Raw genomic sequence first — 268,464 nt, 5'->3', positions numbered from 1 at the left:
CAGCTGCCCCTGCAACATAGCGGAAACACCCAGGCAATGCACGGGCAACTGAATCGAGAACAGCTGAAAAATATGCACAAGGATGCTGCTTGTCGCCGTGTGTCTGTACTAACTCTGAAAGTGCGCAACCATCTCTCTAGTGTACATAGAGTATAAAAGCCTTAGTGTAGTCTGGAGTGCCTAATACTGGTGCAGAACAAAGAGCTTGCTGCAATTGTTGGAAAGCATTCTGGCATTCATACGTCCATGGAAGGGGCATTGGAGTGTCTTCAGAAAAGCCAACAATGGTTTAACAATGTGAGAGAAGCTTGGAATCCATTGCCTACAGAAAGAAGTAAGACCAATGAATGCACCGACTTCTTTCTGAGTATGAGGCACTGCTGTGTCTAAAATAGCTTGAATGCGGTCTGGTGTAAGTGCACGTCCCTCCTTAGACAGGAGGTGACCTAAATAGGTAACCTGTCTACAATACTGCAATTTCTTCCGAGAAACTTTGTGATGGTGTGATGCAAGAAATGAAAGCAAGAACAGTGTGCCTTCTTCACACTGTTCAGGCATGTCAGCTGCCAACAAGATGTCATCAACATATTGTATGAGAGCCACCCTTGTGGGCACAGGAAAAGAATCAAGCTGTCTTTTCAATGCTTGGCTGTAAATACTATGACTCTCTGTATACCCCTGAGGAACTCTACTGAATCTAAAGGATCGATTATTCAAAGTGAAACCGAACAAATAGCGGCTATCAGGATGAATAGGGATTGAGAAGAAGGCATTCTTCAAATTATTGACAGTGAAGATAGTCGCAGTCGGAGGGACCATAGTAAGGAGTGTTGTGATGTCAGAGACTACCGGGTATTGAGGTACTACGATCTTATTAACTTCTTGCAAATCAATGATAATCCTGTAGATTTTAGTGTCTGTGTCTTTCTTCAGAAAGGGAAGGATAGGGCTATTGCAAATATTGTAAGGGACTTCTTCCACAACCCCCACTTCAATCAGATCATGAACAATACGTATACGTACAAGTACCTCTTCACCCACTCGAGAAATGTTATATTGAGGCAAACGAGGCATTGAAGCACCCTCCTTCACCTGAATATGTACTGGTGGAATAACCATTTGTCCCACATCGGTATCTTATGAAGCCCACAAAGTACTAGAGAGTGAAGCCAAAGCAATTTCCTCTCTAATTAGACAGGACTTCTCAACCCTGGGATAGTCATCATTCAAAATTACATGCCACACTCTGGGGAACAACGTATCGTAGCCCTAAAATACTTGAGCATATCAAGATCCACAATATTGTCTGGCGTGTTAGCGGAAAGCAAAAATGGACATGGAGCAGTGAATTTATCAACATGGAATCCAAGTGGTTGTGACAGGTTTCGATGGGAAACCTTCCCTTAGCCCACTATCGATTTGAAGGTTAAGCCAGACAGGGGAGCCCTTGGAACCAATTGTTTAGACAGTGAACTACGAGTAGCTCCTGTGTCAAACCGAAACCGATCAGTAGAGCCCAAAACATGCGCATGAACATAGGGACCCTTCTGATCTACTGGGACTTCAACTGATTCCTTACCCCACCCCAGGCATTCCTATGCGTAAGCAGAATCTTTCAAATCAGCAAATAAATAATCAGACATTTGATATTGGTTCCGTCTATCAAAAGTATTAAGAGAATTCTGAGTACGCTCAATAGTTTCAAACCTGGTGCGATCGTTCATGCCTCCCCTATATCCTGAATTCCCTTTGGCGGCTTCTCATTTGCCCCTGACCACGCTGATACTGCTGAGCATGTAATTACCGACAGTCAACAGCCCAATGTCCAATCTTTTTACAATACACACATTGATCAGGGGACAGATTTGGTCGAGCATAAGAGGGCGTACGCGGGCCATATGACACACGTCCGGCGCGGTCACCACCTTTATAGGATAGACCACAAGCCTGAGCTAACATAACCTTCATTTTTAAATCCTTAGTCTTTTTATCCTCATTGCCCTTAGCTTCCAATTCCTGACGTTCAGAATACTGAGCCATAGTCAAAAGAGAGACTGGGGAAGACGTGGTCCATGAACTTTCGCTGGCCTTTAGGCGACTAGCTATTCCTGGCAGCATGTTCGTGACAAATTTGTCGACAAACAGATGCCTGCCCGTGTCATCTGTCAATGACTGGCCACTAAAGTCGTGGAATGTCTCCTCAAAATGAGTAAAGAAGTCAGAGACCGATTCATCTGCCTTTTGCTTACAAGATGCTAACACAGTCCAATCTATCTTTTTGGGAGCAATAAGAGTTTTCAATTTAACTAGTATAGCCTTTGAGAGATTTAAAATTTCTTGTCGTGGTGTCTGAGCGCTTTCCCTTTCTGCATCGATCTTCTCTAATTCCTTCCAAACATCCCCAAAAGTTGCGTGATCATCGACTTTACAAATAGACCGCCACATATCAGGGGGTAGAATAAGCCCAAAAAACATATCAATATTGGATAAAGTAATTGTACAAGAATTAAAAGCTCCCTCAACTTCTTCCTAAAAGGCGGCCGGATTTTTCCATGGGTCAGGCAAAGCAGCTGTAAGTGCCATAACATCTGCTCTACTCCATGGAGTATAAACCCAATTGTAAATGAAATAACCCTTCGCATCAGTGGAATCCATATCATCTGTTCCCGCACCCTTAGGAGGAACATACAAAGGCGCTGCTTTCCGCATAGGTTTCACATGAACCACAATATTCTTTTTTTTTTTTTAACTCTTTTTATTGTATATAAAGAAAACGAACAAACAAGGCAAAAAAGAGCAATACAATGCCGGTGCGTTCCTGAGCAGGAGGGAAAAAGCAATAAAATCATAATGCAAGTCAATTAATGAGAATCAGAGGGGGGGAGCAGAGACCGGGGAAAAGACTCAAGATTTTAAAACAAGAAAATTAAAACAAATCATGGAATGTCTGATCAGGGAGAGTGTGGAACGTCCGGAACATCAGGAAGGGGTGGTGTGCATATATCTCCTCTGTAGGAGTTCCATTGGCTCCAAATGTTACCCCATTTTTTGGGCATACCTCGCGCCACATACACCGTCTTCTCTCTAAACATACACCAATCCATGTTCTCCTTCCACACCGAGACCGTAGGCGGGCGATGAGCGCCCCACAACTGTGCTATGTCTCTTTTGGCAATCATGTTGCCCAGGGTCGCCCATCGCGTCTGAGCCACGTCATAATCGTTCGGTTCCCATACATTCAACAAACACCGCCTAGCTTCAGGTTGCAGCGCGACTCCCGTAACCTCTTTCATAACCGCATGCACTCTATTCCAAAATGCAGCAACGTCTGGACACTCCCAAATTATGTGAAGGAAAGTGGCAAGTTGACCACAACCACGGTTACATAACCCATCTACAGAATAACCCTTTCGAATCAGCCGCAGGCCAGTCACATAAACACAGAGCAAAATCTTGAGCTGGACCAGTCGAAGACGGGCTGGTATCGCGACCTCCTTGGGTGAGGATATCGCGAATTGCCAGTCCTCTTTGTCTAATATTAAGCCGTCTTTGGTCCAGATCTCCCTTAGATGCGTTAACAGGTCCGACCGATCATTAATTAATTTCTTATAGATCAAAGAAATCGTGCTGTCGGGCACATATCCGTCAAGTATTCGATCCTCCAACGGGGAGGATTCCGGAATATCAGCCCCAATGGGAAAGACAGAACTCAACGCATGACGAATCTGTAAATAGCGAAAAAAATCCCGATCACTCAACTCATATTCCGCCTTTAAGGCCTCGAAAGTCTTGATCCTATCCTTAACCCAAAGATCGCCCACTCTACTGATACCAATCATATCCCGTTTCTCAAAGCCTTTCGTCCTCCACAAACTTCCCAATCTGCAAGAATCATACAACGGGGTCACTCGGGTTAGTCTATCGCTCCACCCCATTGCCGCAGTTGCACAATGCCACACCTGCACCGCTATCTTGGTAGGGCCAGTAAGCTTCCGAACCGTCGATCTAGAATAGAGCGCCCTGCTATAATTCCCACCAGGTAACAGCCACCTATCCAACTCAAATGCGGGATTTAAACCCAGGACCATACATACCGTGATTGATCGCATTCAGGTGAGAGGCCCAGTAATAGCGCCTGATATCTGGAAGAGCAACACCGCCGTCATACCAGGGAAGCGTAAGTTTAGGGAGGGCGATACGGGAACGCCCATCCCATATCAACTGTCATTGTAGGCTCTCCGTGTAGGACTTGGCCCTTTCCCCAGAATTTTTCGTTTTTTATTCCTTTAATTTAGGGTGCCCCCTATTGTAAAAAAAAGGGTATAGGCCTTGTGTAGTGAAGAAAGCCCTGTGTATGTCAAACTAATATTAAGGTGCAGGTGCTTATTTCCCCTAACATGGCCGCCACTGACCCCTGCTACTGCAGCGTGGTCTTTGTGGGCGCATTCTAGTGGCCAGGAGCTGGCTAGAACCCTCCAAACAATGTATCAGTACTAGCCTGCCAGCCTGCCCATAGCCAGAATGGTGGAACCTACTAGAACCTCCTGGAACCTTCTGGAAGAGGTGAGGTGGCACCAACTGCCACTGCCAACTGTCAACTGGCACTATAAAAGGAAAGGGAGGGAAACTTTCCTGTCAGACTGAGGGAGCACAGACCTGGGGGAGAACCTACGCAGGAGCTTTAGGCAGTGGGGCCTAGACGGGGACCTATGACACTGGTAGAGACAGGGCCTAGGTGCTGCTTATCAAGTGTTGAGGGATCCGGAATTTGCCCCCCTGACCTGGCCTGGCGGAGGAGACTTGATATCAACCATCAACTTCAACATCCCCCCCCCTTCAAGGAACCCAGAGACTGCAATTTACAAGGGCGCAAGAAATATAAAGCGCCAAGAAGAAACCAAATCACCACAGGACTTTTGAGAAATCAACCAGGTATTGGCGCTGTAACACTCCCTGCGCTCCCTGACGCCACCTGGGATCCCTTTTTCTGGATTGCCACTGTTGTGTGAACTGTCCCGTGGAACCTGCTGATCTGACTCCAACTAATATAAACTGTCTGCTGGCTAAGCGCTCTTATTCCCTGGCGCTAGCACCCTGCACTACCTGTCCTGAGGAAAGTGCTCCACTGAAGTGAATGCTAAGCGATATCTCTGCGTAGCGCTAGCCTTCTGAACTGCTAGCCTAACTGAATTGCCTGAGGCTTAAGCACTGTAACTGCCTGCAGAAGCGCTATATCTGTCTGAATTGCTAACCTGCATAATCGGAACTGACTAATTTACTTCAGCGTGCTAAACTGGACAGAGCGCTGTGTGCCAGGCGCTATCCCTCCGATCACCTGCTGAAGAGCTGTGCCTCCTTGAGAAGCGCTTATGCCCTGAAGCGCTATACTCTTAAAGCGCCACAAAGCTCCTGGGCGCTATTCCTGCCTAAATGCGCTTTTGCCCTGATGAGCGCTGACTCTGCCTGAGACGGCTGTTGTGCCTTCAAGTGCTGTCGCCCCCAGAGAAGCACTGCCATTCGTGACCTGCTGACTGAGCCCAGCGCCGTGAAACCCCTGGCGCTAGGCCCCTTTGAAGAGCGCTGTGATGCCCCTTCAACCGCTCACCTGCCACGTCCTGTGAAGCGCTGTGGTGTTGTGGGCTGCGACCGCCCCGCCAGCGTGAAGCATTTGCGGCGGCCCCCGGAGCCTTGAGAGGCTGTCGCGATCACCTGGGAAGCTTCGCGGCCGCTGCGTGTCCCGTTGTGGCGGCCCTCGGTGTCAGGAGAGGGCCGCCGGAATTCTAGTCAGGCCGCACTAGGCCTCGTTAGGCCTGAAGTCGGCCTCTGCCTCACGTGACGGGGGCGCGTTCTCTGCCCCGCCCCCGTTGAGCGCCACGCAGCCATTGGTCCTGGCTGACATGCCCGCAGTAGTTGCACCGTCATTGGCCGCTGTGGCCGTGCCCCTCAGAAGCCGCCTTTTGATTGGTTCCCGGGCCGTGGGAGCGAAGGAAGGCCCGGGAACAGCTTGCTGTCGCCGGAGGGCTCAGGAGAAGTGCGAGAGCCCCCACCAGCCTGCGCAAGCCCCGAAGGGGCCGAGTGAGAATCCCCAGGCCGCATGAGGCCTACCAGAGGGCCAGAGCCCTCTACACCGGCTGCACACCGCCGCAAGAGGCCCAAAGAGAGGTAAACCCCCGGGGAGGAGGGCGGGAGGCCGCAGAAGGCTCCAAGTTCGCCCCTCCCCCAGGGAAAGTTGAAGTTGGGCCCGTTGGCCCCCCATTGGCCTATGTAAGTGCTGGAACTGGGCCAAGGCCCCAAAAGACACGCTTGGGGGTCTGGATGGCCTTACCTGCCCTTAGGCAGGTCCTAAAAGAGTACTGTTGCGGGGCCAAAGGGTTTTATGCCTAGGGAAAGGTGGTTATTTTATCCCAGGTTATTGTTCACTAATGCTTGAAGCCTGACTTATTTTGGGATTATTGAAATGTTGGGCACGGAATAAGGAATTGTTACCCTTACCTGCTGAAATGTCATTCCTGGTTAAGGAAGTGGTTGCTTCTGCCAATTGAATGGTTTACCCTCATTCGAGGCACTGTTTATTCCTGCGTTTTTGGAAATGTTATTGCTGAGAAATGCAGTGTTTGTGCTCCTAATGAAATGCATAAGGAGTTAAGGCTGTAGTAACTTTGGAATTGCCTTAAGGAAATGCACATATTACAATAGCCCTATTTATTACTGCCTTATTTATGGGAATGCTCTGCATAGGCCCAATTAAATGTGCAGGTCTGAGTCATGAAATGGTTGATCTATTATTAAATGTTTACTTCTGCTCAGAGAAAGGCTACCCTGATTGAAGGAAATGTTTGTTCTTACTTGATGAGATAGGTAATTCTGGCCTAATGAAATGTTTTACACTGGCTTCATAGGAAGTTCTACATCTGCTCAATGAGAATGTTCTTTCTGGCCTACAGAAATGTATTGTAGCTTATGAAATGTGTAGCCCTAATCTAGGAAACGCTTATTCATACTAGGAGTGATTCCTAAAATGGTTATTCCTGATTAAGGAGTGGGTTATACCTGCACAAGGGGATGTTTATTCTTAATGAAATGTTTTCTCCCACTTAGTGCTGCATTTACTGAAAGCCTACAGTTACCTATTCACATGTTTACTGCTGTATAGCGGAACGTTATTTCTTTCCTGATTGGAACACTGAAATGTTGGTTCTTGTCAAATGAGCCGCTTACTCTTGGCTAAGTGCCTGGTTATTTTTCCTGAAATGGTTTAAGGAAATATTCACCCTTGCTTGGTGAGAAGTGGGTAATATTCCTACAGATCTAACATGATGTAATGTCATTTAGTTGCCTTTTGTGATGTATTCCTTACAGGTGCTGACAAGAAGCAAGGACGGTCAGGCCTGTGGTTATCTACACTTGATATTATCTAATATTCAGTATTTATCTTATATTTAATATTTATTCACCTAGTATTTATTGCCAAGTGTTGAAATACATGTATTTGAAAGGAAAGCTAATAAGGTAATAATACTGTGAATTCTTGATTACCCTGACTCTGCTCAATTTATAAAAGATATTTAATTTTTATACATACTCACTGGAGTGGCGTCACTCATTGCGTGCCCAGTTTTCTGTCTCAGTGGTTGCGTGTGCTGTATGGTCGCTTTACACATAAGCTTTCGGATGCCTACCCGCTCGTGCCATGCTACCCTCGGGGAACTGGTGACCCCAGTTCCAACACTCCACCTCCCGGAAGTATTTTGCCAGAATTGCGTCAAACGTATTCTGGAGCGCGTATAAAAAACGCGGTAAAGACATCATTTTGAAAAGGGCCGCTCGCCCGAGGGGGGACAAAGGAAGGCCGCACCAGCCCACCACGTCAGATCGCAATCGTTGAGGCGGAGGGAGTAAATTACGGTCATATCTGACCAGGGGGTCCAAAGTGATAAAAACTCCCAAATATTTGAAACCAGCATGTGTAACCTGAATTGGACAACCACGCGGCAATACAGGGGCGCCACCCGTGAGTACGTATATACAGGACTTAGACCAGTTGATCACGAGGCCAGAATTTTGTCCGAATGAAGTCAGCTCATCAAACAGTACGTTCAGTGACTTTTGGGGCGAAGTGAGGTACAACAAAATATCATCCGCATAAAGCGATATGCGATCCTCAAATTCCGGGGTCCATTGTATACCTCTCATTGATGGTTCCCACCGGAAACCATGCAGCCAGAGGCTCCAAGGCAAGAGCAAAGAGCAGTGGAGACAACGGACATCCCTGTTGAGTACCCCTTCCCAGAACGAAGGGGCTGGACACCCGACCATTGACCACCACCTGCGCCAACGGTTCCTCATATAGAAGTTTCACCCAGCCAATAAAGCCTGGACTAAAGCCGAATTTCGCAAGAGAGGCCCACAAATACACCATTCCACAGTGTCAAAAGTCATTGTGGCGTCAAGGGAGACCAAGATGGCCAATTCCCGAAGATACGGGGCTCTCGCGAGAGCGCCATGCAAGCGTCTCAAATTCAGTGCAGTATTGCGGCATGGGATGAACCCGGACTGATCCGGATGAATCAAGTCACTAATCACATTTATCAGACGGTTTGCTAATACCTTAGCGAGGATCTTCGGCTCCGCATTATGAAGCGATATGGGTCTGTAGGAAGCACAACAAGCCCGTGGCTTTGCCTCTTTGTGAATCACTACTATCGATGCAAGACATTGATCGCAAGGAAGGGAGCCATTATCTCTCGATTCCAAGAACATATCGCGAAGATATTGGGCGATTCTATCCGGAAGCAGCTTGTAGAGCTCAATAGGAAGACCATTGGGGCCCGTAGCTTTCCCCGATCGAAGAGAGCTTATGGCAAGCTATCTCATCCACGGAAAGTGGCGCATCTATCAGCTCCCTATCTGAGTCCGATAGGCACGGCAGCGAAATATCCTTTAACAACTGATGAGAGTCTTTCTCGTGCCTATCAGACACTGGAGAATAAACCTCCCGAAAATGATCAGCGAAGCACTCAACTATCTCAACCGGGTCAGTCACACGCATTCCATCAGGCCTCTCAATCAACGGAACCACACGACTCGCTCTTTACTTTCTATCCAACCATGCAATCAATTTGCCAGCCTTATTTCCCACATCATACAGCCGCCCCTGTCGCTCCCTACTCATGAGTGTAGCGGCATCGGTCACCAAGGCCCTGTAATCAAACTGTTTGAGATCGAGGACATGAAGTCTGTCACGGGTAACCCCCAACTCCAACTCTCCTTCCAACTCCGTAATATCAGCCTCAAGTCGGACCACTGCCTCATTTCTGCTTTTCTTGGCACCAGCAATCAAGGATAAGGCATGTCCACGAAGGACCGTCTTAAACGCCTCACACAATGAAACAGAAGAAGACACCGATCCCTCATTCTCAAGAAAGTAGTGATCTAGAGATTTGACAAGTTCAGCACGGGTCTTAGGGTTGTGGAGATACCAGGGGTTAATCGGAGCCACTCGACCCCCAGTGCCCGAATTAGCGTCCATATGAAGCCATACGGGAGAGTGGTCCGAAATTCCCCGAGCCAAGTGTCTGATCTCCTTAATCAATGAGGCCTGTGCTGCCGGCATCAAGACATAGTCCAACCTGGAAAGGCTACCCTGGGCACCCGAATGGAAGGTAAACTGTGCCCGACCCGGATGCATCACCCTCCAACAGTCAATCAATCCCAGTATTTCCAGAAAGCCACTCAACCATGACTGGGATCTCGCGAGATCCCGGGGGGGATGGCGAATCTCTACACCAGAAACAACAGAATTAAAATCTCCACCCACCACCAACATACAGTCAGGAAGTCCCAAAACCACCCTTCCCAAATCAGCAAAGGTCGAGGACTGCAAACCGGGGGAGGGGGGACGTACACAGAAAGCAACGTGATGTTCTTCCCCTCCCACCTACCAGTGAGAGCAGCGTAGCGCCCTCTGTCGTCACATATTACATTGTCAACCTCAAGGGGAAGAGAGTTCCGAACAAGAATACCCACCACCCTGGAACCGGAGGTGAAACCAGCGTGGACAGCAAGGTGGTACCCCCGCCTATTCATAGCATGACAAGTATTCCCAATCAGACGTGTTTCCTGCAATAACACTACATCAGGGGAGAGGTGTTTCAAGTATTGCAACACCACACCCCGTTTTATCCTATCCCCCAATCCGTTAACATTCCAACATAGAAGTCTCAACCCCCTACCCCCCCCCACTCAAAACGATAGCAGAACCCTCCCCACCCACAGCACCCGGATCAAATAGTAAATCAATACGTTGCCTTGAGAAAGAACTAAACACACCCCAAACACTCCCCACCCTCCCCCAAATCTCCCAAAACGAACTCCCCCCACCCTGCACCCCTGCGTTAGACTCAGAAGCCACCCCAACTTGCAGTGTGCCTGTCGCCCTAACATAGAACTAGTCTACAAAAAGAAACCCAGAGGAAAGAGTCCCATCCCTCCGCCACCTCCAGATACACACATAAATCTTGCAAACACAGAAGACGTCAAACCACAGTAACATATCGTAAACAGTGTCCGAGATCCGGGAGCCTCCGCTCATTCTTGCTCAGGTTGGCCGCCCTCAGCTGCACCGGAGTGTTCTGTGCAATCTCGTCGCTCAGGCAAGGCATTTTTCTATCAAAGCTTGCTCCCTTCTCACTCGTTCACGTGCTTCTTTCTCCTACACAAACATATCTGGTCTACTTTTACGTTTAAACGGACATTGTTCCACATACTGAATCTTTTTAAGATCAAATGACACATTTATAGGCCAACACAACTCCGGATCCTTACTAGTATATTTATTCCATAACGTGCTGTACATTATAGAAGAAATAATATTTTTAATATACATGTCCCTATTTGGTGTCCCCTCTGGGGGAGCCGGCTGTTTCCGCTCAAGTTCTGTATGGTACCTCCAAGAAAGCAACACATTCTACGAAGTGTGCTAAGAACAGGCATGCCAAGAATATTGCAGTATATGCAATATTATACGCAAAGTAGCACTTAAAACTTGTGCCGTTCAAGTTTTATAAAAAGTAAAGAAAAATCTCCTCATTACCTGCCTATATAAATAGCAATTTATATAGTTCCAATCAAGTTCCAAGATATTGGCCAATATCCAGACAAGAAGTGTCGTCTTAAACGACCTTACCAAGCAAGAGTCTCCAGATTCCAAGTGCCAAGTACTGAATCGATCAAATGGCCTCTGCATGGCGAACACCAGAAAGGATCTCAGTCGAGGACCGACACCACCTGCAGGGTCAAAGCAGGGGGAGAGGAAAAAACCCTTGGGTGCCAAGACGCGGGTCTCCTCGGGCAGTGAACATCTGTAGCGAGATTCCAATCCTCCGTCAAGACCACTTCTTCGGGCGTCCGAGTCGCTGATGAGCCCCACTGAGTTGGGCTCCAACTTGAAGAAGTAGACCTCAGCAAGGCCTACCAGTGCTAGGGGTTCGCCTTTCTCTTAACACAAGTTCTCGGACCAGCAAATAGAAGTTGGCACGGAAACTGAAATGTCAAAAACAAGTTTTATTAAACCTCATGAGGTGGAACTACATTCACACAACACCCTTCGGCAGCTTCTTAAGTAGCACAAGGAATAGAAGAACCATGGGCCTTTTATACCCACACGGGCTCAAAAGAAGGTGGTACAAGCACACATAGGAAGAGTTACATACATAGATGGTCATACAGAAATACTCAGTCAACAAAGAAGGAGGAGCTAACAGTTGCTGACTTTAGTAGAAACAACCTGACAGTTACAGACTAGAGCAGGTGCATGGGCAGATACAGAGCATGTGCAGAGTAGCAGGGGCTAGGAATAGCTGTTCTTGAACACAGGACAAGGGCAAGCAACAGTGAAGAGGGAAAAAGCACATGGCCAGCAAGATGGCTGCCGGAAACAAGATGACTTCAGCTAAATGCTAACCGCAATCTCTGCCAAATTTCCACAGGAGCGGTCCTGAAAGCTTCTTGGGGCCCGGCAGTCCGCTCCATGCCACTCGAGAGGGAGGTCGCAAAGCCATCACCACCACTCATCATCTACGTGTAAGTCTGAGCACAAAAAGAAGTCGAAGAAGCATCGCCGCTCTTCACATTCTTCCCATCCGTCGGCTGACGTGACACGTGTTGTGGAAGATAGTCGTTCAGCTCTGCCCGTGGAGCCTGTTGAGTCAACTCCAAGCCTCCCTCCCTTCCCAGGAGCCGGGGCGACCCCTGCCAGACTTCATAGTTTTTACAAAGCCCCCATTTGATTTGTGGCCAGCTCAACTCTGCCGGCGTACCTTCGGGCCCCTTGGAATCAACTAGGGGCTCTGGGCCTTCAATGCCAGTGGTTTCGGCTCCAGTCCTGTATGGCCCCCAGGGATCCAGGCCTAGATCCTGATCCAGGCCTAGATCCTGATCGGCGCCGGTCGACCTCGTGACACCTCCTTCCGCGCCAAATCCGCCCCCTCAGACACCAGTTGTGTTCCCAGCCATCTACCCCAGCTTCCCGCTCGATGTGGACATGGTGCCAGACCCGCGCCAACCGTTACTTTTGTACCACTATTCTCCCCTGGTGTTCCCTATCGCCCTGAGTGGCTACCAGAGGAGGACTGGAGGGGTCTGTGGACCCCCTGGCAGACCAGTTAGAAGAACCGGATTGGAGAGAGGAGTTGGATGAGGCCAGTGGTCAGGACACTTCCCCAAACCTGGGCATGCTATCTCCCACTACCGTGGCTATGGAGGAAGGTGCATCATATGCAGTGGTGTTGCGTAGGGCGGCTGAGGCCTTAAACCTTGAGCTTCCTAGGGTGGCGGTCAGGACAAACCTCCTGACCGAGGTGTTTCAGCCGGCAGCGGCTTCTTCGGAGCCCCTGCTGCCGTATAACGAGGCCCTCATGGACGTCCTTTTGGGCATTTGGTCCAAGCCCAACACAGGGGCTCCTGTTGATAGGATGATTGCCAAACGCCACCGCCCGCCTCTAAGCGACCCCATTTTCCTTTCCTAACATCCCACCCCTGAGAGCTTGGTGGTCCAGGTTTCGACTTCCAAGGACACATCCCCTCCCACACCGATAGGAAATCCAAAAAGCTGGTCCACCTTGGGAAGAAAATATTTGCTTCCTTAAGTTTAGGACTGTGGACGGTGAACACCGCATGTCTCTTGGGGCGTCACTCCCATTCTGTGTGGGACACGGTCGCACAGGTGCTGCCTCACTGCCCGGAAGAGTCCCGGGCCGTGTTCTCTCATACAGTTGCCGAAGAGAGCGATGCAGCCAAGTTCGCCGTACGATGTGGGCTGGACACCGCTGACTCGCTGGGCAGGACGATTTCAACGTCAGTAGCCCTACGATGCTACGCCTGGTTAAGGTCCACTGGCTTTTCGGGTGATGTCCAAGCGACACTTTTGGACATGTCCTTCGATGGCCGTTGCTCGTTTGGAGACACAGCAGACAACGCGCTTGAGCGCTTTAACCTCCTTGGGTGCTCATGACGAGCTGAGCTCATCATGGCACATAGTGCTCCTGTGCTCATGACGAGCTCAGCTCGTCATGACACCCAGTCCCTGAAATCCCTCTGGGGCAGGCACCAGAAGGATTCCCTTGTCTTCCCCAAAGACTCAGGGGAGGTAGATGGGGGCAGAAGCCCCCAATCTGCCCCCCTGGGGGGTGGAAAGCCCACTAGACACCAGGGATTTTTATAGGTTATTTATTTGGGGTGGGGGCAGCCCAAAACGGGCATGCCGATACCCCCACCCCCCTGGCCACAATATTAAAGTCTTTCTGCCCCCATTAGGGGGCAGTTGGGACAGGAGCTTCCAATCTGCCCCCCCCCCCCCAGGGTGAGGTACTGGGTTTTTCAGAACCGGTACTTAACCGGTAACCCAGCGGTGTCAGGGAAAACACACCCAAAGACCTCGAGTCCTTTTCCTGATTCAGACCACAGAAACTCAGAGTCTTCTAGGTGAAGTCAAGGATCGATTTTATTGGCTGCAACCAAGGTAACAAGCATCCGAGAAGTACAACACACAGGGAGTATGTTCTCAGGAGACTGCTCAAATTCACAAAGTCAGGCTTCTCTTCTTATACAGAATTTTAAGCTTCAGGCAAACATTCTTGGTTTTATGGTAAATCGTTAACATATTCTTAATACAAAGAAAAGGCAGAGTCATGATGACATGTCCATATTTCACTTCGTCCAACCCACCACTAATCACTCGGCAAGGCCCAACCTTTCATCAGATATCGGTGGACCCCCAATAAAACGGGCACCTCCCCATCATAAAGCAAACGAAGCAAAAAGAGTACAGATAGATGTGAGCAAGATACGGCAGGTGTGTGCGCAATGAGAAGGTTTTATGGCCGGTTGAGCCCTGATGCTATCTTGTTCGGCCACTGGAGAGAAACTGACCTAGCAGGTCCGGCCTGGGACAATGGTTCCAACTTGCATAGGTCATGGAAAAGTCGAGGTGTACGTGTCCTTCTGGGATCGAATTCGGCTGGATTATAAGCCTATGTAAAGGGCAACTCACAAAATGGCTGCCATACATAAAATGGAAGCCGAGGTTCCCGACCGAGACATGACGATTTCGAGGTGAAATCGTCACTCGAATATGCTAAAAATACCTGTGCATGATGTATTCGTCATTCTCGGTCTTTTGATACTAAATTCGTCCATTTACGACAAAGTTTTATTCTCGAGTGCAGACGTATTACACGGGTCCAGAATTCTTCAGTACTACAATCCCTCCTTTTGCCCTTACATAGGCAATTAATCTATCCTCATAAAAATCTGAGTCCAGATCCATATTCCTAAAGTCATTGAGATGTTGCTGTAACATCATTCTAGTGCTGAGCTCATGTCTTGACACAGGTTTCCTTACACATGATGTAACACAGAGGCCACATAATGCAGGAGCGCACTGTACGCATAGACAGAACAGGAAAAGAATGGCTATGACCATCCCAATGACCATCAGAATTTTCCATCCCCAGGCGGATACCAGTTCCCAGAACCATCCCATTAACGACCAATCTCCTTTATCCACATGAATAGATTCGGAAATCCTATGTAGTTTGGAGATGGCCTGGTATACTGTTGGAGCGTTATCTGGGATGAAAATGCAACAACTCGATTGGATCAATCTACATACTCCACCTCGGTCTGCAAGGATGACATCTAATGCGACCCTGTTCTGAAGGGTCATAAGACGATCCGACTGGAGCTCAGCAGTCAGGTTACTAAGGGCACCGGCAGATTCAATCACGGTGGACTCAACTACCCTTGTCAATTGCCTTATGTTCCTACTGTTAGCCATAGATCCCCAGAACGGCAAAAAACCCTTTGCAAAGTCCCCAAATTCTTGACCTGCAGTGTCTTCATTACTCAAGACACCTCTAACTATCCTTGTCCTGTGGTAATCTGCCGCTGCTGTGTAGGTGGGAGGTAACAGGAACGAAACAAAACAGGAGCCCGAAAAGTCAGGGGGCATCCATGTATAGGCTCTATCATGGCAGATGAAATAAGTACCCTTAGCGGCTAAGAACGCAGGGGAGGTCTGAGACCCAAAAACATAGGTTACTGTACAGACACTCTTCCCTAACTGAGCTCTGGGATTCTTGCCAGTGCCTTGCAGACACAGGTGACCCCGGTGGGGTACAATCCAGATCGGGGCGATTCCTTCGCTTGCTGTCTCTCACTAAGAGTGGCTTCATATCCGGTCACGTTCCAATTTACATATGCGAATATCTCGTCACTCGGGGTACTTTCATAAGAGATTTCTCCCTTGATCATGTCGACTATACCCTTAACCAGAGCACTATTCTTGGGGTTATCTTTTAAGGAAAGTAGGGGGTGAACTTCCGGTGCGTATATGAACATTGTTCTGTATGCCCACACAGACCCATTATGACTGAAAGGCAGAACCAGATAAGGGATACCTTTATCTGTTGTGTGAGGCATAAGGCCACATACCCAACAGTTAGTCGTATTCATTACTAGTTGGTGTTGGTGTAACAGTTGAACAAAGGAGTTATTAATGAACTCTGACCTTCTATTGGATTCGTGGTCAGGAAGAGGGTGGAAAGAATGAGAGGAAACAGTAGAAGGAGGTATGGGCGATGCAGTGGGTGTAAATGTTACACGAAAAGAGAATAAAATGTAACTTATTAAAAATATCATCATGCTGAATAACATACATATGCACAATATTATAAAAACGTTCTTCGTCATTAGTTTACATAATCTGTGTTTAAAGTTCGTGGGTTTGGCAGGTCTCTCCACATCGGGAAACTCCATCCTCTCTAAGGTGCTGCCCGCGGTGGAAGGTTGATTCTGCTAAGGGGTGCTTCTGTCAGTCCAGGGCAACTCCCTTGGACCAACCAGAACTACCGACCTAACGTCGTCAGCTGCACTCCGAAGACTTTTTGTCAACCGCGGCCCTAGCAGCGGAACCCGGATGGCGGTTCGAAAAACAAAAATAAGCAAGTTTCCTAGATGGGAGAGCTGCGCTTCTCAAAAATAGTACTTGGGAGGGAAAAAAGATGTTTTTATTTGTCCTTAGTTTTCGTTTCAAATTGCAAAAATAACTTATTTTTATTAGTTCGTATTTCTCGTTCTCAAATTGTATCTTCTTTTTCCCGGTGCTGTTTGATCCATAAACAAGAGTTCAGGGTCTGCAGTGTTCAATCGTTTCGATGGAGGCACAGCCTCTTGTAGAATGTTCTCGCTTTCACATTCAGAGTTAGTTCCTTTCACTCGTGCATCGCTGAAAGGTAGAAAACGAGGCACGGTGTCCGTCTCTGAGTCGCCGACACGTTCCTGGACCCACTGGTCATAGGGCAGAGGTAAGGGTACCCTTTTACAGTGGACCCCGTAGATCCAGGCCTTCTTCCCGTCCACTCGAACTGCCGATCTGGTAGAGAGAAGGACGAGGTATGGTCCCGTCCACCTGGGCTGGTCGTTTTTAGTCCTTTGGAAATTCTTTATCAACACCCAGGATCCAGGGTTTATGGGGTGTCCTGGAGTATCAGAGGCCGGAGGCAGGGAGTCATGTGCCTGTTGATGCAAAACACGCAATTTAGCCGTCAATTCATACAGGTAATCAAGCAAAATAGGGTGTTCTAGCTCGCTGAACTTAGTGGGCCTAGGCACTCCCCATATGTTGGCTGGCCGGCCAAAGACAATCTCATAAGGGCTGAGTTTCAGGAGTGCTAAGGGTAGAGCGTCAGGCCACTTAAGACCTGTGCTCGCTTCGATTTTGGCCAATTTAAGTTTAAGTGTGCCATTGTAACATTCTACTAATCCAGCTGATTGGAGGTGATTTGCAGCGTGGAACTTTTGCCTAATGCCTAGCCCTTCGCATACATTCTTCATCACTCGTCCCACAAATTCACTCCCGTTATCACTCCAGATCATTCTAGGCATTCCAAACCTGGGGAAGAACTCTTTCACAAGGGCTTTCGCTGTGGACAAGGCACTATTGTCTTTCAGGGGATATGCTTCTACCCATCTTGAGAAAGCACAAACAACAACGAGCACGTATTTTAAGTTGTTGCACCTCTCCATGTGTATGAAATCTAGCTGCAAAACCTCAAGCGGATACGTTGGAGGCGCAAAATGACCAGCTGGAGTTGGGGTTCCCCTACCAGGGTTGTGTTGCAGACACACCATGCAATTCTTGACGATATTCTCTGCACACTTGGGAATTCCTGAATTTTGCCATACTGGAGCCAACAACTTGCGAATCCCTTTCACGCTGATGTGAGCCATTCCATGAGCCATCGTGACAACTGCAAGCATGTACGCATCGGGTAACAACCATCTCTGATGCTCTGACAATTCAATCCAACAACCATTCGCATCCATTCTACCCGAACTTTCTCTCCACGTTCTCAACTCTTTCTCTGTAGCTTCAGCTTGAATAGACTTGACACTCTCTATCGTGTCTTCACACATTCCCACATCACCAATCCATCTTGCAGGGCCTGCGACATACATTCGGCTCATCACATTCCTTGCAGTTTCTTTCGCGACCTCGTCAGCAAGGGCATTTCCACGACCAACATCATCAGTCACCTTCTTGTGAGCACTACATTTCACAATCGCCACTTGTAAAGGCAAAGTCAGTGATTCTAGAAGCTCATTCACCAACTGACCATGCTGAATCTTAGCTCCATGCGAAGTCAGGAACCCACGTTCCTTCCACAATCGTCCAAAACTGTGAGCCACACCAAATGCATACTGACTGTCGGTATAGACAGTCACTTTCATTCCTTTCGACAACACACATGCTCGTGTGAGTGCAAACAGTTCTGCTGCTTGAGCTGAATTATGTGGAATACGTGCAGTTTCAATGACTGTGTGCAAAGTCGTGACAGCATATGCTGCAGTCGTGTCACCATTCGGAAGCTTGAAACATGAACCATCCACCCACAATGTATCCTCACATTCAGCAAGGGGAGTGTCGACAAGGTCTATTCTTCCTTTTGTCTCTTCTTCTGTTCTAAAAAGACAATCATGCTGTTCTGAAGCATCTGATTCTTCTACGATTGGCAATAATGTAGCTGGATTAAGGGTATTGCATTTTTGAATGTGCACATGACTTGCTAGCAAAGTCAATTCGTACCCTGACAATCGAGCACTAGTTAAGTGCTGTGTCTTGGTTCTGTTTAACAATGTGTCTACTGCATGCGGAACCCTCACAACCAGTGTATTATTCATGACTAGGCCAGCAGACTGTCGGATAGAAACAGCTGCTGCCGCTGTGGCTCTTAAACAACTTGGCAATGCTCTAGCTACCGGATCCAAAGTCGACGAAAAATACGCGCATGGACGTTGCTTGTCCCCAAATAACTGAGTCAGTACTGATAATGCACAGCCTTCCTTTTCGTGGACATACAATGTAAAAGGCTTTCTGTAGTTGGGGTTACCTAACACAGGAGCCGAACATAATGCTGTGCGCAATTCAGAAAAACTGTTCTGACACTCTTCAGACCAAGGAATGGGATTTGGTGTGTCTTTACACGTTAATGCTACCAAAGGTTTGGCTAGTAATGACAAATTTGGAATCCACTGTCTACAATATGATGTAATACCTAAGAAAGCACGCACTTCTCTCTGTGTTCTTGGTACACTCAATTTCGCTATTGCCTGTATTCTCTCTGGGGTCAGTTTCCTTCCCTCCTTCGATAAGAGGTGACCTATGTAGGTCACTTCTTGTCGGCAGTATTGTAATTTGGAAAGTGACACCTTGTGATGAAAATCACACAAATGTCGCAACAATGACAATGTGGCTTTCTTACATATTTCCTCAGTATCTGCAGCAATGAGCAAATCATCGACGTACTGTACAAGAGTAGCACTTTCAGGTAAAACAATCGTATCAAGCTGCGTTTTGAGAGCTTGACTGTATATTGATGGACTTTCACAGTAGCCCTGAGGAGCGCGTTTAAAGCGGAAGCTTCGTCCTCCTAAACTGAAGGAAAAAATATCCCTGCTCTCCTCGGCAATCGGGATGCTGAAGAAAGCATTCTTCAAGTCAATCACTGAGAACCAAGTGGCAGAAGCTGGAATCATAGTCAATAATGTAGTAATATCGGGGACAACTGGGAATTGTGGCACGACTATTTTATTCACCTCTCTGAGATCAATTACAAATCTGTACACTGGTGGCTGAGAGGGATCAGTTCGTTTTAAAACAGGTAGAACTGGACTATTGCACACGTTGCCTCTTGTCTCTTCATGTAAAAAATGACATCTTTTTCAATTAACTCATAAACGATCGCTAGCAACGCTTTCTCGCCTTCACTAGAAATTCGATATTGGGGAATTCGTGGCATTTGAACATTGGCTTTCAATGTTACAACATATGGTGGAATTTTCAAAAGACCGACATCATTAGGACCAGTAGCCCAAAGAACATCTGGAAGAAACGACAATTCTGCTGGAAGTTTGTCCCTCGACAAATACATTGGAGAAACCACTTTCTTACCTAGAGTAAGTTGTATTCCCGGAGGAGAACAGTACAAAGTCGCATACAATCTTTTTAACAGATCCAATCCCAACAAGTTTTCCCCACAACCTGTTGTCAGAATAAGGGGTGCTTCTAATTCATGAGGACCAATAGAAAGAGTCAAAGGGTCAGAAATCGGGTTTCTAACCGGGGTGCCAGAAAAGCCTACTGATACATTCGTTTCACCAGACAAAGGTGCGCCAGGGAGTTTGGAGTGCATAATAGAACTCTTTGTAGCACCAGTATCCAACAGAAAAGGCTCTGACACACCTAATGTAATCACCTCAACGTATGGTCCACTCTGATCTACTGGAACTGAAACAACTCCCTCTCTTTGTCTATGGCTGTCCTAGCAATCATTACTTTCCCAATTCTCATTTTCTGTATAGTAGTCATTGGTATAGTACTGAGTTGTCCTACCAGATGCGTTATTCTGCTGATCGAACTTATTCATAGACTCTTGAGGTGGAAGGGGACGCGCATTCTGGGGGGCGTTTCCACGTCCTCTTCCTCCAAGCGCTTGCTGAGCACCTCGACCTCTTACACCAGAAGCGCTATTTGCGCGCAGTAGCAAGATAGGGCTACTATATTTAAAATGACCTTCTTCCTTGCAATACGAACACTGGTTGGGACCTACAGAGACACGTGGTCGAGAATACTCGATCCTTTGCGAGTTCCTCTGATACTGTTGAGGCTGCTGAAAATTACTCTGGCAGTTATTCTGACCACCATTATTCTGGCCGCCACCACCACGTGGCGGATATGCTTGCTGTAACAAAACCTTTGTTTTCAACTCTTTCGTTTTCTTTTCTGTCCTATCTTTTTAGTCTTTGTCTCTATTTTCGTAGTACTGAGCTGTAGCTAATATGTGCTGAAAACGAAACTGCCCAAGAACTTTCCGAATCTTTTAACTTTTTACACAATTCGGGAAGCAAATTGTGCACGAATTTATCAACGAACAATCTCTGACCACCTTCTGTGCTCATATCTTGACCACTGTGGTCGACAAAAGTTTCTTCAAACCTGGTGAAGAAATCTGATACCGTTTCATCTTTCTTCTGCTTACACGCAGACAGTTTATCCCAATTTATACGCATTGCAGGCATTATAGTTTTCATGTAATCAAGTATTTTACCAGGTAGTTCTGTTATCAAAGGTTCAGGCTTAGCACCACCTACTTGTAGGGCATCTGCCGCAATAATATTAGCCCATGAGTCACCTAATTCCTGATCATGGTCTGTATGACGAATCTTTCCCCATAAAGGTTGTGGAACAACGTTCCCAAATAACATATCGATATCGGCTAGATTCATTATACATGACCCAGCGGTCTGTGACAATTCTTTGTAATATCCGGCAGGATTTTTACGCGGATCAGGTAATGTCTGTTTTAGTGCTAAAACTTCAGATCGCTTCCATGGGACATGTACCCACACACGCTGAAAGTGTGGCAGAATAGGTGGGTTAACACTTGCGTCACCCTCTCTCCATTGAGGGGGAACCTCTCTCATAGGGTACTGTCGCGCCTTTTTCCTAGGTGTATCGCGCTCAGATTGCGATCCAGAAGTATTCCCTTTACTCCGATACGACAACAATATTTCAATCGCTTGTCTGACATCGGGGCCTACGATCATGCCCTCTCCAAATTTATAAACCGTACCCGACACAACACCTGCGGGTTACATTCAAAATCATTATCTTCCAAATCCTCGCAGAGAAAAACACACATTTGTTCAAAAACATATCTCTGTGTCGGCGCTTCCCACTGAAGGAAGACTTCCATGACAGACTCGACATCATACTTTACAGTATCCATAATCCATTTATGAGCTAAACGATTCAACAAATCTCTCTCCTGATAGTCAGGCAGTTGACTTCGCAACTGTCTTCGTCCTGTGTTAGGGGTCGTAGTTGGCGACCCGAAAAGAGGTGAGAAAATGTTAGTCACAGTGCTGGCCATTCTCTGTCGAACGGAAGGAGAAACTGAAGGGAGAACAGGTGGAAAAACGGGATGAGATAAGGCAGAAGTAGAGGCAATAGCAGAGGGAGCATTAGGAGAAATAGAAAGTGTGCTAGGCAAAGTTGTAGACGGCATAAGTGAAGTCGATGTAGTCGGTGGGCCTTGAGAAGGCTGCACCAGAGTAGCAGGATCCAGCTGAAGAGTAGCTGGTGGGTGCTGTAGAGAAGCAGGCATAACAACCATGGGTGGCGCAACTGAGGGTTGCGGAGGCGCCGTGGCGGTTTGCGCATAGGGGGGTGGCGAACTTAACAAATGGCCCATTAACGGGTCTTTCTCAAGGTCTTTTGCTGCATCTTTCTTGGGACGCGGCAAAACTGGATAGCATTTATCTATCGCCATTTTACGTTGCCTGTGCAACTGCTTACTCATCTGTTCTTCTTCATTGTCTTTAAACTGCATAGCAGCTTGCATTACGGAAATACCCCTTTCTCTCTTATTTTTCTTTTCTAATTTAATTTCCTTCTGTTTGGCCTCTTTACGCCATAGGCGAAAAGAGTCAAACATCGCCGGCCGGGCTTTCTTTTTGAACAGTTTAACTTCGAGGTTATCTAAGATTTCGGTATCAAAGCTACCATGTTGGGGCCATTTTAAAACACCATCTTTCCTGGTGTATTTAATCCACACTTCGTTATATGTGACGGGGCCTACTCCATGCTTCACATATAATTCGTAAGTTGGAGTTCCAACCGGAGGAACCGGACGCGAGTCCTCCAATCGGGAGTCCCTATTATTACAACCAAGACAAAACAAATTTCCAAGTCTAAGACCAGTCATCTTCGCTCTCTAGTCTAGTTCCAAACTTCAAAGGATTTATCGTTTACGATATTTCTCGTGAATACACGAGTCCTTCAGTTTTGGTGCTTGCAAGTACCAACAAAACTTTCCCAAAGGATACCCAAACTAAGACCAACTAAGGACTGGGAGACGCTCCACTTATACTTAACTGAAATATCGATGACGTCACCAGAAGACTCGTCTCAGTGTTTCGCTCTACCAAACTTCAAGGGTCCAAATCAGGGCGATAGCCAGGGCAGCAGTCCTTCGTAGCCGTCGGGAAGCGGGGAACCTCGCAGCAAAGACCTTCGGATCACGTCGACAGGCAGGGGTCGATGAAGTGGCGGCCTTCCTCCGGAATTTTCACACAAAGCTCCTCACGAACCTCTGGCTGGGCTGGTACCGCTGGAATCGCCCTACGTTGGGCGCCAACTGAGGTACTGGGTTTTTCAGAACCGGTTCTTAACCGGTAACCCAGCGGTGTCAGGGAAAACACACCCAAAGACCTCGATCCTTTTCCTGATTCAGACCACAGAAACTCAGAGTCTTCTAGGTGAAGTCAAGGATCGATTTTATTGGCTGCAACCAAGGTAACAAGCATCCGAGAAGTACAACACACAGGGAGTATGTTCTCAGGAGACTGCTCAAATTCACAAAGTCAGGCTTCTCTTCTTATACAGAATTTTAAGCTTCAGGCAAACATTCTTGGTTTTATGGTAAATCGTTAATATATTCCTAATACAAAGAAAAGGCAGAGTCATGATGACATGTCCATATTTCACTTCGTCCAACCCACCACAAATCACTCGGCAAGGCCCAACCTTTCATCAGATATCGGTGGACCCCCAATAAAACGGGCACTTCCCCATCATAAAGCAAACGAAGCAAAAAAGAGTAAAGATAGATGTGAGCAAGATACGGCAGGTGTGTGCGCAATGAGAAGGTTTTATGGCCGGTTGAGCCCTGATGCTATCTTGTTCGGCCACTGGAGAGAAACTGACCTAGCAGGTCCGGCCTGGGGCAATGGTTCCAACTTGCATAGGTCATGGAAAAGTCGATCAAGGTGTACGTGTCCTTCTGGGATCGAATTCGGCTGGATTATAAGCCTATGTAAAGGGCAACTCACAAAATGGCTGCCATACATAAAATGGAAGCCGAGGGTCCCGACCGAGACATGACGATTTTGAGGTGAAATCGTCACTCGAATATGCTAAAAATACCTGTGCATGATGTATTCGTCATTCTCGGTCTTTTGATACTAAATTCGTCCATTTACGACGAAGTTTTATTCTCGAGTGCAGACGTATTACACGGGTCCAGAATTCTTCAGTACTACAAGGGGGCAGAAAGCCCACTAAACGGCAGGGATTTTGTATTTGCACCATTTTTCTTTTAGGGTGGAGGCTGCCCGAAACAGGCATGCCAATGTCTCCAACCCCCCACCACCATTACAGCCTTTCTGTCCCCCTGGGGGGCAGATGGGCGCAGTAGCCCCCAATCTGCCCCCGGGGGGGGGTGTAGAAAGCCCACTAGACACCAGGGATTTTTGATGGGATATTTATTAGGGGTAGGGGCTGCCCGAATCAGGCACGCCAATGCGCCCACCCCCGCCACCATTACAGCCTTTCTATCCCCCTGGGGGGCAGATGGGGCAGTAGCCCCAATCTGGCCCCCCCCCCGGGGGCAGCAAGTCCACTAAACGCCAGGGATTTTGTTTTTGCACCATTTTTGTTTAGGGTGGGGGCTGCCCGAAACGGGCACGCCAATGCCCCCGCCACCATTACAACCTTTCTACCCCCCCTGGGGGCAGATGTGGACAGCAGCCCCCAATCTGCCCCCAGGGGGGGTAGAAAGCCCACTAGACACCAGGGATTTTTTATGGGATATTTATTAGGGGTGGGCACGCCAATGCCCCCACCCCCACCACCATTACAGCCTTTCTGCCCCCCCTGGGGGGAAGATGTTATGTTATGTTACTGTGGATTTATAAAGCGCATTATCACCCAGAGGTCTCTAAGCGCTGTCAGCAGACGTCCAGATTGGTTGAAGTGGAGTGAAATGTTCAAAGTGAACCCCATGCCTCTAAGAACAGTACAGTTTTCAGACTCTTCCTGAAACGAAGGAGATTCGTTTCCTTATGAAGTTCAATGGGGAGACGATTCCATGCCTGAGGAGCAACGGTCGAAAAGGCTCGCCCACCTAAGGACGACCGATTATACCGAGGGCAGGCCAGGTAACAAGCATCGGCCGACCGGAGGACCCTACTCGGGCAGTAATTAGTCAAACGGCCCTTGATGTAACTAGGGGCTGAACCATGAATAGCCTTATGCACAATACAGAGACTTTTGAATTTGGTTCTCTGTAAGATCGGGAGCCAAAGTAGGTTCTGCAATAAGGGCATGACCTGTGTATATATGGTTTTTTTTTAAAATTAGTCTCGCTGCGTCATTCATTACCACCTGAAGCCTGGCCAGAAGATTTTTTGGCAGACCAAGATATAGGGCATTCCCATAATCGAGGCGTGATAGGATCAAAGCAGAGACTGACAATCTAAGGGTGCTAAAAGACAAAAGTGAAGACAGTTTCCGGAGCTGACGCATTAAGCCTACAGTGGTACCAACTACCGCTGATACTTGCATCAGCATCAATCTTAACACCAAGGCTTTTTATAGCCGTGGACGATTGGGGGAAAGGCCCTAGTTCTGCAGGCCAGAACAGGTCATTCCAAGGGTTTGATGTTGCAGTAACCGCTAAAACCTCAGTTTTCTCAGGGTTCATTTTTAGCGAGTTTGTCGACATCCAGTTAATGGTAAACTTGAGAATATCTTGCATTCTGAGGTAAGCCCTAGGTGATTGGTCGACTTGGATAAAGATTTGGGTATCGTCGGCATAATTATAAACCCTGCAATCCAAATGATTCAATGCAGCAATTAAAGGCTGTAGATAAGCATTGAAAAGCCCCCAATCTGCCCCCGGGGGAGGGGGGGGGGGGGTAAAAAGCCAACTAGCCAGGGTTATTTTGGGGCAAATCAGAATTAGGGTGGGGGCTGCCCAAAATGGGCATGCCCCAACCCCTCCCCCACAAAAATTACAGACTTCATGCCCCCCTGGGGGGCAGATGGGGCAGGAGCCCCCAGGGGGAGCAAAAAGCCCACTAGACGCCAGGGATTCTTTTGTGCACATTTTTATTAGGGTGGGGTTTGCCAAAAATTTGCCTCAAAAAATCCCTAGCGTCTAGTAGGCATTTTGCTCCCCCTGGGGGGCAGATGGAGGCATTAGCCCCCAATCTGCACCCCCGGGGAAATTTGTGGATCCACGCAAATTCCAGAACTTTCCACCATAGAAATATGTGCAAAATATGTTTTTTAACAATTGTTTTAGGTTTGCAAGGGATTCTGGGTAACAGAACCCGGTGGGAGGCAGTCAAGTCACCCCATCCTGGATTCCCCTGGGTGTCTAGTTTTCAAAAATGTATAGGTTTGCTAGGTTTCCCTAGGTGCCGGCAGAGCTAGGGTTAAAAAACTACAGGTAGGGGGCGTGGCTTGGCCGGCAACAATGGCGGTTATGCCTTAGGCTTGCTCCGACCTGCCTACATTTATCCTGCTTAATTATCCTGCCCTGGGCGCTTAAAATCACCAACTGGCTATCGAAGGTGCTGCTGTACAGCTAGGCGACCCTCCGATAACGCTGGTGGCCCGCGAAGTGTGGTGGCGCAGCCCGAGGTGGAGGGGCGGCATAGTGGGTGACAGCGAGGATGGCGCTAGGGCCTTGCGTGGAGCGCCTGGCCGGCGGCGTGGTTCCTGAGGCCGGTGCAGAGGAGTTGGTGTGGCCATGGAGCGCAGCGCTTCTTACATTCAAGAGCCAGGGGCAGCCCACTTCGCTGCGGTGAGCTTGGTTGCGGATTGTGCTGCGTGGCGCTGCCGAGGAGTCCTGGGGAAGGCTGGTCCAGAGCTGCCGGCAGGCAGAGACTTTGTCCTGGGCCGTGCGGCCCTGTGGAAGGCGGCGGCCATTTTCTGTATCCCGGGCCGATGGCGGTGAGTCCCGACAACCGCATCTTGAAGGTGGCTTGCTCCTCCCCTACGAGAGTGGCATAGGGGGAGTTGAGCAACGCCACCAGGCGATACTTGGCGGCGGTGGTGGAGGTGGCGGCCATGGAAATATGATGCTGCTGTGTGTGTGACCTGGCCCTGGTGGTGTCCCCTGGATGGTAGTGACTCCACAGCTGCGCTGCGAAGGACAGCAAGTACTAGTCGCTGGTCAGTGCGAGCCACGGAGCAGGAGGGCAGGGTGTTGCCTTCCGGCAGCGAGGTGGAGTTGCCCTTCTAGTGGCCTGAAATCCTAGAGACCGCTACAGCCTGCTTGAGGTCCGTGAGGGGGAACCTGCTGTTCTAGTGGACGTCCTGCTTATTCCTGTGCTGCGGTGTGCGATTGCCCCTGGGGTTGGTAACCCCTGCAATAGTAGGGACACGACTCTCCAAGATGACCCGTGATAAGGGAGGAGGTGGAGTGCTAAGCAGGGCACCCTCGACAAGTATATTGGTGCGGGGCCGCTGCCGGGACTGCGGGCTCGCAGAGTCAGATGCCTGATAATGCGGCGCTCATGTCGGCCATCACCCAATCCCGAGACATGCTGGACGCCAAGATCGGGGCTGTCGGGTCCGATGTTACCCGGCTGCGACAAGACCTGCAGAATGCCGTAGAACGCATCACTGAAATAGAGACTCGCGTCTCGGAGGTGGAGGACAACGTCACGGCTCTGAAGAAGAAAGTCGCGGCTATGGAAAAAGTGCGAAAGGGTCTGGCCCTGCGGGTTGAGGATGCGGAAGGGCACCCCCGGCGGAACAATCTGCGCTTTGTAGGATTTCCGGAGGGATGCGAAGGAGACAGTGTGGAGTGCTTTCTGACCCGGTGGCTGGAGGAATGGTTCCCTTCTGATGTGCCTGTTGCTTTGACATAGAATGGGCCCACCGTGCCCTTATGTAGAAGCCCCCACCCGGGTGCCCGCCCAAGGCCAAAAATCGCTAAATTTCTTAACTATGTGGATCGTACACCATCCTGCGACAGGCCAGAGCTAAGTCCTCCTTCACTTCCGACAATGCCTCTATACTTATCTTTCCGGACTACACTCGCATGGTGCAACAGCAGCGACAATCTTTTCTGGCGGCCAAAGGGCGCCTTCGAGACCTTAAGCTTCAATATGCACTGCTGTACCCTGCCAGGCTGAGGGTCATCTATCGGTCCCGCACAATGTTCTTTGACTCCCCGGAAGAAGTCTTTAAATGGACTGATGAAACTGTGCGGATAAGTCCCCATATGCCACCGGGCATGGACTCTGAATCCTCTTCCAGTGATGCGACCCGTGGGGGGTCCCGGGGCCAGAGGGGTGGCAGTAGGAGGTCCCGCTCCAGGTGTCGATCCAGGTTCAGCTCTGTTCTCCGCCAGAAGGGCGCATCGCCGGAGAAGCAGCAGTTGGAGGAATGACTTTATGACTCTATTGTCTAGGCGTTCAGTTAGGCCTGTTTGACTTCAGGGTGGATCCCGCTCACGTAGTCGTGGACGGGACAGGGTGTGGTCCTTTCCCCCAATAGTTACGGGTGTTTCTTTGGAGGGGGTCGGTGTTTGTCCCCCCGTTGGGGGCTGGACCATGTTCCGACCGCGACAGGTACTTCCATGTTTGGGAGGTATGGGGTGGTGGGGGGGTTCGGGGGGTTGGGAGTTAGGGGGTTTGCTTGATTGCGTTTTCATGCTGTATGTTCGTCAAAATTCAGGTGCGCTGAGCCAGGGAGGCACCGGTGAGAGAAACGGGTACTCTCTATCATGTCTGACACTAGGGGAGGAGGGCGGGTAGCCCCGGGTTCCCTGCGTGTAGTTAGTTGGAGTGTGCGCGGGGCACTGGACAAAGTGAAGAGAGGGGCCATTATGCGATTTGCTAAGAGAGCTGGGGCTGACGTGCTGTTGCTACCGGAAACACACCTAATGGGCACGAAGGCTCTTTGTCTACAGCGGTTTGGATTTAACCAGGTCTATCACTCCGGGTTCACAAGGGGCTCGCAGGGTGTTGCAATTTTGATACATTGTAAGGTTTCTTACACACACCAGAAGACATGGTCTGATACCCACGGTAGATATGTTGTTATTCAGGGCAGGATTGGGGGTGACCTCTTGATGATTTGTAGTGTATATGCTCTGCCACCACTACAGTGGTCTTTGGTGGAACGGCTCCTGACGCTGTGGGGGACCATGCCAGATACCCTGTCCATTGTGGGTGGGGACTGGAATGATGTGTTGGAGCCCGGGCTTGATAGGTGGAGGAGCGGGGGGATTCCCCTGGTGGGAGGTTCCTCAACCAAACTTCATTCCATGGCGATGGGGCTTGACTGGGTGGATGTGTGGCGACATATGCATGGACCTCGTAGGGAGTACACTTATTTTTCCACAGTGCACAAGTCCTTCTCTAGGCTACATATATATTTGTTCCCAGGGGACTTGCCCATAGGGTATTGTCGACTACTCTACTGCCTAGGGCCCTGTCCGATCATTCGCCTGTAGAGCTCAGGCTCCAGTTAGGCCCGGGGCTGCAGCCGCTTCGGTGGCGTATGTCGAGGTGGTGCCTCCAAGGGGAGGAGTACAGGGAACACCTGACTAAGGCCATAGCGGACTATTTTGTAGTTAATGCGGGATCCGTGGACTCTCCCGCGATTCTTTGGGAGGCTTTGAAACCGACGATGCGGGGTGTCGATATCGCTTGGTGCGTGGCGGCAAGGAGGGAGCAGCAGCGAGACTTGGTGCGTCGGAAGGCCGACATTGAGGCGTTAGATCGCAGGGGCCGGGAAGCCGATGGAGGTTTGGCGAGGAGACAGCTAATATTGCCCCAACAGCAATATTTCGCGATTCTAATGGACGAGGCCCGTCAGGCCTAGCTGGCTGCACGCAGTTGAGTATATCAATTTATTTAAATTCTTATACCGCGCAGGAATCAATCCCGTAAGGGTATCTCCGCGCTTAATGGGGGGATAAATCCAGCAAGATGCTCCACCGCTTGTGTCAGGGTTCCTTACATGCCCAGCCGCTGCCTCGGATCCTCGATCTGGAGGGGGCGCCTGTTGTTGAGACCTCGGCAATTGCTGCGACCTTCGAGGGGTCTGTATACAAAAGTTTATAGACGATCTAACCCCCCGGGCGGTATCGGATGAGGTGCGGGAGAGGTTGGATCGACCCCTGTCTGACGACGATTTGAATACGATTTGAATACAGCCTTGGGGGAGCTGCACCCGGGGAAGGCGCCGGGTCCCAGTGGCTTCCCGAGTGAATTTCTTTTACGCTTTTCTGTGCAGTTAAGCCCATACTTTAGACCAGTGATTGAGGAGGCGCAGGAAAGTGGCTCGCTCCCTCTGGACTGGAAGCATGCGGAAGTGGTGGTATTTCTTAAACTGTGGAGGCCTCCGGAGCGGCATAAGTCCTATTGCACTATCTCCCTCCTTAATATTGAGGCCAAGGTGTTGGCTAAGGCTCTGGCCAATAGGCTCCAGCCACACATCAGACTTGGTACATCCGGACCAGGCTGGATTCATGCCTCAGAGGGCTACCCGTCATAATATCAGACGAGCGCATGTTGCAATATCGACCTGGAGGCAGCTCGGAGGGCCAGCGGCTTTACTATTGGCAGATATGGATAGGGCGTTTGATTCCCTGAGTTGGGTGTATTTGTTTGCATTATTGCGCCATCTTAACTTTGGCCCACGTTTCTTGGCTTACCTGCCGTTGCTTTATACAGGTCTTACAGCGTCGGTGCGGGTGGGGGGGGCGATATCTCGCTCTTTTAAGATCCAACGTGGCACACGTCAGGGGTGCCCCCTCTCCCCCTATCTGTTTGCGCTTGCTGTGGAACCGCTGGTGGCGTGGGTATGCATTGATGCTCAGCTCAAAGGCTTCAGATGGGCTCCTGGTGTTGTTGATAAAATAGCGTTGTATGCCGACAATGTCCTATTCTTCCTCACTGATATTGATAGGTCGGGACCGCGCTTACTGCGAATCTTGCAGATCTTCAGCGAGACCTCGGGGCTCTATATGAACCCGGGCAAATCCACACTATCGGTTCTAGACGATCAATACAGGGCAGGGGACTGGGCCTCCGATTTACAGCCCACATCTGGGGTGATGAAATATCTGGGAGTATATCTCTAGGCTTCACCGATTGTCTCTAGGGAGCAGAACTTGGCCTTGGTGTGGGACCGCACGCGAGAGGATCTCAAGGCGTGGTCTCGCATGCCCCTCACAATCTACGGTAGATCGGCTATTTTTTAAAATGGTGGCGCTCCCTCGCCTACTATATCAACTGCAGAATCACCCCTATTTGCTTTCGCCGCGTGGGTTCCAACAGGTAAATTCAGCTTTGGGTGGGTTTCTGTGGAAGGGGGGGGAGCAGTTCGCGTAGCTTTACATACATGTTTCCTTTCTACATACACTGGGGGGCTTGCGACGTCAGATGTCCTTTCCTATTATCAGGCGGCGCACCTGTTGGTGCTTAATGAATGGTGGAACGGGGATAGAGGGGATCCGGCGTATGCGGTGGAGCAACATTTGATGGGCACTAGGTCGCTACACACGCTTTTCTATTTAGCGCCGGTACGACGGGGCCTCCCCTCGGCCACGCAGGTGGTATTCCATGTCTGGCGGCGGACTCTGCACAGGATGGGGTGGTGGAATGTTTTGACCCGGGAGACGCCTTTGTGGAGTAATGGGCGGCTGCCTAAGTTGGGGGCGCTGCGAGGTTTCCAGGGATGGGACTCCATAGGGATCTCGTCCCTAGGCGACGTGATGACTGATCTGACACTTAAATCCTTTCAGGAGCTCCGTAATGAATATGGAATGCTGTGGTCTCAATTCTTTCAGTATTTACAGTTCAGACTCGCACTGCCACCTCATCTAGTGGGGCTGGAGTCCCTTTCTGAATTTAGCCCCTTGGAAGCAAAGGTGTTTATGGGTGAGTTGCCAGACCGTAAGATCTCACGCATATACCAGACATTAGTACATCATTGTTCTACTGATTTACAGCGCCTCCGAACAGCGTGGATGGGGATGTGGGTGACCTTGAAGAAGAAGACTGGGCGGAGACTCTGGCAGGTCCGCGTGGAGCTGCCATATCCAAGCGCCTGCGGTTAGTACAACTTAAATACCTACATTGTGTGTATTTCACCAAAGTGCGATTATGAAGGGCGGGAATGATAGGCTCCCCAGAGTGTCTCCGATATGGGACACAAGAGGGCACGCTTCTACACACAGTCTGGGGTTGTCTTGCGCTGCATACATTTTGGAGGGGGGTGTTCTCCTGTTTGTCGGAGGTGTTGGCTTGGGAGCTTCCGTACACGCCGAGACTGACATTGTTGCATGTGCTGGAGGGTATTGGGGGCAATAGAGCTCCCAATATTTCTTGCTAGGGGATGCCCCCCGTAAGCATTTTAAAATTTGGAAAAGGTGGGTGGACTATAGGGGATTGGAGCTTGACCCGCCGCCAGAAGAGGCATCCATTGTACCTATTTGAATTGGGATGATGATAGGGATTTGTGGGGTGCTGGACGGACTCAGTGTGCAATATTGGGCATGTAATCCTTTAGTTGGGATGGCATATACGCAATCGGGGGGTGGTGGGGTTGAGGGTTGTTTGTTGATATAAAAGTCTACGGCATTATTGTAATTTCATTGATGTGTGCTGCAGTCTCCGGGTTACGGAGTTATGCGATATATGTGACCTGTGACTAATAAAATCTGTTTAAAAAAAAAAAAACTACAGCTAGGCACTTTGCCAAAGAAGGGTCGTTTTTCACTGCGAAATTGAGGTGTGTCCACGTAGCGTTTTGCTGCGTTTCCTGTCGCGGGCACTAGGCCGACCCACACAAGTGAGGTACCATTTTTCTCGGAAGACTTTCGGGAACACTGGGTTGGTGGAAATTTGTGGATCCACGCAGATTCCAGAACTTTCCACCACAGAAATGTGGGGAAAATGTGTTTTTTTAACATTTTTTAGGTTTGCAAGGGATTCTGGGTAACAGAACCTGGTGGGAGGCAGTCAAGTCACCCCATACTGGATTTCCCTGGGTGTCTAGTTTTAAAAAATTTATAAGTTTGCTTGGTTCCGGCAGAGCTAGGGTTCAACAACTACAGCTAGACACTTTGCAAAATAAATTATTATTGTGAAAATGTGCTGTGTTCACGTTGGGTTTTGAGCCATTTCCTGTCGTGGGCAGTATGCCTACCCACACAAGTGAGATACCATTTTTATCAGGAGACTCAGGGTAATTCATAGTTGTAAAGCAACTGTTATTACCTATTAATTTGTGATGCATTTCTGCCTTCCAAATGAAAGGCATTGGGTAAAAAAGAAGTCATTTTGAAAAATGACCGATAATTCTCATGCTAGCATGAGTATGCCCAATTTCGAAAATGTGCAAATATGTACTGTTTCTAAACTCTATAATTTGTTCCCATTTCAGAAACACATAGGTGTCTTTCATACCGATTTTTCCATGCATACATTTTCCCACAATAATTGCTATATACCCGGAACATAATAAAAAGCCATTGCAAATTGCTGCTCAGTTTTTGACTCTGGGTTTGTCTGGTTCATGGTGAACCTACAAGTCCTATATATCCTCACAACCAGGAAGGTCCAGCGGATGTAACGGTATATTGCTTTTAAAGAGCAGTCATAATTACAAGAAGTTACATGTGAAAACATTGACACAAAAGGCTGTTTTTTTCAACTAATTTTAAATTTTTCCAATATTTTACTGTTAGTTTCTATAAGTACACCTTGATGGATCTACACGCATAACCCTTTGCTGAATTCAGAATTGTATCTACTTTTCTAAAATGTATAGCTTTCCAGGATCTATAATTGCTTTCACACTCATTTTTTACCATTAAATGGAAGGAGGTTGAAAGCACAAAAAATAGAAAAAATAGGCTATGTCCCAGAAAAATGCCAAAACTGTAAAAAATGTTGGTTTTCTAACAAAAGTCTGTCATTCCCTAAAAGCTGGGAAAATGGTGACTTCAGCCCCACAAACCCTTTTTTGCTAACATTTGCAAGGTAGTCCTTGGGCCTCACTTCCACCTCTCACCCGGCGCAGTCTGCTTCTTGCCCCTTTTGTGGCTACAGAAGGGGTGTCCCGCCACATTGCATCCAGAGCCACAGGCTTGCACAAGCTGTCCAGCCTCTGCCTGGCCGGGGACCCACCGTCATGTGTCTGGGGCCAGCGGGCAGGCCAGTCCACCAGCGCCCCCTCTGCAGAAGCCTCCAAACTCGCCTAGTCCGACCTTTCAGGGCCACCTTTAGCCAGTGGGCGGCAGGATTCACCATCACCTCCCCCACTGGCTCAACATCATGTCGGACAGGTGGGTTTTGCAGATAGTCCGAAGTGGCTACTCCATGCCGGGACTACCCCTCCATCCATGCCACCTCAATTGCATCGCATGTTGGTGGCTCACCTGGCCTTCTCCAACAGGAAGTTACGGCTCTCTTGGCCAAGGGAGCCATCAAGCGAGTTCCTGCCCCAGAAGTAGGTTGTGGTAGTTATTCCCACTACTTTCTGGTGCTCAAGAAGGACAAGGGCCTGCATCCTATCTTAGATCTCAGGAACGTCTACCGCATCCTCTTGAAGGCGAAGTTGAAGATGTTGACACTAGCTCAGGTCCTGTCTGCCCTTGACCATGGAGACTGGATGGTAGCGTTGGACTTGCACAACGCTTAGTTTCACATCCCCGTCCTGCAGGCCCACCAGTGTTATTTATGGTTCACGGTAGGCCACGAGCACTTTCAGTTTACCGTGATCCCCTTTGGCCTTACCAGCGCCCCTCGGGTGTTCACGAAGGTGATGTCGGTGGTCGTAACTCGTCGGTGGTCGTAACTCATCTGCGCAGATCAGGGGTTCCAGTCTTCCACTATCTCAACGACTGGCTGTTGAAGGCAGGATCACCCCAGGCTGTTGTCTCCCACCTTCAGACTACGGCCTACCTCCTGCATTTGCTGGGGTTCAACATCAACGTGCCCAAGTCACACCTGATTCCCTCAGTAGCTCCTTTTCATCGGAGTGGTTCTGGACACTGCACAGTTTCGGGCTTATCCTCCCTAGCAGCGAGTCCGGGATATTCGGGTTATGATTCTGATCTTTCAGTCTCTATCCCGGGTTTTGGTCAGAATTACCCTGAAGCTACCGGGTCTCATGGCCTCCTGTAGCCTGCTGGTGGACTATGCCAGGTGGCATATGCGGGCTCTGCAGTGAGACCTGAAGTTCCAGTGGGCACAGCATCAGGTGGCATCCAGATCTCGAAGGGCACTGCACACCAATTGCAGTGGTGGCTAACGAACTAGGATTGGGTCAGCGTAGGTCCCTCTCCCTTCCCCAGCCAGAGTTCACAGTGGTGACAGGTGCATCCCTTCTGGGGTGGGGTGGCCACATCGGAGGGATGGAGATCAGAGGCCTCTGGGCTCCACATCAGCCTTCTGGAGCTTCAGGCGATATGTCTTGCACTGAAGGCATTCCTTCCTTCTGTCATAGGGAGAGTAGTGTAGGAGTTTACGGACAAAACCACCGCCATGTGATACTGCAACAAACAGGGCGGGGTGGGGTCGTGGTGGTTCAACACCTGGCAGGTTCTCTGAACGCCAGGGCGGACGAACTCAGACACAGGTGCACGATGGATCATGAATGTCGTCTTCACTCGGAGGTGGTGCAAGGTCTCTTTTAGCAGTGGGGAGAGCCTTGGTTAAATCTATTTGCCACTGAAGAAAATATGCGATGTCAGCAGTTGTGCGTGTTGGAATTTCCAAGGCGGAACTCGCTCAGCAACGCTTTTTGTCACAAGTGGAGTTGCAGTCTTCTATACGCCTTTCCGCCTATACCACTTCTGCCCAGAGTGCTGAAGAAGATCAAGTGCAACCGGGCCCAAATCATTCTTGTGGCTCCAGACTGGGCACAAAGGTACTGGTATCATGAGCTCTTACACATGGCCATTGATCCTCCGATCAAACTGCCCATTAGGGAGGATCTTCTGTCGCTGCAGTAGAGGACGGTCCTCCACCCGAACCTGTCCATCCACCACCTCCTTGTGTGGAGATTGAGTGGTGACAGTTAACCGCTTTTGACCTTCCTCCCGAAGTCTGTAACTTTATCTTGGCAGCCAGCGTCCCTCCACCAAAACGGTATATGCCTGTAGATGGAACAAGTTTGTGGCATGGTAGGAAGCAAAGGCTGTGGATCCCCTTTCTGCCCTTCTTTCAGAGGTTCTTCTCTTCCTCCTCTCTTTGGCCCAGCCGGGCTCTGCTCTTGGCTCTCTAAAAGGCTATCTTTTGGCCTTCCTTCGGCTTCCTGACCAGCCTTCTCTTTTCAAGTCCTTTATTGTAAATCGCTTTCTTAAAGGCATTACTCACTTGTGTCCTCCAATTACTTTTGTAATTCCCCAGTGGGACTTGAACTTAGTTCTTACGTATCTTATGTGCGCTCCTTTCGAGCCGCTACATAACTGTCCTCTCAGACTTCTGACACTTAAAACTACCTTTTTGGTTTCCATCACCCCCGCTCGCAGGGTGAGTGAGCTACAGGCTCGCTCTTCCAAACCTCCTTTTCTGGCTGTTCATCCTCACAAAGGTGTCCTTTGCACTAGGCCTTCTTTCCTTCCTAAAGTGGTTACCTCTTTCCACATAGGACAGACCATCACTTTGCCCACCTTCTTTCCACCTCCACATCCTTCTAAAGAGGAAGAGAGGCTCCACCGCCTGGATCCAAAATGTGCACTTTCATTCTATCTGGATCGCACAAAACAATTCCGGGTGAATGATAAGCTCTTTCGCTATGTGGGCGCCAAGATAGGTCAGGCCGTGCAAAAACAAACCATCTCCTGTGGCCCATTCCACCTATCACCCGTCGCCCATTCCTCCCATCGCCCGTCGCCCATTCCACCTGTGCGACGGCAGCCACTACTGCTTTAGGACGTGGAATCCCCCTTCATGAAATCTGCCAGGCAGCTACGTGGGCTTCTTTGCACATGTTTACTAAACATTACTGCCTGGACAGCCAAGTCCAGAGAGACGGCTGCTTTGGCCGTTCAGTTCTCTACGACTTTCTGGTGTGAACTTAGTTCACAGACCCGCCTCCGGGGTTGGTATTGCTAGGGTATCTATTCCAAGGTGAGGAATCTAAAAGTCTTTCAGATGAACAAGTTACTTACCTGCGGTAACGATATATCTGTAAGAGACATATTAGTTATGGATTCCTCACCGCCACACCCATCCTTCCCGTTCTGCGAACTAACTTCTAGGGTAAGGGACTCCCCTTCAGGGCCTTAGTTTTGTGCACCAGAGGTCAGTGTCTTGCATGACTCAGCGCTTCTGGTGTGGAATGTTGAGTAAAGAACTGATATCAGCGTGGAGGGGCGGCGTCTAAGTAGATACCGCAACATGATTACAGTGACCACGACACCAACAACGAACGTGGAGTCGACCGACGCGCAGGTGTACTGCTGAAGAAAAATCTCTGGATCCAGTCTGACGCCTGGGGGTAATTTTAAGGTGAGGAATCCATAACTAATATATGTCTCTTACAGATATATCGTTCTCGAAGGTAAGTAACTTGTCTGTCAGATCACTATCATTTATTGGGTGGAACTTTTTTGTATAATTTGTAACGGTTACCTATGTGCAGTTCTAGGTCTATATCGCAGGAATCTTCATTTAAGTCTCAAATGCTGGAATACTTTCACGCTGCATGTGCGGACCCCGAAGCATTTTTCCATGGTGTTTTCCATGAATATAGACGTGAGTGCGAATGTCCGCATGATGAGCAGAACCTCTCTATTTACGGCCCATTCAAAGATTTTAAAAAAATCCCCAAACTTAGTTTCTGTGATTGCAGTTAACACATTTCAAGTCTGCATTGCCACATCTTAGCTGCACTAAGGGGCTGATTGGGTATAATGGGAAGGAAAAAATGCAGCCTAGACTGAGAAAAAAAGCATCCTGTCCCTTTAAGATTTGGGGAGATTTCCCTACCCGTGATGCATTGTACCAGTAGTACCTCTCAAAGTCGGTTTGTCTTTTGCTGAAAAAATGTGCTCCAAGTAGTTTCCAATACCCAACGCTGCCCTGCCAGCGAATAATTTACGACTTCAGTGACCCTACAGACTAGGACTACAAGCAACATTTCTTATGGATCGTATGATCCTCATTGATAATTGAATAGCAAGCTACCTGAAAAAATACCCATAGGTGTATTGGTACATATTATTTGATTAGGTTTGGAAGTGTCTCTTGACTCTCTTTAGCATCAGCTTGACTGAGTCTAGGCAGTAATGTCTAATAAATGTATGTATTGATTCCCAACTTGCTGCTTTGCAGATGTACGTGATTGGAATGTTTCTGAATCATTCTGTTTGGTCCAGTAAAGTGTGCTTTGAATATGTCTGTCACGTGATAGGATGTGTTGGTGTAACCCCTATACACTAAGATTTGGCTATGGGAATGTTGAGAGCTCCATTGAAGACAGTGCAGTAGCTCTGGGCTTATGATGGCTGGTATAAGCCTTCTGCTCCAACATTCCAATGTTTGTATTTCTGTTTCTTCCATTTAAAATTTAGGACTCTCTACCCTTAGTGGGTGGAGTGTTCTGATAGCCTTATACCCTTCTGCCACAGGCTAAACCTAACTCAGGATCTGATAGAGACTACTAGCCGCAGATTCCTTAACATAGAATTATCCCCAGGCGTGAGACTGGATCCTGAAAGCTTTTTGCCACAGCATCCCTGCGCGCCGGGGGGATGGCATCACCTGATTCCGCCCAGGCGTTGTCCGCGTACGTTTCATCAGCAAGGTCACATAAGCCCCACCTCAGCGCGACTACGTCAGTTTTTTCCTTTTCCGCGTGCAACACTGATCCGGATCGTGCTCCGGGCCTTTTCAGGCCTTTCCCTTTCGCTATTGCATGTGTGTGGGAACAGTGTGCGAATGCCTTTGGGCTTTAAGAGGTGCTCGTCTTGTGGTCGCCTGATGTCGGCGACGGATCCTCACCCCATCTGCATGTGGTGTTTGGGGGAACACCACGACTCCACTGATTGTGAGGCATGCCAGCAGATGAAACCAAAGTCCCGGAGGGAGCGCCAGATGAAACTTCTCTCAGCTCGCATGTCCAGGTCGGCATCGTCTCCTCGTTCGGCCCCTGCGGAGGGTTTTCGAATCCGCTACCTCCGCTATCGCCATCATCCTTCTCCCAGGTCGCAAAAGCGTCGCTCACCTGTCAGTAAGTGTCACAGTTTGTCCCCGAAGGCCGTTTTCTGGCCTGTTGGGAGGTGCGGGCTCTCCGTGGGTGGTGCAGCCCCACGTGTTGTCCCCCTATCTGCCGCTTCCCAGTGTTGGGGAGACTAGAGCACAGATGGAGAGATATGCGGCGGCTTTGCAGGCCTCGCTGGCTTCTCCTCCTCCTCCTTCCCCCTCCTGGGACGTCAGCGGATCCCTTGCAGTGTGCGGGGCCCTCCGTGGCGTCGCCAGCAGCCCTGGCGCGGACTGGTTCGGATCCAGGCTCGGAGGATGTGGTGCAGTTGGGGTGCGGCCCTTCGGGGGTCCCTCCTTCAGACCACGGCGCCTCTGCTTCGCTGCAAACTACTGCGGGAGACCCTGTGGTGTCGCGGGAGGTCGCCGGGGCTGGGGACGCATCCCCGAGCCCCTCTCGGCCCTCTGGACAGACAGCGATCTTGTCAGAGGCCGAGGTGACGCCGCTAGGGCGCCGGCGGCTGCTGGCCGTGGTGGCACCACAGGGGTCGGCGGTGGACCCCTCTTATCCAGTCACGGGTCGAGGTTGGCAGGGGACTCCTTGTCCCTCCCCGGGTCCCTCTCGTCCCTCCACGCAAGCGGCTGCCTCTTCGGAGTTCGGGTCGACGCCTTTCCGGTGCCGGGCCTTTGCCGTCCCGGCTCCGTCCCAGCCCCGGTCTCCTGCACTGTACGCTGTGGCAGAGGCCACCCAGGCATCTCCCCTGGCGCCGAACAACGATGTCCCGCCTCAGATTGCGGACTCTATGGTGCCAGGCCAGCGTTGAGTCGTGGACTCGTCTTCAGACGCCTCCTCTTCTCCAGAGGTTCCACGATTGCTGGTTTAATCCTCGCCGGAAACGGGCCGCTGCGTCGTGGCCTTTTCCCCGACATCGTCTAAGGATGGCTCCTCAGCGTCTCCGTGGCCGCGGTCTTCGCCGGAAATTTCATCATTTGCGGCATGGGTCTCTTATATGACCGACACGCTACATCTGGAGATCGGCATTGTCACATTATCATCATTCTAATTTTGGGAACTGCAGATTTTGCCTGTGCATAGGACATAAAGGAGAAATTAATTAAAAGTGCATAAACTTATTTTTCAAGCAACGTTTTTCTTTGCTGGCCCCTGTGCAACTTGGAAGAAGCAAACTGATTGAACTATACAGAAGAAAACTAATTCTGGTTGCTGTATAAATTGACATTTTGAAAATTGTAAGACTTCAACCTTGGCTGCCTTGTGATAAACTAGAGTCCAATAGAGCACATTCTTATTTTAGGTCCCCTGAGAAATGAATGTGTTGTATCTGAAGTGGTCCTGAGGAAGGTGCTTCCATCAGCCTTTATTCCACCGAAACGCGTGTCGACCCAGTGCCGCGTCTCATAGAAGTCTGGTTTTAAGACCCGAATTTTGGCAGAAGAGAGTTAATATTTTTTTTCCTCTCTGTCAAACTCTTACCTTACCATTGACAGATATTGGATGTTTTGGTATAAATGTATGAGTATGAATGAGTTAGTATGATTGGAATGGGTATGCGCATGTGGTATTGAATCAGGAGGACTTCTTTTAAATTTTTGTATGTGGTATATTTGTTGGCAATAATCATGGTTATAAAAGAAATATACCAATGATTAGATGCATTAAGATTGATGTCTAATGAAGTCATTTTTTTGATTTTGTACAAAATGATATAATGAAAAATATATTAAAAAAAAGAGGAAATGAAATGTGTTGCTAAAAAATTAGAAAAATGTTGAAGTAATTATTGTTTGTTACTGGTATACTTTCAAAGTAAGATTTGTTGGTCAATGAGGGAAATGTTGATATATATATATATGTGTTGTTTTCCCCTCTTTTCCCTGACCTATCACTAATACAGAGGGGGTCCCTTTATTCCTGCTGGCACAGGCCCCCCACTCCTCGGTTCCTCTTCCTCCTTTCTGGACCTGGCCCTTCCTTCCTCCGGTCGGCTTGGGGGATGGCCGCCTTAGCTTGCAGCCGTTGCCTACCGAGGAGCTGTTGTCCCCTCCGCGGGGCCCTACGGAGGTGGGTGCGGACTTCGCTGGTGCTGTTTCCTCATCTTCTGGAGGTTCTCCATCAGGGCTCTGGTGGTAGGGAGCTGCTGCTTCCCTTCGGGGGTTCGCTCCATTCTTCTCATTTGGGGACTTGGGGACGTCCCACCATGGGGGACCCGGTGCCCCAATACCTTCTGCACTGCCACCATCCGGCGCCACATGATCCAGTGTGTCTTTTCCTCCACCCCTCTATCAGAGGCCCTTTCCCAGAATGCCTTTCCCTCCCTGCTGCCGCTGCTGTCTCCCCCATCACGGGAGGCTGGTTGGATGCCTGGGGGCGAAATATATTTGCCTCAACCAGTGCGGCTCTGCAGGCCCTTAACACTCTGTATGTTTTGGCTATGGACACTTCTTCCTTTTGGGACTCGGAGGAGACCCTTATGTCTGCTGCTTCTCAGGAGGGTGCTTGTGTTGATTTGAGGCACCATGTGTTGGAAGGCCGGGAGCTGACAACATTTATTCTTCGCTCTGCTCTGGACATCTCGGAGGTGCCTGGTCGTGCAATGGCTTCTTCGTTTGCACTTCGTCGTCATGTTTGGCTTCGGGACAGTGTGTTCCCGGAGAACGTTTGGGAACGGCTGGTGGACCTTCCTTTTGATGGCTCTCTTTTGTTCCACGCCCCTGCGGACTCAGCTATTCAGAGGTTCTTGGCGGGGCTTCGGCCTCCTCCTCCTCCTCCTTCTCCCCCTCAGTCACATGTGAGTTGATCTGATTTTTGGAAGGTGTTCTTCCGTTGGGGCGGGTCGCACCAGTTGTGTGATCTGTGTGCTTCATGTGCATTCGAGTCCTCCTTGTTGGGACTGTGATTCTGTTGGCTGCTGGCTGGCCCTTCTTGACTGTCTGTTTTTTTTTGCTATGGGTTTCTACACCATGCTGGCCCTGAGACTGGGTCTTCTGTTTTTTTCTCTGGCTGCTTGACGAGCCTTCTGCGGGTTTTTCCGCAGGTCCTTTCTGTTGTCCTCTGCTGCTGAATTTTTTTCCTAAGAGGGTTCCCATGTCTTGGGATGTAACACGCCCTATGTAGGGTGGTGGTAGCTGTTATATAGCTCTGTCATGTGCTGGGGAGCTATGGTCGCCTTCGGCCCTCTCCTCTCCATGGCGTTACGGTATGTTGCAGGTGCAATCCTCTTGCTAATGGCTTAGATTGGCTTGGGTCGCGCCCAGGGTGTCCTCTGCAGTCCCTGCGCTGTTTGCCTGGTCTGGCCTGCTGTCTGTGGCCTGGCGTCATGGCTCTGTTTGGTTCCACTTCTTTTGGGCCGTGTGTGCAGACTCCTCCCTAGGGCGTGTCCGGGCCCTTATTCGCCTTCCTGCTCTCTATCTTTGCCTGGCGTCTGGCTTGCCCGGAGTGCATCCTTCCGTGGTGTTCTCTGCGTATGGCTGTGCTTGTCGGTGCCGACCTACTATTTTCTGCACCATTGTGCCTTCTTGGAGCTTTAGTGGCCAGCCATTCTTGCCCTGTCAGCTTCTTCCAGTGGGCCCTGCACTCGGTTCTACCTCTCCTCCCTGAGGGATGAGATGGTTCTTGAGTTCCTCCCTCTTTCGGGCGCAGTCTGTCCCTGCGGATCGTTGGACGGTTCTTCCTGGGTGACCTCGGGCTACCCTTGCTGCTTCTGCATGCTTTATTGCTGATGGCGCCGTTCTGTCTGGTCTATTACCTTCTGGCTGTGATAGGCTCGGCTGCCCTCTTCTCTGGGTGCGATCCCAGGGGGGGGGGGGGCTTGCCTTTGCTCTACCTCTTCTCATTGGAGTCTCTAGGTTTCTCTTCTTCCTCTGTGCTCCTCTTCCTTGCCTTGGCCTTGGGTGGAGGTTCTATTGCCTTGTATGGGCGTGGGGTGCTTTGTCCTCCTTTCGCCTTGCCCTTGTTTCCTCTGCTGAGTGTGGACGGGCTACCTCTTCTCGTGGTTTGCCTGCATCCTCTTTGGGGGTCGGTGGTCTTCTGGTTGTAGGGGTTCCCCTTGCCTGAGGGGGACAGGGCTCCTCGCCCTGTCCGTGGGACTCGTCCCCTGTGGGACCCTCCGTTATGTCCAGGCTGGTGGCATCCTCTCGCAGGCCCTCCTTCCCCTTGGGTATGGCTATGGTATCTATTCTACATTAAGGAATCTGCTGCTAGTAGTCTCTATCAGAGACTCCCCTCCCCTCCCTCTACCCATTATTACTAAGGGTTTTGGCTCCTCTGCTATCCTCTAGGTTTGGGTCTTTTGGCTGTGCCTCTGCCCTTTGTTCCTTATGGGGGCTGTCACACTCTGTGATGGGGCTGTCTTGGAGTTTTGTTGTTCCTTGTTTGTCCCGGACTGGTTCCCCTTCATTGTTATTGGTTGGGTTTGTAGTCCTGCTACATGTTATCATGTAATTTTTAGGGCTCGCACCTGCGACGCAGCGCGAAGCGCTGTCGCAATGCGAGACCTATAGTCGTCGAGTCTGCTTTCAAGGGCTTGCTAGGGGGACAGGAGATGGGCACACGCAGCCTGCAGATGGGATCAGTGAACGGATGCGTTCACCACGTACACTCATGCGCTGCGCCCATCTCCTGTCTCCCTTGCAAGCCTCTGTAGCGCCTCCTAAAACCGGCTCCCTGGCACGACCACGACCAAGCCGCCCCCCCCCCGTCCAGAGGAAATGTGCCCCGTCAACGCGCACCATACACGCACCTCCTAAAACCGGCTCCCTGGCACGACCATGACCAAGCCCCCCCACCCCCCCCACTCAGAGGAAACATGACCGTCAACGCGCACTGTACACGAGCCTCCTAAAACCTTGCAGAGAGGAAGCATGCAAACTCACCCGGTGTGGCGCATCTTACACGCGCCTCTAACGCCGTTCACATCTGCCAGCATGCAGCCCCACTCATCGGGCTGCTGTGCAGAGACTGTTCTTGGCGGCCTGGCGGGGTTCCAATGAAACGCTCTGCAGGGCTCCCTCAGCATACGGGAGCCCTGCAGAAACACACCCCGCCTCTCAGACTTCTGAAGACTTTCACCGCTACCGCAGGGCTCTCCCTTCCTCATGGGTGCCCCCGCGTGAACGAGCACGACCAGCCTTTTCCAGCCGCATCACATGTCATGGGCAAGGATACCTGACTTCCTGCTTTTGCACCCGGGCTGCAACGGGGAATTATTGCTTGTTTGTAGTTGCAGCTGCCTTGTTATTATTTGCAATGCTTTGATTTATAAAGGGTCGGCTGGGGCCCGAACACAATATTTTTTTAATTTTATTTTACACCTGAAGTGTGTCTATATTTCACGATATGCGCGCATGTTTGATATATGCACCAGACGCCTGTTGTATCACGTTAATTTCAAGCTGTGTGTACAGGAGGCATCTGCTGCAGTGTAGATCCTGAGCAGCGATGCGAGGCCCAATTGGCAGCAATACAGCGCTATGCAAAGCTCGGCAGCATGTAAAGCTAGCTGGAGAGGAATATATACATATATAGTTTAGTTGGACTACGTAGAATCACATTATCATACTCTATTTTAGAACGGTGTGTCTGTTGTAGAGCATTTGCTGTTCTGTTGTGTAATATACAGCTTGCAGAACGTACACACCTGTTGGTACTCGATATAGAGTCATGTAATACATGCACCATTAGCTGTTGTAATATTGGGGGCGTGTAGAGGCTATGTTGCATAATACAGAACCTGCCAGACACAGAATAACATATTGGGGCCAGCTAGACCCATGTAATGTATGCAGCAGACAGTTGTATAATAAGACACTTTTATTGTATGCATTAGTGACAGGGTATCCCTTCTTTCCTTATAAGGGGTTTTGAGTGTTTTTATGCTACTTTATCATTTAGACATTATTGTAGTGACCGCTTGGTGTGATATATGCAGAGGTTTCATGCCAATGAACAGTCGTATATTTTATGTATTCTTAGCTTTGCAAGGTAATTGTACTTTGTGCGTCTATGTGGCATGCTGATCCTATTGTTTAATATAGATTGGGTGCTCTGAAGCCATCTGTGGAGATCTAATAGCCCATATACATGTTCCGATTTTACAGGGAGATGTGAACCTAATGTGTGTACATCTGTGTTGCGGTTATACATGCTTTGTCGGTGTAATATTGATTCTACAAAACTTGCCAGTGTGCTTTTGAGACCAAATATAGGGAAATATATTATGTGCAATAAAATCACATTTATTTCCCCTTTGGGCATAGTGGTTGGGTAACCTATACGTCTAACGCGGTTGAAGGTTGAGGGTTATTTCCTCCTTAAAAGAAGCCCATCATAAACCTTGGGACCAACAGCACACATTACCAGCACCACAATGAGGTAGGGCCTCTCACAAAGCTGAGCTGCATACCGTAGTCCATGTAGGGGACATGTGTGACAGAAATATTGTGAGGTTTCTCTGGAGTGTAGCCCCTCACAGTCAGACATTCACCAGACCTTTGATTCGCCTTCAGCTCTAACTCTTAAAGAATCTCTCACAAATTTAGAACAAGTATTTTTTTATTTACCTATCCTACTTGGAGCACTAAATAAGACCAAAGGTGCCAGCATAATTTATAGGACCATGCGTGTGTGATGCACATGCCTAAAAAACAACGTTGCAGTTGCATCATAGGCTATTTTGTATTTCTTTTTTTTGCCATGCTGCACAGCATGGCCAAAACCATTCACAATCCAAGAAGACCCAGAGTCAAGATATAGTGGCTTGGCCGCCAATGCTTCTTTCATCTCGTTATAGAGACATAGCCATATCACTAGCGCGGTACACTTTATCTCCATAAACCTGCTTTTGAAGGTCAATTGCCATATTCTTTGTAGTCTAAATTATATACTGTGTATTTTGGAAGGAATGAAAACTGATAAGCACTGTCTAATGCAGATATTTTACTTATAAAGCCACAAAACAATTTAAGAAGACGAAGGAAACAGATTTCAAATAAAAAATATTAAATTATAAATGCTTTCACTTTTTTTTAACCCTGGGCGAAGCACTATGCTACGTTCGCGTAGTTTGCGCAACTTCGCACTACGCCAGCTGCACATAGCACAGTGCGAACACGCGTAGCGTAGTGCAGCGGTCATTTTTTGCTTGTTCGCGGTCCTCAACGTCATGTTCGCGACCGCGAGCAAGCAAAATGACATCCCGGCGAGACTCTGAACGCGGGGAGGTCAGGTTTCTCATTGCGAGTGGTCGAGCATGCTCGCGACCGCTCGTGATGAGAAACTACCAGTTTGCGTTGAGAAAGCTGCCGCTCAAGTAAAAATCTACTCGAGCCGCAGAAAACTACAGCTCGCACTGTGCAAGATGCCGTTTTCAATGATTGCACAGTGCCGGATGCTTGTTCGCACTGTGCAATCATTGAAAATGCATCTTGCACAGTGCGAACATGCTACTACGCAACTCGCGTAGTGCTACGTGAAGTTCGCGTAGTGCGAAGTGCACTTCGCGTAGCTTCGCGTAGGGCTACTTCGCGAACTACGCCCACCCTTAATTTTTTTTCCCTTAGAAGATCAGGCACTTGATTCTGTTTGGGCTTGATATCTTCATGTTATGTATTATGTTTCCATTATGTTTCCATTATTTAGTTAAATATTATTTTCTCCTTTTACATTTCAAACAATGTTCTTAAAATTCAAGGGGATTTGAAGATCAATTGCATTTTAAATCAAGCATTGGCAACGCCAATCGGTCTGGCCCTGGAAGCTGGTGTGATTTTTTAAAAATCTTTTATTTTTATTGCAAGCATACATAACTTAAAAAGAATAACAAACAAGCATTTGCTATGCAATAGGTCTCGCATTTACGCGAATTTAAGCTATTGGCATTGTAAATGACTGCCTTTTATTTATGTTTTCAAAACGAAAACATAAATAAAATGCATTGTTATTTGCAATGTCTCGCATTTTCGAGAGTTTAACCTATTGGCATTGTAATTGACAATGCATTTTATTTACGTTTTAAAAAACAAAACTTAAATAAAAGGCAGTGCTATTTACAATGCCAATGGCTCAAACTCTAACAACTGCGAGACCTATTGCATTGTAAATGCTTGTTATATATATGTTCCTTGTTTCCGGGGGAGGCTATCTCCGTATTGGCAGGGTTGCTGCTCAGGGCTGTGCTCTGTTCTTTATTCTTATTCTTATTCCCTGCCTTTTGGGTTCTACAGTGTCTGGCACTGCTCTTTATGGTGTTCTTCTTCACCATTCCTTTTTTCCAATTTTTATGCTCTTTCGCACACTGTTCCTATACTCTCACAGTTTTGTCTGATGGCTCCGCGTTGTGGCACGGAAAAGTTCTCCAAAGAAAACTCATGTAGGCGCGCCGGGGTGACACTTATGTGACCTCGCTGACGTTGTGTACGCGGACAAGGCCTGGGCGGAGTCGTGTGATGCCGTTCCCTCCGGTGCGCAGGGATGCTGTGGCAAAAAGTTTTCTGGATCCAGTCTCATGCCTAGGGCTAATTCTCTGTTAAGGAATCTGCGGCTAAAATCGTCTCTACCAGATACATCATTAACGAACCGGTATAGCCCTCGGCAGCAGATTATAATAGATTCTTTAGAGGTTGCTAAACCTTTTTCCTAATTCCCTAATTGCCCTAATTCACGAAGGTAGGATTAGATTTTTTCAGAGCTCTGGTCCTGTCGAGGTAGATTTGAAGTACTTGTCTGATGAGTGAAGGGACTGCACTGCAAATGTAAAATGATCAGAAATAAAAGTGGGCATGTTTTGGTGCCTGAATGTGAAGTCTCTTCATGTTTGTGCCCTTATTTATAAAGCTTTGTATAGCACGGACATGACCCTAGTGGGTATCAGAGGGCTTTACATGAAGGGAGGTAGGGTATCAGTTGGACTGGTAAAGTAGTCGCGTGTCTGAATGACAAACACAGCAATGAACACAAATAAAGTAATAAACTTGATCTCAAATAATGGTCAGCGATGAGAAGGTCAAGCACCATAAAGAGTGCCTAGTAGGGTTACGTTCAATAAGCATAAGGATGTTGTCTTAGCGTAAAAACTTGGCCATCAGAAAAGATTTTGCTTCTTTTTTGTGGGAGGCGGTAGATGAGATCAGACGAACATCTGGTGCTCTTGTCACGAGGTCTAAAGAAGTTGTCATCCAGGACCTACTCATGGTAATACCAGCAGAGAACATCCCTGGCATGTGAATTGCTATTTAATGGTTGGTGCCTAGCCGGAGCCCACCGCCCAGTTGACTGAGCCTCTGTGGACACTGGTCTTGACCACGGTGCCTCCTCGTTTGTTGATCCCGCGTGCGTCTGTCTGAATCGTGATAGTAGTCCTTCTTTTGCAGTCATGGAGGGAACGCTTCGAGGGCCGGATGTACTGCTGTCCGCTGGAGGTGGTTTATGGGATATGTTCTCTCTTTTTCCATCCACTGACCAAGACCCAGTAGATGACTGAAGTGGGCTCCTCAGCCTCTCAGAGATTCATCTGTTACGGTTGTTTATAATGGAGCTTCTCTCTGTAAGTGAACTCTTTGCAGAAGATGACGACACTTGCAACGCCCTGGTGTCTGCTTCAGTGCGCTCACTCATTCAGAGCCCGTTGCATGTGGGATAATATAAATACAAGATCCTAGAGAACCTAGGAATGGTGAGATCTGCCTGGCTGTCGGATTTGAGCTTCTAAACAGAAGACAGCACCAGTGGCGGCTGGTGCATAGGGGGCGCTGGAGCGGCGCCCCACTCGCATCAACAGAATAAGAAACTGCTCAGTCTCTGCAGTTCGGGCAACAGAAATTTAAACAGATGAATTGACATCTTTCACAATTCGTCTGTTTAATTTTCCATGCCTGCGTAGTGCGTTTCAAACAGATAAAGGTGCGCATGTCAACGCACGCAAGATAGGAGAGAGCAGGGGCCTCATTTATGAGACCGTGCGTCACTTTTACGCCGCCAGTGCATCACTTTTTGTGACGCACCAGTGGTGTAAAAAATGTGCCTTGTTGCACCATATTTACAAAGTGACGCATCTAGTTAGATGCGTCACTTTGTAAACCCCTGCGCCACATTATACCTGCGCCAGGTATAATGTATGCAAGGGGGGCATATTGACGCAAGTAAGCCTCCTAGAAATGACGCAGTGAAATCTGTGAGATTTCACTGCGCCACTTCTAGGACACAAATGCGTCAATTTCTTATGCCTGCCTCACAGCAGGCGTAAGACTTGACACAGGCACTTTCACATGGGCTTGCCCCATGTGAAAGGACGCATTCCTGGAGTTGCGTCACTTTCACGACACACTCAAGCAAAGCGCCACTTTTGCGCCTACAGATACGTCAGAAATACTGACGTATCTGTAACTCCTTGCGCCATGATGCGTCATACTGTAAATATGACGCATCACTGGTGGTGCAAGGAGGGAGCAGTGAGAAGTGACGCATCGCTGTTTTCACGCAGCCATGCCTCACTTTTCATAAATGAGGCCCCAGGAGTCCTGATGGTCTGCGCATGTGAGGGGCGCTTTTCACTTCAGCTCCCGACTCACATTGACAAACCATGGCAGAAGGTGCGCATGCCCAATGTAGTGCGTCATGTGTAAATATAGCACCCTGCTCGTGCGGTGACGTGTTTTTGACACAGTCGCCCCATGTCTAGTCAAATAGCGGGATACAGCTGTGTAAAGAAGGCTCAGCCCGCAGTCGCATCCAGCCGTTTGATTGGGCGTCTGAAATCAGCTCCTGATCTCCAGGTGCATGGCTTTGGAATTGGAATGTCCGTAGAAGCAGAGCAGAGAATTTGTGACAAATCTTGCCTGCAGAAAATAGACTGGAAAGGTGGAATTCAAGTTCGTTTCATTTCATTAGATTTCATGGGGCAGATTTACAAGGCACTTGTGCCACGTTTACGCCGCCGTTGCGTCAAGCAACGGCGGCGTAAACGTGGTGCATCCCTGCGACCCATTTACAAGGTGACGCATCTAGGCAGATGCGTCACGTTGTAAAGCCCTGTGACACATGTGGGCGTTCCGGCGCAGGGTGGGCGTTCCGGGGCAGGTGCGCCTCGCAAAAGTGCCTGCGTGAAATCTACAAGATTTCACGCAGGCACTTGTGCGACGCTGCTGCGTCAATTCCTTACGCTTGCTTGAAGCAGGCGTAAGGACTGACGCAGCACGTTAAGTATAGGGCACAGCCGAGCTTTGCTGGAGTCGCGTCGCGCTTGCTAAGCGACTCCAGCGATGCGCTGCCCTTACGTCACGAGATGCGCCATGCATCTGCCTACCCTTGCGCCACGGCGCGCCGCATTGTAAATGCGGAGCATCCGCCGTGACGCAAGGGTAGTTTTGCGTGTCGCATTTGTTCTGGCGCATCCCTGCTGATTTGCAGAGATGCGCCAGAACTCTTAAATATGCCCCTAAGAGTTTTCCTTGGTAATGTCAGAGCGCATGCAAAGTGTATGAAGTCATTTTTAAAGTTACTTTTCTTTTCAGTAATGTGTTGAAATGTTAACTTTGAGTGTCTGCTGTGACCCCACTTAACCTCTATAGAAAGCTAATCATATTTAACTTTCTTTCTAAAAAGAGATTGTGTTTGTACTTGTTACTAGAGGTCGGCGAGCCACTGAGAGTCGAGTCCGGCACAAGCCTGGCTCTGTTCGAGGCCCTGTGAGGTTTCACGTGGCCCCTGGTTCCCTCCCTGAACCCGAGCTGTGGTATTATGGGAAGAGCCGCTGACTCTGGAACTCGGAACCAGGTTCTAGTCTCGGCGTCAGCTCGACAAGACACCTCATGTGATTCTGAGGCGATCACTTATTCTTACCATGCCTATAATACCTAATTTACAAACTGCAGAATAATTCACTAAGAGGTCAAAACAAATCTTGACATGATGAATGAGAAATATATGCCCATTTCCTGACTGATGTGTACAGAGTGCAACCAGAAAACCTGGAGAAATCCTGGCTTCCCACCTTAAATTGTGTCTTCTTACGCAAATATTTTATTTCACCCAAACTCTTTTTACCTAATTATGTTGTATGTAAACTTTCGAATATGTGTGTTCATGCTACCAGTTGTACACAATTACCACTTTTAACAGTGCAGTGCTACAATGTGCCCTATTAATATCAAAGCTGTAACAAGTTATAGAGTTACACTTGTTTGAACTTCTAGGATATTTTATTATATTTTACGTCATTTGTTGTGTGATATTTTGACAGCTTGGCTCGTGCAGGGGCTCTGAGATCCAAGCAAACTCTCCCGTTGTCTTGTCTCCCTGTACTATGTACCGATGCAGCTCTGAGAGGGATGTCTTCTGACTCCTGCACAACACCTGTTGTTATGTCCTCAGACAGCTGAAGGGCCGAGTTGGTCCTGCTATAACTGACCTAGTGAAATGAATGATAAAGGGCAAAAGGAATGCATGATGCACGTAGTACAAACAAATGAAGGAGGCTAGTAAAGCCAAGGCATGCTAGCACATCGCGAGAATACTCAAAGGTGTCATCCGTGTCCTTTCAAAAAGTCTAGACTTTATTTTTATTTATTTATTTATTAAAACATTTGTAAAAGCGCGAACGAAGGCCCATGGGCATCTCGGCGCTGAAGAATATCTGCCGTGTTTAACCAACAAAGGGGAGCTAGAATTTACAGATTAAAATTTACAGATTAAAAAGCCAGGTCTTAAGTTGCTTTCGAAAAGACCAGAGTGAGGGGCTTGTTTTAATCGAGTGCGGCAAGGTGTTCCACAGTTTGGGTGCTGCTACAAGAAATCTTCTGTCTCCCCATAAGACAGATTTAGTACGGGGTACCACCAGTTCATGTGAACTGGAGGAGCGTAGTGTTCTAGAGGGACTGTAGGGAATAAGATTTTGAGTAAAAAAGTCTGGTCCTACGTTGCGTAGAGCCTTGTACACTATGCAGAGAGCCTTAAATTTAATTCTATTTCTAACAGGAAGCCAGTGTAACTTCCTGAAAGTTTCTGACGCAGATTGATGTTTGGGGATTCTTCCAAGGAGCCTAGCGGCTGCATTTTGGATGATTTGCATTTTGTATAGCACTCCTTCTTGGGCACTTAGAAACAGTGCCTTACAGTAGTCTAATGTAGACAGTACCAAGGAGCTCACCAAGGTTTTTCCAGCTGACTCAGGAAGAAATGGCAATTTTTTTTTGATCAGCCGTAGTTTGTGAAAGGCCGAAGAGGAGATCTGATTTACGTGGGGAAGGAAAGTAAGACGGTTGTCAAACATGACTCCCAGATTCCTCACCTTACTGACCGGGGCTGGTGGATGACCCAGCAATAACGGCCACCAAAGGGAGGACCATTCCGGGGTCAAATTACCGAAAATTATCACTTCCGACTTGTCGGAATTCAATTTCAGATAATTGGAAGCTGATCTAGCGCTCTCACCAAAATATTGCACAAATGACACTATCTACTACCACACAACTTACACTACAACACTAGGCCCATATCAACAATAGAGCGACTGAATCATGAGGCGATAAGATCTAAATATGTTGTTTTAAACTATCTACAATAATCAAGACCAGCTTGTCATTTTAGAAAGTTTATTTAAACACATCTAGAAAAACTTAGGTTTTGGTATTTTATTAAGCAAGCATTAGAAAATGTCATAAAGAGAGGTTTATTCAGAATTAATAAAAAGAGCATAAATCAAGAATTATTATTCATTAGCAGGAATAAGTAAAATTAAGCATTTCCAAAATCCTAACTATCTCTCTGTCTCTACCCTCATCACCTAGAAATAAAGTAATTAATAAAGATTTCTTTCCTCACGTGTGTAGTCCATCAGCATAACACGTCCTCCAGAATTTCTCGAGCGTAAGCCAACTATCTGTTCTCTGAACCCATTCTTATACCCTAAATTAAGCTGAGCTAACTATTTTTCACATTCCAGCAAACGAATTCTAGTTCTCCATTGGCTGAGCCACCTCGTACCACAGTAAACTGTGACACCTCCTTACATGCCCGGTCAAATTCACTAGTTCATTGTTCATGTAGAAGTCTTGGCAGCTCTTCCTTAGGCTGCTACATTTTGTAGCGAAAGATTGTTCAAGCAATGCAAATCTATCACGATTCTTCCTTTCAACCTTGAGCCTGTCCGCTCTGAACTCCCGTGGCACGTTAGCAAACGTTAGCAAATTTCTCCAAAGAGTCATCTTTTTAGCAGTTCATTCCAAAACCTTTCAAAATAAAAGCTCAGAGGCTTTTTCCATCCTTCTCAGAATTATTTTCTCTTGAGCCATTTTCATCAATAGGCCTCTTTTCAAAGAGCGTCATTTTTCTGCGCCACCTCTCTTGCGCCACTTTTAAAAGGGTACTAATTTTCTGCAGCCATCTCTAAGCTTCACTTGTAAAACTATTATATAAACAAACACAAAGAATAATTAATGAAAGAAATACAGTTTGTTCTGTTATCACCCATCATTGCTAATAATTAACCCATTAGTCTAAATTACCTAGCAGAAGCCAACAAATAAAGCAGCATTTTATATCTACCATTCTTCATTTAATCCAGCAGGGTTCTTTATGCACCTATAGAGAATATAGTGACACCACATAGACAGGGAAAGCAAAATAAGCACATGCCATTATTTTAAAAACAGCTGCTATTAGTTATGACATGACAATAGACAAGATTAATTTATTATTTTCCACATACATGAGAATGCAACATAATGCACATCTATGAGCACACATGTTAGTTTCCCGCGTGTTCTGTGAAAATGCAACTTTAAACTAGATTGAATTAGCACACACAGCACAAATTGTTAGCATTATTAATGTATTTATGGAAGTGTGACTTCACGAGTTGAAATAAAAATTATTTCTGAATCTCGCTCCATCAACTCCCCCATCTGGTGATTTTAAAATCACCAAACCACACCAAAAAATGTTATCAAAAATTTTATCTAAGATGAACATGATTCAATTTCACCTGTGTTAGTAGTTCTAAAGACTTATCTCATCAGTTTATCTACAATTCTCATATTGAGTTTTAAGAAACTCCTCTAGTTCTATTTCTTTCTCTTGTGTAACATACAACTGAGCTTCAATAAAAGTGTTGCAAAAACTATAACTAATAAAAATGTCAGTATTATACTATGTTTGTCTTAACTAGCTGAAGCTCTACTTGTTCTATTGACCTTAAACTTCTCTTTGTTAATTTCTAAAGGAAAAATAACAACCTAAATCAACCAAAACAGAATTATTAGGAGCATATATATCAGAGACATCTTACAACATTTATTTAAAATTAAGCATCTTGAATTGCTTTTACAAAAACATGAAAGTAATCTCAATAAGCTTGCAAGGAAAAATAAAACAAATTTAAAAAATTTGTCTAAATTTTCTAAAAATTTCTAACACAATTTTCTAAAAATTTCTAACACCCCCCTTTTTCAATTTTTTTTTTTTTTTTTTTAATATATACTCTTTAAACCTTCTAACAGTTTTTCTTCGACCTAATGTCACAAATTAATTTTTCAGCTAACAGAATTTCTTCATTGTCACTTTTGTTTTCAATCTCTTTCTGACTGTGACTATTTACCTCCATTACAGGTATCACTTCTATTTTCTTTCCTGCCTCACTTTTCTTTTCAGAATCTTTTTGACTTGATATCTCATCAATCTGTTCCTTTGAATCTGTGTACCAATTTGAATTTCAGGCCTTCATTTTCTCCTGGCCAGTTATCACTCTTTCTTGATAATTTCTTCTTTTGCTTGGTCACATTACATTCTGTTCTCCAAGCTCCTTTTCTGAATTTTCTTATTTGAGAATCTTCATCACTCTCATCAGTTTCAGTGTCAGAAATTTTCATTCTTGACTCAGGTACTTCTTTACTCAGCAGCTTCACTCCATTAGGAACATCATCTTTGTTGCTGGTACTTGGCAATTCATTTTCTTCTTTTTCAATTACCTTCAACTTCCCAGTTTCAGAATTCCTGTTCCTGCTTTCAGAGCTTCTTTTCTGCTTTTCAATACTCTCCTGGTCTTCAATCACAATCTGAATCCAATCAGATTTTTCTTCTGCTCCTTTTTCTGGCAGATCTCCATCATTTTCTGAGTCTTCAATCACAACTTTCAAGTCTTCTTCATTCAAGGCTTGTTTTCTTTTCGTGTTCTCCAGATATCGACCAACTTGTTGATCTTCAAGATCTGGATTCTCTTCAGGCTCTTCTTCAGAATCTGAATCAGCAGTTGTGACACTATTCTCATCAGGATTTTCAGGTGTAGATACACGAAAAGTATGGCCAGTGTCAATCCACCTCTTCAGTCTTTTGCACTTCACTGCATTTGTTGTGACAAGACTGACTGGCCTCCTTTTCTGCCACCTTGGCACTAGAGAATTTCTTTTTAGACGAACCTTTTTCCTGATCCTTTTACCTGGTAACAGATCAAGTGCTTGCTCTTTTTCTCTTGTTTGCACTTCAGTTTCATCTTCATCAAACACAGAGATCATTTCATCAGATAAATTCCTGCAGTTCTCCAAATTGATGCTATCATTGATAGTCATCATTCTTTTCTCTGGTATGAATGTCTGTCTCATGACCTTGTCCATCATAATATCACGTGGACTTAAATCTGTCTTTTTATCAGTAGTGTTTCTCAGAAACATCAAAACAAGTGGAAGGACATCTGTCCACTTTGTACCTGCAGCTAGGTACATTTTTGCATCTCTGTCTTTTATAGTAACATTCTCATGCTCCTCAACATCTGAAATTTCTATTCTATCTGTACAATGGAGCAGTCTGTTTTCAATATGTCTTTTGCCATCTGATAATTTTTCAGCAGTAATTTCATCATTATGTCGCATCTGAAATGTTTCAACCCATTTTGTAATCAAACAGAAAATCACAAAAATGTAGCACAATTTGTCATGCAGTGACATCTCACAGAAATCCATTTGTAATCCAGTGAATAAATCACTCTCCTGTCCTTCTGTTCCCAATCTCACAACTGTTCTCTTAATTGAGTTCACTTGCTGGCAAGCCAGACACCTCTGGTAAAGAAATTCTGCAATTTTATGGTACATTCTGTCCATGTCAGTAATCATGCTATTTAGCAAAACTACTCTGCCATCTTTGTGTATCCAAATCTCATCCTCATCTCGCTGTCTAAAATCTGCACTCAACCATGTGTTTCTCAACCATGTGTTTTTCTCCTCATGAGTTGCATCATCTTGTAAGTCTTTGACTACCTGCCATGTTTCAACTACAGCTGTTAGTATTAGTGAACTCAAAGCATGTTCATCATTCATTTTGTATGCTGTACATATCACGACAGCAAACCTTTCTGCCATTTGAATGTTATCAATCATCCTTTTAATTATATCAGCATTTCTGAAAAGTGAACCTGCAAAAGTCAATGTTTTAATCTGTTGATCAATTGTATCCTTTACTTTGATGTCTTCACACAAAAGACCATCATTTTCATTCCAAAATACTGGAAGTACATTTATTCTTTTTGGACTGTTTTCTTGTTCTTTAATTAATCCTGTATCTGTTTTGTCTGTCTGTTCATTAACAAAAATTTGCAATGGCAATGAAGCCATCTCAATCTGCTGAATCATTACCTGTCGCTGTATTTGTAGCTGTTCATTCAGCTCATTTATTTCAATCTCCTTTTCCTTTGACCATAATTTTGACTCATCAGGCTGTGTCAATTTAATCAGATCAGTATCAGACTTCTCACTTGCTAGAACTGAAGTCATCTCTGTTTCTTGCTGAGTTGCAATCCCTACTAGTTCAATCTCAAGTACAATAGAATAAACTTTTTCACAAAATTTTTGAATTTCAGAATTAAATGGGACCATTAAAGCTGTGGAACTAGTTTCTTCTTTTCCAAGCACAGGGATTGTCACTGCTTCCTTATAATTCATGGACTGTTTTAAATCATTTGATGAATTCACATGATCAGGAATATTAATTCCAGATGTACCAAGCATCTCATCATGTTTTTCTGTTGCATCATTTTTAAAAGAAGTCTGAGCTGTCATTCTATCAATCTGATCTGGGACTTTTGACGTTACATTAACCTGCTCTGGGGGTCTTCTTGAATTTCTGTTCTGATCCATATTTACAACATCATTTTTACACTTATCAATATTTTCTACTCTCACACTTTTATTATTTACATTCGCTAATTTGGGAATCTTTAATTTACTCTCACATTTGGCAACAACCTTTTTCATTTTCTTGTACAAGGAAGACATTTTCTTTAGATAATTTGGTAAATGTACTCTCTAAATTTTCCTTACAGTTTTTGCTTATTAATTAATTAATTAATTTAACTCTATCAGGTGTAGAAAACTTTATAACTCGGTCAATTTAATATATTTCCTAATTTACCTGCATCACTAATTTTTATAAACCTGGAAAGAAAAACATTAATTTGCAAAAACACACTGTAAAATATTTAATTTGCAACAACAAACACCTAAATGTAATTTGGTATGTTTAAAATATTTTTATTTGCACTTACACACCCTTCTGCATCAACACCTGTGGAAAAAGAAAACCTAATCTAATTGCTTTTAATTTAAATAAATGTTTTGCTGCAAAAAAAAAAACCTTTAGACTCCTTCTATTAATTTCTTTAAACCAATAATTTAATTTGACATGGAAATCAAAAATCACCAAATGTGATACAATGTTGCTGTTGAAGACGTTTTAACTGATATTACCGTTATAAATTTTATTTAATTTACAATTCAAATAGTAACTTTTTATTATTTGCCTTTTATTTACTAAGTTCTAATCACCTTTACTGCTATTGTTAATTAATCAGGATAGCTGCTTGCTGTAATATCACTTTTCTTTTTAATATTATGGCTAAAGTTAGAATCAATCAGTTATTAAAATAAGTCTCTGAGCATTACCAGCATAAGAAATTAAACACTCGATAGAAAGTAAACAATGTGCATCAGCACGAGTGTTTTGGCCAATCAGCGTGTGTTTACTACAATGCTCAGCCAACCAGATACTCAGCAGCGAGCCTCTACCAATCCTGTGGCGTTTTTCAGCCAATCAGATCACAGCTCTTCTCGAGCAATAACCAAACTGTTGCTGTGGCCATAAATCGCTGCTGCTTCTGTCCCACTCGCCTCACGCTCAAGCCTCAGCACTTGAAAACATAATTTCACATGGAAAAATCAAATCGGGGACATTTCAAAACTTTTAACATAGAACAGCGCTTCATCCAATCACAGCGCGACTTTGCTGTGACACCTAGAGAGCCACAACAAATCACAGCGCAGCTCTGCTGTGACGCTGCGGCACTCCTAGCCAATCAGGGCACAGCTCCTTGATGACGCGACGGGACTTCCACAAATGGAAGCGCGGCTCCTTCGTGAAGACACGGCTTTGGCTATGACGCGACGGCGCCTTAACGAATGGGAGCGCAGCTTTGGCTATGATGCGACGGCGTCTTAACGAATTGGAGCGCGGCGGCTGACGTAACCAGCCGCTGCAGCTGTCAGCTCTCCTACTCGGCTCCTAGCAGCGCACCCCCCCCTCTGCTCGCCACACGCATTGGCCTTAACACGCTTCTCTCATTTTAAACAACAGCGCGATTAAAGCAAGACCAAAGCGGGGGCCTTAGGTTTATGTTTTAGTATGTTCTTAACAATTAACTTTTGGGACACTTGTTAATTTAATATAAATCTCGGCAACCAATGGTGACACGGACAGCCTATCACAGCACAATTTAGCTGTGATGCCTAGACCAATCAAAGAACGGCCTTGCTGATACAGCCCAGACACTGAACCAATCAGAGCGCGGCAGGCTCTGACGTATGCAGCAGCTGCGGTTGCAGGCTCTCCCCACACGCTCTCACTCCTAAATCAGCCCCTCCCTTACAATTTTTGATCGGGGCACTTTTCAATGGTTAAAAATAGCGCGCAGTGCTTTTAAGTGCATTTAAACACTGCACAACATCTTAAAAAGTCTTAGAATGGTACAGACTTTATCCTGAACTTTCCTAAGTACCTTACTTTTGGTACAATTTAGTAAATACATCAAACGAGTGGAGAAGTGTGGCTCACTGGTTAGAGGAGGCAGACCTGGAAGCAGAGGTCAGCCCAGGACCAGGGTTCAATTCCCGGCTCGGCGGGGTCTTGAGTCCTAAAATGTCCATGGACTCGACAATTCTAGCTCCAGTGCCTATTTGATTCACGGGTTCACACTCTGCGACTCTGGGCAATAGCTTGCTTAATCTCCACAACGGCCCCTCGCGGTGGGATGCCTGGCTTTCACCTTGTGGATACCCTGCCGGGGTTATCTCACAGGGGAATACCAGGACGGGTTCCCTAAGCAAGCGCTTAGAGACCGCTTGGTGATTTGCGCTATATAAATTCCTGTACATTTACATTTACATTTAACGAACTCATCTGTCTGTTTCTCTAAATAGGATAGTTTACATACATTCAAGTATTCTCAGCTTGGAATAGTCGGCCCTATTCTCATAGAATAATTTTCAATTGCCAGTAGAGCAATCCTTTTACTCTACCCTTCAAACAAGTAATTATGAACTCATCTCCCTCAGAATGCACAACCAAGTGACATTTCAAAGTTCAACTTGAACATACCTTACAAAACAATCACGCACTTTCACACGGAAAAATCCCTAAATTCAAACACACATGAAACGCGTACAGGACTCTCACCTGTTTATAGATATCATGCACCGTTAGCAAAATAACGACGTTATCCGTACAGGACTCTCACCTGTTTATAGATATAAAACATGTACCCGTACAGGACTCTCACCTGTTTATAGATAATCATGCACCGACATTACCCTACTCTTCACTCAAGCTCGAATATAACTAATACTCTTATCACAGTGAGTTTTACAACAGGCGCTTTGTCCCTATTCTCATGCTGTTCAAATTTCTTAGATAATCCTCACTATACAAGATTCACACCTAGCCCTAAAACTGTGTTGCACGGCCACAACACTTGTGATACACGACCATATCACTTGTGATACACGGCGATATCACTACTCTGAAACAGATCAAATGCCTTGTGTGACTACCTTCTCATCACACAATCTGTACCGGTACAACTTACATATAGCACAAAACAAAACAAACTTAACATATGTTAAAATTTAATCCTATGAATATACCAACATATATGTGTCAAACATGTAACATGTATGTCAAAAACAACATATAAACCGTCCGATGGCTACCATGAAATTGATCCAGCGCTCTCACCAAAATATTGCACAAATGACACTATCTACTACCACACAACTTACACTACAACACTAGGCCCATATCAACAATAGAGCGACTGAATCATGAGGCGAAAAGATCTAAATATGTTGTTTTAAACTATCTACAATAATCAAGACCAGCTTGTCATTTTAGAAAGTTTATTTAAACACATCTAGAAAAACTTAGGTTTTGGTATTTTATTAAGCAAGCATTAGAAAATGTCATAAAGAGAGGTTTATTCAGAATTAATAAAAAGAGCATAAATCAAGAATTATTATTCATTAGCAGGAATAAGTAAAATTAAGCATTTCCAAAATCCTAACTATCTCTCTGTCTCTACCCTCATCACCTAGAAATAAAGTAATTAATAAAGATTTCTTTCCTCACGTGTGTAGTCCATCAGCATAACACGTCCTCCAGAATTTCTCGAGCGTAAGCCAACTATCTGTTCTCTGAACCCATTCTTATACCCTAAATTAAGCTGAGCTAACTATTTTTCACATTCCAGCAAACGAATTCTAGTTCTCCATTGGCTGAGCCACCTCGTACCACAGTAAACTGTGACACCTCCTTCTTACATGCCCGGGCAAATTCACTAGTTCATTGTTCATGTAGAAGTCTTGGCAGCTCTTCCTTAGGCTGCTACATTTTGTAGCGAAAGATTGTTCAAGCAATGCAAATCTATCACGATTCTTCCTTTCAACCTTGAGCCTGTCCGCTCTGAACTCCCGTGGCACGTTAGCAAACGTTAGCAAATTTCTCCAAAGAGTCATCTTTTTAGCAGTTCATTCCAAAACCTTTCAAAATAAAAGCTCAGAGGCTTTTTCCATCCTTCTCAGAATTATTTTCTCTTGAGCCATTTTCATCAATAGGCCTCTTTTCAAAGAGCGTCATTTTTCTGCGCCACCTCTCTTGCGCCACTTTTAAAAGGGTACTAATTTTCTGCAGCCATCTCTAAGCTTCACTTGTAAAACTATTATATAAACAAACACAAAGAATAATTAATGAAAGAAATACAGTTTGTTCTGTTATCACCCATCATTGCTAATAATTAACCCATTAGTCTAAATTACCTAGCAGAAGCCAACAAATAAAGCAGCATTTTATATCTACCATTCTTCATTTAATCCAGCAGGGTTCTTTATGCACCTATAGAGAATATAGTGACACCACATAGGCAGGGAAAGCAAAATAAGCACATGCCATTATTTTAAAAACAGCTGCTATTAGTTATGACATGACAATAGACAAGATTAATTTATTATTTTCCACATACATGAGAATGCAACATAATGCACATCTATGAGCACACATGTTAGTTTCCCGCGTGTTCTGTGAAAATGCAACTTTAAACTAGATTGAATTAGCACACACAGCACAAATTGTTGGCATTATTAATTTATTTATGGAAGTGTGACTTCACGAGTTGAAATAAAAATTATTTCTGAATCTCGCTCCATCAAAGCCATCCAATTCCCTATTGCCAGCATGCCCAGATTAAAGTTATTAGCTATTTTATGCCCATTATTTTTGACGGCGAGGACCAGCTGGGTGTCATCTGCGTAGGCTGTAAGGCTCATCCCATGTGCCCGAATGACTTTGGCAAGGTCCGACACAAATGTTAAATAGTGTCGGACTAAGGGATGAGCCTTGAGGGACTCCACATGGCAGTGACAAGGAGGGGGACCGAAAAGATCCAATAGTAACCACCTGGGACCTGTCCGTCAGAAAGGATGCAAGAAGTTTCTTGGCATTATGTTAAATACCCATGCTTTCGACACGGTCGACCAAGGTAAAATGGTCGACCGTGTCGAAGGCCGCCGATAGGTCAAGCAGTATCAGGACTGCTGTTCCTCCAACATCACGGATAGATCTTATATCGTCCGCCGCTTTAACCAAGGCCGTCTCCGTTCCGTGGTATTGGCGAAAGCCAAACTGAGATTCATCCAGTAAATTATGTTCCTCGATGAAGGCTGATAGTTGAAAATTCATGGCTTTTTCAACTATTTTCGCCAAGACTGGGAGGCTAGCGATAGGACGATAACTTTTTAGTTCTTCCATGTCGAGGTTTGGTTTTTTGAGCAATGGTTTAATAAGGGTCTTTTTTAGGATGTCTGGATATATGCCTGTACTAAACATAGCATTACAGATTGCAGTCATAGCTGGAAGAATTACTTCAATGACCGGCAGCAAAACTTTCAGGGGACATGGGTCAAGTGCCGAGCCCGATTTGATAGATGATATGATGTTCCGGATCTGGGGGCTGGAGACTTCTGCAAACTGCGAGAAAATGGGACCCGTGTGGGAGGTGGGCGGTTTAGTGGAGGTATTGGTGTTATTCGTGAAGGCCCGATAAATATCATCAACTTTACTAAAAAAGAAATTGGATAGATCGTCACGGAGTGATTGGGAGGGGGGAGGTGTCAGGATGGGGGAATATCCAGCTAGCTGCTTGGTGGTTTCGTATAGTGCTTTATTAGAGTTTTTTACTGATTCAATTCTCTCACAGTAGTACTTTTTCTTCGCCTCACTAATTAAGGTTTTATATTTAGCCACTGATTCTTTGTACTTGATTTTCATTTCTTCTGAATAATCTTTCCGCCAATGCCTCTCTATGTTCCTACACTGTTGTTTGTGGGTACGTAGCAGCTCTGAATACCAAGGGGCCGACGGGACAGCTCTGTTACGAGATCGTTGTTTGACCTGGACCAATTGGGTGGTCGCATAGCCCACCCACTCATTAAATTGGGTAGTAGCGATATTGGGATCAACTGATAGAGAGGGGGTGGATTCTATCAGAAGAGTTTCTAAACTGGAACTGTCAATGTTACCCCACGCCAAATACGGTTGACGAGGATTGGGGCGTGACTTGGAGGCGGCAGAGTTAGGAATAGACAATGATGCCAGGATAACATGATGATCTGACCAGATAAGGGGAAGGATTTGGGTGACTTGTAGGTCCACCAAATTAGTAAATATGCCATCCAATATGTGGCCCCCTTCATGCGTAGGTGACTTCACCAAAAGTTGGAGACCGAATGTAGACATATCCGCTAGGAGAGTAGCGGTGTCTGAGTTTTCGGGTTTATCCAAGTGAAAATTGAAATCGCCTAGTATAGTGAGGGAGCTATCAAGGGCAGACGTTTCAAGAGTGGACCTAAGATCAGAAATAAAATCGGTCCTGGACCCCGGTGGACGATAAAGGAGAATGCCTTTAAAGATATAAGATGGAGTCAGCTGGATAGAAAATTGAAGGGCTTCACAGGAGGATAGTGTAATCGTGTTAGTCCTTACCGAAAATACATTGCGTGCGATGATGGCAATTCCACCACCCTTTTTACGTTGTCTATCCAATCTATGTGTGAAAAATCCATTAGGAACAGCAATCGCTAAATCAGGGTCGGAGGCATTGTCCATCCATGTTTCTGTCATAAAGAGTAGGTCCAAGTTTTTATCTTCTATCAGATCGAAGATGTCCTGTCGGTGTTTGCCGAGCGAGCGCACAGTGGAGAGGGCAAATGTGTATGATTTCAAGGATTTATCCTTGTAACAGAGGGGCAGTTTCGAAACGAGGGGTATGGAAGTATTACAGCCTGGACATCGTGAGACCTGATTACTGGCAAGGAAATGTGGGGCAAGTGTAAGGCAGGCGTGAAAGATAGGGGGGCGCAGCTGAAGGAGCTGGGTTGCTGAGTAGAAGCCTCGTAGGGGCAGAGGGTAACAACCAGGGGAGGTGGCCCTCGGCCCGGGCCAGGCGCGGACGGGCGCAGACGGGCTTGCCTTTGGCGCACCGCCGGGCGCCCGCTGCGCCCGCCCGCTGCGCGGTCGGGCGGGTCTTCAAGCTAATTAATGAGCGATTGGGATCCAAAGTCAACCTTTTGTTCTAATATTTTACAAAATGTTTGCAGCGAAGGATCCTTGAAATAGGTTGTTCTCTCTATGTTATGTGCTTGTTTATTCGAATGTGAAGAAGGTATTTACGCCTCGCCACTTTTAAAGTTCACCAGCCGCCACTGACAGCAGCGTCTAGAGACCCCGAAGGAAACACTTTTCCTTTTATGGGGTCCATACGTTTCCTCTAGATCAGTCGGCATTTCTTCTGGAGAGAGTTGATTTCTGGAGATTATTCCATAGCCGCCGTTTGTACAACAGGTTGGATGTTACAAGGAGGCCTGGTTTCGCTGAATGCTGCATTTCACCCAGGTTATACTTGTAAAAAGATACACAGTAGTGATTTCAGATCAAATGGCAGGACTGTATTTTGGCAGTGATGTTTTCCTGCCACAATGCACTGCCTGTGTCAGGAAGCGACTAGTATATGAAATAGACATCGATGACACATTCCCCATAGTTTTGTCGTAGATTAAAGTGCTTTGATGTAGAGCGAGCATTTGAATATTATCTTTTTTGATGAATTGATTTGTTGATGGTAGGTCTGATATCAGTCTGGACTCTTCCATTGCACGTTTCTTTTGCTCTAGAAAATATCTGGGGGTAGGGGGCGTGGCTAGCAGCCGAGCATGGCGGCGGCTTAACCGAGGAGCTCCGTGAGTAAGGCGATATCCCCCATAGATCCGCTGCATCTATCCGGCCAATTTTACACTCCGGTGGGGCTGACCGGGTCTGGGACCGGGCGGAACCCCGCAGAGGCGTCTGGTGAGCAGGCGAGCACCCGGGACAGACGAAGGTGATTCCGGCGAGGTGCGGCCTGTGTCAAAAGATAAGCAGCGGCCTGCCCTACGACAGTGGCCCGGGCGGAAGTGAGGTGGCGGCGGGACTCAGGCGCAGGAAGTGGTCGGTGGCCGGTAGCCTGGAGCGCCATCGAGGACGGAGGTAGCGGCGGCGCACTAGCTGTCGGCACCGGACCCGGAGGACGAATCGGCGCCCCACCAGGAGCCTAAGGGAGCCCAGGACTGCAGCCGCGACGCCCGTGAGGCCAGGGCACCCGGGGACGGAGGAAAGCGGACCGGGCGCCCGGCTGGCAAAGCGCCGATAAAGTAAGTGGCGGCGCTGGGACCCCCTCCCGCAGCACACCCGGAGGCAGAGAGGCGACGCATCCGGGGGGGCCGCCTGGCAAGAGTCGAGAACCGGGGCCGGCCTGAGGCTGTGATCGCCTGCCCGTGATACACACTGCCAGCCCCAACCACGGGGGTTTGCCCAGTCGGAACACCCGCCGCACCACAAGACCATCGCCGGCGGCTGGGAGTGTGAGGGAGAGCGTGAGAGCTCTCACGAGAGAAGGGGGCAGTGGGGACTGCGCAGCAATAGCCCAAAAAGCACTGGAACAGCACAGGGAATTCCCGAAGTACCACCACACACCTCACAGTCCCGACAGTGCATCGGAACAGCCTAAGGTGGCGGAAGGGGCACAGAGGTATCCAGGAGCGGGAGGGACGCCAGAAACCTGCGGACTCCTCCGTGAAGCGATACTGGACTAAGGTGGCCACGAGACAACAGAGGCCGACTGGACTCCCGGAGGCTGAGGGGGGACAGATCGCCCGCTCCTGGCGGACAGACCCAGAAGGCACGGCGGCCCCACGAACCAGGATTGGGGCGGACGCAAGAAAGATCATGGCAGGTAGGGGCCCCAAACACAACACCGTACAGGCGAGATTAGACAAATTCGCCTACGACAAAAGCACATCACCGCAAGTGGATTCTCGTGCGTCGACGGGCGGCTCCCGGGAGGGGGAGGGCACGAAGAAACCAACGCTGGAGGATGTGATGCGTGCCCTGGCTCAGGTACAAACGACAGTGGGCTCCACTGCAACAGAAGTCACCCTGATCAGGGCCGATCTACACAAGATGACCGAGAGAGTAAAACAAGTGGAGGTGGTAACGAAATCCCTGGTGGAAGACGTCTCAGAACTACAAATAGCAATGGAGAAAATGGCGGCCGAAAACAAATTCCTCAGGGACAAGATGGACGATCAGGAAGGGCGCTCGAGAAGGAACAACGTCCGCATTCTAGGAGTTCCGGAATCTGAAGGGAAAGGGGCAACGGACATTTATGTAGAGGATTTGATCAAGACGCGCTTACAGCCAAAGGGCCTCTCCCACTTCTTTTCGGTGGAGCGGGCCCACAGAGTGCCTGGTGGAACGCCCAAGCCGGGGGCAGCCCCTAGGCCTATCCTGGCGAGACTCTTCAACTTCAGAGACCGGGACGCCATCTTGCAGGCGGCGAGGGTTTCCCCACCCATCCGCATCCAGAACACGACTATCGCCTTCTTCCCAGATTACACTGCTGAGGTGGCACGCAGAAGGAAGACTTTCTTGGAGGTGAAGAAGGCGTTGAGGGCAAGGGAAATGCCCTACTCTATGATTTTCCCGGCACGTCTCCGAGTGGTAGCAGAGGGCAAGGCCTGGTTCTTTGAGACGCCGGAGGCGGCACAAGACTGGTTGGAGGGCTGGAGAACCACGAGCCAGCCCCATCGCCCGAGGAGACAGGACCGGACCCACAGGAACGATCGCCCCCCTGAGTCGCAGACAGTTGGAGGGGACGGAGGACATAGCTCCCCGACGCCGGAAAGTCAGGGCGCTGAAGGAGGGGTGGAATGCTGAATCTACGAAAGACGCTGCTTAAAAGACCGTTAAGACGATATCTGGCGGGAGGGTACGCCTGGGCACTGGAGGACTCACAGGAGGGCAGGGATGTCGCCTGCTCCGGAAGATTCTCCACCCCAGCGCGCAAGTACACTGTTAAAGGGATGGGTCAAGCACTCTGCTAAGTTGGGGAGGCGGGCGGTTGCAAGTCCGTTATGCAGGGAGGCAGGGAGGGGGGTGGAGGGAAGGGGTTGTTTCAATGTTTTAGTAGTTCCACGAGCGAGGTCTAGCGCTACACCTGTGCGAACGCACGACCTGGGTTTGCCGCTCAGCGGACACACCCTGAGACGGGGTCCCGAATACCACTATTTACTTCGCAAATCACATAATGCAGGACACACAAGCACGAGCAGCTGAGGAGGGGGCGCAGCGGTCCCGGGTAACGCCGCTCAAACTCATGTCATGGAATGTGCGAGGGTTGGGGGACAAGATCAAAAGGGGGTTGGTACTGAATGCGATCAAGAGGATGGGGCCAGCCTTGGTGCTCCTCCAGGAGACGCACCTAACAGGGTCAGCAACAAAAGCGCTTGACAGAAAAGGATATAGGATGGCGGTGCATTCAGAGTTCTCCACAGGTTCAAGAGGTACGGGCATTCTAGTGAAGAAGTCAGCACAGTTTATTACACTTGGCACCAGGGTGGATGCGCTGGGGTGTTTCGCAGCACTCCAGGGCCAATGGGAGGGGAGACCCCTGAATGTAGTATCCGTCTATGTCCCTCCTGCACTACACTCGACCATACTTCCGGAGTTGGGCAAATTTCTGTTAGACCTACCTGAGGGAGACACAATAATAGGGGGTGACTTCAACGCAGTACTTGATCCCACTACAGATAGGGTGCCTGCGTTGACACAAGCGGGCGGTCCCTCTCAGTTGCAAAAATTCATGACAGCACTGGGACTGATCGACGTATGGCGCTACACACACCCTGCCGCGAGGCAATACACTTATCACTCCGCGGTGCACAATAGTCTGACACGAATTGACTACTTCATGGCGCTGGGAGGGGGAATACAAAACATCGACACAGCTGAGATACACCCTAGAGGGATATCTGACCACTCACCACTCACTCTCGAGCTATCCACGCAGGAACGGAAACGTAGGAGAATATACCCGATACACGCATCATACCTCAAAATTCCAAAGATTAATAGAACACTTAAAACGACGACATCCCACTACTTTGGGGAGAACACTGGGTCAGTGGGGTCAGCGGCTACCCTCTGGGAAGCATATAAGACGGTGTTGCGCGGCCAGGCCATAGCCACTATAACAGGGCACACCAGGGAGAAATATCACGAACGGTCGGAATTGGAACTGGCATTACATGCAGCGACGGCAGCACACGAAGCAGGTCCCACGCCAGAGGCCGCCCAGACAGTCACCCTACAACAACAAAAGCTTAGGGAACATATCAGGCAACAAACGTTGTCCCAGATAGCGGACACGACCCATAGAATTTACGACATAGGGGACAAGGCGGGGAGAATGTTGGCATGGCTAGACAAGAGGGGAGGTAGTGCCAGAGGTATACAGAGTATTCGTGATAAACAGGGGCGGCTACGCACGTGCCCTGCAGAAATAGTGGAGATATTGGCTGACTACTTCGAAGGGGTGTATACGCCAGAATATGCAGTGACAACGGCAATGGCGAGAGCAGCTCTAGAGAATATCCCCATACCCACACTCTCCCCAGAGGAGGGGGCTGAACTAGAGGCAGATATCACGATGGAAGAGATCCAAAGGGCGATTCACGCAGTCAAGCCGGGCAAAGCGGCCGGGCCCAATGGTGTCCCGATAGAGTGGTTTCAGTCTGCAGCGGACAGGCTAAGTGGACCTCTGTTGGCAATGTATAATGTTAGCCTGGAAAGGGCCATCCTTCCGAAGGATCAGAGGGTGGCAACTATAGTCGCAATCCCCAAACCCGGTAAAGAGCCGGAGGAGTGCGGGTCATATCGCCCTATCTCCCTGCTCAACGCCGAGCTTAAAATCTTGGCTAAACTCCTTGCCACTCGGATGATGGCCTTCCTACCCCACCTGATACACCCAGACCAGTCAGGTTTCATGCCTCACAGGAATACCGCCCTCAACCTGCGTAGGGTACATAACGTACTGGCAAAGGCTGATACGCTGACCGAGAAGGCGGTGATCCTGGCGTTGGACGCTAAAATGGCATTCGATATGGTGGAGTGGGGATACCTGTTTGAAGTCCTAGAACGTATGGGTTTCGGCCCGAAATTCGTGGCCTGGATTCGTTTGCTGTATACCAAGCCATTGGCCCACGTGGTTGCAAACGGCCATATCTCCCGGACGTTCCGCTTAGGGCGAGGCACCCGTCAAGGCTGCCCGCTCTCACCATTACTTTTTGCAATTGCATTGGAACCCCTAGCGTCCCAGATACGATCCACCCCATTGCTGAAGGGGATTGTCTGGACTGAGGGATGGAAAGACCGACTGTCGCTGTACGCAGATGACATGCTGGTGTACCTATCGGAACCGGAACGGGGGATACCGGCACTGCTGAAGCTTTGTGACGAGCAGGGGAGGGTGTCGGGGTATACTTTGAACTGGAGCAAGTCGGAACTCTATGTACTGCAAGGCCCGTCCCCCGAGTTGGGTGACACGTGCCCTCTCACGATGGCGGGATCTTCATTCCGATACCTGGGGATCCATGTCACGAGGGACCCAGCGGAATTCTACCACAAAAACCTGTCGCCACCACTGGAACGCCTTAAGCAGGATGTTAAATTCTGGGCGGCGCTACCACTGACACTGTTGGGTAGAGCAGCACTCTACAAGATGATGTCGCTGCCCCGGTTCCTGTACGTCCTAGAGAATACCCCTTACCCGGTCCACAATAGATACTTTGGGAGGGTATCCGCTGTAGTCGCTGGTTTACTGTGGAATAACCGCCCGGCAAGGATAGCCCAGGCTAAACTGCATAGGGGGTGGTACGAGGGAGGAATAGCGCTACCAAACCTGCAACTCTATTATTGGGCCGCCCAATTGAAATCCATAAACCAGTGGCTGCATGTGCCTCAGGCCGACCCGGCATACCGGGCGGACAGACTGCAGTTGGGTACCAGCACCATCCTAGCCCCACTATATGACATGAGGAAGGTGCGTACACTCGTCGGGCCCACGAAGCTCGCTGTGACGTTGTGGCATAAGGCACAGGCGAAACTGGGATGGAAAGGGACGATCACGAAACTAACCCCTCTATGGGACGCAAGGGCCCTGGGTAATTTGAGGAGCAGTAAGGGATTCGCATCATGGGACAACATTGGTCTGTCCACGGTAGGAGACTTGTGGGACAGAGACACTGTAATCCCTTTCGACCAACTGCGACAGCAATATGGGATGGGGCCCACGGAACAGTATCGATATATGCAAGTGAGACATGCTTTGCTGGCTGCCATTCCCGACGGTACGACAATCCCAGAAGCATCACCCATGGAAGACAGGTTACTTACAGACTTCAAGCAGGAGCGAGCAACCTCCCTCACATACCGCAAACTAGTAAATAACCTGGTGGACCCGACCATAGCGCTGAAAGCTAAATGGGTGGAGGAGGTGGGGGATATGGACGAGTCGGAATGGAACGAGGCGTTGGCGGCACCCAAAGAAGTAGGCATATCGGCGAGATTCCGCCTTGTGCAACTCAAGATCTTGCATAGAGTGTATTATACACGAACGTTGCTCTACACTATCCACTGAACACAAAACCCATTTTGCCTGCGAGGGTGCGGGGAGGAGGGGACACTGTTCCACACTTTATGGGACTGCTCCCACATTCAAGAGTATTGGAGACAGGTCATGAGAACTATATCACAAACTTTGGAGACGTCACTGACTCCCGAACCTCGGAAATGCCTACTCAACATATGGGACCCCACAGACCTCACCAGACACGGGCGGCAATGGGCCACCTTAGGTATGGTGATTGCCAAAAGAGACATAGCACAGAAATGGGGGGCGGAGAACGCCCCGACGCTAACGCAGTGGTGCGCGAACATGGACGGGGTTATGCTTGTAGAAAGAACAGTGTACACAGTTAGGGCATGCCCGCGTAAGTGGAACAAGATATGGCTCCCATGGAACACTTTCAGGGGGGACCTATGTGAACCACTGGAAGAGGAAGAACCGTTGACATCGGACGAGGAAGGCGAGGAAGAATTGCTAGAGTAGAAGGAAGGGGGTCCGTGGCTCCTAACTCAGGAGGGAAGTTAACCGTAGAGCGGGGGAGGAGTGGGGAGGCACACATGGCAGCGGTGGCACAGGGGGGGAACACCGACCACAAAGGCTGGGCTCAGGGTGGACTACAAACACTGGGTCTGCGATAACTGATACGAGGAAGATCAACTAGGAATACACAGGGGCGCAGCGCAAAATGTTGGAATTATTGGGGACCGAAAGTGGTAACTACTAGTTGGTTTGAATGTTCAAGGTTATACAATAATAAAAGAAAAACTAGACCTCTATGATTCGTATTGCGATGCAGACACGCCCATAGGGGTGACAGTGACCTGCCGCCGCGCCCCAGGGATGGCGGCTAAACGGCTGTGTATCGAGTCGAACAACATGCATAATCATACGATGGCGGCCGGCCCCGGGGTTGTAGGCCAGAAGCTGTGTAAAGTGATTGAATGAGCAATAAAGGTCTTGGAAAAAAAAAATATATATATCTGGGGGTAGATTTACAACCCCCCTGCGCCACTGTTGTGTCACTTTTCCCATGTTAAAAGTGACGCAAAAGTGGCGTAAGGGGCTTGTAAATCTGCCCCAGGAGTCGATTCTATGGCCTTGTAGTTTGCGTGGCGGTAGCCCGCTTGCTCTTTTTGAAAGTTGGACAGGTGTTTCCTCACAATTGAAAGTTGATGAAAGTTGTGGCCGAAGGTCCATTGAAACTATCCGCGAGGCACTGCACTTTGCAGTCATGTTTCTGTTGTGATTGCATACCACTCTACCAGGCGCAACAACAACAGTTTAGAAAGCAGAGGTACACCGCCCGAAGAGTCTGGTAGCGTTCACGTGCCAAGGGCGGTTTGACGTAAGGATGCGCCGGACGGGGTCCTCTTGCGTCTTTGGAGTAAAGTGTTTAGTTGGAACCTGTGCGGCACTCTGGGATATGGAGTTCCATGCTCAAAGCCTCGTTGAAATGCTACTCAATGCCTCATTATACAGTCAGCTTGAGTGTAGTGTAAGCCTTAGTAAAATAAAGGTTCACCTTTGTATGTCGACTGAGAGTCGGTGAAGCGAGTGTAAAACAGACCTCATTGATAGAATGAGCGTGAGAAGTGAATATCAACCAACTCCTCACGGTTATATATGGCTGTGCCACTTCATTTAAACGCCCGTGTCGTGTATAGCGTGGGGGCGTAGGCGCTCTCTTTACCGCAGTGTCGTGGTTATACTCAGGTCATGGTGTCTGTATAGATGGGTTCATGGTAGTCACACGCCACAGTGAGCGTGTGTTTAGTACTCTCACAATCATGAGAATGATGGGCTCACTTGCTGCCTCGGGATCGCATCGTTCAGCCCCGCTGTACTCGCTTGTAATCTGTAGATCCACCTCACTTCCTTCTCCAGGAGCCTCTCAGCGGCGCTGTGACCTGGGGTCACTTTCTCAATGAGTGTCCATCTTAAGTTATGACCTGAATGATCTCTTTCAATGAAGTGCAGTGTTAGTTGTGTAAGTGTTTTTTTTACGGCGTACTGTGCTCACTTGTCCATGTTCTGATTTTTCTGGTTGTCATGCCAATGTAGCGTAAACCACAGGGGCCATGTGATCATGTGAACAACATTCCTGCTGGTGCAGTTGGTGCGGGTCTTTGCTTCAATGTTTCTGCTTCCAGAGGACACACGAGGAGGCGTTTTCAATCCTCATCTTCCTCTCTCTCATATCCTTGGGCATCCTTCTGAGCCATTCGTTCTTTCAGTTTCCTCTCAGGCTTTTCTGGCAGATGGCAAAATCTTTCACAAGTGGGAGCCATGCATTGCGTGGATCCGAGACCGCTTTTTTTCTTCTTCCACAAGACAAACTTCTCAAAGCAGGAAGCTTTGCGACTGGAAAAGAATTCCATCTGCAGGATACATTTCATATCACTCGGCAGCTGGGCTTAAATGAAATCACATGAGTGAAAATGAAACAAATCTATAAACGACAGAAAAGTCAGTCAAAATACAGACATGTGCAACCATGTGCTCCAACATCTACTCAGAACGGCTCGGGCACACAACTTCCAGTACATTTCATTATGGGTGGGGAAGCTCTTGGAACAGAATGCTTGTTTTCTTAGTTTTCAATAGAGGTCTCTCACACTGAGTGTTTTTTCCTTCCCATTTTACATTTTCAACCCGTTGTAAAAGTTACTTACCTACGGTAACGTAATATCTGGTAGAGACACAGTCTAGCTGCAGATTCATTAACTTTTTAATTCTCACCAGACTGGATCTGGACATTACTCAGCAGTACCTCTGCGCGCCGGGGGACAGCATCGTACGGCTCCGGTCCGGACGTCAGTGGAGCCATATAAGTTCCCTCCGGCACGCGGACGTCGGTTTCTTCTGTCAAACATTCCGCACCAGAATGCAGACCCTCTACAGAAACAAGTTAAGGAAACATTACGCCCAAAAGATCAAAAATCTTTGAAACATTGATTAAGAAGAAATATCAAATGGTATGTTAATACCAGACATGGATTTATTTTTTTAAAGAAAACCCCCGAAAGAACCAATAAAGCAGAGTTAAATCAAATCAGGCATCCTAGTGAATAACCACCATGGAAGGGAAGAAATCCTACTCCATAGAGCATTCATCAAAATCTTTGAACCCCTGTGCCTCAGTAAATAACTCTGTGTAAGGGAAGAACACCTTACACTCTATAGCCCATTTATGAGCGGCATGATAATAGGAAAACAAAAACAGCACCAAGCTGATTGTTGAATCTCACCCTTACGTGACGTATTGATAGTGCCAACACCAGGTATGACGATACCAAACAAAGACTTTCAAAGAAAGAACAAATACATCAATACTGCTCACTGGTGTCCAGCCAGTGTGAATAGAAAACCGCCCCCACCATACCAACTGCACACCTTTAGAAATGGACGGTATGACAACATCCAAACAAAACCAATGTGGCCAAGCCCAGTGGTCAGTTGAGTCCCAACATTAGTCGAGATGGTGATCCCTGGTATATAAAACAAATACTGGAAAAGGGTATAACCATTAACTCATAGGTGGTTTGCAGAGTGGGGAGGATGTGCAGGGAGTTAAGGAATCTGCGGCTAGACTGTCTCTAACCAATATTATGTTACGAAAGGGAAGTAACTTTTACATCTGATCGAGACACCTAGCCGCAGATTTCTTAACTTTTGAATTAAACACTATAGGTGTATTCCCCTTGAGGAGAGTCTGCGAGCCAATCCTACAAAAGTTCTCAAACAGAACCCACTGTCCTAACTAGCAGCCAACCAAATGTACGTAGGAATAGAAAAACAAGAGCTTGGCTCTCAATAGAATCCATGATGACTGACACAGAACTTATATATAATAAACAACCTTACAAGCCCAAGACAATCGGCCCTTGAAGGAAAAGGGGGGGCATCCCCAAAAGAACCATCTGTCAGTTCTCAGACAAACTCTATCCCCCAAGTAGATAGATTCTCGTCGACTGAAAGGGCTGAGTGTGAGACAAAAGTCATGTAACAACGATAAAGAAATATCAGAGAAAGAACTGTCCTGATAAAATCTAAAAGAAGGGCTCTCAGAACCCATTCCATTATACCAAGATGAATGAACACCAAAAGAAAGATGAACATGAATACCTTCATGGTATTGAGAATTTTGTTTGAACAAAATGACCACTCAAAGGTTACATAATGCACTGTAAGGAAGTTAAAATGACACCAATAGATTTGAAATTAATGTTGATATTCATAAATTATATCAGTTGTAAAAATAAATGTCACCACAAAGGTGGAACACATGGACATATATATAAAATTGTGTCCTAATAGACTCCAAGTGGTCTCACAACCCATAGAGCATCGCTGGCGCACATTTACTGCGGGACCGCAGGTATCTACTAAGCCTGCGCCTGCATGGCTTAAAGTGTCATGGTCCGAAGTTCTGAACACAACCCCGAACCATGGGTATGCTCAAAATCCAAAGACAAGTGAAAGGAGAAAAGGGAACGCGCCTATTAGTGCTGTATCAAAACATTAAATAAGAAAAAAATAAAACATTAAAGGGAAATGATATATTGAATCAATCCTTGTTCGCAACAAGCGCATGCACCAACACTTGTGAAATGAAATGCAATTTGATCACGAGCCTGCCTCAAGTAGTAACAGCCATGATTCGCAAGGACTTGTGAAGCACAGTGAAAATAAGACACATACCCAAAAAGGCAGGTAGAATATACCCTCCAAACAGATGCTAGAAAGCATTGTGGGCTATTAACAAGAGCTTCTTATAAAGCCTAAAAACTCCATAAATTGTATGACTGAAGATAGATAAGGAAACTGCAACTAGAAGTCTCCATCAGTATGTTCCCAACTCTACCGATTACAGAGTAAGATACAGAGTTCACACCCTATGTTCAAGGAACGAAGAAATGAAATACTTATCCCTTCCACAGTGTTGAAGGCAACTAACTTGTGTCTTCCAAAGAGTACACCATAAACTGAGTTTACTCTCACAATTTTCGAAAAAGCGAAGCACATATAACAAAAATGTAGCTATGCAGTCTGTCCAGAAGGAGAAGACAACCTACACCATAAAACACATAGTCCAAGAGGATTTTAATGAAGGAAGGCCACAAGAATATGTATTCGTAAGAATACAAAACATAGGCCCTGAATATACACAGCACAAGAGTAGTGAGGACATACCACATTGGTCACTCTAACGAGTAAAGACCAGTGTCATGTAGATAGGCTTTGCCTTCACACTGTGTTATGTTCGCATGAGCTTATTAGAAGTTTAAACGCCATTTTCTTTTTCTGCAGCCTCTGCACATGGCACATTTTGTTATTAAAGCTTTGAGCCTAGTAGAATATTTTGCTTCACAAGAGAATAATATGTTTGCTTATAATATCAGCTTTGCATGGTAAGCTATGTCTGAACAGGGAGTGCCGAGGCCTTCAAGGTTATTTCAACACAGCGCTTGTTGTTCAGTTTGATCAGCGCACGGTCTAGACATAATACATATGCAGCTGTGGCCAACTCTGGGTTTTTGACGTGTTTAATAATGCACTGCGCAGAGCATGCACACACACTTGATGAATATTCGCATGGAGAGAGTTGGTGCAAAGATGATGTGATCCTTTTCTATTAGGACCAAAGGTATGGGCCCGCCCTTCTAAACCCAAAGAGACCTTCTGTAGATATAATATAAAATACTAGCAATGGTGGGTAAACTGAGGTTCTATTTAGACCTTTTCCCTTTAGCATTTTAACATGCTTTCACCCTTTGTATTTTATGGAATAGTCACTATGCTGCTAACCTTGTTCCTTATAATATGTTTGCTTGTATTAGCTAAGATACTGCGCTTGAGAACACTGCATTAGAAATAAACATTTCAAACCTGCACGTGTCTCCAGTTACTCCTCGTTTTGGACTGATATGATAGTATAAGGAAAGAGTGTTCATGTGTTCCACATTACCTGCAGTGTTCTAAGGCCATGTTCTGGGTAGTCTAATCATTGGGGCTGAGTACGAACCAATGAGACACTGATTGCTAGTCTGGTAGGGGATTTTGGGAACTACATTGAGTTTTGGCACACCCTAATTCACTGAGGTTCCAAGTCTCTATGCACAGTTCTGTGTAGGAGCAGAATCCCTGCGACATGGCGCCCAACCGTTGGTGGTCTTATTACATGACACTTGAGTAGTACTTCATTCAGTCCTTAACCCCCTTCGCTATTGTTTCCGGAAGACAGTGGTGTCGGATAAACTTACCTATAATTATATAGGTCTTTTCAAGCTTGAGTCTATTCAAACAGTTTTCTTTTAAATTACTACACAGTTGTGCTACATAGTTTTTGTTGTACCTCTTACTTACTGTGTCACTATGGCTGACGTTGACATAGTCGTATTGCGGTGCGCAATCATTTGCAGACTTATAACGTCCCTGTTGATGGCATGGCAGTTATCTTTGTAGTGAGTGCGGAAGTTGCTTACCCATACGAAATTATCTATTTGTGGGTGACCTTCCCTGCAGTGAACGCAAATACTGGTGTGTTTGACACTTATACTGCTACTGCCGTGCCTCAGGAATATACTGCATATAGGACACAGGAAGTTCCGATTAATGCTTGACAGCATCGAGTTTGGTTTCATGGCGCCCTACCCCACTCTTTGTTACCTCCAAGGTTAGGTTCCTTTTCCATTCCAGGCGCTACTTGGCCTATTTTGGCTGGATTTACACCGCATCCTCGACATGGAGCGGTACCTGTTGCAGATTTACGGCTGCTACATACAGTCGCAATTAGTGTAATTCCGTCATTAGTGCAGTACATTACCCGCAACCTCCCGGATAGGGTCCCAGGTGGTGCGGCGCTACCAGCCAGACTGAGCGGAATGAAGCTTAATCCTGTGATGGTTAATGCAGTAATGGGCAAGCACCCCCAGAATAAGGATGATTTTCCTTTCTGGCTTGCCGAACGAAAAGTTTGACCAGTTGGAAGCAGTATTCCCTAACATGACTCCTGTTGAAAAACACAGGATTCTTATTTTATTTATTTAAAATATTTGTATAGCGCAGCTATCGCCTTACAGGCATCCTGGCGCTGAGACTTCGCGGGGTGGCAGCACGAGAGAGAGAAGCAGAGCGAAAGTGACCAACAAGTTAAGCCTTCGGAAACAGCCAGGTTTTGACATGTTTCCTGAAAAGAAGAAGTTCTAACAATTAGTATGCCTAAAGACTTGATCCCAGAAGCTGGTGACTGCGAATCTTGGGGTAAGATCTTTGCGGCAGTATATACGAGGTGCTTCGGCACACCGTCAATGACTGTCCTTTCAACGGTCGTTAAGCATGTTCAAGGTGAGCACGGACCTGAGGCAGCGGTTGAATTGGGTATGCGCCTATGCGGCAGTTTTGACGTAGTTTCCGATCTCGTACTTGCGAATGTCAAGGGAGATGCAGTGAGCTTTCAGGTGTCTAATGCTTTGCAGGCTGTACCCGATGCCGATAAACCCTGACAGTTACAGATAATTATTGTGGCGGCGTATAAGACCGTGGGCCACAATAGTTTGGGTGTCAAGCCATTTTCCACTAAAGAGAAAAAGCAACCCCAAGGGCAGAAGTCAGAGACAAAATTGGCCGAAAAAACAAAAACAGGGTAAACAACAGCAGCAGAAACAGGAGTCTCGTCCTGCATCTCCAGTGCCTGCGCCTACAGAACGTATTTATGACTTGCGCGATCGCGCGACGATAAAATCACCTGATCGTTTTCAGGTTTCTGAACAACGCTCTTCTCGTTCTTTTCAGGACTCATCGGCCTCGTCGACCGGTGGTGGAGGCGGCGGCGGCAGAGGTCGGGGTGGCCAGCAGAGACACGACCAGCCTCGCCCGAAAGACAGTAAAGGCAAGCAGGACGATTCAACACCGAAAAGAACCCAGTTTCAGAAAAAGAAAGTTGCCGCTTTAACAGCGAGATATGCCACAGATAGTGAGAACGCAGCTTTGGAATCAGACATGGGCTCTGACCTTGCTGGACAGCGCGGCGGAGATTACCATAGTGCGAGAGGCCCTGCGTCCACTACTGAAGGTGACAGCGACTGACCAATATGTTGTTGTGGAGAAAGCTGATCCTAGAGAAGCTCCCCCTGATAAACTTTATAACATAGTCCTTTTAATTGAAGGTGACATACAACGTACCATACAAGGGGTATTTTGGGAAAATCTTACAACTACCTATGACATTTTGTTAGCGGAGGCTGACTGGCCCCCACCTTTTGTTCTCGCGGCTCCAAGGGGAGGAGGTGATCCTCCCTAGCTTGGCGCACACAGTCTCGAAGGAGCATGCGCTGAATTTTGCAGAAGAGTGGGCTAAGGCCCTTGCACCAGCTCTGTACCGTACACATTATGGGTGGGATACATTTTCTCCGCACCACGAGATTCCTTTATGGTCTATGCCCCAGGCTCAACCTCCATATCCCATCCGACGTGAAGCTAAGGCTTCCGTCGTGCAAATCCTTGAACAATTTGAATATCAAGGTGAGATTGAAACTTGTGTGTCACCGATGAATAACCCTCTTTTTACTGTGACCAAGCCAGACGGCTCGTACTGTTTGGTATTGGATTACCAGCATTTAAACTCGCATTGCCGTACCTGTGCAGTACAGAATACCTACGGCTCTGCTCTTGTGGATGGTCTTGTGCGAAAGCCGTTTAAAACCACACTTGACATTTCCAACGGTTTTTTATGCCCACAATTTGGACAGCCTGAGTTCCCAATGGACCAGTTTTACCTGTGGCAGCAAACAACGCCAGTATTAACGTTTGCCTATGGGCTATAAAAATAGTCCAGGCGTGTTTGCTGCCCGTGTTGTCTCTCTCTTGGAGAGAGTGGACACAGATGCATGTTCGTATGTGGATGACATATATCTCACAGACGACGAGCTTTGGGCGCATCTGTGTCGCGTTGACCGCATAATTTGTAACTTTGCGGACTTTGGTTACAAATTTAATTTTGCTGAATCCCACATTGCAGAATACACAGTGTTGTTCCTGGGCTACAAGCTCTACAATGAAGGTCGAGGATTGCCTCCTCACTTCTTGAAGAAATGCGCACAACTGCGCGCTCCTACAACTCTGAAAAAATTACAGTCCTTGCTGGGATTTTTGAATTTTGGGTGTACTTGTATTCCTGAATATGCCCAGCGTATCAAGCCTTTGTATGCTTTGATACAACCTACTTTTACCAAATTTTGCTGGCTGCAAAACATTCAGCTATTTTGCAATCTTTGCAGGCTGATCTACTTGAATCTAAATTCTTACTGACTCGTGATAACCACACCAACCTGGTGATAAGAATCATCCCTGGGGCGGTGGGTTTCACTTACCTTACTTTTAACGAAGGAGACACAGTCCCTATTGCTTACAAGTCACACTTGTACACTTCGGCTGAAATGCGTTTTTCCTCTGTGGAAAAAGTTTTGACAGCAGTGCAAATGGTGTTTCTTAAGGAACGTGCACTGTCGCAGGTAAAACGCATGTTGGTTGTTACCCCGTATTCTGCACTAGAGGCAGTAACGAAAGCCAGTGTACCGAATTCTAAGGCTTTTCACCCACAGTGAATACAATGGGCAGCATCATTGACATCTCCGGATGTCACGATTATTTTTGATGCCTCCTTACAGTCGCAGGAGTTTTTGCATTATGAATTTGTTCATCCTGCCCCTTTGGCTATGCTGCCTTTGGAGGATTTCCATTGCATCATATACAGTGATGGTTCAGCGCAGGTTGCGCATGGTTCTAAACACGCATACATTTCCTCTTGCGCCATTGTGGTAGGTGCCATGGTGAATGATGAGTTTAAATCCAGAGTCGTGCACACGCATACTCTAGGGTACTGCACCGGACAATTGGCTGAGCTTCGTGCTCTGAGGCTTGCATTGGAGTACGCTGATCCTGGTGTGACAACTCTTATTGTGAGTGATTCTTACTACTGTGTCCAGTCTAATAATGAAAACCTGTTCTTTTGGATTCAGAATGATTTTCGTGATTCCAAGGGTAGCACAATAAAACATAAAATGATCTGGGTCCGAGTGGCTGAGCTTAAAGAGAAGTTGCCACTCGTGTTTGTAATTCACACTCTCGGTCATCAGCGCGTAGGAGTCCACGCTGTTGGCAATTCGTTGGCTGATAAGGCCGCGAAATCAGCAGTATCGACATATTTGGTTGCAGCAGTTACACGTTCCAAAAATAAGATTGATGATGATATCTTGGCACCTGTTGCTGCAACTGAGAAGGGAAGTAAATATCTGAATGATTTTATAAAAGGCCCGGCTAATGGTAGGTCTAAAAGATGGATATATGCGGTTTATAACAAATTCTGGAAAACATCCCAGATTGAGGCGGCTACCCGCCTTAGAGCTATAGATCAAGCTAATTTAGAAAAAGTGCTAGCAGTTGTAAATAGCATAAACACGCTCTCTTTCCGCATTTACACTTTAGATAATATTGTGTCATCTGTTTTAGATATTGTGCAAGATGAAGTGTCTGTTTTGTACCATGGTCAAAATCAGTTGCATTCTATTATGCAGTTTGCATGGACCCTACAGACCCTTAAGGCCGGAAAAGTGCCTTGGCATTACATGAATATGTCATCATTGTTTGCCCCATTTAATTTGACTGACAAGCAGCGTTTACTGTCAATGAAAGATGCTATTTTTCTTTGTTACACATTGAGAGGTTGGAGCCTTTACCGTTTTCTGTGGCAGAGGCCAATGCTGCAACGTGGCTTATCCACGGGTTAATAACTCTCCCGTTCCCACTGTTTGAGTTCAAGGGTTGTATGAAGTACTTTGCCATTGGTAGATACAAGCCTCTTGGTAGTGCTTATCTCCATGAAGCTTGGTCGCTTCCTTTTACATATAGATGCCTTAGGGAGGGAAAAGAAGTTTATTTGAATGGTGAAGATTGCACTGAAACACCGGATCACTCATTGATGTGTAGACATATCCAATTATATGGCTCCTGTAATCAGAACGAGCCAAATCTAGCCTGTATTTTGGAAGGTACCCCCGTGCCTGCTATCGTTCCCACATTTACATTACTGGCAAATGGGAGTTATTTACTTTTAAACAATGAAGATTGCTGTGGGTTAATAAAAGGGATTGCTTATGTCGTTACTGTCAGTGAGTGTGTGGTTTGCTGTAAGAATGTTGGGCGAAATGACATTATCGCCGCTTTAGCAGCTGTTTTCGGCCGCTAAGTGGTGATAATTACATCGCCCTATTTGCAAGCTGTCGCTAACTGATGTTAGCGACAGCTTTGAGGTGATAGCGAGCGGTTTGGGGCCCGCTTTGCATGTTAGCGATATATATCGCTAATGACATGCAAAGTGGGCGTACCCAAACTGTTAGCGACTGAAAACAGTCGCTAACATCGCTATCGCCTATTAGCAAGACAGGCGTAGCGATGGAAATAGCGATAATATAATGGCTAAGACCCTGTTAGCGATAATGCGTGAATATCGCTGTATTCTCAGCGATATTCACGCATTTCGCCGCTATCGCCGGGAATTTTATCGCTTTTGAGATAAACGTTGCTACTAGCACGTTATCTCAGCGATAAAATCCGGCGATGCTTAGCGATAGAAAAATTGTCGCTAAGCCTATTTGGCGATAATTTTCGCTAGTTGTTGGTAATATGCCCCTTAATATATCCACCCCACATGGGAAACTTGATGTTTCCATCTGGTCTAAGATTCCGACCTTGAAAGCAGAGTTCAATAAGAGGAGTCGCATAAGAGCTCTATTGTCCCAAAAAGAAGTTGCCCTCACATCTGCTCGTGAAACATTCGTCCTTCACGTGGCTAACACTTGCACAGAGGTGCATGCCTTATTGAATACTGATTTGCCCTTGCATTTCGTTGAGTTAATTCACACTATCTTCAATGCATCCTCCACATCGGGACTGGCTCACTTTTTTAAATTTGTAAGCAGTGGCCTGGTGACTTTTTTTCAAACGATATTCGGTGTCTTTCCAGCTTTCTTCCATTCTATTCTTTCCAGTGTCCCTATATACCAGACTTACCACTGGCATTCTAATATGTCCCTATGAGAGACAACGAAAGTTCGAAAACATGCTCATTTATGCACACAACTGCTTCCAAGAAGCCTGCATCAGAAAATCTTCCAATAAGAAGATACATCTCTTGACAATAATCTCTTGAAAACAAAGCTCATCCTCCGATGCCAAGGGGTAAAGAGAAACCTTCAACACCAGGCTAAGAAAAGAAAAAGAATTGGCACTGAGAAGAAAACATCTGCTCCCGCAGGACACCAAGTGGTCAAACCAATAACGACACACAAAATGCCCTAACAAAGCTTACTCACTTTGAAAGAAACCTACATCTCAAGTATAAGAACAAGTTACACCAGTAACAAACAACGAAAAGCTAGGACTCTGAAGACCTCTGTCTTTCAAGAAAGCACCTCAACGCTGCATCAGCTTGCCTGCCAAAAAGGTGGGCGCCATCAAATGGCATGTCGACTAAAGTCCACTGGACTGCCTCTGAGAAACCCGAAGTTGGCAACCAAGCTCTACGCCTTAATACCTCTGCACGACCTACAGAGTCAGTGGTGTCCATACCACACCTAATGCCAAGCCTAGCAGTCTGCTGACCATCCTTAATCAAACCACCAATCTCCTAGCAGAGCCTATCCAGAAGAGATGGCAACATAGTATGTAGCGAATCCCATAAAGCATGGGAATATCGCCCCAGCACACAACATATTTATGGATCGCAAGGCTGAGCTTGCCGAAGCAAAGATGTGTTTACCACATGCCTCACGACTCAGACTCCTTACCCACTGGAGTCTTAGGAACAGAATCTGCATCCTGTGAAGAAGTTGCAACCTGAGTCACCAAGCTACAGGTTGAAGGGGGTCTATGAAGACAAACTGGCTCCCCAGGCGCAGGCAGGTGTCTACGTGCAATATCTCGGTCCACTGAGGCCCCGGCCCAGGCTTGGCCCAAGAACCTAATAAAATATCAAAAAGGGCCTCCCCAAACAGAAGAACAGCTTCTTCCCGAGTTTGTCATTGAAAAAGGACGTCAAAGGACCTGTGAACCTTTGCACCGTAGGAAGTGACAAGTTTAAAACTGTAGCCACTTTTCTTAGCATGTCTTCAAAGGAGCAACTTGCCTCCATAGCAAGGCCAGGGGGAGAAAACAACCCTGAAGCTTGAGATGAATCCAGGCCCCTAGCCTCTCCCAGAGCAGACAACCAGCTCTCCTCCATCGGAGGCACATTAATATCAGGAAAGGGCCTTGCCTCAATCGACACAGGCTGACTTTCAACAACCTCCATTCGTGAGAAGGAATCACAACCCGTATATTCCACTCTGTCTAAATAGTTGATTCCGCATCCGTCGTACTACAGCGACACATAGGCAGAGAAGCAACGCCACTGACGTCAGTGTCAGAGTTGTCTGATCGAAGGCCGACGTCTTAGGTTGAGATCCCGAAGGACTGTGGACCTTCACCAAAGCGGGGCCAACCGACTTCGACCCCTCAACTCCAACGGCTCAGCCATCACTGAGGGCAAACCCTCCAACGGCACCCCACTCACTTCCTTGTGGCCTAAAGGCACTCCAGAGGGAGATGGGGTCACAAAGATGAAGTGCAAGGAATTATAATATTCATTCATCTGAGCCATCGGCACACCGGCGCCTGTAAACACATGGATACACTGTGCGGAGTCACGTATGGCCTTTAACCGTCGAGCAGGAGGAGCCATGGGAGACTGAGACCCCACATGGTGGAGTCCGGGAATGCCGCAACTTTAACTGGCCCCTTGCCTTTTGACTTCCCCAGCGAACAATGTCCTCCAGACTGTCTTCAGCTCCTAGATCAACCTCACTTTTCCCGAGATGACGAAGACCAATCCTGGGAAGCCTCCGAGGATCGTGACACACACATTACCATCAACTTCAAACGTTGCTTCTTTAACGACGGTTTTAGCTTCTGGCAAAAAAAAAAAAAACTATGGATTTAGGCCCAGATCTCTGTACTGGGGTGAATGTATGACACTGTTCTGCATTCTGTCCATACATTTTTCTTTTTGCTTTTGTCAGCCCGAGTGGGACAGGTATGCCCTTACGTGGGTCCTGTGCTCTCGACACCACTTGAAGTCAAGCTATTCTGGCTGACGCTTGTTTCCAGTCCAGGGAGGACCTGGCCTGGCAGTTGGGGCTGGACTCTTCCCATTGGGCATAGGGTATGATTTGCATATGGCTGGGTTCAAACTGGAATGGCATTGGGAGCAAATAAACAATGGATTTAAGCCCAGATCTCTGTCCTGGGGTGAAGGTAAGACATTGTTCTGCAATCTGTCCATCATTTGTTCTTTTTGCACTCCTCCATCTGAGGCACATTAATATCAGGAAAGGGCCCTGCCTCAATCGACACAGACTGTCTTTCAACAACCTCTTCCTGAGAAGGAATCAAAACCTGTATGTTCCCCCTCAGTCTGAATAGTTGATTTCGCATCCGACATCGTTCTGCGCCTACACAGAGGAAGAGCAGCAACGCCACCGACGCCAGTGTCGGAGTTGGCTGATCGAAGTCTGACATCATAGGTCGAGATCCTGAATGACTGTGGACCTTCACCAAAGTGGGGCCAACCGACTTCGGACCCTCAACTCCAGCGGCTCACCCATAACTGAGGACAAACCCTCCGACAGCGCCCGACTCACCTCCTTGTGGCCTAAAGGCACTCCAGAGGGAGATGGGGTTCCCAAAGATGAAGTGCAAAGAATTATAATATTCATTCATCTGAGGCACCGGCTCCCAGAAACACGTGGAGACACGGTGCGGAGTCGCGTACGGTCTCCTCAACCATCAAGCAGGAGCCATGGAAGACTGAGTCCCCACGTGGTGAGGTCCAGGAATGCCACAACTTCAACTGCCCCTTACCTTTTGACTTCCCCCAGAGAACGACGTCCTCCAGACTGGCTTCAGCTCCTAGATCAACCTCACTTTTTCCGAGATGACGGACCGAGGCTGGGAAGCCTCCGAGGATCGTGACACACGCACCACCATCAACTACAAACGTCGCTCCTTTAACGACTCCGGTTTTAGCTTCTGGCAGGAGCCACCATCTTTGCTGTTGTGGTGCTCGCCTAAACACCACATACAAATTATATGTAGGTCCATCAGCAACATATGTCAGTCACATGACCCACAAGGTTTGAAACCTGTAGACATCAGACAAAGGCACACTGTTCTACCGACATGAAGTGTCGAAGCAGGTCAGGAAAAAATCGTCCAGAGGATATGGGGATATGGTTCCAGATTCTGAGTGCATACAAGATGTCTTGGCTTTTATTAACCTTCTTAGTCTTCAGTTTGATGGTGTCCTGGCTGTGGGTGTGCAAAGAACCACCACAGATGGTGAGCGTGTCTACAAGATAGCCGGGGTGTTGGTCCTAATTGCTTTTTTAAAGATGCCACTGGTTTTGCAGATGGTGCAGCTGACAAAGGGAGCCAATAAAGTTCAATCGAGATAGAAATGATGTGATCACAATTCTTTTGCTCCTGGATGAAACACTACATTGCAGAACCCAGATGAAAGATGTCACATCAGTTAAAAACCTGTAGATCTTTGTGTTCTGCAGCGTGAATTCTTTTCTGAATTCACATGCTTTGTATTATTCTGCCATCTAGTTGTTCAGAAACTTCTTGGTAGTCCCTCTCCCCTTGTATTTTAGGTCGAGCCTAGCACAGCTCTAGGGGAGGCTTCTTGGGAGCACTCCAAACTTCCCCGAAACTTCTCCGTGTGGGTCTGGCAACTCCCACACATTCGATTGTCTTTGCAAATGGCCAAAGGTGGGTGCATGTCCCACCTCTTCTCCAAAGGTTCACTCCCACAGCGTTTTGCTCACTCGAACGAGCAGCAGCGCGAAGGGTGGCAGCTGGTCGTGGATCAGGTTACAAATTAACCACAGCGTGTCGCTTTCACTTTAGCGGTTGCGCTTGTTTTTTTAATTTCCTGTTGCTTTGCTCCAGCCCCCACTTGCTGTCCATGTTCACAATGCTCCTACCCCCCCTCGCGTTGTCCACATTGCGTTTGTTCCCGCCCCTACCCACTTGCGATAACCCGTGAGGTTACACCCACCCCCTCCCTTTGTCCATGGTAACCAGGCTCCCGCACCCCCCCCTCTTGCTGGCCGCATAACCTTTGTTTTGTTTCTGTCCCACTTGCGGCGACGCGTGAGGTGCTCCCCACGGCACACCACTGTTTGTGAAAAGGTTGAACAGAGTCAGCAATGATAGCAGTAGCATTCTGAAGTCTTGCAGCGTCTTGCCGTTTCTGGGACTGTGGCCACATGCCTTCTGCTGGACTGGAGGCAGGTTTGCTGCTCTTTCACAGAGAAATGTGGATTAATACTGAATGACGGAGACGCTCGGTGTTTAGAGAAGAGCTGTGAAGGCCAATGAAGGCTCACGGCTTTGTGCCTAATGTAAGTAACCTTTACCCAAATCGCTACAATGCTCCCACCCCGTTCCATTATCCGTATTCCCTTTGTTCCCGCCCCCCTAACCACTTGCGGTGACCCATGAGGTAAACCTCCCTCCCCCTCCCGTTGTCCATGTTCACCAGGATCCAGCACCCCTCCCGTTGTAAGCATACCCTTTGTTTTGTTTGCGCTCCACTTGCAGCGGCCCTTGAGATGCTTCCCCGCAGCACACCACTGTTTGCCAATGCTTTTTGCTGACTCTGTCCAGTCAAAAGGCGGGGCCGCCCGCCCAAAACCCTATTCTCCTGCATGGCTTAACACTTACTGGTATGTCAATGCTATTTAATGTGGGCATTGTCTTAAGGCAGTTGGTGCTATGTCCATCTTCCTGTGACATCAGATGTGTCCCCTGTAAGGCTCTGTACGTGGTCCCCATCTTCATATTCTTTTTTCCGCCGTTGGGTCTGGAAGCAAGAGATGGCGCTCTATGGGTGTAGAATGAATCACTGAAGATAATACATCACATCAAAGCAAGGAGTGAAAAATAACGAAAAAAGGGGTAAAACCTATAGGACACTGAAAAAGTGCTAGAGGATCACCATAAGAAAGAATTGGACAACATAAGTCATCGACTATGCGGTTGGAGAATGTGCAGGAGGGGTGAGAGAGCCACCAAGGGAAATGGAGAACACTCTTTAGATTCTGCCCCGAGTGCCACTGAAAGTATGCTCAAAAAAACAACCACAGGGTCTGTAACCGCTGTCTACCAGAGGACCATGACACAAGGTGTGTGAAGCATGTGCCCAGTTTAGACCCAAACCTTGAGAGCGAAGCAGAGCAGTGAACACTAGGGCAACCATGCAGATGCCAATTAGTGGAGCCGATTGAGTGAAGAGCAGTACGTCGTAGAAGAGTCAGAAGGCTCCAGCATCGAAGTGAAAGAGGTCTGCGAAGTCATGGCAACACATCAAACAAAGAAACCGACGGCTTACAAACCTTGAAAACAACAGGTAATATCGAAAAACCTTTCATGGGCCAAGCAGAAGACTTTGGCTCGAAATCCACACAAGACTGCTTTGGCCACTGAAGGAAACTAGATTAAAAAAAAAGAAAACCCCCCACAGGCCCGAAAGAGAGAATGATGGAGGTTGCCCCCCTCAGAGAAGACGTCGAAAGGCGAATAAGAGAAGGAGGCCAAAGACGGCTTGGCAGACCTGAAGAAAAGGGAGTGGAAACCTCTCGAAATGGCAGCGAACCTGCAGAAAAAAGATTTTGAGGCTTCCAGGAAGCCACCAGGGAAAATGAGTGGGGAGGAAGTCTAGTACGATGACCTCAATTCAGCAAATACTCCTAAACCACAGGCAGAGGAGCACAAGATGTCCCTTTATGAGGAGGACAGGGGATCTTCCAGGATGCCAAAATCGTGATAAATAATGGCAGGACCTTCAAAAGGACTTGCTGGGAAAAGGCCATCGACACGATACTTTCGCCACCCACGATGCCCAATGCCGTAGTGACGAGAGTGGCAGATAAGTATGGAATACAGTTATAAAAGAGAGGACACAGACTTATTTCCTCCTAGAGACTATCCTAGCATCTCAGAGCAATGCCCAATGCCTTCCCATTCTGCCAAAGATTAAAGCTCAAGGAAGGGAAGCGGTAACAGAGGGGGTAGAGAAGAAATGTAAATGTTCCTTGTAGTATCTCCCGCCTCCCGCCATAGAAGGTAAGCAACTGTATGGATTCACATGCGACCCTCCACCTCCCCAGGAAATGAGGCGAGACGAAGAGATAAGGATGCTACAGTTCCGAAGGAGAGGAGGGAAGCCAGTGGGTACAGAAGGAATCTCCACAGAAGAAAAAAAGAACCTGAAGAGGGCAAGCATGCACAGGGGCTTCCAGGGCGCAGGTCTGACGTCAGAGACAATGGATTTACCGCCAAATGGGCAAAGACGACGCCTAGAGGGGAAAAAAGAGAGAAAGAGGACTAACGAGGTTTCCAGACCCAGCCACTAGATGATGCAATAATGCACAGCATGTGAATCCAGAAAATTCTTCACACTGCAAAACGTCTCCTACTGGTAAGTAACCATTTTATTATAGAAGAGGGTCTTGTTACTAATGTGACATGTTCCTGATAGGTGCTGCAATGTAGTCAGTTTTAAATGGCTGTTCCGGGGAGAAAAGTTCAGTAAAAGCGTTGTTTTTTTTCTTTTTTCTAAGGAGGCAACTCCTACTTTTGGAAGTTTGAAGTATCCATCTCCAGATCAAGTTGGTGCCAAACTACATTCGAAAATCAATCAATCAATCATAACATTTATATAGCGCACTACTCACCCGGAGGGTCTCAAGGCGCTGGGGGGGGGGGGGGGGGGGGGTCCGCTACTGCTCGAACAGCCAGGTCTTGAGCTGTTTCCTGAAGGCGAGGTGGTCCTGGGTCAGGCGGAGGTGGGTCGGGAGGGAGTTCCAGGTCTTGGCGGCCAGGTAGGAGAAGGATCTTCCTCCTGTGGTGGCTCTTCGGATGCGGGGGACGGCGGCGAGGGCGTGGCCGGTCGATCGAAGTTGGCGTGTGGGAGCGTAGAAGTTGAGGCGGCTGTTGAGGTATCCTGGGCCTTGGTTGTGGAGGGCCTTGTGTGCGTGGGTGAGGAGACGGAAGGTGATTCTCTTGTTGACCGGGAGCCAGTGCAGATCTCTCAGGTGTCCGGAGATGTGGCTGCGACGGGGGATGTCCAGGATGAGTCGTGCTGAAGCGTTCTGGATCCGCTGGAGTCTCTTCTGGAGTTTGGCAGTGGTTCCGGCGTAGAGGGCGTTGCCGTAGTCTAGACGGCTGGTGACGAGGGCCTGTGTGACCGTCTTCCTGGTCTCGGTGGGGATCCACCGGACGATCTTACGTAGCATGCGCAGGATGTTGAAGCATGACGAGGAAACGGCGTTGACTTGTCTGGTCATGGAGAGGGAGGAGTCCAGGATGAAGCCCAGGTTGCGTGCGTGGTCTGTCGGTTTGGGTGCGCTGCCCAGGGCGGGGGGCCACCAGGAGTCGTCCCAGGCGGAGGGTGAAGATCCTGCATGCGGATGGAATATGTTTGTCTTCAGTGAGGATACTTTTTTCACATTTTCTATGGAGAACACCAATGTCTGCGTTTTCTTGACAAAAAAAAATACACTCACTGCCCCATTCATGAGTTTTAGCTGCGCTAACGCGTTTTATGAGTAGCATCATCCATTTTGAATATCTTCCGGTCTTTATCGGACTACCAAATATACCAGTCTGATGAGCAACCACCCCAAAGGCAGGCCTGTCTCCCCCATTCCGCACCGGGAGGCAGCAATCCGCCCTAAAGTAACAATCCTCACTAGCACTTTGTGCTCTCCTACTCTTCATGCCTGCACTATTGCCTGCACTATCAATTGACTCCTTAATGGCAGGGTGTTTCCACACTCACTCTTACGCAAGTACACTTTACCCATTAGTAAAAGTCTTTCTGCTAAACACGGTCAGCTGTTCAGGCTCATTTTAAATGAGCGGAGCTTCTTACCAAAAGACACACAGAGGTGGACTCCTCGACACAAAAGGTTGATCATGTCCATGCTTTCATAGACTTGTTCGCGGATACCCAATGATCTGTCCCAGAGATTTCGCCCAAACTGGTGGAGGTGCAGCAACAAGTGATCAAAATCCCATCCCAGAATCGTAGCTGAAATCTTACTTTGATCTTAAATTTAACAGCAGCACTTTCCATGTCATTATTTTAGACAGGTCTCTAAATAAAGTATACAATAATGACAGAAGAGTTGAGACAAAAAGAACCTGCACTTGTCAATATACAGTAAGGAAAGTAGATACTGGTGCGAGGAACCAGGGAGTACACCCCTTTCAACTCCATGGTTGGAAAAGATTCCAAACTAACAAAACAGAAATTGGTTCTGCACTCAATGATAAAGCCTGTAAAGTTCAAATGCAGAACAATCTTTACATACACATGGAAGAATTCTGCAATTCCACGTTGTTTCTTTTCAAAAGGAGTTCTTTATTGTGCTTTTTGCATTTAAAAATCAGGCAGATAGGGAGGAGCTTGGCGGGCATCCGAGATGGCCGCGTGAGCACAGCGCTCTCCGGACCCCCGCCACTCCCGGCATATCCTGAACATATCCTGACTCTTTACGAGGATTTGTGTAGAGGACGCTGAGCTGATTGCCCTGGAACTTTTGAATTTTGATTTGGACCCGGGGTGCCGGAGTTACGGTGATTCGAACTTTCGGGCTCCGCCCTCGAGGTACGCCCGGGACTGGGTGAGGCTCTGTGGCCGTCTTGGAGTTGAACAACAGCGGCAGGGGGATTGGACTTGTGGGTCCCCCTCTTAAGTTTCGGTTTCGTTTCTGCCTCAGACTGAGACATCTGGCAGGGGAGTCTGGCCTGGGCTGGGTCCGGGGCACGAGACGGCTGTCGGGCCTTTGGCTGGCTTATTCTCCTATCTGACTGGCCCTATACTAGTGGTGCCCTAGCAGCGGCTCTTTGGTCCCGAAGCCCTACTTTCCTGTGGCCATTCCATCGAGCCTGGTAAATCTCCTGGTGACGCAGTTCCAGCATGGCGGACAGAGGGGACCGAGAGACTCGGAAGACCAAGACGCCCCTGCGTGGGGGCCCGGTCCAGTCTAACGTTATGGACCGTTACACCCATTCGAAGGGGTCCCCCGGAGCCGCCCTGCCCGGATCAAGTACTGCTGAACACATTGTGGACGCGTCAACGGAGCCGTCCTTGCAGGACATCATGGGCGCCATTTCTGGCATGAAGGAGACGATAGGCCAACAATATGAAGCTTTGGCCCACAAAATCGACACCGTGGCCATTGATGTGAACTTGATTCGAGCCGACCTATCGAAAACCAATGAGAAGGTGAAGTCATTGGATCTCAAGTCATCCAGCCTCACGGCAGACGTCTCGGAGATACAGACGGAGATCGGCAATCTCCGTAGGGTGAACGATTTCATGACCCGGCGCCTGGAGGACTTTGAGAACAGGGCACGTCGCTGTAATGTGCGCGTGGTCGGCGTTCCGGAGAATCCAGAACCTCACTCTGTTGATCTCCTTGTTGAGGACCTGATCCAGAACTACCTCTCTCCGTCTGGTCTGAGTAAATTTTTCGCAGTGGAGCGTGCCCATCGTGTTCCGGGGGGCCAGGGTAAGCCAGGTGCCCCGAAGAGGCCTATTGTTGCAAAACTCTTCCATTATAGGGATCGGGATGCTATCCTGCAAGCATCGCGTGTGAAGGGCCCGGTGGCCTTTGAGAACGCCACAGTGAACTTTTATCCGGACTTTTCTCAACAGGTCCAGAAACAGCGTATGGGCTTCCGTGGTGTCAAGAAACGTCTCCGAGACATGGGGTTACGCTACGCTATGCTTTTTCCGACCAGGCTGCGCGTTGAGTACAATGACCGAACCTTCTTCTTTGATCGGCCTGACTCTATGAATGACTGGCTGGACTCTCTGCCTGACCGACCTCCTGCGACTGAGTCCGCCGCCCACCCGGGTGGTGCTGAGGGTGGTGTGGAGAGCTGAACAATTCGTCTACGCCTGGGCCCTCGTATAGAGTAAACTCTTCCGGGATTCTATGCCTAAGTGCCTCTACTGTTTGTGTGTTCTCCTCATTATCTGTCTTGCTCGGGGTGGCGGGTGGGCCAGAGCCTTTCCTCCTCCGGGGTCTTTTTGTAGAATGGGGGTTCTTGGGCGACAGGCACACTGCATGTTGGGGTGGCTTTTTAGCATTTTGCAGGGGTGCAGGGTGGGGGGTGTTTTCTCGATTGTTGGGGGGTGGGTGGTTGGGACGTTCGATGTTTGTGTGTTATGTTCTCAAGGCGACTCAATCTTGCTACTGATGTTTTTTATGTCATGCTCATTGCAGAGGGGTTTCGGCGTTGCTGTGTGGGATGGGGGTAGCGGGTTGAGGTTTGTTTCGTGGAATGTTAATGGTCTGGGAGATCGCATTAAGCGCAGTGTGGTGTTCAGATGTTTACGACGTTTATCTCCAGATATTGTTTTTCTACAGGAGACTCATTTGGTGGGCAATACTTGTCGTGCGATGAATAGGTGGGGATATCGCCTTGCCGCACATTCGGGGTTTACCACGGGTTCCAGGGGGGTGGGTATCCTTGTTCGGGCTTCCCTCCCCCTAGCCATTGATGATGTGATCCTTGATGATCGGGGGCGTTATGCTGTCCTCGTGGGTCGTTATGAGGGTCGTACCCTCTCCTTGTTTACTGTTTATGTGCCCCCCGGCCTACAGACTTCTACCTTTTCCGATTTGGGCCGTGTGTTGTTAAACCTCCCTGATAGTACTCTCTTTATTGCAGGTGACTTTAATTCTGTGATCTCCGGTCTACACGATCGTCACCCCCCTAGGGATACTCCTTCGGCCCAACAGTGGCTGGGTGGGTTTTTGGACACGTTTGGCTTGGTGGATTGCTGGAGGCTTATGCATCCTACCCAGCTTCAATACACTTTCCATTCGGGGGCCCATGGGAGTCTGTCTAGACTGGATTATTTCCTGATGCCCGCGGCCCAGACGCCGGCGGTGCGTTAGATTAGACACCTCCCCCGGGGCATCTCCGATCATTCTCCGCTCTGGCTTTGTTTTGAGATTGGGGTGGAAGCGGCGGGCCGAGTGGCTCCTATTAACCCATGGTACCTTACCTCCCCTGAGACCCGCAACCTTTTGACTAAGTCTTTGGACGCCTATTTTTTAGACAACGAGGGGTCCGTTTCCTCTGCGGTATCCCTGTGGGAGGCCTTTAAGACAGTGATTCGTGGGCAGGCCCTTTCCCTTATTGTTGAATCCAAGAAGGCTAGGAATCGGGAGGTGGTGGACCTTGAGAGGGAGATTACGGAGAGGGAGGCCGACTTAGAGTCTGATGTCACATCTGATAAACTCCACGCCCTGGGTCTGAAACAATTTGCTTATAAGTCTTTGGTCACGGATGCGGCTAAACTGATGTTCCGGGAACAGCAGGGTCGTCTGTATGATGTGGGGGACAAAGCGGGTAAATTGTTGGCGTGGTGGGATAAGAAAGAGAGGGCGAATCGTGTGGTGCCTGTGATTCAGTCGTCGAATGGTGTCGAAGTGACGGACCCGGTTGGAATAGTTGAATGTTTTGCGGAGTATTTTCGTGTGGTTTATACCCCTGTGTCTGGACGGGATGTGGCTGACTCTCGCCTTTTGTTGCGCGATATAGCTTTGCCCAGTGTCTCCGATTTAGACCGTGTTTCGTTGGAGTCCCCTTTTACTACGGACGAGATAGCGACTGCCATTCGCTCACTCCGTTCGGGCAAGACCTTGGGCCCGAATGGGTTGCCAATTGAACTGTACAAGCTACGCCCTGACAGGGTAGCGCCCTATCTTCGTGCCATGTTTTTGGAGTCCCGGGAACGGGGTATTCTCCCGTATGACCAGCGTCTGGCTACGATAGTCGTAATTCCCAAAGACGGGAAACCGCGGGACCTTTGTGCGTCTTATAGGCCCATTTCCCTGTTAAATGTTGAGCCTAAGGTCCTGCCTAAGCTCCTGGCGACCCGCCTCTTGACGGTCATTAGTGGCTTGGTTCATCCGGATCAATCCGGATTTATCCCACATCGCAACACGGCTCTTAACCTACGTCGTCTCCACGGTGCTGTTGCGAGGGCGGGGCTTCTGACGGAGCCGGCCATTTTGGCCTCGTTAGACGCCTCGATGGCCTTTGACACTGTAGAGTGGCCCTATCTTTGGGCAGCTCTCGAAAAATTTGGTTTTGGACCTGAGTTTATTGGTTGGGTGAAGTTGTTGTACGTTGAACCCTTAGCGCAAGTAGTGGTGAACGGTAGAGTTTCTGTCCCCTTCTGCCTTGGTAGGGGGACCCGTCAGGGTTGCCCCTTGTCTCCATTGCTTTTCGCGCTTGCCTTGGAACCGTTAGCTGCGTGGCTTCGATGGGAGCCTTCACTCAAAGGGATCCGTTGGTCACCGGACTTTGAGGACCGCGTCTCACTTTACGCGGATGACATTCTTCTATATCTTACCTCCCCGCGTAAATCTTTAAATGTCTTATTTGATGTTCTTACTTCGTTTGGTGCTAACTCGGGCCTTGTTATTAATTGGGCTAAGTCCTGTGTGTATGTTCTTTCGGGTGTTTTGCCCCCTTTGCCGGACAGATTTCCTATCCAGGTAGTCCAGTCTGGCTTCAAGTATTTGGGGATTTTTATTACGCTGGACCCCTCACTCCGGTTTGAGCGTAATCTCCTCCCCCCGCTTCTTAGACTGCGACTGGATGTGGCCCGTTGGCGTATGCTACCCCTATCTCCTCTGGGTAGGGCAGCTCTTTTTAAAATTATGTCCTTGCCGCGGTTCCTCTACGCACTTCAAAATTCTTATGACGACATTCCCGCTACCTATTTCCCAGAGATCGAGAGTCTGCAAAGACAACTGATTTGGGACGGGCGTCCACGTATAGCCCTTGCGAAACTTACCATCCCTTGGTATGACGGGGGCATGGCGCTCCCCGACATCAAGAGATATTACTGGGCTGCCCAGCTATCTGCCATCAACCACGCGATGTATTCGCCGGGTCGCGATCCGGCCTTTGAGATGGATAGGTTCCAGCTGCCGGGAGGGGACTTTAATAGAGCGCTTTATTCTAGATCGGCCGGGCGCCATCTTACGGGCCCGTCCAGGACCGCAGTCAATGTGTGGGGCGCCGCGAATGTGAGTTTGGGATGGGAGAATCGACTGACACTGGCGACTCCGCTTTATGCTTCTGAACGTTTGGGGTGTCTCTGGTCTACTAAGGGCTTTGAACGCTGGGATATGATTGGGATTTGTAAGGTGGGTGATGTTTGTGTGAAAGGTAGCGTGAAGTCATTCCAGGCCCTTAAGGCAGAATACGACTTGAGTGATAGAGAGTTTTTCCGGTATCTGCAGGTCCGGCATGCCCTGGCCTCAGTTCTGACTCCTGATGTGGCCCTGCCCGAGTCCTCCCCCTTGAAGATCGTATACTAGATGGACACCTGCCCGACAGCACTATCTCCCTTATTTACAAAAAATTTATTCATAATCGCGCTGATTTGTTGGTCCGACTTAGGGAGATGTGGGTCGGTGACGGATTGGAATTAGATGACGAGGATTGGCAGTCGGCACTCTCCTCTCCGAAAGAGGTCGCCATTCCCGCCCGTCTTCGTTTGGTGCAACTTAAGATCCTCCACCGGGTGTATGTGACTGGTCCGCGTCTGGTTGTAATGGGTTTTTCCCCGGATGGCTTATGTAAGCGTGGCTGTGGGATGAGCGCTACTTTTATGCATATACTTTGGGAGTGCCCGGTGGTAGCAGCCTACTGGGTGGATGTACTTGCGGTAATGACTGTTGTGACTGGTGTTACTCTGCGGCCTGAGGCCCGACGATGCCTGCTGAACGTGTGGGAACCCTCCGATTACTCTGTGGCCCAGACTAGATGGGAGACCTTGGGTTACATGGTCGCGAAGCGTGACATTGCGCAACTCTGGGGCGCATCCAGACCTCCAGACGTTTCGGTGTGGGAGGATAACATGGACTGGTCCATGTTCCGAGAGAAGACCGTCTATGTGGCTAGGGGCAGACCCAGGGCATGGACGAAAATTTGGGGTCAATGGAATGCATATCGTGGAGAAATTTGTACCCCTCCCTTGGTTGACACGTCCGATGTTACCCTGTCTCCCTAGGCTGACGTTCCCGAAATTTTTCATTCTGTTTTAGGATTTTCCTGTCCTCCCTGCTCCCCCCCCCCCAGCCTTGCCGAGTCTCATTGATTTACCTTTGTTTTCCTGATTAGTGGCCTTCCCCTCTGCCATCCGGGCTGACTTGATTGCTGCATTCGCCTTGTTTGGTGTTCGCTATTTTAATGTTTAATACAGAAAATTGTTGTGTCCTGTCCTATGTTTGGAGCAATATTTACTCTATGATTTCGGCCTGGCCACGGAAATGATTGTTTACTTCATGTGTTGTGCTTTGCGAATTAGCGGCCAGCCCGTGTGGTTGTAGGCCCATCTCTGTACTTTTTATCTGATTGCTCAATAAAAGTTTTTAACCAAAAAAAAATAAAATAAAAAAAATAAATAAAAAATCAGGCAGATAAGATCCAGTAGCCGACATGTTTCGTCCCTGTGTGACTTCTTCAGGGCTCCACAGTATAAAGAAGTGAATCCAATTACGAGTTTCTTTACAAGATGACTTATGCTCTGTAGATTCACATTTTGTGTAAGATTTGTCTATTTTGCGTGGCTTGATAACTAAAGATTCGTCAGTCCGTCAATGCGTCTGCTTCAAAAGGTTCTTTGACGAATCTTTAGTTACTGGATCTTATCTGCCTGATTAATTTTTAAATGCAAAAAGCACAATAACGAACACCTTTTGACTATCATTGTGTGTGGAACCAAGTTGTGTTTTAGGTCTCTAGATAAATTTAGGGACATGTCCAATTTGTGTTTGTCACTTCATGGTAATTCACAAACCAGTTTGCTTTTGCAGGTTCCTATCCTTTGGCTGAAGCTTCTAGAGTGGCAGAATATTAGGTAACCTCTCTGTATGGGCCTGGAACTTAAACAAGCATTTGTAATGCAATAGGTCTCGCATTAGGAACGTTTGAGCTATTGGTATAGTAAATTACACATTTTATTCATGTGTTGGTTTTGAAAATAGCGAAATAGTTTTAACTTTTGCAAATGTGACACCTGAAGCATTTGTAATGCAATATGTGTTGTATTTACGTGATTTAGATGTATTGATATTACAAATAACAATGGCTTTTAATTTTTTTAAATAATTAATACTTAAAAGTTATTGTAATTTATAATGGCAATAGCTTAAACGTTTGTAAATACCTTTTGTGAATATTATGTTCAGTGTATTTTATTGTGACGAAAATCCAAAAACAGAAGTGAAATAGTAACATCTTTTTGTGACATTTGTAATAAAGCTTGAAACATTGAGAGGACATATTTGAACCAGTTGTTGAATGGTTGCACAGATTGATGCTGTGGTGGCGCTGAGTGGTGATGCTGTGGTGGGGCTGAGTGATGCTGTGGTGATGCAATAGATTTACAGAGTGAGTGCGATAGATAGAGGGAGGGCGATAGATAGAGGGAGGGCGATATATAGATAGAAAGATAGAGTCTGGGTGATAGATAGATAGATAGTTGATAAGAGTGAGGGAGATAGATAGATAGTTGATAAGAGTGAGGGAGATAGATAGATAGTTGATAAGAGTGAGGGAGATAGATAGATAGTTGATAAGAGTGAGGGAGATAGATAGATAGTTGATAAGAGTGAGGGAGATAGATAGATAGTTGATAAGAGTGAGGGAGATAGATAGATAGTTGATAAGAGTGAGGGCGATAGGTAGAGTGAGGGCGATAGGTAGAGTGAGGGCGATAGGTAGAGTGAGGGCGATAGGTAGAGTGAGGGCGATAGGTAGAGTGAGGGCGATAGGTAGAGTGAGGGCGATAGGTAGAGTGAGGGCGATAGGTAGAGTGAGGGCGATAGGTAGAGTGAGGGCGATAGGTAGAGTGAGGGCGATAGGTAGAGTGAGGGCGATAGGTAGAGTGAGGGCGATAGGTAGAGTGAGGGCGATAGGTAGAGTGAGGGCGATAGGTAGAGTGAGGGCGATAGGTAGAGTGAGGGCGATAGGTAGAGTGAGGGCGATAGGTAGAGTGAGGGCGATAGGTAGAGTGAGGGCGATAGGTAGAGTGAGGGCGATAGGTAGAGTGAGGGCGATAGGTAGAGTGAGGGCGATAGGTAGAGTGAGGGCGATAGGTAGAGTGAGGGCGATAGGTAGAGTGAGGGCGATAGGTAGAGTGAGGGCGATAGGTAGAGTGAGGGCGATAGGTAGAGTGAGGGCGATAGGTAGAGTGAGGGCGATAGGTAGAGTGAGGGCGATAGGTAGAATTAGGGCGATAGGTAGAGTGAGGGCGATAGGTAGAGTGAGGGCGATAGGTAGAGTGAGGGCGATAGGTAGAGTGAGGGCGATAGGTAGAGTGAGGGCGATAGGTAGAGTGAGGGCGATAGGTAGAGTGAGGGCGATAGGTAGAGTGAGGGCGATAGGTAGAGTGAGGGCGATAGGTAGAGTGAGGGCGATAGGTAGAGTGAGGGCGATAGGTAGAGTGAGGGCGATAGGTAGAGTGAGGGCGATAGGTAGAGTGAGGGCGATAGGTAGAGTGAGGGCGATAGGTAGAGTGAGGGCGATAGATAGAGTGAGGGCGATAGATAGAGTGAGGGCGATAGATAGAGTGAGGGCGATAGATAGAGTGAGGGCGATAGATAGAGTGAGGGCGATAGATAGAGTGAGGGCGATAGATAGAGTGAGGGCGATAGATAGAGTGAGGGAGATAGATAGTTGATAAGAGTGAGGGTGAAAGATAGATAGAGTGAGGGCGATAGATAGAGAGAGTGAGGGCGATAGATAGAGTAAGGGCGATAGATAGAGAGAGTAAGGGCGATAGATAGAGAGAGTAAGGGCGATAGATAGAGAGAGTAAGGGCGATAGATAGAGAGAGTAAGGGCGATAGATAGAGTGAGGGCGACAGTAAACATTCCGTATTCAAGGAATTTACTGTGTGCAATTTAAATTTTTATTCAACGTTTCAATGCCTCCCCTCGAGCACCTGTGTTATGCTACTAATATAAATGAATTTGCAGATGTTAATCACTGTAACCAAACAAAAGGAGGCGGCCATGTGGCCTCTGGCTCCAAAGGCACAAAACCTGAGTTCAGATCTTAGTTCCTGCACATGGGCAAAGCGTCTTATCTGACAGTTTTGTGCTTTCTGGGCGGGCACAGTGAGTGCCGAGAAGCCGGACTACCAGTGTGCTCATTGTTTTGACTGCCTCCTTACAGTTTTTTTCTATCCAGCCATGAAGTGAAGGCACCTAGCAAGTTAACTACACCACATATTTCTGCGTGCAACAAGAAGTATCTGTGGTCTGATTCCAGTCGGGGCGAGTTAGACGTTTATCCTTTTTTGACCAACAAAGTCAGTTTGAAATGGACAGTAAAATAAATAAAACACACTGCACGCCTTCTGCTGTGGGCTCAGAGACGAGAATTGACAGGGAAGGAAGGCCCGGCAGAAGAGCTGTTATGTCTGATGCTTTTGGATGGCTGACGCCTGTGGATGTCTGATGCCTGATGTTTGTGGACGTCTGACGCTTGTGCATGCCTGACGCTTGTGGATGTCTGATGGGTGATGCTTGTGGATGCCCGACGCTTGTGGATGCCCGACGCTTGTGGACGTTTTTACGCTTGTGGATGCCTGAAGCTTGTGCATGCCTGACGCTTGTGCATGCCTGACGCTTGTGCATGCCTGACGCTTGTGCATGCCTGACGCTTGTGCATGCCTGACGCTTGTGCATGCCTGACGCTTGTGCATGCCTGACGCTTGTGGATGTCTGATGGGTGATGCTTGGGGATGTCGGACGCTTGGGGATGTCGGACGCTTGGGGATGTCAGACGCTTGGGGATGTCGGACGCTTGGGGATGTCGGACGCTTGGGGATGTCGGACGCTTGGGGATGTCGGACGCTTGGGGATGTCGGACGCTTGGGGATGTCGGACGCTTGGGGATGTCGGACGCTTGGGGATGTCAGACGCTTGGGGATGTCAGACGCTTGGGGATGTCAGACGCTTGGGGATGTCAGACGCTTGGGGATGTCAGACGCTTGGGGATGTCAGACGCTTGGGGATGTCAGACGCTTGGGGATGTCAGACGCTTGGGGATGTCAGACGCTTGGGGATGTCAGACGCTTGGGGATGTCAGACGCTTGGGGATGTCAGACGCTTGGGGATGTCAGACGCTTGGGGATGTCAGACGCTTGGGGATGTCAGACGCTTGGGGATGTCAGACGCTTGGGGATGTCAGACGCTTGGGGATGTCAGACGCTTGGGGATGTCAGACGCTTGGGGATGTCAGACGCTTGGGGATGTCAGACGCTTGGGGATGTCAGACGCTTGGGGATGTCAGACGCTTGGGGATGTCAGACGCTTGGGGATGTCAGACGCTTGGGGATGTCAGACGCTTGGGGATGTCAGACGCTTGGGGATGTCAGACGCTTGGGGATGTCAGACGCTTGGGGATGTCAGACGCTTGGGGATGTCAGACGCTTGGGGATGTCAGACGCTTGGGGATGTCAGACGCTTGGGGATGTCAGACGCTTGGGGATGTCAGACGCTTGGGGATGTCAGACGCTTGGGGATGTCAGACGCTTGGGGATGTCAGACGCTTGGGGATGTCAGACGCTTGGGGATGTCAGACGCTTGGGGATGTCAGACGCTTGGGGATGTCAGACGCTTGGGGATGTCAGACGCTTGGGGATGTCAGACGCTTGGGGATGTCAGACGCTTGGGGATGTCAGACGCTTGGGGATGTCAGACGCTTGGGGATGTCAGACGCTTGGGGATGTCAGACGCTTGGGGATGTCAGACGCTTGGGGATGTCAGACGCTTGGGGATGTCAGACGCTTGGGGATGTCAGACGCTTGGGGATGTCAGACGCTTGGGGATGTCAGACGCTTGGGGATGTCAGACGCTTGGGGATGTCAGACGCTTGGGGATGTCAGACGCTTGGGGATGTCAGACGCTTGGGGATGTCAGACGCTTGGGGATGTCAGACGCTTGGGGATGTCAGACGCTTGGGGATGTCAGACGCTTGGGGATGTCAGACGCTTGGGGATGTCAGACGCTTGGGGATGTCAGACGCTTGGGGATGTCAGACGCTTGGGGATGTCAGACGCTTGGGGATGTCAGACGCTTGGGGATGTCAGACGCTTGGGGATGTCAGACGCTTGGGGATGTCAGACGCTTGGGGATGTCAGACGCTTGGGGATGTCAGACGCTTGGGGATGTCAGACGCTTGGGGATGTCAGACGCTTGGGGATGTCAGACGCTTGGGGATGTCAGACGCTTGGGGATGTCAGACGCTTGGGGATGTCAGACGCTTGGGGATGTCAGACGCTTGGGGATGTCAGACGCTTGGGGATGTCAGACGCTTGGGGATGTCAGACGCTTGGGGATGTCAGACGCTTGGGGATGTCAGACGCTTGGGGATGTCAGACGCTTGGGGATGTCAGACGCTTGGGGATGTCAGACGCTTGGGGATGTCAGACGCTTGGGGATGTCAGACGCTTGGGGATGTCAGACGCTTGGGGATGTCAGACGCTTGGGGATGTCAGACGCTTGGGGATGTCAGACGCTTGGGGATGTCAGACGCTTGGGGATGTCAGACGCTTGGGGATGTCAGACGCTTGGGGATGTCAGACGCTTGGGGATGTCAGACGCTTGGGGATGTCAGACGCTTGGGGATGTCAGACGCTTGGGGATGTCAGACGCTTGGGGATGTCAGACGCTTGGGGATGTCAGACGCTTGGGGATGTCTGTTGCTTGGGGATGTCTGTTGCTTGGGGATGTCTGTTGCTTGGGGATGTCTGTTGCTTGGGGATGTCTGTTGCTTGGGGATGTCTGTTGCTTGGGGATGTCTGTTGCTTGGGGATGTCTGTTGCTTGGGGATGTCGGTTTGTTAGACCCGGCATCGTGGCGTGGTCCTCCCTGACCCTTCCCTTCCGAGCGGTACCCCACCACAGACCCCTGAGTCCCCCGGCCTAGCCAACCCTTCCCTCCATGGTACCCACACCCGTCCCCGGACTGCCCGTCCGTGCCTCCATCTTCCCGGCCCATAGCCCCTGTGTGCCCACTTTCCGGCATCTAACATGGCCGCCGATCCAGCGCGGCCTAGGACGAGAGGCGCCACCCTGGCTGGAGGACAGCGCGCTCCCCTTGAGTGAGAGAGGGAGGAGCAGTTTCTCTCACACCTCCGACCTCCCCTCGAGAGATGGGTTTCGGTCGCCCCCCCGGCCACCCTGAGGGCTGGCTCCACGCCTGCTGTGTGTCTGGGACTCCTCCCGAACCTGACATGAATGAATCAAAGGGCCGCGTGGCAGGAAACCCCAACAAGCGGCCCCCAGGTGTCAAGACCCCCGCATACCAGAACTCCTGAGAAAGAGGAGCAGTCCTATAACTGGGGATGCTCCGGGACTATCCAGAGATTCGACTCTGGAACGACGAGAGCCCTGCTGACGTGGTCGCGGCTCGCCTGGCAGAGAAGGACTTCTGCCGGAACCACCTGAGCCTGCTGAGTGACTCGCGGCTCCCCTGCAACTTTGGAACATCTGAGCCCAGCTGAGCGACTCGCGGCTCCCTTGCAACTTTGGAACACCTGAGCCCTGCTGAGTGACTCGCGGCTCCCCTGCACTTTGGAACTCCTGAGCCCCGCTGAGTGACTCACAGCTCCCCTGAAGATCGTAAGACCTCCGACATCTTGCTTGAGCCCTGCTGAGTGACTTGCGGCTCTCTGACTCTCCTGGTCCGGCTGGACCCCCAGAGATCGCATCGTATCCCCCGGCTCGAGGATTGAGAGCTGTGCGCCGGATACGCACCAATATTGACATTGAGCCATAAGACTGTCCCGCTACCCCTGCCCTGACCGAGACTTTATGGGCCCTTGCCCTATTTGTGAATACTTGCCGATCATAAAGATCCTTTTGAATCACGAGATAAAGAAACGTTCTTAAGAAACTACGGTGTGGTATCTCTGTCGTGTGGTGCTTATAGAGTGTGTACGATCCTAGATTCGAGACTCTCCCCCTGAGGAGTCTCCCGCCAGGGCTCGACTTTGTACTTAGGAAGGTGGGCCCCAGGGTGATCAGGTACACTTCCTGCTCGCTCCTGAGGTCGCCGTCTAACACTGTTGCTTGTGGATGTCTGTTGCTTGTTGATGCCTGATGCTTGTGGATGTCTGACGCTTGTGGATGTCTGACGCTTGTGGATGTCTGATGTTTGTGAATGCTTGAAGCTTGTGAATGCTTGAAGCTTGTGCATGCCTGAAGTGCACGTGCACATGCACTCGGCGTAATCCGCCTGGTTTAGCTTTCCTGTTTCACCTCTATATGTCTCGACATCTGCAAAGCCAGAGGCATTGGTAGAGGTCGAGACCTAAAAAGCATCTGGCCTTTGAGAAAAATGCTGAGCACGACCACAAGGTGGCTATCTTTGTCAAAACCAAGCTCCGTCTCCCTTGAACCACACATTTTAAACTATCTGCTTGTCTGTTCATTACACATCAAATTTGGATGCTTAATATGGTTTGTAACATGTCTTTAGTTAGGTGTCATAAAATCTTGCAAGATTATGTTTTTTGCCTGTATGTGAAGGCAAAGACTTAAATCGCCGAATTAAATTTTTACAGTGGGGGTAAAGGTTTGGTTCCCAATAAGTTGCACTTGCCCTTCGTTTTTATGTTTGCATTTATTTAATTTTTTTTATGTACTAATAGTTTTTTCTGAACGCCGACAGTATGAATGCAATTAATTGAGACTATAAATAAGTTTGAAACAAATGCCATGTTCTAGAGTACTTGTATGTTGTGAAGAGGGGCATACAGGGGAGCTAGATTCAACAGATGCTTACTAGGTTAACCTACAAAAAAGGACGGCCAATGGATTTGGACGCGTTATTTTTTGGAATCTTATGATATAGTTAAAAGTAAAGCCTTTTAAGTATTTTCTGTAATTTAAAAAATGTAATTTGGTATTCTGAATTATGATGTAAACACTGTTTAATGATAAACACTAAAGGATGAATCAGACTTTCCGTCTGATTCAGTATCTGTTTTTCACAGCCACTTTCACAGGCATGTGGCGGAAACACTACTGCGCGCGAGAACGTTTTGCACAGAATTCCTCGTGCAGCGTTTTACAGAGGCACGGGGTGAAGTGTCAGGTAGCGCCTCAGTTGGGGTGGAAAATAAGAGATGCTATAAAAAATGTTTAATGGCCAGGAAAATCCGAGGGCTCCAACTTCTTATATAATTAAACAGAGAAGCCGGTGGATGCTAGCGCCTTGACTTCGCAGGTAGGGAGACAGTGCACATTAACTGGAACCTAACATCGGCACAATATTTTTTTAAACTAATGTTTGCCAAGAAACGCAATCCGGCGTTTCAAAAAGCGGTAAATTTAAACGTAATTTAACAAATGAGAGATGTAGTGCACATAGCACTTAGTCCTACGTGGCTTAAGAAACGTCGGGGACCGAAGAAAAGCTGTCTCTTGGAACTGAGAGGTAGAAGCGCTCCAAGGAAGGTTCTGCATTACTTCTGCCATAAATAGCATTGCCGCAGACTGAACAGCTCCCGAGCGTTGTTTCGAAAAAGCAGGAAAGCCCGGCTACACAGCTTGAAGTCGCTGACGACATCTTTCCGGAATTAGCTAAAGACACAGGTAAAGTAAGCATTTAATTTGTAGACTCAATGCTAAAGTGAAAAAAACATATGACAGCCGCAGGTTCCAATCAGCACTATCCTGTCTGAGTCACATGCCGGAAGACAGTCCGCAACAAGCAGAAACTCAGGCTTTGTAGAGAGTATCGGTGTAACCATAAAGCACAAACAGTGCAAGAGCAGTTTCACCGCTTCACTGCAGTGTGTCACTCCCTCACCTCCACCATGCCTGCCTACACTTTCGCCCACATTCCAGGAAGTCACCGAGATACGACTCGGCGGCTCACGTTAGTCTTTTCAGACAACTGAAAGAGGGCGGAGCTGATGGTTTCAAGCTCCGGTATGAGGCGGCTGGGCGGGGAGAGGAGGCAGCTCTCTGAGGCAGGCAGTTAAAGAAACAAGCTTCTCGGCATTGCTGTGTGAGGGGTGGTGGGGTGGGCTGGGGAGCAGCAGGCAGATGCGAGTGGAGCCCGCGCTGGAGAGGGAGGGGGTGGGAGGACTAGGCAGCTGCGTGCACAAAGTGAAGAGCCAATGAAAGCTCTTGTAGGGGAAAAGCGCGTGCTTGTGTTCACGTGAACTGTTGGAAATCCGCCGATGGTTTCAGAAGTTATTTTGCCTACTAAAATTCTCCCCTATCCATTCCTTGCGGAATGGGATAGGCTCAACCTAAAAATGTATGACCACTATCACTGCAGATCCTGTTCTTGCTTCCTATTAATTGATTCAACTACTTAGCCTTTGTAATCAGAGTTCAAAGTTTAGCTTCAGGACCACCGGGAAAAGCCTATCCTGATACCCAGAGGACAGGGGAGACAGTCGAGCGACCCTCTTAATCACCCAGATCCAGAAACGTTCTAATACTCTATTAGAGATGCAGAAGCCAACCCGACCAGCTTTAAATCCACATTTACTATAGGGTTGGACCAGCTAGTTCCTCTGCACACAGGCCCTACATTCCAGACTGCTACACAAGCATGCAACCTGCTTTTCTCCACAATCTTGCATCATTATAATTTGGAAACAAGCAAGGCAGAAAGATAATGGATGAAGTGCCACACAGGAAGCATCCGCCTAATTTATTTGAGATATATATATATACATATTGTTCTAAAGGAATACTCTTGACCATACCACCCGCAAAAAAAGTATAATAATATTGCAGAATCCCATTTATGGCTCAAATCTAAATTATGTTAACAAGGACAACACATACTCCCACCTACATCCACTGACCAGTAAGGCTGGCTATGCCGATTAAGGGAGGGGGGAAGGGGGGAAATGGAAGGGGGGAAATGGAAAGGGGAAATGTCACAGCGATAACTGAAGACATTAAGGAAAAAGACGAGAAACCAAACATCCCATTCGCTCACCAGCGTAAAAGTTCAGTTCAGGACAGGTAGGTCGTCTATAGTCCTCCAGGCATAGGCTCCAACACACCGCTGCGCGCTAGTCAAAGTCCGTGAGGGGCAGTACTCGTAGATATTGGGGTATGAGAGTTCATGCAGAAGCCCCTCTGCTTCTCAATTTGTCACCATTGGCAATCGGTGGTGGCAGAAATCTTCTCCATGCCCAGTGTCCCACACTTTATGGAGCCAGTCGATGTGTTCTGATACACAGTCCGGACCCCAGTGGGCTGCGCAGAGTGCTAAAGTTATTGCCTTGTGGAGAGAGTGTGTGGGAGACCAAGGAGGATATAACTATGGAACCAAGGGAGGCCCATAACAAAGATACTATGTTGGCCAGTACTGCATCCCAGTAAGGTTTGAATTCAGGGCAGTGCCATAGAAAGTGTGCCTGTAGCCCACAGTGACGCCATGAATCTCCACCTAGCCAACACCCGCCCCCTCAGCCCCTTGAGGCCCTCACAGGTGAGAAGCGCTGCCCTTTTAAGCATAGCTTCCTTGACTGTCAAGCTAGTTGCTGTGATTCGCGCAATACAATAGATATCTACCCATTCTTTATCAGTCATGGCGTGCCCCAATTCAGATTCCCAATGGCGCTGCACTGCCACCCTGACAGGAGATGGTGTACCGAACAATATTGTATAGTTTAGAGAACAGCCTTTTGTCTTCTGGATTAGTAATAAGCCATTGTTCAAAGCGGGTAAGGGTCTGGCAGCGCGAGTTAATGGAGGGCTGGGAGAGACAGTGGTGAATATACATGTAATGCCAACGTTCAGATTGAGGTAGCCCATATTCTTCTCAGAGTTGTCTAAAGGGCGGTGGGCCATGTGAATCGAAGATATCCCCAATTTGTTTACAGTTGGCCTCCTTCCATGTGAGAAACCGCTCGCCGGTTGCAGCCGGAGGGAAGTCGTGATCACCGGAGTAAGTAAGTGGGAAGGCGCAGTATACCGAACCCGCCATCTGCTTGTGAGCAATATTCTTGGTTCTGGCCAACGTGAGGTGTTTTACCCTCCCATATGAAGGACTCAATCATGCATTGTAATTTAGTTAGTAGAAGGGGTGGAGATTGAGCCAGAAAGGTCTGCATGACAGCAAGGGACTTTGGGCAAGTCATTTTTATCACTGCCAGACGGCCCAGCCAGGAGAGGCACCCAGAGCATCAGGTCTGAGCTGGGTACGGCTATAGTACTTTGTAGTTGCACTCCTCTTTGCTAGCTACTGATGTGCACAGCAAAAGATCAAGGTATGGGAGAGTCTGGGGCGTGCAGATAACTCGAAATATACTTTGCAAGGTGAGGCGATCATTGGCTGGATTGGACAGGTTGACTCTGGGAAATCTGAAAATTGATTTTAAAGCTTAAGGCATTCCCGAAAAGGCAAAGTTCCTGAAACAGGCCCGAGGCAGAGGTTAAGGAGTCCGTTACACAGACCAGGACATCCTCAGCACAGAGTGCCAGTCTGGGTTCTCGCTCATCCAGCACGATCGCAGCGATCCACTGGTGTGCTTCAATTCTTTAGGCAAAGGGCTCCATGTATAGCGCAAAAATGAGGGGCGAGAGTGGGCATCCCTGCCTTGTGCCCCAGAGGGCTTTAAAGGGTTACAAAAGGAGGCCATTAACCCTTACTCGGGCTTGAGGGCAGACATAACCGCTTCATATCCATCTGCAGAACTGGTGCTCCAAACCATTTTTTTCTAAGGTTACCTGCAGAAAGGGCCAGTGTGCCCTATCAAACACCTTTTCAGCGTCGAGACTATTAGCATGGGTCTGTGAGAGAATTTATTGATAGGTGTAAAACGCATATAATGTTGTCGCTACAGTCCCTCTCTAGAAAAAAAGCCTGCTTGGTCAGGGTCCACCAGTCCCTGCATATATAGGTGCAGACAGCCCGCCAGGAACCCCCGTAAACAGTCTGGCGTCAACGTTCAGAAGGGAAATAGGCCGGTAGGTGCAGTGGGCTGGGTCCTTCCCCGGTTTAGGGATGATGGCGATTACATGGTCACACATACTGGGCAGGAGAAGGCCTGTGTTGCTTTTAACATTGAACAAGCAGAGAAGGATTGTGGATAGCTGTGGGTAAACGGTCTTGTCGAAGGCCGGGGTGAAGCCACCAGGGCCCAGTGCTTTCCCTACCTTAAGGTGAGAGAGGCCGGAGATGATCTTCGCCAGCTGAATAGTCTCCTCAATGGAGGGGAGTGGTGTGACAGGAGACCCGAAAAGGTACCGAGTGTTGGCCGACTGCTCACACTGGAGTAGAGGGTCAAGTAGAAATGTTCAAATTCATGAGCGATGGCCTTGTTCATATGGTCGAGCGTAGTGGTCTGGGGGTTTGTGGAAATGTATGCAATTGTGGAGAAATGATGTGTTGGAGTTATGTAGTGCCTTTAAGGTGTGGATGAGAAATCTGAATTGTGCTCTTTTATGTATGGCTAACCAGAGGAGCTCTTTGAAATGAGATGTGTTTGCAAAGAGGCCGTGTGAGCCCGGCGGGCAGTTTTAAATAGTCTGCATCCTCTTGATGAGTTGCTTGATGATCCTGTAGTCCAGTTTGCTTGTGACTAGGGCGTGGATGACTGTTTTACGGGTGTCGATTTGTAGCCACTTGATGTTCCTTAGAGTCTTGAAACAGGACACAGCGATGGCATTGACTTGGGCAGTCACGTCAAGTTTATTGTTGCTGATCCTGAAGTTTGTGATGGTAGTGGGTGTAGGTCCTAGTTCAACCACCAGGTGAAGTCACAAGAAGATGGGCTCTTACCAAATATTATGACTTCAGTCTTGTCAGAGCTCAGCTTCAGACAGTTGGTCTTCATCCAGCCTGCTATTCTGGACGGGCGGGTCATGTAGGTATTGAGTAGTGTTGGGCTTAGGAAAAATCCTTGGTGGACTTCGCATACAAGATCGCAAGAGTCCGAGGTGAAAGCTGCCAGGCTGTCAATCTGGAAGGAACGGATCCATCAGAGAGTGGGCCCTTGGATTCCAATGGCTTGTAGGCACTGGATGGATGGGAGACCAGATGCAGCGGAAAGGTCCAGGAGGATGAGGGCTTCACTTGTGGTTGGGCCAGACAGTGCGATGTCGAAGAGTTGATGGCTGTTGAGTTTATCAGTGGGGCTTCTGTTTATGATCTCCTCCAGTACTTTGGCTGGGTATGGAAGCAGGGAGATTTGGTCTGTAACTCACAAGTATCAAGGGGTACAGGGAGGTTTCTTTAACGGGGGGAGGACCATTGCATAGTTCCAAGCATCTTGGATAAGATGGAGGTGTTCAGGATAGGGCACAGCATGGCACTGATGGGTAGCAGTCCTCTACAGCAGGCGTGGTGGTCGCAGGGGGTCCGACGTAACTCCGGAGAGGATGGACTTCATGGTGTTCGTAATTTCTTCCAGGCTGGTGGTGTGCCATGTGGTTAACGTGAGCTCCTTGGATGAGATGGGAAGTCTATTTGCGAGGTCTGTCAGGTCGAGTATAGAGCTGAATTTGTTGCAGAAGAAGGAGCAATTGTTGCAGAGATCAGGGAGAGGTGAATTCTTTCACTATGGCGATGATCTCCTTACTTCTGTTCGATTTCTGGTGTTGATACAGCCCGCCAAATTAGTGCAATTGGTTGTCCAGGTGAACTGGAACTGTAGCGATTTAGGGCTGACTTGAAGGTTCCCCTGTCTAAGTTGCACATGAACCACTATGACAAGGCCAGCGGTGATCGCATCATTGCATTTTGTTTTGGTGAGCCGGGCCAACATGACAATGGGAGGGAGAGAGCAGATCGACAGGGCTCTGCATTCAGGAGCAGCTACTGTACACAAAGACACGTGAACAAGAAAACAGCCAACACAGACACAAGATGAAAAATGTGTGGGAGGTGATAGAGAGGAAAAGAACGAAGGCAGAGAGTTAGGAGGGGAAAAAAGCAACATGGGCAGATGGTAGTGAAAAAAAAGCAACATGGACGGGGATATGCGAGACAGCCTGAAAACACAAGCATGCGTAGCATAGGGAGTGCTTGAACACACAAAATTTGCTCCAAAAACGGGAGCAGTGGAAGGACAAGTACTTGGTCCATGCTCCAGGGGAGGGCCAAACACAAGAGGACATGAAGTACGCATGCCATGACGAAAGCACATGAGAGAGACACTAAGGCTAACGAATGTTAAGCTACAGACAGGCTGCAAGTCCACTGACTGTAAACAACATGTGTGAAGAGAGAGTGCCTGCACTGTCTAAGAGAGAGAAAAAATTAGATCATATCCTGCTACTCTTTACTCTTTACCTACTGCACTGGCTTACAGTACACAAAGGTATCCAGTTGAAACCCTTGATCATTCACAAATACTCTACTCTTCTTGGCTTCCATTCTAGCTACCAAATTCAGTTGGTGTTTCCCCAATTCGCTTTTAAGACCCGCCTACCAATTAGGTCTGCATATTTCCTCCTCACAGAAAGCTCGCACGGAGACCGTTTTGAGGCAGTTTTATCAGTCACAATTGTCAGGCGTTTAAACTCTCTTCCTTTAAAGCTTCAGCAAACTCTTGCACGCTTGGCTTTTCACTGCAAACCTTCTCACGGTCATCCCTTTTCCTTAGTAATGGGATTAGGTCATTCAGCACAGGAAGTTTAGGCATCAGTGTGCTCAAGAAAACCTCGTACCATAATTCTGCCTCCATGTAAACCTACAAGACTCACACCATGGTACACCGACAGGCTCCTAGAATGAAAACATCTGGTCTTGACTTGTTCCTCTGATAATTTAATTTTGTACAACCTATGTTACAAACAGGCAGAGCAGGTCTGGTGCAGCAGACACACAAGAAGAAAACTGTCAGTGGTGGGTAGGTGGATTTCCCCACCTTGATACATACTGAAGAAGTAATGCGCACATTAAGCCAGCCAAGAGGTGCTGATAACACTATGATAAACCGTTAACATACAACATGTAGACAGACATTTACAATCGTGCAGTGAGAGAAAAGTAACACAGGCGTATTTGGTTTTTTTACTGGAAGACATTGGCACCTACACAGCTGGTTTCTACAAGTTAATGAAAGCCACTCTGGATAAAGTGCAAAGGATGCCCTCGTCTCGCTCCGCAAGGCACCTTATTCACTGCGGAGGACGGGACTCCCCGAAGATGGGAAATGGGGGGGTTTCGCTAAGGTAGCATTTACAGGACTCTTTTGAACAGACAGATTTGCTTCACATCTGTCCCTGTGACAGAGCTAGTGGTCAGCTGCAGTGGTTTACAAAAAGACCAGTGTGTCTTGTCCACAAAAGTGCCTTTCCTACTCAGCAAAACAGTTTAGGGACATTAGCTCCTGTTCGAAGCACCTCTTCTTTGCGGGGAATTGACTTCAGCACTGCTTTTGCCCTGCCCTACAGAGCTGCAAAAAGAGGAGGTTGAGGGCTGGTCGATGCTCTGCCATTCCTAGTGCCACGAGGAGGCCGGCCAGCAGACGCTTAGTCTTGAAAACAGGGGGTTGTGCAGGCATTAACTGCAAAAGAGAAAACAATTCAAGCACATCAGTGTACAGCAAGAAGACCAGATCTACTTCACAAGGTAAACATGACAAGAATGTTAGCGGACAGGTTCAATTTAGGAAACGGACACTACTATGAATCATCATCTAGGTGTGTTTTCTCCAATATACATTTAGCTTACGCACTATGCAGGTTGGCAAATACATTGGCACACCCACACTAACATGCATAGCACCGGATACAATCTTTAACCGAGACACCTCATGTCAGCTCAAAAACAAACAATCCACCCAGTCAGTGACAAGGACAGAGACGGACGCGCATCTTTTCACAACAAGCATTTGCAATGCAATAGGTCTCGCATTAGGAAAGTTTGAGCTATTGGTATTGTAAATGACAATTTTTTTATTTATGTGTTGTTTTTGAAAATAGCTTAACCGCTTCTGTGCGGCGCCGATTCCGCCCCTGTGCTGGACATTCCAGAACAGGGTGCGGTCGTGACGGAACCGTTCCGTCATCAGCACAGCTCAGCCGTGACTGATGACGGAACGGTTCCGTCACAAGCATCGAAGGGGTTAATTAATAGCTTTGTCATTTACAATGCCAATATTTATAACTTTCGCAAATGTGACACCTATAGCATTTGTAATGCAATATGTGTTGTATTTACGTGACTTAGATGTATTGATATTACAAATAACAATGGCTTTTAATTTTTTTTTATAATTAATACTTAAATAAAAGTTATTGTAATTTATAATGGCAATAGCTTAAACATTTGTAAATAACTTTTGTGATTATTATGTTCAGTGTATTTTATTGTGACGAAAATCCAAGAACATAAGTGAAATATTAACATCTTTGTTAGAAGGGGCAATCTCCGAGGGCCAGGTTGTGCTCACCCAGACACCCCAAGATCCACCTCTCCCACAGAACTTGCCGAGTCTTGATTGTGAGGTCCTCGCCGGGGAGGCCTTTGGGTTTGGGATCGTACACACTGAGCTCACACCACACTACGAACAGACACCACACCATTGGGTTTTAGGAACAAGTTCTTTATATAAGCAAATAATGAAGGAAGCACTCTTATATACCCAGTGGCAACAGGACCACAAAGTCTCTGAGGATTCGGGAAGGGGGAAGCGGGACAGTCTTTTAGTCTCTGGGTCAGTACGAGGCGTACCCCACGCACAGCTCTCAATCCTCGAGCCGGGGGTTACGGGATGGTGGTCGTACTGGCTGCCTCACCTTCGTCGAGTCGGCCCGGTCGTGATGGTGGTCTCGATGGTCCAGCCGGACCAGAGTACTCCTCGAGCCGCGACGAGGTCAGCAGGGCTTGATCTGGAGAAGTTCGTGAGAGCCGCGACAGCGTCAGCAGGGCTCGGATGGTTGCAAGTTCAGCTCGAGCCGCGACAGCGTCAGCAGGGCTCCGATGGTCTTAGATGTCGAGCCGCGACAGCGTCAGCAGGGCTCCGGTGGTCTTTAGAGATCGAGCCGCGACAGCGTCAACAGGGCTCCGGTGGTCTCTAGAGATCGAGCCGCGACAGCGTCAGCAGGGCTCCGGTGGTTCAGTTCCTTAAGGCGAAGAAGGAGCCGCGACAGCGTCAGCAGGGCTCAGAGGTTCCAGGTGAGTCTTCTTAGGGTCAGCCGCGATCAGATCAGCAGGCTACAGGTCCAAGATACAACTGCCCGCTAGTTGTCAGGCGGGCCCAGTTATAGTCCTTCTACTCTTTGATCTCCGGACCCTCGCAGGCAGAGGTCTCCGGCCCTGGGGGCTGGTCGTCGGCGAGGTCCGGCGGTTGGCTCTTTGATCCCTTTGAAAGATGGGTCCGGGAATTCCCAGACGCCCAGCGGGTCTGGAGCCAGCCCTCGGGGAGGCCAGAGGGGTGATCCAAACTGGCCCACAGGGGAGGGCCAAAGGTGTGACAGAAACCAGCCCCTCAGGGGAGGCCGGAGGTGCCATCGAAACTCCCTGGCTTATCTCACTCGGGGAGCCCTTTACCCCCCAGCCGGGACTGGCGCGCCTTTGGAGTCTGGGCTTCGCTGGGGCCGGGGTCACGCTAGGCCTAGGGAGATAGGGATGTCGGGAAGGGAAGATGGCGTCCGGGCCTTGTGGGGCATGCATGGTTAGGCGCTCGGAGCCGGGCGAGGAGCGGGAAAGGCAGGCCTGGTCAAGGGTCTCGGGGGATCTAGGCGTCACTGGGTAGGACGACCAGGCTCGGGTTGCAGGCTACACTAACGGGGTGGCTGCGCAGGGGACTCGGGGTACAGGCCTACGCTCACAGGGTGTGGAGGGACAGAGGTGAACCACGCCACGAGGCCGGGTCCAACACGCGTCCCCCCCAGCTGAAGGCGGGGAGACCTACCCATCCTCTTGGGGGTTCTCTTCGCTGAGGCGGAAGAATCGGGACAGGCCGTCAGCGTTGGCGTGGTCCGCGCCGGCCGGTGTTCGACAGTGAAGTCCATCCCCTGGAGGGAGATGGACCAGCGCAGCAATTTGGGATTCTCCCCTCTCATCTGCATTAGCCACCGGAGAGGTCGGTGGTCGGTCTGGACCCGGAAGTGAGTACCGAACAGGTAGGGCCTCAGCTTCTTCAGGGCCCAAACTACCGCGAAGGCCTCCCGCTCGATGGTGCTCCACCTTTGTTCTCGAGGGAGTAGCCTCCGGCTAATGAATGCCACTGGTTGGTCTAGGCCATTCTCATTCACCTGGGACAGGACGGCCCCGATGCCATGCTCGGACGCGTCCGTCTGGACTACAAACTCTCGTGAGTAGTCGGGGGCCTGCAAGATGGGGGCAGTGCACATGGCGTCTTTTAACGTTTCGAACGCCTCTTGGCAGGCGGGGGTCCAGCTGACTTTCTTTGGCTGGTTTTTGGAGGTTAACTCCATGAGGGGGGCTACGATGCTGCCGTAACTCTTGATGAACCGGCGGTAGTACCCCGTGAGCCCTAGAAACGCCCGCACTTCCGTCTGGGTCGTGGGGGCCTCCCAGGCCACGATGGCATCGATCTTGGGCTGGAGGGGGGCTACGAGGCCGCTTCCGACCTGGTGCCCGAGGTAGATTACGGACCCTTGTCCGATCTGGCACTTGCTTGCCTTAATGGTGAGACCGGCCCTTCTCAGGGCCGTCAGCACCGCCCAGAGGTGCTGGAGGTGCTCGGGCCAGTGGGAACTGTACACTGCGATATCGTCCAGATACGCAGCGCTGAACTCCTCCAACCCCGCCAATACCTGGTTCACCAGCCTCTGGAAGGTGGCGGGGGCGTTCTTCATCCCGAAGGGCATCACCCGGAAATGGTAGTGACCATCCGGGGTGGAAAAAGCGGATCTTTCCTTTGCTCCCTCGGTGAGGGCGATCTGCCAGTATCCACTGGTCAGGTCGAACGTGCTAAGGAAGCGAGCAGCCCCGAGGCGATCGATAAGCTCGTCGGCTCGGGGGATGGGATGAGCATCGGTTCTGGTGACTGCGTTGAGCCCGCGGTAGTCAACGCAGAACCTTAGCTCGGGAACAGCACCGGGGGCGGCTGCCTTCGGAACCAGGACCACGGGACTAGCCCATGGGCTGTTAGAGGCTTCGACCACCCCGAGAGCTAGCATCTTTGATACCTCGGCCTTGATACAGGCCCGGACTCGGTCAGGGACGCGGTAGGCTCGGTGCCGTACCGGTGGGCTGTCCCCGGTGTCCACGTCGTGGACGCACCAGTTGGTGACGCCGGGGGTGAGGGAGAAGAGGTCCGAAAACTGTCCCAACAACTGGCGACAGTCCTCGCGCTGCTCGGGAGAGAGGGAGGAGGAGAGACTCACCCCCTCTACGGAGCCATCTTTTTCTTTCACGCACAGGAGATCGGGGAGAGGCTCCGTTTCTTCTTCTTCCCCATCGTCCGTGGCGAGGAGCAAGCTCAACTCGGACCGGGCGAAGTGGGGCTTGAGGCGGTGAAGGACCCGCAAGGGGTTCCTGGGGGACTCTACATCGATGAGGTAGGTCACCTGACTCTTGCGCTCTACCACCTTGAAGGGCCCTGTCCACTTGTCTTGCAGGGCACAGGGCTCTACGGGGGCCATAACCCAGACCTGCTGTCCGGGCTGAAACTCGACCAGAGTGGCATTTTGGTCATACCACCGTTTCATTTCTTCTTGGCTGGCTTCGAGGTTTGCCTCGGCCAGCTCTCGGAACTTCCTCGTCTGGTTCCGGAGGGCCAAAATGTATCGAAACACATCGGGAGGGGGCTCTGGGGCCGCCGTCTCCCACCCTTCCTTGACCAGGGTGAGGGGTCCCCGGACGGGGTGCCCGTAGAGCAGTTCGAAGGGGCTGAACCCCAGGGATTTCTGGGGGACTTCGCGGTACGCGAAGAGGAGACAGGGAAGGAGGACGTCCCACTTACGCCTCAGGGGCTCTTCGAGTCCCATGATCATTCCCTTGAGGGTCCGGTTGAAGCGTTCCACCAGACCGTTACCCTGGGGGTGGTATGGGGTGGTGAACTTGTACGTCACCCCGCATTGTTGCCAAAGGGACTTCATGTATTTCGAGATGAAGTTGGTCCCTCGGTCACTGACGACCTCTCGAGGGAATCCCACCCGGGAGAAGATGACCATGAGGGCCCGCCCCACTACGGGGGCGGTCACCGTTCGGAGAGGAACGGCTTCGGGGTATCGGGTGGCATGGTCTACCAGCACCAGGATAAAGCGGTGCCCCAAGGAGGTTCGGGGGTCGAGTGGGCCCACAATGTCGATTCCCACCCTCTCAAAGGGGGTACTGACCACGGGGAAGGGTTGGAGAGGAGCCTTGCGCTTCCCTCCGCTCTTTCCGCTGGACTGACAAGTGGGGCAGGATTTACAGTGGGCCTCCACATCGGAGCGCATGCCCGGCCAGTAGAAGTGGGTGACCAGGCGCTGGTACGTTTTGTCTTGTCCCAAGTGTCCCGCCAGGGGCACGTCATGGGCCAGGTTCAGGAGAAAGCCGCGGAAGCGTAGGGGGACCACCAGCACTCGGCCGGACCCTAGCTCGGCGGACTTATGCTCGCTGTATAATAGGCCGTTTTCCCAATAGATAAAGTGGGAGCCGGACTGGTCACCGGCGGCCTGGGCGGCGGCCTGCTGCCGCGGCCCCACCAGGGATGGGCAGGATGTCTGCTCTAGGCAGAACTCTTCTCGGGACGGTCCCCCTTCCTGGCGCCATTGGGCCAGCTCAGGAAGGTCGCCCAAGCTCGGGGTTGGTTCGACGTCGGGGCCGAGGGGCCCTGCGTCAAGGGGGAAGCTCTCCCCGGGGAATAGCTCAGGGGTCTCAAAGGGTTCAGGGACCTCGGGGTCCTCGGGGGTCGCCGGGGCCGCCTCTAAGGTCACCCCTTCGGGGGCGGTCCTTCGGGCGGTCATCGACCGGGTACTCACACAGGCCCACTCGGGTAGGCCCACCATCTCTAAGTGGGTCCTTTTCTCAACCTGCTGCCATGGGGAGCTCTCTAGATCGTTGCCGAGCAGGCAGTCCACCGGCATGTCGGAGCTGACCGCCACTCGTAACTCTCCAGAGACGCCCCCCCCACTCGAACGGGACTTGAGCTATCCGGCAGGTGCGGACAGAGTTATCGGCTGCGATCACCCTGCAGGAGATGTGGGGAACAATCTGGGCTTCGGTGACGAGGTGCCGTTTGACGGCGGTGATACTGGCCCCAGTGTCTCGGAGCGCCCCTATGTGATGGCCATTGATAGTCACCTGCTGCCGGTACTTCTCTGTGTTGTCGGGTAGGGGAGCTCCGGGGACCATCTCCCTATCACCCAAGGAGACTAACATCATAGCTGCGGGTTCAGCTCCCTCGAACTCTTCCTCCCCCTCCTCTTCTAGGGCTACGGAGGTGATGTGGCGCACTGGGGGCCCTGCAGCGGCAGGCTTCTGGAACAAGGGGCAGCGGGGGTCATTGGCATAGTGCCCGGGTTTCTGGCAATGGTAGCAGGCTTGGCTGACCCGGGGCCCTGGCCTAGCTGGGGGAAACCCTGCGCGCGCTGTGGGAGGCGAGGTACCTGGCTGGTTTCTGGGGGGACTGCGCGGGGACCCTACCTGGGAACCCCTCTGTCTATTCTGACCCCCTCCTCCCCTCGGGCGGGGTGGTCCTTGTTCGTTCCGGCCAGTGTCCCCCCCGGGCCCCCGGGGTACTCTGGTGCTAACCCAGCGATCGGCCTCGACGGCCAGCTTCCGGGGGTCGGCCAACTTGCTGTCCAGGAGGTGCTGTCGGAGTTCCACAAAGCAATTCAGGGACAAGTGCTCATACGCAATGAGGTCGATGAGCCCCTCGAAGGTGGATACTTTGCTGCCCTTGATCCACCCTTCCAGGGCCCGGCTGTAGAAATTGACATATTCTACCCACGTGGTGCCGGGGATCTTCTTGCATTCTCGGAAGCGTTGGCGGTACATTTCTGGAGTGAGCCCGTACCTTGTGAGGAGGGCCTCTTTCATGTGGCTGTAGGAGGTCTGTTCGGCAGACGGTAGGTCGAGTAGGGTGTCTCTCCCCTCACTCAGGAATCGACCCCACAGCCCGGCTCCCCAATCTTTCTGTGGAACTCGGTGTGAGGTCATAGCTACCTCGTAGGCCTTGAACCATTGCTGGATGTCATCGTTTTTATAATATTCTTTGACTACATCCTTGGGGATGTGGACCTTGGGTTCCACTGGGGGACCAGACTCTCGGGTCGCTGCTGTTTTGTTGCCTTCGTTCCGGGCCTTTAGTTCGATTTCCAATATGCTGCGCTCGTGCTCCAGCTGGAGCTTCTTTCCGTCATGTTCTCGCTGGAGCTTCTTCTCCTCCAGTTCTCCTTGCAGCCGCAGCTGCTCGATGGCTAGCTTCTGCTCGGCCAGCTTGAGTTCTCCTTCCATTTTCAAACGGGCTAGTTCTAGCTCGTGGTTTCGGTTGCGCTCTCGGTCGGTCATATCTTCTCGAGACAGACCTCTCTCGGGGCTGTAAGTCCGCGTCGGGGACTTTGCTCTTTCTTGCTCTGGGGCGTGGGTTTCGATCAGGGGTGCTCCCCCTCCATCGGCTTCCGTCGGTGCTGGAGGTTGGGCTCCGGTCTCCACCCAGGCTGTTAGAGCTTGTTGGAAGTCCTCTTTGGTGTTTAATCCCGTTGACGGGATATGGAGATCTTTGCAGAATTGCTTGAGCTCACGGTGCGAATAGTCTCCCAGAAGCTCCATCTGGAAGGTGGTCTTGTCGGTAGTGACGCTCATGGCTGCTCTTTGTTCGGGTAGTGTGTCAGTACTGTACGATCCCTAGACGTAGGTTCTTATCGCGACGCTGCCACCAATGTTAGAAGGGGCAATCTCCGAGGGCCAGGTTGTGCTCACCCAGACACCCCAAGATCCACCTCTCCCACAGAACTTGCCGAGTCTTGATTGTGAGGTCCTCGCCGGGGAGGCCTTTGGGTTTGGGATCGTACACACTGAGCTCACACCACACTATGAACAGACACCACACCGTTGGGTTTTAGGAACAAGTTCTTTATATAAGCAAATAATGAAGGAAGCACTCTTATATACCCAGTGGCAACAGGACCACAAAGTCTCTGAGGATTCGGGAAGGGGGAAGCGGGACAGTCTTTTAGTCTCTGGGTCAGTACGAGGCGTACCCCACGCACAGCTCTCAATCCTCGAGCCGGGGGTTACGGGATGGTGGTCGTACTGGCTGCCTCACCTTCGTAGAGTCGGCCCGGTCGTGATGGTGGTCTCGATGGTCCAACCGGACCAGAGTACTCCTCGAGCCGCGACGAGGTCAGCAGGGCTTAATCTGGAGAAGTTCGTGAGAGCCGCGACAGCGTCGGCAGGGCTCGGATGGTTGCAAGTTCAGCTCGAGCCGCGACAGCGTCAGCAGGGCTCCGATGGTCTTAGATGTCGAGCCGCGACAGCGTCAGCAGGGCTCCGGTGGTCTTTAGAGATCGAGCCGCGACAGCGTCAGCAGGGCTCCGGTGGTCTCTAGAGATTGAGCCGCGACAGCGTCAGCAGGGCTCCGGTGGTTCAGTTCCTTAAGGCGAAGAAGGAGCCGCGACAGCGTCAGCAGGGCTCAGAGGTTCCAGGTGAGTCTTCTTAGGGTCAGCCGCGATCAGATCAGCAGGCTTCAGGTCCAAGATACAACTGCCCGCTAGTTGTCAGGCGGGCCCAGTTATAGTCCTTCTACTCTTTGATCTCCGGACCCTCGCAGGCAGAGGTCTCCGGCCCTGGGGGCTGGTCGTCGGCGAGGTCCGGCGGTTGGCTCTTTGATCCCTTTGAAAGATGGGTCCGGGAATTCCCAGACGCCCAGCGGGTCTGGAGCCAGCCCTCGGGGAGGCCAGAGGGGTGATCCAAACTGGCCCACAGGGGAGGGCCAAAGGTGTGACAGAAACCAGCCCCTCAGGGGAGGCCGGAGGTGCCATCGAAACTCCCTGGCTTATCTCACTCGGGGAGCCCTTTACCCCCCAGCCGGGACTGGCGCGCCTTTGGAGTCTGGGCTTCGCTGGGGCCGGGGTCACGCTAGGCCTAGGGAGACAGGGATGTCGGGAAGGGAAGATGGCGTCCGGGCCTTGTGGGGCATGCATGGTTAGGCGCTCGGAGCCGGGCGAGGAGCGGGAAAGGCAGGCCTGGTCAAGGGTCTCGGGGGATCTAGGCGTCACTGGGTAGGACGACCAGGCTCGGGTTGCAGGCTACACTAACGGGGTGGCTGCGCAGGGGACTCGGGGTACAGGCCTACGCTCACAGGGTGTGGAGGGACAGAGGTGAACCACGCCACGAGGCCGGGTCCAACAATCTTTTTTGTGACATTTGTAAGAAAACTTCAAACATTGAGAGAACATATTTGAACCAGTTGTTAAATGGTGGCGACGAGTGATGTTGTGGTGGCGACGAGTGATGTTGTGGTGGCGACGAGTGATGTTGTGGTGGCGACGAGCGATGCTGTGGGGAGGGCGACAGAGGGAGGGCGACAGAGGGAGGGCGACAGAGGGAGGGCGACAGAGGGAGGGCGACAGAGGGAGGGCGACAGAGGGAGGGCGACAGAGGGAGGGCGACAGAGGGAGGGCGACAGAGGGAGGGCGACAGAGGGAGGGCGACAGAGGGAGGGCGACAGAGGGAGGGCGACAGAGGGAGGGCGACAGAGGGAGGGCGACAGAGGGAGGGCGACAGAGGGAGGGCGACAGAGGGAGGGCGACAGAGGGAGGGCGACAGAGGGAGGGCGACAGAGGGAGGGCGACAGAGGGAGGGCGACAGAGGGAGGGCGACAGAGGGAGGGCGACAGAGGGAGGGCGACAGAGGGAGGGCGACAGAGGGAGGGCGACAGAGGGAGGGCGACAGAGGGAGGGCGACAGAGGGAGGGCGACAGAGGGAGGGCGACAGAGGGAGGGCGACAGAGGGAGGGCGACAGAGGGAGGGCGACAGAGGGAGGGCGACAGAGGGAGGGCGACAGAGGGAGGGCGACAGAGGGAGGGCGACAGAGGGAGGGCGACAGAGGGAGGGCGACAGAGGGAGGGCGACAGAGGGAGGGCGACAGAGGGAGGGCGACAGAGGGAGGGCGACAGAGGGAGGGCGACAGAGGGAGGGCGACAGAGGGAGGGCGACAGAGGGAGGGCGACAGAGGGAGGGCGACAGAGGGAGGGCGATAGATAGAGGGCGATAGATAGAGGGCGATAGATAGAGGGCGATAGATAGAGGGCGATAGATAGAGGGCGATAGATAGAGGGCGATAGATAGAGGCAGATAGATAGAGGGCGATAGATAGAGGGCGATAGATAGAGGGCGATAGATAGAGGGCGATAGATAGATAGAGGGCGATAGATAGATAGAGGGCGATAGATAGATAGAGGGCGATAGATAGATAGAGGGCGATAGATAGATAGAGGGCGATAGATAGATAGAGGGCGATAGATAGATAGAGGGCGATAGATAGATAGAGGGCGATAGATAGATAGAGGGCGATAGATAGATAGAGGGCGATAGATAGATAGAGGGCGATAGATAGATAGAGGGCGATAGATAGAGTGAGGGCGATAGATAGATAGAGGGCGATAGATAGATAGAGGGCGATAGATAGATAGAGGGCGATAGATAGAGTGAGGGCGATAGATAGATAGAGGGCGATAGATAGATAGAGGGCGATAGATAGATAGAGGGCGATAGATAGAGTGAGGGCGATAGATAGATAGAGGGCGATAGATAGATAGAGGGCGAAAGATAGATAGAGGGCGATAGATAGATAGAGGGCGATAGATAGATAGAGGGCGATAGATAGATAGAGGGCGATAGATAGAGTGAGGGCGATAGATAGATAGAGGGCGATAGATAGAGGGCGATAGATAGAGTGAGGGCGATAGATAGAGGGCGATACCACATCATCCAGAAGACCATCATGTACTGTACTCATGTCTATTTGGCTGACAAATGTAACCATTTCTAGCAGGTCTCAACTCACAACCAGGACATTGCCAGACGAGAGACAAAATCCAAGAATAAACTCTCAACACGTTAAAAGCACCTTTCCTCTCCACTCATCAAACAACTCCCCTTCTTTGCGGCAAACGATCTATGACTTATCTAGGACACCGGCGAGGTACATTGCGCCACTACCTTCGGCTATGTTCTTGCTGTGCAGACACCTAAATACACACAGAGCATCATCCTTAACAGAAGGAACAGTTCTGAGTCTTAAGCAATTGGATGCAGAAGTGGCAAAGAATAGGTCATCGAGATGTCAGCTTTTCCTTTGTAGGGCAGACTCGACCCCTGCACATTTGTAACAAATGCACGCTGATGCAGGAGTGGTGGCTGCAATAGGTGACTTCAAGCAGCAGGTTAAGGAGGATAACCATAGGCCCAGTCACAGCAAAATTTATTTGTGAACGGTAGATTTAAGATGTTATTAAGTCTTCATTCCCTTAAAAAACCTTCTCCTACCGCTTGTAATTATAGAGCATAATAAAACCATACAAAATTATCAATAGGCTGTACTATGTTAAACAAAATAGTCAAGTTTTTTAAATCCACTGGGTATAGCAATATTAATTTAGTTTATTAGCACTTTTAACCTAGGCACAATATAAAACCAGCTGCTTTTCGTCTCATTTCACCGTGGGTGTATCAAGTCCCTTGTAAGCTACATTGGCCAAGTTCACACTGCATTACTTATGGCACAGTCACAGTGAGAGAAAAGCGCAGGTGTGGAAGTGCATGCCCACATGCAGTGCGTTCCCACTTAAAAAACTATGCTTTCTCGATGACCTATACTCGTAGCAGCCAGCCTGGTCGGCACTTGGCCACATTCCTCACCTCAGGTAAACCACAATGCCTGCACCATTTTCTTAAGACAACATGGCACGAATGTAATATAGCACTAAATTGTGTTCGAACCTTCCACTGCAGCTCTCACTACTTAATCTAATTTAGAATTTGTGAGTTTCTCGAGCTGTAAAAAGGATGTCTGCAGGGAATCTCTGTTGCCAGAGACAGAGGTGGGAGCTGCCTTCCCGGGCAGATGCCTCGTGATGGAAGCGACCATGTCCTGTGTGCCTGGGAAGGGGGCGGGAGGGGGGGTGTTAAGGGTGCCAATATGTTCAGATGCAGCTCTTGTGTGCATGCGATGGGGCACCCAGACCCCGAGCAGTACCTGCCGGGTGCTTCGTGCAGTACCCCCCTGACACAGCCCCACGAACGCTCTACAGCATCGCTCCCTCTCAGACACCTCTGTGTGTCTGGTGCACGAAAAGAAGACGTGGCGGGAGAGGGGGCACACACCTGCCCGGATACGCTGCACCAACTTACCTTCAAATCTGGTCTTTTTTAAGTATTAAGCACTGACTTTAAGTTTCGGTGGAGGGGGGCAGGGGGTGGGGGGGCTTGGGGGGGAGAGGTAGTCGGTCCCAAAACCATCTCTCCAAAATGCTCAACTACCTTAAACAAGGGCTTGAACATAAGCCCCTCGGAATTTGCCCCTAACTCGTTACTGCTGCGAGCATAAAAATCACAATCCCATTGCAGTGGCGGGCCGCGAGTAGCTGGAGCTACGGCTTCCGTAATTTTTATGCATACCAGAGAGGATGGAAGTCAAATGAGAAACTAGGTCGCGGTCAGATGGGCTCCCGAGGTACAAGTCTCTTCTTCAAAATTAAAAGGAGAGGGGCTAACGAGGAAGCAAGCATTTGTTGCGGGGTGTGACTGCAGGAGAAGGCAGCATGTAGCTTACATGTCACGGATAGTTCCTGGCGCAGAGAGGGCAGTCACTTTGGGGGCCACTGACAGACGCCTGGCGTTTCCCAGAGGTGCTTGTGGTAGGAACAAGGGGTCGAGAGAAAGAGAAAGACCCTAGCGCTAAAGGAGCGAGAGAGCTCGGGAGATGCTAGATGCTACTGTTGGAAATGCAAACGTCAGACACTCACCACCAACCCGGAACCAGAGAATACAGGTAAGCTGCGCGAGCTGCCACACACACTGCGCATGTGCGGCAAAGTTCTTTCACGCTCAGTGCCCATGTGTTGTTAAAACAAGAGCGTTGATTTGTTCTACGAAAGGATGGCTACAGGACATTAAACTGAGAGCACGAACTGGCGTGTGCGCCTAATAGTATCCCTTACATTTTGAAGACCAGGTGATGCGGCGGAGATACCAGGGGAGTCGAGACTAAAGAGCCAGGTGAGTGGGTAGGGGGGGGGGGGGCTGTGTGCGTGTGTGTGAGTGCGTGTGTGTATGCAGTGTGTGTGTGCGTGTGTGTGCGTGTGTGTGTGCATGCGTGAGTGTGGCTGTGTGTGTGTATGTGTTATTCAGTTGCTGAGAATGTGGGATAGGAGATGTAAACGGCGCCGGGCAGGGCGTGCGCGCCCACGAGGTGAAATCGCCGCGTGCACATCCCCTGTCTCAGATTCCCAGGAAGTGGCCAACAATAGATACTTCGCTGGACGCAATGCTTCGCATTGCTACACCAGCTCGACCTAAAAAGCAAAGGACACAGGACAAACATGGACAGTGCTCCTGCCCAAAACCTCGCTCACATTACTTTATAATTTGTAGTTGGATATCAACATGCCCCAAAGCACCTGCACTGCTGCCTGAATAGACAAACATGTTACATACCTTCAGTAACGAATTATCTGATAGAGACTAAATCTAGCCGCAGATTCCTTACCTTTGAATTCCCCCATGCTTCAGACTGCATCTGGAACGTTTTTGCATGACCAATACCCCGGCGTGCCTGTAGGTGGTGTCGTCCGCGCCGGAAAAGATGTCTCCGTCACCTAATAGGTGCCATATTGGCGCGCTGACTTCATTTACTTTTCATGCCATAAGCATGAAGCCCTTAATTGTACTGACACTGGTATGTCCAAACTAGAGCCCTGAAAGGGACGATGGAGAACCCTAGAAATCGGTCTGCAGAATGGAGAGGATGGGTGGATCGGTAAGGAATCTAGATACTGTCTCTACCATACAATGCTTTACAGAAGATAAGTAATTTGTTCATCTGATAGAGACATCTAGCCTCAGATTCCTTACCTTTGAATAGATACCCAAGCAATACCATACCCGGTGGTGGACTGAGGACAAATTCTAAACTAGAAAGTCCTGGAGGACCGACCAGGTGAAGAGCCCATTCCTGCTGGTCTGCCTGTCCAGACAATCATGCTTGGTGAATGTGTGCAGGGAGTCTCACGTTGCTGCCTGGCAGATGTCCTGGACTGGAACTCCACGTGCCAATGCAGTGGTCGCAGCTTTAACCATGGTGGTATGAGCACTTAAGCCCTCCAGTGGCTGCTTCTTGTCCAGTGTATTAAAGATTTTGATGCAGAGAACGACCCAGCACAAAATAGTTCATTTATGCACTGCCCAATCCTTCTTCACTCCAACATACATCGCGAAGAGTTGGTCGTCTACTCAGAACTCGTGTGAGGTCAAGGTACAACGACAATACTCTTTTTGGGTCCAGGCAGTGGTTTCGCTCGACTTCTTTAGAGGGATGTGGAGGAGCGTAGAAAGTGGGCAAGTTGACTGATTTACCCACATGAAATGATTTAACTACTTTCAGTAAGAAAGAGGTCCTAGTGCGAAGCACCAGTCTCTCTGGAAACACAGACAGTAATTGAGGGTTGGACCATAAAGCCTGCTGCTCAATCACCCTCCAGCAGATGTCATTGCCACAAGAAAGCCTATTTTTATGGTGAGAAGCCAGAGGGGACAGTGCTGAAGAGGCTCGAAAGCACAAATGAGGAATGTGAGAACCAGATTAACGTTCCATTGAGGCATAAAGAACGGAGAAACTGGGAACATACGAACAAGACCTTTTGGAACCTATTTACAATGGGTGATTCAAATAAGGAAGGTTGGTCAGGCAGCCACAAGAAAGCAGATGAGTCAGAAATTCTTTCAAATTGTCCAGAGCAGAGGCCTGCTGGGCAGGGGTCAAAATAAAAAAGTAAAATGTCAGAAAGGGAGGTAGAAAGAGAGTCAATAGACTCTTCTGTACAATATGTTACAAACTTTTTACATCAGCAGGCATATAAAGTCTTGGTGGAGGGACGCATGACTGCCAGAATTATGGACTTCGGGAGAAAGGGAGAAAGCTACCAACTGCCACCACTCAATCGCCAAGCAAGAAGGGGGAGAGCTGACAGGTTCGAGTGGATGACTCTCCCCTGCTGCTCTGACAGAAGATCCTCCCAAAGAGACAGCCCGATCGCAGGATCAATGCTCCTGTTCAGAAGCTCGGGAAACCAAACTCTCCGTACCCAGTCCAGAGACACAAGGATGACTTGGGCCCAGTTGTTCCTGATCTTCATGAGAACTCTGGACAGGAGCTGTACGAGTGGAAAGGCGTATCGGAGGCATGAGCGCCACTCTAGACGAAAAGCGTCTCCAAGCGAGAGCCACATTGGAAACTCTAGCACGCAAAAGTGCTGACATTGCACATTCTAGGCCACGGGTACTCGTAGTATGACCTGGCAAGCCTTCCTTGGCGGCCCGCGGACCTTGCAGACATTGTACCTGTTTTTTTGTTTTTTTTAAAAGAGTGTCAGCAAACACCACCGCAGCAGCGCGGACTCCAAGAGACTCTATGGGGGTCGGGCGTTTCTAGTCATAGTGGAGCTGCAGGGGCGCTAAGAAGAGGTGGAATACAACAAAGCCTCATTAACAAGTAAATGGCTTTTAAAGACCTGTGAAGTACTCTGGTGCGGCTGTGTGTGCGCCCAGGAAGCTGTCTCAGCCCGGGCTGCCACACACGCGGGGCACTTTGGTTCTTACGGATTCCCAATATATAACCCTTTGGATTTACATTGAACTGAGCTATGTGCTCCTTTTTCCACTCCTTCCTTTCTCACAGCTTCTAAGCTTATTCTAGGTAATTCTCAACATATTATATTAGACATGATTAATGCATTAAAATATATTATTGACAAAAAAGTATCCAAACCTATTCGTAAATCAAGATGGTCTTCTTTATGGTACAATCTAAACTTTCTACGGACTTTGACCCCAGCACGGCCTCTTTGTGAGCGCCACCAAAAGGTATCAGATTGGTGAAAGACTTCTATAATTCTAATCATGACCCGCTTCCCTTTTCTTTCTTAGCCAAAAAAGATAGTCCTAGCAACATGGACTTTTATTCTTTTTTTAAACTAAAGGTTAAACTTTCTAAAATATCCCTCTATACAGATTCGGTTATTGTTTTACTTCTTTCTATGTGGTTATTCTGCGTCCAAAATGTATCAATTTTTATCAGCTCCACTCCCTTCACAGTCTACAATTAGTTTACAACAGTAATATCAGAATAGGACAAAAAAAACATAGGGGCAATGAAGTGTATACGAAAGTCGCACCTTCAATGATATCCTGGACACTCTAGTGCAGGATCAGATCAAATAATTCTAAAAGGGACACTGTTACTTTGAAGAAATACACTTGCGTTTCCATGTGTGTGTCACTAACCACCACACCCAGTTCTTGCACGGTTTTTCGGCATACACGGATGTAGCAATACATGCAAATAAACAACTTGGATGTTATGAAGGAGGCAGAACATGTACTGTAAATTCGATCAATATTTGTGTAGGGTGACTTCCGACCTCAAGGAACAATGACAACCCTAGAACCCCCTAAATCAACACCAGGCGGTAGCCAAGGCTCAAACTAAGGACAATTAGTGAAGTAATTATGCAAGACGGAAACAAAGTAAAAGTAAACAAAGTAAAGTCAAAATACAAAAAAAAGAAAAATCCCAAACCGAATTAGAAAAATAGAGTACACTTTAACAAAATGACAAAAGACCAGTAGGGGAAACTTGAGATATATATTTTAAAATGTTAAGTAGGAAAAGCACCAAAAAGAACAAAGCAAAAATGATAGTCAATGGTCATGGTAGACCAGGACGTGGGTGCAATTTGAGGCAGGCCGTGATGGAGGGAGGGATACACTAACCAGGTTCATCCTGGTCAAAGATTAAACCTCCTGACCTATTCTTTTCAGTCCCAATTCGACACAGCTTTTTTAGGCCCTCTAGAACCTCAGGAGAGGGCCGAAGAAACTCGCAGGGTGTCAAGCAGAGGGTTAAAGCAGCAGGGTCCAGTCCAAATGCCATTTGTGAACTGAGCAGTTGCAAGGAGGTCTCTTGTAACTTGTATCTCTGTAGCTTGAACAGGTCAGCCGCCTGACCCTTGGCCTATACTTCTTTTTCCTAGTTACAAGCGGGAGCAGGCCAGTCCTTCAGGACTCCTATCAGTCAGTAGATCTGTTCTTCCTCTGATCTAAGAGTGTCCTGTAACATCTAAGAGTGTCCTGTAAGAATAGTCAATATTGCTTTCAAGCTTCTGCAAATATTTGCTTCTAATCAGAGTATTATGCATAGCCTCATATTGCTATACTTTGAAAGCATGTGTACAAATTTTTATACCGGAACCACCATCAGTAATGCAGTCCGAGCTTACAACATTTACTTAGAGCTCTCACACTAATAAACAAGCATTTGCAATGCAATAGGTCTCGCATTAGTGACAGTTTGAACTATTGGCATTACAAATGAAACAAGAATAAGTAAACTAGCAGGAGAGAGACTGTTGCGTAACCTCTTTGGACCAGGGGAACCAGGTTTGAGTCTCGGTATAACTGTGCAAAAAAAAAATACAATGTAAATGCATGATGCTTGTTGTGGTCGCTAAAACAATGGCAGGAATTCAGATTAACTACAAAAAAAATCCAGCACTAGCATCGGAGAGTTGTGCGGTCAGGACAGCCAGGAGAAACCCTGAATGCGAGGGGGAGTGGCGAGGAGCGACAACAGGAGAAGCACCAAAAACAAAAACAACTTTGTGCGAAGCCTGTAAAATTTTAAATAAACGGAAAATAACATCCTGCGAAGTGCAGAATGTGCATCAGCGGCGAAGCAGAAGCACTCGTTAATGATTCAGCCGGGATCCTTTCAGACTACACAAGTAAAGATAATACGCACGAGCAGAGGGAGGCCAACAAAGAAAAGAGGGATCGTCAAGTCCTATAAATTAACATGAAGCGTAACAGCACACACAACAGGGGCAGTCCTAGTGGGAGTTTACAAAAGTAGAAAAGGTGGGACTAGTAAGCATATTAACCAATAAAAAGCAGGCATTTAGGAAGGGCAGCAAGAGGAACCAATGAAAAAGATGGGCTTTTTTCAAGCCCATATAGATACAGCATTTCTCAAAGAGACAGCACAAGCACTGCCTAAGCGAGACCTAAAAATGAACGAGTGATTGACACTGGAGGACTGATACTGGTCTACGTAATAAAATGAAAAGGACACATTACTCTCAACAGCTAGTTTATGTGGAAGTCAAAGGACACCCTACCAGAAGGGGGTAATCACCCCGCTTAGCCACTTTCAGGGTATCTCCAACTGCCAAAATTGTCTTGCATTTCACACTACAAAGCGGTCTGAACAGGGAGTCGAGGACATAAGCAGAAGATAAAAACAATGCCACTTACTTCAACTACAACAAGCAGCAAGCAACGGGTTAAACATGTCTAGGTACCAAACGGGGGCAACAAGCCACAGTAAACAAACAAACAGAAAATAAGAGGGTGCACCAAAGAGAGGAATGTGGGGGTGGATCAGCCACACCCATGCTGCTCCTTACCAGCTTATGCTATTTAATATGTTTGGCCTAAATCTGGAGCTGCTCAAGCCACATTGTAATAAAATGGAAACAAATTGCGTTTTCCAGCTTCGGAAACTTATACATATTCGCGCAAAACATAGTAAAAAAAGCACAGCGTTGATAGGCATGGCAATAAATTCGAGGCTGCACTCATGCAATTAGCTCTATATAACTGTTGCCAAAAATCTCATAGAACGACTAAGAATTCTGTATGCAGCAGTAGGAGGATCTTCGCAGCTGGGTAAAGAAAGCGTGTGTCATCACCTTGAAGAGCACTGCAGCGGTTTCCGGTGGCAGAACATATTTAAGGACATGTGCATTCCTTTCAAGGGCTGACATCAAACGGCACCCAGCCATTTACTTTCTTATGTTAATTAGCATGCTCAGCCCAGGGACTTGCTTTAAAGTCATTAAATTCCATCTGAAAGGGAGGAGGTCGTCCTTTTACAGTGTAGTACTTTATCTAAAAGAAACACTACCCATGGACGCCTGGGTCTCAACCTCATTCATAAGCTTCAGACAATAACTGAAGACTTGTTTAATTAGATAGGCAGTTTTAAAACCAGAGCCAGACGACCACTGGGATGGCAGGCACTTTAAAAAAGCTTCCAGTCAAATAGGACACAAGAGATAACAAAAGTCGATACTCTAAGCTACGGGGGAGAAGAGTGGATGTTGGAGTACTGGCGAGAAGGGATATGGACAAAAAGAGGGTAGGATGCCAGAGTGTGCAACGGCGAGAAAGCGGTAGCACTATTTGAAGTGAATGTGTTGAGAAGGAGGCAGAGTGTATTTTAGCAAGGCTTAGTTTCACGACTGTGGGATAACTGCAGTACTCTTCTTATGGAGAACAGCATCTGTCAAGAAGTGGTAATAAATATGTGCAGTGTTGAAAGCTAGCAACTATATCCCCTGTTCCATTTCCTCTCCCAGCTCACCAGGATCGCTCTCCAGCTCCAGCCAGCCTTTATTCATCTTCCTGCTGAGGGCTTCGAGCCATCTCAAACCTGCGCGCCACCCTCCCCACCCAGGATTTTCTCTCATCCGGGTTGTAGTTCTTTAACAGGGGACAGTGTTTCAGTAAAATTAAGAGAGCACTGGATAACGGTCTTGCGTCATCAAATGGGGACACAAACAGAGCGACGTGCACTGGCGTATGAAAGAGGAGACGGGCCGCCATTTTGAAAGAGTCAAGCTTCCCAATTTGCACAGCCTCTTTTTAAGGCAAAACAGAATAGGCAGATCGTTATTTCTTACATTTGTGTTTGCCTATGTCATACATAATTATTTTATAAATCAAATGATATACCTAGAGGTATGTTTTATTAAGTTTATCTCTGTAATTTATAATGTTTATTACGATTAGTAATTATCATGAAAAGTAGCAAAACATGTCTATTAATTAAACTGTTTTCACACACTTTGTTAAAGTTAACCTGAAAGGCCCTTTTCTGATGATGAGCAAGCATGGTATGAATGATGTAATAATTTTGAATCATTTTATATTTGTCCTCTTTTCATTTCTACGGGTGGTTCAGCACCGTTTCACCTCTCCTATGTTCTATTCCTTGGCGCCGCTTCCGGATTTACAAGCCTTTAATGTTCCTTAGATTTTTCCAGTGTGAATTTCAAAGTGCGGCTATGTGATGCTGGTGTGTGACGTGGTGATAGCTTTTAGGCTTCGCTGTACTCTTTGCCTCTCTGAGTGCACGTGCAATCACTTGACATCGCAGTCCTTTCCGATTTGCTTCCTAACTCAATCTGAATTCTACAAGGCCGGTTTCTTTACTGATGCCTTTCCGAGCAGTGCTCCTGACATCTAAAGTATTTTTTCCTTTTTGTAAGTTAAAAGGTGTACACATAGATACAAATTGTCGTTTATTGGAAAGCACGTTTTAAGCAAGCTAATGTGACAAATTAGTAAAGTATTATCTTCACATGGTGACATCACCGAAAGTACAATAATGCATCATGAGAGAGCATACTTAACGAGCAGAGAGCACAACTATCACACGGAGGATACTCTGGCGACACTGCAAGCAGAGAGCGCGGAACACACTGCGAGCTCAACGGGCGGAAAGCTCACCCCAAGCTGCAAAGTGGCGCGCGAGCCACAGCCACACACGTGGTTTCAATTATCTTGCCCGTGTCTGGGCACGATAATTGAAACCACATGGCCTATTGGTGTCTATCACGCGCACCGAGCGTAATAGACACCAATAGGTCGTGGGCGGAGCAAAGCGCCCGCCTTTGGCCTATTGCGTGCTGGCTTTCAAAAAACCACGCACGCAAAGGCCAATAACGTGCCACATAAGGAAAGGCACACGCTCGTGCATGTGCTTTTCCTAGGGCAGCCTCACATCCCCGTTTTTCACCTCCTAAATGTCTGGCGCTGCGCGAGCACTTCTGTGCAGTGCAACGCTAGGCGCGAGACCTAAAAAGGCTTTGCATTAATGAACCATGAATACAAGTTTGAACAGCATTAACCCATGGACACAAATATTACCTCAACTGTAGGCAAAGCCCTTCCCTGATCCATAATGTGGTACTGCAAACTGGCAGCCAAAGGGTTTGTGCTGCAGGGGTTGGGTCTACTTGTCCCAAAGACAAAATACACTTGAAAACGTGTTGCCTTTTACCCCAAACCATATGTCCTGGGCCTTGGGCTACTGCAAATCAGCTTAGCGGATCTCTTACAGTATCTGAAGAAACGGGGGAAAGCATAACCTGATTCCTCAACCAATACAGAAGGGGAGCGTCCTCTAAGCTTTTCATAGCCATAGTTCATTGAGCCACAAAAGATGGTTCCCCTTTCGACCAACAAATAACAGATTTAGGGACTTGCAAGATAAAAAGGAAACACGCTCCTTTTTCAAGTTGTGGATAAATGAGATTCATTGACTTTTTCTCCTGCCAATTTTAGAGAACAGACTCTCGCAGAATAATCTATTCATAGTCTAAAGCATACCCTGCCTCACCTTATCCACTTTGTGGTAGCAGATCAAGCCGTCTGGGCCAAGAAAGAATGTGGAATGGGCATCGTAGCATCTGTAAAACAAAAAGGATCCAGTGAAAGGAGCAAACGCAGCACAATTTATCGAAGAGCAAGAGTTTATCTCTCACAACTCCTGAACAAACTGATCATGTTCGATTTTAAGACTAGACTGACCAGATGTTTGCTGACCACCGGACACTTAATCCCCAGAGAAGCCTGCTGCCCACACTTACCTGTACAGTTCGGTCTTATCTTTTTTGTAGAAGCGGAACATTAGCACATGGAAGGGAAGCCCCGTCACCCGCCACCGAGCTTGGACACTCCAGTTTTCAGGATGCTGCGTTAGCTTCAGCACCTCCATCTGGACATCGGCAAAGTAGTTCCAGGCCAGGAAGCGCAAGAGTGTCAACACAACCTGGTACATAGGACGGCCGCTGGGAATGAGAGGGAGAACAATGTAGTAGTTTATTAGAGGCCAAAAACTACCAGTATCAGCTTTGTTGTTGCTATCAGGGAAAACATATTTGATAGTTAAATCAGCCCAGTACAAATCAATGCCAGAGGTAGGGGGAATGGAGTCCTGCTTTCTGTAGTGCCAGGGCCAAAGACACCACCGTGCAAGGTTAAGTAATCATAATAAGCATAGCTTGAGAGTCTATCAAAGACACTGCGGTTCAATGTAAGTATTCTTGGTAAGTAATGAAACTATGAAGAGCAGGACAGAAAGTTCACTAACCATTAAGCTGCAAAACCATTCCTAGAGTTCTATTAACTGTTTCATAGTGATCTCTGAGCTGCCAGACTGCCGAGCCGCTGCTGAGCAGGGCCGTGACCGTGACTCTATACCTGCAAGTCGCGAGCCCTGTGCCTCGAGCCCAGGGAAGATCTTGCGGCTGCGCGCAGCAGCGCAGAGGTAGACAGAGGTAGGCGGTGACAAGCCAGCTCTTCCTTTCAGAGGGCAAACGACAATGTGAGGCAAGGAGTGGGGGAGCAGGCTAAGGCTGCAGTCCCTCCCGTATGCCTAGAAGTGGTTGGCGTTTGTCCTGCACAGCTGCACTCCTACAAGAAGCACAGCTCCAAACAGGATTCCAAGCCACACAGCCCTAGAGCCTTGATAGGCTGAGGAAACCGTGCAAGGGACAACAACACGAACGTAAAAGGGCCAACAATACGATATTTTTTAAAGGGGGTAAGTCCCAATAAGCCCTCAAACCGGCTCAGTTAGACAGCCGGCAACGATTGCATAGACCATCTGGACCGTGGACGTGGCAGACTAGCGGCTTAACAGTGGCTACGTTCGCCTGCGGATTGGAGATTGAGGAGGCAGTGCCACACTATACTGATCTCAAGCTAGTCTGCCGGTGCCCGCCTGTCCACACGCTGCATGAGCGCAAGGGAGCGGGAAATAGGGTGGAGGATTCACGACGACAGAGTCTATCTCTGCTGGATCTGAGGTGAGTGGACTCTCTCCAAAAGTGTTTTTCTGTGGTTAAAGACTTTAATGACTCTATAGCCACACTTTACCTTACCTCTGGTAACCTAACTGGAAGCAGAACCTCACCTTGCTGGACGCTGGGCAGTTCCATTTTTGTCACGGCCGGGAAAAGCTGCGAAACACGCTGCTGGGGGGACTACAATCCCCATCCTCCATTGCGCCTGGGGAAGCCCGGGCCAAGGGCAGGCACGGCCACGCCAGTCGGAGCCCGGCAGAGACTGGAATGGGCCCCCTCTCTGACTCCTGATATAAGAACTCTCGGAAGACCGCATCGGTATGAAAAAGGTAAATACAATAACAACTGAGGGAGGCATATCTCTAAATTTGATTCCTTTTTGCTGAAAGCCACCACAGCTAGAGATAATCAAATCGCACTGACTAAGAGACTGTCGCTGGGTGGAGGGGGTAACTCAATAGAGGCTAAGGTTGGTCATAATGACTGGAAAACAGTGACGCACAGGAAGGGGCTGTTGGGCCAGACCACTTGGATCAATTAGCAGTGTCTTTTCCATCACCATCTCCTAGCCGTGTACTCTCAGCAACAGCAAAGGGAAAAACACTACCGAAAAGGAAAAGAGCCTCAAAAACTGAATACACCCAAGAAAGCTAAAAAGATCAAGGAAATCGACCCAAACCTTAATTGCCACAGAGCATATACCCCAGCAAAATGTGCCAACTGTGATGATGCCTCGATCTCTTGAGGAGACTAACAACCTTGCTACAGCCTATACTATCACGTCTGACTGCAATAGAAGGAATGCTAAAATCCCTAATGATTGACAAAACAGCGACTGGTGGGTCACTCATAAACAAAGATAAAACTCTTGTGCAGACATCTAGTAATGTGCAGCTCAATCCGCTGCACCCTATAAGGAAAAATATTGTATGTGCACAGCAGCCCACCCTATACAACCCCTTACAGCCCTCTCTAGGCGCCCACCTCTCCGAGTAGCCCAGCGCGTAGCCCCTTCCTGTATCGACCGAAGCCTCCCGCCCCTGTACAAAAAATACAGGCATCCCACCAAAACCGCTCGTCGTATAGCGCCTTCCAGCGGACAGACCAGCCACGCCCTTCCTAGGCACACAGCAGCTCACCCTGCACAGCTCATGTATAGTAGCCCAGCCCCAGTACCCCTTCATTACAGCTCATATAGCGCCTTCCAGCGTACAGACCAGCCACGCCCTTCCTAGGCACACAGCAGCTCACCCTGCACAGCTCATGTATAGTAGCCCAGCCCCAGTACCCCTTCATTACAGCTCATATAGCGCCTTCCAGCGTACAGACCAGCCACAACCTCCCTAGGCACACAGCAGCTCACCCTGCACAGCTCATGTATAGTAGCCCAGCCCCAGTACCCTTTCACTACAGCTCATATAGGGCCTTCCAGTGTACAGACCAGCCACGCCCTTCCTAGGCACACAGCAGCTCACCCTGCACAGCTCATGTATAGAAGCCCAGTACCCTTTCACTACAGCTCATATAGCGCCTTCCAGTGTACAGACCAGCCACGCCCTTCCTAGGCACACAGCAGCTCACCCTGCACAGCTCATGTATAGAAGCCCAGTACCCTTTCACTACAGCTCATATAGCGCCTTCCAGTGTACAGACCAGCCACGCCCTTCCTAGGCACACAGCAGCTCACCCTGCACAGCTCATGTATAGAAGCCCAGTACCCTTTCACTACAGCTCATATAGCGCCTTCCAGTGTACAGACCAGCCACGCCCTTCCTAGGCACACAGCAGCTCACCCTGCACAGCTCATGTATAGAAGCCCAGTACCCTTTCACTACAGCTCATATAGCGCCTTCCAGTGTACAGACCAGCCACGCCCTTCCTAGGCACACAGCAGCTCACCCTGCATAGCTCATGTATAGTAGCCCAGCCCCAGAACCCTTTCACTACAGCTCATATAGCGCCTTCCAGTGTACAGACCAGCCACGCCCTTCCTAGGCACACAGCAGCTCACCCTGCACAGCTCATGTATAGAAGCCCAGTACCCTTTCACTACAGCTCATATAGCGCCTTCCAGTGTACAGACCAGCCACGCCCTTCCTAGGCACACAGCAGCTCACCCTGCACAGCTCATGTATAGAAGCCCAGTACCCTTTCACTACAGCTCATATAGCGCCTTCCAGCGTACAGACCAGCCACGCCCTTCCTAGGCACACAGCAGCTCACCCTGCACAGCTCATGTATAGAAGCCCAGTACCCTTTCACTACAGCTCATATAGCGCCTTCCAGTGTACAGACCAGCCACGCCCTTCCTAGGCACACAGCAGCTCACCCTGCACAGCTCATGTATAGAAGCCCAGTACCCTTTCACTACAGCTCATATAGCGCCTTCCAGTGTACAGACCAGCCACGCCCTTCCTAGGCACACAGCAGCTCACCCTGCATAGCTCATGTATAGTAGCCCAGCCCCAGAACCCTTTCACTACAGCTCATATAGCGCCTTCCAGTGTACAGACCAGCCACACCCTTCCTAGGCACACAGCAGCTCACCCTGCACAGCTCATGTATAGAAGCCCAGTACCCTTTCACTACAGCTCATATAGCGCCTTCCAGTGTACAGACCAGCCACGCCCTTCCTAGGCACACAGCAGCTCACCCTGCATAGCTCATGTATAGTAGCCCAGCCCCAGAACCCTTTCACTACAGCTCATATAGCGCCTTCCAGTGTACAGACCAGCCACACCCTTCCTAGGCACACAGCAGCTCACCCTGCACAGCTCATGTATAACCCAGCCCCAGCTCCCCTTCAGCTCATATTGCGCCTTCTAGCTTACAGACCAGCCACACCCTTCCTAGGACACACAACAGCTCACAGCACAGCTCATGTATAGTAGCCCAGAACCAGCACCCCTTCCCTACAGCTCATACAGCGCCTTCCAGCGTACAGACAGCCCACACCCCCCCTCCCAGGGTACACAGCAGCTCACAGCACAGCTCATGTACAGCTTGGTCTTTCTCTTGTCGCCTACACAAACCAGCTGTGAGCCCCTCCCACAGACACAGCAGAGTACACAGGGCAGCTTCTTACCAGCCAAGAGCCCCCCCCCCCCCCCACAGTCCCTCCCTCGACCTCTCCCCTCTGTATACAACAGCCCACAGCCCCTCCCCCTCGCTACACAGCCCAGGTCCTGTACCACTATACCCCAGCCGTCCCACAGCACTGGTCCTGTACCACTATACCCCAGTCGTCCTCCAGCATGAGTCCTGTACTACTATACCCCAGCCGTCCTACAGCATGGGTCCTGTACCACTATACCCCGGCCGTCCTACAGCATGGGTCCTGTACCACTATACCCCAGCCGTCCTACAGCATGGGTCCTGTACCACTATCCCCAGTCGTCCTCTAGCATGGGTCCTGTACCACTATACCCCAGCCGTCCTACAGCATGGGTCCTGTACTACTATACCCTAGCCGTCCTACAGCAGTGGTCCTGTACTACTATACCCCAGCCGTCCTACAGCATGGGTCCTGTACCACTATACCTCCGCCGTCCTACAGCATGGGTCCTGTACCACTATACCCCAGCCGTCCTACAGCATGGGTCCTGTACCACCATACCCCAGCCGTCCTACAGCATGGGTCCTGTACCACTATACCCCGGCCGTCCTACAGCATGGGTCCTGTACCACTATACCCCAGCCGTCCTACAGCATGGGTCCTGTACCACTATACCCCAGCCGTCCTACAGCATGGGTCCTGTACCACTATACCCCAGCCGTCCAACAGCATGGCTCCTGTACCACTATACCCCGGCCGTCCAACAGCATGGCTCCTGTACCACTATCCCCAGTCGTCCTCTAGCATGGGTCCTGTACCACTATTCCCCAGCCGTCCTACAGCACGGGTCCTGTACCACTATACCCCAGCCGTCCTACAGCACGGGTCCTGTACCACTATACCCCAGCCGTCCTACAGCACGGGTCCTGTACCACTATACCCCAGCCGTCCTACAGCATGGGTCCTGTACTACTATACCTCCGCCATCCTACGGCACGGGTCCTGTACCACTATACCCCAGCCGTCCAACAGCATGGCTCCTGTACCACTATACCCCAGCCGTCCAACAGCATGGCTCCTGTACCACTATATCCCAGCCGTCCAACAGCATGGCTCCTGTACCACTATCCCCAGTCGTCCTCTAGCATGGGTCCTGTACCACTATACCCCAGCCGTCCTCCAGCATGGGTCCTGTACCACTATACCCCAGCCGTCCAACAGCATGGCTCCTGTACCACTATCCCCAGTCGTCCTCTAGCATGGGTCCTGTACCACTATACCCCAGCCGTCCTACAGCATGGGTCCTGTACCACTATACCCCAGCCGTCCAACAGCATGGCTCCTGTACCACTATACCCCGGCCGTCCTACAGCACGGGTTCTGTACTACTATACCTCCGCCATCCTACGGCACGGGTCCTGTACCACTATACCCCAGCCGTCCTACAGCAGTGGTCCTGTACCACTATACCCTAGGCGTCCTACAGCACGGGTTCTGTACTACTATACCCCGGCCGTCCTACAGCATGGCTCCTGTACCACTATACCCCAGCCGTCCTACAGCATGGCTCCTGTACCACTATACCCCGGCCGTCCAACAGCATGGCTCCTGTACCACTATACCTCTGCCGTCCTACAGCACGGGTCCTGTACCACTATACCTCCGCTGTCCGATGGCACGGGTCCTGTACCACCATACCCCAGCCGTCCTACAGCACGGGTCCTGTACCACTATACCCCAGCCGTCCTACAGCATGGCTCCTGTACCACTATACCCCAGCCGTCCTTCAGCATGGGTCCTGTACCACTATACCCCAGCCGTCCTACAGCACGGGTCCTGTACCACTATATCCCGGCCGTCCTACAGCACGGGTCCTGTACCACTATACCCCAGCCGTCCTTCAGCATGGGTCCTGTACCACTATACCCCAGCCGTCCTTCAGCATGGGTCCTGTACCACTATACCCCAGCCGTCCTACAGCACGGGTCCTGTACCACTATACCCCAGCCGTCCTACAGCACGGGTCCTGTACCACTATACCTCCGCCGTCCAACAGCATGGCTCCTGTACCACTATACCCCAGCCGTCCTACAGCATGGGTCCTGTACCACTATACCCCAGCCGTCCTACAGCTTGGGTCCTGTACCACTATACCCCAGCAGTCCTACAGCATGGGTCCTGTACCACTATACCCCAGCCGTCCTACAGCATGGCTCCTGTACCACTATACCCCAGCCGTCCTACAGCATGGCTCCTGTACCACTATACCCCAGCCGTCCTACAGCTTGGGTCCTGTACCACTATACCCCAGCAGTCCTACAGCATGGGTCCTGTACCACTATACCCTAGCCGTCCTACAGCATGGGTCCTGTACTACTATACCCTAGCCGTCCTACAGCATGGGTCCTGTACCACTATACCCCAGCCGTCCTTCAGCATGGGTCCTGTACTACTATACCCCAGCCGTCCTCCAGCATGGGTCCTGTACCACTATTCCCCAGTCGTCCTCCAGCATGGGTCCTGTACCACTATAACCCAGCCGTCCTACGGCACGGGTCCTGTACCACTATACCCCAGCAGTCCTACAGCACAGGTCCTGTACCACCATACCCCAGCCGTCCCACAGCACTGGTCCTGTACCACTATACCCCAGCCGTCCTACAGCAGTGGTCCTGTACCACTATACCCTAGCCGTCCTACAGCACGGGTTCTGTACTACTATACCCCAGCCGTCCTACAGCATGGCTCCTGTACCACTATACCTCTGCCGTCCTACAGCACGGGTCCTGTACCACTATACCTCCGCCGTCCTACAGCACGGGTCCTGTACCACTATACCTCCGCCGTCCTACAGCATGGGCCCTGTACCACTATACCCCAGCCGTCCTACAGCATGGGTCCTGTACTACTATACCCCAGCCGTCCTACAGCACGGGTCCTGTACCACTATACCCCGGCCGTCCTACAGCATGGCTCCTGTACCACTATACCCCAGCAGTCCTACAGCATGGGTCCTGTACCACTATACCCCAGCCGTCCTACAGCATGGGTCCTGTACTACTATACCCCAGCCGTCCTACAGCACGGGTCCTGTACCACTATATCCCGGCCGTCCTACAGCATGGGTCCTGTACCACTATACCCCAGCCGTCCTACAGCATGGGTCCTGTACTACTATACCCCAGCCGTCCTCCAGCATGGGTCCTGTACCACTATTCCCCAGTCGTCCTCCAGCATGAGTCCTGTACCACTATACCCCAGCCGTCCTACGGCACGGGTCCTGTACCACTATACCCCAGCAGTCCTACAGCACAGGTCCTGTACCACCATACCCCAGCCGTCCCACAGCACTGGTCCTGTACCACTATACCCCAGCCGTCCTACAGCAGTGGTCCTGTACCACTATACCCTAGCCGTCCTACAGCACGGGTTCTGTACTACTATACCCCAGCCGTCCTACAGCATGGCTCCTGTACCACTATACCCCGGCCGTCCAACAGCATGGCTCCTGTACCACTATACCTCTGCCGTCCTACAGCACGGGTCCTGTACCACTATACCTCCGCTGTCCGACGGCACGGGTCCTGTACCACCATACCCCAGCCGTCCTACAGCATGGGTCCTGTACCACTATACCTCCGCCGTCCTACAGCACGGGTCCTGTACCACTATACCTCCGCCGTCCAACAGCATGGGTCCTGTACCACTATACCCCAGCAGTCCTACAGCATGGGTCCTGTACCACTATACCCCGGCCGTCCTACAGCAGGGGTCCTGTACTACTATACCCCAGCAGTCCTACAGCATGGCTCCTGTACCACTATACCCTAGCCGTCCTCCAGCATGGGTCCTGTACCACTATTCCCCAGTCGTCCTCCAGCATGGCTCCTGTACCACTATACCCTAGCCGTCCTACAGCACGGGTCCTGTACTACTATACCCCAGCAGTCCTACAGCATGGCTCCTGTACCACTATACCCTAGCCGTCCTCCAGCATGGGTCCTGTACCACTATTCCCCAGTCGTCCTCCAGCATGGCTCCTGTACCACTATACCCTAGCCGTCCTCCAGCATGGGTCCTGTACCACTATACCCTAGCTGTCATACAGCATGGGTCCTGTACCACTATTCCCCAGTCGTCCTCCAGCATGGGTCCTGTACCACTATTCCCCAGTCGTCCTCCAGCATGGCTCCTGTACCACTATACCCTAGCCGTCCTACAGCATGGCTCCTGTACCACTATACCCTAGCCGTCCTCCAGCATGGGTCCTGTACCACTATACCCTAGCTGTCATACAGCATGGGTCCTGTACCACTATTCCCCAGTCGTCCTCCAGCATGGGTCCTGTACCACTATTCCCCAGTCGTCCTCCAGCATGGCTCCTGTACCACTATACCCTAGCCGTCCTACAGCATGGCTCCTGTACCACTATACCCTAGCCGTCCTACAGCATGGCTCCTGTACCACTATACCCTAGCCGTCCTACAGCACGGCTCCTGTACCACTATACCCCAGCCGTCCTACAGCATGGCTCCTGTACCACTATACCCTAGCCGTCCTACAGCATGGCTCCTGTACCACTATACCCCGGCCGTCCTACAGCATGGCTCCTGTACCACTATACCCCGGCCGTCCTACAGCATGGCTCCTGTACCACTATACCCCGGCCGTCCTACAGCATGGCTCCTGTACCACTATACCCCAGCAGTCCTACAGCATGGCTCCTGTACCACTATACCCTAGCCGTCCTACAGCATGGCTCCTGTACCACTATACCCCAGCCGTCCTACAGCATGGGTCCTGTACCACTATTCCCCAGTCGTCCTCCAGCATGGCTCCTGTACCACTATACCCTAGCCGTCCTACAGCATGGGTCCTGTACTACTATACCCTAGCCGTCCTACAGCATGGGTCCTGTACCACTATACCCCGGCCGTCCTCCAGCATGGGTCCTGTACTACTATACCCTAGCAGTCCTACAGCATGGGTCCTGTACTACTATACCCTAGCCGTCCTACAGCATGGATCCTGTACCACTATACCCCGGCCGTCCTACAGCATGGCTCCTGTACCACTATACCCCAGCCGTCCTACAGCATGGGTCCTGTACCACTATACCCCAGCCGTCCTACAGCATGGGTCCTGTACCACTATACCCCAGCCGTCCTACAGCATGGGTCCTGTACTACTATACCACAGCCGTCCTACAGCATGGGTCCTGTACCACTATTCCCCAGTCGTCCTCCAGCATGGCTCCTGTACCACTATACCCTAGCCGTCCTACAGCATGGGTCCTGTACTACTATACCCTAGCCGTCCTACAGCATGGCTCCTGTACCACTATACCCCCGGCCGTCCTACAGCATGGGTCCTGTACTACTATACCCCAGCCGTCCTACAGCATGGCTCCTGTACCACTATACCCCGGCCGTCCTACAGCATGGCTCCTGTACCACTATACCCTAGCCGTCCTCCAGCATGGGTCCTGTACCACTATACCCCAGCCGTCCTACAGCACGGGTCCTGAACCACTATACCTCCGCCGTCCTACAGCACGGGTCCTGTACCACTATACCTCCGCCGTCCAACAGCATGGGTCCTGTACCACTATACCCCAGCCGTCCTACAGCACGGGTCCTGTACCACTATACCCCGGCCGTCCTACAGCATGGCTCCTGTACCACTATACCCTAGCCGTCCTCCAGCATGGGTCCTGTACCACTATACCCCAGCCGTCCTACAGCACGGGTCCTGAACCACTATACCTCCGCCGTCCTACAGCACGGGTCCTGTACCACTATACCTCCGCCGTCCAACAGCATGGCTCCTGTACCACTATACCCCGGCCGTCCTACAGCATGGGTCCTGTACTACTATACCCTAGCCGTCCTACAGCATGGCTCCTGTACTATACCCCGGCCGTCCTACAGCATGGCTCCTGTACCACTATACCCCGGCCGTCCTACAGCATGGCTCCTGTACCACTATACCCCAGCCGACCTACAGCATGGCTCCTGTACCACTATACCCCAGCAGTCCTACAGCATGGGTCCTGTACCACTATACCCCAGCCGTCCTACAGCATGGGTCCTGTACCACTATACCCCAGCCGTCCTACAGCATGGCTCCTGTACCACTATACCCCAGCCGTCCAACAGCATGGGTCCTGTACCACTATACCCCAGCCGTCCTACAGCACGGGTCCTGTACCACTATACCTCCGCCGTCCAACAGCATGGCTCCTGTACCACTATACCCCAGCAGTCCTACAGCATGGGTCCTGTACCACTATACCCCAGCCGTCCTACAGCATGGCTCCTGTACCACTATACCCCAGCCGTCCAACAGCATGGGTCCTGTACCACTATACCCCAGCCGTCCTACAGCACGGGTCCTGTACCACTATACCTCCGCCGTCCAACAGCATGGCTCCTGTACCACTATACCCCAGCAGTCCTACAGCATGGGTCCTGTACCACTATACCCCAGCCGTCCTACAGCATGGGTCCTGTACCACTATACCCCAGCCGTCCTACAGCATGGGTCCTGTACTACTATACCCCAGCCGTCCTACAGCATGGCTCCTGTACCACTATACCCCAGCCGTCCTACAGCAGTGGTCCTGTACTACTATACCCCAGCCGTCCTACAGCAGTGGTCCTGTACCACTATACCCCAGCCGTCCTACAGCATGGGTCCTGTACTACTATACCCCAGCCGTCCTACAGCATGGCTCCTGTACCACTATACCCCAGCCGTCCTACAGCAGTGGTCCTGTACTACTATACCCCAGCCGTCCTACAGCAGTGGTCCTGTACCACTATACCCCGGCCGTCCTACAGCAGTGGTCCTGTACTACTATACCCCAGCCGTCCTACAGCAGTGGTCCTGTACCACTATATCCCAGCCGTCCTACAGCATGGGTCCTGTACTACTATACCCCAGCCGTCCTACAGCAGTGGTCCTGTACCACTATACCCCAGCCGTCCCACAGCACTGGTCCTGTACCACTATACCTCCGCCGTCCAACAGCATGGGTCCTGTACCACTATACCCTAGCCGTCCTACAGCATGGGTCCTGTACCACTATACCCCAGCCGTCCTACAGCATGGCTCCTGTACCACTATACCCCAGTCGTCCTCCAGCATGAGTCCTGTACCACTATACCCCAGCAGTCCTACAGCATGGGTCCTGTACCACTATACCCCGGCCGTCCTACAGCAGTGGTCCTGTACTACTATACCCCAGCCGTCCTACAGCATGGGTCCTGTACTACTATACCCCAGCCGTCCTACAGCATGGGTCCTGTACCACTATACCCCAGTCGTCCTCCAGCATGAGTCCTGTACCACTATACCCCAGCAGTCCTACAGCATGGGTCCTGTACCACTATACCCCGGCCGTCCTACAGCAGTGGTCCTGTACCACTATACCCCGGCCGTCCTACAGCAGTGGTCCTGTACTACTATACCCCGGCCGTCCTACAGCAGTGGTCCTGTACCACTATACCCCGGCCGTCCTACAGCAGTGGTCCTGTACCACTATACCCCAGCAGTCCTACAGCAGTGGTCCTGTACCACTATACCCCGGCCGTCCTACAGCAGTGGTCCTGTACTACTATACCCCAGCCGTCCTACAGCATGGGTCCTGTACTACTATACCCCAGCCGTCCTACAGCATGGGTCCTGTACTACTATACCCCAGCCGTCCTACAGCATGGGTCCTGTACCACTATACCCCAGCCGTCCTACAGCATGGGTCCTGTACCACTATACCCCAGCCGTCCTACAGCATGGGTCCTGTACTACTATACCCTAGCCGTCCTCCAGCATGGGTCCTGTACCACTATACTCCAGTCGTCCTCCAGCATGGGTCCTGTACCACTATACCCCAGCCGTCCTACAGCAGTGGTCCTGTACTACTATACCCCAGCCGTCCTACAGCATGGGTCCTGTACTACTATACCTCTGCCGTCCTACAGCACGGGTCCTGTACCACTATACCTCCGCCATCCTACGGCACGGGTCCTGTACCACTATACCTCCGCCGTCCTACAGCATGGGTCCTGTACCACTATACCCCGGCCGTCCAACAGCATGGCTCCTGTACCACTATCCCCAGTCGTCCTCTAGCATGGGTCCTGTACCACTATTCCCCAGCCGTCCTACAGCACGGGTCCTGTACCACTATACCCCAGCCGTCCTATCGCACGGGTCCTGTACCACTATACCCCAGCCGTCCTACAGCACGGGTCCTGTACCACTATACCCCAGCCGTCCTACAGCATGGGTCCTGTACTACTATACCTCCGCCATCCTACGGCACGGGTCCTGTACCACTATACCCCAGCCGTCCAACAGCATGGCTCCTGTACCACTATACCCCAGCCGTCCAACAGCATGGCTCCTGTACCACTATATCCCAGCCGTCCAACAGCATGGCTCCTGTACCACTATCCCCAGTCGTCCTCTAGCATGGGTCCTGTACCACTATACCCCAGCCGTCCTCCAGCATGGGTCCTGTACCACTATACCCCAGCCGTCCAACAGCATGGCTCCTGTACCACTATCCCCAGTCGTCCTCTAGCATGGGTCCTGTACCACTATACCCCAGCCGTCCTACAGCATGGGTCCTGTACCACTATACCCCAGCCGTCCAACAGCATGGCTCCTGTACCACTATACCCCGGCCGTCCTACAGCACGGGTTCTGTACTACTATACCTCCGCCATCCTACGGCACGGGTCCTGTACCACTATACCCCAGCCGTCCTACAGCAGTGGTCCTGTACCACTATACCCTAGCCGTCCTACAGCACGGGTTCTGTACTACTATACCCCGGCCGTCCTACAGCATGGCTCCTGTACCACTATACCCCAGCCGTCCTACAGCATGGCTCCTGTACCACTATACCCCGGCCGTCCAACAGCATGGCTCCTGTACCACTATACCTCTGCCGTCCTACAGCACGGGTCCTGTACCACTATACCTCCGCTGTCCGATGGCACGGGTCCTGTACCACCATACCCCAGCCGTCCTACAGCACGGGTCCTGTACCACTATACCCCAGCCGTCCTACAGCATGGCTCCTGTACCACTATACCCCAGCCGTCCTTCAGCATGGGTCCTGTACCACTATACCCCAGCCGTCCTACAGCACGGGTCCTGTACCACTATATCCCGGCCGTCCTACAGCACGGGTCCTGTACCACTATACCCCAGCCGTCCTTCAGCATGGGTCCTGTACCACTATACCCCAGCCGTCCTTCAGCATGGGTCCTGTACCACTATACCCCAGCCGTCCTACAGCACGGGTCCTGTACCACTATACCCCAGCCGTCCTACAGCACGGGTCCTGTACCACTATACCTCCGCCGTCTAACAGCATGGCTCCTGTACCACTATACCCCAGCCGTCCTACAGCATGGGTCCTGTACCACTATACCCCAGCCGTCCTACAGCTTGGGTCCTGTACCACTATACCCCAGCAGTCCTACAGCATGGGTCCTGTACCACTATACCCCAGCCGTCCTACAGCATGGCTCCTGTACCACTATACCCCAGCCGTCCTACAGCATGGCTCCTGTACCACTATACCCCAGCCGTCCTACAGCTTGGGTCCTGTACCACTATACCCCAGCAGTCCTACAGCATGGGTCCTGTACCACTATACCCTAGCCGTCCTACAGCATGGGTCCTGTACTACTATACCCTAGCCGTCCTACAGCATGGGTCCTGTACCACTATACCCCAGCCGTCCTTCAGCATGGGTCCTGTACTACTATACCCCAGCCGTCCTCCAGCATGGGTCCTGTACCACTATTCCCCAGTCGTCCTCCAGCATGGGTCCTGTACCACTATAACCCAGCCGTCCTACGGCACGGGTCCTGTACCACTATACCCCAGCAGTCCTACAGCACAGGTCCTGTACCACCATACCCCAGCCGTCCCACAGCACTGGTCCTGTACCACTATACCCCAGCCGTCCTACAGCAGTGGTCCTGTACCACTATACCCTAGCCGTCCTACAGCACGGGTTCTGTACTACTATACCCCAGCCGTCCTACAGCATGGCTCCTGTACCACTATACCTCTGCCGTCCTACAGCACGGGTCCTGTACCACTATACCTCCGCCGTCCTACAGCACGGGTCCTGTACCACTATACCTCCGCCGTCCTACAGCATGGGTCCTGTACCACTATACCCCAGCCGTCCTACAGCATGGGTCCTGTACTACTATACCCCAGCCGTCCTACAGCACGGGTCCTGTACCACTATACCCCGGCCGTCCTACAGCATGGCTCCTGTACCACTATACCCCAGCAGTCCTACAGCATGGGTCCTGTACCACTATACCCCAGCCGTCCTACAGCATGGGTCCTGTACTACTATACCCCAGCCGTCCTACAGCACGGGTCCTGTACCACTATATCCCGGCCGTCCTACAGCATGGGTCCTGTACCACTATACCCCAGCCGTCCTACAGCATGGGTCCTGTACTACTATACCCCAGCCGTCCTCCAGCATGGGTCCTGTACCACTATTCCCCAGTCGTCCTCCAGCATGAGTCCTGTACCACTATACCCCAGCCGTCCTACGGCACGGGTCCTGTACCACTATACCCCAGCAGTCCTACAGCACAGGTCCTGTACCACCATACCCCAGCCGTCCCACAGCACTGGTCCTGTACCACTATACCCCAGCCGTCCTACAGCAGTGGTCCTGTACCACTATACCCTAGCCGTCCTACAGCACGGGTTCTGTACTACTATACCCCAGCCGTCCTACAGCATGGCTCCTGTACCACTATACCCCGGCCGTCCAACAGCATGGCTCCTGTACCACTATACCTCTGCCGTCCTACAGCACGGGTCCTGTACCACTATACCTCCGCTGTCCGACGGCACGGGTCCTGTACCACCATACCCCAGCCGTCCTACAGCATGGGTCCTGTACCACTATACCTCCGCCGTCCTACAGCACGGGTCCTGTACCACTATACCTCCGCCGTCCAACAGCATGGGTCCTGTACCACTATACCCCAGCAGTCCTACAGCATGGGTCCTGTACCACTATACCCCGGCCGTCCTACAGCACGGGTCCTGTACTACTATACCCCAGCAGTCCTACAGCATGGCTCCTGTACCACTATACCCTAGCCGTCCTCCAGCATGGGTCCTGTACCACTATTCCCCAGTCGTCCTCCAGCATGGCTCCTGTACCACTTTACCCTAGCCGTCCTACAGCACGGGTCCTGTACTACTATACCCTAGCAGTCCTACAGCATGGCTCCTGTACCACTATACCCTAGCCGTCCTCCAGCATGGGTCCTGTACCACTATTCCCCAGTCGTCCTCCAGCATGGCTCCTGTACCACTATACCCTAGCCGTCCTCCAGCATGGGTCCTGTACCACTATACCCTAGCTGTCATACAGCATGGGTCCTGTACCACTATTCCCCAGTCGTCCTCCAGCATGGGTCCTGTACCACTATTCCCCAGTCGTCCTCCAGCATGGCTCCTGTACCACTATACCCTAGCCGTCCTACAGCATGGCTCCTGTACCACTATACCCTAGCCGTCCTCCAGCATGGGTCCTGTACCACTATACCCTAGCTGTCATACAGCATGGGTCCTGTACCACTATTCCCCAGTCGTCCTCCAGCATGGGTCCTGTACCACTATTCCCCAGTCGTCCTCCAGCATGGCTCCTGTACCACTATACCCTAGCCGTCCTACAGCATGGCTCCTGTACCACTATACCCTAGCCGTCCTACAGCATGGCTCCTGTACCACTATACCCTAGCCGTCCTACAGCACGGCTCCTGTACCACTATACCCCAGCCGTCCTACAGCATGGCTCCTGTACCACTATACCCTAGCCGTCCTACAGCATGGCTCCTGTACCACTATACCCCGGCCGTCCTACAGCATGGCTCCTGTACCACTATACCCCGGCCGTCCTACAGCATGGCTCCTGTACCACTATACCCCGGCCGTCCTACAGCATGGCTCCTGTACCACTATACCCCAGCAGTCCTACAGCATGGCTCCTGTACCACTATACCCTAGCCGTCCTACAGCATGGCTCCTGTACCACTATACCCCAGCCGTCCTACAGCATGGGTCCTGTACCACTATTCCCCAGTCGTCCTCCAGCATGGCTCCTGTACCACTATACCCTAGCCGTCCTACAGCATGGGTCCTGTACTACTATACCCTAGCCGTCCTACAGCATGGGTCCTGTACCACTATACCCCGGCCGTCCTCCAGCATGGGTCCTGTACTACTATACCCTAGCAGTCCTACAGCATGGGTCCTGTACTACTATACCCTAGCCGTCCTACAGCATGGATCCTGTACCACTATACCCCGGCCGTCCTACAGCATGGCTCCTGTACCACTATACCCCAGCCGTCCTACAGCACGGGTCCTGTACCACTATACCCCAGCCGTCCTACAGCATGGGTCCTGTACCACTATACCCCAGCCGTCCTACAGCATGGGTCCTGTACCACTATACCCCAGCCGTCCTACAGCATGGGTCCTGTACTACTATACCACAGCCGTCCTACAGCATGGGTCCTGTACCACTATTCCCCAGTCGTCCTCCAGCATGGCTCCTGTACCACTATACCCTAGCCGTCCTACAGCATGGGTCCTGTACTACTATACCCTAGCCGTCCTACAGCATGGCTCCTGTACCACTATACCCCCGGCCGTCCTACAGCATGGGTCCTGTACTACTATACCCCAGCCGTCCTACAGCATGGCTCCTGTACCACTATACCCCGGCCGTCCTACAGCATGGCTCCTGTACCACTATACCCTAGCCGTCCTCCAGCATGGGTCCTGTACCACTATACCCCAGCCGTCCTACAGCACGGGTCCTGAACCACTATACCTCCGCCGTCCTACAGCACGGGTCCTGTACCACTATACCTCCGCCGTCCAACAGCATGGGTCCTGTACCACTATACCCCAGCCGTCCTACAGCACGGGTCCTGTACCACTATACCCCGGCCGTCCTACAGCATGGCTCCTGTACCACTATACCCTAGCCGTCCTCCAGCATGGGTCCTGTACCACTATACCCCAGCCGTCCTACAGCACGGGTCCTGAACCACTATACCTCCGCCGTCCTACAGCACGGGTCCTGTACCACTATACCTCCGCCGTCCAACAGCATGGCTCCTGTACCACTATACCCCGGCCGTCCTACAGCATGGGTCCTGTACTACTATACCCTAGCCGTCCTACAGCATGGCTCCTGTACTATACCCCGGCCGTCCTACAGCATGGCTCCTGTACCACTATACCCCGGCCGTCCTACAGCATGGCTCCTGTACCACTATACCCCAGCCGTCCTACAGCATGGCTCCTGTACCACTATACCCCAGCAGTCCTACAGCATGGGTCCTGTACCACTATACCCCAGCCGTCCTACAGCATGGGTCCTGTACCACTATACCCCAGCCGTCCTACAGCATGGCTCCTGTACCACTATACCCCAGCCGTCCAACAGCATGGGTCCTGTACCACTATACCCCAGCCGTCCTACAGCACGGGTCCTGTACCACTATACCTCCGCCGTCCAACAGCATGGCTCCTGTACCACTATACCCCAGCAGTCCTACAGCATGGGTCCTGTACCACTATACCCCAGCCGTCCTACAGCATGGGTCCTGTACCACTATACCCCAGCCGTCCTACAGCATGGGTCCTGTACTACTATACCCCAGCCGTCCTACAGCATGGCTCCTGTACCACTATACCCCAGCCGTCCTACAGCATGGGTCCTGTACCACTATTCCCTAGCCGTCCTACAGCATGGGTCCAGTACTACTATACCCTAGCCGTCCTACAGCATGGCTCCTGTACCACTATACCCCGGCCGTCCTACAGCATGGGTCCTGTACTACTATGCCCTAGCCGTCCTACAGCATGGCTCCTGTACCACTATACCCCGGCCGTCCTACAGCATGGCTCCTGTACCACTATACCCTAGCCGTCCTCCAGCATGGGTCCTGTACCACTATACTCCAGCCGTCCTACAGCATGGGTCCTGTACCACTATACCCCAGCCGTCCTACAGCATGGGTCCTGTACTACTATACCCCAGCCGTCCTACAGCACGGGTCCTGTACGTCTATACCTCCGCCGTCCTACAGCATGGGTCCTGTACCACCATACCCCAGCCGTCCTACAGCACGGGTCCTGTACCACTATACCTCCGCCGTCCTACGGCACGGGTCCTGTACCACTATACCCCAGCAGTCCTACAGCATGGGTCCTGTACCACTATACCCCAGCCGTCCTACAGCATGGGTCCTGTACCACTATACCCCAGCCGTCCTACAGCATGGGTCCTGTACTACTATACCCCAGCCGTCCTACAGCATGGCTCCTGTACCACTATACCCCAGCCGTCCTACAGCATGGGTCCTGTACCACTATACCCCAGCAGTCCTACAGCATGGGTCCTGTACCACTATACCCCAGCAGTCCTACAGCATGGGTCCTGTACCACTATATCCCAGCCGTCCTACAGCATGGGTCCTGTACTACTATACCCTAGCCGTCCTACAGCATGGGTCCTGTACCACTATATCCCAGCCGTCCTACAGCATGGGTCCTGTACTACTATACCCTAGCCGTCCTACAGCATGGGTCCTGTACCACTATACCCCGGCCGTCCTACAGCATGGGTCCTGTACCACTATACCCCAGCAGTCCTACAGCACGGGTCCTGTACCACTATACCCCAGCCGTCCTACAGCATGGCTCCTGTACCACTATACCCCAGCCGTCCTACAGCATGGGTCCTGTACCACTATTCCCCAGCAGTCCTACAGCACAGGTCCTGTACCACCATACCCCAGCCGTCCTACAGCACGGGTCTTGTACCACCATACCCCAGCCGTCCTACAGAACGGGTCCTGTACCCCTATACCCCAGCCGTCCTACAGAACGGGTCCTGTACCCCTATACCCCAGCCGTCTTATATCATTGGTACTCAGTTTTGGAGCAATTAGGTGTTTTTTGTGTGTTTTTGATTTTATCTGAAAGGAGAGAAAAGAGGAACTTGTTGCATTTGTTGATTGTTGGTGCCGGTAATGGGCTATTGGCTTGCATGAATGTATTTAATTAGGCTGCTTGCGGTGTATGCCTGTGCTCGCCATAATGTTGTGCTTACTCCAATAGCATGCTTGCTACAATATGCCTCGGAACCTTATTGAGTTACTCGCCTCACCCTTATACTTGGCTTCCTAGCAGAAACATACACTGCAAAGTTTTTCCTGCCACATCGTGCCTATGTTCTCAATATCTCTGTCAGGGGTCTACAAACTTTTTGGGTCTCGGCCTAGCGATACACTGCACAGCAGTGTTCGGGCAGGCTGAGTCTTTTTGGCAGGGTTTTCAAAATGGAACTGGCAACCACACAGAACACCACATACACATCCACGCACACACACCCAACCACACACACCGTCAATGCAAACTTTCACCAAGGACAGACACCATCAGTTGTCAATATACACTTTCACCGGGCACAAACACCACCTGCCGTCAGTGCTCGCATTCACCGGGCACAAACACCATCAGCCGACAGTGCACGCTTCCACCAGGCACACACACCACCAGCCGTCAGGGCACGCTTCCACCAGGCACACACACCACCAGCCATCAGTGCACAATTTCTACAGGCACACACACCACCAGCCATCAGTGCACACATCAATTGTTAACGCATCCACATTTAACTATTGTAGCAATCGCAGTATGGCACACTTTACTTTTAAACTTATTAATCTAAAGCGCAGCATGCCACCATTGCTACAAAAATAAATACACATTTTTTAGGCCTAGAATTTATAAACTTTTGTTACAGTTGGTGTTGCAATATTTAGCAATGCAAATAGCTCAAACTTAATTAATCCAAGACCTATTGCATTGCAAATGCTTGCTTTTAATATGGAGGAGGTAGAGTGTGCATGGTCGCAACCATCATCGTTGAAGGCAGCAGGACCAGATCGGGTACCAGGTGATGTTTTTCTGAACCACAGAACCTTTTGGGTCCCTCTACTCACTCTAGTATTTAATGCCATTGGGATCATGGGCCCCCTTCCGTCTTGGAAACAGTACATTATAGTACCGATATACCAAAAAGGAAATGGTTCCTATCCTGCAAACTATCGGCCAATCGCCTTAATTGATAGCACGGCAAAGGTAATGGGCCGAATATTGTTAAACAGAATGGAAGACTGGGCACGTGAGAAAAGGATCCTGGCGGAGGTGCAATATGGCTTCAGGAAAGGAAGAGGGATCGTGGACCAATGTCTGAACTTGGCACTTCTAGCAGGAAAGTATACACAGGCCAAATCAGAGAATCTGTATATGGCATTTATGGATCTCTCTGCCGCATTTGACTGTGTTAACCATAACAAGTTGTGGCAAGTCATGGAGCAAATGGTGGTGGAGGCGGCAATAGGTTTCATATTTAAAACTGGTAACATCCTCATCCAAGCGGCCGTACCCCATCCTAACACCTTCAAACTCCATTTCAGATCCTTGGCCATCCAACTTTCCAATTCCACCAACAGCCTCCCATACTCTCCACCTCCTCTCTCCCCACCGACCCCGCCCCACCAGCCCACTTCTCCCGCCCCTGACCTTTCAACATCCAATGACACTATGCAAACTTTGTCACCCATCCCCTCTTTTCTCACTATGACCCCCCCTCACCCCCTCACTCCAATCACCCTTGCACCCAATCAGCCCACCCATTCCCCTCCCTATGACCCCTCCCTCCGTGCCCTCTTTCAGTCTCCCCTTCCTTTTCTCCTCCAACCCCCCTCACTCCTCCGCTCCCAACTCATCCTCTCTCACGCCGAATCACAATACTCCTCACCCAGATTCCCCTTCCATTCCTCCTCCAACCTCCCTCATTCCTCCTCTCCCAACTCATCCTCACACCCACCGAATCACAATACTCCTCACCCAGATTCCCCTTCCTTTCCCCCTCCACCCCCTCATTCCTCCCCTCCCAATTCAGCCTCACACCTTCTGAATCACACTTCCCGCCCACCCTTCTTCTCCCAACTCATCCCCTCCCTCGCTGAACTATATTCTTCCCATTATCCCCCCATCACTCCTACACCAATCCACAACTGTACCTCCTTGCTATCTCCAAACTTCTCATCCACAGAGGTCCCATCTCCCCCCTACCCCATGCCACTCCTTCTCCCATACAACTAGAGCCCTCCCTGCTCTCCTGCCTGCTTCGGCTCTTCTCCTCCTCAGATCAGGCCTCCTGCCTGCATTTGCTCACTGCCTCCTCATAGAAGACCCCCCTCCGCAGCTAACTCTGAACCCCATTTGTCCTCCTCCCCCCACACCCTATTTACCCCCTCACTTATCTCAAACTCCCTTCGCAACATCGAACTTAACCTCACCACCCTTACCAGAGATCTCTCTCATCTCAGGAACTCAACTTCAAATCCAGCGACCTCCCTCCCCGTAGAAACACCGCCAGCCCTAGTCTAATAAACCCCACCACATCCAAACCGTGGAAAACAACTCCCTTGCTTTGCCGGGCTCAAAGACCACTCCGCACCACTTGCACCCTCTCTCACCAGGAGATTTCCGACCTTCAAAATTCCTACCCTCCTTACTCATCAACCATGAACACGCCTCCCACCTTCTCAAGCATCCCTGTCATATTGGGAACTAGTCGTATTCCCCCTTCACCTGTCTCACCTAGACCCCCTCCTCATCTCACCTCCTTTCATGCCCTCCCATCTCCCAAACCACCTCCCAAACCTGCACGCTTGTTAACTGCCGCTCCGCTGCACGACATGCCATAGAAATCTCTGAAACCATCCTTAGCGAATCCATCGACATCGCGTTCCTTACAGAATCCTGGCTTAATGACCACTCTACAAGCATTCTTGACCTACTCTCACCCCCGGGCTACTCCATCATTAGGAAAGATAGACCCATCCGAAAAGGCGGTGGTGTAGCTATCATCTTCAAAGACGAACTACAGCTCTCCCTTATCAATAACGCATAATATGCCTCCTTTGAATACCTTGTAGCCGAACTCAAAATACAGGGTCCCCCCCCATCCGCCTTCACAATATATATAATCCGCCTGGAAATCACTACCCATTCATTGACGAGCTATCTAACCTTCTTACCCAATCCTCAATTTCCAAATCTAAAAACATCTTCCAGGGAGACTTTAACCTCCATTGGAATGATACTAAAGATCCCTCAATCTCCCTCCTCTCTGACCTTCTCGAATTTAATGACCTCAAACAAATCTGTCAGTCACCAACCCATTCCAAAGGAGCCACCCTTGACACGATCATTACCAGCAAAGATCTAGCCCTCCTATCTAACATCATTCCCATTGACGGGTCCGACCATCACCTTATCCTGTTCTCCATAACCAACTCTGCCTCCACCCCTCCGTCCAAAACTAATAAACCCATGAAACTGATCAGAAATCTCAGTCATATCCCTCCCGACTTACTTGAATCCAAACTTCAGGCCCAGCTTCTCGCTATCCCTCCCTCCCTTAACACGAATGAACTAACCGAACAATATAACAAAGCTGTCACTGCTACCCTTGACCTTCTAGCCCCTCCCAAACTCAAAAAACAAAGAAATATCCCCTCCAAATCATGGTTTAACACAGACCTAAACATTGAAAGACGTAGACTCAGACTGACTGAAAGATTATGGAGAGAGCACCCCTCTCCTTCTAACCTGGCCCGCCTCAGACTTGCAAGATCGTCCTTCAAAAAACATCTTTAGACAAAAAACTTCCTTCTTCAGGTCACAACTAGATCGAGCTCAGAATAGGCCAAGAGAACTATTCAACATTGTGCGCAATCAAACTACTTCGGCTCCCCCTGTCCCATTGGCCTCGAAGATTAGATGTGAAGAAATAGCTCTTTTTTTCAGACAAAATTAAACTAATTGAGCAATCCTTCCTCTCTACTGCGATCCCTACCACCAATCCGAACATCTCTCTTAATAACCCACCCTCCTTCATAACTCACCCCAAAACCCTCTACTGCCATCATAACTCTGATCTCCCTCACCCCTCCTTGCCCCCCAATTTCCCAGACTCTAATCATCCTAACTCTCTTACTAAAAATAATGCAACTTGGCTTAACTTCCAGCCAGTCACGGAAAGAGACGTCTTTAACATCATTTCCAAACTCAAGCCTTCCTCCCACACCAAAGACCCTCTCCCCTCCAAACTTGTCCAAAACCTCAAACATATCATCACCCCTTCCTGGACCTCTATTATCAACAGCTCCCTTGCCACCGGCTGTGTCCCCACTTCATTGCAACTAGGCCAAATAACCCCCATTATCAAAAATCCTTTGGCAGACCTAAACGACCTCAATAACCTTCATCCCATCTCCAACCTTCCCCTTCTTTCTAAAGCCCTGGAAAAATGTGTTCTTCTCCAACTAGAGAGAGACACTGAACACTTTAACTTACTAGACCCCTTCCAATCTGGCTTTAGGAAAGGATGCAGCACTGAAACCGCCATGCTAAACATTGTTGATGACATCCACCACTCACTCGACAATGGTGAATCTAGCCTTCGGATCCTCCTTGATCTCTCTGCAGCGTTTGATACCGTTAACCACTCTGCTCTACTCAATGTTCTTAGAGATCGATTAGGCCTAAATGGTACGACACACAAATGGTTCGTCTCATACCTACGACACCGTTCTCAACAAATCAAAATCCTAAATTGCCTATCTAACCCTACCGCCATCTCCTTAGGAGTTCCGCAAGGATCCATCCTCTCTCCCTCTCTCTTTAACCTTTTCATGGAACCCCTCGCACTCATTCTTAAACAAGCCGGGATCAACTACCATCTCTATGCCGACGACACCCAACTCTATTATAGGATTAAAACTCATGCTGACATCCTTCACCTCAACAACACTCATCAAGATTCAAGCCTGGTTCCACATTAACCACCTCAAACTCAACCCTAAAAAAACTGAAATAATTCTTTTTCCCCTAAAAACAACCAGCTCCCCCATTCAGAAATGGATCTCTGACCTTAATGCCCTCAACTGCTCCTTATCTTTGTCCTCCTCAGTCAAATCACTAGGTATCTCACTTGACGACCTCCTAACCCTCAAAACACACATCAATAATTCTGCCAAAGGAGCCCTCTTCACTCTCCGCCACATTAAGAAAATCAAACCCTTCATCCCTATCGATGATTTCAAACTAGCAGTCCAATCCCTTGTTCTTTCTCGCATCCACTATGGCAATGCCATACTCACCGGAATTCCCAAGATCCACCGAGCACCGCTTAAATCTGTGCTTTACCTTGCAGCTAGGCTTACCTCAAACTGCAAAGCGATTCGACCACATCTCCCCTACCCTTAAAACCCTTAAATGGCTCCCCATCAAAGGTAGATCAACTTACAAAACAGCCTGCATTACACACAAAATTCTCCATCAGAATACACCGACCTACCTCGCTAACAAACTCACTAAAGCCGGTTGCTCCCGTTCCCTGAGAAGCACAAACACCCTCCTTCTTACCCCCCCTTCTAAAAAAGAAAAACACCCAGTCTCGATCCTTTTCCGGCAACGCTCCATGCATTTGGAATGGCCTTCCAACTGAGCTTCGTTGCAACCCTTCCTACTCTAGCTTCAAAAAAGAACTCAAACTACATCTCCTCAATAAATATTGGGGACCATAATCCATATCTGTTCTCTTCCACTGGCCACATCTGTCCGACCCTAGAAGCATCCGCCGTCCCTTCTTTTCAGCCTCACTTCGCCCTTCCTCCTAGTCACTTCCACCTCCCTGTTTACCACCTTCACTCTTCCCTGCACCCTCCCCCCTTCCCTTGGCCACCCACAGACCTCATTTCTGCCCCTCCTGCTCTCTTCCTTACTAACCCAACGGACCACCAACTTACCTATCCTCCTCTGCAATTTTCCGGCTCCCTTTTCAATGTATGCCTGGTTATTTTTGATTATCACATCTCCCACATTTCGGTGTGCTTATTTCACATATTTATCACTTTGAAATATGTCAGGCGGAGACTTATATGTTGTTTATATACATTGATGCTATGTATGACCCATGTCTTACTGACCTTCTTGTCTCAAAATGTAAAGCGCTCTGATACCCCTGGGTCCAGCCAGCGCTATATAAAACCTCTAAAATATAATAAAATAAATAAACAACTGTACACAGGTGCCACAGCGAAGGTTCGCCAAGGAAGGCTGGGTGAATGCACCAGACCATTTAATATTACATATGGAGTAGGGCAGGGCTGCGTACTCGCGTTCTTCCGGTTCTCATTGTACACCAACAAATTAAATGAGCACCTGGTCGAAAAGGTAACAGACACCCCAATCGCCAGTACAACGCGGCTCTCCATCCTGCTGTACACCAACAATGCGATCCTGCTGGCACAAACTCCTTTAGCCCTACAAAATTGTATCAATAATTACGTATCCTTTGTGAAAAACCATGATCTACAAGTAAACAAAGCAAAGTCTTTTATTATGTGTATAGGCAAAAGTAAAAAGAAAGGAAATTATGCCATCGATGAGCGAAAAGTTGACATTGTAGCCAATTTCCCATATTTAGGCATTCTTCAACAATAATTTAGATTGGAAAATGATGGTCTCTTCGGGGGCCACACAGATGAACAAAAGCATAGCCGCAATCTTCAGGTTCACATTGAATCTGGGAAACAAACCAATACCAGAGATGGTCAAAAATCTATCAGTATTCAACTGTCTCTGTGGCTACATATGGGCAGCAATGTGGGGTATAAGCAATGTGGCCACTCGTCAAAAAATAGAGGATGGGTTTACCAAGAGGCTACTGTCCGCCCCCAAGGCGTGTACCAATGTAATCACACACAAAGAACTAGGTTTACCCTACATATCTGACAATCAAACTGGCTCCTTTGTTACTCTGGTTGTCAATTTGGGAACGGGAGTCAATACAGATAAACCAATGTATCATAAATGACGTCATGAAATTGGCATATGGGTCTAAAATTGTGTGGCTAAATTATATAAGGTGCACGCTAGAATCTCTGGGATTGGGGGTCCTTTACAAAGACCCCGTACAATGTGAAACCTTTTTGAAGGCAAATTTAATACAATCTTTCTTAGAGAAATGTGCGCAGGAAAGAGAACATAGATACAGAGATAAAGCCAAGGTAATGGCTTATAATATGAGCCACATAATGGTGCACGGCCAATTTTCGTACCTTGCTTGTGCGAGCAATAATCGCCATTGCTTCATGTTAACAAGGTTTTGGTTGGACTATGTAACTATGATGCTGGGCTACCCAGCGAAATTGTTTTCCGAGAACCAACTGGGACGATATCCGTGTGATTCCCAATCAAGAAAATCAATTATCCACATATTGTATTTCTGCCATTTTTACAAAACAGAGAGGAAAATATTTATAATTCCATTCTTGAAGAAATTCTGTCTACATAATTACAATACTGCATTGTTTGTTATGTTACAATTAGAGACTCCTTATGCTTGCTTGGCGGTGGTCTAGTTTTTGTGTGCAGCATCAAAAACTCGTAGGTTAACAAACGTGATCAAATGTTAAATTTGTTATAATAAGCAAACCATGAAAAAATGTAAATGCATCAAGATACAGTTGAATTAGTGAGGTGATATTTATGCTGTTTAAGGGTTTTATGAAAGAAAAATTGTTTTAAGACAAATTTTTACGATAATTTGATACGTTTGAATATCCTTTTATATAAACTTTTATGAATTTGCTTTAATGGAACAAATCTTTTTATTAAAGTTTGAGAAAACGAAGGAGAGCAATCCTACGGTAGTGCACAGCTATATGCCTACAACCACATTGGCTGGCCGCGTATAGATTGCATAAAGATCTTAGGTACACAGCTTTAGTGCCTACAACCCGGTGGCCGGCAGCATTACCTGGACTGCAGAAGTAACTCTATATACAAGAGAAAACTACCCCCTCCCATCCCCAAACAATTAAAGGAGGAAAAAAAAGAAACAGGGGGTCCTGCACCAAGGACAAGGATGGTTCGCGTATTAATGTATGCGCCCATCACGCAGTTATCGCTGGGACGTTGCCCGATCAGCTGCCGGATGTACTTGTCTATGTATTTGCTTTTAAATGCGAAATAAAGCACTAATTGATAGATCTGACAGAGTACGGGAAAAGAGTGCAAGAAAGATTTGAGAACTTTAATTTATTCTACACAATGTCACTCGTCTGTACAATTCAACATTGATTTCTGCTACATATGTCTGCACAATCTAACACGGATGTATGCCACACACTTCTGCAAAATCTAGGTGGGAAAAGCATGATGAGCTGGACTGTTCAGTCTCATAGACAAATTGGATGAGTGATTTGAAGCTGGAAAAAACATTCAAGTGAACTGGGTTCAATTGTAGCATATATGGATTAAAGTCACATGATATACATGGAATTGTGAGTAGTCTCCTTTCTCGACTGGTGGGCAGGAGTAGAAGCAGATCTAAATACATTCTTAAACAATACTAATCCAAGAAAATATGGAAACAAATAACGGCGTGCAAATCTCTCGGTCAATCACCAAGTCACAGCTCAGTAACCCTGCTACTCAAGCCATTGCCAAGTTTGGAAGTCCCAAAATGTAAAAAAATACCCTAACCTCATTAGACAAGGAAACTTTTTCTTCCATATTCCATTGGAGTTCCATGAACCCAGAGACCGGTTTGCAAAACTGACGGCCTTCAATTGGCTGGCTCCAACGTCAGAAACAAGCATTGGCATAGCCAATAGGTCTCGCCTTTGGGACCTTATAAGTGTTTAGCCATGCAACAGTTGATATTGTTGCACCAAGGAAATTGTACTGCATAACTAAATACTTATAAGGTTCCAAAGGCGAAACCTATTGGCTATGCCAATGCTTGTTAATACAGTGGGCGGGCCTTCCTTAAGGTAGTGCAAAAGGCAGGCCAGGATTGAGTTATAAATCGGGACAGTTGTACTGAAGAGCCTCAATTGTTACCTCAGCACGGACATACAAGTTCATTATGCAAGTGAGGATAAAGGTGCTCTGTGGAGCTCTAGGGCACCGCAGAGGTCTCAGTACACTAGTGCAAGATGCAAATCAGGATAGAGGTGTCTTACGTGAGATATTGGTGCATGGGACAGTTCACTATAAATTACGTTGTGAGAACCTGGTTATTGCCTCAGAACTGGGAAACACTGCAAAATGCAGGTCAGACTAGAGTTGCTCTGGGACAGATTGTTCATATTTCAATACTGGGATAAAAGTGCATGATACAAAACAAAATAGAAGGACACTGTGACACAATTAAATGGACATTACTTGAAAAATGATATAAGTCGATGGATGTTTTTTTTTTAGCAAGTACACAATAAAAAATAAAATCAGACTTTCAACACTCATTAGATGGAGGTTTGCAAATGCGAAATAGAAAACTTCCCCAGCCCACCAGCAACGACACAACAGCGACAACTCACCTTAACAGTATAAAAAATAAAATGAATACACACACTGGACTGGGCCAGAGTGCTATATGGAGGCTACTTATGAGTGTCGGATTTAAAGTTAAAATAAACTGCCAGCCTTTACATTTGAAGTGTAGGCAGTGACCCGGAGAGAGAGAAGATGCGCAGGCCCCTACGGTTGTAGTGAAAGTGTAAGATTTTCATGGAACAAGAGGTGGGAAGTGGCGTCTCAATGCCAGCACTAGCACAGCAACTGTGGACACACAACCACCACAGCTGCTCATAGTGACACCTTCCCAAGCCTCAAGTTTTCAGCTAGGAGTCCTCTGCATATTGGGACCATCAGTTTCTCATTTCCTAGTCAGAGTAAGGATGCAGAAGCCCCAACTTAAAATATACTAGAAGTTGAAATGCTGGGTCTGCTGTATTGCTCCATGTCTACAGCATGATATGGACAGGCAGAAGTTACATTGTCTTTCTCAGGATGGAAAAGTCAAGAAGACAAAATCGGCTACAGCCGTTGGAATATTCAGCTACTGCTCTTTAACCACAACTCCGAAAACTAGGAAATGAGATTGAAGGGTTTGTCACAAGACATTTATCGATGCTAAGGGTGTTTCCTTTAACAAGTCTAGTTCATACTAAAACGAAAGGATAGCTAGTTTTGTATCGTATGGTGTTCATGGAAGTCTGGGTGTGACTTCTAAAAGAAAGAGGGGTGCATTTGCTCAATAACGGAGAGCGTCTCCAGCAACAAGAAAAAGGAGCCCACCATACAGTAACTCCTTGAGGTAGTCTGTGGTTACCCCAGTTATCTAGCTTTGTTCCGAAGTTCAGTGTTACTGGGGCTCCATTGCCTCTACTGCACATGCGTCGCAACGAGCAAGTAGTGACGTGACGTGCGCATGCGCTGTTCCACGATTTTAACGTAGTGGAGGTGTGTTCAAACATGGAGAGCGGAGCGCGGGAGATGAAAATATTTGTTATGGGGCTCATGCGGGGAGTCCTAATCTCAGATACAGTGTGCCATCTGTTACGTGTGGCAATTAGAAGACTAATGACAGAAGAAGTGGGTTGTAGGCAGTTATCTCAGGGTGTTTTCACGAGTACCACTGGTGCTTTTTTCTATTTAAGGTTGTCTGCATCTTTAGTTTATTTTGTTAATCTAAAGTTATCGTTCGCTGACACCGTAGTCAAGTGCGAGGGAAACATAACATTTCTTGGCTGTACACGGATAACTTTGGGAAGAGCCGAGCCCGAGGGGAGGGGGTCTGGCTTGGATTTTACGAGCCAAAGCACAACGCTAGCCATCAACTAACATAACACGGGAAACACATGCTTTGAGGGTGAGACAGGCAGTGGAGGAGCAAGCACACGCGGCACGCAAATTGAAAACAGAAGGCCGCTGCTTGACAGCTCTTTTCAAGCTCTCATGCTTGTGGCGTGCGCGCCGCTGCTCGCTCCCGCAAGGTGGACGCCAGCACAAGCACGGGTGCTTGAAAAGAGCTGACCAATTTGTAAAGGTTATCTCCTAGAGCAGCGCATGCGCTGCCTGGCCGAGACCGAAAAATGTTGTGACCTACATTACAGGATGCTGGGACTCGGTACCGGCTTCATGGAAAACAAACGTAAAGACCACATAAGAGCATTGAGCAAGCCCTAACCCAGAATTCCCTGTGTTAATGTCTTTATTTAAAGAATGCTGATTTAGCGACTGGGGATGTGGATCCCAGTTCTTGAAGCTCGGAATCATACTGCCCAATGAAGTCTGCTTTCTGCGGATCCAGGTGCAAATCTGGTACAAGCCTCACGAGCATGGGACCACGAACCCACAGCAAACTTCACAGGCCCATGTTATTTTGCTGGCACGGTCTGTAGAACTGGATCAGCAGGAGATTTACCACTGGGCGAGGGAAACCATGAATCCTGTTACAGGCCAGGCCCTGCGGCCAGTGCTCAATATGCGCAGCGAAGCGCAAAGGGGGTTATTCATCAGCGGCGAGTGAAGGCCGGCTCTGCGGCCAAACCCTGCTGCACATAGCCTTTGGCTAGGCAGAGTGGGCTTTGGCACCCTGCTGAGAGCTAAGCATAGAGCCTTGTCACCAGCTAGGACCAGCAGGGAACAACAGCTGCATGCAGAACATAGTTGGCCAACACCTGCTGCTTGCACACTTTCAGAATCTCTCAATTTCTCAGTCACCCAATGTCTCTCTCACACCCTTATTCACTTTGTTACTCTCTTGCGCTCACCTTCACACTTTTTACCCCATATCGCCTCCTGTTCACCACTTTCACTCACATACAGAACAAATAGACATATTTTCAACCATTAAAGTAGGTTCATTAAATATATATCTATTCACTGAAAAAACCGAAGGTTTCAGGGACGTTATAGTTAGCTGGACATTTCACTTGTACACAACCTGTGAAATCCGACGGTTATAGTTAGTTAGACTTACTATAACTCGCGCCCCCGCAATGCGCTGCGGATGACGTCACATATTACATCATTCCTGACATGGTAAGTGACATGTCAAGAAAGGAGACTGTGCCTGTCAGGAGAGACCAGATTCCTGGGAAGACCTGCACGTGGCCCATCAAATGGAAGATATTCTTAAGGACAACTCGACTGACTGAGCCTTTCCATGAGACATAAGAATGCCAAAGCTCAACCCAGGAGGAAGCACAATGCACCAAGAGCATAATTTGTGCATATATAGCTACTCCTTCGCCTTCAGAAAGAGTTGAACCTGCAGCATCTGTTTACAGTGTGCTTGTTCAAGCAGCCTCCTTCCTAAGCCCCATACCAACCAGGAGGAATGTGACCTTCACAGACCCAGTGTGTGGTCCAGTGTCACTGGTTTTAGAAGAATGTGCTGATTTCAGGTTCTCTGAACTAGTTCCTGGGCCTTACTCAAAACGATATTGCCGGTTCAAGTCACAGTCACTATCTAACCATACAGGCCAGATCAGTCACCAAAACACTACAATAGCGTTGGGCCCGTATTTCTTATATCCAGTTACAATCTCGGATTCTGTGCGCATTCCTTCTTTAATTCCCACTGAATGTTGCTTACCCTGTTGCACTGAATTTGAACTGCTATCCCCTCCACTTCCTGAAGTAAGTCCTGACAGATTGTCCTGGTTATCCTGGCAAATAACTTGATCATTCAGTTGGCGTACACCAGTACAGTAACTCGTGGAGAACGGTGGTGAATAGCAGTGCCCTCGGTAGCTCCTGCCACTGACAAATGTCTTCTCAAGAACACCAAGAAAAGGCCTCACAACTTAGACTTTTCAGTAGGCAGCAATGTTCACTTTGTCTCTTACTTCAATACAGAACGTCCCCGCTCCCTGTGCTTGACAGCATGGGTGTCAAGACACAGTCACTGATGGAGAAATTATCCTGGGAGAGGGAGACCGAGAATAGTTGACATTGATTCTGCGGCAGGAGGAACAATCGCACACAGGAAGAAATAACCTTAAGAAAAGACAATGATAGTGACTGTGGGGCACGAGACACTGGAAGTGGACAGGTAGATGCTGTAGATGGAGGTGCTGGCACAAGGTGCACACATACTGTGCACCATCCGTCACGCCAAACTCTCATTATGGACTCCTATTGTGAAAAATGGACAAAAAGAAGTGGACTTATCTGACCCAACAACTAAATGAACAGCATATAATTCTATATACGAGTCGCGTCATAAAATTGAACTTTACCTACTTTTAAATATTGCCCCACTTTAAATTTTTACCTGTGACATGAATGCAATACAAGAGTAAGCAAATAAGGGCTTTCCAGAGCTGCCAGAAAGCATGCGCTAGCCAGCTGCCTAACATGCTGAAACTGCCACAGCAACACCTGTGTGAGGAGCTTAAAGTGCTGCGCCAAGTATCGGACAACTGCAGAGGTCTACAAAGATGCTCCCCTGTAGGTTCAAAGCATACACACAACAGCTGTCAGGTGGCCAAGCACACAGTGAAACAACAGAAACATAGCAGGCTCTGTGATACTCACCGCGTCTTCATGTTCAGGAGCCCGTTGTCAAACTGCATGTCCTGCGAGTACATGCTATAATTGTGCCTCTTCAGGAAGAAGTTGGGGAGCTGGAGAAGGAAAGGTATACCATTAGCAATAATGAGGTAACCCAGTGTCCCTCAGAACCTGGGTATGTATGATATATAAAGAGGTGGTTGTGTCAGGAGAGTAACAATTCCTTTGTAGGAGTCAGAAATAACATGAGCATTACATTTTGTTTTTATCTGGTCACTTATGCTGTGCAAAGACAGGTCAAATGTCAGGTCCTCTCTTCCTACAAACTGCTGCTTATTTTATCCTGGAGACAGATGTTTACTTTTCTTTATCTGACTGCAAAGGTATAGGCTTTTGTAAAGTGAACTGTCTCAATCGTGTTGGGGTACAGAGAAGGTCAAATGAAAGGCAGTATGATGTCAGTTTTTTTAAAATAACATTTAAATAGCTTGTAAATCAAATAGTTTAAAATATATGTGCACTTACAAAAGCATTTTTTGTTACTTCTGAAGTGTGATGGAACACAGATTTTAATAAAATCAGAACAATTCAGAGCACTACCTGGTGATGTTCAAATGCTAAACATTGGCTCAAACTGGATTCCCACACATCATTGAATGCCATATTGTTTTATCATTAAAAAGTGCCTGTCAGTGGGATGGGTTGTGGCCATTTCAGTGGAAATGACTGTTGGCAAATGTCCAAGCACGACCACTTCAGGCTTTATTGATATATGTATTAAAAGTGAGAGTTTTTAAACATGAACTGTGAGAACGTCCTGCCCTCACCCAGATGACATGCTATGAGTGAACGAAGAGGCAAGTCATGGGCCGGGGTACTCTATATGTGGGCTCAATTTGTATTATGCCTGGATGTAGGAAGCGGGCTCTCTATAGAATGGACCAAAATGAAGTTCATTGTGTAAAGAGTCCGGGCAAACCCCAACTGGCTTTCAGTCACAAATGATAACCCAAATGCTCGGTTTTCACGGTAGTGTGGGTGAGCAGTTAGGCATATCAGAGGGTAGTGCTAAGCATTTATTGTACACACAAAGCGAGATACACACTCTACAAAAATCCAACAATGTATATAAATAACAGATTTTTATAAGAATTTAGATACCAAGACCATCAGAAATGGGTATGTACTTTTCGAGATAGTGTAAACTTTTGAAACAAGTAAAAATTTCAAAGTGTCCCTCAATTTTAAGATGAAGACCGATCTGATGGCTTTCAGAAAGGCATTAAAAGCTTGACTTTTTAATCAATAGTTTCAGGAATTAGAATTATCCATCATTCTATCTGGTAGGCTTTTGTCTTTTAGGCCAGCGCCTAGACACCTACGGGTATTAGAGTGCTTTATACATTTTATTTTCATCTCTTAATTTCAGTCCAATTTCTGGAGTGTTAATGTTTTCCTACGGGGGAAAACATATACTGTATTCAGACACTTGTCAGCGACTTATGTGACTGTTCTCCTGGACTTAAAGCGAATATGGGGCAAGGTCTAAGGCAGCACCATAAGGCAACATTGGGCGGCTGGATGCAGAGATGTTTTACAGCGTTGGGTGCCCCGTTCACTTCAATGGGGATCAATCTGGTTGGAAAGAGGCTGCAGTCTGGGATGGGGGAGGGAGGTCGCCAGTCGAGTGAACCCACAGGGGGCTCGGTCTTTGAGATGCTCAGGCACATAAGGACACCATTGGACCACTTTTCCTCGGGCTGTGGGGCTCGGGTGCAGTGGTGCTTTTAGGTGTTGGGTTTCTGCTGTGGAAGACACTCCCGGTTCGAGGAGGCCTGCAAAAAGAGACTGCAGGTAGTACTTGAGAGTCCAGCCCGGGCAAACCCAAGGGTGGGCTCAGCCTTTGAGGGCGACACAACCCCATTGGCACCGTCACCTCTCGGACCCGAGCGGTGGGGCTTGGGTACAGAGGTGCTTTGTGACCTAGGGTGGCGGCAGTCGGAGGCTCACTCCTTGTCTTGGTCCTACATAGAAGGGGGCTACCAGGACAGCAGGGCCAAACTCAGTATGGGTCTCACTGTCCCCGATGTCTCTCGACATGCAGGTCAGTCTTCCTCGGCGTTGATGTCCAGGCTGGACACAACATGCCTTCTTTGCTGCAAGGGGTCTGGTACCCCGGGTATTGGTGCTCTGCGGGTCCTGGTGTCCCCACACTTGGAGGGAGGACAGATCTGATCTGTGAGAGCACCGTGACCAATTCCCGGGCAGCTGCGGCATCGGTAGTCCCGGTAAGCTGCAGGGCAGTGAATCGGACCTTGCTTCTTTGGTGCCTGTGAGGGAGTAGCTCCTCTACTCCAAGGAAGTGCACTGGTGATTCACTGGCAGCCCTCCAGTTTTCTTGGAGTCTGCACAGCAGCAGGCGGTGTCATTTTCTCCATGAGTGTTGGCGGCAGCAGGTAGGTTTGGCGCCAAGTGAAACGCTGCTCCTCTGTTCTCGTGTCAGCACTCTTCTTTTTCCACTTCTTCTTTGTGTCTGCTCAAACCCAGGTCCTAACATCAGGAGAGCCACCTAAATACTGTATTTAGGGTTCTTACATGAAATTACAGGTAGTAACCAATGGGCTACCTACCTTTTCTAGTGACTAAACCCTCTACATGACAATGTCCTGTGGGAAGTGGGCATAACCCTGACCCAGAGGACCCATTTCACCAAAAAAAACGATGGGGGAATTTCCCTAGTCATGTGCACTTCAAGGTATCCAACCTTGGGGTTGCTACTAGCCTGAGGGTGAACACACCTCTTGACTAGCTAATTTGCCCAATGTCCTGATGCCAAATAGACCCGGGCCAGGGGTGTGGCATCTCCCCTACCTGTGAAAGTCTTGGGTATCAAGGCTGCTGAGGCCTTTGAAGCCTCCTGCCTTGATATTCTGATTTACTAGCCTTCCTAGAGGTGTAAACACCTCCTGCCAGAACAGGCATTGTTTCTGCCTCCGGGGGCATGGCTCTCACCTCCTAGGGGTCAGAAACTAGTCTGTGGTGGCAGGCTGGACTGGACCAGACCAGTCAGCCTGCACACCAGAGGGCTAGTAGGGTTTCAGGGATACCTCCAAGATACCCAAACTCGTGAACGCTCCTGCTAACTAAAGCGCCGTCACTACTGTCTTACTGTCCTCTTTTCTCTTTCCTTCTCTGCTCTCCCACTTTCGCTTTCCTCTCACGAGGGTGATACATAGGCCCCTCAAGGCTTCAAACACCATGGATCGTAAATGACTACCCAACGTGTAAATGCCGAACCATATATAATGTACGCAATTGTAACCCCAACGGCGTTATAACCTGACCAGTCTTGCCTACTCAAAGTGTTAACGCCTAACCATATATAATGTATGCCAATTGTAACCCTAAAGGCGTAATAACATGACCAGTATTGCCTTCTTTCTTTCTGTACTTACAATGCTAAAAAAACTTTTCTTAATAAAATCATTTGAAATAAAAAAAATAAAAAATAAAAATCCATCAAAGGAATCAGTGAGGGTTTATTAATTTGAGGTGTTTGATACCAAACACCATATGTTTCAGCGAAGCCATTATGTAACTAGGTAACTCATTTTGACCAGTGCCCAATACATACCTTAATATGGCTTACCTGCTCACTTGTAATATCTAGTTCTGGAACTATTATTATTATTTATTTAAAACATTTGTAAAGCGCGGCTGACACCTTGCAGGTTTCCTGGCGCTGGAGAATACTCTTAACTGAGGGGGACTGACGGCTAGGAGCAAGTGAAATTAGGATTTAAGGGAATAGCCAGGTTGTGATGCGTTTCCGAAGGGGAGGAGTTGTGAGATTTGACGGATTTCAGGAGGCAGACTGTTCCACAGTTTAGCCGCTGCGACTCTGAAGGATCTGCCCCCCGTCCTGACTTTGCCTGTCTGGTAATTGTTCCCAGATACAACAGAGGCTGAGCGTAGGGTTCTGGTAGGGATGTACCAGGTAAACATGGCCTGCAGAGGTTTGGGCCCAGCTCCGTGGAGCGCTTTAAAGACGAGGCAGAGGGTCTTGAAAGCCACTCGTTGTTTAAGTGGGAGCCAATGTAGTTCGGCTAAGGCCGCTGTGGCGGAAGATCTCCTGGTCCAGCCAAGAACTAACTTGGCTGCGGCCGACTGAACTCGTTGGAGTCGATCTAGTAGAGCAACTGGGGACTCAAGTAGCAGCGCGTTACAATAGTCCAGGCGACTAAGGATAGTGCACCTGACTATCAGCTCCCGGGCTTGTGCAGGGAGGAGTGGCATAATTTTGCGCAAGGAGCGCAGAAGCGCCGAGCAGGTTCCCACAGTTATTGCAACTTGGGTTTCTGTGCTCAATCTATTGTTCAGTGTGGCCCCTAGGTTGCGGACCGACGTGACTGGCAGAGGTTTATCTGGTGTTTCCGGAGGCCAAAAATCGCAGGGGAACTGGCGAGGTATTCGACTTCCCGCACAATACAGAACCTCCGTTTTAGAGGAATTAAATTGCAGGGAGTTTTTGTGTAACCACCCAGCCGTCTCCCTAAGGCAGTCATGAAAAGCTGCAAGGGGGGTAGAGTCTTCTCCCTCCCAAGAGAGGATGAGCTGGGTGTCGTCCGCATAGTTAATAGTTTTTAACCTGTGGGCCTTTATTAACGTGATCAGGGGTTTAAGGTACACGTTAAAGAGGATGGGGCTGATGGAAGAACCCTGGGGGACCCCGTGGGGGACAGTGGAGAAGGTGGATTGAAAAGGGGGGAGAAACACAGCCTGCCTTCTGTCCCGTAGGTAGGAGTGGAACCATAGCAGGACTGTGCCTTCCACCCCAGCCTCACAGAGTCTCTCCAACAGGATCCCATGGTTAACCGTATCAAATGCGGCAGACAGGTCCAGCAAGATCAAGGCTACTGCCTGGCCCCTGTCTGCCCGCATACGAAGGTCCTCCATGGCTGTCAGGACAGCTGTTTCGGTCCCGTGGGCAGGGCGGAAGCCAAATTGAAAATCATCCAGGATCTGATTTTGCTCCAGATGAGCGGAAAGACAGGCACTTACCCAACGTTCGGCAATCTTTGCCGGGAATGGCAAGAGGGAGATAGGCCGATAGTTAGACAAACAATCGGGGTTCAAGGAAGGTTTTTTCAATAGCGGCGTAATTAGAGCCTGCTTCCAAGAAGATGGCACAAATCCGCAATGTAAGGATTGATTGCAGATCCTACGGAGGGTGACAAAGAGTTCAGTACCAAAACTTTTCCAAATTTTTGGAGGCAGCGGGTCAAGAGGGGAGCCCGAGGTGATCCCAAGCACCAGCCTTTCAAATTCAGTTTCTGGGATGGGGGGGAACTCCCGCAGCTTTTCCATAGGGGGATGAACTGAGTGCACCGAGACCGAGTCACTGGTACAGGCCCTTGATATGTTGGGACCGCATGATGGAAGGGAGGAGTTCAGGTTGTGGATAATGATTTCAATTTTGTTTTTGAAAAATAACGCAAGGTTGTCACAGAGGGCTTGAGTGGGAAGAGTAGTTTTTGTGGCACATTCAGGGTGGGTGAGGTTTTTGAGAATCTGAAATATGCTTTTTGAGCTGTTATTGGCGTTGCTGATCGTGGTACAGAAATAGTTGGCTTTACTCTGAGCAATTGCAGTTTTATATGCCTGGAGATGGTTTTTCCAGAGTGCTTTATTAGTGTCGGAGTAGCCTTGTCTCCATTTCCTCTCTGATTGTCTGCAGGCTAGTTTGAGGGTTTTCAGAGAGTCGTTAAACCAGGGGGCTGGAGCTCTGCTCTTTGCTTTGCATTTCTTCTGGGGGGCGAGGGAGTCTGAGGTAGAGGAGATTATTGAACAGAAGGCTGTAAAATTGTTCTCCACCGAGTTAGTGGGGGTGAAACTGTTTGCCACATTAAATACAGTGCCCGCCGCTCTTAGTTTGTCAAGGGCTTTCCAATCCCTATACAGAAAATCGGAGGTAGTGCTACGTGGAGGCCTTTTAGCTCTGTCACAAAAAATGTGAAATTTAATAAGTGCATGGTCGGTCCAGCACATGGGCAGGATGTCGCTCAAGTGTACTAACTGAGGGGAGGCAAAGATTAAATCCAATTGGTGCCCAGCTGTGTGGGTGGGTTTGTTAACCAATTGTGAAAGTCCTACGCTATCACAGGAAAGTACTAGGTTGTGCAGTGCACTGTCCAGGCTTCCATTGGGCCAGAGATTAAAATCTCCTAGAATGATCAGCTTGTGGTGGGAAGTGGCCATATTGGAGAAAGTGGTGAGTAGCGATTGTTGCTGTTGGGCGTTAAAGGCTCCCGGGGGGCGATAGCAGATAATGGCCGTGACGATGGCTCCATGGTGACAGTTTATAGAAAGGCCAAGGAGTTCCGTCCCGGCAACTGGGTCTATGTCTAAAATGCCAATCGACCAGGATGCTCGGTGAATAACGCCCACTCCCCCGCCACGGCCCTTTGGCCTGGGGAGATGCAGTATTTTAAAATCTTGAGGGCACGCCAGATCGAGGTCAATATTGCAGTCAGCATGAGTCCAAGTCTCGGTAAGGAATAGTGCGTCAAGGTGATGAGTGTCAATGAGCAGTTGAATTTCATTGGCGTGTTTAGGCAGTGACCTGACATTGAGTAACGTGATAAACTTAACTGTATATGTAGCTTGCACACCTTCTATTTTCAAGTAATACTTTATGTATCTTCACTGAGTGGAGCAAGAGAGGGTACCCGGAAAAGGTACTCAAAGAGGCAAAACAGAAAGTAATATTAAAAAGCAGACAAGATCTATTGCAGAAGGTGCAAAAAAGCTCATCGAAACGTGAGGTGTGTGTGCTGAAGCAATCAACATTAACATCGAAGATCAAGAAAAGCATATTAAAGAGGTGGGAGATGATTGAGCAAGAAGAAGACTTTAAGATGGTTTTTTTCGATAAACCAATTTTCGCACTGTCGAGGTCAAAAAATCTGAAAGAACTATTGAAACGTCAAAACGTGCAGGCTTCGCACGAGAGAACAAAAGGAATGCGTAAATGTTTTAATTGTAGCCATTGTGGAAATGTACAGACTGGAGAGACTTTTGCACATCCGCATACAGGTAAACTGATAAAACTCAGACATACTTCAGACTGCAATACTAGTTCTGTGATATATGCCATCAAGTGCCCTTGTGGTCTAGTCTATGTTGGACGTACAACAAGGAAAATTAAGATACGAATCACAGAACATAAGTCTAACATAAGATTAGGGCAAGAAAAATCTAGTCTGGCGCAACATTGGAGAGAAAGAAAACATACTATTCCGCAATTAAAATTCACTGTACTAGAGCAGGTGTTGGTCGAACCCCATGTGGATCCCAACATAAGAATAGCGCAGAGAGAGACATTCTGGATGAGACACTTAAATACCGTGAAACCGGGTGGGCTAAATGAGAAAATTGAATTTTCATGTTATTTGTAATTGCTTGAATAACTGTGGTAACATAATAAGGTGTGAATACAGGATTAGAATTGGGACAAGTGTTAACAACAAAGTGTGGACTGATCCAATTATTATTGGCATCACTTTCATTATTTCTACTTTTATCTTTTCTACTTTTATTTCCACTGTTATTATTTTTACTTTTGCATTTGTGTTTATTATTTATCGTGCATCTGTAGAGTTCTCTTAACGTCCAGTAAGCATTTAGGCGAAGTGGGGAGTAGTGGTTCACGTATGTTAGACTCGGGAGGCTCAGCATCGGTAAACCGTGAGTCCTCTTTCTATTTTCATGGACGAGATGGAAATGTAGTTTGCAACTAGTTAACACGGACAGCAGCGGTGTGGTTGTTGCAGAGCGAAGGGTATGTTGATACAACTATATTTCTTTAAGATCTGTGGGATTGTGTCCACACTTGAGTTGCTCTTATTTATTGCTGATTGTACCAACGAGGTAATGTAAAACAAGGGGCGGAGACCACGGTCAACTAATGATGACGGGTTTATATATTGCCCGACATGGCGTCTTGCAGTACGGCGTTTTTGTGTTTGAAGGAGAGTCGAGGAGATGAGGACGGCACGAGTGTAACAATTACGGTAACTCTTGCACGTTGGAGGGTGATAATACTAGCGGAGCGCCAGTAGTTAGTGAGTTTAATTAACAGGGTAACATGATTTTTACCGTTTTTGTAGGAGGCGAGAGCAGTGCTAACGGAGGGTTCTACTCGATTACCTAGAGAGCAGTAAGTAAAGTAACGATCCATATAACTTGGATTTGGCAGCTTGTTGTGCGGTTGGTTCATTTACACGAGTATCATACTTGACTTACAGGTTAGATATTCCATCTGAAAATAAGGACACAACTAGGAGTTGTTGTACAGAGGGTACGTTTTTATTCTCACTTTTATTTGTAATTGAATCCCCTGATGTTTTGAGTCACGTTTTCACTCAGTTGACACGTATGTTGATTGCACTTGTTTGATTCTGATAGCATGTATAGGGACAACCACAGTATGAAGTACACAAGAGTGCTTGGGAGGGCAGGGAGTGCGGGCACATTCAAGTTACCTTTGGAAGATTGCTTATGATATAATTTAATTGATTGTTGCCAAATGAAATGATAGTTTTGTATATATGATCGCTGTTATTTGTCCTACACAGTTAATTCCCCTGACGAAGATGCAACCGCATCGAAATGCATTGGGAAACCATGAAAGTACACAGATGAAACCAATCATATTTTCTTGTTGAACTGATGTTATATATGTGTATATATTTGCAATGATATTGAATTGCAGTATTGGTTAAAAAAGTATGGCATATTTATGAAACTACATAAAAGCAATGAACTTGACTAACAAGACTGAATTGTTGTCTAGAAAATTTATTAGTAAGAGAATGCATTACTGGTTTGGTTGATTTGTTTAAAAAATAGTTTCAGTAAGTTTTGGTTACATGTGTCAAGAGGTATTGAATAAATATAGTGCACTAGAGCTAGTGTGAACAGTGCAGTCCTACATTAGGCACAGTGGTGTCTGTAAATCTCACTGACATTGAGTAAGCCACATGTTAGTAGGCCCTGGCTAGTGAACTCGTGCAGAGGGTAGGCGGTATCGAGAAATGACAGGTGACCCTTGTGTGCAAAGTCTCGGAGACGGAGAAGAGACTCACGTGCTAGTTGCGGAAGAGGGGCGGCGGCTGGCGGAGGGGCCAGGGCAGGGAGGGGTGCCACGGGCACGTCCGAGGCCGGACGAGCGCAGACGAGCTTGCCTTAAGCGCGCCTTTGGCGCGCAATCGTCGCGCCCGCTGCGCTTCCGGCTGGTACTCATGTTTTATAGTGTGAGATTAAGCAGGGAGGAGGGGGCGTGGCCAACCGAGGTGGGCGTGTCCCTCGAGCAGGAAATGGCGGCAAGACGCGAGGTCAGGGCAGAGACAGCAATCAATCTGCTTCCCAGCGCTGACTAAGGTAATGCCAGAGAATTGTGCAAAATATGCTTTTAAGAACACAATATACAGTTATTAAAAATCTCACAATGTTTAAAAAGAGGTTGCTCCCGGCTAGTTCGCCTCAGGAGTATTCAGCGAGTGAAAGAAGAAGCGCTAGCGGTCAGCGCGTTTTTATAGAGTCCTGGGAGGGGGGGCGTGGCCTACCGAGGTGGGCGTGTCCCTCGAGCAGGAAATGGCGGCAAGACGCGAGGTCAGGGCAGAGACAGCAATCAATCTGCTTCCCAGCGCTGACTAAGGTAATGCCAGAGAATTGTGCAAAATAGGCTTTTAAGAACACAATATACAGTTATTAAAAATCTCACAATGTTTAAAAAGAGGTTGCTCCCGGCTAGTTCACCTCAGGAGTATTCAGCGAGTGAAAGAAGAAGCGCTGGCGGTCAGCGCGTTTTTATAGAGTCCTGGTAGGGGGGCGTGGCCAACCGAGGTGGGCGTGTCCCTCGAGCAGGAAATGGCGGCAAGACGCAAGGTCAGGGCAGAGACAGCAATCAATCTGCTTCCCAGCGCTGACTAAGGTAATGCCAGAGAATTGTGCAAAATAGGCTTTTAAGAACACAATATACAGTTATTAAAAATCTCACAATGTTTAAAAAGAGGTTGCTCCCGGCTAGTTCGCCTCAGGAGTATTCAGCGAGTGAAAGAAGAAGCGCTAGCGGTCAGCGCGTTTTTATAGAGTCCTGGGAGGGGGGCGTGGCCAACCGAGGTGGGCGTGTCCCTCGAGCAGGAAATGGCGGCAAGACGCGAGGTCAGGGCAGAGACAGCAATCAATCTGCTTCCCAGCGCTGACTAAGGTAATGCCAGAGAATTGTGCAAAATAGGCTTTTAAGAACACAATATACAGTTATTAAAAATCTCACAATGTTTAAAAAGAGGTTGCTCCCGGCTAGTTCGCCTCAGGAGTATTCAGCGAGTGGAAGAAGAAGCGCTAGCGGTCAGCGCGTTTTTATAGAGTCCTGGGAGGGGGGGCGTGGCCAACCGAGGTGGGCGTGTCCCTCGAGCAGGAAATGGCGGCAAGACGCGAGGTCAGGGCAGAGACAGCAATCAATCTGCTTCCCGGCGCTGACTAAGGTAATGCCAGAGAATTGTGCAAAATAGGCTTTTAAGAACACAATATACAGTTATTAAAAATCTCACAATGTTTAAAAAGAGGTTGCTCCCGGCTAGTTCGCCTCAGGAGTATTCAGCGAGTGAAAGAAGAAGCGCTAGCGGTCAGCGCGTTTTTATAGAGTCCTGGGAGGGCGGGCGTGGCCAACCGAGGTGGGCGTGTCCCTCGAGCAGGAAATGGCGGCAAGACCTGTGCTCCTTTTGCCACGGACCGCTTTCTTACACTGTGGCACTACGCCACTCTCACTGCCACTTGGGCAGCCCGGTCCCAGCGCTCGGTTGACCTGGGGGCCATCTTGGGTGGGGCGAGCTAGTCGCTCTTCAGCTACTGGCTGAAGCATAGCACGTGGACTCGCTAGAGCCCTCTATAAATTGTAAGGATATGACGCGCAGCGTGTACGCGCATCGTGGGCGCCGCAGTGACGCCGGAGTCACGCCAGAGTCCAGCCCGTCTGCGCCCGTCCGCGCTGAGGACGCGCTGGGCGGCTGGACTCTGAATCGTGACCTTTACAGATCCCCCCTCCATAGTTACTCCTTTCAGGAAATGCTGCGCCTGAAACCTCGCATTTCGGGATGTATGCATACTTTTGAACCTGCCGATTTTCTCTCCCCCTTACAATGTGGCTGTTATCTTAACCCTAGGTCTATTAATCCCCCCCAACACTCTTCCTCTGGTCATTCGGATCCTAGTAGACCTAGGAGCAAGGGAGTAGAAGGCATTCTGATTAATGCCCGCTCCCTTGTTAAAAATAAGATAATGTTCAGGGAGATGGTTTCGGATAGAACGCCTGAACCGAAACATGGGCTAAAGAGTCGTCTGGCCCTGACCTAATTGAAGCAGTCCCGGAGGGGTACTGCTTGGCTAGACTTGACAGGCAGGGCCGAGTGGGAGGGGGCATAGCGATCCTTTATAAAGATCATCTACAATGCCATATTGTACCCATCCTTGACTTTCCAGAGTGTTTTCAAGCACTTTATTTCACTATCAAGGAAGTACAGCGCCCTTTCCTCAATGGTATCTTATTATATCGACCACCAGGCCCGCGAACTGGCTTTATTTCCAGTCTTTTGCAGGTTCTGGAACCATACTTTGGTCGGGAGAATTTCACCATCCTTGGCGATTTTAACTACCACCTAGAACGACATGATGTCTCCGATACTTTAAATCTTACTGAAGGGCTGGCGTCCTGTGGACTTGTGCAGTTAGTCCACGGGGCTACTCATCGGGCGGGCCATTTGTTGGATGAAATTTTTTCAAATGACGTCCGCCTTACCACGAAGGATCCGCTGCACTTGTCCTGGTCTGACCATCTTGCAGTTCCATTTCACCTGCAGTATGATAGGGAGGAAGGAGGCAAAAAGGGAAATCACGTTGTGGAAACGGCGAGAAACTTCAGGAATATTAACAGTCACTCGTTTGAGCCCTGGGCTGTTAGCCTTTCTACCACCGGCATGGATAATGTACAGACCGCAGTTGGTCATTTTGAGTATGTTATTACTGAGGCTATGAATGAACTGGCCCCTACACTGACCCGCCGTCGAGCTAGGAAGAAACCATCTGCCCCGTGGTTCTCCGACTCCCTTAGGCTCCTCAGACAAGAGGTAAGGAGGAAGGAGAGGCTTTGGCACTCCAGTTGGGACCTCAAGAATAAGGAGGCTCACAAACTCCTTATCAGGAAATATAAGGCTGAGATCGTGCAGGCTAAACAGGATTACTTTGTGACCCTGACATCCTCGCTCTCTTCGCCGAAGGAGCTTTTCAAAATTGTTGATTCCCTCGCCAATCTACAGGCCCCTGACCCTGTCGTACCTTCGCAGGACCTATGCGATAGGATTGCCTCTTTTTTCCACACGAAGATAGAGGACATCCACCTAGCTCTTGAAAAACAAAGAGCCTGCATCAGTGTGCCCACTGTCATGGCTGAGATAAACACGCTAACCACTGACTCCTCCTCATTGGGCTCCTTGGATTCTTTTCCACCTCTTATTCTTGAGGATCTTGAATTCTTGACTAATAAGATCAAATCCGGTTCCCCCATGGATACTTGCCCACTAAAAATCATTAAGCAGTGTCGGGAGACCCTTTTACCACCGCTGCTGGAGATAATGAATCTAGCTATAAGAAATGGTGTCTTCCCGTTGGAGTGGAAGAAGGCAGTGGTAAAACCACTGCTAAAAAAGGCCTCCCTTGACCCGGAGGTCTTAAAAAACTTCCGCCCTATTTCGTTGCTTCCCGCTCCGGCTAAGATGCTTGAAGTACATCTGAACAAGCATCTTGCTGCCTTCGTGGAATGCTCGGGCTGCTTGGACTCCTCCCAGCATGGATTCAGGAGGGAACATAGTACCGAGTCGGCCCTCACCATTGTGCTCGATAACATCCGTAGGACAGTGGATGGGGGTCAGACCACCCTCCTGGTCCTTTTGGATCTGACTGCTGCCTTCGACACCCTCTCTCCCTCAGTACTTACATCTCGTCTGAGGGGGGTGGGGGGGGCAGCCTTGGATCTACTGACCTCTTTCCTTGCTGGGAGGGAGCAAAGAGTCAAACTGGGTGAGTTTCTATCTCCATCCCGACCTGTGCTATGTGGGGTCCCTCAAGGGTCGGCTCTTAGTCCGACCCTGTTCAACATCTATGTGACCCCACTGGCCAGACTTATAAGATCTTTCGGGATGGAGGTAGTTTCCTATGCTGATGACACCCAAATCCTCGTCTCTCTCTCCCATTCAGATGTGCAGACCGCCTCCAAGTTTAGATCTTGTATGGAGGCGGTTGGTCACTGGATGATTCAGAACTCTTAAACTGAATGGAGAGAAGACTGAGGTGATGGTGTTTGGAGGGAACAATAACATCTGGTCAGATAGCTGGTGGCCTAACTCGCTTGGAGCTTGTCCCTCCCCCACCACTTCTGCCAAGAACCTGGGGGTGATGATAGATCCAGTCCTGGACATGAATGGACAGGTGAGTAGAACCATCTCCACCTGTTGGGGCCTAATACACACCCTGCGGAGGATTAGGAAATATCTTTCGTTCCAATCCAGAAAGCAGGTAGCTGTGGCTTTAATAGGCTCGCGGCTAGACTACTGTAATGCGCTGTATGCGGGGCTGAATAAGAGCCTGCTGCAGCGCTTACAGGTGGTCCAAAACGCCACGGCAAGATTTGTCCTGGACGCTCCCAGACGTACTTCGGCTACGTTAGCCAGGAAAACATTGCACTGGCTTCCGGTAGAATACCGTGTACGGTTCAAGGTCCTGTGTATGACATATAGAGTCATCACAAATAACAGTGACTCGGGAGTAAGCTCCATCGTTTCCAACTACATCCCTGGAAGGAACCTGCGTTCCTCCGGGAAACTGCTTCTGTCAGCCCCTCGTATAAGAAAAGCTAAATGGGGTGGCAGGGCCTTTTCCACCCTTGCCCCTAAATGGTGGAATGAACTCCCTTTCGACCTCAGGTCCCTACCCACTTTACAGGCATTTCGTGGTGCACTTAAAACTCGCCTCTTCCTGCAAGCTTATGTGTAGTGGATGAATGGTTCTATTTTCTGATTTTATTGTTAGGCGCCTTGATACCTCCGGGTTATTGTTTTGCGCGTTATAAATTATTTTCAATTCAATTCAATTCAGACGCGAGGTCAGGGCAGAGACAGCAATCAATCTGCTTCCCAGTGCTGACTAAGGTAATGCCAGAGAATTGTGCAAAATAGGCTTTTAAGAACACAATATACAGTTATTAAAAATCTCACAATGTTTAAAAAGAGGTTGCTCCCGGCTAGTTCGCCTCAGGAGTATTCAACTAAACATTACAAGGGCATATCTGCTCAAGCATATATGCCCACACGTGCTATAATGCACCCTGCCTTAAAGCTGAAAGGCCTGCTGTAGGGGTGACTTACATATAGCCCAAGCAGTGTCTTTGGCATGGCAGACAGGAGTGTGCAATGTAGTGTTTACAAACGCAGCCTGCATTGGCAGTCTGTTTGGGATGTGTGTGTCATTTGACCCTGTCACCAGGTAGGTCGCCCCCCTAGCCACCGCGTGGTGCTCCCCGTGCTGTGCTGCTGCGCTCTGACCAGCCATCCTACGAGCTTGTTCCTGTAACCTGTGGTGTTGTTATTCTTTCGTTTTTGCCATTGTAAACTTGTGCTTGTAATTCCGTCGTTTTCCCCTCATTCCCCTTTGCCTTTTGTAACTTGCTTATTTTCGTCGTTCTCCCCTTGTCCCCCTTTGCCTTTTGCAACTTGCTTATTTTCACTGTACCCCTCGCTCCCCCTTTGCCTTCTGTGCCCTTCCGCTTCCCGCCTCGCCCTCTGCTTCCCGCCGCTGCACCCTGCGGCCCCACCCCCCGCCGTTCCCATTCGCCACCCCGCTCCCGCCTCCAAGCTGCTCCTCCCTCCCATAGCCCCTCATATGGAGGCCACACGGCGGAAGCGCCGATTGTGCGCCAAAGGCGCACCAAAGGCAAGCCCGTCTGCGCCTGTCCGCGCCTGGACCGCGCCCAGCGCCAAGACCCCTGGCCCCCGTCGATGCCAGCCCACACGACGGACCTACGACGCCGACGCCCTCAATGCACTCAAACCCGACCGGAATCCCGCCTGCCACCGAGCCACCCCGAAACACACCCAAGGGACCCTTCCCCTGCCAAGCCTGCCAGTTCACCTGCCTCCGGACCTGCACCGCTCCCGAAAGGCCAGGCACCAGCAACAACCACCTCAAGTGCATCCTGCTCAACACCCGCTCCGTCCACAGACACGCCGTCAAACTCTGGAACCTCCTCGACACAACAGCACCAGACGTCGCCTTCCTCACGGAAACCTGGATGAACGCCTCCTCAGCCCCCGACATCGCCATAGCCAACCCGGACGGCTACAAGATCATTCGGAGGGACCGCGTCAATCAGACCGGAGGAGGCATCGTCATCGTCCACAGGAACACCATCCGCATCACGACCAACTCCGACAACACCCTCACCGCCACCGAGCACCTCCACTTCCAGATACACACCGACCCCAAGACCACCCTCAGAGGCACCCTCATCTACAGACCCCCGGGACCACGCACACAATTCAGCGAAGCCATCGCAGACTTCATCAGCCCGCACGCCCTCACCTCCTCTGACTACATCCTCCTAGGGGACCTCAACTTCCACCTGGAGAACAACAAGGACAGTAACACCACCACCCTGCTGGACAACCTCGTCAACCTCGGACTCAAGCAACTGGTTAACACCCCCACCCACTACGCTGGCCACACGCTCGACCCCATCTTCTCCAGCAAGCACATCTCCTTCAGCCACTCCACCTGACTTCATTGGACTGATCACAGCTGCGTCCACTTCAGCTTCAGGAGAACCACGACCCATCACCACCCGCAACAAGTTCCCCGCAGGAGCTGGAGCAAGATCACTGCCGACCAGCTCACCACCTCCCTCAGCCAGAACCCTCCCGCCAGCACAACGGACCCCAACGAAGCAGCCCGCATCTTCACTCAGTGGCTCACCAACTGCGCCGACGACCTCGCACCACTGAAGAACCCTCCCAGCAGACCCGGCAGCAAGAAAGCCTCGTGGTTCACCGACGAACTCAAAACATCCAAGAAAAACTGCTGCACCCTTGAAAAAGCCTGGCGCCTCGACCCGACTTCAGAAAACATGACTGCCCTCAAGAACGCCACCCGCACACACCACCAGCTGATCCGCACCACCAAAAGGACAACTTTCAAAGAACGACTGGACAACAACACCCACAACAGCAAGGATCTCTTCAGCATCGTCAAAGAGCTCTCCAACCCCAGCGCCGGAAACAACGACATCACTCCCTCGCAAGATCTCTGCGACTCACTCGCCTCCTTCTTCCACCGCAAGATCGCCGACATACACAACAGCTTCGGCGCACCAACCGCGCACCCCGCCACCGAACCAACGCCCCCCACCACCACCCTCTGCGCCTGGACCCCGGTCAGCACCGAAGACACCACCCGCACGTTGAACACCATCCACTCCGGATCCCCAACCGACCCCTGCCCCCACCACGTCTTCAACCAGGCCGACACCGTCATTGCACCCCAACTCCGGGACATCATCAACATCTCCTTCAACACCGCCACCTTCCCGGAGAGCTGGAAGCATGCAGAGCTCAGTGCCCTCCTGAAGAAACCGACAGCGGACCCCACCGACCTCAAGAACTTCCGCCCCATCTCGCTCCTCCCTTTTCCTCCCAAAGTCATCGAGAAGACCGTCAACAAACAGCTCGCCGCCTTCCTCGAGACGTACGGATCCCTCGACCCCTCACATTCCGGTTTCCGAGCCAACCACAGCACTGAGAACGCCCTCATCGCAGCTACCGACGACATCAGATCCCTGCTCGACAACGGTGAAACAGCTGCCCTCATCCTCCTGGACCTCTCTGCAGCGTTCGATACTGTCTGCCACAGCACCCTAATACAGCGCCTCAGCAACATCGGAATCCAAGAGAAGGCACTGAAGTGGATCATCTCATTCCTCGCCGGAAGAACCCAAAGAGTCCGCCTCCCCCCTTTCAGATCCGAGGCCACCGAAGTCATCTGCGGCGTACCACAAGGATCCTCACGCAGCCATCGCACGCCAACACAACCTTAACATCATCTCCTACGCCGACGACACCCAACTGATCCTCTCCCTCACCAACGACTCCGCCACAGCCAACCTACACGAAGGTATGAAAGACGTCGCCGAATGGATGAAGAACAGCCGCCTGAAACTGAACTCAGACAAGACGGAAGTCCTCATCCTGGGATCATCCCCCTCCGCCTGGGACGACTCCTGGTGGCCCCCTGCCCTGGGCACCACCCCCAAGCCAACGGACCACGCACGAAACCTGGGCTTCATCCCTCTCGATGACCAGACAACTCAACGCCGTCTCGTCATCCTGCTTCAACACCCTGCGCATGCTCCGTAAGATCTTCCGATGGATCCCCACCGAAACCATGAAAACGGTCACCCAGGCACTCGTCACCAGCCGACTGGACTACGGGAACACCCTCTACGCGGGAACCACTGCCAAACTACAGAAAAGACGCCAGCGCATACAGAACGCCTCTGCACGACTCATCCTGGACATCCCCGGCCACAACCACATCTCCGTCCACCTGAGAGACCTGCACTGGCTCCCCGTCAGCAAGAGGATCACGTTCAGACTCCTCACCCACGCACACAAGGCTCTCCACGACCTGGGTCCCAAGTATCTCAACAACCGCCTCACTTTCTACGCGTCCACCCGCTACGATCAACCAGCCTCGCCCTCGCCACAGTACCACGCATTCGCGGAGCCACCGCCGGAGGAAGATCCTTCTCCTACCTGGCAGCCAAGTTCAAGTTCAAGAATTTATATAGCGCACTACTCACCCAGAGGGTCTCAAGGCGCTTGGGGAGGGGGTTCATTATTTATCGAATAGCCAGGTTTTAAGTTCTTTTCTAAAGGAGATGTGGTTCTGTGTAAGGCGGAGGTGAGTGAGTTCCAGGTCTTGGCCGCCAAGAAGGAGAAGGATCTACCTCCCATGGTGGATCTTTGGATACGCTGAACTGCGGCGAGGCCTTGATTGGAGGATCTTAGTTGGCGGGTGGGTGTGTAGAAGGATAGTCGAGTGTTGAGGCATTCGGGCCCTAGTTTGTAGAGGGCCTTGTGTGCGTGGGTGAGGAGACGGAATGTTATTCTCTTGTTGACGGGAAGCCAGTGGAGGTCTTTCAGGTGGCCGTTAATGTGATCTTGGCGAGGGATGTTAAGAATGAGTCTTGCCGATGCGTTTTGGATGCGTTGGAGTTTTTTCTGTAATTTGGCTGTAATTCCGGCGTAGAGGGTATTTCCGTAGTCTAGACGACTCGTAACCAGTGCGTGGGTGACGGTGTTTCTTGTCTCGGTGGGGATCCAGTGGAAGATTATTTTGAGCATACGAAGTACGTTAAAGCAGGAGGATGAGACGGCGTTGACTTGTCTGGTCATCGAGAGGGAGGAGTCTAGGATGAAGCCTAGGTTACGTGCGTGGTCTGTGGGTATGAGTGCTGAGCCCAGATCTGAAGGCCACCATGAGTCGTCCCAGGCAGAGGGGGATGATCCTAGGATGAGCACTTCCGTTTTGTCTGAGTTCAGTTTTAGGCTCTGTTTTTCATCCATATGGCTACTTCTTTCATGCCTTCGTGAAGGTTGGTTTTGGCGGTGTTGGGGTCTTTGGTGAGGGAAAGGATCAGCTGGGTGTCGTCAGCGTAGGAGATGATGTTAAGGTTGTGTTGACGCGTGATGGATGCGAGTGGGCTCATGTAAACATTGAAGAGGGTGGGGCTGAGTGATGATCCTTGTGGTACTCCGCAGATGACTTCGGTGGCCTTTGATTTGAATGGGGGAAGTTGGACTTTCTGAGTTCTCCCAGCAAGGAACGAGATGATCCAGCCCAGGGCTTTTCCTTTTATGCCGATGTTGTTGAGGCGTTGAATGAGGGTGCTGTGACAGACAGTGTCGAAGGCGGCGGAGAGGTCGAGTAGAATGAGGGCCACTGTTTCTCCGTTGTCCAGTAGTGTTCTGTGGAAAAGTAAATTTTGCCATGTTGTATGTGCCTACGTGTTCCCCATCTTATGCTATATGTGCATGATCGATATGCATGTATTCCCCTCTGATCGATTAAAGACGCAATTACAAGTTGTGTCCATCTCTAGTATGCCAGTTTCCAGTCCTTGTGAAAGCAGCGATGTGCTAGCCTATGTAAACCTACGTTGCCACATTTTACAGTGTGCACGTTAATTCATTGAATTGTCCCCGTTTCTAGGCCTCAAAAGGGCCCAGACTCAGATTCAGCTCCTGTCTCCTGAACCCTCTCCGAGGAGCGATACAGCCCCCACCTGCATCCCTGACCCCTAGCTTACTTTCATGCCTCGCAGTGCCCGGCTCGGCCTGGCTCTGCCTGCCAGTCTGCCAAGAGTATGTTATGCTTCTAGTTATCAGTCCAGCCCTCCTTCTCTGCATTCCTAAGCTACTGCATCGCATCAATAGTTTGTCATGGTCTAGCCTTTATGTCTCCATGTAAAAGAAATACTGTATTAATATTCATAGAATATTCCTCGTACACGCAATACATGTAGAATTATGCATGCACCAGTCTTAGAGTCTATTAGCTTTTGCCCTGATAACTTTTGGATTCTATCAATATGTACTTCAAACACCAGATACCAGATATGCCTTAGGTACATGTCGCTCTGACACTCCAGACTTTAGTCTCCTCTTCTAGCGCAGAAGTCATAGCCCCCAGTTCTCTCTGGTAACACGTCATTGCCCGTTTTCGCGCACCACTAGGTTAGAGGTCCCAGCTGCTCAGGTAGCCCCTCCATGTTTCCGCCCCGTTTATGACACTTCTGTTACGTTTACATCACATGTCTATGTACACGCCCTGTACACGCCTTCTTGTTACATCATTTTGCCCTTATCTTTCGCGACTGCTACGAGTCACGCCTACTGCTACGCCTACTGTATTGAATGTAATGCAATTGTTTTGATATATATATATTGTGCACTGTTACAAAAAGTTACCCATTACCGCCTGATCCCCATTACATGCCATTTCCCTTCCCTGGCAGCTGCCATCCCGTACTATTGCAGGCTGTCCTGTTCTTGTCCTTATGCCTGATTAAAGCCTGTCGACTCAAGATACCTCGAATCCTGACTCTTATTTATTGAGCTACCTGTTTTATTAATTATATGAAAAATAGTACCGGTAATTAATCATTTATTTACCACATAATGGCGCCCGAATAGGAACTTGCCCTTTCCCCACGCGCCGGCGAAGCCACGCAGGCCCCCTGATCCTCTGCAGCCGTGACGGAACCATACCGTGCACGTGCAGATATTTCTGCTTCAAGTATCCCTCAGGCCCACGGAGGAGACGGAGGTTGCGGTCCAGCATCCAGACGAGGCGGTGAGGAACGCGGCGAGTCCCGACCAGAGCCCAAGCCGAGAGTCCAAGGTCCGAGGTATCCGGAGGCCCACCTGTAACTGAAGTCCGAAGTTCGTAGTCCGTCGTCGTAGCAGTCCAGTCCAGTCCGAGGCCATCCGTTCTTGCTGCCCGGTGAGTACCGTTGCTGGGGTAGTATCTAGACAGGGTCAATTAATTTGTCTCTGGTCCGTGGGTTTGGGTACACAGATCCAACACGAAGTGTCCACCTAGGTGGATGCGGGTCCTGACGTGTCTCTTTATGGGACCGGTAAGTTTCGTGCTGTTTTAGCAGTGATTCTAGTAATTCTAGTAAGTTCTGTTCTCGAGAAATTCATGTGTTCTGTTCTCAGTATATCAGGTAATATTCTGTCCGAACTGTTATTTTAAATGTTATTCCATGTGTTTTCAATGTCGTGGTATGAGTGATTTGTTTTCCCAGTTATTATTGTGTTTATCGTGTATTGTATTGTGTCCAGACTCCAGCCTAAACTATGCCTCTATTCTCGAAGTTACGTCAGTTAAAAACCAGAAAAGGGTTATTAGAGGAAGCAGTTCCTGTCCCGCCTAGGGACAGTCCAGGTCATTTTATGTATCATAAGCATGGCTTAAGTGCCATATTATATCTAGACTTATGGGTGGAGTACACCAAGGAATTAGAGGAGAAATATAGATGGCCCGTATCAGGTACATGGGATGCCGAGTGCATCATGCGAATAGAAGAAGCATTATGGAAAAAGAAATCCAGACAGTCCCAGAAAGATGCCATCAAGTTATGGCGCAAAGAATCTCAGAGTATTTGTCTACACCCCTATCACAAAGATGGAACTCTTAGAGATGAAAAAGTTAATTCCCTGTCACGACAAAGATCCAGCAGGGTTCCATCGAGAATTAAAAGACATGCTCCGTATGGGAGAATACACGTATCCTGATATCATTAAAATGTTAAAGGTCCTGTTGCCCGCAGGGGTATATGAAAAACTCAAGGAAAAAGAATGGGAGGTGGGAGAGAAAAAGATAGATTGGGCAGCTCTAGAAGCCGAAGATACTTCACGAGTACCAGGTACCGGTCTTGGGAGTAAAGTTAAAGAATTACCCGAGTTATTGATACAAGTTTTGCCAAGATTACTAGCCACGAAAAAGGAAGACTGGGATGCAATCTCAGCTTGTACACAGAAACAGGATGAAGACACTAGTGATTTTTATTCTAGATTTGAAAAATGTTTTATTATTAACAGTGGTCTGAAAACAAGTAGTGAATCGTACCCTCATCTTTTTGTTACCAAACTAGTCGAGAATTCAAGTCCACAAGTTAAAAATCGAGTATTGAAAGTCGAAAGTAGTTGGCAAGCTAATACTCCGTCACAAATGTTACAGATGCTCCAGTATCACCAGAATAGAATCAGGGAAGAGCAAGAACACGAAAGGAGACGTATGAAAGACACAAAAATGAAAGTATTAGTTGCACAATCTGTTCCACAAGACAGTCAGAAGAGGGGTCCGAATCAAGCCAGTCATCCTGCAGCTCCTGTTAAAGGGACATGCAATTATTGTAAACAGCCAGGTCATTTTATAAACGAGCGTGCAGTTCTGAAACACAACATAGCTACTGGTAAGACTAAAGAAAGACCACGTCCGCCTAGACATGAACAAGTTTCACAGACTTCTCAGCCACCACAGAATGCACAACAGACAGTTCCAGCACCGCAGCCTATTGCTGCAACACAGCATGTTACACAGCAAATGTACCAGTATGCTCAGACAGAGTATCCAGATTATCAGCCTTATCCATGAAACAGCCTAGAGAGGGAGGTAGGCTTGCCTCTCATCGAGATACCTGTAGATCAAGAGGGTCCCTATGTACACAGTCAAGTATTAGGGAAAGACAGAAAGTTTTTGATTGATACAGGGGCAAGTAGGACTACTATCAGTCATGACGAGGTTCCAGGGGCTCCGCTCTCAGGCTCTAAAAATGTTTCCCTTGGATTTTCAGGAAAGCCAATTGTTAATGAAATTTCGAAACCAGTTACTCTAGAAGTTGGTCCATTGTCCCGAACTACTGATTTGTTACTCACGAAATCATGTCCAGAAAATTTGTTAGGCATCAAGACACTAAAAGAATTAGGAGCGGTAATTTGCTGCTCCCCAGAAGGGGTCCGATTGTTCCTGAGAGACTTTAAAGGTCATTATGTATTACGTGATTTTGATCCAAGATTATTGAATGTACCACAGCATTTATGGGCGCAAGGTCCAACTGATGTAGGTTGTATGCATATCACACCCCATCGTGTGACTCTCAAACAAGGTGTAGTTTTGCCACGAATCAGACAGTACAGATTGCCACCTGAGGCTGTAGCAGCCTTATCCAAAATTATTGACGAGCTTATTGCTCAAGGAGTGGTTGCAGAAACTGACTCCAATGTATGTAATTCTCCTATCATTCCAGTCTTGAAACGTACTGATCCAAATGCACCCCCAGTATATCGATTAGTGATTGACCTTCGAGAGCTTAATAAATGTATCATTCCTCAGTATCCAGTAGTCCCAGATATTTCTTCCCTATTGACAGCCATTGATTCTGAAGCTACATTTTTCACAGTTATCGATCTCAAGAATGCATTTTTCAGTGTTCCCATTCATCCAGACAGCCAGTACCTTTTCGGTTTTTGTTTAAATGGAAGGAGCTATAAATTCACGCGAGCTCCTCAAGGTTTCACAGAAAGTCCTAGTATTTACAGTCAAGCACTTAAGAGACAACTAGACAATATTCACATGCCAACTGACACTGCCCTGCTCCAGTATGTCGATGATCTACTGATCACAGCCCGTTCTGAACGTGACTGCGAGCGTGCGTCACTTACAGTTCTGTATTTTCTGGCCGAGCAGGGGCACAAGGTGTCCCCTTCCAAGTTACAATTCTGTGTCCAGCAAGTGGTATACTTAGGACACTTGCTGTCCAAGTGGGGTAGGCAGTTGACACCAGACCGTATCCAGTTAATAGCGAGTCTTCCACAGCCCAAGACACAGAAGGAGGTACGAGCTTTTATTGGCCTTACTTCTTACTGCAGACAATGGATTCCCCAGTATGCATTTCTAGCCAAGCCACTGATACAGTTAACGACACAGGAGGCAGCCGTATCGACTGTCCTCCCTTGGACCCAGGAACATACACTTGTATTCAATGAATTAAAGAAAGCCTTATGCCAAGCACCTGTTCTAGCGACACCGAACTACAGTAAGCCTTTTACACTTTTTGTCACAGAACGTGATGGTACTGCATTATCTGTTCTCACACAAGATCAAGCAGGACAGTACAAGCCCTGTGCTTATTTTTCGAGCACATTAGATCCAGTAGCCCAGGCTCTGCCTGCGTGCCTCAAGTCAGTTGCAGCCACAGCTCTAGCTATCAGACAAAGTGATTCCATAGTGTTAGGACACTCCCTGACAGTACAAGTTCCACACTCCGTGGAAGTTCTTTTAAACCGAACACAGACTCAGCACTTGACAATTGCACGTTTAACAGGTTATGAACTGACACTGTTCCAGCCACACATAGAAATCAGACGCTGCAATATTCTAAATCCTGCTACACTGTTACCGTCAGTTACTTCAAATCCTGCCACACATGACTGTGTGGAAGTTGTTAACACTATGACAAAACCAAGACAAGACCTGACAGACATTGCATTACCTAATCCTGACCTGACACTTTATGTGGATGGTTCATGTATGAGAACAAGTACAGGAGAACTAGTAGCCGCGTATGCAGTGACTACTGAAACCGAAGTTATAGAAACACATCGTATTGACACCTTGTCTGCTCAAGCAGCAGAGCTAGTAGCTCTGACCCAAGCCTGCATACATGCCAAGGACCTGAAAGTAAACATATATACAGATTCACGTTACGCATTCGGAGTCGTACACGACTTTGGAGTGCTCTGGCAGGAGAGAGGTTTCATGACTTCTCATGGAACCAAGATTCAGCATGGTCTCCTCATTCAAGCTCTGTTAGATGCAATACATTTACCGACAGCTATCGCTATCATGAAGTGCAAAGCACATACGAAATTACTGACATCATTTCCCAAGGTAACGATCTAGCAGATCGAACAGCCAAGCTTACAGCTCAGACTCCAGACGTTCCAGTTAACACGACACAGACACTCACTCAAGATCAGACTACTTGTATGACAATTAAGGACCCTACACAAGATGTCATAGACATACAGTTACATGCTACTCCCGAAGAAATCAAGAAATGGTCCGAACAAGGAGGGGTCCAGACAGATCAAGGATGGTTGACGAAGGGAAAGGCCACATGGTTTCTCCCCGACTCTATGGTTCAAGTTATTATTAATACCGCACATAGTCCAGCACATCTAGGAGAAAAAGCTATGTTAGACAGTATTCAGAACCTTTGGTTCAACAAACATTTACGAGCTGCAGCCAAGCAGAAAGTCCGTACCTGCATGATATGTTGTCAGTTCAACCCAGGTAAAAGTGTCCCGGTGGAACAAGGTGGATTCCAACCTCCTGACCACCCTTTTGAAGTCCTCCAGATGGATTATATTCAGATGGAGCGATGTCGAGGTTTCAAGTATGTCCTCGTAGTTGTATGTGCTTTGTCCAGGTGGACAGAAGCATATCCAGTTCCAGACTATACAGCCGCGACCACTGCCAGGCAGTTGGTTCGTGAGTTCTTTCCCCGCTATGGACTCCCTAGGGTCGTGTATTCAGATAACGGCCAGCCATTCTCATCCGAGCTCATGAAACATGTTTCCCTTCTGTTAGGGTACCAGTGGAAGTTCCATTGTGTACGCCATCCTGAAGCAGCCGGTCTCGTAGAGAGACATAATCAGACTCTGAAAATACGCATTGCAAAAGTATGTAAAGAGAAAGGTGTAGACTGGCTAGTAGCTCTGCCAGTTGCTTTATTCTATATGAGGATGGTTGCACATTCCAGATCAGGTCTGTCCCCGTATGAGGTCGTATTCGGCCGCCCCCCAAACATGTGGGGTACACCTAGACCCCGCAGTATTACAGATGTTTCCAGTAATATGCTGACAGATTACCTAGCTTCCTTGATGTCTGCCCTACACTCTTGTCGTTCACAGGTTGCCGCCGCATTTCCAGACAACACCGAGGTGAAACCGCATGAAGTCGTCCCCGGTGACTTCGTATTCGTCCGAAATTTTGATCGTTCAAGTCCGCTGGAGCCCCGCTGGAAGGAGCCTCGGATGATCTTACTAACAACAAGGACCGCCGTAAAGCTCGAGGGCAGGAAGGGGTGGGTCCACCTGAGCCACATAAAGAAGTTCCATGGAATACGTAAACAGACTTTTGCTAAGGACTGCCTTATTCCGAAAGACTGCCTAAAAACAGACTCTGAACTTGACTCTGAACTCAAAGTTCCCCTGTTAGAGAAAACTCCGCAACAGGAGTATAAACAGAAGCCCCGGTCTAGTAAAATAAGTCAGCCAGTTTAATTGTCTAAGTCCCTCTCGGGTGAAACGGTTAGACAGGTTCCTGACATGTATGAGATAGACCCCCACAGTGAGAGAGTTAGTCAAAACTCTAAAATATGTATTATTGTTCTAAGTTTTCTATTATTTTTAAGTCTTATGGTTACCTGCACAAGTTATGCTTTACATTTATGTTTTCCAGTTTCACATGTACATATGTTTTCTAATGATACAGTAGAGCACACATTTAGTGATCTGCCTCTTCACGAGCTATCCTATCGTCTTGCTATGCGAAATAATACATTCATCCGAATGTTGCACTATTCACACCAGACCAGCAATGCCACTAATTGTTGGGTATGTGGTCGACTCCCCCCTTTCCAGACACCGAAGGGAGTTCTGCCACTCTTTCCCTATCCGTTTTCACATAATGGTTCGTGTGGAGCATGGTCCACTTTAACGTCATCCTCAACTGATATGTCCCTTCTGAATAGAACATGTTTTCCAGACAAGCAAGGTCTCTCCCATAGAACAGGGTTAGATCTAGAAAATGAAGTATATGATTTAGGTAATTATTCTTCGAATTTCATGGTCCTGAATGTTCAGTCAGATACTACTCCAGATTTACCTGCTATTTCAGTACTACCAGTCAAAGGCGAATTATGTGTCAGAAAGAATGGTTCCGCACATGTAGGACATAGTGATTGTACTACTACTGTCGAGTATAGTGACAGTGGGAAATCTATTTTCAAAGCCTCACGTCATTCTTATTTTGTTTGTGGTCAGACCGCATATGTTCGTCTGCCTCTCGATTGGGATGGAACATGTTACATTGCCTTCCTACTGCCACCAGTTTTTCTAGCCCCATCTGATTATCACAGAAACACACATCTAGTACACGTCAGACATAGAAAGGAGATCGAGTCCCCGATTGTCGATCAAACTGAAACTACTCTAGAACAGTATCAAGACTTTAATAAAGGTTTCTTCTTTTTTATAGGACCTATCCAGAATAGTAAGTTAATACGTAGGTTAACCAGAACCCTTGAAGCAGTAGTGAATGAGACTACTTCTGCTCTAGGTAACTTAACCGAAGAGCAATCTGCTATGCGTTTTGTCGTGCTCCAAAATCGTCTCGTTCTTGACGTCATACTGGCCGATAGAGGAGGAGCATGTAGAGTCATCGGATCTAGTTGCTGCATTTTCATTCCTAATAACGCGCCGTCTGTTTATTCAGCTATAACCAGACTTCATAAAATTGCCCATCAGTTGCACCAGAATCCAAGCACCTGGACATGGTCCGGTTGGCTCTGGAGTATTGTATCTGCCTGGGGATGGAAAGTACTGTCATTCCTGGGTATTGCAGTAATGATCATATTCAGTTGCTGCCTCTGTATACAATGTGGCCCTGCGATTTGCGGCATGTGTGCTACCTCTTGTATTCCTAGTCCTAAATCCCGTTCCAAGACAAATCGAGACGAGCAAATGATGCTATATGAACAGATAGATAGTATCATGAATATTGATGTTTCCTGATGGAAACGTAGGGCACAAGGAGGGAATGTGGAAAAGTAAATTTTGCCATGTTGTATGTGCCTACGTGTTCCCCATCTTATGCTATATGTGCATGATCGATATGCATGTATTCCCCTCTGATCGATTAAAGACGCAATTACAAGTTGTGTCCATCTCTAGTATGCCAGTTTCCAGTCCTTGTGAAAGCAGCGAATATTAAGCCTATGTAAACCTACGTTGCCACATTTTACAGTGTGCACGTTAATTCATTGAATTGTCCCCGTTTCTAGGCCTCAAAAGGGCCCAGACTCAGATTCAGCTCCTGTCTCCTGAACCCTCTCCGAGGAGCGATACAGCCCCCACCTGCATCCCTGACCCCTAGCTTACTTTCATGCCTCGCAGTGCCCGGCTCGGCCTGGCTCTGCCTGCCAGTCTGCCAAGAGTATGTTATGCTTCTAGTTATCAGTCCAGCCCTCCTTCTCTGCATTCCTAAGCTACTGCATCGCATCAATAGTTTCTGTCATGGTCTAGCCTTTATGTCTCCATGTAAAAGAAATACTGTATTAATATTCATAGAATATTCCTCGTACACGCAATACATGTAGAATTATGCATGCACCAGTCTTAGAGTCTATTAGCTTTTGCCCTGATAACTTTTGGATTCTATCAATATGTACTCCAAACACCAGATACCAGATATGCCTTAGGTACATGTCGCTCTGACACTCCAGACTTTAGTCTCCTCTTCTAGCGCAGAAGTCATAGCCCCCAGTTCTCTCTGGTAACACGTCATTGCCCGTTTTCGCGCACCACTAGGTTAGAGGTCCCAGCTGCTCAGGTAGCTCCTCCATGTTTCCGCCCCGTTTATGACACTTCTGTTACGTTTACATCACATGTCTATGTACACGCCCTGTACACGCCTTCTTGTTACATCATTTTGCCCTTATCTTTCGCGACTGCTACGAGTCACGCCTACTGCTACGCCTACTGTATTGAATGTAATGCAATTGTTTTGATATATATATATTGTGCACTGTTACAAAAAGTTACCCATTACCGCCTGATCCCCATTACATGCCATTTCCCTTCCCTGGCAGCTGCCATCCCGTACTATTGCAGGCTGTCCTGTTCTTGTCCTTATGCCTGATTAAAGCCTGTCGACTCAAGATACCTCGAATCCTGACTCTTATTTATTGAGCTACCTGTTTTATTGATTATATGAAAAATAGTACCGGTAATTAATTATTTATTTACCACAGTTCGGATGTCGTCTGTTGCTGCGATGAGGGCGGTTTCGGTGCTGTGTTTAGCTCGAAAGCCGGACTGTGAGGGATCTAGGGAGTTGTTGGATTTGAGGAAGGCGGCGAGTTGGCTATTGACGGCTTTCTCAATGACTTTGGCCGGGAATGGGAGGAGGGATATGGGGCGGTAGTTTTTAAGTTCAGAGGGGTCTGCTGTGGGTTTCTTTAGTAGGGCGCTGACTTCGGCATGTTTCCAACTTTCTGGGAAGGTAGCAGAATTGAAGGAGCAGTTGATGATATCACGGAGATGGGGTGCGATGATGAGTCTGCTTTGTTGAAGATGTGGTGGGGACATGGGTCGGTTGGCGAGCCAGAGTGTATGGAATTCATTAGGCGGATGGTGTCTTCAGTAGTGACTGGGTTCCAGGCGCTTTGGGTTCGGGGGGGGGGGGGAGGGGGGGTGTAGAGGATTGTTCGATGGAACTGTTTTCGAAGCTGTTATATATGTCGGCAATTTTGTTGTAGAAGGAGGATAGTGAGTCGCAGAGGTCTTGGGAGGGAGGGATGTCGTTTGAGGCTACGGTGGGGTTGGTGGCCAAGACATGGAACTCCCTCCCCATCCACCTACGGATGACCCACGACCATCTCTCCTTCAGGAAGCAACTCAAGACCTGGCTTTTCGAGCAGTAACGGACCCCTCCCTCCCAGCGCCTTGAGACCCTCCCGGGTGAGTAGCGCGCTATATAAATTGTTTGATTGATTGATTGATTGTGTGTCCCTTAGGGTGGCAGAAGATATGCTGCAGCCTTTCGACATCTTTAGTACCCATACCTCGGGGCACCATTTCCAGAGACGTGCAGCGGTGCTAAAGTCCTTAGCCAACTGTAGAACATACAGACATGACCTTGTTTTAAGGAGCACTGGCACGAAGGTCTGGTTAGCAGGCCTCAGTGCACTGTCAAGAGTTAACAAGCATTTACAATGCAATGGTTTCGCCTTTGGAAAAGTTAGAGCTATTGGCATTGTAAATGACAAATTTTGTATTTATGTGTTTATGTGTTGGTTTTGAAAACAGATAAATTAGTGGCATTGTCATTTACATTGCCATTAGCTTAATCTGTCGCAAATGTGAGACCTATTGTACCCTACTGACGAGCTCAGCAGACAGCAATTACTACCACACACACACCCACCCAGAGCCAGCCACACACACACACACACACACACAGAGCCACACATACCCAGGGCCACACACACTGTGGTAAATATTTTACCGTATACGAGTTTGCCAGATAATTTCGGTCAAGTAAAGAAATAGCTCAATCAAATGAGAGGCAGAGTCCGTGGCATCAGAGTCATACGGGCTTTAATCATAAAGGATGACTCGAGTCATGGAAATCTATTCCATCAATACAAGGGTTCGGGTATGCAATGATGGCAGGAAAGATGTCAACGATTTATTAACAGTACATGACATATATAGTAAAATGACACAGTAGCAGTGAATACAGTAGGCGTGACAAGTGAAATGTATATGGTAAGAACACATGTGCGTAGCAAAAAGGCGTGAACAGGGGTGTGCTCGAAGGCGTATACTAGAAACGTCACAGAAAAGTGTCATAAGTGGGTGGATGCATAAAGAATTCTTGCAGAGTCAGCTGAAACCTGTGACCTGAATGCGCGCGCAGCTAATATGACGTGTGATTGACGTGCATCTGGAGGAAGCTAAGGGTCTGACTTTTAGCACTAGTAGAGGAGACAGAAGTCTGGCATGTCAGATCGACCTGTCCTTATAACATATCTGATATCTAGTATTTAGAGGATGTTTATTCTAGAGTAAAAGGTCTCTTGGGCAGAGGCTATTCTATACTGAATGTCAGTGCGTGCATAGGTGTCTGCGTGTCTACGTGCGGGGCCATGGGCCTACTCTGGTAACGGGAACCGTAAATTACTTGCACGGAGACAGGAAGACTTGCTCTTTGCTCTGTAGTCGGGGATATGTTTACCTAAATCACTAGACTGGAATGTGTTTGAGGAGCTGAGCTGGCTACGCTGATAACTTGAAGGTAAAATACTGTTTTTGGCAGGCAGACCAGGCTGAGCCGGGCACCGCTCGCTTGGCAGGAAGTAAGGCAGAGGTCAGGGATGCATCTCCATGCTGCAGCTTTCAGAGGCAGAGACAGAAGTGGCTTGAAGACAGAATTCAGGGCCTAGCTCGGCAGAGCCAGGAAAAAACGTGAAAGTGCACCATGTAAAGACGGTGGCACAGCATACTTAGGAACTGAATTATCGATCCATTCATGGTGGATCTGATAGAGGACATGTTAACGTTGGACGCAAATGTATTTGCGTCTTCAGATTCGGTTGTGGAGGGAAATTACATGTACTTGAAGTACGTACATGGAGCCGTTGGGGTACACGTTAGGGGACACAATTGACCATAAACATTTCAATTACCTCAACACACACACCCAGAGCCACACACACACCCAGAGCCACACACACACACACACACCCACCCAGAGGCACACACACACACACCCAGAGCCACACACACACACACCCAGAGCCACACACACACACACCCAGAGCCACACACACACACACCCAGAGCCACACACACACCGAGCCACACACACACACCGAGCCACACACACACACCGAGCCACACCCAGAGCCACACACACACACAGAGCCACACATACCCAGGGCCACACACACACACACACACACACACACCCAGAGCCACACACACACACACACACCCACCCAGAGCCACACACACACACCCAGAGCCACAAACACACACCCAGAGCCACACACACACACACCCAGAGCCACACACACACACACACCCAGAGCCACACACACACACACACCCAGAGCCACACACACACACACACCCAGAGCCACACACACACACACACCCAGAGCCACACACACACACACCCAGAGCCACACACACACACACCCAGAGCCACACACACACACACCCAGAGCCACACACACACACACCCAGAGCCACACACACACACCCAGAGCCACACACACAGAGCCACACACACAGAGCCACACACACAGAGCCACACACACAGAGCCACACACACAGAGCCACACACACAGAGCCACACACACAGAGCCACACACACAGAGCCACACACACAGAGCCACACACACAGAGCCACACACATCAGGGCTTGTCCTACCTTATACTTACAATGCACCCTGCCCTTGGGCCTACCATATGGGTGACTGATATGAAGAAAAGGGAAGGTTTAGGGACTGGCAAGTGGGTGCACTTGCCCAGTCAGCATGACAGTACCAGCCTGCACGAAGGCTCTGCAATGGCAGACCTCAGACACAGTTTACAAGGCTGCTTCCGTGGGTGGCACAACCAGTGCTGCAAGCCCACCAGCAGCATTTGGATTTACACACCCTGGGCACTCAGCGCACTAGACTGGGGTCTTACAAGTAAACCAAATAGCCAAACATGGAACCACCGATTAGTACATCAACTTACAATAGGGAGCACTTTCACTGTGGCACTGAATAGCAGTGGCACAGTGCCCAAAGCATCTAATACCAGCAAAAATACATGGGGCAACAACAAAAATGGAAGGAAGACCCAGGCCAATGGTGCCAGGTCTAACAGGGCCTACGTGAAGATTCATGTTTTCAGTTTCTTCCTGAATTCAAGGACTGAGCTAGCAGCCCTAATATGAAGGTGGGAGTTTGTTCCAGGCTTTAGGAGCCAGGTACCAGAAGGGCGGACCGCCGATTCTAGCTCGTCGGATGCGAGACAGCAACAAGTAGAAGGTTGTCTGAGCAGATGTGTCTAGAGGCGGTGTGGAAGCTGCTGTGGCTATTCAGGTAAGAGGAGTCTAGATTATGCAGTGCTTTATATGTGTGTGTAATTTGAACAGTGCACTAGTGTGCATGGAAAGCCAGCTGAGGTCATTGAGGCGAGTGGAGTGTGGTTGAGTGAGCCTGGCTGCTGCATTCTGAATGATCTGGAGCAGTTTGGTCAGCTGGGTGGAGAATCTGACATACAGCGTGTTTCTTTAGACTAGATTGCTGTTGAGCGCCTGGATGGTAATCTGGTTGGGTGCCTGGGTGTAGAAGGAAAGCATCTGAAGATTTGGATACGGGTGTTGAGGGAAGTCTTGTGGAAGTAGGAAGAGGTAATCAGGTGACTGGACATTGGTTTGTTGACTACAATGATTCCCAGGTTCCTGGCCTAGCAGCACGGGATGGGTCCAAGTTCAGATAAGCAGGCTGGGGACAGAGTGGAGAGTCCTTTCCGAAGAGTACTACCACTGTCTTATTGAGGGTGTTCACAGACAGGCTTGCAGGAAAATGAGTTTAGTAAAAAGCATGTAAACATGGGGAATAAATGTAATTGCTACGTCAAAACAAAAAAGTGGATGCCCAGACTGAACATGTAACTCCACAGGTACATAACCTGGCACCACAACAACTTATGGCGTCACTAACGTGTGCATACATGTACATGTACAAAAGCATGAACGCAAACACTTCCTCCACTCATACTACTACAAACCATGGTGTTCTAGTAATGATTTTTTTTATGCTCATAGCACCGAAGCTTGGTGCTCACCAAGCCACAAATATGCAGTAAAATCTATTACCATTCACACAAGATCTACAATGTCGTCGTACGATGACATTTAGCAGTCTGCTGTGTAAAGAAGAAAAAAGTGACACAGCGCAGGGAGAAATCAACGACAAAACAGCAAATAAGGTATACCAAACAGCTTGCTATGCCAAAAGCGCAAATGCTAAAACATAAGAGTGGGTTCAAGCGGTTTACAAAGATGAAGTCTGTATGAAGAACTACAGTATGTACATCAGAACTCACTCAGAGAAGGTAAACCCTCGCAAACAGAACAGCATACTCCAGCAGTATACAGAACAGAAACACATGGTGGTTATACAGCAGCCCAAAACAAGAACTGCATAGAAATACACCCATTCAAGTAACCCCAATAAAGGCCCGGAGTCACCTGGTCATGTGTAAAGATAAATGTGTGCATGCCCTGAACATGGGCGCCAACTTCTGTGGGGCCCAATCAATATTTCAGCTGATTAGCTCCACTTTGCAGCAGTTGAAAGCACATTAAAGGCTTGGGAACTGCTAAGGAACGAAACTTCATACATGATTGCTGTATTCTGCTCGGAGTCGGTCAGTTGCTGCTTCTCTGCAGCGTAAGTACATGAGCGGTGGGAGTTGCAGGATGCGCTATATAACATTAGTCAGAACCCAAGAGGGTCTCAGTGCATTAGGGAGTAATGTTTTATCAAGACTTACACTAGAATTTTAATCTATGCCTGTTTCCCACTTCGATAATTGATTGCTTTCAAGAATAAAGGCCTAAAGTCACAAACAAACTTGTTTTTAATACTTTTAACAAAGTTATCACATGGCCTATTGTGAGATTCCCTGCCTTCAGGCAGTGCTGGCTTTTCATGTAGCAGCATTTCGTATTGCGGAACTTGTGTTTTTAACATTGTAAATGTGGACTGAAAAGTACAGCAATCAATACCTTAAGTAGTCACCTGTGCCATACAATCACTGTGTTGCTCTGTTTTTAAATGTTACAAAATGGTCCACTCCATTACCAATTTGGTTACTGCTTGAGCCACATGTAATACTAAATTAAAACCTTGTCCATCAGTTTCACTGGAGTACATTATTTCATTCCCATCAGGCATTTGACTTTAGTATACTGAAAATGTTTCAACGAGCTTCAGTAACAGGCAAAGCATGAACAGCAAGGGCAGGAGCACAGCAATATTTATTGACACTATACAAAGAATAGGAAAAGTGGTTAAGGCCAGACATTTTTTCCGGATCACACCGTGCTGATATTTGTATGCCTGCCATAGGTACAAATTAAGGTCTGAGACTGCAAACAAGTGCCTATTCTGTGGGCAGTTTGTAAAAGATGTGCTGTTTGCGTGAGTCTCCATGATCCTGCTGCCAGGAAGACCCACAATAAAATACATGAGCTGCCCAAAACACCTGAATTCTGCCTGCTTCTCAAGGTTTACTTGCAGTCAATTTATGCATTTTTTATACCGTAATTTTGCTTTGCATGTCAGTGATTTGAAAAATGGTCAGCTTTCACCCATATGGCAAATTAGTGGATTATTTCTCCCACCACAAATTCCGTAAATCGCTCCATAAAATCCATCATAGATTTCTTTAAAGCTCAAACCTGCACAACTCACTCGTGCAGACTTTCCAGGAGGTGGAAAACAAGAGAATATCATGTGAAATTGTAAATGTAACAATTGTTCTTTTTCCATAGAAAGAATATGGTTCCCCAGGGAAAAGCGCTTCACCTACGCCTCTGTTAGAGACAAGCGTCTTCCATTCACCCAAGAAAGTCACCTGTATCTCTCACTAGAGCAACCCAGTGTTAATGCACTGTGTGCAAGCCCACATGCTGAAGAAATCTAAAAATATACAAGCCTACATGTTTGCAAGTATTCGTCTATTTGTGGGGGGTAGGTAGATCATGCTAAAATTATCCAAACCTAGGCTATAACTAATATTCACAACATTGGAAAATCTGTCACCCTAGCTGAATAATGGTGTGATATTTATGAATGGAAAATACTTTTCCCACATCTAAATGCCATGCTGGTTTTAATGTTTTTGAAATATAGCCTGGAGCTAAGGAAGCGAGGGGCAGGGCAGTGTGTGAACTAAAGGGTCAAGAAGCTGCGAGGGCAGTGATTGATCAGAGACAAAAAGGAGCACAGGAGAAGGGGTAGTGTGTGAGGAGAAGGGACAGGGAGCTGTGAGGGCAGTGTGTGAGCAGAAGTGGTTGCGAGTGGAGACAGCATTAAGTCTTCAGATGGGGCCCAGAAGAGAGGCAGTGTATGAACGGGGGCAGTTTGTGAACAGAAATGGCAGAGAGGGCAACGAGTGTTCAGCGATGGCATGCAGCAGAGAAGGCACATAGCGCGAGCTCGACCCGCAGGTATCGGAGAGCATAAGTTACATAACACAAGGTCACCCCTCCCCCTCCCCCTCTAATTCGATCCTGGCTCTCGCGGCGATAGCTCGGGCCACAACGCCACGTCCTGTACCATACTTCCCGTTTCCTACTGTTAAGTGCCAGAGATGCTCTCTCATTCAAAGTTGCAAGGGCATCAGCGCGTGCCGCACAAGAGGCATAAGGACAACACAGACACGGCAGGTGTGCTGTTTGTCCGGCCAAACGTCCGCATACAGCAGCACAGAAAGTACACAACACAATTAACAATTCAGAGGAAAGAAATGTCAAATATCATGATAAAATCGATAAACGTGCGTGGGAGTTACACCGCTGGCATTATTCTAAACCAAAGAACAAAAAAAGTGTCGCTAAGAAACCAGCAACACTTTAGCGCGGGGAGCGATGTGTGAAATAAACAGTTGTGCGCACAACACAAATCATACGTTACTAACTTCATTAAAGCAGCAAACACGCACCGCTGAGCGTAGTGCAAGTTGTGCGTTGTGTGTAGTGAATGATGAGAGGCTGAGTCGCTGCAGCATGTAAGCAGGTGTGTATGAATGATGAGAGGCTGAGTCGCTGCAGCTTGTAAGCAGGCGTGTAGTGAATGATGAGAGGCTGAGTCGCTGCAGCTTGTAAGCAGGCGTGTAATGAATGATGAGAGGCGGAGTCAGTGAGACAGAATTATTCATGTAAATTCCTATCCCAATAGACAGGCGCCGTCCTGAATTCCGCTCGAAGGCGTGCAGCTATGGACTAGTGCCTTGAAGTGTCAAGCACACCGCTTGCTTTCAGGTCCAAATAGGATTCTACAACAGCCTAGGGCAACAGTCTTCCCTACTACACTCCCTAGCCAGTATTTAGATCAGGGACCAGGGAGGGTTTTAGGAGAGAGGAGGGTGGACGGGACACACACGCACACATACACTCATTCACACCCATACATTTACACACGTGCACACACACACATCATTCACAACACTCCTTCCCAAAAATTCAAATATACACGCATGCACCAAACATAAAAAGAATCGATTCACACTTACCTGCATCTCTCTGCCTCGGAAGTCCCAGGAGGGGGAGTCACAGCACGAAGGCCCAGTGTGTTGCCGTCAATCAACCCAGAAACTCGTACAATTGGATAGTAAGACGCTAGTGAAGCTACTGCAGGCACGTCTTTCATGGATATAACAAGCACCACGAGCACAGGGAGGGAGGGTGGCGGGAACGGGCACAGGACAGGGGGGGGGGGGCGGGAAGCGGGCGGGAAAGGACCCGAGCCGAGCTCCAGAAACAAATCCCTTTCACACGGGGAGGGGGCGGAACGGGGAGGGGGAGGAGGGGGCGGGAAGGCAAGATTTAACACGCACTCACCAGGGCTTCCTCCGGCGGCCGTGGTCGAAAAACGGGAAACGTGCACAGGACAGCGAGGAGGGGGGACAGCGGGGAGGGGGGACAGCGGGAGGAGGGACACAGAGTAAGGCAGGACAGCAGCAAGCACGGCCCGGCCGGACCAGATTCGGGGGCGTTCCCGGCTGACGTCGCGTGACGTCGGCAAAAGCCAAAGAATCTCGGGAACGCCCCCGAATCTGGTCCGGCATTGACGGACAGGCCCCTCGTCCAATGGCTAGGCTCCATTTATGGAGCCAGCCAATGAATGACGAGGGCCGACCCAAAGCCACACTACAGTTCTCATAAGATTTCTCCTGCGCAAAAGCTGCTTGCGCAGCTTTTTGCAGTCGAAACCTAAAAATCAGCATCTAGGCGCTATAAAGGGAGCAAAAGATGGGATGGACCACTGCAATTGCAATCCAGTTTCCCGCAATGGAGCAAATGCCTGGTCTATTAAATCAAACAAAATAGTCTTGTGTATAACAGAAATACTGAACTCGCATATTTGAAGGTGCTCTCATATGCAATAATGAAAAGACAGGCAAGCTCAGTGAAATACCATATTCACCTAGAATCCCACAATTTAAGACCAGCTTATGGGTCAAGCATAATACAGTTAGGTCAAGTAGATTATTCAAGACACTAGACCTGCAGGTCAGGTAACATTTTTATGATTTTTTTAGGCCTGCAAGGACTTCTGATGTAACTGGTGAAATTCATGTCATAGAACTTAACCCAAATGCTTTGGTGGAGGAAGATGGGAACAGAATGGCTCTGAACTAAGGTACTTTTTATTATTAGACTTTTGGACTTAAAAGCACAAACAAGACAACAAACCTGTGCAGTACCTAAAAGACTGCCCAGCTCAGATTTTCATTCTATAGGAGACCCACCTACCAGATAAGCAGGGTTTGGTTCTATTTAAGTCCCAAAATTGGATTTCCCCAAGTCGTGTGTACATCCCAGGCGGCTGTAACAAAAGGAGTGGCAATTCTAGTAAAAAGAGGTTCACAAGTGGTCTTTGGGGCTCAGAACTCTTATACGGCTGGAAGGTGGCTAGTTGTTAAGGCCAGGTTTATGGGGCATGATGTCTCCTTAGTGGGATACTACGGCCCAAATAAGGATGATGTTTCCCCTATAGGCAACTTACTTGCAGAATTGGTAGACTCCGCTGACTCAATCATCATGGCCGGTGACTTCAATGCTGTTTTAGATCACTCCCTAGACAGAACCTCACGTAGTAGATCATGTGTGAATACAAAAATGTCTATCTTTATTAAGCAAATAATGGCGCATCTGGGGCTCTGTGATATCTGGAGACAGAGAGCAGGGAATAAAAAAGGTTTCACCTTTCAAAACCAGAAATATAAACATCAGTCGCGGATAGATTACTTCCTCATTGACTGTAACCTGGCTGAGCGGCTCAGAAGGTGGAGCATGTGGGAGTCCATCTGTCGGACCATTCTGCAGTGCTTTTACACCTTAAATCAATGGACAGAGGCCCTCAATCTAGATGGACTATGGAACGTGCTATCCTGCAAGAAGAGGATGCCATAGCAGCACTGTCTAGGAAAACCGAAGATTTTTTTCATTTTAACCAGGGATCCGCTTCATGTGGAGTTATTTGGGACTAATAAAGCTTTTTTGAGGGGAAGAATAGGGACGTTGGCCGCTGAGAAAAGACGTAATTTTTACAATGAAGTATCTTTAGTCGAGGAACAGATTTGGGCCTTAGAAACAGACTTGACTGACTCTACGACTGACGAAGTCGCCCAGGGAAACTTGTTAAAAAAAATCATGAAAGTAAAATCCAAACTGGCAGTTATCCTTCAGGACAGAGTGAGAACAAGCATTTACAATGCAATGGTCTCGGCATTATTAAAGGTAGAGCTATTGGCATTGTTCATGACTTTTTTTTTTTTTAAATCATAAATAAATGGCATTGTCATTTACATTGCCAATAGCTTAAATCGCTCGCAAATGCATGACCTATTGCATTTACACCCACACAGAGCCACACACACAAAGCCACCCACACACATACAGAGCCACCCACACAGAGTCATTCACATAGAGCCACCCTCATACAGACAGAGCCACCCACACATAGAGCCACCTACAAAAAAAGCTATCCACACAGAGCCCCCCACACACAGAGCCCCCCCCCACACACAGAGCCCCCCCACACACACAGAGCCCCCCCCACACACACACACAGAGCCCCACACACACACACACAGAGCCCCACACACACACACACAGAGCCCCACACACACACACACACACACAGAGCCCCCCACACACACACACACACAGAGCCCCACACACACACAGAGCCCCACACACACACACACAGAGCCCCACACACACACACACAGCCCCCCACACACACACACACAGAGCCCCACACACACACACACAGAGCCCCACACACACACACACAGAGCCCCACACACACACACACACACAGAGCCCCACACACACACACACAGAGCCCCACACACACACACACAGAGCCCCACACACACACACACAGAGCCCCACACACACACACACAGAGCCCCACACACACACACACAGAGCCCCACACACACACACACAGAGCCCCACACACACACACACAGAGCCCCACACACACACACACACAGAGCCCCACACACAGACAGAGGGTTCAGAGTGGGGAAAGAGGTGGCGTTTTTTTGCTGTGCTGAAGCCCTGGAATTCTTGAGGGGGCTACCGAATTGCAGAGACAATGGAATTTCGACAAAGTCAGAGTGGGAGAGGCATTTAGAAACAGAAATCTGTTCATACCTAGAAAGGCACGGAGTCTGCAAGTGTGTGCAAGAGAGAGCACTAGACAGAGAATGGGTGCAGGCACCGATAGATCGAGGTGACAAGGGAATCGACAGCGAGAGAAAAGAGTGTGAGTGAGAGAGAGGATGTGAGCGAGCCAGAGGGAACTGAGTGAGAAAAACGGAGACATACAGAGGTGAGGGAGAGAATAAGACAGATTGGAGAGCGGGGTGGCGTAACAATGAGCGCAAAGGGTAGGAGGGGTGAAGAGGAATGAAAGAAAGAAAGAAGCAAGAGAGAGAAAAGGCAGTCACTGTTGATAGTTCTATGGGGCATTTGATTTTGAGGGGGCCTATTTTGCCGCACTGTTGTTCCCCTCCAATTTGAGCAATTTAAGATGTTACTTTCTGCTGGGGGTGGGGCTGTGTGCGAAGGATGACATTTTCTCACAGAAACCCTCCTTAAGGATTTCTTCGCCGTGGTGTGCTGAAGAAAGCCTCAGGCGAAATAATGATATCTATAAAAAGAGCCCCTTTCGGCAGGCAGCTCGTTATTTCGAGTGTGCTTGTAGTTCCAACGACAGTAGTGAGCGTCCGCAATTAAAAGGGGGGTCTGTTTTCATTCTGTGTCAAAAAATACAAATAATAAGTGGTCAACATAAGAAAAAAATGCCAATACGACCAATGATATTGAGCAGCCAATAAAAAATTCATGTTATGGCGATCAAAATTACCGTACATTACAATGTATGTAACCTCCGAAATGGCTTACTACACTATGCCTTTGTTTCACATAAACGCATACAAAATAACTAACAAACAGCTTAAAAATAAAAATCGGCTAGTCACAGACCTGTAGCATATCGCTTTCCAACTGGATGAAAGCGGAATCAGAAATTACAACAGCAAAGACGATTGTCACCAAATGCTGGACAAAGATAGTAACAAGAGCGTTTTGCAAGCCGCCCGTGTACATAAATGCCAACATTTAACAAGTAGGAGAATAAAAATATATAGGAATACCCCCCCCCCACCCCACCCCTCCGTTACAAACATTAAACAGGGGCAATTTAATGGCTTTAAACAGAGTAAGCCATTCCCGAACCCCCTACTCCTGGATGCAGGGTGTGGGGGCACATCCTTCAAGGGCCGTTGGTGGTTGGGATAGTTTGTGAACGCTGCGTACCAGTTGTGGTAGCAGATGCACATCAATATTACCCGCACTAATCGACCTGAAGATGTACAAGGACCTCAAAAGGACCACCCCGATCAACGGGGTCACATCACCGAATCCCCGCGCATTCAAAACCCATGTACACGGACCCCAGAAAAAAGGAAGATTTTTCCTACAGCCTCATGCCAAGTCCCTTCTCAAAGGCTTTGACCAAGACCGTTTCAATGCAATCCCCTCTGCTGGATCCCACTTCTGTCGGCCCGGAGTGTCGCAGCAGACACTCCGTGTCTGGACTTCTGGCCGACGCCCAGACACAAATTCGGTTATAAATGATCTCCTTAACGTTCCGTCTGCGGCACCGGGAGTTCAGCCACACCGAACATACCGCTGTTTATTCTACCCGTCCCGGCCCTCGAACCGGGAAACACCTTTATCGGGTAGAGGGCCCCCCCCCCCCCCCCGATAACCATTTTTGTTGCAGCTGTACCCGTCCATTCAATCACAAAACATCCCTGTACCCAGGATTATAGTTAGCAACCGTCTAATCAACATGAGAACCAAAACTGCTGGGCCAATACTTTGATTCCAATACACCTCTCAATTTAAGGTTAGATGTACGTTCTCTAATGTCATACTATCCATACCAAACCGCTGTTTGTAGCTGTAAGTGGGAGACTCAACTCAACACATCCATTGATGTCTGTCCCACTGAGACAGTCCATTCATCCACACTCAAACCATAACAAGATGAAAAAATGTGTGGCGGAGAGGAAGGCACCTCACGGGCGAACAACCCTCGGGGATCTTGGCAGATTTTACCAATACTCAGCCCCCTTTCTCATCGGTTGACATTCCTTTTCCAAGAAAAGAACAGTGTCAAAGCAAAAAATTGTGCAGACAGAAAGGTGCTCAACAGGAATCTCAAGCAATTAGCTACCTGATGTGACAGACAAAACGAAGTGAAATTTAAAATCAACAGACACACCAATTGTACAACTTTTATTACTAACTCAGGTGTGAACTGGCGAGTTAAAAAGGCTGGTAGCTTACTGTCGCATACCAATACCTGTAACCGACATGTTTCACTGCCCGGTAGACTTAATGGCAGATTCATCAGGGTTCACCATTCTGTCACCGCACCAGTGTTGGACATCATAAAATAGGAAACCTCAACCAGCTATGTCCTCTCATACCAGCTGGTCGGGACAATGCTCCGCCCAGTTGTCGATTGTTATATCAATCGCACAGTTCGGAACCAGGACCGTATCTCATCCCAGGAACCAACCAGACAACAATGGATGTGTCGAGTTGAATCTTACCCGGAGTCTCCCACTTACAGCTACAAACAGCGGTTTGGTATGGATAGTATGACATTAGAGAACGTACACCTAACCTTAAATTGAGAGGAGGTGTGTTGGAATCAAAGTATTGGCCCAGCAGTTTTGGTTCTCATGTCGATTAGACGGTTGCTAACTATAATCCTGGGTACAGGGATGTATTGTGATTGAATCTTACTGAGTTGGGGGCTATCCCGTAGGTACCTGTCTTGTCCCTCTGAGCTCCTTTGTGATTATATGCAGCTGTACCCGACCTGCCGTCTTCGTTGGCACTATTTATCCTGCAGTCCTGGTCCACCCTCTGACCCGGTATATGATCCAGACTGTCGCTCAGGCTACGCTCCCTTATAAATATTTGTGAGGTGGCTGTCTCCATCAAATGTTAAAGCCTCGTAACCACAAGGCCAGCTGCGCCGCACGCCACCGGCCTTTAAATTTACCCCGCTACCCTCCGCCACCTAGCCTCTGCCCGCATTTCAGTCGCCTCACCTCTTCATGCCATCCTTGGCCCCTTTGCTCTCGCCTTTGCCGTCGGACGCCATTTCCTGCCTGCTCCGTTTAGAGATCAGAAGGTAAAATAGAGGAATAAACGCGCGAGGCACAAAAAAAAGCCGCTGCAAAATCTCTGGGAAGGCGTGTGTTACGTCACAGAGAAAGGGGAGTGGAAAAACAGCAAAGAGACAAAAGACGATCACTCGCACTAAAACAAGCATTGGAAATGCAATAGGGCTCGCATTAGGAAAGTTTGAGCTATTGGTCTTATAAATTAATTTTTTTTACTTATGTGTTATTTTTTAAAATAGCTAAATTAATAGCTTTGTCATTTACAATGCCAATAGTTATAACTTTCGCAAATGTGACACCTATAGCATTTGTAATGCAACATGTTTTGTATTTACGTGACTTAGATGTATTGATATTACAAATAACAATGGCTTTTAATTTTTTTAAATAATTAATACTTAAATAATTTATTTAATTTGTAATGGCAATAGCTTTCATTTTTGTAAATAACTTTTGTGAAGATTATGTTCAGTGTTTTTTATGGTGACAAAAATCCAAGAACAGAAGTGAAATATTAACATCTTTTTGGGATTTGTAATAAAGCGTGAAAGCTTGAAAACAGTTTGAAACATTGAAAGAACATATTTGAACCAGTGATGCTGTGGTTGCGCTGAGTGATGCTGTGGTTGCGCTGAGTGATGCTGTGGTTGCGCTGAGTGAGGATGAGGGTGTGTGAGGGTGAGGATGAGGGTGTGTGAGGGTGAGGATGAGGGTGTGTGAGGGTGAGGATGAGGGTGTGTGAGGGTGAGGATGAGGGTGTGTGAGGGTGAGGATGAGGGTGGGTGAGGATGAGGGTGGATGAGGGTGAGGATGAGGGTGGATGAGGGGGTGTGAGGGTGAGGGGGTGTGAGGGTGAGGGGGTGTGAGGGTGAGGGGGTGTGAGAGTGAGGGGGTGTGAGGGTGAGGGGGTGTGAGGGTGAGGGGGTGTGAGGGTGAGGGGGTGTGAGGGTGAGGGGGTGTGAGGGTGAGGGGGTGTGAGGGTGAGGGGGTGTGAGGGTGAGGGGGTGTGAGGGTGAGGGGGTGTGAGGGTGAGGGGGTGTGAGGGTGAGGGGGTGTGAGGGTGAGGGGGTGTGAGGGTGAGGGGGTGTGAGGGTGAGGGGGTGTGAGGGTGAGGGGGTGTGAGAGTGAGGGGGTGTGAGAGTGAGGGGGTGTGAGGGTGAGGGGGTGTGTGAGGGTGAGAGGGTGTGTGAGGGTGAGAGGGTGTGTGAGGGTGAGAGGGTGTGTGAGGGTGAGAGGGGGTGAGAGGGTGGGTGAGAGGGTGAGAGGGTGGGTGAGAGGGTGTGTGAGGGTGAGAGGGTGTGTGAGGGTGAGAGGGTGTGTGAGGGTGAGAGGGTGTGTGAGGGTGAGAGGGTGTGTGAGGGTGAGAGGGTGTGTGAGGGTGAGAGGGTGTGTGAGGGTGAGAGGGTGTGTGAGAGGGTGGGTGAGGGTGAGAGGGTGGGTGAGGGTGAGAGGGCGGGTGAGAGGGCGGGTGAGGGTGAGAGGGCGGGTGAGGGTGAGAGGGTGTGAGTGTGAGGGTGAGAGGGTGTGAGGGTGAGAGGGTGTGAGTGTGTGAGGGTGAGGGTGTGTGAGGGTGAGGATGAGGGTGTGTGAGGGTGAGGATGAGGGTGTGTGAGGGTGAGGATGAGGGTGTGAGGGTGAGGATGAGGGTGTGTGAGGGTGAGGATGAGGGTGTGTGAGGGTGAGGATGAGGGTGTGTGAGGGGGAGGATGAGGGTGTGTGGGGGGTGAGGATGAGGGGGGGTGAGGATGAGGGGGGGTGAGGATGAGGGGGGGTGAGGATGAGGGGGTGTGGATGAGGGGGGGTGTGGATGAGGGGGTGTGGATGAGGGGGTGTGGATGAGGGGGTGTGGATGAGGGGGTGTGGATGAGGGGGTGTGGATGAGGGGGTGTGGATGAGGGGGTGTGGATGAGGGGGTGTGGATGAGGGGGTGTGGATGAGGGGGTGTGGATGAGGGGGTGTGGATGAGGGGGTGTGGATGAGGGGGTGAGGGTGAGGGGGTGTGAGGGTGAGGGGGTGTGAGGGTGAGGGGGTGTGAGGGTGAGGGGGTGTGAGGGTGAGGGGGTGTGAGGGTGAGGGGGTGTGAGGGTGAGGGGGTGTGAGGGTGAGGGGGTGTGAGGGTGAGGGGGTGTGAGGGTGAGGGGGTGTGAGGGTGAGGGTGTCTGAGGGTGAGGGTGTCTGAGGGTGAGGGTGTCTGAGGGTGAGGGGGTGTGTGAGGGTGAGGGGGTGTGTGAGGGTGAGGGGGTGTGTGTGGGTGAGAGGGTGGGTGAGGGTGAGAGGGTGGGTGAGGGTGAGAGGGTGGGTGAGGGGATGGGAGGGAGGGTGAGGGGATGGGAGGGGAGGGTGAGGGGATGGGAGGGGAGGGTGAGGGGATGGGAGGGGAGGGAGGGTGAGGGGATGGGAGGGAGGGTGAGGGGATGGGAGGGGAGGGAGGGTGAGGGGATGGGAGGGAGGGTGAGGGGATGGGAGTGTGAGGGGATGTGAGGGGGTGAGAGGGTGAGAGGGTGAGAGGGTGTGAGGGTGTGTGAGGGTGAGAGGGTAAGTGAGTGTGAGGGTGTGTGTGTGTGAGGGTGAGAGGGTTTGTGAGGGTGAGAGGGTAAGTGAGGGAGGGTGTGTGGGTGTGAGGGTGTGTGAGGGTGAGAGGGTAAGTGAGTGTGAGGGTGTGTCTGAGGGTGAGAGGGTAAGTGAGGGTGAGCGGGAGAGAGTGAGCTAAGGGGGCGGAAGAAACGTCTGCAGGGGAACAGAGACAGAAGAGCGATGCACAGAGACAAAGGGGATGAGACGAAAGGGCCAACGGGGGAGACACAATTGAAAGCTAAATGCAATTGTGCTGTCATTTACCTTGAAGCATTAGATTGGCACAATAACCAAATCGGTCTTGTTTTCCTCTGCCTTGCCTAAATACATTTTGTATTGGGGCTTTTACCACTTAGAGAAGTGAGTAGAGCTGTTGTACACATGGCATGACTGAGCATATAAGGCCACCTATGAGACTTTCAGCCTGATTCATGAAAAACGGCATTTGCGAGTCTCAAATAGCGATAAAATGCGAATCGCTATTGAGAACTCGCAAATCAGAATTCATGTACATTACGGGGAAAAAAAAGCGACTCGCACGCGGGCGCTAAATCCGTTAGCGACTAACTATAATCGCAGAATAATCGCTATTTCCGGCTACCTGCGTCGGGAATGCGAGTCGCAATCTCGTGCGATCGGGAATGCGAGTCGCAATCTCGTGCGATCGGGAATGCGAGTCGCAATCTCACGCGATCGGGAATGCGAGTCGCAATCTCGCGCGATCGGGAATGCGAGTCGCAATCTCGCGCGATCGGGAATGCGAGTCGCAATCTCGCGCGATCGGGAAAACGGGAAGTCGCTTTTCGAGCACAGTGATGACATCACAACCAGGAAGCAGGCAGTTCCCACCCCCAAACACCACAGTGAGGCAAACCTCGAGGGAGCAAGTCGGAAAGCAGCAGCTAAACTAGTGATAGCGACTTTACTACCAAACTGCTGCCATGTCTGAGGAACCTGTTCCTGGCCCCAGCAACAGCGCAGGGCGTAAGAGGAAGCTGAAGTTCTCAGAGCAGGAGCTCGAGAACCTGATAGAAGGGGTGGTGGCCAACCACGACAGACTCTTCGGGATCAACTCCAGGAAGGTCCCAGAGCAAGACAAACGGAGGATCTGGCTGGGAATAGCCTCCAGTGTGAACTCCGTGGGTGTGGCCGATAGGTCATTGGAGGAGCTCAAGAAGCGATGGTATGACCTCCGAGGTCGTGCCAAGGAGAGGGTGGCGGAGCGCCTTGGAGAGGCATCGGGCACTGGAGGTGGCGGACCTACAGTCCCTCCCAACACACCCTTGGAGGACCAGGTCGAGAACACCCTTGAGAGGGAGGCGTGCGTTGGCGTCACACCTCTGGACTCCTCCCGCCCCACCCAAGACACCCAAGGTAAGTGGCATGCGACTGCGACCCTGTCCCCTATGACCGTCCCTGACCAAATAGGCTCACATAATGCCCTTAGTCATGCCTTTGTTGCGCATCAGGAAATGCCCTGAAGCATTGTGGGAGATGTAGTATGTCCACAATGTAGTAGTACCACAATGCAGCCAGACAGGTTCCAAAGTACGCAAATCCACAGCCATCCAGGGAATGTCACCCAGCATGCATGTAACATCAGCACGTCTGGCAGTCACATGCAACTAATGAGTATCCACTTACCCTCACAGGTGGCGCAGAAAGCAGTGACAGCGAGAGGCTGCAGATAGATGAGGAGGCCCAGGAGGAGGATTCACAACCGGAAACCCAGGCACCAGCCCCTGCCGCTGCAACAACACCAGCAGCCAGGCCCCCCACCGTTGTGGCCCCTGCATCTGCCGTTCCAGCCGCAGCCAAAGCCAGGCCCCCCACCGTTGTGGCCTCTGCATCTGCCGTCCCACCCGCAGCCAAAGCCAGGCCCCCCACCGTTGTGGCCTCTGCATCTGCCGTCCCACCCGCAGCCAAAGCCATGCCCCCCACCGTTGTGGCCTCTGCATCTGCTGTCCCACCCGCAGCCAGAGCCAGGCACCCCACTAATGTGCCTCCAGTCCCTGCCGCACCAGCAACGCCTGCTGTGACACCACCTGCAGCTGGTGCTACGACATCTGGGCCTGCGACAGCGGCAACACAGCGGCCAGCCACTGTGACAGGCCAGCAGAGCAGGCGTGGGAGTTCGCCGTCACACCACAGCTCCAATCAGCAGGAGGGGCAATGGACAGCGCCATGCCTGTTTGAGCGTAGAGAGGCGCATGCTCAGGATCCATCAGCGCCAGTCACAGCAGCAAGGTGCCATACAGCTCCAGCTGCACAAAATTGGGCGCAATGTGGCGGGAGTGGGAGACCGCATGGACCGCATGACGGCGGCCATGGGCCGCATGACTGCAGCCATGGAGGCAAACACTGCTGCGATGATCAAGCAGCGCAGTGCAGCAAGCCGGCGCCACCACCAGCTCATGAGCCGGCCGGCCTCCTACAGCAGGTCAAATTATGTGGCTGCAAATGCCACCTCACAGTTGTCGCGCCGGTCACTCACACAGCAGCACCAACTAGTTCAGTGCTGTGAGGACATCACCAGGGTCCTGGAGCACCTAACCACCGCGGTAACGGCACTACACCCTCCTGCTCTACCTGCCACTGTAGGGGGTGACGATGGCAGTGAGGGGGCTTCCAGCGTTAGCAGCCAATCTGCCACACTTGTTCCGCCACTTAGGCGCAGCACCAGGGCAACGCCTGGTACAGGTGCCCCGGAAGAGGATGAGCCTCAGAGGCGCCTGGGCATAACGCGCAGGAGGCGCACTTGACTGTCAGAAAAACACTGGCACAGGCTGACTATAAGCCTGCCATGTACTTTCACAATGCAGTATGAAGGAATACTGTTAGTTGTAAATAGTTGTAGTGATTACCTTTTTCTTGTGAATGAAACAAATATATTTATTTTGCAGCACACATTAGCCTTGTGTAATCATTACATTTTGCAAGCAAATGTGATATGTGGGGTGGGGGAAGAGGGTGGGCTAGAAATTGTTCTGTGTGATGTGGTTGCGACGTCTGTGCCCTTCAGCTGGGTTCTCCCCGCGTGCATGGTGCGCATGTGCTGGTGGCCGGTCGTCCCCTTCTGATTCACCTGAGATCTCAACAGGTATCCGGCGCTTGGTTGCAATGTTATGAAGCATTGCACAGACAGCCACAATGCGGCAGCAGGCAGCAGGACTGTAATACATGGCCCCACCTGTCTTGTGCAGTATACGGAACCTGCTCTTGAGCAGGCCAAATGTCCTTTCTATACAGTTCCTTGTCCGGATGTGCGCAACATTGTAGCGCCGTTGCTGAGGTGTGGCAGGGTTGAGGTAAGGGGTCAGGAGGTATTCCCGTAGGGCGTAGCCACTGTCACCTGAATGAGAGGAGCAGATGTTGATTGCCTGTGCAGCGCAGTGACTTCATTGCAATGTGACATTGTCGACAAAGTGTACTTACCAAGTAGGTGTCCTTCCCCAAACTCTCCCCTGAGCAGTCGTGTGTGGAGTCCGCTGTGCCTGAAGATAAAGGAGTCATGGGTACTCCCTGGGTACTGGGCGACAATGTCAGTGATGATGGTCTTGGCATTGCAGACCATCTGTATGTTGAGGGAGTGGTAGGACTTCCTGTTGCGGTACATATACTCCGTGGCAGCTGGTGGGCAGATGGCGACGTGGGTACAGTCTATGCAGCCGAGGACATGGGGAAAATGGGCTACATTGTAAAATTGAAGTTTTGTCAGGTCCAGTTCCTGTTGGCTCGTGGGAAATGTGATGTGGCGGTGGAGCTGGGTGAGCATGGCGTCAACGAAAGTGTGGAGGCAGCGTGACATGGTGGGCTGGGATATCCCCCCAGCAGCCGCTACTATGCCCTGGAAACTGCCGGAGGCCAGGAGGTGCAGGCTGCACAATACCTGCACATGTGTAGGCACCGAATTGTTTCGCCTTGTTGGGTGCTGCATGAGGGGGTCAAGTTCATGTATCAGCCAGATGATCATTTCCCCATTCAGCCTGTATTTAGCATATATCTGTTCTCTGGTTTGGCCCAGCAAGGTGACCCGCTGCCGGTAAATCCTTTCCTGCCTCATGCGTCTCCTCCGTGCTGCTCGCTGTAGCCTTCGCCGCCTCACCACCATGTACATTCCTGGCATTGTGGAACGCCTAATGCTGCTGCTGAATGTCCTTATGTGTGATTGGTCAGGCCTGGACCTGTTGGTGATTGGCCAACTGTTTTTCAAATTTTACTTAATCATGGCTTTTATGGTTACCACCTGCTTTGAGTTGTCCTTAATTTGCGCCGCGCAAAAGTGCGATTTTGGGGTTTTTCGCTATTGTATATTTTTCATGAATGCCGATAGAGAATAAATTGCGTTTCGCTATTCATTTCGCAGATTCCGTGGTTGGTCGCTATTTCCGTATCGCTAATGCTCGACTACCGGGAATCTGCGACTATTATAGCGTAATCGCTATTATAATCGCTATTCTGTGTTTGCGAATTCGCTATTTTGTGTTTGCGAATTCGCTATTTTGTTCTTGAATGCCAATTCCGTATTTTGCACCCGCAATTGCATTTTCGCAGCCATTGCGGGCGCTATTTCGCTTCATGAATCAGGCTGTTTGTGAATTCAACTAAATACATCTGTCCCTTGGTGGCGTTGTTTCATGGCGTGTATTAAAGTTTCCCATTGCCATCCCACCAGCAAATTCTGCATTCATCAGCCTATTCCATTGCTCGTTTTAGAAACTAGGCCAATAGTGAGCATAGGTTAATTAAAGTTTAAAAAGCTGTTCTGTGATACCAGACTGCAAACACCACCAATAACTCCAGGGGTTAATTGTAGAATAAAGCCTCACTAAAGTCTCCAACATGTCCACTTCGGAACCAGAAGACCAGAATTTTAAAAGCCAGCATACCCTAGTGAGCAACTAACTTTAACTCTTAGTACCACACCCCATTACTTGCCAAAATTGGGAGTAACTAAATATGTTTTTGTTTGTATTTGTGCAACCGTGTAAAGCTCTTTTATTCAGTTGCTGCTCTTTACTTTTTCATGATTGTTTATCATCAGATTGATAGACTTCAGTCAAATTTAAGTAATGTTAGGCTAAACGTGCTTCCCGGTGGGGCAAGGAGAGTTAAGTGGAAAGGTAAAACGAGTATGGTACAGAATGGGAGAATATGTAACAAAGAAATAAAATAAAATGGTGCAGTGGCATCTGAAGATATAGAACTTGGGTTCTGAAATACTTACAGATCAGAAAGCATCGTAATATCTTGGTAAGTTGTTTGCAGGAGAAAATCTATTAGGGTGCTCATCCTGTAGCCGGTGCTTCCAGCAGCCATGACGGAACCCAGAGGAGGTGGCAGAGGAGTGGAGGATGCCGCTGGTCTCCAGTTGCACAGGGGCTATGATGTTGTTGGAGCCCCAGAGGTTGAGTGCCCGAGGAAGGGACTGACAGTAACTCCAGTTACTCCTGTACCCTGCAACTGGTGCACAATTTTATACTACGCCCTCTGTCAGCTCCCTGGGCAGGGTACGGGATTTCTGCAAGCCTTTAGAGAGAGGTGGAAGCTGCTTGGAACTAGCCAGTAACAGCCTGCGAGAGGCTGCTGTCAGCCGGTACCCATGGTGTCCTAGTGAAGGCACCTCCAGTGCTGTTTTCTGCTCTGTTGGACTGGACTGTGTGCCTCTCCGTGCCCTGTAGGTGGTGGAAGGGCAGTAGAAAGGGCTTTGTTTTTATGACCGGTGTGCAAAGAGACGGTGCGGAAGTGTTTTTTTTAAGAGCTCAGCTCATTGTCGAGAGATCGACATGCAACTGTGGCATATAGGAATGCTGCCCATGGCTACAGACTATGTACTGTATCTTTTGTTTACCCCCTAACTCTAAGAAATGAGTTTACTTAAAGCAAATTCCAGCTGTGTAGGAGTTTTACACGGAGATTGCACACACACACCGACACCTCCGAAGGGTTCACCGAACAGCGCAATGATATTATTTACTGCAGGCTGGAGTGGCACTGAGAAGCAAAGTCTTTAACAATCTGCGATAGGGCATTTTTTTTCAAAATAGGGCTCCTGCTGTCACAGTCAAGAGTCCAGTCTCAATCTCAGCAAACAGTACTCCATGTTTGCAGCTTCGAACGGAAAGTGAATAGAGGAACCAACGGGAAGAGGACACTGCCTGGCTCATTTGTTACTTTATTGCAAAGTAGTATTTTAGTGGCGCAACCAGCATTAAATGTTAATAATTGTAAACACTAGACGGCACCTTTATGTTTTAATTATGAAGTTGAAATAATTTTAACCGTTTTTGGATGCAATTGAGCTCGTTACTTAAAATGTGAAAAATCTGATACTACGTCAGCTATTCTATATTAATATTGCTGTCTCTTCCCATGAATGAAAGTAACAATTTTATTCCTTGATTTTGAGTATTTTATGTAGCGCTTAAGTTGAAAGTTAATTAAAACAAGCATCAAAGAGCATAAAAGGAGACTGAAAGTACGGCCGGCCGTGAATAATTAGGGGAGGAGAAATGCCGGCCTGAGGCAGAGCGCACGCTGAGAAGCTTGAGGGAGGCTGGGCTGCCTTTGATGTGGTAATGCCAGGCAGGCAGGCAGCTGGTGGCATTGTGCACGCGCTTTTTAGGGCTTGCGCTTGCGCAATGACCTAAAAAGCACATGCACTGCAAGAAATCGCCAGTGAAATCGTGCTTGGTTAAACCCTGGATAAGCTGCTATAGAGCTTCGCCAGCTATGCGCATCAGCAGGCGAGCCCTAAAAAAGGGCTCAGCGTAGCGGCAAGGAGTAGCAGATTTTCGGCTGGATATTATTCAAGGCCAGCGCGGCTGTTCCTACCAACAACCCCCGCAAGCTTCCGAACTTTTCGGATTCGGGGGTGTGTTTTGGCGTTCTGAGTGACGGATGACGTCACAGTCGAAAGAACGCAAAAAAACACGCCCCCGAATGCCAAAGAGACGGGGCTTTATTGGAGTGACTCCCTTCTCAAATGGCTGGCCTCCGTTTAGGAAGCCAGCCAATGGAGGAGAATGGAGGAGAGAGGCGGGTTCAAGCCCCCATACTCCAAAACATTAACTCTCCTCCGGGAGACTGCGCAAGCGCAGCCTACGTTCCTCGACCTAAAAAAATGGGAAGCCAGCAGACTCGCACATTTTGAATACAGAGAAGGCTGTAGTAAACTGCTGGCTTGGAAAGTTAAAAGAGAGCAGGTCAGAAATAGGAACCAACCTGGTTAACTGTGAACACACAGGTGCCATTACAAGCGACGCGAAGGAGATTGAGCAAGCTTTTCACAATTATTACAGTAGGGTGTACCAAGAAGATCTAATCCCTACACAGGATGAGGTCGAAACATGGCTGGGTCAGAGCTCAGACAATATCCTTACGTCAGAGAAGAACAGGCAGCTGAATCAGGAGACTGGGGAGGGGGAAGTAGAGCTTGTTTTAAGACAAGGTAGGAAGGGGAAAGCGCCCGGCCCTGACTGTTTACCTCTGGAGGTCTATAAGGCTCCGGCACCAGTTTTGACACCTATTTTAGCCAAAACATTCAATGACTTTTATATAATGAGGGCTGAAATGCCGGCCTCTTGGAATGATGCTAACATTACTTTGATTCTGAAACCAGGAAAGTTTCCTTCAAATTGCAACTCATACCAGCCAATATCTTTGTTGAACTGTGATTTTAAGATCTTTGCAGATATATTGGCAGACAGGCTAAATGGTCCCATGGCGGAGTAGGTCCATATGGATCAAAAGGGGTTCATTCGGGGCAGGTCTATGAAGGAGTTGACCTTTTTATTGATAGGTTCAATAGATTTGGCATCCGCTTATGAGCTTCCACTTGCGGTCATAGCTTTGGATGCTACCAAAGCTTTTGACAGGGTTAACTGGGCCTTCCTTCAGACTGTGGCCAAATCTGTTAACTTTGGCCAGAATTTTTGTAGAGCTTTAGCAGCCATCTACAGGTCACCAAAAGCCAGAGTGTTGATCCATGGCTCCCTGACAGAGCCGGTTTCTATCAGTAGGGGGGCGAGACAGGGGTGTCCCTTATCGCCACTCTTATTTAATTTATACATAGAGCCACTGGCTAGGAAAATGAGAGAAGATCCAGAGATTATTCCTTCCTGCTTTGGGGGGTTGAGTAAGAAAGTGGGCCTATATGCTGACGACATCTTTATTTACACTACCAACCTTCGAAACACCATGAATCGCATAACAGTATTAACATCAGAATTTGGGAGAATCTCGGGTTACGAGATAAATAGAAGTAAGACTGAGGTTATGTCCTGGAATATGGAAATAGGGGACGAAACCAACAGGGAGGTTATGAGATACTTGGGGGTAATGATTCCACAAGACATCTCGAAATTAACCAAAGTCAACTTTGAGAAAGTAAAAAAGGATATCAATGGGCCCCTAAAAATCTGGGATCATCTTCAGCTCACATTATTAGGTCGGGTAAATTTAGTAAAAATGATGATCCTCCCAAAATGTACCTTTTTGTTCAACACTATTCCCCTCCCTTTCGACAGTGAAGTGCTAAAAAAGTTACAAGGTCAGATTAGCAGTTTCATTTGGGCTAGTTAAGGCCCCAGAATTGCTTAGAAGAAATTAAGAAGGAGGGTGGAGAAAGGGGGCCTGTCCCTTCCTGATTTATTATTCTATTGTCGGGCCTTTATATTAAAAAACGGGAAAATGCTGTTTAGTACACCTACACTATCGGAGTTTGGGAGGCTACTGGGAGTAATGGCATATCAGGAGCCAGGGGGCAGTTTTGGCTTTATTTGTAAATACGCAGACCCCAAATACTTCAAGATGGTCAGGCTTAAGATCTTGATAGGCCTGGCGGAGACCTGGTACAGGGTCAGGAAAGCTTTGAAAATACTCTATTTTAGCCAAATGGCTCCTATCTGGGACTCACCAGGTTCTCCAACCTGGACTTAGGATGCGTTGGCTCGACCATTAAGGGAAGCAGGTCTAAGAAGGTGGAATAACATTACAAATGAGGGGCTTTTAATAAGCTGGGAATCATGCAATCATCTTCCGGGACAAGTGTCTAGATTCAAATTTCTGCAAATGCAAAGCTGGTTCAATGATCCCGGTACGGTGATAGGAAAATCAAATGAACTGGAAGACAGACTTTTGGAGGAGGGAGTGTCCAAAAAGGAGCTTGCAACTATATACTGGCTGAAATTGGAACTGGAAGATGGGGCCTTTATACAACCAACGGATCTGTGGGGAAAATGCTTGCCAGGGGCTTCGCTGGAAAACAAGTGGCAAGTATCAATGTCTATGTTGTTTAAAATAGTAAAACCTGCCCACCTAAGACGAAACCACCTTTTCTCCATTCATAGGGCCTATTGAACACTGCAGAGACTGTCAAAGTTTGGGAGAAGAGGAGATGTGGCTTGCCCTAAGTGTGGCAGTCTAAAAGAGGATGACGTGCACATGTTTGTGGAATGTCCCAATTTGCAAACAGTGGATTGCTAAGTCCACCCTCCCCCCCACCTCACCCCCCAGTTCCTTGGTTGGCTAATTTCCATCAAGCATGTTGCCAATTTGGATATGAAGGCCTCCCAAAAGCCTGGTTTTTGGTCCCCCTTAATTGAATGGTTTGAGCAACCTTTGAACAATGTAGTCGAATGATGATGCCTTATCTGCCTCGTTTGGCTGTCTGGTTCCCCCCGCCCCCTCCCTCCCCCTGCTCCCTATTCTGTGCTTTGGCACATGGGCGTGAGCCGGGGTGTGATGGCTAGGGAGTGTAAGATGGAAGACGGTGCTTCAATTTCAAACGAGGGCGGTCAAGGATGAAGCTGTCTGTCCTTTCTTTCCTCTCTCCCCTATATTTCCAGCACAAAAGGGCACGATACTACTCCATTCACAGGTGCAAATGGTATAGGGTTTTAAAGAGGCTAATGAGGATAAAAAATGTTTTATTAAAACAAACCTGTGCAGTGTGGACATTCAAGGACAGGTACTAATGTACTCTTATTACCAGCAAGTGGGAAGATATTAGTCTCTGCTTTTCTCTACAACATTCACTCTTATTTCTTGAGCTTATTACAATACAAAACAGCTTCCTGTTGCATACCGACCATAAATGCCTTCCCAAGATACGTGCACTAACCACTATTTTCATGTCATGAAATTACCCAGGCTCCTTCTAGCCTTTTCTTGGATATAAAGATAGCAATATTAGAACGCCTATTAAGAAATTATATTTGAAGATAATTTTCCAGCATGAATAAAGATGCAGAGGCAATCCTAGTGCCAGAGTATTTATTTCTGTGCAAGGGAATGGATGTTGCTGAAGTGCCCTGGACAGCATTAAACAGAGCAGAGGGGTGTGGAGGGCCCTATATTGGTCTTTAACGCATCATCGTAACTCATCTAATGTGCTTTATCCAGTTCTTCAAATAACATGTTCTGCTGTGGATTTTGTGGCCAAGTGAGGACATGTGACTCTGGTCTTAGAAACAATGGGGAGTTTCAGCTCTGCGGCCGCCCTTGGGTACTAATGACCAATGTAAGGTTTCTCATCTGGTTCGGTCCTTGCAGAACGGAAAGCCATCATGCTTTCTGAATTACTAGTAACCACCAACTTCAGCCCTGCAGGCATCTTCTGCAGCCAGAGCAGAAACCAGGATTGCAGGAAAATAAGAGATTTAAGGCCAAAAGACATTCAAAACATACAGATACAAACCCAGACCCTTAGTCCTGCCAGACTGTTGGAGGAGTTATCAGACACTGAAGGGATGAGGTTATGATGAAGAAAGGGCTCCGTGTTTTTCCACACCTGGTTTGAATGCGGTCATGAGATAACCCAGATCAGATTCTAAGCCATGTTTTTAGAAACTGGGCTAGTCAGAAGGGACCAGACAATGGGCCCGATTCACAAAAGTAATCTGAGATAAAATCCTAACTTTACGAATTTCAGTATTCACAAAAGGCATTTAGTAGTAGTAAAGTTAGGATTCCTAACTTTACTACTACTAAATCCCTTTTGTGAATACCGAAAGTTGTAAAGTTAGGATTTGTCTCAGATTACTTTTGTGAACCGGGCGCAAAGAGTGAATAGTGAAGAACGGAAATGAAGATCCAGCTGAGCCTTGCAGCATCCAGAAGCACTAGAGCGAAGCTCGTGGGTGGCAGCAGGCAGAGGAGTTGGCAGGAGCTGTGGGTCAGCCGCTCTGCCTCAGGAACACCAGCCCAGGAGTTTCCAAGAAGTTGTAAGGAAGGACAGAAGCACGTGAGACATAGGGACCCCTGGCTGAGACCCAGGGCCCTGCAGAGCTTCAACTTACAAGGTGTAGAGCACGGCTGTGGTACAGAAACTATCAGCTGACGATACTCTTCGAGACCCCCACGCACCTCAGTTGTAAGCATCAGTTGTGCACTACCTTACAGACTACAATCATCTGCAAGTGGATCTTACAGAGAGAGAGGTTCACTGGAGAAGACAGAGATCCCAGAACAGCTCTTTCATCTTATTTTTTCCTAATTTGAAAACATGTTAATGCTCAAAACACAAATATGACAACACACTCTGATGGTTGCCGTTTCCGGTATTTCTCCCAAGATACAATCCTCTTCTTAGCCATGGCTGTTTCTTTCCCAGGTTTATCGACAAATCTAATCGGTGTTGAATATCTTTCATTGCCAGAAGGTTTGCAAAAGGTTTTTGGTCCCCACTGGACTTGATTAGACAGTTGTCTGGGCAGGGTAAAGTTACAAAAATAAACAAGCATTTATTATGCAATGGTTTTGCCTTTGGAAAAGTTAGAGCTATTGGCATTGTAAATGACAACATTTGTATTTATGTGTTGGTTTTGAAAACAGATAAATAAATGGCAGTCATTTACATTGCCATTAGCTTAATCTCTGCAGTCACTCTGGCAGTCCCTAGTCACTCTGCACTCCCTAGCATTCTGCAGTCACTCTGCACTCCCTAGCATTCTGCAGTCACTCTGCACTCCCTAGCATTCTGCAGTCACTCTGCACTCCCTAGCATTCTGCAGTCACTCTGCACTCCCTAGCATTCTGCAGTCACTCTGCACTCCCTAGCATTCTGCAGTCACTCTGCACTCCCTAGCATTCTGCAGTCACTCTGCACTCCCTAGCATTCTGCAGTCACTCTGCACTCCCTAGCATTCTGCAGTCACTCTGCACTCCCTAGCATTCTGCAGTCACTCTGCACTCCCTAGCATTCTGCAGTCACTCTGCAGTCACTCTGCAGTCACTCTGCAGTCACTCTGCAGTCACTCTGCAGTCACTCTGCAGTCACTCTGCAGTCACTCTGCAGTCACTCTGCAGTCACTCTGCAGTCACTCTGCAGTCACTCTGCAGTCACTCTGCAGTCACTCTGCAGTCACTCTGCAGTCCCTAGTCACTCTGCAGTCCCTAGTCACTCTGCAGTCCCTAGTCACTCTGCAGTCCCTAGTCACTCTGCAGTCCCTAGTCACTCTGCAGTCCCTAGTCACTCTGCAGTCCCTAGTCACTCTGCAGTCCCTAGTCACTCTGCAGTCCCTAGTCACTCTGCAGTCCCTAGTCACTCTGCAGTCCCTAGTCACTCTGCAGTCCCTAGTCACTCTGCAGTCCCTAGTCACTCTGCAGTCCCTAGTCACTCTGCAGTCCCTAGTCACTCTGCAGTCCCTAGTCACTCTGCAGTCCCTAGTCACTCTGCAGTCCCTAGTCACTCTGCAGTCCCTAGTCACTCTGCAGTCCCTAGTCACTCTGCAGTCCCTAGTCACTCTGCAGTCCCTAGTCACTCTGCAGTCCCTAGTCACTCTGCAGTCCCTAGTCACTCTGCAGTCCCTAGTCACTCTGCAGTCCCTAGTCACTCTGCAGTCCCTAGTCACTCTGCAGTCCCTAGTCACTCTGCAGTCCCTAGTCACTCTCCACTCCCTAGTCACTCTCCACTCCCTAGTCACTCTCCACTCCCTAGTCACTCTCCACTCCCTAGTCACTCTCCACTCCCTAGTCACTCTCCACTCCCTAGTCACTCTCCACTCCCTAGTCACTCTGCAGTCCCTAGTCACTCTGCAGTCCCTAGTCACTCTCCACTCCCTAGTCACTCTCCACTCCCTAGTCACTCTCCACTCCCTAGTCACTCTCCACTCCCTAGTCACTCTCCACTCCCTAGTCACTCTCCACTCCCTAGTCACTCTCCACTCCCTAGTCACTCTCCACTCCCTAGTCACTCTCCACTCCCTAGTCACTCTCCACTCCCTAGTCACTCTCCACTCCCTAGTCACTCTCCACTCCCTAGTCACTCTCCACTCCCTAGTCACTCTCCACTCCCTAGTCACTCTCCACTCCCTAGTCACTCTCCACTCCCTAGTCACTCTCCACTCCCTAGTCACTCTCCACTCCCTAGTCACTCTCCACTCCCTAGTCACTCTCCACTCCCTAGTCACTCTCCACTCCCTAGTCACTCTCCACTCCCTAGTCACTCTCCACTCCCTAGTCACTCTCCACTCCCTAGTCACTCTCCACTCCCTAGTCACTCTCCACTCCCTAGTCACTCTCCACTCCCTAGTCACTCTCCACTCCCTAGTCACTCTCCACTCCCTAGTCACTCTCCACTCCCTAGTCACTCTCCACTCCCTAGTCACTCTCCACTCCCTAGTCACTCTCCACTCCCTAGTCACTCTCCACTCCCTAGTCACTCTCCACTCCCTAGTCACTCTCCACTCCCTAGTCACTCTCCACTCCCTAGTCACTCTCCACTCCCTAGTCACTCTCCACTCCCTAGTCACTCTCCACTCCCTAGTCACTCTCCACTCCCTAGTCACTCTCCACTCCCTAGCAATCTAGCCGCCCACACCACACCCCCTCACACTCACCCCAGACCCTGAGAGGCTAATGTCAAGAGAACATCTCCCATCAACCACCCTAGTTTCAACCACTTAGAAAAATATTCCTCAATATTTATTTTAATAGCAGTATTTTATATAGTAGTTACACCCTTCTGGGCCCCATCACACGAGCGAGAACATTACTACTCGCGCCAGGCACTGGGGTTAACAGGCAGTGGCATGGCAAGGGCTCTATTGGCCCTAATACAAGCAAGGAAACAGCCACCCCTGCTTCCAATCCCTTGGATCTGTAGCTAAAAGCAACCGACAATTGGGGTGAAAGCCCCTCATTGCTCTGTGACCCGGTGCCACTGCACGTGTTGCTCTATGAATAGCAACCCCCTCTGTTAACATAGTAAACATTAAGTAGACATGCAGGTCACATGTGCATCACTCCCCTCAGTCACCCTAGGAAATTAGGGGTTAATAGCTTGAACCTTCTGATAAAATCCACACCTAGCATGAATCCATCTAGGCCTGCGCCAGACACTGAGGGATAATACCAGGAGCCTTACGTCAAGAGAGCAGCCATATTTGACATCAGTCCATCACCCCGCATCCCCACCTCCGCGCCCCCCGGCTCCTATGAGTTTATGTTTCTTTCCACCGGGTGGTCCTGGAGCAACAGGCTGGGCAGGCCTAGGATAGGTCGGGCACTGGCTGCCTTGGTTTTCCAGCAGTTTCTAATATAAGGCACCGAATTCCCTGCTTTTCATATAGATATATCATTTAGTCTCTGCCAACAGGGCACGTAAAGAAGCACCACGATCCCCCTCATGGGCACAACACGGTACCACAGACTTAGCATTGGAGAAACGTAGCCATCTCAGCAGGGTATCCCTCTGCTCGCGCAAATTTACACATGAAAGTCACTCTGTAAGAGATTACCGTAATCACCTTTACGGTAAGCTAAATAACGACTCTCAACACAACAGCCTATTCTTCTTGGGCAACGAGCAACCACCAACCCCTGTTAAACCAGATACATAGCAAAGTCCTTCAGCTTACCTGTCTATTAGTAGAGAGGTCTCGGTCAGAAAGGGACGCCTTCTATTTTTCTACGAACTAATACTTTTCAAATAAAATGACATCAGACAACGCTGACTTAAGTCACAGAATTCCCAGATGGCACCCAAACACCAGCAGCGCTACATCGCATTTTGCCCTGACACATCAAGAGCAGACAACGAACTACAACAAGCACCTACAGGCACACGGACAGCGGGAGGGGGGCGGGAACGGGCACACGAACAGCGGGAGGGGGAGCGGGAACGGAGAGCGGGACATCGCGCAACCCACCCCTGAAAACGACACTTCCAAAATGGCGAAACCAAAGCTTTACAAAAAAAAAAAACACCGCCGCATGACGATCGCAAAGGGGCGGGATGAGTAAAAATCGCGGGAACGCCAACGAATCTGCTCCGGCAATGACGGACAGATCACTCTTCCAATGGCTAGCCTCCATTTATGGAGCTAGCCAACTGAAGAGAAGGCGGGACCAAAGCAGTACTGTTCTAACATTAGATTTCGCCTGCGCAGCGGATCGCGAGGCGAAACCTAAAAACCAGGCCTCGACACCAACGATCTGAACAACTTCAGACATGTCTCCAATCTCCCCCTCATATCCAAAATCATCGAAAGGTGCGTTATCCTACAACTGACTCAGCACATGGACAGCATCAACCTTCTAGATCCCCATCAATCAGGCTTCAGAAAAGGCTATAGCACCGAGACCGCGATCCTTAATGTCGTGGAAGATATCCACAAGTCTCTCAATACTGAATAATGATGCCTACTCATTCTCCTGATCTGCAGCCTTTGACACTAATTATCACAATCTACTCATTAAGGCTCTTCAAGAAAGGGTTGGAGTAGATGAGGTGGTCCTACACTGGCTCTCCTTCTTACACAACTGCTCCCAAAGGATAAAAATCTAAAAACTTTACGTCCGACCTACACCCCGTCAGCAGGGGTGTCCCCCAAGGTTCAGTGCTCTCCCCACAACTGTTCAACATATACATGGAACTCCTCACCACCCTACTCAAAAACCCCAACATCCCCTTCCACCTATATGCAGATGACATCCAGGTCTATCTGGAAACCTCCTCCATTGACGACATTCAGAGACTCAACGACACTCTAAAAGAAGTCAAATACTGGCTATCAATAAACCACCTAAAACAGAAATCCTCCTCATCTCCAATAAAGAAGAGAACCCTCAAATAGCAGAATGGCTAAAAGCAATCGATGCTCTCAACAGCAATCTCACTCTAGCTAACTCCGTAAAATCATTAGGAATCACCCTAGACCCCAAACTTGACATGGCCAAACAGTAAGAACTCCGCAAAGAGTGCCTTCCTCAATCTGAAGCTACTCAACAAAATAAAACCCTTCATCCCGCCAAGGACCTCAAACAAGCCACTCAATCATTGGTGCTATCCAGACTCGACTATGGGAATGCAGTCCTCACTGGCACAGCAAAATCCCGCCTTGCTCCCCTCAAAACAACTCTCAATGCAGCAGCCAGAATGGTCACCGGAGTTAATCAATATGATCACATCTCACCCGCACTCAGAGAACTAAAATGTCTCCCAGTCGAAATGCGTGCCAGCTTCAGAATGGCCTGCCTCACGCACAAAGCCCTGCACACAGGAAAACCCGACTACCTGGCCTCCAAACTAAAGAAGGCCAGTCAGACAAGGAAACTCAGGAGCTCCAACACCCTACAACTCATCCCTATGAAAACACGTAAACAAAAAAACGCTGTACAGTACTTCGCCGGAAACACGCCCAAAATCTGGAACTCCATCCCAGCGGATGTCAGGACTATCCCTTCCTTCGTGAAATTCAAAAAATACCTAAAAAGACCTCTTCCTCAATCGTTCCCTCCCGAACCGACAGCCGCCACCGCAGCGCACAAACCTGCACTTTGCAGCATCCAGACACTGCCTCATTAAGACCTACCTCCTCCCCGTGCCCATGTTGAAAGTTAGGCTGAAAACCGTCAACATTATCGGCGCCCTCTTGCTCTCCTTAAACCTTTTGTGCGCGTAAAACAGCCGCCATTTTGGACACCATGGCTTACCTGCTCTCGCCGAGAGCCAGCGCGTCTCTCTCTCTCTCTCTCTCTCTCTCCTAGCTTCGCTGGCAACCCCCTGCTTGCACCTGCCTTGAGTCATAAACCCCTCTTCGGCGCTGCTCTGCCCCAGGCCCTCATCCTGTTCCCAGCGCGACACCTCCCTGCTTCCCCGTCATGATCTCCGGCCCTTTTGATGCAAACCCCTTTTCCCCGTGTGCCCGTTTGTCTTCCCCGTTCCCAGGCCGACACCTAGCTCTGCCGATACCAATCCCTTGCCCCTCCCCATACAATAGAAAGCTTCCCTCCTCAAAGGACCCCCGAGATGATCAAAGCCCCCCCCATCCCACGAGATCCGATCGAAACCCGCACACTCCGTGAATCGGCGGAATACCCAGCTGCGCGATGATCATCACCTGTTGTGAACGGGGCGGGGACTTCCACTGTAACCTTGCGTGGGAACGGGCTGGGAAGGGGGGGATTCTGAGGATGTCTTTCCGTACATCAAAGTATCAACGAGAATGTGTTACATGTAATAAAGAGATAAACTTGTGTATAAGAGGCCAGGCCTCAGGGATGCAGTTAGAGCACCTCAGAACGATACCTTCTGTCCGTTTCGTTGTGTTCTCCTCCGGAGAAAATAAAAACCTTGTTTCCTGCCTTCCAGTCTCCAGCGCCTGCCTCTTCAATAGTTTAACTTCTTTGTGGGTTCAAGAGGCGACACCGCCGGGCAAATACTTAAGGATCTTATATTCTGGTTGGTAGTGCCCCCCAGTTGTATTTTTCCACAATTGGCGTCCCAAGCGTGGGGCCCATCAGCGACCCATGGATCCAGTGGGAGAGGTCCTGACGACAAAGTGAACGACTGCAACGATCGGGAACGCGTCTGTCCGATAGACCCTCGTCTGACAGCCGATCATCCGAACTTCACTGGTTCCGAACAGACCTCTCTCGAGTGATCTACGGTCCTGACTGGGAACCATCAGGAGTGCCGCGAGGATAACGAAGAAGAGAGGACGATCGGGCGCTGGATTCGGAAGTCAGGAAACTGTCCATGCGGTCCGGGTAAGGTCGTGTTACCACGACAAGTTGCGAAAAAATTGCTTGATTGCTTGTTTGTTAAATACTAGTATTGCTCTTTTTGTTTATTTGGAGATTCACTGTCTGCAAACGGAGAAACAACAGGCTCTCTCTTTGCAAGCAGTGGAGGATAGGTAGGGCAGACAACCGTGCTTATTTTTCTCCCCCACTCAATAATCACCTGAAACTGAACTGTTGTTCACAAACTATTGTTTCCTGGAGATTCCCTGTCTGCAAACAGGGAAGAGACCACCCTTTTTGCAGATAGTGAAAAGGGTAGGTAACGCAGATCTTTGCGGACCTACTCATTCTCCCCATTGTTATTTATCGGTCTTTTGTTATCTTGATCTATGAGGGATTCACTGTCTGCAAACGGAGAAACAACGGGCTCTCTCTCTTTGCAAGCAGTGGAGGATAGGTAGGGTAGCAGCCGTGCTTATTTTTTTCTCCCCCACCCAATAATTGCTTGAAACTGAACTGTTGTTCGCAAAACTATTGTTTCCTGGAGATTCCCTGTCTGCAAACAGGGAAGAGACCACCCTTTTTGCAGATAGTGAAAAAGGTAGGTAACGCAGATCTTTGCGGACCTACTCATTCTCCCCATTGTTATTTATTGGTCTTTGGTTATTGTGATCCATGAGGTATTCACTGCCTGCAAACAACGTAGAATAGAAATATTCTGTCTAGTCTTTGCACCTAGTGATAAGATAGGCAGTGCTGACTTTTTAGTCCCTCGTTACGAGCCGTCATGTCTGTCTTCTCCCCACTGATGAGTAGCCTGTTTAGCCCGGACCGCCTATTAGAGATGGACCATCCAGCCCCGCTGGAAGGCACCCCTAATAAGGACATGTTCATGAAGCATGGATTGACCGCTATAGCCTATAGTAAACTATGGCATAAATATACAAAAAAGGGTCAAGAAAGTCAATGGCCCCTGATAGGATCCTTCGATGATGATAAAATAAAAACGCTAGAAACCGCCCTGGGTAAAAACAAGACAACACCTACTATGCTTGACAGCTTCGGCATGTGGCGAAAAGAAACTGAACAGCGTAAAAAGAAAACTGAGAGTAGGTTGGAAAAAGAGCTGCAAAAAGCAGCCCACCTAGCTGCTCAGAAACTAAAAAAGGAGATAGAGGAAAGAGAGAAAGCTAAACAGAAACTAGAAAGGGAAACGCCAAGCCAGTGTCCGGTTAGAACCCCCTCCATGCTCTACCCTGACTTACCCTCGAAACGACAAGCCAATGAGGACCTGCTGTTAGGTCCTCCTATCATCTACATGCCCCCTCCATATGCCCCTTCTCAACCCTTGGCGCAGCACGCGCCACCCCCAGGTACAAGCGAAGGTACCGCCACAGCGTCGGCCCCAATAGCCTCTGTGCCAGCCGAACCCCTTGTATTAAAACCCGCATCAACAACAACGTTAGATGACCATGAGACTCGAGGGGCTGGCCCTGCAAGAACAAACAGACTAGACAAGGATGAGCGAGCGGGGATCGACAAAATAGCGAGGACACTGGTAGAAAGGAAGGATGATGAAGAGTACATCACAGATATGTTCAGCTCGTATACAGGGAGTCACAGACGACATTTTACCGTACGACTGTGTTATCATGTCTTGAATGCATACGAGGACCGATATCGAGACAAAGGTCCCGAGAGCCTAAGGACTCTGTACCGGAAGGTCGATATCGGGGATGAGGGCGAGTGTGATGTGTCGGACCTCCTTACGCGTACGCTTGAGGTTTTCCGCCACCTCACTGAACGAAAGCCAGGAGCTAAATCCGCAGCCCCCGTAGTGACCGAACCACCAACCGAGCAATCTAACACCATGATGCCGATACGTGAGGCTGCCCCTTACTGGGTTCCCCCTCGAGGTACAGGGACTCACGATGATGCAAACAACCAAGATGCAAAGGGAAGGGTAGTATACAACTGGGTCTACCAGCCATGGGACCGGCAAGAGATACTGACATTCCGGAAATCTCTACCCGACCTACGTAAAAACCCCACTGCCTTCTATACTGAATTAGGTACAGCCCTGGGTTCAACGATCATGACCCTGGCTGACATCGACTTGTTCTTCGGGTTATGTCTGCCAGCTGATGTGTGGAAGCAAATCCGGAAAGTCGACCACCTTGAGCTGTTCGGACACACCTGGTCACAACTCGATGACTTGGACAAACAACGGGGACCAGGACAAAAGCCGTTGAAATCCATTCTAGACCTCCCAGATAAAATCGTAGAGAAATTAAAAACCCTAATCCCAGAAAAGAAAGTGGACTGGTCGATAGTAACAGCCTGTCGCCAAAAACCCCAGGAGGATGTATCGGAATACTTCTCCCGGTTTGAAACGGTGTTCTCCGATTACAGCGGCCAGGACATGACCACTGCAACCGGACACCATCTGTTTGTCCAGAATTATGTTAAGGGCCTATCATTGGACATCTCCCAGAAACTACAGGCCAGCGAGAGTAGTTGGGCAGCCTCCAAACCTACAGCGATTCTCCAAATGGCCCAATATTATGAGCATCAGAAAAATGAAAACGATAGGGCGACAGAGAAAAAGAAGAAAGACTTAAAAGAGAGGGTGATGATTGCCAAACTGCAAGGGGTGACTATAAGACGAGACCAATACCGGGGAAACTACCAGACAAACGTCCCTAAGACTGCATTTCCCCAGGACCGCACTCTGACTCCCTACAGTGGACGCACAGACCTTAGAGATGACCAGTGCGCTTTCTGCAAAGGGACTGGCCATTGGAAATCCCAGTGCCCAGTTCTCCTGGAAATGATCAGGAACAGAGACCCCAGGGATGTAGCAAACGGACCGAGACCTAAGGGACCACAACGAGGGCCCCCAAATGACGCGACTAATGACAGATCAAGCAGACCAAATACGTTCGATCGACCCAGACAGAACCAATATCAACAATCTGACTATGACGACACTCACACCTTTGCATAGGACAGCCAAGGGCGAGGGAGGGATCCAGTCGAGCTCTATGTTGACCAGCAGGGCCCTTATGTCACTGCTAAGGTCCTGGGTACCAAGTCTCCATTTCTGGTAGACACTGGCGCAACACGTAGTGCGTTATCTAAACGACTGATTCCAAGGGCACCCTTGTCTGGCTCACTCATAACATCGACAGGTTTCGATGGAACGCCCTCCACCAACCCTTTGTCTGCCCCGATTCTCTTTGACGTAGAAAACAACACCACCGACACCACGTTCTTGCTTTCCTCCAATAGCCCTGACGCCATTATGGGACTTGACTTACTGAAACACTTCCGAGCGACGATTAGGTGTTCTCAAGATGGAGTTCGAGTGTTTCTTTACGACAACCCCGTTCTGCTTAGACATTGTTCCCCCCGACACATGTTTTCCATCACCGACGTCGACGCGTCCCTGCTTGACACTCTACCTCCGTATCTGTGGGCCAAAGCGGATTCGGACGTAGGGCGTATGTTAATTGACCCAGTGCACATTACTGTCCGACCAGACGCAACACTCCCAAAACATCGGATATCGCCAGAGGGCGAGAAGGCATTGGTAATGATTATCCAGTCACTGATAGACGCAGGAGTGGTAGAGGAAGTGGTTAGCAACGTTTGCAACAGCCCTATCTTGCCCATTATCAAGAAGCAGGGAGAGGGAGATGAGAAAGCATACCGTTTCATCATCGACCTCCGAGAGATCAACAAAGTGGTGGTACCCCAGTACCCTGTGGTCTCAGACATCACCACCATCCTGACCTTGATTCCATCCACTGCCACCACCTTTTCCGTCATCGACCTCAAGAACGCATTCTTCTCCATCCCCATTCACCCAGACAGCCGATATCTCTTCGGCTTTACCCTAAAATCCCGCTCATATAGGTTTTGCCGAGCCCCTCAAGGCTACACGGAGAGCCCTAGCATCTACAGCCAGGCCCTCAAAAGGCAACTAGACCAAGTCCGGTTACCCGACGGGGTGGTGTTGGTACAATATGTCGATGACATCCTTTTGGCAGCCGACACCACCCCTCTAGCGGTTACCGCCACCATTCAACTCTTGCACTTCCTTGCGGAAAATGGCCACAAGGTCTCCAAGAAGAAGTTGCAATTCTGCCTACCCCAGGTCACTTACCTGGGCCACCTTCTGTCCAAAGATGGAAGGAAACTCACCCCTGATCGAATCCAGACCATTCTAGACACCCCTGTCCCTAAAACCCAGAAGCAGGTTCGCTCCCTATTAGGCCTCACCTCCTTCTGCCGACAATGGTTGCCAAACTTCAGCCTCGTTGTAAAACCACTGCTCTCTCTCCTAAACAAAGACGTCCCTTTCCCACTCCCTTGGACTCCTGAGTGTCAAACTTCCTTCACGGAACTACGAGATGCCCTTTGCTCAGCCCCTGTCCTTGGTACCCCTGATTACAGAAAGCCCTTCTCCCTTTTCACTCACGAAAGGGAGGGGTGCGCTTTATCTGTCTTGACCCAGGCCATCGGTCCTAAACAACGACCGTGCGCTTACTTCTCTGCCACTCTTGACCCTGTCGCCAGAGCCTTGCCTGCCTGCCTTCGAGCTGTAGCTGCTGCTGCAGTCTCTATCCGACAGAGCGAGGGGATTGTACTCTCGAATTCCCTCACGGTACTGGTACCCCATGCAGTCGACACCCTCCTGAACCAAACCAAGACGCAACACCTGACGAGTGCACGACTGACTGGATACGAACTGACCTTGCTTGCCCCCCATATCACCCTGAAAAGATGCACCACACTGAACCCAGCAACTCTGTTACCCTTGCCAGAGAACGATCCCAATGTGCACCCTGTACATGACTGCGTGACTCTTACGGACGAACAGACCAGGAGTAGGGTCGATCTCAGAGACACAGCTTTCCCTGACCCCGACGGGGAGTTGTGGGTGGACGGTTCTTGCATCAAACTCTCCGATGGTACCACTTCCGCTGCCTATGCAGTCACCACGGCTCGAACTGTAGTAGAAACAGCCCGCATCACCCAGCGATCTGCCCAGGCAGCGGAACTGATTGCTTTGACGAGAGCCTGCATCCTGGCAACAGGAACCACGGCGAACATTTACACCGACAGCCAGTATGCCTTCGGGGTGGTTCACCATTTTGGGCTCCTCTGGAGGGAGAGAGGATACTTGACCTCACACGGCACACCCATTTTGCACGGGGATTTAGTCTCCGCCTTAATCGAAGCTGTCCTCCTCCCCAACAAACTTGCCGTTATCAAATGCCAGGCACACAAGAAGGTGACAGACATTATTGGACAGGGAAATGCACTAGCCGACATCACCGCCCGAACGACAGCTGAAAATAGAACGACAACACATATGTACGTGACCAGGTCACAAGCAGAAAACTGGACTGACGCCAAGGACACAATTAGAGACATACAAACGGCTAGCACACAACACGAATTGACTGAATGGGCACGGGTGGGATTGAAAGACGATGAAGGCTGCTGGCGGACAAAAGACACGAACAGATGGTTGCTACCTGATTCATACTTGATTCCCATATTAACCATGGCACACTCCCCTGCCCACATTGGATCAGCCCCCATGATCGAACTTGTCTCCAGGGTTTGGCACAATGACAAGATCCCAGATTCCGCCAAACGCCTGGTCCAACAATGCTTAATATGCCTGCAACACAACCCCGGGAAGGGAACTGTAGTACCCCGGGGGGGATTTGGGGTCCCAAACCACCCATTTGAAGTCCTGCAGATGGACTACATCCAGCTAGACAGATGCCAAGGCCTGAAATATGTACTCGTCGTGGTGTGCGCATTTAGCAAATGGGTGGAAGCATATCCAACCCGTGACAACACCGCTATGGCCACTGCAAAGGTCCTGTTAAAGGAGTTTTTCCCCCGTTATGGCCTCTGTCGTGTTTTATGGAGTGATAATGGCCCCCACTTTGTAGCCAACGTTATCCAGCTCATCCTAAATGGGCTGGGTATCAAACAGAAATTCCACGCAGTCTTCCACCCTCAATCTGCTGGGCTTGTCGAACGACACAACGCCACACTAAAGCTTAAACTGGCCAAAATAGTGGCTACGACGGGCCTGAAATGGCCAGACGCCCTCCCATTGGCATTGCTATCGATGCGCTCTACCCCCACCCGACATCACTTAACCCCTTATGAAGTTGTCTTCGGTCGACCCATGAGCGTCTGGTCTGCCCCGAAACCAACTTCCATTCATGACGTTCCGGATGTCCTAATGTCTGATTATCTGTACAAATTGACTGAAACTTTGTCTGTCCTTCATCAGCAGGTGCAGCAGGCCATCCCCGATGCTTCCAGGGGTCCGGGTCACGCCATCCAGCCGGGGGACTTCGTGCTGATCCGAAACTTTCAGCGATCAAAGAGTTTGGAACCCCGGTGGACGGGCCCCTGGCAAGTGCTGATCACCACTCGGACCGCACTTCGAGTGGAGGGGAAGAAACACTGGCTGCACGCTCATCACTGCAAGAAGGTCTCTCCAGCCCTGGCCACGACAGACACCGTCAACACCCAAGAAGAGCTCCTGAACCAGGACCGACCATCGTTGAACTGCTACCCTGATACAGAGACACTTGAACTTTCAAAACATCCTGACCCCACTGTGCCATCTCGAGAAGGGTATTTCCTGCGTCGAAAGGAGGGAGCTTCGGCTAAGTAGGCCACGGACTAGGTTAGAGGATCTCAGAACGGTGACCCAAACTACCAAGGGTTACCTGGAGAGAAGCTAAAACTAAGTCTGTGGTCCTGCCCACTACCGAGCACCTTGAAGACGAAGATGATGGAAGCGCCAGATAAGAAGATGATGGAAGCGCCAAATAAGAAGCCGACGGAGACAGCAGGAAATACCCACTACAGAAATCCGAGAATAGACAGGCTCCATAGCTCAAAGACAATTGCACTCTTCATCGTAATTCTCCTCTGTTTTCTCCTCATGACTACGCTCTGGATTATGGAAGAACACGCACCTGCTCACGAAACATTCCTAACCACTGCTCAGCCTACCACCGTGAAGGAACATTATCTAATTTCGCTCTCTCCTCAACTAAGAGAGAGACGAAAGGAGTTTTGGAACAACTCTTTCGTGCAACTACTTCACCAGCACAATCTTGCCACCAACGCCACCAACTGCTGGATCTGTGGGTTGCTACCCCATGCCACTGGACATTCAATACCATTCATCCCTTCACCCTTCTCCGTCCACGGCTCCTGCCTTGCCTGGCTGATCCTCTTGCAAGAGAGCTATACGGACAATGCCACCTCCAGCAGAACTGCAGCACATTCTCCTCATGGGGCCGGGCGAAACAAGACAAAGACACACTTCTGCCCGCTGACCCCCAGCGACTCGATCCAAATGGACATCCCGGCCAAAGAACGAATCGAAATGCAGGTGTTCAACAATCCAACCAGACCCACCTTCTCCTATCTGCGGAAACGAACGGCTGCCACTCTGACTGTGGCCCTGACGGTCATCAACGTCACAGGCCACATGTGTGTAGAAGGACTTGGGACACAGCTGGTGGGTCGCAGCGCTTGCCGCTTTACCAGAACTTTGGACTCCACGGATCCACCTTCCTTTGTGTCATCCCCAAACATGTATTTCATCTGTGGCACGAAGGCCTACACCTGGCTCCCCAAAGGCTGGGGGGGCACTTGCTACATCTCCTTCGTCCTTCCTCCAACTTATGTGGCCCCAGCGAATCACCACAGACAAAAACGAGCCAAAGACGTTGAGCAAGCCGACTCAACAGGGGCACAGTTCCTCGATGCTATGAAAGGACTCGTCCCCCTCTGGGGCCCGATGGCAAACAGCCGTGCCATCCGACATTTGACTCAGGCAGTCGAGACAACCATGAACATCACAGCGGGCATCTTTGCCAACAACACTGCCGAGCTCCAAGCGGTCCGTTTGGTGGCTCTTCAGAACCGCCTCGTTCTAGATGTGGTTCTGGCGGACCGTGGAGGAGCATGCCGCATTATTGGGGCCAGCTGTTGTACATACATACCGGACAACTCACCCTCAGTGTACAAAGCCATCGAACATCTTCACAGACTCTCTTCGGAAGTTCACCAAGAGCAAGAAGAATGGTCGCTTGGTGGTTGGTTCTGGGACACCGTCAAAAGCTGGGGCTGGAGACTGCTCACCATTATCCTGATTCCCGTAGTTGTAATATGTGGCCTATGCTTAGGAATTCAATGTTTGCCACCTATGCGTTCCTTATGTGCGAGTTGTATTTTTCCCAAAACTGTGGACATTGGAAGCGAACATATGAGGGCATTGTATGATACCGAAGTTAGGAATTTGATGAAAATTGACATTGAGTAAGCAAGTTGGCTAGATATGTTGAAAAGGGAGGACTGTTGAAAGTTAGGCTGAAAACCATCAACATTATCGGCGCCCTCTTGCTCTCCTTAAACCTTTTGTGCGCGTAAAACAGCCGCCATTTTGGACACCATGGCTTACCTGCTCTCGCCGAGAGCCAGCGCGTCTCTCTCTCTCTCTCTCTCTCTCTCTCCTAGCTTCGCTGGCAACCCCCTGCTTGCACCTGCCTTGAGTCATAAACCCCTCTTCGGCGCTGCTCTGCCCCAGGCCCTCATCCTGTTCCCAGCGCGACACCTCCCTGCTTCCCCGTCATGATCTCCGGCCCTTTTGATGCAAACCCCTTTTCCCCGTGTGCCCGTTTGTCTTCCCCGTTCCCAGGCCGACACCTAGCTCTGCCGATACCAATCCCTTGCCCCTCCCCATACAATAGAAAGCTTCCCTCCTCAAAGGACCCCCGAGATGATCAAAGCCCCCCCCATCCCACGAGATCCGATCGAAACCCGCACACTCCGTGAATCGGCGGAATACCCAGCTGCGCGATGATCATCACCTGTTGTGAACGGGGCGGGGACTTCCACTGTAACCTTGCGTGGGAACGGGCTGGGAAGGGGGGGATTCTGAGGATGTCTTTCCGTACATCAAAGTATCAACGAGAATGTGTTACATGTAATAAAGAGATAAACTTGTGTATAAGAGGCCAGGCCTCAGGGATGCAGTTAGAGCACCTCAGAAAGATACCTTCTGTCCGTTTCGTTGTGTTCTCCTCCGGAGAAAATAAAAACCTTGTTTCCTGCCTTCCAGTCTCCAGCGCCTGCCTCTTCAATAGTTTAACTTCTTTGTGGGTTCAAGAGGCGACACCGCCGGGCAAATACTTAAGGATCTTATATTCTGGCGAAACCAAAGCTTTACAAAAAAAAAAAACACCGCCGCATGACGATCGCAAAGGGGCGGGATGAGTAAAAATCGCGGGAACGCCAACGAATCTGCTCCGGCAATGACGGACAGATCACTCTTCCAATGGCTAGCCTCCATTTATGGAGCTAGCCAACTGAAGAGAAGGCGGGACCAAAGCAGTACTGTTCTAACATTAGATTTCGCCTGCGCAGCGGATCGCGAGGCGAAACCTAAAAACCAGGCCTCGACACCAACGATCTGAACAACTTCAGACATGTCTCCAATCTCCCCCTCATATCCAAAATCATCGAAAGGTGCGTTATCCTACAACTGACTCAGCACATGGACAGCATCAACCTTCTAGATACCCATCAATCAGGCTTCAGAAAAGGCTATAGCACCGAGACCGCGATCCTTAATGTCGTGGAAGATATCCACAAGTCTCTCAATACTGAATAATGATGCCTACTCATTCTCCTGATCTGCAGCCTTTGACACTAATTATCACAATCTACTCATTAAGGCTCTTCAAGAAAGGGTTGGAGTAGATGAGGTGGTCCTACACTGGCTCTCCTTCTTACACAACTGCTCCCAAAGGATAAAAATCTAAAAACTTTACGTCCGACCTACACCCCGTCAGCAGGGGTGTCCCCCAAGGTTCAGTGCTCTCCCCACAACTGTTCAACATATACATGGAACTCCTCACCACCCTACTCAAAAACCCCAACATCCCCTTCCACCTATATGCAGATGACATCCAGGTCTATCTGGAAACCTCCTCCATTGACGACATTCAGAGACTCAACGACACTCTAAAAGAAGTCAAATACTGGCTATCAATAAACCACCTAAAACAGAAATCCTCCTCATCTCCAATAAAGAAGAGAACCCTCAAATAGCAGAATGGCTAAAAGCAATCGATGCTCTCAACAGCAATCTCACTCTAGCTAACTCCGTAAAATCATTAGGAATCACCCTAGACCCCAAACTTGACATGGCCAAACAGTAAGAACTCCGCAAAGAGTGCCTTCCTCAATCTGAAGCTACTCAACAAAATAAAACCCTTCATCCCGCCAAGGACCTCAAACAAGCCACTCAATCATTGGTGCTATCCAGACTCGACTATGGGAATGCAGTCCTCACTGGCACAGCAAAATCCCGCCTTGCTCCCCTCAAAACAACTCTCAATGCAGCAGCCAGAATGGTCACCGGAGTTAATCAATATGATCACATCTCACCCGCACTCAGAGAACTAAAATGTCTCCCAGTCGAAATGCGTGCCAGCTTCAGAATGGCCTGCCTCACGCACAAAGCCCTGCACACAGGAAAACCCGACTACCTGGCCTCCAAACTAAAGAAGGCCAGTCAGACAAGGAAACTCAGGAGCTCCAACACCCTACAACTCATCCCTATGAAAACACGTAAACAAAAAAACGCTGTACAGTACTTCGCCGGAAACACGCCCAAAATCTGGAACTCCATCCCAGCGGATGTCAGGACTATCCCTTCCTTCGTGAAATTCAAAAAATACCTAAAAAGACCTCTTCCTCAATCGTTCCCTCCCGAACCGACAGCCGCCACCGCAGCGCACAAACCTGCACTTTGCAGCATCCAGACACTGCCTCATTAAGACCTACCTCCTCCCCGTGCCCAACCCTTGCCTCGTCCCCTCCTCCCTGAAAGAGGTTCAACCCAAGATAACATGCACGCAACAAGGTTATTTCAGGAATTCCTTACCTTAATGTGACACAGCATGCTGGGACTTCCAAACCAATATGTATACTACTGCTTTATTGTATGGCTCTTGCAATAAAAATGTTGTATAGCGCTCCGATACCCTCGGGTCTGGCCAGCGCTATATAAAACTCCTTAATAAATAAATAAGTTAATGTACTACTGAATGCCCGCTATGTCCAGTTAGCCAGTTGAACGTTTTTGGCTATCCAAGCTTCCATGTTTAGTCAGGATGTGCTTTCTTGTTTTGTGTTCATTGACTTTGCTACTAGCGTTTCCAATAAAAAAGGGTTGTCAAAATCTTCACGTCCGTGACATTATGTCACAATAGCGGAGAGACTTCACGTTCTTTTCCCAACACTCTTTAAGGAGGGAGTGCGTGAGAATGCAGACTGGATCCTTACCTCACAGAAGTAGTACAGGGGTAGTAGACAAGCTGGAGCCTTATTCTCTGTCTGAGGGTAGGATAGTGTTCTCTTTTTAGCGTGGCGGAGGAGCGTCGGCCCACTGCTTTCTCGCAGTAGGAAAAGCAGAAACATAAAATGGTAAAAATACCATTTTATGTTTCTGCTTCTCGCACAGCGAGAAAGCAGAAGGGTTTGGTTGGGGGTGGGCGGGTTGGGAAGGAGTGGCTAGTCCAATGTTATGTTATAGGTGCTGACTTTGGTTGGCCACAGGGCCGACAAAACCAGTCATGAGCACTCACCCGTTTGCATGAAGAAAAACGGCCTCCCCATAGATACCTGTACGGACGGTGTCCTAGCCAATCACAATGCTGCCATTGCAGCGTTGTGATTGGCTTAGGGGAGAGGGAGGCTGCCTGCTTCTGCTTCTTGTGAGCAGAGAGAAGCAGGAGACGTGACGCGGACCAGAGCATAGATGTTTTTTTTAACTTATTTTATTACATTAACCCCCTCGCACGACCCCCTCTCACGACCCTCTACCCCCACACCTGCGAGTGATGCCGGCCGCAACTGTTTTTTAGTTGAAGGGAAGGCTGAACCCTCACCACAGGGAAGAACTACAGGAGTAGGAAGGCGGTAGTCTTCTCTTTTGTTGGTGGGCAGGCTGTAGTCTCACCTAAAAGTAATGTGGTAGGCAGGCTCCATTAACAGGTTGGAGCCCCATCCTCTCTGGGTGACCAACCTACACTGGAAAGGCAAAAGGCCTATTCAGGGATTTATTAGGGATGAAAAATGTGTGTGAGGGGGTCCCTAAAATGGGTGTGGCCGCTATAATTACGGTGTGGCCTAAACACGTAAATAAAAATTTCCAGAGTCAGCCTACTCACACACATTCACAGAATCACAACTGAAACTGGAATAGGTGACCACTGCTCTGTGCACTTTGCAGAGCCCAAGGATTGTATGAGGAAGTATTTCTAATAACTTTATCTCGATCTTCAGCATCATTAAAAGTACACACTATATAAAAGACACAGTAAAACATCCTCACAAAGCATACAAAGTGTCATCGGAGATCAAAAAGAAATGTGCAATAGTAAAGACAATCTGTCAAGTAACCAGTCTTAATATGCATGTCCTTATGGCATTCAAAACAGACTCCATATTTTAGTGCCAAAATACAATGTTGGGCCACAAAAAGTGCAAGTGCTTTTTAAGGTGCGTTTAAAAAAGTAAAAAGAAGTTAAAACAGGACGATGAAACAGGGGACTTGCTCAATATCAAGGTGTGCAGAATTGCAATAAAGAGCAAGGCCCTAACAGACCGCTCTCTTTTCAGGAATTTACAAAGCTTTCTACCCTTTCCTAGACTGCTTGGTGCGCAAAATTCAGACAGACAATAAATGTCTAGAAACTGAAAAGAAAAAAAAAACATTGCTTAACTCAGTTGAGAGGATTCTATATGCCTCCTGTGGCCAAATTCCTACTCGGGGGAAGTATTCTGAAAACCACTTTGACCCTCTAAATTAAAAGAAACTCGCACTGCCTTGAGAAATATCTCCGCTGTGGCCGTTATACACACACACAGATGCGACTCAGTTTAATGAATACAAGCTCCAGCCGGAAGGGAGGGGGCTGCTAATCTAACGGAAACCGCCCTGTGAGGAAGGAGAAAAGGGAACGGAGCCACGGCAGCTCGTGACAAACTAAAGTAAAAAAAATAAAATTAAAAAACTGCCACCCGCAGTCACGCTATCGTCTAGCAGCAGTAAGAGAGACATATGCCCGCATTTTACAAATGATAACAACCCAGATTAAAGAATAGAATATCAAGTTTATTTACATAACTATCGGCGGAGAGGGGGATTCCCGCAGGGGCAGCCCCTCAGGGCGCCGCCATTTTTCAAACATCTGGAGCTAACGGACACACTGCCGGGCCCCGGTGACAGGGGCTACCGCCGGCAGGCACCAGGGGATGTGGCCAGGCACGGGTTGACCGATAAGCCGACTCTGGGCAGTGGCTCAGCCGTGCGGTAGATAGCCGCAGCCGGTGCCAGCCCTAACAGCAGGGCCTCACGCCGCCTTGTTTATTTTGCTCTCCCGAGGCAGTTTAGAGAGATTACAATCAGAGACAAGCGGCAGACCTGGGCAGGAACGTGTAGAGGCCTAGCACCGCCCGAGGGCGGAAGCCCCGGGCGGGGGCTTTGACAACAAGTGGGTCCATGTGACAGCATACGGGTGGGAGGCCGCTGGACAAAACGAGGAAACGTGACAGGGGTTAACAAAAATAACAAGTCAGGCCGGCAGCCAATCACAGCGCGGCCCGGGAAATGACGTCACGGGGGTGTCCCGGGCCGGCAGCCAATCACAGCACGGCCCGGGAAATGACGTCACAGGGGTGTCCCGGGCCGGCAGCCAATCACAGCGCGGCCCGGGACACACGGCAAAAAGGGGCGGGATTTAAAAAAACACACGGAAACGCCCCCGAATCGCATTTTCACGGGGAAAGCATGATTGACAGCCAATCTCTTCCAATGGCTAGCCTCCATTTATGGAGCTAGCCAATGGAAGACAGAGGCGGGACCAAAGCCCCATATGTAGGACATAAGATTTCGCCCTGGGCGGAGCAACTGCTACGCAGTTGCTACGGCCAGGGCGAAACCTAAAAATAAAAGCTGATGAGAACGGATAACTTCACACCTTCAGGAGCACCGAGGCTGCACTGCATAATGTGGTTCAGTACATTTGATACATTAAATTTGTTTTAGTAGCAATATGATCTATTATATTTTGAGCATTAATATGCTTTCTAACGAAGTTAAGTGCACACTAAGAGGCACAAGCCTGGTCAAAGGCTATCGGTATCGCGGTTATAACTTATTCGCTTTCCCAATGGTGTTTAGCAATGTTGTGCATTGTAGCTAAAGTTATTTTGAAAAAAAAAATCTTTGACGTAGTCGCTCACATCATTTTGTAGGCGCACACGCCACACGTGTTGCGTAGATGTCCGTTTTCTTTCTAGTTAAAAGAAAATAAACTTGCAAAACTGTTTTGTTTTTTTAAGTGAGGGGGCAATGGAAGTAACAGGAGATGAAGTAACACAGGAATGCAGAAGCATCACGAGGTGGGGGGGTAGGGAACGGACGTGAAAGAAACATGGATGGCAAGCCCAAGAATAATACAGAAATGAGGGAGCGCAAGACGGGTTGCAATGGAGAGAAGCATACAGGAAAGCCCAGCATCAGGAGAGAACACCACAGGGTGTGACGTGCTCCCAGTCAGGAACAGTTGTAGAGCGGCAGAGTTGTTGCAGTATTTCACACCGGCGACACTAAACAGCAAGGCACGTCCTACACTCTCAGTAACCGGCATACCGGTCACTGCCATAACCTTAGGATCCCGTCCATTACTATTCTACATTCCTTATTGACACTCTATATTCTCCATTCCCGCTTACCATTCTTACCACTCTTCCCACAGGGAGACAGCTCGAAAAGACATGCACTCTCAAACAGTGCACAATATAAAAAACAAGCATTTGCAATGCAATAGGTCTCGCATTTACGAGAGTTTGAGCTAATGGTATTGTAAATGAAAATGCCTTTTATTTAGGTGTTTTTAAAACAGATATATAACAAGCATTGTCATTTAACAATGCCAATAGCTTAAACTCTCGCAAATTCGAGACCTGTTGCATTGGAAATGTTTTAGGTCCAGCCTAGAGCCAGCGTGCATGTGCGACTCTGCAAGGCTTATTGTAGAGGAGTAGGTAAATAGAAGCGCTGTCCACCCATATTTGTCCATTCCCCTAAACTCATTACACAGCTAACAGAGTAAATCAAGGCCTTCGCAGACTTTAAATGAACAAGCATTGGCGGCCGCGAATGAAAATAAAAAAAAAACGCGAGTGTGGTATCCAGGCTGGGAGGAGTGGGAACGTGCCGCAGCCAATAGAGCCTGTACTGAGACCTAGGGCGTTTGGTATTGGCTACTAGTTGTTGAGTGGGCGGGGCGGTGTGTTCCGCGCCGCTCTGTGTGTAGCTGGGCGCCGCTGCCGGCTGTAGGTGCGCTGTCTCCGTTTGGAGCTTCTGTCCCCCGGCGAGATCCACATGCGTTCCCTGTGAGCCGAGGTAATGTGGCGCGGAAGCCCCGGGCTCCTAGTGCTGTGTTCCGGCCTGAGGGGCGGCGCCCGACGGGGGACTCCGTGGCCAGGACAGCGGCTGTGAGGGGGGGATCCCCGCCGATGGAGGCTGGGGCGGCTAGAGCGCCGGGCGGCCCGGCGAGCAGCACTGGCAAACAGCAAGGAGAGGAGGCAGCCTGGTGCCCACCTACCTCTCTGCAGGAGCCGCCTCCGCCGCTTCCAGAGGAGCCGCTGCAGTACCGGCTGGAAGACCTGGATACGCTGGCCACAGTGGTGCGAGCCTGGTAAGGGGGTGGGGCGGGTGAGTTTGCCTGTATGTGTGTGTCTGTGTGCGTGTGTGTGCCTGCGTGCATGTGCGCGCATGTGCCTGCGTGCCTGTTCACCAACGCGAAAGCGTGCGCGTTCACGCACCCAAATCGGCAACAGAGGAGCATCCTATCGGATGCAACTCCAGCTCGACCTAAAAAGTAGTGCTGTGAAAAGGAAGTAATGGAAGAAGAGATGCCAGCCAATCAAGCAATGGTTAAGAGACAATACTGCATGTGAAGGACAAAGACAAGACTGATAAGCTGGGGCACCAATAAAAAGCAGTCAAATAAATGAGTGATAAGGAACGCCAGCCAGTGACAGACAACAAGCAGGCTCCAAGCCCCTCTATGTTCTTGGTAAGTCATAATATGCAATGCAAAAGAGTCTAGCAGGCTGGACCAATTAAGGAGTTTTGGGGTTCTCCTTAAGGTGAAGAATTCCGTAGCTATATTAATGTAGTGGAAATATGCTTCAGACAACTGCCTTTACCGGGAAGTCTCTTTCTCTTCATTAACGCCTCGATGACAAGTGATTGGTATTGCTTCCAATTAATAACAATGCTGTGAATCCATTATTTAATTTCTCAGATAATTATCCCATTTACAATTTCCCTCATCAATTGGGGAATAATGTGTGTTTTCTGCACCAAGCTCCATTTCTTGGAGTATTTTCCAGGTTTGTATCCGTAGGAATATTCTGTCGGATTTTATCACATCAAGTAATATCCATGCGTGATAAAATATGACAAACCTTTAACTGTGCCCCCCCATGCAAACAGGAGTTTGGCTGGATTTTTCAAAGAGAAACAGCTTTTGTCCTTACCTCATGCCGCAGCCGCTCATATGCCACAGCCAGATGCTCTTCCATATCTGGGTCACTCTTCCCTTGTGTTGACTTCGCTTGCGTGCCTTTACCAGTCTGAAAAGCCAATAGAGGAGTGGACAGGAGACTCCTGCAGTCTTGGCAAGGAAACCCTGCCAGATAGGGCATTCTGCAGAACGTGGGATCAAAGAGGGTCCTGAAGGAATCCAAGTCGCCACCGTTGAGGTGCCATGCTGGGGGGCCGCCACCATTCAGATGCCACGCCCAGAGTCTGCTGCCTTCTGTGCTGTTGAGGCCCCCTGTTTTCAGACCCCATTGACTCTCTGCAATGTCATCTTCCCTGTGGGCCTCCACTGTGGTAATGGAGCCAACAATGCTCTCCAGAGGGAAACACAGAATAGTCTTCTTGGGCTGTGCCCGGGTGCGAGTTTGCACTAGTAGTGAAAGGCCCTGCTCTACTTGTTCCGCCAACAAATGGTCGAGGTGGACCAGGGAAGAGCGTGGTGCCTCCATCGGGGTCTTGTGCTGCCTCCCTCGGCTGCTGAGTTGCAGGCAGAGGCTAACCTTGTCTTTGGACACGCTAGTGAAGGACTGCATATGCAAGTCTCTTTCAGGAGCCCAATGGTGGCACAGGCTGGAGCAGGTGCAGGAGAAGTCAGAGGCCCCAAGGTCAGGGGATGATAAGCAGCAGAGGGAAGAGGGTGGGGAGCTTCGCAGGCCTTCATGTTCCACTGCAACGCCATCGATCTGTAAGAAGGTATTTCAGGTGGTGTTACTGTTTAATCTCAAAGTGAACGTACTGAACAAAAAGACGACAATGTCTGAAACTCTATTCCTGGCCCATCCTGCACTTCACGGGCAAAGCCCTATATCACTGTAACATCACAACACTCAAAGCAAACAATGCTTTCAGAGACAGCCATACGCTCCCTTCAGAAACAAGTGACAGTGTGGACCAAAAATGGGTAGGTTTTAAGTGCGCCAGGTAGATTAACACTTCACGGGGACCTCTCAGAGGCGGTGCTGAGCATAACATGTTATTGCAGAGTGCTTTCTTTGACATGTCTGCGGTGAATCCCACCCTCGTCGCCAATGTGGGTGAAATGAATGGAGAACCATCAAGGTGGAGCAGGTAAGTCTTTATTATCTCCTGCCATGAATGGCACAAATGTCCCAATCCTGCTCTTTGCAGACAATTCCTTACTTATTTCCAATCGGCTTGTAAATCCTAATGGATACGTTTTTGGATTTCAGCAGGAGTTTGGAACTAAACGTTGCCAAAACTAAATTTATGGTGTTCGGGAAAACCAAAGGTAAATCAAGAGAGGTTAGGATCGCACTAGAATCTTTAGAGAGGGTGAAAAGCTTTGACTATTTGGGAATAAGACTGAGCAATACGCTCGGCTGGGAGCAACAATAGGAAAAGAGCCATTTAACTCTTGTTCATAGGTCAAAATCAATACTGAGACATAACAGGCAGTCTTATACTCGATCTCTGACCACAGCACTTGAAGTGTATCGAGCAAAAGCTCAGAGTGGTGCCTTGTATGGAGCAAAGATGTGGGGGGTATATCAATACAAATAAACTGACATCTGAAAATATGTTTGCTAGATCACTCATCTCAGTATCTATTACCACTCCCTTAATCCACAGTTTTTTGATCTAGGGACAAAAAGAATTGGTGATATGGCTTCATAGAAACCTTTACTGAACTGGCTGCGCTTGTGGACAACACCGCAGCTTTCAGATTATTGCAACTCTCTAAAGGAAGTTTTGAAGATTAGTGGTGCAAAAAGCATACCTTGGTTTAAGCATGTTGCAAGTTGGTTTACAATACACGGTATGACAGAATTATGGGAACACCCAGAGAAGGCAAATAGAGAAGGATTGTTCAAAGTTGAAGATTAGGTATTGGGCGGCCGTGGAAGAATCTTACGCCACTAGGTCAGTAAATGGCCAATTAACTTTACAATTTGTATGTGCTAAGCCATGCCCTTCCTTTGAACCCTTCCTGGATAAAATCATGCCACCACTTGCAAAAAGTTTATATGTTCGATGTAGGTATGGTAACCTCCTACTCCGGTTTCCCAGTAACCGGGCCACAGGATTATCTCCAGAACTTTGCCCTGCATGTGCCAAAACAATGGAGACAGAAGAGCATATCCTATTTTTCTCCACTAAATATCAAAAGATCCATAGGAGATGGATACGATCGACCTGCTTAAACATTGGAGCCAGGCAACACCAGGTTGCCTTCAGAATCCTAAAAAACTGATACTACAGGACCAACAGTCTATGTGGTCAGTCGTTTCCTATTCTCGTTCTGGATAAAACGACAAAAGTTTTTGCACAAAGCTAGAGCCGATCATTAATACTAAAATTAAAGCCTTGTGATTCTGAAAATTGATGTATCAGTACAAATGAATTGCACGCTGTATACAAAATCTTTTTTATTATTGCTTCCCTAGTGTTGAGCTTTTTTAAATGCATGATGATTTACATGCTACTAGTTTGATCACTGTTTTTAGAATTTTAGCCACACACGTTTTACCTATTTTAGATATGTCTGATGACTCATCTGGTTTAATTGTCTTAAAACCCAAGTCTTGATTGTATTTGTATACTTTGATGGTTTTAAGTAAATAACTGAATAAAGTTATTCAACAAAGTCATGATTATCAAGGTAGAGTGCCCACGACATCTTACATGTCCCTGTCCCACCAAGATCCAGGCAGCAACTGATATGCCTATCACTGTCAGAACCATAGCCAGACAAGGGCCACTCAAGACCTTGTGAAGTCACACTGCACCTGCGCGTGTTTAAATATACAGGAGAGGTTACTGAACATCGCATTCAATACTACCTACAACAAACTCTTACACGAGAAATAGATGTCACAGGGAGTAAATAGAGAAGGGAAGGTGCAAATAGAGAAGGGAAGGTGCAAATAGAACAGGGAAGGTGCAAATAGAACAGAGAAGGTGCAAATAGAACAGAAGGACAGAAGGTGCAAATAGAACAGAAGGACAGAAGGTTCAAATAGAACAGTGAAGGGGCAAATAGAACAGTGAAGGGGCAAATAGAACAGTGAAGGGGCAAATAGAACAGTGAAGGGGCAAATAGAACAGTGAAGGGGCAAATAGAACAGTGAAGGGGCAAATAGAACAGTGAAGGGGCAAATAGAACAGTGAAGGGGCAAATAGAACAGAGAAGGGGCAAATAGAACAGAGAAGGGGCAAATAGAACAGAGAAGGGGCAAATAGAACAGTGAAGGTTCAAATAGAACAGTGAAGGTTCAAATAGAACAGTGAAGGTTCAAATAGAACAGTGAAGGTTCAAATAGAACAGTGAAGGGGCAAATAGAACAGTGAAGGGGCAAATAGAACAGTGAAGGGGCAAATAGAACAGAGAAGGGGCAAATAGAACAGAGAAGGGGCAAATAGAACAGAGAAGGTTCAAATAGAACAGTGAAGGTTCAAATAGAACAGTGAAGGTTCAAATAGAACAGTGAAGGTTCAAATAGAACAGTGAAGGTTCAAATAGAACAGTGAAGGGGCAAATAGAACAGTGAAGGGGCAAATAGAACAGTGAAGGTTCAAATAGAACAGAGAAGGGGCAAATAGAACAGTGAAGGTTCAAATAGAACAGTGAAGGTTCAAATAGAACAGTGAAGGTTCAAATAGAACAGTGAAGGTTCAAATAGAACAGAGAAGGGGCAAATAGAACAGAGAAGGGGCAAATAGAACAGCGAAGGTGCAAATAGAACAGAGAAGGGGCAAATAGAACAGAGAAGGTGCAAATAGAACAGAGAAGGGGCAAATAGAACAGAGAAGGGGCAAATAGAACAGAGAAGGGGTAAATAGAACAGAGAAGGTTCAAATAGAACAGAGAAGGTTCAAATAGAACAGAGAAGGTGCAAATAGAACAGTGAAGGGGCAAATAGAACAGAGAAGGTGCAAATAGAACAGTGAAGGGGCAAATAGAACAGTGAAGGGGCAAATAGAACAGTGAAGGTTCAAATAGAACAGAGAAGGTGCAAATAGAACAGTGAAGGGGCAAATAGAACAGTGAAGGGGCAAATAGAACAGAGAAGGGGCAAATAGAACAGAGAAGGTTCAAATAGAACAGAGAAGGTGCAAATAGAACAGTGAAGGGGCAAATAGAACAGAGAAGGTTCAAATAGAACAGAGAAGGTTCAAATAGAACAGAGAAGGTTCAAATAGAACAGTGAAGGGGCAAATAGAACAGAGAAGGGGCAAATAGAACAGTGAAGGGGCAAATAGAACAGTGAAGGGGCAAATAGAACAGAGAAGGTGCAAATAGAACAGAGAAGGGGCAAATAGAACAGAGAAGGTTCAAATAGAACAGTGAAGGGGCAAATAGAACAGAGAAGGGGCAAATAGAACAGTGAAGGGGCAAATAGAACAGAGAAGGTGCAAATAGAACAGAGAAGGGGCAAATAGAACAGAGAAGGTTCAAATAGAACAGTGAAGGGGCAAATAGAACAGAGAAGGGGCAAATAGAACAGTGAAGGGGCAAATAGAACAGAGAAGGGGCAAATAGAACAGTGAAGGGGCAAATAGAACAGAGAAGGTGCAAATAGAACAGAGAAGGTGCAAATAGAACAGAGAAGGTGCAAATAGAACAGAGAAGGTTCAAATAGAACAGTGAAGGGGCAAATAGAACAGAGAAGGGGCAAATAGAACAGTGAAGGGGCAAATAGAACAGAGAAGGTGCAAATAGAACAGAGAAGGGGCAAATAGAACAGAGAAGGTTCAAATAGAACAGAGAAGGGGCAAATAGAACAGAGAAGGTTCAAATAGAACAGAGAAGGGGCAAATAGAACAGAGAAGGGAAGGTGGAAAAAGAATAGTGAAGCGGTCCCCAGCCCTCTAAGGACGGCCCCCCCCCCCCGTCTGAGATCTGCCCCCCCCCCCCCCCGTGCCTCACGGTGCACAGACGCCCCTAGAGGTCAGGGCCCCCGGGGGGGGGGGGTTGATCGACCTACAGCTGGACCTGACAACGAGCAGCAACAGGGCAGGGCCCCGCATTGGGGCTTTTAATGGGGGGGTCTCCCGTGACGTCACTCTGAGCCGGTGACGTCACCGGCCTGAAAGGTCACGGGCTGACAGGCGCCCCCGGTGACATTGCTGAGCCCTCCACGTGCAGCTGTCGCCCTCCTCACCTGTCCCCGCGGGCTGTCACCCTCCTGCCCCCGCGGGGCCGGGGCTCCTCGGACCGCCAGGGCCCCCCCGAGGCCCCGCGCCAGCCCCGGGACCCCCCGCCGGTAGACGCAGGTCCCCGCCATCGCCAGGCACCGGCAGCAGCAGCACCAACCGCCGGTCTCTGCGTCTGACGTCAGCGCGCAGGCCGGACTCGAGCCGCCGCCCCCTCGCAGAGGGCGTGCGCCAACCGGCCGCCATCTTGGAAAGGGATGGGCAGCGCAGAGTGACCAGGGGTCCCGCCCACAAAATCAAAGATCGGACACAGTGCGGGGATATTCCCAGCTTATCTCTCTTATTTGTGTGTAACTAAAGAAGAAAGACTATTAAGAAATGTACTTTATTACATGCCGAATAAAACTTACCCTTACAGGTTGCTTTCCTAAATGCCACATGTCACCCGGAATCAGTAATAAAATGAGTTTTTTTGCCCTACAATACCCTGACTTTTTGCGACAGGAAGTAAGAATTTCAGGATGGCTGACACATTTTTAGCTGGAAACCCCAGTTAAAAGCACCGAGACGTGCCAAAAGGAAGACATAGAAGACGGACTACAAAGACGATGGACGCCCTTGAAATTAACAGGCGTCACAGCCATGTTGGAACGGGACATCGCCGGTTGAACGAGTTGTAAGGCCGCCATTTTTGGTCAGGCTGTATTCTAAATTTAGCAGGGCAGAGCCCACAGCTGAGGATTTCCAGTCACTGGAGGGGAGTGACTGGGAAGGGTGGGACTCTCTGCAGCCAAATGTGGGGCCAGGAGTGGTCGTCCTGGAAGGCTGTGTGATTGTACTGTGAGGCTTCTTTCCATGCAGACTCCAGAATGGAAGTGCTATTTATAGCTGATATATTTCCATTCTGCAGCTTGTATTGAGAGTTGCATGGTTCACTCAGCACCCTGGTGGGCTCTCCATGAACCATACATGCCAATTGACCCGATTCAGGCGGGAGACTATCGATTTTTCAAGAAAACAAGCATTGAAAATGCAATAGGTCTCGCAATAACGCGAGTCTGAACTATTAGCATTGTAAATGATTATGCCCTTTATTTTTGCGTTCTGGTTTTTGGAACATAAATAAAAGGCTTTGCCATTTACAAGGCCTATAGCTTAAATTTGCGTTAAAACGAGACCTATTGCATTGCAATGGTGGTGGTGCTGCTGAGTTTTTTCTGAATCTGCACCCACAATCTGCACCCGTGTGTGAGTGGCGTTGCGTGTGTGAGTGGCGTTGCGTGTGTGAGTGGCGTTGCGTGTGTGAGTGGCGTTGCATGTGTGAGTGGCATTGCGTGTGTCAGTGGCGTTGCGCGTGTCAGTGGCGTTGCGCGTGTCAGTGGCGTTGCGTGTGTGAGTGGCGTTGCGTGTGTGAGTGGAGTTGCGTGTGTGAGTGGCGTTGCGTGTGTGAGTGGCGTTGCGTGTGTGAGTGGCGTTGCGTGTGTGAGTTGCGTTGCGTGGCTGAGTGGCGTTGCGTGTGTGAGTGGCGTTGCGTGTGTGAGTGGCGTTGCGTGTGTGAGTGGCGTTGTGTGTGTGAGTGGCGTTGCGTGTGTGAGTGGCGTTGCGTGGGTGAGTTGTGTTGCGTGTGTGAGTGGTGTTGCTTGGGTGAGTGGCGTTGCGTGGATGAGTGACGTTGCGTGGATGAGTGGGGTTGCGTGGATGAGTATGAGTGGGGTTGCGTGGATGAGTGGCGTTGCGTGTGTGAGTGGTGTTGCTTGGGTGAGTGGCGTTGCATGGGTGAGTGTGGTGTTGCGTGGATGATAGTGGGCTTGCGTGGGTGTGAGTGGCGTTGTGTGTCTGTAAGTGTTGCTGTGTGGGTGAAAGTGGCACAGAGCCTTTGATGTGACATTTCAGGTGCAGAGCATGAGATTGATGCAAGGAGCAGGCATGGGAAACAAAACCTTCCTGATGTGAGAGACGATAACGGGTGCATATGCATAGGAGGAGAATACAGGTATATGGCATGTGAAGATATCAGGTGGAAAGATTGGGTAGGGAAGATAATAGGTTCAGGGCTTGCAAGGCATGAGTAGAGTAAAGCATCACAAAATGGTGCAAGGCATGAAAAGAAACTAATGCCAGGTGTGGAAATTGAGGAGTAAAAATAACGATACGGCATGAGATGTCCAGCAAGAGAATATAAAATGTGTGCCAAATTCAGGTGGCATGGGTAGGTAATCTAGTTCAAGCAACTGTAATATAAGTGACATCACAGGCTTTGGTGTGCAAGGCTAGCGAAGGGCCGTCACTGATGTAAGGCTTAGGAAGAGAACATAAAACGTCGAAAACAAGGACAGCGAACAAGATAGCTGTCTGACCGTAGCTGATCCGAAAGTTGCCTTGTTTGCTATGATTACAAGTGCAAAGAATGTCCCGAGAAGGTAGGGAGTGCAAGGCATGATACAGGAAATTATGTGTGCCTTAAACCATGGTAATGTAAGCAAACTGATACAAGTTGATCGGCCGGGAAGCGGCCAGGAAACACAAGTACGGCCGGCCACATAATTAGGGGAGGAGAAGCCGCACAGCACACGCTGGGAGAAGCCCTTTGATGTGCTGTGCGGCCGCGATGCGCGCTCTGTGCTGGGGGAGGGGGGAGGGCCATTAGGAACAGGAACAGATGGCCATGAAAGTGTATGGGCCAAATGCGCGTGCCTGTACGTGCACTCGAAGAAAACGCCACGGAAAAAAGCGGTGGTTTGACTATCCGATGGAGCACTTGAATTCTCCCCCATTTCCCATTGCTTCGCAATGGAAAAGGACGAGACCTAAAAATGGCTTTATTTCAGCTCCCGCCTGAAATGGCATTTTCTACAATATAAGTCGTTGGAGAATTTTCATTCTCCCGAACTTTTAATTTTAATCTCCTGCGGCCCTGTCATAAAATGTTGGCATGAATGTTCATAACCTATGTGTGCAGTCTAATCTGCCATTTTGACCCAACAAAATAAACACTTTCCAGGCCCCAAGCTTCCTTTTTAGGTCTCGCGCCTAGCATTGCTGTGCGTAGCAGTGATCGTGCAGCACGAGACCTCTTATAAGGGGGTTTTGAAAGCTGCTCACACACTCATGCGTGTCAGCAGGCTTTAGCCGCCTATAAGAGGTCTCTGAAAGCTGCTGACACACTCATGCGTGTCAGCAGGCTTTCGCCGCCTGCCATTGGCTTTAGCATTTCATTTTTTAAAAACGGCACGGGATTGGGCAAAGGTGGGCGCATGTCGCGACTTTGCAACGCCCATTCCCGTCCGTGTCTAGCACCCACCGCAGCGCGCATTTCGCCTCGCTGCCGTGCTCCCTACTCTGCTCCTCTGTGGTGCGCGCGCACCACTGGTTACAGAATGCAAGCTCCCTTAAAGCTAGCACTTTCCTGGCGAGCATGACACTGTGTGCTCTTGTGGCTGTTGCTATCGTCGGTTATCGTGTGGTGTAGCTGGGTGTTGGAGATCTCATCTTTTTTTGGGGGGGGGTTTCTTGTTCACTTTGAAGAGGGTATTATGAAAGCAAAGGCCTAGATTTACGTGTTATTTTATTTTGTGATATTTATCTCCAGCAGCCTATGAGCTCAGTCTGCCCTCCCCTTCTCTGCAGCGTCGGATTGGTAACGGGGGCATTCGGGCAATGCCCGAGGGGCTGGGGTCCGAGTTCCAGCTGAGGACTGCTTTTGAGCAGCCTGGGGGTCGATTTGGGCGGTGTCTCTGTTGTTCGACTATACCGCCAGCGGCCCAGTGGGTGTCTGAGTGGCCTTCATGGAGGGAGATGGGCACTCATTATCTCCCGTATAGCAGCAACAGGTAGAGGTGTCACCCCTTTTCTTTCGCTGGGCCTCCCATTAATGTAGGCATACTGAGCGGGGCAGGGGGCCTGAGCAGGAGTGGCCTCACTTGTTTTTAGGTGTGTTTCACTAGTGTAAACTGATGCGTGCATTTTTTTGTTACCCCCCCCCCCCCCCCTTTTATGTAAAATGACGCTGAAAGCAGTGATTTGAGGAAAGGCATTATGCAAATGTGGGCCGATTTTTTTTTGTGCGTGCCCGGGCCAATTTTTAATCCCAATCCAACCCTGCTTCTCTGCACCCAACACGCACCCCTCCAGTGGATGCATCAGTCCTCGGAGCCTCCAGCCCCATGCACTTTCGTCTTTTGATGAGGTCTCGAGCTTGTCCTTGAAGAGATTTCCCTCAGTTTGTGCTCCTAAGAAGGTGTCCCAGGGTCGGGGGCTGGCTAGGTTCGGGTTGGTGGCTACTGGGCTGACCAGGGAGGAGGACGTTAAGTGAGAGACTGAGTCTTTTAGTAAAGGTTTCAAAGATGGCTTAATTTTGATGTAGCAGCGTCTTTGCCGACTGGTTATTCGTTCTCTGGCAAACGCTGCGGGATCAAAGGGCCGGTTTCCCGGTGAATCCAGTTTGCTGCACGGGATACACTGGACTGTCTTCGTCTCTGTTTGTCTCCAACTCCAGGGCGTGTTACAAGGGCGAGAGAGAGAGACCGTGTCAGACAGCTATATGAGACCATACAGTTCTTTAGGACCGGGAGTGAGGGAAACCTGTGAAGATGTGAAACCTGTACATGCTGTGAGGGAGGTGCTCGTGCAGGAAAGGGTTCTTGGAGGGGGCTAGTTTACAAGGGGCTATGCAATCAGTCTGGAGGTTGGACCCGGTTCGCCACCCAACCCGCTACACGGCCCCGTACCTGTTGGAGCCACGCCCCTCCCGTGGGTGCGTGGCGGGGCGAATCGTGGATCCGGTGGCCTCCTGGCCTCGGGTCAGTATCTCCGCTCCCCGCCTCTCGTCTCCGTTCTCCTTCTCCCGATTCTTCTCGGCACTCCAAGCTCGATTCTCCTTTCTCCTCCTGGGAAACGCCGTCCGCTGTTTCCGGGGCTGTTCTCTCTTTTGAAGTACCTCCCTGGCTATTGATGGGCGGGGCTACGTCTTCCCATGCCGTGTAGTTAAAGGGACCGCCGTCCTCAGTCTCACTCGGCCAGCATGCTTCCTGCTCCTCCGTCCATGTGGGGTCAGGCAGCTGTTGGGAAGCAAAGGTAGTGGGTAACAGGGGAGTGGTGTCCCACCAGTCAATGTTTCGTTCCTCGTCCGGTGGGCACGTCCCGTCACAGAAGGCAAACAGAATTACAATGTGGTGTTTTTACCTTCACAGATACTTTTACATGGTGTTTTTTTGATATTCCTCGTTTCTTTGCACTCCGGTCTCCTTTCATTGACACATGTTGTTACAGACGGGTCTTTCCCCATTCCTAACTTGCTGCTCTGGGGTGTGCTGGCGGCGGTGATTTCTCAAGACCTGGCTCTTCGATCAGTAGCGCCCCCCCCCCCCCAGTGCCTTGAGATCCTCACGGGTATGTGGCGCGCTTTAGAAATGCAGTGATTGATTGATTGATTGCCTCTGCACAGGCCGCTGACAAGAAACCCATCGCTGGGGGTCATTGGGCCCTGCTCCAGTGCTGTGTCACAGCCAATTAGTCAAAGCCAACGAATTGTGAGCTAAGTAAGGCTAGTTTTAGAAATGTAAATGCGGGTCTGTGACTGCCGTTCTCATGTGGACATCCTGCCCCGGTGCAGTGACATAACATTCACCCCCGCAGTGCTGGGAGCGCTCCCTCGAGGGCTGAAGCCTGTAGCACGCGACGCTGCGCAGTTAGGGGCAGATGTATCAAGCCTTTTGCGATTCGCAAAGGCCGTAATTCTGCGAATTTCGGCCTTTGGGAATCAGAAAAGGCTTAGCATTTTTTGACATGTATCAAAAAATCGCAAAGTAAGGAATCGCAAAAATTTGCGATTCCTTATTTTGCTTAAACATTTAAGGAATCACAAATTTTGCGATTCCTTAAATGCGATGTAGGTTTTCGAAATTGCGAATTTGGGTTAAGAAATCGCAAATTACCACCAACTTGTAGTTGGTGGTAATTTGCGATTTCTTTTAAAAATGCCCTACTTGGCATTTGTGAGGGTGGCATGTGACGCACATACATGCCCATAGTGCATGTATGTGCGCCATATGCACACACATGTAGATTTCAGGGGTGCAGCAGGGTGTCTTTGAGACACCCCTGCACCCTTGAAATTATTCTCAATTTGCGATTAGCAAATTGCGAATCGCAAATTGAGAATTATTTCACAATCATTCCTATGGGCCTCCTGGCCCATAGGAATGCATGGGAAATTATTCCTTAATTGCGAATTCGCAAAATGCGAATTCGCAAATAAGGAAGACTAAGAAATCGCAAAAAAATAGCGATTTTCTACATACATTCCATTTTGAGATTTCTAAATAACGATTCCTTAAAAATCGCTATTTAGAAATCGCAAAATGGAATCTTGCTACATCTGCCCCTTAGTTTACTTGACTTATATGGGTGACGTGCCTGCGACTCGTGTCTTTCCCGCGGAGCCCCTTCAACCTCGAATGAGTGCAATTATCCCGAGCTGTTGACTTTGAATTAGTGGTTTGGTTTTTAAAGCCATTTTAGACAAATCCACTACCTCAGGCGGGTTACCCTAGCAAATCACGTTACACTGCAACCCAACAAATTCATCTGCGCTGAACGCTCCATTTGCTATTTTGCTGCTTTCAAATTTGACCCGGCTCTTACATAAATGGCGTTTTTTATGACATGGCTAGTTTTAACACTGCACATCTACACGTGTCTTTCCAAGGACCCTCTTCAGGCTGTATTTTTGGTAATGTTTGTTAATGGATAAATAGTTCCAGAAATTAAACAGCATGTCTGGATTTTGCTATGTCTTTTATGATTTTGTGACATACCTGTTTTAACAGATACTTGAGTTTTCTTACATTTCTTATGGGCATTCATAGACTTTTAAAACGGGATTCTACTTGTTTATAGAATATTGGACTGAAAAGCTTTAGTAGACTGCCTTGCCTTGTTTATTTTACTTATTTACCTTCGAAGTCTTTCCAGCTGGAAACTGTCTCACCTCTACCACTTTCAAGCTTCTCACCAACTGCTTTCTGGCTGTGGCTGCATGAACCAGCTCAAACCTCTGGTACAAAGAGAGGGCATACCAAGATCACAGGACCACCGAGTCTGCCCAAACCTCTTTCACCTCAGCAGCTGAGGACCCTGCTCACTCTTCCGCTTTACCAAAGCTCAGACTCACCTTTACTATTTTTATGATAATTATATGTCCGAGCAAGAACCAAAATCATAAGTCTTCAGTATGCGTCTCAAATCCAGAAACAGTTTCATCCAGGTGAGATCACACGACCCCATGTCCCGGAGAGTGAGGCCAGCGACTGAAGGTAGCCCCCCTGATCATCAACAAGGCTGGCTCTCCTGACCTCGCACTGAGCCGGTACCCTACACACATACCCCTTTCTTCCTCACACCTCAGTCAGTGACTGCATGCATGCTGTCACCCCCTCCCAGCACTCTAGATAGTGGAATGGGCAGATGTGGCTACCTGCACAATTTTATCTTTGGTAACAAACTGATATTTACAAGACCAGGGACACAAAGCATATCGCTGTTAGGATTCGGGACCGACCTATATATTTCCTGTATCCACTAGTTGTTTGTGGACATCTTCACAAAGACGAAGTTGCGGAAATGGGAAAATAACTTTTTTTTTGTCCACTCTTTTTAGATAATCTCATGTTGGTCTTTGATAGCACTTATTCTGAGAAGAATTGTTTTAGTTGAAGTAGCACAACCAAAAATGTGTGCTCCGTATGAAAGGCAGACCTCCTTTCTATAACATCTCAAGTTGGCTGCTCCACTAGCTAACAAGCATTTGCAATGCAATAGGTCTCACATTTGCAAGAGTTTGACCTATTGGCATTGGAAATGACAATGCTTTTAATTATGTGTTTTGAAAACGTGCAAGTGATGCTTATAGTCTTTGCTTACGAGAAGCAAGGCTGGCAGTAAAAGAGGCACAGGGTGCAATGCATTTAGGAAGTTGGACATGTACTTTCAAGTTTGACATGTCCTGGTAGTGAAAAAGTCTCCAATTCTTTTTTACTACTGCAAGTAACTCTTCCACAGGATAACACTGAAGTTGTCTTATTACATTCTATAAGTGTAATTTCCAAATAGAAAGAGATAACCAGTTCATGTATGGTGTCGCTGGAATCACAATTTAAAATCCTAACTTATGGGGAAGTTGGATTTTAAATTGCAATTCTGAAAATGCTGTTTTTAGGAAGTTGGCAATTTCTTGCAATAGCCATTTGGTGCCTCCAGCCTGTCCCTGGGTCACAGGACTGGGCGGGGGTGACAGTTGGGCTTTGTGTATTCCTCCTAGACAGCCACACACAATAGGAGCTTAGGTGGGACTGGATGGACCATCACTGGCACGATGGGAGGTAGAAGCTGGGCACAACCTTACTCACACATGAATAGGCTCTGTCCTGCCTCCACATGTCCCCTGTAGTTAGTCTGGAGCCAGGGCAGGGAAGGCAAGGCATCTATGCAAACCAAAGGAATGTCTCTACAAACTTCTCCCCACTTCAAAGGCAAAACTGTGTATAAAGGAATGACCTCAGAACCAACACTTCAGTACACTTATTGACCTGTGGATACTCTGCCATGAAGAAGGACTGCTATGCTGCTCAAGGACTGCCACTCTGCTGGACTGCTTTAAAGGAACTGCTGCCTGGGTGTGCTGGCCCGCTGTCTTCTTGCCTGAGGAAGAAGTGGACCTGCAACTTCATCTTGAACCCAGGACCCCACAGTGACTCAAAGGGCTTGTGTGCTGGCCTCCTGATCTTATACTAAGGGACATAAAAGGATCCTGGACCCATCCTCAGCAAGTTCCTGACATCCAAGTGGAACCTCTCAGGTCCTGGACCCTTGGTGTGACTCATGAGTTCTTTAAATTAAGCTTTTGGGCTCTTTGTGACCGCAAACAGGCCAGTTTGCACTGGAACCACACTGCTTGCACCAAAATCCAGTGCCAGTCTGTCTCTTTGCACAGCAGCATCAACTGCCTGAAGGGGACTGCCAACACAAAGCTCCAGCCTGCCCGTCTGTGGCGCCTGGCCTGCTCTTAGCACCACGCTGACTTCCACCTGCAATGCTCTCTTTGCTCCTAGTGACTCTCTCCAACGGAAATAGGACTCTTGGCAAAAAACTTGAGAAGGTAAACTTTCAGCTGAACTATTCTGGGATAGTATCTGACCAGCGCACCATCGACGTCAGCCTGAACTGATGACTTTGATCCGGTACAGAATGACCAGATAGTCATGGTTGGCATTTTATGCTTTTAGGCACTATTTTACAGTTTTTTCTTATTAAAATTTATAACTCTGGTTCCACTGATTGGATTTTTGTCATTTTGAGCTTGTTCTTTTAATTAAACAAAGCTCTAGTTTTTGTAACCTGGTGTGGGATCTTTATGTGTGGTGTTTTGACTGTTTTACTGTTTTAAAGTGTTACCCAAATACTTTAAACATTGTCTCTAGGTTAAGCCTGATTGCTCTGTGCCAAGCCAACAAGGGATTGAACAGCATTTTAATCGGGGGGTTTGCTTGTGCCCTGATTACAATTGTGTTGGCTGCCAGGCCAGGGCTTACACCCCAGTCAACCAATAACCCAATTTCTAAAATGCATCGCCTGCACATGTGCTGGCTCTCTGCTCAGAGCCTGGGAGTTGATGGGTCAAACTGTGGAGTCCACAGGCTGCAGCAGGCACAGTATGCCTTTCTTTGGATTACCAGCCCTCTTCTGGTCACACAGTGACTCAGCTGGAAGTTGGTGAGTTGGTGGCTCAGCTGGACAGACCTCCCTTGGCTTTAAGCAGCAAAGCAGTCCACTCTCTGGCTCGGGTCCGGGTGGAACAGTTGGGTTGTGATGGCAAAATCGGCCTGATTGTACTTCCATTCAGTTGCTCAAGCACACAGTTGACAAGTGCTGTGAGATGACAGTGTCCCTTACAGTGGCATAGTCTGTTTAGGCACTTAGGGCTAGTACCCATAGCTAATCACTCGTAGTCCATTGGTTTATACTTGGAAAGTGCAACAGGGTTGGCAACATTCATATTTTTCCGTGGCGCAAACTTGAGCCGGTCCAGTGGCCTGTGATGGATCCATTCGGCCACACTTCAGGAATGTGCCACTGACCAGCGGCACGCAGCTTCCATTGGGGCAATCCACCCTGACACACTTCAGCAATGCTGCGGATCTTTCTCTTCAGATTGGGTGACTGGCTCTGAACTGCGATCACACTGGCCCCACTCTTGGGAGTCTTTGGTGGATGGACCCTCAGCTCTGAGGTCAACAGTTCTTGTCCATGCTGGCAGTCCGCTCCTTCTGCAGGGCTGGCTCACTCCTTCCCTCTTGTGTCCGGCATGGCATGTCCAGGTGATCCAGGACAGGGGGACAGTTCTTCCTTCAGATCTGACTCTGGTGACCCTCAAGCTGGCGGGCTGCAGCCACCTGTCCTGGTGGGGCATCAGTCCTGCAGGCGCTCTGTGGCGCACCCCCCATCGGCCATGGAGAAGGCAGAGCTGAAACAACACGTGGGTCATCAGCGCCCACTTTTACACAGACACAGCAGACAGTGGATGTGTATTTTCAGTCTGCTCTTTGAGAGCCAGTGTGGGTCAGTTCCTTTGATGTGTCCTTCTCAGGCTGACTCCCAGACTGAGCCTGTGTCTTCAGTGGTGCTCCTCACAGCAGGATTGCTTCCTGACTGGAGCACCAACAACAGAGGTTTAAAGCGGTGTGAGCCTTCAGCACTGGGCTATCACCAGGCCCACTGACAGTGACCAGGAAGTGAGACAAAAGGCTGGCCTTATCAAATCGATCAGTAGACTTTCATCAATACCCTAGTGCGAGCAAAGTGGAGCAGCATTTCTATAACAAAATCCACTTAGCCTTGTTCTCTCATTGTAATTTGTGTGTCGCCCCACACCCTCTTCCTTAATCATTTTATGGTGACTTATTAACATTCTTGAAAATATTAGCACATAACAGGGCTTAATAAACCTTGTACATTTCACAGAAGAGACCATTAAATATATTTATTTTTTCATAATAATACAAGGGACCGATACAGGAGCCTAAAAGTTCCTCTCTCGGAAGAAAGGCGCGTTGATGCTCAGAGAAGCATAGGACCAAACAGGACAGACCAGTTTACCCCTCAACACCTGCCTCCTTCCTGCACCCACCTAAGCTCATACAGGCAGTGTCTGTTCCAGGTCAGATGTGCTTAAAGTAATTCGCTTTAGTTTCTCATGGCCCAGGCTCTGAGCCGTGAGGCTCTACAGTCTCTATAGTCGGGGCCTGGCCCAGCAGAGTCTGTTTGCGACTGTGCTTCCCATCCGCACAGCATCGTTGCTCTGCAGTCTACATGTTTCAACCCCAAACGCTGCTGGAAGCAGCTGAGACTGTCTGCCTCCGGTCATGGCTCGGCTCAGATTTTGCATACACATGAGTGCTACAGCCTGGCCACAGCAGAGCACAGCACACAGATGTGCTACATGCTGACAGATGTTACCTAGCAACCAAGGCTCATTGGTCTGGCTGGCCCTGAACAACTTCAAACATGGGATTTCCAGATCCCCTTTCATGGCCACAGTGGGCAGGGAACAGCGCATTCTCACAGAGACTTAATGAGGTTTTCAAAGACAAGAACGCGCTGTCAGCTGAGCTCATTCAGAGAAAATTGACTTGTGTTACCAAGTTTAGATCTTACACTAATGCGGTAAATGGCACAGTATGTGTTAATCTAACACTAGATGTGTGGCCCTTGTTGGGAATTGATCCATAAACAAATACTGGAAGAGTTTAACGACTCACATCTAGAATAGGTGGGGAAGCCACCTGTGTTGTATTTTACCAAGACAGGCAGAACTTTTGCAATCAGAGCTATACTTTCCATGTTAAAAACATGATACAGAGAATGTAATGTATGTATACTTGTAAAGCGCATTGTTACCTCGTTACGTGGCGTCCTGGCGCTGTATACCGCTGGGGAACCCGTCCTGGCTTTCCCTGTGAGGTGTCCACTCCTGGGCACCCCCAAGGTGGAGGCCAGGCATCCTTAGCGTTGCTGGGGCCGTTGTGGAGATTAAGCAAGCTATTGCCCAGAGTTGCAGAGTGGGACTCCATGATTGGAATAGGCACCGAGGCGAGAAGTATCAGGTCCGCGGACATAGACCCAAGACCCGCCGAGGCGGGAATTGAACCCTGGTCCCGGGCCGACCTCTGCTTCAGGGTCTGCCGCTTCTAACCAGTGAGCCACACTTCTCCAGAATTGTACATACACTCTTAATAACATACACTCTCTATCTCTCTGGCCTTTCCGGGATCTCAATTCATTCTTGAACAGCCAGTGTTTTTCTTAGAGGAGGGTGGCAAATCAGGAACTGCCGCCTTTTGTAAGAAACTGGGTTGTTGGTTCACTAGGGTGTGAGCCATGGCCAAGAAGCAACCACAATCCTTGTCAAGGCAAGGCACAAGTCAAACCCAAATTAACCTGAGCTCAAACCGCTTAGGCGCAGGAGTGTCGCCCACTGCTGTAAAGCAGTGCAAAGAAAAAAAAATGATAAAAATGAAACGTTATTAACATTTTTTTTTGAGTATTGCAGTTGGTTAGGGTGGGCTGGGCTGGGCTTCCCTGACGGCGAGGGAGGAGGAGTGGTGGTTGTACCTTAAGTGCGCATGACGATTTAGTCGGTCGTCTCAGTCCGGCCAACCCGTCATGCACACTTTGCATGTTCTCCACAAGCTGTATCGTACAGCCTAGGTGGAGAAAAAGCCCAGCCTCCAAGTCTCTCTCTGAGTGCCTAACCATGGCACTCAGATCAATCACAACGCTGCAGTAAGGCAGCGTTGGGATGACCAGTGTATTCTGGGAGGCTGTGCGCTTTCCAGTTCCTGCCTGGAGGAGAGGCAGTGTCTGGCGACGGCGACCATAAGCGACGTTGTTATTTCTATTTAAAAAAAATCCTAATCCCACCCACCTTCCACTACCCCCCGCCATCGTTCCCAACCAGCCCCAACTGCTCTTGACCCACTTCCGAATACTCTGGGAAGCATTCCTTCAGCACCAGTCGGTTACTCTCATGACTCAGGCCTGAACCGAGCGATACTACCTGGCAACACAATGTTATTGGGGGCCGGGTGAGGAGAGGGCAGTTGGTCCGCTGCACTAAGGGCCAAAAAGAGAGCCATGGGTGCCTCTCAGAAGAAAAAGGCACCCGTCAAGTATACATCAATTAGAATCACACCCAGGCAATCTGGGCACAATGTCTGGTGCAAGATGATAGAGCTCGCACCAGACAATATCGGTAACACACAACAAAGAGTTGCAAAGTCCGTATCTCCCTGGAAATTAGGTACCATGCCTGGTGTGCGATGGTACGAGTTGCACCAGGCAATTCCGGTCACACACACATACAAGTTAAGCAATACCATATGAGGTAGAATGAGGCACTACTATGGTTATGCCCCCACCTCCGATGCTCACAACCTGTAAATCGGACACCGCACGCAATGAGCGTGCAGTCGGTGTGTCACACGAGAGAGCTGCAGCACGATCGAGGAAGCAGGCCGTCAAAGATAGAGATATCTTTTTAGGTCTCGCGCCAGCGAGATCTATTGTTGCTGACTTGCCTCGGAAGGGAGACAGGAGATGGGCACACGCAGGGGCGATTGGAGCTCGTGAACACGCACGTACAGACACACGGTGTGCACATCTCCTCTCCCCTTCTGTCCTCGCAAGCCATGCAATTTCACTCCGCAGCACCCTTTCTCTACTGCATGTCTCCCGGTCAAACCCACTCACCGGCTCTTGTGGGGACTCTGCGCTGCTCCCCGGGTGGCTTCCCATGTCTCCCCCGGTCACTGGCGCAGCAACACGTGGGGCTCCGTCATGCTCACTGGAGCCCCGCCTGAAATTCTGAAGCGGCATTGACGAAGGCGGGGTGGGCTCCCGCTGGACTTTTTCTACTGCTTTTTTTATGCGTTGGGCACTTTGGCGGCCCCCTCCCTATGCTGCATGAGCTGCACATCACTCATTAAAGTACGGCGGCTTTTGAAGTCCGCACGCGCCGCCACTGGGCACAAGCCGCAGAACATGCAAAAGTTGCAGGTACCGCGCATGCGCGGGCAGCCCTCGCCCTCCCAGGTCTCCTCCCCGGATGTGGAGCTGCTTTCTGTGGTTTTTTGTTTGTCAGTCTTAGCTGCAAACCAGCAGTATGGCTGCTTGACTTCTAATAATGACTTTCCTTCCTTTAAGGTTGGTTTAATAAAAGCTGTTTGCGGCATTCATGACATGTTGTGTGCAGGCTCCGCTCTGGTGTGTTGCAGTGGGAAACAACCTTTACAACGCAACTTTTACAACGCACTACCATTACAACGAAACTTTTACAACGCAAAATCCATTACATAGCATGCCTTTACAACGCAACAATTACAACGCATGACACTACAACGCATACCACTACAACGCATGTCATTACAATGTATACCATTACAACGCCTAAGATTACAACGCATAGTACCCTTACACTTTCCAACACTTACCCTACTGTTGCACCCCCTGGAGTTAGAATAGTAATTTCTACCCCTACACTATCCAATACTTACCATACATGCAATGTAATGGTATGCGTTGTAATGGTATGCGTTGTAAAGGTAGTATGCGTTGTAATGGAATGCGTTGTAAAGGTCGTTTTTAAAAATTCGTTGTAATGGCATGCGTTGTAAAGGAATGCGTTGTAATGGATGTTGCGTGGTAAAAAATGTGTTGTAACGGTATGCGGTGTAAAAGTATGCGTTGTAACGTCATACATCCGTTGCAGTAGCTTTGTCTCTGGTGCATTCACGACCCTGGTTTCCGCTTGTATTTTAATATTGTGTATCATAGGTTTCAGGCCAATGTACCGCTACATAAAGTGTTCTGAGGCCCAGTTCAAGTAGTTAGAAATGTAAAAAAAATTAAAATAAAACTGACATCATTTTCTAAGATCCGTAGACAGTTCAGTTTGTCTTGTGTTGATGGATGTTAATGCTGTACTTAAGATAGGAAGCAAATATAGCGGCGCAGGCTTCTGGGGCCATGACTAAGCGTCTTTCGTACCTGGAGGTGTGCGTGCAGCCTGTTTTAATAGATTGTGTGAACTCTGCATTGTTTTATGAAATGTGTGTTGTCCTTGGCAGCCACTGCCTGTGTGCCTTGTTACCTGTCACACTTGACTTGTGACTTGCTAAACACCTTTTCAGGGGCGGGGTCCATCCCGCCAGCTGCTGCGCTAGTTAGCCAGCACATAGAAGGGTCTTTGGGGCAGAGCCTGGCTGCCCTTAAAAACACTGGGTCTTGTCACCTCGCATGGGCGCAAAACGGCGACAACTCACACCGGAGGTCGCGGGGTTGATTACCATGTACGGAGCGGCCCCTCTGAAGAAATGTAATCTTCATTCTCAGGGAATACTTACTAATAAAAAAGAACTTGGCACAGAAGGTGAAAATATGAAAAGACATCTTTATTAAATTTAATAAGTGAGGCCACGTCACACAGAAGCCGTAGCAACTGAATGAGGTAGTCTGAGGAGTACAGAGAACAGAGGCCTTATATATATGCTCAGGGTTACAAAACTCAGCATAAAAGTAAGGGGCAGTCCTTGCTTTTGCAAGCATGCAAAATGCCTAACATTCCTTCTTACACAAGCCGGACAAACCCATAATAAAAGGACCACAACCCATATCATAAACAGACCATAAAAGAAGGAACAGAAACAGATAGAAGTAGGATAAGGCATGTTTGTGTGCAGTAAAACTTTATGATGTCCTGTGCTCTGATCCTTAATCTTGATCAGCTAAAGGGCAGGAACTGGTTTAACAAGGTCAGCTTCAGGCAACAGGGTCAGTTCACTCAGGTCAATCAGGAGTCAGCACGAGCTCGAGCTAAGGTGTAAATGTCCTTAAAAGACTAGTTCAGCCACAATCATCGGCCTATGTGAGGGCAACCACAAAATGGCTGCCATACACAAAATGGAACCCACGGGTTCAGAATTCACAGAACCTCACCTCTGCAGCCCCACCAGACCTGCAGAAAGACAGAGCTTTAAGTGGGCCGGTCTCTGTGGTTGAAATGATGCCTCAAGGCACATCGGAGCACAGTACATATGACTTAAAGAAGATATTATAATAAAATGAAATAGGTCTCGCAGTTGCGAGAGTTTGAGCTCTTGGCATTTAAAATGACAATGCCTTTTATATCTCTTTTAAAAACAACACATAAATAAAAGGCATTGTCATTTACAATGCCAAGAGCTCAAACTCCCGTAAATACGAGACCTATTGCATTGCAAACGCTTGTTTTAAGTTCTATAGAATCTACAAAATAGTACCATTGCAAGAAACTCCCCATAACCATCCAATCACTCTTACGTACATTCCTACTTAAAAACGACCATACATACTCAGCATTCATACCACAACCCAGCAAGCTACGCATACATAAAACAAACAATGGC

The 268,464-nt window shown here is 49.1% G+C and overlaps 1 protein-coding gene across 1 annotated transcript; it reads right to left on the bottom strand.

Moving 5' to 3' along the window:
* Window positions 1-111,627: 111,627 nt before the first annotated feature.
* Window positions 111,628-252,158, bottom strand: C5_1H6orf136 (chromosome 5_1 C6orf136 homolog). The gene is made up of 6 exons (XM_078641708.1): window positions 251,977-252,158; window positions 246,790-247,536; window positions 166,553-166,641; window positions 133,714-133,914; window positions 133,464-133,533; window positions 111,628-112,385 (listed from the first exon to the last, which is right to left on the bottom strand). Exons 1-6 carry the CDS (start codon window positions 252,097-252,099, stop codon window positions 112,245-112,247), a joined length of 1,371 nt encoding a protein of 456 aa, XP_078497834.1. The 5' UTR covers window positions 252,100-252,158; the 3' UTR covers window positions 111,628-112,244.
* Window positions 252,159-268,464: the final 16,306 nt, after the last annotated feature.

Source organism: Lissotriton helveticus, chromosome 5_1, assembly GCF_964261635.1.
Source record: "Lissotriton helveticus chromosome 5_1, aLisHel1.1, whole genome shotgun sequence".
NCBI lineage: Eukaryota > Metazoa > Chordata > Amphibia > Caudata > Salamandridae > Lissotriton > Lissotriton helveticus.
Note: the sequence above shows the minus strand (reverse complement) of the source record. Positions and strands in the feature narration are given on the sequence as shown.

Bases quoted from the DNA above. Each gene is read 5' to 3' on its own strand.
- C5_1H6orf136 (XM_078641708.1), bottom strand. From the start codon at position 252,099: ATGGCGGGGACCTGCGTCTACCGGCGGGGGGTCCCGGGGCTGGCGCGG. The intron at 166,642-246,789 runs GTAAGGACAAAA...TTCCTTCTCCAG, and splicing joins ATGAGCGGCTGCGGCATGAG to CTCCCCAACTTCTTCCTGAA. The intron at 112,386-133,463 runs GTGAGGCAGGGT...TCTCTTTTGCAG, and splicing joins GCTACCACAAAGTGGATAAG to TTAATGCCTGCACAACCCCC.